At 41.9% G+C, this 251,432-nt stretch overlaps 2 protein-coding genes and 1 long non-coding RNA gene across 3 annotated transcripts; 1 reads left to right on the top strand and 2 right to left on the bottom strand.

Moving 5' to 3' along the window:
• Positions 1-28,481: 28,481 nt before the first annotated feature.
• znf407 (zinc finger protein 407) lies at positions 28,482-176,471 on the bottom strand. Its single transcript, XM_053433083.1, has 10 exons — positions 176,386-176,471; positions 174,076-174,732; positions 171,744-173,921; positions 163,795-163,909; positions 111,665-111,739; positions 88,855-89,021; positions 79,424-79,507; positions 77,577-77,697; positions 71,547-71,725; positions 28,482-29,944 (listed from the first exon to the last, which is right to left on the bottom strand). The coding sequence occupies exons 2-10, from the start codon at positions 174,587-174,589 to the stop codon at positions 29,079-29,081; spliced, it is 4,299 nt and encodes a 1,432-aa protein (XP_053289058.1). The 5' UTR covers positions 174,590-174,732; positions 176,386-176,471; the 3' UTR covers positions 28,482-29,078.
• On the top strand, positions 31,093-45,566 carry LOC128449781 (uncharacterized). The gene is made up of 5 exons (XR_008339911.1): positions 31,093-31,190; positions 36,188-36,214; positions 36,314-36,372; positions 43,599-43,728; positions 45,160-45,566. It is a non-coding gene; the product is annotated as an uncharacterized LOC128449781 (long non-coding RNA).
• Positions 176,472-218,204: 41,733 nt separating the features above from the next.
• Positions 218,205-222,885, bottom strand: has2 (hyaluronan synthase 2). The gene is made up of 3 exons (XM_053432878.1): positions 222,253-222,885; positions 219,335-219,436; positions 218,205-219,229 (listed from the first exon to the last, which is right to left on the bottom strand). The coding sequence occupies exons 1-3, from the start codon at positions 222,877-222,879 to the stop codon at positions 218,300-218,302; spliced, it is 1,659 nt and encodes a 552-aa protein (XP_053288853.1). The 5' UTR covers positions 222,880-222,885; the 3' UTR covers positions 218,205-218,299.
• Positions 222,886-251,432: the final 28,547 nt, after the last annotated feature.

Genomic DNA, 251,432 nt, shown 5'->3' with positions numbered 1-251,432 from the left:
GGTTTTATTTGTGCAAGTGTTTTATATGATCCAGATCTCATGTTATTAATGTGTTTCTCTGTTCATTTCTGCTCCTGTTGAAACTGTGTTGCTGCTATTCTTGGCAATATATACTTTTAATCTCAGTAGGACAAACCTGGTTAAATTAAGGCTGATAAAAGAATGAATACAAACCCTTCTATAATCTTTATTATGATGTAATACAGATCTCTCTGAACACGCATGTGGGGAAATGTCCTCCGGTTACGCTGCTGTTCTATTTTGCTGTAAGTACCAAGACATTAAAGCTTTTAAGTGTCACCTGAGTATGAGTAACTGGGCGGCCATTGGAGACTGGAGCAGAGATGTTTGACAGTGGGTTGCACAGACCAGGCCAAGCATGCAGACACAGAGACAGTGGCCTCGGGCGTTTCTGATTTGGCCTTACTGGTGGGATGGCAAGGTTTGATGCTGTTTACATGCACACACACACACAGACACACACACACACACACACACACACACACACACACAGAGACAAACACACCCACAAAGTGTCTTGATGCAGACTGTAGGTGAAGGCCTGTATATGTCTGTCTTGTCTTGTGAGGGAGCGGGCCTGAGATGGAGGTGGGGCAGACAGATTGGAGGGAAGGAGGGGAAAAGGGGAAATGGAGGGATTAGATGAAACCTTTCAGTGCGTGTCATCATCCCTGACATTCTGTAGGGCTTGACCTTAACAGAGCAGCATCGTGTCAGAGACAGGGTCTCATCACCGCCAGGGAGCACACACACAAACACACACACACGCACACACACACACACACACACACACACACACACACACACACACACACGGACAACCCTTCAGAGATCGCAGCTCGGACATCAACACCCAACATATACTCTCATACACACATACGCTGGAGAAATATATTACTTAAATGAACAATGTGATTGACATTGGATGAGTTCACTCCTGGAGTTTGGTTCATTTGGCTGGAGCCAATAAAATAAAAATAATACAAACAACATTTATAAATACAATGATAGTCTTTGAGTTCAAAAAGAGCTTGGGAAAGAAATGAGAGAATATGTTAATAATCAAGACTGCAACTTAACCTCATGTTATGAACAATAGAGAATGGGTTGAAACAGGATTACTTGACTTGAGTCAACATAAGTCCACATTCAATGAATATAAACTCATATTAAAGCATTAAATCCATATTACAACTGAATGCTAATGAAGGAGGAGCGTGTGAAGGTGTGAAAGCAGGAGGTGGCATGGAGGAGAGGATTCAGAGCTCAGTGTGGCTGGACGTGGCTTGAACGAGCACCAAAGGTTTCCTCACATATAGTTGGATGTTTAATGGAACATGTGACTGTAAAAGTATTTCAACATTTTCACCCTATCCCCCCAAACTGCCCACTTCTAGTGCATTTATTCGAATAATCAGGGTAATGAGTTCCTGACTTGTATCTCACACCCGAAATTATTGCATGTTTAGAAATAAATAGGACCTTAAATTGTGTCAATAACATTTACACACTGACTCCAAAACTTGCATTCGTTTTAGGAACCTCTTTGATTTGCTTCATTTTTCAGATAAGTCCAAGAAACGTCTGAGCATATATTTCATGAGATTTCAGCAGTTTCTCTGATAAAGGCTGATATCATGAAGGCATAGTGCGAGTGTTTGTATGTTTGTGTTTCTCTGTGGGTGTGTGTCACTGTTCAGGATCATTTGGATCACAGAAATGTATTTCCTTCGTTTTAATGTGCGCTCCCAGTTTTGCTACTAGCGCATCAAACTGGACTGCTGACATCCTGAAATAGACTTGGTAGTGATCGGGATAATTTTGCAGATCCTTGATCAGAAGATGAAATTCTCCTTGTTCATGACGGCCTCTTTGGATTGTGTGCTCTCCTCCATTTTATCTACTACTGGGAATTATCAGAGCGAATAGAGAAATAAAGCGTATCAATCAGTGTTCAAGGTTTGTGCGTGACAATTTTTTTGGAAGATCCGGACTTGGTGTGCAAGGACCTTTACTTGTGTCCTTTGGCAGCAGTGACCCCTGTCACCAAACGTTTCATAGCCTCTCTTTAATGCAGGATATTATTATTGGCCTGTAAAAACACAAATTGGTCATATATATTCTTGCAGGTACAAAGACTGGAGCTAACAAATGCTACAGCCCCAAACTTCCTCACTTGACAGAATTTTACTTTAATCAGCCTATAAAACATAAAGTCCCATCATTCTTTCCTGCCCAGGTATAAAGAGTGTGTCGTAACGTGCCTCACGCAGGTACCACACTTTATCTCCCACCCCTTCTCATTGGTCGGCCTCCATATTCCGAGGACAGATTTAGAGTCGGCCATAGGGCTGCTATTATAAAAATATGGTTGACCTTTGAGGACCAGGAATGGTTTAGAGCAGGACTCTTCCCCCACACCGCTGTTTGGACAGCCTGGTCGTCTCAGTCTTATTAACATATGCCAGTCTGCCTAAATGTTCTCAGTCACTTTATTAAAAAATTTAAGTACAACAGTATAATTTTTATTATGCCCATAAAGGAAGCGCTAGCTCACATTAATTCTTTCATGAACAGTGAACTTTTGGAGTGAACTGCGATGGGTTACATAATTAATTTCAGCTTTCTGTTAATGTATCTATCTATCTATCCATCCATCCATCCATCCATCCATCCATCTATCTATCTATCTATCTATCTATCTATCTATCTATCTATCTATCTATCTATCCATCTATCCATCCATCCATCCATCCATCCATCCATCCATCCATCCATCCATCCATCCATCCATCCATCCATCTATCTATCTATCTATCTATCTATCTATCTATCTATCTATCTATCTATCTATCTATCTATCTATCTATCTATCTATCTATCTATCTGGCTGTCTATCTGGCTGTTCTGGTATGGTGCATATGAGGATAGCTGCACATCTTTTCTTTATTTCCACCTTCAGTAAGTTTGAAAACAGTTTTGTGGTATTTTTCCGATGCATCAAGAGTCACATAGAAAAATCTGGATGGAAACACATGATGGTGTCTGCGTTTGTCAGTGAAGAGCGCTGCTAGGAGTTTGCAGAAGCGGTGCAGTGGTAGCAGTGCGCTTCTGACCCCATCTTGCTATCTGTTCTAATGATGCTCAGGCCTCCATCAAAGTAGGGACCCCCCGTGGCTCCTGGGGGCCCCTGGGCTCAGGCACAGTTGCACTGGTTGCGTTTTTTCCCCCCCCCTCACTGCTTGAGGCTCGGCACAGTAATGAGAATCAGAATTTGAAGAAAAGCACAACAAAACAACAAAAACCCTCCATCTTAGACTGACATCCATTCTGTGGTCAGTCAGCTCGCTCTTTTTCTCCTCCTCTGTATCAAAAACAAAGATTGTTTTAATGGAGCAGTTCAAACACACGGGGCAGCTTTTGTTCAATGCAACATTTTTCTTTTCCCTTGCCTGCACACACAGAAATACACACACACACACACACACACAAACACACACACACACACACACACACACACACTAACAGGGAGGATTAGTGTACACTGTGCGCACATATGGATTGATATGTTACAGCTTGCTGGACCGATGCAAGACAGAGGGGGAAAGTATTGATTCCTTGCCAATAGGGCTGCGTGTTGATCCCGGGGCCACATTCATTCTCATCACTCAGACACAGAGGGGTGAAGCATCGGAGTGCCACACTTGTTTTGCCAGTCTCCATGGCAACCCGGATCATCCCAGTCCGAGGAGGTCAGGTCGCTGGTGAGAGGCGACTCCAGGTTCACTGGAATCAACATGAAATGAAATGGCCTTCGCGTTTAGCTCTCTCTGTCTCTCGCTCTGTCCATCCATCCCTCTTCTCTCTCCTCTCCCACAGAGCATCATGTCTTCCCTTAACGTCCCAACTGTTTGCTGTCGTCGTACAGATCACTTTGTTCCTCTTCTTCATTGGACCAGCTCCTCCACAGGTGGCTGCTGTAGGAAGCTGGAGTACGGTGCATCGTGTGTCGTGCCTCACTCTGTGGCAGGCGGCCTCTGGATGTCACACATCACTCATCTCCCTCATGTCTCTTCTCAGTGTGCTGCAGCTCTCTGACCAGGCCCGGATCCTTCATCCCTCACTCTTCCTGATAGATCGGAGTTTATTACTGCAATCCCAGATTTGTTGTCACTGTGTATTTGGGTGGTAATATGTTTTCTGGCTCGCTCATCTAATTTGCCGGTGGCTGATGGGTAGCTGACTACGGGGAAAGACGTGGAAGAAAGAAGTGTAGCTGCCAACTGAGTGAGGCCAAACAACTCTGCTCAGGTGATAGTCGGCTGCTGATGCAACATCCAACTCCTCATGATGAATCTCCGAACAACATGTGTTCACCACTTAATGCATGATGTAATACATACAGTACAAACAGGAGAGCTATGTTGATGTTGATGGCACATGTGCAAGTTGACTCTGTTAACCTGTATTTGTAATGTATCTTAATTTCTTTGATTCAATATTTTGCTGAGCTGCTCCACAGTGCCTGTATTATGTATCACATTAAAACTCTCAGGTCATCAGATTAACTATTTTAGAATTTAGTTCGCTTAAAGAGGGAAATGTTATAATGTTAAGCGGTTTGTTATGCTCTTATATAGTATCACATTTATGTGCGTTATTGCAAGGAAATTTTTGACAATTCTGTCTAAGAAATACCTATTTTTTTATTGTATATTTCTTATTAAGATTATTAATGCAAACAATTAATGCCATTACATTAAATAACACCTGCTATCTATGGCGGAGGTTCCCAATTTTTCTACCCTGTGGAAACAAATCACTGTCTTACTGTTACACGTTATTATAGGTAGTAAACATCAATCAAATGTAACCAGTTCTACCAGGACTTATTACCTCTCAGGCTTTTATTCTATCTTTTCAATGAAGGATTGAAATTCCTAATAATAATAAAAGTAAAACACAGAAAGTAGAATAAAACATTTTTTGGGGGAAAGGCAATTGTATGTGTAATAACACTTTAAAATATGTATTTCAGAGAAATCTAAAGTAATATTTACTTCTTTCTAAATTAAGTTAAAATCAATGAAAATACACAAAATGACTGTTATTGAAAAGTAACCAAATACAAATGATTTCATAAAACAGGAAATTATGGCTTTTTTTCACTGGAAGTTACATTGAATTCTATGTAAATGTAAATACAAAACAAAATACAAGTCTTCCCTGAATGTATGTATTTATATCTGTGTTTTAAGAAAAAGGTCTTTAAAAGACCCAAGGGCTTTAATTGGACAGTAAATCAGGTCATTTCTATGGGAGGCCCTTCACCTGAAATAATTGAAAAACAAAGATTTCTAAATTCTTCTTGTAGATTATTTGTAATTCCGATGGCAAGTTTTCCTATCCTCCAATCTGTAACTTTGACTGACTAGAAAACACTGATTTACATTTCATCTCTTGTGTCAAACAGCTGCCACAGAAAGTCTGACTGTCAAATGGCTCCATGGGCCAAATACCAACATCTGGATTATACACTGTTAAAGATGTCACCTTTTTGACTGAAGGAAAAACAAAGATTTAGTTTGTGTGAAGAACTTCGGAGAAAAGCCTGTGTTAATGTTCATTAGAAAAGAAAAATTTGAATTACAAATTACAATAACTTTTCCCATAATGCATGTCAGGGAGTTCATGTTATTACACTGCAGTTGGTGATAAGCTGTGAAAATAACCTGACAGAGAACAAGGCGGAGATAAGAGGCTGATAGAAAGAGCATCTATCTTACTGAGTTAATTAAAGATAATAAGTCTTAAAAAAAATTCAACTCTTTAAATTAACACAAGATGATGAGTCCTGCAACTCAGAGGGGAAGAGACAAAGAACAGAGATGTAAACACAGATAGAGACACACGTTGTTTCCATCCAACTGTCAGGCACATTTTGAGCACGTTTGGAAATGTCACTAAAAATATGTTGTTAATTATGCATATTTCCCACTGAGATTAAGTTATTGTATTAAATGTTGAAATGAGCTATAACAAAAATAGATCCAGGAGTTTGTACATCCAGAACTCATGACCACTGGCTAACTTATTCTATATTTTTAGCTGACATTTTCTACAGAAGTGCTAATTTGACAATTTGGGTAATTAGGATTTCACAGATCTCGAGACCAGGCAGCCTGTACCAGCACTGGTATTTTTTCCAGGACCAGCCACGGCGTTCCACTACATCCACAATGTCAAGCATTCACCACACACAGTGCAGCCATTAACAGGATTTTGACTAATCAGGGGAAATGGTTCGCTTGTCGAGATGAAGCAAAGTAAGCTGGTGACCTTCTGACATTTTTTGTGGACGTTTTGGTTGAAGTGTAGCATTACAGAAAACAGTATCTCTAACAACTTCAGTGCACCTTGGCATTGTTTGTAAAGGTCTCTGAAACTACTGGAGGGATGCAACACTTTTTTCCTACAAGATATTTTCCTATTTGGTGTTTTGATGGTGATACTGGAGAACAACTCAGTCCAAAATCTCTCACAGGCTGTGATGGGATTATTTTCATCCTGCTCATTTCTCATCTTTTTCTTTTGATTTGTGACCCATCTGCATCATTTGTACCACAACTGACTGAAAGACAGACTTAGTTTTCCGTTTGCAGTGTCTATTCATCATTCAGATAATCCACATAACCAAAGCCATATCCGGGTGTCATTCCCTTTCGTCCCCTGCGATTCTGGTAACGGGCACCAGTAAGAAGCTGGGTCCTCGCCAGGCTTTGTTCTCTGTGACTCCCCTACGGTAGCTTTCATTTGACTCCCAGTGTGAGTTCCGTGTTAATTAGGTAAATGAATACGTGTGTACAGACGGGGCCGCCCCGCACTAATAGCGACACCAGCACAATCGCAACAAAAGGGCCCCACCAGCTAAGGCTAAGTTTGTGATTAAAGGAAAGGCCTCTATGGCGAGGTGTAACAAAACGGCATACAGCGAGCTTTGAAGCTTATTTATGGCGCTTTATCTAATCCCTACCACCCGTGGCTATGGAGGAGATATGGATGTATTATTCATGATAATGTATGGTTGTGACTCTTATGCAGATTCAGAACAAAGGCAAACTTTCTTTTTGTGCCTCTAAACGACCAATTATTTTCTTCTCTTAGACTGATGCGGAACAGATCAAATGATAGGAAAAAAAACGGTGTTTCTGACGTTTGCTGGACCCGGTTACTTTACGTTCTTGTCTGTCTTGTGAGGCTCGGAGCCCTCAAGCTACAGGCTTCCTTGGCAGAACTTCTTACTACACGCTTTTATTCTCCTCACCGAGGGGATGCCAGAGATCCTCCACGGTCCTACTGGTAAAATTTGAACTCAGTCCAAATCCACATCACGGGCACACAGGTCACCAAATAAAGAGGCCTCCTTAAAGGAACAAATGGAGAAGAAAACATGGGAAAATAATTGGCAGTGTACCTTTCACTTCTGGGTGCTTTGTATTGTTTGGTGGTGTTTTTTTCTCTCTGGCTTGTTATCCACTGTATTTACAATTGACTTTAAAGAAGTGGTGTTGATATGATATTTGCTATTAGGGGCAATATGGACAAACTGATTTCAAGATAAATATCACCATAATAGTCAATAGTGATTATTATAACGATTAATGTTACATTGTTATTAATTCTAGGATTTTTTTCTTGGGTGATGTTGTGGTTTTGAACTCTTCTTTATGAGCAGGAAACGACAAACACGACAGAAACAGCTCCACATTTTACACTTCTGAGGTAAATCAGTTATGTGTCACTGCACAATACATAATGATCATATCTATATATTGAACTTTAGTTATATTAATAATATTACTAATAATGAAAATTATATTGCAATAATAATTGATATTGCTTAACTAACCAGTCCGATTTGCTAGTTTCATGAGTTTTGTTTCTTATCGTTGTTCACCAGCCTGATAGCTCAGTGTGAGGAGAAGACCTGCAGCTGGAGTGTAGGAAAACTGTCCAAGCAACGAAATATGACCAGCTCTTGGATAAAGAGAAAATTGTGTCTGAGTCAAGTTCAAGTGTCTCTGGGACAAGTTTTGGTTAAATCTGACCCCGTGAGATGGAAGGGAATTCACAAGAATCTTCCTCAGTGACACTGAAACGAAACTGCCGGTTCACACACTCGGTTTGAGGAGGAGTGCCTGTGAAACGGCCATTCATGTGAAACCTGACCCATTACTGTGACACTTGATCTCATAGGAAGCACAAGTAGGAACAAGTACTTGATCGAGTCTGCCAAGATGACACAGCTCAAGTCAACCATGTCCAGGGTGATGAAGAAGAACATGGTGTAGTTTTCAAAGTTTTCTTACACGTCAAGTCCATAGTCCACTGTCCTCATTTAGATACACTGGTTAAGAACTAAAGGTAAGCTGATCACATAGAGACTTTAAGGACTGTTCCTGGGTCTTTTCTTGATCATTAGATCCAATGAAACCACGGCCCTAAAGACATCTTTAAAAAAAAAAATGAGGCATACATTGTAAAACAATAAACTCCATCCGTGTGTTTGTTTGCAGGAATCCTGCAAATTCTCTATAAACGTTAATTTTCAACTCATGATCAAAAGATCTGAGTGGGGTTGCTACCTAATAGATGAGTCAATGCCAAACAACCACACCAGAGTTACGTGTGCAAAATAAAAGACTGTCATTAATTCAAAAGCAGTTAATAATGGATGAGGGAAGACATCACTGAAAGCTATTTGCGGTTTGATGAGGCAGACATATGAATAGATGACCCTTCCCTCTCTCGCAGTGACAGTCGAGGGTTACTTTACAAAACTGTTGGCAGCAGAAGATCTTCCTGTAGCAGACAGACAGAGCTGCTGTCACTCAACAGTGAGCTGTCACCCTCCGCTGAGATACCATGAGTGTGTATGTGTGTCCGTGTGAGTGTCCGTGGGTATGTGTGTGTGTCTGTATGTGTCCGTGAGTGTGCGTGTGTCAACGTGACAGGCCTGAATTAATGAGAGGTATGTGTCAAGGGGAGCGGGAGACGTTGAGGAGTAAGGAGAGCAAAAATGGAGGCTGAGTAGTGGCGACTACGGTGCGCGTGTGTGTGTGTGTGTCTGTGTGTGTGTGTGTGTTTGTGTGTGTGTGTGTGTAGGTATGGCACTTAAAGGGATAATTTCATTGTTTCCTGCACGGTTATTTCAGTTGAAGTCAGATTCGGATGAATCTTGAAAGTTTCCTTCCCTGACAGTTGCTTATTTGAATCTGATGTTATCTCTTCCTGGTTCCTGTGAAGCCGGACATAAAAGCTTTGATCTCTCTGAAAACGGTGACTGGGACAGAGTCTGTCAGTCAGCAAGTCATGTTACTCATATTTATATTTGGCTAGAGATGAAAAGAACAACATCAGCCTAACCAATAACATAAGAGGATAGTCCTGACTCTGGGACCAATTACAGGAAGTGGAGACAGAATTAAACAATAGAAGAAGCCAAAGCTTTACTGGTCTCCTGTAACCTCAGATTATATAATGTTGAGACATTGAGCAAGTTCATCTCATGCATTCAAACTAGTGTTGCACTTACTGACACCATATAGTGATATTACAGTGGTGACAAAATTATATTACAGTGGCGACATAATTAACAAAATTAACCAGTTTATTTATTTTCTCCATTGTGATCTATTAGTCTACCACACTAATAGCAGTTTTTTTCTTTTATTTTGTGTAGGTACAGTGGTACTTTCAGCTAAATGTCATATCAGCATGCTAATATGCTCAAAATGATGTTTACATCGTGTTTAGCATGTTCACTAGCTTAGTTTAAAGTGGCCGATGGGAATGAGCTATGCAGGTATTGATGGTAAACAAAAGCACTGAACAGGTACAAATATTGACCTGTTGGAAATATATATTCAATATAACAAAATATTATATAAAATATATAATGTCATATAAAACAAGTTAAGTTTAATGTTTAAAACCGCTGGACACTACAACTCCCAATATGCAACTGGAGAGCATCTTTAAGTTTATTTTCCATTTCCCATTCTTTACCCCAAAGACAAATCATTATAAAGTAATAAAATATTAAATGACAAAACACATGTTCTACATAAATCATACTATTTACACTCTTGCCTTTGGGTTTACATTTTACCCTCAACACAAACAGAATAATATGTACATGATTACAAAACTTTAATTTGAATACATGACTTACAACATCGCTTTAGTGTCTCCGCTCTGCTCGTTTGCTAAATTGCTCGTTTGGTCAAATATGGCGCCTTTGATTTGAAAGGATGCGCTGCTCCACATAAAGAGAAAGATGCATACGGGTGACTCAGATGGGTGAAGCTCAGAGAGAGTGTGTGTGTGTGTGTGTGTGTGTGTGTATGTGTGTGTGTGTGTGTGTGTGTGTGTGTGTGTGTGTGTGTGTGTGTGCCTGTGCGTGTGCCAGTTTCTCCTCCTGACTGAAGGAGAAATACAGCCAGGGAGAGTCTATCAGCGTGGCACCCTGCTCCAGAACATTCTTGATGAAGCAAAGGTTGTCTTCATTAGGTGCATTAATATTCATGACGAATGGTAATTTTGACACAGAAAAGGTCTCAGTAACCTTTTCTCATGCATTTTTTCACTTCCCAAGGAAATTACAGTCCGGCAATGACTTAATTAATGCTTGGTTTCCTCGCCCAGTCGTTTGAGAGCCTGTCACTTTGAGGTTGGGGTATCTGTCTCACACCGACAGCAATTGAGAGGAAGAGAGAGAGAGAGAGAGAGAGAGAGAGAGAGAGAGAGAGAGAGAGAGAGAGAGAGAGAGAGAGAGAGAGAGCAAGAGAAATAGAGGGAAAGATGGAAATAGAGGGATAAGGAGAGAGAGAGAGAGAGAGAGAGAGAGAGAGAGAGAGAGAGAGAGAGAGAGAGAGAGAGAGAGAGAGAGAGAGAGAGAGGAAAGAAGTATTTCAGAGAGACAAGGAGCGACGGGATCAGTTGCTTCTACACAGGATTATTTACCATTAAATCCTCCGCTCTCTTTTCCTCCATATGCTCCACCCCTCTCTCTCTCTCTCTCTCTCTCTCTCTCTCTCTCTCTCTCTCTCTCTCTCTCTCTCTCTCTCTCTCCTCCATACCATCCACCCCCTCCGTTTCTCCACCGCCCTCGTTCACTGTGCTGTGCCGTGTTGTTATATGGCGGATGTCACCCTCAAGGCCATGCGGGCCTCACTTTTCAGGGAGGGAGATCATGAGATGTGACAGGATGTGACTTTTCACTTTCCTCTCTTTATCATCTCAGGGATCGTTCTGCAACATAGGTTCAGTGCAGCCGAACGGGGAGACGCCGCGGCCCTCCCTGATTTCACCGTCCGCGGGCTACAGCCCAAATGGAAAACAATCACTGTCCTGCATTAATCTCTATGGAGAGTGCATCTGTACATTCCTCTATCACTGTGCATATATTGACATTCATTTCTCTTTCTCACTTTCTAATAAATGGAGAGTATTAGAACAAAAATTGAAGGTGTTATTTTCCTACTACATTAAAAAATCCGATTGAATTTTAACCCTTTACAAGCACGTTTTTACGAGACTGTAATCAATCATTGCATTATCCATCAGTTGTAACGGCGCTGGCCACCGCCACGATCAAAACACACGGCCGACAATCTTAAACACCAAGACAGCATTTCCTTTATCATGTCCCATAAAAATAGTAATTTGCCGGTGCCCCTTGTAGCACAATATGGTAGGCAGTGTGTTTCCCTGATAATGTAGAGATGACAGATAGGTCCATACTGGGAGGTTTCACTTCACTCTGGATACCAGTGTAATAAATTGCGGAGGGAAAGAAGGAGGAGAGCGAAAGATAGAGCGGGAGGAGAGAGAACGATAGGGCAACAGATAGAGACTCCTCCGACATCTCTCTTCTATGGCCAGTAGAAGGCTGCACTGTGGGCAGTGATTATACGCTATGAAAATGTAGGATTAATTAGGCCGGCAAGGGAAGGCAACCCTGTCTCATTACTGGCACACGATCCTCCCTCAAAGATATCACCACTAACACGGCCATCGCACTAATGCCAGCAGACAAAGTCCTCCTTTTTCTGCCCATCGCCCTTATTATCTTATTTAAGGCCACTTAAGGAAGGCCCCAAAGGTGGACGACACCGTGGATTCTCTTTACTCTACGCTGCCTTAATCAGAGCCTCTCCTTTGCTCTCACCTAGAGTTTTATAGAAAGAAAAAAAAATGCACGTGTTTCAAAGAAGAGAGAGTTTTCTTTTTCAGTAAAGCGCTACATGTGTGATCGGGTGGAGCACGGACTACGGTGGCACAGTTTCCACTTTGTCACAGGGATAATTAGTCTATGGAGACTTTGCCCTGACTGTGTTGATCCTCTGTTCTTCCCGCTTTATCCATTTTCATAGATAACGTGTCACACGGCCGGAGCCTTCCTCCTCCCCATAACATCTGTGATCCTCCATCATACGCGGTTCATCTTCCAGGTCTTTATCTTCTTTATTCGTCAAATAGATCACATCACGGAAAGGGCAATTTTCAAAAGAGTCACGCAGACGATGTGAAACTTTCCGGGGATCATTTCTTTTTTTTGACTGCGATTTCAAATGATCATTAAGCTGATAATGTGTGAATTATTTCCCCCCCCTCTTGTTCTTCTGTGGTACCAAGCAGTCACAGCTGTGGGGGGGAGTTGTGTGTTTTTGCACTACATCTTCTCAGCCGATGTGACTGCGGTGACTGTCATGAAAGCTATTATTATTGTTAGAATTATGATGACGATTATAATTGTTATTTTTTAATATATGAAAGGAATAAGCCGATATTTGGATAATTCATTCACGCAAAACAGAAATTGTCTTAGCTTCAGGCATGGAGGATTTAATTCTATATATTCAGTTTGATTATTCACTTTTATATATTGTTTATTATTATTTCCTATTTTATTTTTATTCTCTATGTAACTGTCTTTCATTTCTTTTAACGTGCTTCTTTTTGTATTGTCTTACTCTAGATGTTACTGTTACAATTTGTCATGCTGTCTTTTATATTTTATGCAAAGCCCTTTAAATTGCCTATTATTATTAATAAACCGTGAATGTAATTTCTCATGTGAATTGTCTTTAGAAACAAGCATCGTCTTATATTTGCTGTCAAGAAGTAACAGTGGTACATATAAAATGTTTACTAGACACTTAAACACATTTGTTGATGCTGTATGTGATGAAAGCAATCTACTGTAACAGTGATGTAGGAGCATCACCCAGCACGTGTGAGCCAATCATAAATAACTCTTATTTCACTCATGTTTTTGTTTTTGTTTGGTTAAAACCAGAAGGTTGGTGTCTGGAGAACAAGTTGTGATCACTTTGACGGTGGTGTGTGTGTGTGTGTGTGTGTGTGTGTGTGTGTGTGTGTGTGATGCCTAAATTATGTCACACTGTTGCCCTGTGCAGCAGCCGGGCCTCGCTGCCTATTGCAGCCTGTTGTGGAGCCTCCACAACGAAACCTAATTAGATTGTTGAGTCAATCAGCATCCCACAGGTACATAACATGGCTGTAGAGAACAACAAACCTGTCTAATTGCCCTGAACATGATTACACCTCTCACCAGGACTGAGTGCTTCAAACATGCTTGTTTTTGTATTTGATTGCAAAGTCATTACATGCGCTAATTGTGGCAGGCAAACCTGCTTGAGCAATAGTCAGCCCCGAGATCGGAGTCCAAATTCAGAGACGTTCGGTGCAATAACCCACATTCTCCCCTCGCCTCGGAAATACAAGGGCTTCTGTGGGCCTGCGTGTTCTGCTGTTTAGAACCACTCGGAGAGACTCGTCTGCTCAGAGCCAGACTTAGCCAAACATAATTACCCAGGGCGCTCTGCGATAACGCCTACTGTCACTCCTCATTTACAAGGCCTGCTGGAACTCCACTCAATTAAGTAATAAAACGTGTTGTCTACTATTACCCTCTATCACATGAACATTTCAATAGTGCACATCCATAATTGACGCGAGATGCTCTCCCTTTAAATTGGCAGGAGAGTTGCGCGAGGAGGAGAGGAGCATCATTTAGTCAAAGTGTTGATGTGATGGTTCAGGACCGTTCACGTCTTCTCCTCGGTCAGAGTGAAACACACTCTCCCTGTTTGTTACACTTCTGCAGGTTCATTTCATTTTTACCTGATGAAATATCAATTTTTCTCTGTTGAATTTAGTGATCGATTTGGACTTTTAATAAACCTTTAATAAACAGGCGACCTGTGCTCTGTAGTGATGGCAGTCAGGACACATCGATGTGAGAGAAGATGTTGATCACGACATCAGCTGATGTTGTCAAACAGCTGATCCCCGTGCGGACTGAGTCGAGCTTCACTGATCTTTGAGTAAACAGGTGAGCAGCTCTTTGTGCAGCTTCAGGCTTCTGTGGGCCGATTCTACAACCAGGTCTTTACTTCAATCACTGCAGGTCACTTTCTCAGTTTCAGAATGATAGTTGCAACCAGAATCACCACAGGCCAAACAAACAGCCTGTTACATATCTTTAATAAATCTGAATATAAAAAGCACCTCCTTCGATGTGGAGCTATGCAATAGGAGCTATGACAGAACAAAACCATGGAGCAGCACAGGACCTTACAGGGAGTAATGAAAATGTCCGCTCACTGTTTATTTTCTCACCACCATGTTGTGGTAACGTGCCTCCTCTGGAGTGTCAGCACACTGTGATGTCTGTTTCCACTGAGAAAGAAGAGGGGAGAGAAAGCGCCTTGGAACCAGGGATTTGTGGTCTGATGCAAATACAGCTCGGCCCCCGAATGGCGACCGTTACTCCTGGGCATCTGCGACCCGACTGCGAGAGGAGAGATGTCTGATGCAAACGTTGAGCTGGCCTTCAGGCGGAGCCCTTAAGTCCACCCTGAGGCAGTTAGCTAGCTCCCAGGCTGCCACGTACAGTACTGTATATGTTCTGTAGTTTGCACTGCAGCTGTACTGTCGCTGCTGCGCTCTCTGTTTTTTCCACGAGCTTCTCTCTGGGGCCGTCCCCCCGCGGACATGCTCGCCTGCAGTGATGTGTGAGGCCACCTCAACAGGCAGCTGCCACACCTCTGCTGAGGCAAGAGGCTCCTCTATCAACCGGGGTAACATTTCAGGTGTGTTGCCATTAACCCCCCGAGGGAGCTTCTGTACACACAGCTCAGAGGAAGGAGCTCAGCGTGGGTCTTGTAAAGAAACACACGTGTTTTTCATGCGAGGGAAATGTTTCTCACGCAGCCTCATTTATTAGAACAAGCTAAATCAGAATCGTATTACTGCTATAGGTAAAGTCATCACTCCAGTTTCATGGTTTCAAAGTCACATGGCTACAGCCTGGAGTACAGTACAGGACATTAGGTGTCTTTTGTCAGCCTGCTTTTATAGGACAAACTGCTATGATCATGCCACACAAGGTGGTATTAAGTGTCAGAGAAGAGCCATAGCCTCTTGTTTCCTATTCTAACTCGGGACACAGTATTGAATCCCCAGACCACAATGATTGTTCCTGTGCACACTGAGTAGGTGTTCTTGTTTTATTCATTCTTCCTGGATGAATGTGATGCAGTTTGTGATATCAGCTGCATATCAGCTCTACACGTGTCTGCAGACGAGTGTTGCCTGCAAGAGGGGCAGCTGCTGAAAGGAGATGATTTTCATAAAGTCTGCAAAAGGCTTCTGAGGTCGTCTGTTCCTGAGATTCATAACATCAGGATCAAAAACATCAGCTTCGGCTCATACATACACATTCAAGCCTGTTGGCTGCATGAAGGTGGTGAGTATGGAAGTGACTGTGTGCAGGTTTGACTGTTGTCCATTTGTTGTTAATACACTTCCGTACAGGGGAATGTGTGGCACAGCAAAATGCATATGTGAATTCTTACAAGAACAGAAGTGGTAGCAGGTTGTGTGGCACAACTAATGTGACCGCTTTGCCCATTGTGGAAGTTCTCATCCTCTCTGTTCCCTCTAAGGCTACATCTGAACTCTATCAAATGTCCGTTTGAAAAAGCATCAACTCTGGTACGGTTACGCCTGATGTCCACACCACCATCTGCTTTGGAAAGAAGGAAGGCCCTGTTTTAGTTTGAAAACTCTATGACGTGTGCACTCACAAGCGCTTTCTGATTGGGTCTGTTAACGTAACCATCACTGATCATCAGGCTCCTGTCACACGACCCCTTCCCGAACAAAACATCAGGTAGTAGCATCGGCTGCCAGTGTAGAACACAACACAGGCATTGCTGACCCTGTTGTGCAGTTAAGTTCTGCATTTGACTTTTCATGTGCAGCTGCTTCTGTTTGGAGCCCAGCTCTTTCTGGAATTTACAACACAAGTTCACCAAAGTTCTCCACCATCGTGAGCAAATCCTCTGATAACAATGTTTCCTTTACACTGAACGGACTTCAGACTGAAACCTCACAGTCACAAGTCGAGCTTTGACTGAGCCTGTAGTCTTGTGCGTATGTGTAAGTGTGTAATGACACACATGGATGTCTGCTGTCACCGAGTATCTGCGTTTTCTTGTTTCAAACCAACAGAATGAGCATTTTCTTCATCCGCGAGTGAGTGTGTATCTGTGTGTGTTTTGGGATCTACCCACTGATTACTGAGGGCGAGTCCCAGCCTCTGGGAGCTCAGTGCAGGACTGGCTAAGCTCTCTGTGATGTCAGAGGCGTTTAACACGGAGGGAAAAGCCGCGGCTGTGTCGCTCACTGGGCCGGACTCTGACTGCTGCGTGTTTGTGTTGGACGTCAACGCATCAAGCTTGACGCTCAACAGATCTCAGACCTGTAGGCCAACACAGTGCAAGGGGGGAACAGGCGGAAGAACCTGGTGCATTCTGGGTAACAAGATCTGCTGAGAGCATCCAGGGGCTGGATCAAGGCAACCTGGCACGCTTTATGCTTATGAAGTCAGAGTTCAGGGTCACTCTTCTCCGTCTTTAACCCACATTACCACAATGTTCTGTCTGAGAGATGAGGGTGGGTGACATGCAGCCAATGACCGAGGCTGAATCTCAACCAGAGGTAAATACAACAAAACACATTGAGTTTAAATGAATAGCTTTAAACTTAAATGAAATACATTTAACTGTTCTTTATTCATATTCCCTGTTTAGTCTCAAACACTGGCTGGTAGTGGTGTGCAGATCAATTTTTAGTAATTAGTGCTTCAAATTAAACCTATTATGAGAGTTGACCTCCCATCATGCACTGCTCTCTCTCCCTCATTCTGCCTGCTTGTCTCTCTACCACTGGCCCCTCACATACATGTCACTAACTTTTTTTTTTTTTCTCCCATAGTTTTTTATTATTTTCATTGTTATTACCTGGTGTTAATCACGATTATTATTTCATTTTAACAACTGTTCCTGGTCTCTCCATCATCTCTCTCTCTCTAACCTCTCCCCTCATTTCTCTCCCCTCAACACAACCGATCCACACTGAGTCTGGGTCTAGAGGTTTCTTCTAGTTAAGAGGGAGTTTCTTCTCTCATCGTCAGTGCTGCTCGTTGTGGGATCTGTTGGGTTTCTCTTATATAATATAAGGTCTGGACATTATTATGCAAAGTGCCTTGTGATAACGTATGTGATTTGGTGCTATAGCCTACAAATAAAGTTTAATTGAAAAATATCCATGAGCCAAACATGAGTTGACCTCACGTTATTCAGTTAAATTTCTGGTTTGAACATTTCTCCGATGGAAGCCGCCATATCATCTTAGCACCTTCTTTTCTATTTGCTATGGCGGTGATACCACAATACAATTCTATTGTCAACACCATGATAACATAAAACATGAGCTTTTACCAAAATCACAATTGCAAATTGATGCTAAAGCTGCTGATGAACCAAGACAAACCAGGCTTATTGTGAATTATAGTGTAAAGACGTCTGATAGATGTGTGTTACAGCCAAGGCAGAAGAGGACCTGCACTGCGTGAGTTAGAAAGAGAGGCCCTTATTTGATATAGGCTTTTAAGTAGCTCTCAAACACACTCAGCTTCTTCTGTTGTCTTAATAAATTCAGGGTAATGTCCATTTCCACTTCATTGATTCCATCAAACAACAATATAGCCATGCCATACTCACCAGTCTGCTACAAATCCTCTTCTCATTACTAATTCACTGCAGTCAATTCTACTTCTGTGGTTTTTTTCAGTCAGTGTTAAGTTATTGTCAATGAAGCCAGTCACTTTCTTCAGAGATGTTTTACATTAAAAGCTTCCTAGCATCTCCACGGGCATAGTCCTGACTGTTAATGTCGAGCTCCACAGAAGTTAAGCACTATCGCAACGATTGGATTTAATCACAGTAATTAGTGAGTATTTCTGTAAAAAAAAAAGAGCAGCGTTAAGAGACTGTCCTTTCTTTGTACGCTATTATTTGAGTTTTATTATAATATTGACTTTTACATGAGAATTTCAGCGCAAACAAATTATCTATAACCTTTTTAGTTGGAGAAGTCATAATATACCCTTGCAAAAATAAAAGTCAAGATTCCCCATTAAGTCTAGTGTGCTGCCACATCTGGCTTTTACACACACTGGAAATACTTAAAACATTGTTATTTATAGCTAATAAAGAATAGACAATTAAGTGACTTGTGGTTCCCGTTATTAGAAGCCACTTATGACATTAAGAATTGACAAAACCCCACAGGTTTGTGACATGTTAAAGCTGGGCTTCAAAACACACGCACACACACACACACACACACACACACACACACACTCACACTCACACTCACACACACACACACACACACACACACACACACACACACACACACACACACACACACTGTCGGAGCGGCGGGGGAGGATGGTAAGGTGGTGGCTCAGGGAACAAGGCAGCGGGGAAAGGGAAGATCTGGGGCCTTGGCAGGAATCAGCATGGCATGACAAGGCTCCCATTACATCTCACGTCAGCTCATAAACTAATGGAGGCATTAGCATAGCTTATCGTATGAATATGAGTCATTGGAGATGATATATAATTTAGAGAATCTGCAACTCAGCCCCAAAAAAGGTGATTCCAGTTTATACAGCCCCTGTTGATGAGAGCCCTCAGCAGATGTACTGCAGGACTGCGCTGGCATTCATTTGTGTTCCGTGCATTAAGACAGCATCTCTCTCTCTCTCTCTCTCTCACACACACAAACACACACACATGCAAACACGTGCACATACTTGCATCAGGAGGCTAATTACTGTAGCTCATGCGTTACTGATACCATCTCTTATTTTTCTCTCCTTCCATGTCTAATGGTTGTGACAGTAAATGAAGAATGCCTGGGGGGGGCATTTTCATTGTGACACATTGAAGAACGCCAGCAAAAGACACGTGACTTGTGTGTGTGTGTGTGTGTGTGTGTGTGTGTGTGTGTGTGTGTGTGTGTGAGTGTGTTTGCGTGTGTGTTGCCCTGCGTGCTTCTTTAAAATTCTTCAAAGCACTGTCACAAAACATAAACACACTCCTGCTTGATAGGATCTGTTCAAAATCTCCATCAAAGAATCAGCATTAATTGTCATCTGTCACAGCTGAAGCGCTGCGAGGGCAGCTCGGTTGCATTTCGATCAAGACGAGCGTAGGAAAGGGGCTGATGGGCTGTGACAGCTCCGGGGTGTGCCTGGCGTCTCGGGGGCATCTCCCTGCCCACAATCAAGCCTTCATTGTGGGAGGAGGAAGCTCTGAGGGCCCCCTCTCTAATCTGACGCCCATTCTCCTCTCTGTCTCACCTGCAGGTGGGAGCTCACCCAGTTAAAGGCCTCCTCACAATCAGGGCCCTCCCCCCCACCCCCACGCCTCTCTGTTTTTAATCCCCCATCCATCCATCTATCCTTGCAGGTGCTCTGTTGCATTCCCGTCACACTCATTCATAATTAGCGGCGTTCTTTTTTTTGGGGGAAGAATTTTCTGCTTCGTTTCTTTTGGCAAATTCTGTTTCATACCTTTCATTTTGTCCTCTTTGAATTTGTCCCACCCTCCTACTCTCTCCTCCTTCTTTTTTCTATCCCTTCCATTTTTTCCCTGGCTCTCCTACCATCCCCTCTCCTCCCTCCCCTTCTGCTATACCTATCTATCTATAGTCCGGCAGATGCTGTCCCATTTGTACTCTCCCCCATGACATTCCTGCGGGGGATTGCTTAAGGATTCAGGAGCCTCAGTGCTCGTGGATCACACTGACACTTGGTCAGCATCAGCAGATTATGAACTATAGGAGCCTGACACCGCGCCATTGTTCCTCCATCTAAATATGAACAATAAGGCCCATCCGACGCCCACGCTGACAGCTTATTCGCTCTTATCACTCCTGTGGAGTCGCCCGGCATGATCTGGACGCCTCCCCCCTTCCTCCGCCCTGCATGTACACGCTACGCCCCCCCCAGCCTGCCCGCTGCTCCACCCCCCCCCCCCCCCCCCCCCCCCACACACTTCAGCCCACTTCTCAGCGCATGCAGCCACGGGGCAGGGGTGGAAGGACTGGAGGGAGCTGGGGAGGGGGAAGGAGGGAAGGGGCAGAGGGCAGAGAGGAGAGCTTGCAAAAACACGGTTAAAAGATCATGAGAGCCTTTTGGTGCCTTGGACGCCCTTATCTGGTAAAACTGGGGTTGCAGTAGTTTAGTTCAGAGGCATGAGGGAAGGATCAGTTGTGGTGTGGTGGTTAGGGCTGTGTCCTCACAGTTTGTAAAATCCATGTTCAGACGGGGTCTTTCTGTGTTGTTTCAAAGTTTCACAAAACACTTCCTCCTTTGATATCTTCCTTAGGAGCCACGTTCATGTTCGTGCGCACATACCGCACAAAAGCTCTCGCACCAATGGTAAGCGCAGGGTGCGTGGTAGCATCAATAGTTCCGGTGGCGAACATTTAGGCTAAAAAACACTCCACTAGAGCTGAATGGAGGCATGTTATGTATTTTTCTGTTGCTTTATTACGTTTGAAATAGGAGTCACCAGTTTCTTCAATTCTATTGGATTTGGCTGCAACACAGTTTACCCCTGAAACTCCAAAAGTGATTGATGGACTCAAACACTTCACCCACCCCTCCATCGGCATGGTGTTGAGTAGATAATGAGTGAATTTTCATTTTTCTGTGAACTCTCCCTTTAAGTGTGAATGGTTGTTGGCCCTATGATACGCAAGTTAACCTGTCCAGGGTTTACTCTGCCTCTTGCCTGTAGCTGGGATTGGCTTCAGTTTCCCCCATGATCCTCAAAAGGACAGGCCATGGAAGGATGGAGGGTATGGTATAGTCATATTACAGCAGCTTGGACAAGCGGTTGCATCCAGGTGGTTCAGTCCACTGTAATGTAGTAATAATCACGGTCCCTCATTTTGATTCTGACTCAAGACTTGACACATTTCATTACTGTATTTCTCTGCTTATCATCGGCTACTGTCAGAAAGTCCAACACATGGTTGAAACGATACCAAGAAAGTATCTTTTTATTCAGATTTCAGAAAAAGATAACAGTAGCTTTTCAACTTTCATTCACTCACATGAAATTCAAAAATGAAAGACAAAACCACATTTTCAAAGATGACTTGATTATTTTCATTTATTCAACTGTAGGTCAATTTTTCTTGTTTTGAAAGTTCCCCGAATTGTTGAGGTCTGGGAAATGAGAAATGGATGAGTTTAAGGTAAGGTTCCTAAAACCCTTGGTTAAGGCTGGTTGTGGGGGAAGAAAAACGCCAACTCTAGTCCTGAATCAAAGTGGGATGCTCTACTTGGCCCCTCCATCATCAGACCTTCACACTTTTACTTCCCACCTTGTCGTAGCACACTACTTGACAAAAATTGTGAGCTGCAAAATCTCACAATGTGAACAGAATTCACCGGGACACTTGGCTGATTCAACGTTATATATTAACTGACTATCGGCAGGCTTTGGTTAATGGACTCTTTCTCCAACCATGACAACACCCTGCCACCGATCTGCACATCTCTGTCACCGTCACAACTTCACAACCTCTACCAGCTTTTTAATGAGACTGGCCGAGTTTTCTGTTGACAGGGCACCTTCTGCATAAAGAACAGAAAGAAAGAGAGAGAGAGAGAGAGAGAGAGAGAGAGAGAGAGAGAGAGAGAGAGAGAGAGAGGACGATGGGTGGATGAGGAGAAGGAGTGCAGCATGAAGAGGAGGAAGAGGAGAGCAATGGAGAGTGGCGAGGCTTTCTGAGCGGAGCAGGAATTAACAGGGCCCCAGGGACGGCCAGATCAGAGCCAGGGTCCCCAGAGAGCACTTACCACAGGGGCCCCCCACGCTTGTTACAGCAAGGCAGGGGCCACTAGGGGACTCCCAGGGCTACACTTCACAAATGTGAGGCTGAGTTCACAATGCAAGATGGTTAAAAGGCAGACGGTCAGGGCGGCTGGGAAGGAAGCACACCGCAATTATGTCGCGCTTTGAAATACCCAGCGACGAGAGAACTCGAGACATTACACCGAGCTCAGATATGTTTAAGATCAATTTGGGAATAAATCCTTGCAAATGACGTGTTCTTCTTCTCTGAGAACATTATGCTCAAAGGCTAACTCCCATGTAGGGTCTTTTTAGAGGCCTGAAATGCCAACCAGACCACTGGGGATGAGGAAATTAGCCAATAATACGAGTCCTGTTGAATGACACAGACACCACCCATTGGCAGCGCCATAAATTTGTGGCTGCAGTTCTTCAGTGGCACAGTCAGGAGTAGTATCACATCTAATCCAATATCAGAGACACTAAAACCCAAATCCAGCAAATGACATCACCCCAAGAGTTGAGGTCGCACTTCCTCGCTGTACATTAGGATAAAAAAAAGAAGTGGGACACAGAAGAAAGTAGAGTACAGTAGACGTGACAGGGGGTGACTGAGAGGAGAACTTGCTGCAAAGTAAAACTTTGCTCATGCATAGAGATATTTGACATTCACGTTTTAGTCACGTCATTAGGACGCAAACACACATGGGTCCATTTATAAACATTTCACTGACTGACGATAGTCCAAGGAGAATGGAATGTAAGTGTAATAAACCAAAACAGAGTTGTGTTGCAAGAGCAGTCGCTGGGATCCTTCTTCATTAAAAATCGGACTCATCTGCCCGGAGTCTTTTCCTGTTTTTCTCGGTGAAACCATATCAGACAGTTGGTCAAACTGAGGAAATCTGTATCGAGTTTCCAGCAGTGTCAATATGTAGTTAGTTGAAGCGACAGGATGGGGCCTCGCTGTGCTGAATTAGAAACGGATACGAAACACATTTGTTGCCATTCAACGGACCAACACATTTTCAACAACCTTTTGAAATGGTGCAAAATAACATTTGGATCGGCTTTGGATTGTAAAAAAGAAACGGATGGAATCGATTAACGGTGGTCAGGCTGGCGTTGTTCTTTCCTGGGAGATGATGTTAACCATGTTGTTGGATTTAAAAAACAAATAGTGAGAGTAAATAAATATCAGAGGCGATGAATTGAAGACAATCTGTTTTCTATTGTTTTTAGCCGTAGCTGCATGACTGTAAGTTTGGTAGTCGATTAGTAAGTTTGCATTAGTCCAGAGACAAATGTCTAAACAACAATTTAATTAATTATTAAAAGTTGTATAAGCACATTGTTTTAAAGTAAGGTGATGGCTACATTTTCATCTAGCTCAAGCTGGCATTAGTGGTTTAAGCAAACTTCTTGGTGCACTCTGCTGGATTCAAAATAATAACATTGTGAAACATTTAATTTGACCAATAAGTGATCTGCCCAACATCGTTTTTTCCAATGTGCATCATTTGAGCTTGTTGCTCAAATTCTTAAGTAAGATGGTGATGATGGTAAACCTGCTGAACGTTAGCATTTTAGCATGCTAACGTTCAGCAGTGGATTCTTGTTTTCTACCTGCAGGAGACATGACACAAGCTGCAGGTAGGAAGTCTGTCTGTTTGGCCTTAGTGAGGATAGGGACTGTGGACGGTACATAAAGACAAGCAACCTGTCTCCTCCCACCATCTTTCATTAGCGATCAGCAAGGTGGATTCAGCTTGAGTCAAGTCTCAGCTGTCAATCATGACCTTTAACCCCATATTTTATAACACTACTTATTAGAACATTAACACTTGAACACACAGTGGAATAAGACAGAAATCATCATTGATAATAATGTATTTAAAGTCCACTTTTACTTTTAAGTGTGATCCATGTCACAACCATTAACATGGAGAAGGTGGGGTTTATGACCTGTACTGTGGCTGGCTACGTTCATAAACCCCACCCACGTGCAGGATGCTTTTGCTTCATTTTTGGCTTCTTTTGAGGCAACATGTCGTCCATCTTTAGTGTGTGATAAGGAAAGTGACAGAGGTTAACAGTAAAAGACTACTTCCTGTCCCCTGCTTTTGGCCACACACCAAGTGAATACACAGCATGGCTGAAGCCTCATAGCCAATTTATTTCCTCTAGCTGGAACAATTAATACAAGAGCTTTAAGAAGTATGTTTATTACTGTCAATGTCATGATCAGTATTCCTATTCACCGCAGGTAAAATGGAATGGGGGACAAAGTGAACCCAAATATTTTTAGAATTCAAGAGGAAAAAAAAATGACAAGCCAAACCTGTATTACAGTTTTACTTAATTATAAATATGTATTTTTGCTTGAGTTGCATTATCTCCAAGTGTTTGCCATGTTGGCATTCATTTTATTGTCTCTTTGCTCTATTCTGTAAGACTTTTAATGCTGGAGTGACCCAGTTTTTTTGCCTAATGGAGCATTAAAGTTTCACCTTATCATGAAATATTTTCAATCTTACCATTTTTTTCTCCCTCTTTATCTGTCATGCTGTTTGTTTTGATAAAATGAATATACCAACAGAATTAACCCCTATATGGCAGTGCTGACATGAAGCAGATGGCTTCAGCAGCTATGTGGAAAGGTGTTATCGCAGGCTGACAGTGAAGATCTGCTATTTAAACCGAGTGGCATGCTGGCGCAGGGTAGCGTGCCGACTTCTCAGAGTCTCTTCACGTGCATCCGACACTGTGAGGGCCAGTGATATAAAATTGAGGACGTCAAATTGTTTAATTCAAACGGAGTGGATTCAAGAAGTAACATTTTTCTTACCCTCAAGAGGTGTATATCATTTTAAATATTGTAAACCTAAATGGAGGAGACGCCAACCTGGAACAGTTTTGAGAGCATTTCAGCTCAATTCTATTTCAAGTTTCTCATCCATGATGAGCATGCTGTTGAAGAAGCGATGCTTTGGTAAGGGCAGAGGGAATAGACCTCCCACTGATCCACTCTTTGCCCCGTCATTTACTTTCCCGTCTGCCCGAGATACTTTGTGTTTCACGCGGTCTCTTTTTATGCTTTGAAGTGATATTCCTCAGTGTTGTGTGCCTAATTAAAAAGCACTTATAGTTGTTTCTAGTTCAAGGTTGAATCATTGCTATCTCGTCACGGTGAGGCTAATCAGATCCCTTTTCAATCACTGCTTCTCCTTAATGCGGTGCTGCGGACTGTCAATGGGACTGCCTGCCCGGTGTTTTTATTTCATTCTTTTATGGGCTATGGGAAAGCTGCTCTGTGAGGGAATAGTTCTTGCCATTTCGGGGGGGGGGGGGTAGGGATGGGGAGGGCTGTCAATTTGTTTTTGTCAGGCGCTGAGGTGTGTGTTGCAGGGACTCTATGGCAGAGGGACTGGGGGGTGGGCGCTGTGCAGGGATTAACATGATCAAAGACACAAATGCAGAGCCACATAGGCAAAGTAAGAGAAGGGGAGAAGAGTCATGCAGGGCTCCCCACACACCCCCCCCCCCCCCCGGCCCTTTTCCCATAATAACTCCCATGGAAGAGAGATGAACCGTAACTGAACCGTGGCTTCACCCGCGCTCCACCGCGGCCTCGAACCACACTATCGATTCACCGCAACTACGATGACAAAAACAAACATTGGATAGCGACTGTACATGCAGCTGTACGTGGCCTATCGATGTAAGCGCGGATGTATGTACACACCGAGATCCGAGGTTCTGGCGAGCAGGGGCACATGTAGAGGCAGACAGACAGGAAATAAACAAACAAGTCGGGTTTAATAGAATTGCACCTGAAGCCCCGAGGACACGCACACACACACAAGCAGAGCGTATCAGCCGGCATGCTAATACTGCCAAAGGGAAGCCAAAACTAATAGAGGAGACATTAAGGAAATGATCCCCAGGCTGATATGTTTTCTATAGATGGCGACTAAACAGAATTGCCATATTTATCATACTCAGGGAAACAGAGAGGGAGAAAGAGACCCCCATCTACACTCCTGTCCCTCTCTGTTGTCCCCGGGAGAGTAATGAGAGTTGCCCCTGGGAGAGGGTGCAAGTTAGTGTTTCTGTGTCTGAGAGTGTGTATGTGAGCGCACATTTATTTGAGCATGTCACCAAACACGTACATGAGGCCCTACGCTCCACGGTAGTATTTCACAAGATAATATAATTTGTGTTTTGCAGCAAGGTAAGAAGTACAAGAGTACATCAATGTTCTTCTAAATGAAACTTATGTACTACTACCTTCACTGCATCCAGCTGTAAAGGAAAGAACATGGACAATACCAACAAACTGGCCCAGTGTTAATGAGGAAGTCAAACACTCTTTAAAAGTTACATTTCAAACATGTCTTCGTGCTTTTAAGCATCACTACCTTTGCTCCTACGTCTTAACCCTCATCTCTCCATCCCTGCCTCCCCCCCCCCCCCCCCCCCTGCCCTTTTCTGGCTCTCCAATTAAGCTCAGGCGGCAGGTTTCCATCAGCTGTCTGCTTGTCTGACGCAGGACTCCTCGGAGCAGAGGGCTGTCAGGAAATGAACTCATCACTGGGTGACAGCTGCTAATTTCTCCCTCTTCCATGTCGTACGAGTGGCCTGCTGCAGTTAATAATGAGCCATCCAGCCCTGATTAGGGAGATACACAGGGAGGGTGGGGACGCACACAATGCAGTACACAATCACTCAGACAGACATGTAGAATAATGTACAAGCTGGGGCGCAGAAAGACATTCCCATTCAGAACTAGAGAGCAATGACACACAGTGATGTGAGCGGAGGGCGTGAAGCACGTTGGTCTGTGGGAACTCACTTTGTTAACAGCATTCAGGCAAACAGCCGGCAACACACACTCACTGAGCACACGTCAGGAGCACCTGTAGGCCTGCTTATCCGTGCATTGTAAAATCAGCCAATCATGTGGCGGCAGAGCAATGCATAAAAGTCTGTAGGTCAGGAGATCCAAGTTAGGTTTGTGTCAAACATAAGAAGAAGGACAAAGTCTGTGTGACTGACGGGTCGCAGTTTTTAAGTAGTCTGTCAGTTTGGAAGGGTCTCAAGCCAAAAAAAGCCAGAGAGCACTCACTTTATAAATGCAAAGAAATGATTAGACATATATATATTTAAACAGTCCCATCATCGCGCATACAATATCTGTGTCTTGTCACTGGCTGTCAATTCAACAAACATTTAAATGTGATTTCTCACACTCAGTGGGTGTCAACAGAACTTTGGCTGTTGCTCACAGACACTAATGGAAGCTCACACACAAAACGTGACCACTGTCAAACGCACCTGTCTCTGCTGAATAGACCGTGTGAGCTTCTCAATGCAACATGAGGCTGGGAGCCGGAGACAAAGACAGGCTCAAAGGCAGACGGGTGTTATGTGAAATTACAGGCTCCCTTCTCTCTGTGTGGCTGTGGACTTCACTGCTCCTTCACTTCTCTCTGGCCTCACCTCTCTCAACACCCATCTGTAATCCTCTCATTTCTCCCTGCCCACTCCTCCACTACGTTCTCACCCGGCCTACCTTCTCACTCTGCGTCTGCTGCGCGCGTGTGTGTGTGTGTTAAAGGGATGATCTTTTGATGCCCTCAGTGTGTATGAGTGCTTTCTCTCTCTACTTTCAGCGGTTGGCCATTGTGTTTGCAGCCGTCATACTGCTCTCCCACTCACTCCATCAGAAACCAGGCCTGTGCAGGGGCCTAAATGAATATTGATTCTCCCTCTAGTGCTGAATACTGCTGGGGGGAAAAGGATGAGTGTGTTGTACACAATGAGCAGAATGGGCCTGACGGGGGGAGAGAAGAGAGCACGACGATTAGGATGATGGTGATCATGACGACGATAATGATAATGTTGATGATAATGATCGTGTTGGTGATCAGAAGGCATGATGGGAGCCATCAGTTGAAGCATGTATGTGCATGTTGCTTGTATGATGGCGCTGCTCTGTACACGCAACCGTGGTGTTGATGTGGAATTGTGACAATAAAGGCAAATAAAATCTGGACACAGTCGTTAAAAATTAGGTTCAATCTTTATTGTGACAAACTTCATGAATGTTTTTAGAGGTTTTTCAAATAATAACGTGTTTAAAAAAAAAAAGCTGAAATGGATACTTCTTCTATTTTGTCGCACATAAAGCATCTACAAAATCTGTTTCTTTCTTCAAAATCCATCCAATTATTGGTTTGTAACTGACATTACACTTATCGCTACAAAGAATGGAAGGGAAACTAAACAAATTAATCAACAGAACAGGCAAAGGACACATGAGCTAAACTCTATAACAGCTAAATCAAATTTGAGATGATAAAACACAAATGCGTCACGAAGACTCTTTACAGAAGATGCATTTTCATTTAGAGTGAGCCAGAATATTGGAGGAAGAAATGGTATTATTAAAGTTGTTAATGCAGTCAATTAGCTCCTATGCCTCTTTCCTTCACTGATCCTCTAAATAAAAGGAGGTTTAACCTGAGTTTAGCATAGCCCAACAGAAGAGAGTAAGACAACCGAAAAGAGGAGTAGAAAAGAATCGAACTGAGTGAAATCAGAGGGAATGAGGGAAGAGGAAGCGTGAAGAGACTGATTCCCAGACAACAATTGGGCCTAACGCAGGCCTCATCAGGTTTCAACAGGAAACTGTAGGGAAATAACTAATCTTTACCTTCATGACTTCATCTGTCTCTTCTATCCTTCCAGGACTAAATTATGAGGCGCTCCGTCCAAATACACCACCATCTCTTCTGTAGCCTGCTGCTCACCCTGCTGCCCCTCCCCCTCACCTGACCCTGCCTCTCCATACATGGTTCCCTCCACCTGTAAGGTGCAATTGTCCAGCTCCGTCACAATGTAGTGAGTGCCCTCGTCATTGACGATGACTTGGGTCAGACCTTGCTTCATCATCTGTGACGCCGCCAGCTGCAGCACCTCCTGCATCTGCGCCTGGCTGCTCTGCTCGATAACCTGAACCTCATCATGCTCCTGTTTCACCTCGCCCTGCTCGGCCTCGCCTATCTCAGGGCTCAAGACCTCGTGAATGACGGTTTCCTCTCCTTGCGCTTCCTGATGGCCCATCTCGCTAACAGCGTTGAGCAGAGCGTCCAGGGCTGTGGACGACTCGGAAAGAATGTGGCCTTTTCCCACAGCTGTAACCGCCATCCCTCCTCTGGCAACGGCCTGCAACTCCTCCCTGGCCTCGCCCGACTCCAGCACCACAAACTGGGTGCTGTCTCCCGCCAGGTGTGCCCCGCCAGATGCCACTTCCCTTCCCGAGGCGATTACTTGTCCGTCCTCGGTGATGTGCAGCACCTCCGCCACCTGGCCAGCCATGGCCAGCGTCTGCAGGGTGGCAGCAGCCGATTCCTCCAAGGCCTGGTCGATGGCCACCTCCCCGCCGCCGTAGCCCTGGATGATGATGACCTGCTGGACTTGCTCGTCGTGTGCGGACATGTCTGATGAGCCCTTCCTGTGCACAGGAGAGCCCATTTCCTCTGCCTCCACGAATGTGGCCCCCTGTCCCTTCAGACGACACTCGAAGGACTTGGACACAATACCTATAGGAAACAGAGCAACACATTTCACATTAGATTTCATATTTTGGATATTTTAACGAAACATTTTCAGTTCTTAACTGCTATGAAATTAAATCATTCCAAAACTGCGCAGAGAAATGAGGAGCTCATAGCATTTGACGGCTTCCTGTATTCATTGTGTCATTTACAACAGACAACCACAAAAGACAACAGGAGCTAAAATGAGATAGAACAGCCTCTAAACTCAGTTTGAAGTCGATCTGCCAAGTGAAAATATTTAAATGCGAATATCAGAGGGAAATGGTTTTAATGGAAAGAAAGCCAGGACCCAGGGAAGTGCTATAAGAGGCTGTTATTGGACACAAAGCTGTATGTTCCTCTCTTAGTCCTCTGAGTAACCACCACTGTTCAACTTGCCGTGTTTATGCATCAGACGCCATGTGGAAACAAAAGCCATATAGAAAACTAAGTTGATGTAAAAGTTGTTATAACACTGCACATATTCTTGTCACTAATGCCTGAGAGGAGACAGAATATGGAGATATTAGGCTGGCGGAAGAGTGTGGTGAGATACGACTGGTGCTAATTGAGCCACACTGTGCCCTCTCAGATCACAGGTTGCCATGGCGTTTCCAAGGTGATAGGAACAGTGTTAGAAATGCCATTGTTTGAACAGCGCCTGCCTCAGACACTTGTAGGCTAATCTATGCAGAAAAATGGGAATTTGAGACAGTGAAGAGGGGACTTTTTTCACACCTGGGCTACTCGGCACACATGAACTTACCGTACAAAAAGCTGAAAACACATGTTTTACTGTCACTGGAAGAGCATGTGGACATTCATTGGCAATGTTTTAGTTTTAAAGTGTGTACTTCAAAGTTTGAAGATACTGAAACTCTTTCCACACATGAAAGCTTTCAAAATTCTAACAACTCTCTCCAAAACCTCACCTCTTCAGGAAATAAAACAGCTTCTCTTTCCCAGAAAAGTTGACATATTGGGAAGTGCGAGGTTTAACCTCAAGGGGAGCAACAAGATCACACAGATCTCACAGTACATACAGGAACAAACTCATCAATCATTGATATTCCTATCTCCCTCTGACATTTAATGTCCTGCTTTCACAAGGTTGACATTGTGATCAGAAAGTCAGAGCTGTGCTGCAAACAGTCTCTGACCCGGCTGTGCCTAGCTCTCAAACCAACACAGGGGTGTGTTCACTTTAACTCGGACTCTCACAATAAGCAGAGCTCACCGGCCATTGACAGTAAGTCTCTAAATCCTCTTCAGATACACTCTCAAATGTTTGTACATGTATCACTGGAGGAAACAGTAAACACTTTATCTGTTCACAATTGTCCAACGACAGAGTCAACTGTTGAGACCTGGACAGATACAATTTGCAGAAGTGAAGTAAACCTAATTCAGAAAATCTATAAAAGTTAATAATTCTAAGGGTATGCTTTTATTTTGGTTTCATTGACATCTGATGAGAAGACAGGAAAAAAGGTACACACACGCACGCATGCACACATATGCACCCCCACATACACAGACACTTCTATGTCACTTTCTACTACTGCGTATTACTCTCTGTGTAGTATGAAATAAGGATGTTTCAAATGTTAAAAGACAAACTACCAAAAACATCACTGTGACTCCGCAGTTCGAATGCAACATGTTGGTGTAGTAAATCTCAGTTCATACATCTGCAACACCAGTGACAGGCAGAGTAGTTAGTGTGTAGAGGGAGGCTGCAGGGATGAAGACAACCAGAGGAAGTTGACATTCTGAGCAGCAGAGGTTACCTGTTTACACAGAGCTACAGGGCCCATGCTAACTGCCTACGCCAAAACGCTGTGAGCTGAGAGGTCTTCTGCAGAGGACCATAACTCTCTGCTGAATTACCATAAAACCTATTTTTATGTGCATGTGTGGTTGTGTGTGTTTGTGTGTGTTTGCATGTGTGCGCACATGTCTACCTATAGTTATGAGGGCCAATTTTGGTTCATCATTGTGGGAACATTTTAATGTTTCGAGGACATTTTGGCTGGTCCTCACAAATTCAATGGGCTGTTTAGGGTTAAACTAGGTTTAGCTCAGGGTTAGGCATTTGGTTTTGACGGTTAAGGTTAGGGTAAGGGGCAAGGGAATGTATTATGTCAATGAATGTCCTCACAACTATAGACTTGCATGTTTGATTGAATGTGTGAGTGTTTGGAGTTAACGTGCATTCTAGTGTGTGACCTCCTGACTGTGTATATATTCAGCTTGGTAAAGATCAGTTTTACCAGTTTGTAACAAACATGTGCGAATGCGTCTTTGTATTTATGTTGTATGTATGTTTCAATATGTGGGTGGAATGTTATGCTCAGGCTTCACTAGTGTGTGTCAATACAATATGTGATGCTCTATATATATTTGTATGTATATGTGAGTCCCTGGTTGTGCTTGCTGATGTGTGCGCGTGTGTATGTGTGTTTGTGTGTGTCTTGTGGGGGTGGTAGGGCTATGCGTTGCCTCTGTGTGTCACATTAGCCATGGGGTGCTGTCGGCGGGGCCCAGCGACGGCCCGCTGAGGTTTATGGAGTGTCACTCAGTCGCCTCAGCCGTGAATCAAGTTAATGTTGCAGATCCCATCTCTTCAGTTGTCCTGCGCTCCCGGTGGAAGAACAACATTTGAACAGCGTGATTTGGCCCCGGCGAGAGGCTGATGCCTGTTTAATATGTGTTTTCAGTGTTCTGACTGACTGATTCTTTTAACAGGAAGTGCAAGAGACGACGAGAGAGATAGATAGCTAGAGAGAGAGAGAGAGAGGCAGGCTGCTTTATTGCCTGTGATCTGAAACAAGATGGAGGCTCCCTGAGAGGAATAAAACAACAGGAGGAAGAAAAGGATGCGGAGACGGGCGGTGATGTCATTTTTAATTTCGTGATGATAGGAACGTCTTATCCAAAGTCTGACTGTGACTAACATAAACGTCAACGGAGGGCATAGTGTATGTAGAGGACATTTGACTTTTTATATGAACTTACTGAATAATAATTTTAGGCACAGATTTGAACATTTCTAGGGACAGAAGTGGAAAAAGTGTGAAAGGACCAGAGAGATTTGTTGTAAACACGCGAGAATGACATTGAACAGAATATTTATGGTCAGTTTAAGACAATTTAATTTAATACTTTTTTAGAAGCCACAGGAGCCCTGGAGCCACATGAGACATGCATGGTATGATCTACTTGTGTCTTTAGATGAGTTCATCAGCTGAGTCAACAGTGCATTTAAAAATTACGAAGAACAACCGCAATCCAGATCATGGCTTGTGATTGTGCGTTTTAAAAGATTGTGATAAGATTTTTGGGGGGAAATTGGCCTCTACTGTTCCTCTTACAATAACAAAACTGTGTGGTCCTAAAATCTACATGGTTAATCTTTACGCACATTGCAAAGATGCAACAGTAGTTGAGACTGTTCTAATTCCTGCGTCTGTATGACTGGACTGTACGGGAGCATAGCAGTGATGGGAGTGAATTTATTCTCCAAATGGGATAAATCCTAATTAATGGACCCTTAGGTGTTCCCTGGACTGTAGTTTGATGACCGTCCGTGTGGTGGGACTCTGTGCCTCGGCCCAGCTGGTGTGTTTGTGCTAGTGTCGGGTCAGTGCGGGAGTCTCCCTGCTCAGTGTACGGTACAGATGCAATTATTGATCAGTGAATCAATGGACTGGCCGGTGGCAGGGGCCTGGGGCCTCTAAGTGGCATTACTTCAGCTCGGAGAGACCGCCAGGGGAGCGGTCAGACAGCACTTACCAGCAGTTAGAGAAATTAACCTTAACACCGAGACACCAGCACACACACAATCAATTACACTTGCTGTAACACAGGTCAGCTCGCTGTGAATGGAAGCTCACTTTCACATGCACATGTAATCAGGCCAGCTCGCACACCCAGACGTCTTATTATACTTGTGTGGACCGATTGTATTCATTCTCTAATCCCTGAAACGAAATTGAACCCAAGTATTAATCTAAATAGCCACCACTACAAACACTCAATTGTTCTAATAAGTATTGTCGCACAAAAAAACGCACACACTCTAAAAGACAAAGAAATCAGTGTGGATAGACACAACAGCAAGCAAAGTCAATTATACTGTATCAAACCATAACAGAAGAAAGGATAAAAAAAAAAAAAACGTGCTTATACAAGGTCAGAACCATGAAACATCCATAGCGTCTGATCGGTTCTGAACTACAGCATGAAACCCTTTACAATCCCTTTACCAGCCGATTATCTTCAATTATAGATACGAAGCCAGCGCCTTAAAAAGTGCTTGATGGAGACCCCTAAACCTGACACACATATGGCTGTTATTTGTGGGGTGATTTTTACACATGAGGTGATCTGTGTGTGTGTCAGTGGTGCAGGCTTTTGAAGGTGACACTGCTAAGTAGATAAAGTGTCAGTTCAGGGTGTATCCAGGTCACTGGGAATGGCCTGCACATGAGAGCATGGTGTGCGGTTGTGTGCTTCTACACGTTTTTAGGTGTTTACAATATAAATCTCTGTGTATCTAACCTTTTTTAGTGGATTCTATGTAACGATGTTTAGATTGTTTTTCTTTACTTTTCTACTTTTAATGTGGCTTCAATGATTTCATGGATCGTTTACTTGTAAAATATATTTATTCTTTTAAGAAAGTGCTTATCATATGTATTATAAACTTATACGCTCTATGTTGTTTTTTTACAATTTACTTGTATGTGTATGTGATTTTCTTTACATATTCCTGCAGGGTCTGTGTATATAGAATATTTAACATGACATAGATTTGCTGTGGCTAGGCTAATTCCCTTTTCATGTTATATAAAGGGACAAGAGCTATACTGTATGTGAAGTTTATGTGAATGTGACTGTAAACATTAATTGAGATGCATAAAGTGTATAAAATGTATTCAATTTTGATTTAAATTCAATTAAAACAAAAGAGACAATCATCCATCTGTATGTGTCTATTTGAGGAGGCGGTCAAGCCGTGGACACGATGACCTTATCTGCCTCCCTCTCCTCCCCGGTGAGGCCTCAGGCACAGCTGCATGTGCTTCCTATGTGTGTATGTGTGTGTCTGCGTGCTTGCCAGTGTGTGCGCACCAACTCGCAGGTCAGCTGAGGTCTGCCTGGTGATGGCTCTACTTTGTCTGGTACGGACAGCCGCTACTGTCACCTTTACAAACGCCATGAATCAACGCCATGGAGGACAGGCCAGCCGACCAAAAAACAACCAATTATACAGCAGCCAGATTGACACCGGGTGGACAGGACGGAGCGAGAGAGATGAAGACACACTGAACACACCCCAAGGACGAATAAACAGAAGAGAATGAGGCCACAGACTGACAGAGGGCCTGTTACACTGATACAGTGACTCTGAAGGCCAGTATTAATCCACCAGTGACTTGAAACAAAAGTTGAAGAAAAGAGTGAATATCTTTAAGATCACATTATCACACAAATGACACAATACTTAATACAGACACAAAACCAGTTTTTGCTAAAATCTTCTGGTACATAGGAATTTATTCATTTTATGTTTTTGGTGGTGAAGTGTTTTAGTCTCTTTAATTTGTTTATTTAGAGCCACCCACTCTGGGAGGAGAGTTTTGGTCTGGCAGGAAAGCTTCACGTCTTAAACACAGCTCATAATGTGTTGTTCTACACGTCCTTTCTTTGCAAGTCAAGGAAACATGTAAAATCTAGATTTTGAGAAATGGTTGCCAGACAATGTTTGCAATGACAACGGTTAGATTATTTTGGAGGGAAAACATAATAATACAAAGAATATTAAGGATTTTGGTTTCTTGATACGTAAAAAACTAACCCTACAGCTATTTTAGTAGTTTTCAAGACAATACAGATATTATTGTCAGCACAGGCTCACATAATTACGTGTGTGTGTGTGTTTAATAAGGGAAAATATCCAAATGTGGTTTTTCTCTTGTATCATTGCAGCAAATATATGTTTGATTCTGAAACAAAACAGAAAACTATAATTTGTCGAAATTAAGAGTAAATATATAATCTCTCTCTCACTCTCTCTCTCTCTCTCTCTCTCTCTCTCTCTCTCTCTCTCTCTCTCTCTCTCTCTCTCTCTCTCTCTCTCTCTCTCTCTCTCTCTCTCTCTCTCTCTCTCTCTCTCTCTCTCTCTCTCTCTCTCTCTCTCTCTCTCTCTCACACACCCACACCCCCCACGCACACACACAGTTGAGGCAGTGGTCAGAGGAAACACAGGTAGGTGACTTGCTCTCAGCTCTTTTTCTGCTGACAGAGGATGACCCAGTGTGAGTATAATCTGGTCCACACTAACTCTATCTACCTCGTGTCCCCCAGGTCTGTGCCCCCAGAGAGGGAGAAAAACAGGGAGGGAGAAACTGAGAGAGAAACCAAAGGTGAAGTGGAAAAAAACTAAATTGTGGAAACCATCTTGTTTCATTCTTTCATCCTTAGCATCGTATTCTCTCTTCTGGCAATCAGGGTAGTAACAGCATGGCAAAATCTAAAATACTAATAATAGTTTCTACAAAAAAGAAATAGTATTAATAAAATAATAACACAAGCATCATCTGATGTAGCCTAGACTTAACAATAGTGGATGCATTCACACCGCTTAAAAAGAGGACACACGTTTTAATTTCATGGCAGAAATAACTTACAAGAACCCAATTGGGTAACAATAGAGAATGTTACAATACATTTAATGACAACTAAAGATCAATGTTCTCCTTCCACAACACGCGGGTTGCTGAGAATGTATCTGGTTGGCTAAGGATAAAAAAAACTAAAAACGAGCAAACACGTGGGAGGTTGTTACAGCGGCACAAAGTGTGGCTTGATCCGCCTGAGCAGGGCTGCCAGTGAGAGGGCGTCTGATGCTGAAAGGCCTGAAACACCTGACGACTGCGGCTTACATCACCGATTATGCGTCCTAGAAAAGCATCAGAAGATGCATCATTTCAACTTTACAAATGTCTAACCAGATATGACTAATGTATTACTTTTGGTTGGAGTGGCGCTTATTTCCCTGATGCTGTAAATCACAGCAGCTATTTGCGCTCCTCAGACGAAGGTCAGAAATGATCACAGTGTGATGGCCAGATGCAAGTAAAGGGGGGAAAAAAGGGATGGAATAGAGGGAGGAGGGAGGAGGGAGGAGGCATGCGTGAGCCTCATCCAATCATCCAAGAGGGGAGGTTGACATATGAAACAATAACAAAGATCCCAACACTCTTCCTTCCTCATATTCCCCCTGTCCCATTCTCCCCATTAGGCCTTCTCCGTCTCTCTCGCTGGCATGTTTCCTTCCCCCTCTCTTTCTCTCAAAATCTCTGTAGGTGGACCTTTGATTGCTTCTTTAATTAGCGACGTCAGGCAGCTCCGTGGATTTACAGGGGATGTCGAACTTCTGCAGATAATTACATGCCCTTTTCCTTTCTCTCCACTGCTCCATTCCTCCCTCCGTCCATCCCTCCATCCTCCTTTCGCTGCCCCCCCTCCCCGTCTATCCCTCTCACTCACTCTCCCATGATTTAATGATTAATTATGGATGTGAGTTTGAGAATAAAAGCTCTTTCGCTAATCAAAATGAAGTTTACCCCCATTCTCGTAATTACAGTGTGAAGATGATGTTGCTGATGTCTTTTTGTTGCCAAAGCCTGGCCCGCACAATGATCTGAGGTCCGTCAAGGCGGATGAAATGAGTGCTCGCAACACAATGGCACGCTTCAGAATTTTCTAACAACTGGGTGGAGACATGAAGAGAGTGTGGACTGGATTGGGTCAATGGATAAAGAGAATAAACAAAGAATAAGGAAGCAGAATGATATGAAAGATGTCAGTTGAGAAGCTTAAAAACTGGAACACACAGGCATTGAAGGCCAAGTCTGACTTCAGTCATCATTGAGGAAATCTTTTCTTTATCCAAAGCAATAAAGACTTTTGAACTGCTATAATTACTTCTATTCTCATATAATCTGTGGAGGAGGTTCTCTATTTATTGATACAAATTATGTGGTTTGTTGGTTATAAATGGTTTGTTAAATGAAACTGTCTGTATCCTGATGGTGTCGGACAACATTTACAGTGGACTCACATGTACGTGTTGCGTTAACGCTTCACAATGGGCATGCCTGACACTTGGTGCCAGAACGATCTTCATAACAACAATAGTCGTACCACGCTATCTTTCAATGCAATAATAAAGAGAAAAGCTTGGAAAGTAAAATCAACAACCAGATGAACACACACCAGGTTAGTAAGCTACCTCTGCCTCCTCTTTCATTTTACCATACTTTGACTACCTGGTATCTGAACACAAGGCAGTTATAGGGGTAGTTATAGGGTGGTTAGGAGCTATAAAAAAGGCCCAGATGAGTACAGCACCAGTGGCACACAATGCACTATTAGCTTCTTACTCCCTCTTAAATTGTAAAACATACGTTTAAGGGTAACTTGGCGCAGGATTTATCTGTGGATTTTGACGTTTCACTGACTGATCAGACCATGTGTGGGACGTGTGAAGTCGAACTTTACAGATGGCGTCTAAGAAGAAAAAACATTTTCCACCAACTCCACAAAACTGCGAGATTTCACTTTGCCAAAGAACATGAAAGAAAGCTCGATGGATATTGGCAGCGCTGTCTTTGGTCAGATGAAACCAAAATAAATTTGTTTGGATCAGATGGCGTCCGGCATGTTTGGTATAGAACTATCCAGGACTAACAGAATGAATGCACAGTTCCATTTGTGAAACACAGAGGCGGGAGTGTGCTGATACGGAGGCTGCGTGACTGCAAAAGGTTTCAGGGGTGATGGAATTTATATTTGGCACTATGAATACAAGCTTTTATCCAACAACAGAATGAAAAGATGACTCCCGGTACCAAGAAGTTAGTCAGGAGAGGAATTTACCAACATGACATTGATCATTGGACTTGAATCCAACAGATACAACTTTGGGGTATGGAAGGCAGAGCAAAAGCAGAACAGCAGCAGAAAAACAGCTGTTGCTGAAGAACTGTGAACATCTCTCAATAGGGTTGTGTAAGAGAAGAATCATCTCTTTCTGAGGATTGAATCGATCAATTAAAGTAAAGATGAACATAAAAGATTGATCATATCCACCTCATATCATACTCAGGATTTTAACTAATTTAACTATGCAGTATTCAGTTTATATCTGTGCAATTTCAATGACATAAAGGTGCAATTTTATATATATATTTCTTTGTGTTTATATATCTTGTGTTTTTTCTTTTACTGAGTGTCTGGTATTAATATCCCTTTAGCTGCTGGTCTTCCCCATAGTGGGACTAATAAAGGATTATCTTAAATGTTGGCAGCAGTGACTTTAATATCTTTTATGGTGGTTTGATTAGTCAAAGGTTTAGATTTTTCTTATTAACTGGCATTCGATTTGGGTTAAAAATTAATTCAGTTGTATTAATTGGGCAGCATTTTTAATTACTAAACATTTTAGTGACAGTGAGCAGGGATGTACTCAGGGGTTTTGTTGTTTACTGTATATGCAATCAGCAGAGCTACTTGGTTCAGATTCCTTTTCTCTCTGCTCATCTATCAAGCTAAAGTTACTCTGTGGACCAACTACACGTCGATGGCAATGCAACACATTAAAGAGGGATTCCAGCAATTCAGTGTTGCACTTCCATAAAGGGGAGAGAGCAGAGGTCAAGCTGTGTTAAGCTCCACAAACACTGCATTATGCATATACCTCCGCGTACACATTAAAGTTAGCACTGCCAAACCAAGGTGTTAAGATGACTGATTTCTAAAGGGAGATAGAGTAAAGGTTCGCTGAAAATAGAATACATTTTGGTTTTATACACTGAAAAAAGAAATGTCTGGACCGACTATAAAATCACTTCAGTTAAAAGCCCCCCAATGAATTGAGTTTGTTAAAATCTAAATTAACAAGTTATCTTGACACATTTGATACCTTTTATTTGATATGATAGATTATTTCTTAAGGTTGTTAACAAGTTTCTCTCCTTCATTGTGTTCCTGCTTCTTTGGTTTGTTATCATCAGCTGAGAAAGTTACTCAACTTTACATTTACAACAACATCCTGAACGCCAACCAAATCAAAGCCTGGCTATCAGCGTAGTGTATCCAAACAGAATATAGCATGACAAGTCCCTATTGTTCCCTGTTAGGAGACTCACACTTGTACACAACACACACGCACAGACACACAGGTCTGTTTAGCTTAGTCTCCGATCCTCCCTGCCATATTTACTGGATATTTACCTAACAGAGGCATGCTGGAGATATTTATCGCCCTGATGGCTCTATATATAGGGCTGAGAAGCTCGGTGAGAAGAGAACCAGGCGCGGTGGGAGGTTGCTTCTCTAATCTCCATCTTCAGGCTGACAGGCCTGAGAAGGCCCTAATGAATGGCTCTTTTCATCTGCACGCCTGTGTGTATGTGACAGTATAAATATTTAGCAATATTGGAGTCAGCTCATGATTTTACACAGATGGAGTGATTGATGGCTCAGCCCCCTGACGCATGCCAAAGACCATCCTGGAGATGTTATATAAACCACCACAGCCTCTCTCTCTTTCCATCATAATCTCCATCTCACTCACTCTATCTTTCACACTGCCTCCTCTTCTCTCCGCCTCCTTCCCAGCTTGTCTTCTCACTGTTGATCCGCCCTCTGTGGCTCTGCCAATTTGCTTTAATGTTGAATTTCTATCATACAGTGTGGTGTGTATGCGTCTATAAGACAGGCTACATCAGAGGAAAACAACCTGACAGGGAGGAAACTCGGAGGAGATGGCATCAACATGTTGCAGTAAAAAACAGATTTGTTTTTAAACCTTTTATCAAAACATAATCTCAAAACTGCACTCTGAAACAAACGTTAGATTCTAATATCTCATTTTATTTAATTCATTTTCTTCTTTAAATTTTGTGTTTGACTTTCATCCTTGATTATTTCTTTTAAACATCTTTAGAGCTTAGTATATTTTACAACTTAACTTTTTTGTGAAAACTTTTTGTTTAAGGGATATTTTCTGCTGCATTTGAAGAAGCCCTCAGTTTGACCTCATCTTTTACCCCCCATACACAAATAAATACACACATACAGTTAATAGAGTATGCATGCACTCACATGTCATCTTTGTCAGAGAGAAACCAGACTAGAGCATGCAGGGATTCACGCACATGCACACACAAACACACACACACACATACACTTTGCTCAGTAAGTATGTTACTGCTCTCTTCTAATAAATGTGTGTGAGAGGGTGTGTATTTGCACTTTGGCTTGGTCATACTTGTGAGGACGCTTGGGGGAATGTAGAAATTGTGGCTGGTTGTCATAGTGATTTTAGGGTTAAAATCAGTTTAACAGTTAAAATCAATGCTTGGATTAGAGTAGTGGTTAAGTGAAGGTTACAATATTGGTTAGGGGTCATATATGTGGTTTTTGGTTACGGCAAAACTAAACCTCCATGGAATTAATGTATAAGAATCTATTGCATTTGTGTGTATGTGTGTGTGTGCGTGTAGTGCATAGCCTCTGCATATCCAATTAAACTAAAATACAAGAACAAAATCCCTGAACAAATATATGAGGACTTTAAGGGGGATGTTGAAGATGTATTAACCTTGTAATTGCCTGTGTAAAATATGCCCCCCTGGTAATGAAATTTCCGGCTTTAATTTGAAAGAATTGGGGAAATATCTTCCCTTTTTTGCCATATGTTTTCTCATTTAATTGCATTCAGGACTTCAATCTCAAACACCCCCACTGCTTTTATGTTGGGACCGACCAGCACTGGACCGCCACATCTATTAATCTAACTGTCTTTTATCGGAATTAGCATTCAAATGTGATCGGTTCCACTGCGCCTTCGCCACCGCTTGTAATTCCAACAAAATCCACTCCTATGCAATAAGTACAGTGCCCTTCAAGACCACTACCACCTCCCCCTCACATTGAGAGGTATTGATTTGTATTTGTTCTATAATGAGAACAATTAGTCTTTTTCCTGCCCCCTTCATCTATCACCTCCACGTTGCTGGCTCTGCCACCCAGCCAGCCTCTGTCTCTAAACCTAGCTGGAGATCTGTTCGCTGGGCAGAGGACACCACTGTACCCCCTCTGCATGGGAAATAAAACAAGCCCAAAGGAAGATGACTGAGGACATTTCACTCTTTTCTAACTAACTTCTACCTTAAAAAAGTATCTCTGGAAAACACTGCATGTTTCTTTACGGCATCTGCTTTCAGTGTTCGATTTTTATTTTCTCTGAATATGAACATTTCATACCAGAATTATTTATTTTTCACCTCCCTTTTTTTCTTGACAAAACATAAAAGTTTGGATCAAAAAATAATTTAACTAAGACTTGAAGTGATAATAATGACAAATGAATACATAATTTATTAGAACTAATTAATAATGAATTGATTCTTATCTATCAGACTGGGTGTCTATCTCTCACCCATCCACCAGCCTGACTCTAATTGAAGTGGTCGGGAGAAATTGAGCAACCTAAATCCAGTGTGGCTGGTGTTAACATGCATCATAAAATGTGTAAACGCAATAAAACACTCATGTCGAATCCATTAAGGATGCTTTAATTTCCGCTGTGGCAGGTGAGTGGCAGGCAGGACTGACTGACCAGCAGTGATCAGGAGACTTTAGCCTCTATAAACCAGCTGATTGACAGGGTGATTTGTGACCGGCTGACTGTATAAGTGGCTAGCTGCTTTCTCCATGTAGCAGGTTGTGCCTGTATACAAGCACCCATGAGTGTATTTGTGTGTGTTTGTATGTGTGTGTGTGTGTGTGTGTGTGTGTGTGTGTGTGTGTGTGACGTCAGGTTCTATTTCAGCCGTGGCCGGTGAGGAATGAAGCATTTGAAAGAGGCCATTTCTCTTGCCGCGCTGCCTGAGCCTTACTTACCCTAATGATGTATAATAGCCTGCAACTACACTTAACCTGAGCATTACTGTGGCAAAGACTGAGTGGAAGAGTCGCACACACGCACGCACACACACACACACACACACACACACACACACACACACACACACACACACACACACACACACACACACACACACACACACACACACACACACACACACACACACACACACACACACACACACACACACACACAAGCACACACATAAAGGTCTAGCTTTTCTGAGGATTCTGTTTACTAAAGGCTGTGAGGGCAGGAAACAACCTGGCACGTCGCAAAATGAAAGACTCACAAATCGCACTCGTTCAATTCCAATCAGACCCTAAGATGAGTATTAACATTGACAGCTGTATCCCCATTTTCTCCGTGATCCCCGCTCACACTTTGCTCTGCTGCTGACTCATTCTGGAGCTAAAAGCTAAATGATACAAGCAGTTAGCATGCTGCATCTGTTGTCTCTTAATTAAACTCATTTTCCTGGGTGCCTGTATGTTCATACATGCTATATGGAATCTGGCACTTTAACCCCTTTCACATTCATTAGCGCAGATGAGAAGAAGCTCATCACTTACACGTGTACTTCATAAGTGACTGAATGAATGTGCATGCATGATGTGTGTGTGTGTGTGTGTGTGTCTGTGTGCAAGACAGGTCGGAGACAGTGGAGAGACAGTAAATGACAGAGTCACGTGAGGCGGCTACTGTATGAAACCTCAGATCTAATCAATAGGAGTGAGGAGGACGCCAGGCGCCAGCCAGAGGGTCACCACTCATCACTCAGGTCAGTGGCGGACACACATATGCATGCACGTACACACACATATAGGCATGAACGAGGAGGGCACTGCGCGGGGCACATTACTAGACAGGACTATGAGGCAGTAGAGGATGGGTCAGAGAGAGGTTGAAGCACATAGCAACAGAGGGGGAGCTGAATCGATGGGAGAGATTGAAGGAGCTCCGTAATACCAGAGGAGTCACGGATGTCCAGGATACAGCTAAGCAGGGCTAGGAGACAGGTCAGGGGGGTTAAAACAGCCCCGCACCGCAGGGAGGAGGCATCGACAGGCCATAAAAGAGGTGAGGGAACAGCAGATCTGACTGATTTTGATGCTCATCATGGCTGAATGAAATTGCGGTCACCACACAATATCGTTAGTGTAGAAGGGAAACAGAGGTGATGAGTTCCATCAAAATGACCAGAATGTGGCTGGTAATTAACATGGTTGATAATATGGCAAATGAAGCCGGCTTATTCCAGCGTTTGAAACATGAGATATCCTACTAAGCTGCGGGAGCACATCTGAAAGTGGGGCAGCAGAGGGGTGCACCACAGCGTCTTTCTGGATGTGTGGGAACGTTGTGTGTTCTGTGGGGGCTCTAGCAGCGGAGAGACACAGACAGAGAGATGGACTCGGCCTGGTGGCATTTAGCCCTGTTCTATAATGACACTGAGAGCTGGGAAGGAGACGCAAGCGCTGTTATTGAATTATTGAAGGTGCACGGTGAGGTATAAATCTGCCATGGAGATGCCATAGGTGCACAGAGGCCACCGATACACAGCGAGGCTGCCGTGACAACTGCAGGCTTTGACTTGCTGACCTTGAGGTTGTTAAAACAAGCTCTTCGTCAGCTTTTCTGCAAAATATGTTTACCTCGTGAGGGGGGGAAAGAGAGAGAGAGAGAGAGAGATAGAGAGAGAGAGAGAGAGAGAGAGAGAGAGAGTGAAAGTGTGTGTGTGTGCGGTGCTGACATTGCTGGAATAAAGACAGCAACTCCATCAATTCTTTCGGATTGTGAGACAAAATAAAAAAGAGGACACTGCAGAGGGAGTCATAAAGTAACTACCAACCTGTACTAGCTGGGCTCCAGCCAGCTTTTACTACAGTGTAGCATCATGATGGAGAACAGAGATTAAGTTCTCAGGACCGCAAACAAACATTCCAATCATGTGAAAGCAAATGGCGCACACAGATTAAAAGAGAATGGTTGTATGTACAGTATGTACCTGTAGCAGCTGCAGCCTGGAACCCGTGCATCAACCACCAATTACTGATGGTTATCTCTTAAATAAAAAGAGACAGAGTATTGCTACATGTATGAAGACATCACTGTATGAGATAATTCCCTTTTCTTCCTTCCAGCGGAAAGATTTTCACCACACGCACCAACACATTTTTATTTCCATTATTATTTCTGTATCTCTGTACAGATAGGGAGGCAGTGTTTCTCAGCTCAGCAGCCTCCCACCTCGAAGAGAAGACACAGAGGCTTCCTGAAGAATCAAGGTTGTAATGGACTGGATGTGTGCGCACGGAGGGACGGTGTGATTACTGCACATTACAAAAAGGTTAAATGTACATTTGCTTATTTCGATTTGCGTTAGCTCATGTATGCATATTTGTGCATGTATGTCATCTATGTGTGTGTGTGTGGATTAGGTGGGCATGTGTGTCCTGCATGAGCCCTGTAGCCGAGGGGGGCACCTCTTCTTATTAACATCATCAGTCTGCATCATTACGAGGCTGCCTGGGTTGGGCAGCAGGTGCTATGAGAGTGCCAGGGTTACAAACGACCACAGAATCGCTCCTTGAACACACACACACACACACACACACACACACACACACACACACACACACACACACACACACACACACACACACACACACACACACACACACACACACACACACACACACACACACACACACACACACACACACACACACACAGGCTCAAAACACACACAGACAGACGAACCCCCCCTTTCAAATCCCCAAAAGGGATGTGGGGTGTCTGTGTCTATCTGTTATCCAGTGGGTTAGCGCTCTGTGTCTGGGCAGGTTTCCACTGGGGGGGACGGACTCCATCCATTCTCCTGACAACAGGCCGATGATACGCAGCCGAGAGTGGGAGAAACTCAGCTCAGAGCAGGGGAGGGTCCGCAAGTCAACCAAAAAAGCATTACAGGGGCTGTGTGCGAGACAGTGTGCAACTAACTGGAACATGTACACAACACAGTACTGAAGAAAAAAAACGTGATGCTCCGGTGCAGGTGAAAATAAACACAGGGGTTACATGGGGTTGATACTGGCCTTTCAATAAAACATGTAACATATTTAAACATACAACAGTTGACTAAAGGAAGTTTGATTTAATTTGTCCAGGTTCTTATATATCCATCTTTAAGAACTAAACAATGCATTATTGTTTGTACTGGTCATTGTCTTGAAAAACTGTGTTTTATATTTGTTTTATATTTGAACATTGTCCTGTTAAACTCTGTTTTTAATGTATGCATCTTTGCAAAATAGGGTTCTATGAGTGCGGTGATATTGATTCACCAAGCTTCACAGCACTTCTCACAAAGAGGAGGTGAAATACAAATGGACGGTGGAACAATATTCTGTGTGGTATGACATGCTGCCTCTTTTAAAATTGAAAATATTGCTTGAATCCTGTGAGGACCACAAATACAATTAAACTCACCTCAATGGTGTTTGGGTGGAAGATGAATAACTTTGTATCTGTGTCGTTGGATTCCACCAACAGTAAGTGATATGTTATGATTTTTTGAGATTTGGGTGGACCAACCCTTTAACTCTAAGTGACTGTAATGCATTTTAATCAATATCATACGGGTAAGAATAACTCTCAAGTGTTTGAGTGCATTTCAACAAATAGAAATATATCTATTGCCAAGGTTTGGAATCTTAATACACAAACAAAATGTATAAACACACACAGGAAGCTGCACATGCACACAATTGGATATGGGTACAAACAAATAACACAATAGAAAAAACAAGCACGTGGACATCCAATAAATGTGAGCATGGTTAATATGTAGGGTTTGCATATTGACAGATGGATATCTCCTCCAGTGAAGTTAATGCTGATAAAGTGCCCTGTGTTATTATGGCGTGTAACCAGAGAATGGTAATAAAAGCTATATGAATGGGGACTGGTCTGTTTCTCAGGCGCCTTTGTGGCACCACCCATGACACCAAAGATGTGTCAAAGACAACAGACACTCAATACAGTGCTGTGCTGCTCTACCCTACCTACTGTTACGGATTATGTAGCCAGCGTGCGTTCATTTAAGATGTACACATTGATCTGGCATTGACGAACCATTTCGTATTAGCCAGGGTTTGCTCTTTACAGCATCAAGGGCAATCAGATGCAGTGCACTGCATCCGGCTAAATTGAACTTCCTATCAATCCAAATGTGATACACTCAAAGTCATCCTACTCCAGTCACTCACTCACTGGAGGGTGACTCTCAAATAAACCTGAGCATTTGAATCTGTGCAAAAAGATTTTTTTTTTTTTAAATATTTTATTGGTAAAAAATATTAAAAAGTTAGTTTCTGTCAAATTAACCCACTCGAGTGGAAAAATCAGTTTTGGTGATTGCTCGGTTTACTGATACATCCCTGACCCAAGCAGTTAAAACTGAATCAGAGCAGAGATAGGTATGCCCCTGAATAAATCAGCATTAGAGCAATATTGATTTGACTGGAAAACAAATAATAATAAAAAGTAGGGTGGTGGGATGCAAAACAAATGATAAATAAATAAGAGATGGACAGGACAAAAATTGTATTTGTTTTTTTCTAATATTGAAGACGCAGCTGAAATGAATGTCCCTGGTTAGTTAGTGTTGTTAATTGGGCGTGCAAAATTAAAATGTTCACATCACTGCTAGCTGGGAACGTGGAGAAGGCCCCGCCAGCTGTATTTGACCTAATAGAGCGTGTTTCTTCCCCTTTCCTCCTCTCCCTGCTTCAAGTGTCTCCAAAACTAATAAAAAAAAGCTCACAAATCCCCCATGAAGCCCTCCATATGAACTGTCACATTAATAACACCGCACTCGTATTCAAATTTTCTGTCGAAAAGCTAAAGAAAGATTGAATGCCCCACCGTCGCGCGGCCAAAGATTGAAGACGTGTCTCATTGACATTGTTAAAAGTTTATGAAAATATATGAATTCTCAAACGTGGCGGGCCGCCGTGCAGCTCCACTCCCAACACTTCTGTTAGAGACCGCGGCTTTTAATCAAAATGATTGAATACCACAAGTTTGGATACAGGGATTCTAATAGAGGACGGATAAAGTGTCACGGTCCAGAACTAGAGAAACCACACGGGATCACACATGCATGCATAAAAACCTTTCTACTTTTTTTTTCCTTTTCTCTTTTTTTATCCATATTCCTCTCTCTGGTAGGTATGTTGTTTTCCTCAGTAACTGACTGCTTGTGTAAATGGCATGTGTACAGTGACTGCAGTGTACAGTGGGTGACTGTTAGTCTTTTGGCTCTGTTTCTTTGCTTTATGGAGCTGATATGAAGCTGTATCTTGGGGAAAGAGACATATGGCACCTACACACACACGCACATACACACACATGCAGTATGCACACACACATATGCACACTTACAAAGTGCGCTGAACATACATGTACAGTAACAGCTGTTGGCAACGTCACATGTGAAGACTAATGGAGAGACAATGATGTCTTTAAGTGTGTGTGTGTGTGTGTTTCTTTTGCGGTGTGGCATTAACAGCAGAGGGTTGTGGTAGAAATGCTCTCCAAAGGCCAGAAGTGCTGTAGTACAGAAAGGCAACTCCACTAGTTATAACAAATGCCATCTCATTGGACCACATACTGCACATCATAGCTAACAATGTGGGAGTTAAAGCAAAAGGAGCCTTGTTTGAGCTTAACCACCAATCTTTTTTTCTGAATTTATATCCACTGACCTTATTCCCAGAGCAGTAATTTGGACCTCCCTTGGTGAAGGTAGAAAACCCACTTAGAACACTTGCATAAAACTATAATATACTTAAATAATTCTTAAGAACTTTATGCAGACTTACTGTCAAAGGGAACAAAGTAGGATTTATTTACAGACGAGTCAACATCATTGTAGCTTGACAACAAAACAACCTCAGCAGTTCTCTCTTGGCCAATTCCCCTAAAGTTGGGGTTATTGTGTGAATTTTGAATCAATCAATCAAATTTTGTTTGTATAGCCCAAATTCACAAATCACAATTTGCCTCATAGGGCTAAATCAGGTTAGACATCCCCGGTCCTTATCCCTCAACAAGACTACCAAAAATACTACGCCAAAAACCCTATTAACAGGGGAACAGAATGTAGAAACCTCAGAGAGAGCGACATCTGAGGGATCCCTCTCCCAGGATGGACAGAAGTGCAATAGAAATACATTTTTGCCAAACCTCTCTAAGGTTACATCCATACTACTACGTGTGTTCACAGAAATGTATGAAAACTGTGACGTAAACACTCAAAATCGCTTGCTGATGGGGTTTTCCACTAAGTAGCCTTTGCTGATTATTCGGGCAAGTATTGCTTCCAAGAGAAGAAGTCCCTGCTCTTAACTTAGGCCATAACTGCTTCTCATTTGCAGCCTATAGCTCGTTCTGTAGCTAACAACCAAATTCTTCCTGTGTACACCTTTATGCGCAAGCCCAGTGTATGTGAGTGGTCATGCGATACGTCTACAGTATATGTTTAATCTAGAATCAGAGCTAGTCTAAATTTGGCTAATTAGATAGCCCCTAAAATCATACTAATTAGTGAACTATTCTCACAGTGTTAACTTAATGGTGATAATTGTCTGATTTGTCACATGTGAAGTGATAATCTGATAACGAACTATGGAACCTGAGATGTCTATCATCATCTCCGTTAACAAATCTACAACTTGTTTTAGTATTAAAGCCTAGTGGAGCATAAGATCATATAAAACAAATTGTAGGCTGCTGTGAAGTTTGAGTCAAACGCCACCTGCACTGTCAGATGTTCTGCACTGAGTGACATGTGTGCACAGTATGTGTGTGCGTTCTCATATCGCTGCAGCAAGCAGGTGGTGTTTTTGTCTCACTCCGGGAGGCTCCTCAAACAAAGAGCTTTTAGCGTCAACTTATCAATCTCTGCCGCGACACCACTAACAGCTGGGTAGAGGGCAGATTGTGGAGTGGGGGGTTACAGTAAACACACACACACATACACACATTCATATATGCAAACAGTGCAAGTGCCTGGAGAGCACCGTGGGAGGGGAGTCATGTACCTGTTTATGTGAATGAGTTTGGCACAAAGAGGCACAGTTGAAAGCGGGGGCAGAGTGGTTCAGTTGGGAAAGAAACACTGATGAGGTGGATTGAAAGAAGTAACGGTGTGTATGTACCGTGAGGAATGCAGCATTTACAGTGCTTCTTAAAACCAGATTCTCTCTTTGGATCTGATGTGCCTCGTCTTTCTATAAGTTTTAAAACAATACATGATGATGAACGACAATGTTATTTTACTGATAACAATCAAACAATCCAGAGAAATGGAATGTACTAGTTAAAACTACTACCTACTGGTCACATTTCCTACTGTGTAACATTTCTTTTTAAGGCCTGGGGAGCCGGTAGAGTAACAATGGTTTCAGGAAGAAGATATCTCAGTGACAAAGAATGAAGACTGTTTTCTCAGAGGGAAGAGTAATTTAATATGAGAGAAAATCTTGAGGCCATCAAGACAGTGAGAACCTGGTTCAGATGGCTGCATGATACAAACGCTTTTATCATTTATTTTAATGTATTTTAGTAAAAAAGGAGAGAGGTTTTGATTGACAACACAATGAATTCTATTAGATGTTAGATTTGAAATTAAATGTAGTGTACGTCCCTGTGACTGACACCTAACCAAATAGTACAACCAGCTGAAATAAAAGCTATTTGACTCAAGTCAATTATCGCTATCATTTATTCCACTGTTCTTTAATACAATAAGCAGGGCTTCAATTCCACCCATGATAAAATTAAATTTGAAAAACAACTGAGGAACATTCAAATGTAGACATGAATATCAGAATACGAAATATCAGTTTGTAGGTTTGCTGTGATTTTGAAATTGAGAAAAATGACTTTCAGGCTGTCAAGTATTTTTTTGGGTCTTCTCTTGGCTTCAAACAATATCTGCAAGATACTGCTTTAATTTATCATGTTAGAAAATAAGAGGCACCAATTTCCACAGCGCACTTGACTTCAAGTTGCAGTCAACAAGTTGCACAGTACAGTGGGAGCATGGTGCACTAAGGGTGCACATAGAAACAGAGTAAATCATAACCTCATGAGTGGGTGTGTGGGGCTGACTGGTAATAACTGTGGCCAATCACTTCGGTTCCTCTCATTGCCCTTAAAAATAGAGCTCACTCACTGTTAGTTGCTCAGCGTTTGGTAATGGAGAGGACAGTTAGACACTTGTCTGGGACATGAAGAGCTGAAAGTCAGAGATGAGTTCTCAAATGCCCAAACATAGTAACATAGTAAAAATAGTATTGTTTGTCATTCTTTTCTGTAAATAAGGACATTTATGTTTATTTGGAATCCCACTGATCCAGGAACACATTTGCAGATACACAACTTTACAGGATATGCCTGAATAGAATTAAATTTCCTTTAAAGTTTTGAACTTCTGAAGGTCTGAAGTGTCAGTTGGACAACAAGCCTCTATAATATTCGTTATTCAATGTGTGAAAAAAATCATATCACTAAAGAAAATCATTCAAAAAACGTTGAATAACTGGAGCTAAGTGAACTGTGTCCATTTGGAGGATGATACATTTCATTACGAATAATGTGCTACAATGTATAATAATATATAAAAACCAGGAGATACGTGGAATGCGAAATACAGGTTTTTGTGTTTGTCAGAGAGAAGATGGAAGAGAATGGCTGTGTGCACAATTCCACGTTGATAACGCACTTCATGTAGGTTTGTAGGCACTGTGGAGGAGAGATGCTGGCCAAACTTTAGAGATTAATTTATTCTGTCTACTTGGCGTAATTAAGTTAAAGTGAGAAATACAAATATTTGTATAAAAATCATATGGTTTAAGACCACGTTTGCCAGCTATTGCCTCAGACCAGGTCAGCAGCACAGAAATGGCATCGTGATACAGAAATTGAACTTCTCCAAAAGCTGTGCATGACAAAATAGCAAAATGCCATAATATGACAGAAGACCACTGCACCTCTGCATCTGCACAAAACCAGGGCCTATATTATCCTCGGAGATGTATACTCCAACTGCCAACCCGCTAGTAACGAGGGAGGGGAAAAAAAACTGAAACCCACCAATGACCGTCATAGTGTAGTTTAAGTCCATCAATGATGAGTGAGGAATAGTTGTAAATCCCACCAGTGGCAGGTGGAGTAGAGATTGAGGCCCAGGCTGGTAAATGATGAGGTGGGTTACAGTCAAATCTATCTACATCAAAGCTCCAAGCCTCGTCTTTCTCCCTCCTTGGCTCTCTAAAGAGGCTCAGGAGTCACAGCTATCACTCTCTTCCTCAACCCCCCTTTCCTTGATTCAGCCTTTTATTATCTACACAGCAAGAAGGGAGAGAAATGGTGGGGGGGAGGGGGGAGGGAGAAAACAGAGGACGAGGAGAGTGGAGAGGTCTGAAGAGGTTTTCAAATCCAGTGAAGCCTGTCACATTACAAAAACATGTCGCTTTAAACTAAATGTGAAATATCAGTAATTGAAGCCATAAATCCACTGTTGTGTTTCCCCTCTCCTCCTCCTCCTCCTCCTCCTCCCTTCTTTCCTGCCTCAGTCTCCAGCCATCCCTTCCTTGCTCTCCTTTTTTTGTGTGTGTGTGTGAGGGTGCTTTTGATGAGCGGTAAATTGGAAATTATTTTGTGTTGTAATGCCGCTCTGAAACGTCTTCCCATTACCATGCGTCAGTCAGCACTGACAGTGAAATTACTCAACTGTCAATCCGGCTATCAAAAGAGGTGGGCGGGGGGTTGTTCGTGGAGGTGGGTGGTGGTGGAGGAGGAGAGGGAGGCGGAGGAGGAGGGGGTTATACGAGGAGTTGGAGATTGATCAATACAGAGGATGATAGAAAGGGAGGGGGGGCAGGAAGAAGAAGAAGCTGAGAATTGAGGGGAGTGTTTGGTCTGTCATAATACTTTTGTTGTGATTGAATAAATCAAAACTATTGTGGAATTTAGCTGTCACTGTTACCCTCCTCCTCCTGAGGCTTCTCTGTGTGTGTGCGCATGTCTATCTATAGTTATGAGGGCCAATTTTGGTTCAATATCATCACTGTGAAGACATTTTGAAGTTGTGAGGACATTTTGACCGGTCCTCACAAATGCAATGGGCTGTTTGAGGGTTAAGACTTGGTTTTAGGATTAAGGTTAGGCCTTTAGTTTGGAAGGTTAGGATTAGGGTAAGGGGCTATGGAATGCATTATGTCAATGATTGCCCTCACAACCATAGAGGGAAGTACATGTGTGTGTGCGCGCGAGCTTGTAGTGGTTGCCATTACTGGTACAGGCACCATCCTGCGACAGCAGCAGCAAATTAAACATAATTGCAGATACGGGACAATAAGATGGAGAGATGTATAGAATCAAGTAAATAGAATAATTCCTTTGTGGTGCAATAATGTATGGTCTGAGCAAAGGTCCTTAAACCTAGCTTACACTCTCCCCTGCTGAGTCCCAAGAATGTGTGTGTGTCCCAGAGGGCACAGCTGTGTTTTTGTTAGTGTGTGTAACTACATATCCAGTGATATAGCTGGGAAATAACAAGCTACATAAAGCATCACCTCCAGCTGGTGATCATTACAAAGAAAACATCCGCCAACATTATCAAAAAACATGTTATTTTTTCACTTCTATGTCTTTTTATTCATATTAGAATATTTTCTACTCAATACAATTACCCAATAACATGTGTCTTATAATTCTGCAATTGACTAATATATAATCCAAATAAAAAGATTTCAATTGGCAGCTCTGGCCTCACCTGCATCCCTCCGTGTTATACAACAGCTCCTGAATGTTTTGCTTAACTACTGCTGCAGTGTGTGTGTGTTGCTGTGATGTGTGTCTGTAATGACTGGTGTTTTCTGCAGTATATGGGGAGAAAGAGAGAGAGAGAGAGAGAGAGAGAAATAGAGGGAGAGAGGAGAGTGAGAACTCCTTTATTGCTCAATGCTAAATTAATTGCACCAATTATTCACGGAGAGAGTTGTCTAGTGGCGGCCTTCGGGGGGCGAGACCCTGACCGCTCTCCCTCATTTTTAATTGGCTGTCCTGTTGAATAATTGATTGGAGCAAATGTGAAATGGATGGGAAGGTCCAAGTGTCTTTCATCACAACGGGCCGGACGCTGTGACAGCCGGCCACAAACAAACTCTGCTGCTGTACGCAATAAACAAACCGCATGCAGCTGAATTCATGCTGGCTACTGCATCAGGGTAGAATAACAGATATGACTCCTGTGCAGGACACTGCCCTCTGAAACCCTGACAAGATGCACGGCACCAGTAAAACTGATACTGGCAGGACTGAAGTCAGGGAGGGAGGTCTAGCGAGTGAGCAGAGAAACTATTTGTATCATAGTGTACATGGTGAGCCAAGGTAAACAGTGCTGAAATAATATGAAGTGGTAACTCAATAGTGAACTATATTTAATGTGAGTGACTCAGACACATGCGTGGAAAGGGGATTTCAGAGAAAGTACTGATGCCTCAGAGTCATCATAGACACGATATGAGACACTTCAACATGCCCATATATAGGTTCATATCTTTCATTGTAAATTTAATTTGGTTGTCTGCCAAAATAAGTTTCAAAATATGCATTATTCATCTCCTGTCATGAATTACAGCAGTGCCTCTTTTCACTTATTTATCAAAACACTGTTTTAGTTTCTTAGCCCGCCTCCGAATAAGGCCAGGCTGCTCTGATTGGTCCGCTGGCCCACTCTGGTCAACTGCTTAGAGTGTGTTTTGGAAAAGTCACAACCCTTAGTCAGAGGTTTCTTGATCAGCTGTAAACACTGCTGTAGATATGGTAACAATGGCTTTAGTTCTGCCACACCGATTAAAGCATGAGTCGCATTATGGAAGTCAGGATGAACCAATATTCAAATATATATTTTTGTATAGTGATCTTCATATGCAGTATTGTAATTGTTGCTGTAGGTGTGGATGTTTAATGTTACTTGGTGTTGACACCTTACAGAAAATAGCCAGGAACTCATCCAAAGAGGTTTCAGGCTTTTCAGGAGCAGGGATTTCTGTGGGAGTGAAGGACTTAAATGTTTGCTAAGTTACAAAGTCCACAACAAAGGTGCCGTGGACTTAGTAAGCAAGCAAACATTTTAGATGCACAAAAACCCTGAAGCTATGAGACAAGAAAGGACATGGAAAAACCAGAAGAATGGAATATGGGCTCTTGTAAACCTATAGTACCACTTTCACTTTGACACAGAGAAGTGATTGATGGAAACAAACATAACCATGAGTGGTATTTTACAGTCTTTAGTCTCTATGCTGCTCTTGGGTTTCATCGTGATGTTCGGCTATATTTCTCTATGGCAGAGGAAAGCAAGATGATGCAATTGCTCCAGCTAAACTTACATGTTTAACTTATTCCAAGAAATACAGAAAACAGCAGGGTTTATGTAAAATGTAGACCTGACACACCAGCAACTAATAAAATCCAATAACAACAATATTTAAGCCCTATTTTATTTTTTTAATGGCTTAACAATGAATTTACGATTCCTACTAATGCAACTATAGTGAAAACACTGAAAAGAGCATTAAAAAAAATCCTACATTAAAAAGTGATTCTTTAGCAGAACTCCCACATGCAGGAATGTTGAACTTACAAATTCACACCTCTCCCACTACCACACACACACACACACACACACACACACACACACACACACACACACACACACACACACACACACACACACACACACACACACACACACACACACACACACACACACACAAACAAACCGAACACACACACACACACAAACAAACACACAAACGCACGCGCACGCACGCACACACACACACACAAACCCCTAAGTAATCAAAGGCTATTAACTCCTGGTGCTTTCGCAACAAAACAGATGTAAGATTCATGAGTCCCAGCCCATGACTGTTGTCTTTGCCACAGGCTAGTAAAGAAACAATTAGTGCAGAGCTGGCCTCACTGTCCGCCACAATCAATAGTCCCTGATGGTCCTCTAAGCCTATTGACCGAGGCCCACTCCTCTCCCTGACCCCCTATCTGTGGCGGCCGACAGCAGTTGCGATCCGGCTATGTGGACCTTGGGAGAGGGTTAACAGGTTAAACAAGGCCCGAGCCATGCAAACAAGCTGCTTTTAATACTGTCTGCCTCTGTGCATTTGTATGCAGTAGGCGTAGTGGAGGGGTTAACCCTATGTAACAGGAAATCAACCATGTAGCTTCACATTAAATCTGTACAAATCCTACACAAATAACCAGTATATTGGTAATCTTTTGAAAAAAAAAAAAGGAATTTCCCAAGAGAAAAAAATGTTTTATCTAGTTTGTGTTCAATACAATTATTATCAAATTGGTGAATACGATTTTTTGCTCTTGTTAAAGGTTGCAGGAGCATCAATGGATGGTACATCAACCGAACCAAATCATTGTCCAATACATTTTCCTTAAAGATGGTTTGTGTCATTTCAGGTATTTCTTCTCACTCTAATATTTGTTCAAGTGCTAATTTTTTCCACCAAGTTTGGTGTTATTATTTATTAAAAAGGGGGGAAATGGAATGATTGACAGCTGAGACTGACTCGTGATTGGTTAAAGGTAAGTATCAGCAGGACCTTACTAGTGTGGCTCCACCTCCCAATCGCTATCGTGCAGGCTCTTAAATGTGCAAGATGACAGCGTTCATCGCTGTCCAGGATATTTCACCTTCATTTCTGAATAGCAGGAGGAAGGGGAGACATGTCGTCCATCTTCATATACAGTCTATGTTATGAATCTTAATGCAGTTGTTGTGGTTTGGGACACCGACAAAATTGGTTGATACAATCAGCTCATATAAATGGAAACTTTGTGTTGAACTTAAGAATCATTATTTAAAAAACATAAGAAAAACAAGTTTTTCTGTTTCTGAACCAGACACGTGTACTCAAAAATATTGAAGGTCTCTGTCCACCTGTATTTTTGAAGACAGTGTGTAAGTGTGGCTTATGCCAGTCGACTAACACACACCATCTTGTCCCAATCATCTCACGTAACAGCACCCTCAGTGGCACTGAAGCAATCTGCTGATGTTACAGTAATTGTCTGAGTTTGTGTCCTGACAAAACCCTCCTCCTTCCTCACATGTTCACAACATCTGGACCGGTCCTCCTCACTGCTCCCGGCCTGCTGTGACAAGCCTCTCCTCCAATGACGCCGGGTAAACTGAGTAGGAACAGGAAGGCAATGGAGACCGAATGGAGGGAGAGGCTGAGGCAGAGGAAGCGGAGCAGCTGTAGGGATGAAGGGTTGGGCAGTGGCGAACAGGTGTCACTCCCACCAACGGGCTGCCTCTGTGCCCCCCACCCTGACCATCCCACCCCACCTGCACGCCCACGCAGGGTAGTCGGAGGGTAGTGGCGGTTAGGAGAGCATCCATCTCTCACCTGTTCCTCACCCAACGCCCACCTTCCTCCTCCTCCTCAGATGGCACCCAAGCCTGAGCTCAATCTGCTGGGCTCACAGATTGACATTCAAACATGCACACGTTCGCTCATTAACACACACAAACAGCTGTCCATATTCATAAGTGTGTGAACATGAGAATACATGGTCATAGGCTTGTGCACGTATGCAAACTAACACACACATACAGACACCTATGCTCTGCTAAAGCACAACTTTTTTCTTAAACTGTCCTTTTGGATCAAACTGTACAAACTTTACCTGGAGCACTAAGAAATTGTATTGTAGGTTTTTCGAAGTTGAAGGAGATGAATATCAGTCTATAATGAGTGCTGTATTTTTTCATATTGTGAAAATACAGCTCCGATTTAGAGAACAAATATATTTTAACTTTATAGCACAAATATTTTTTTACATATTAATAAATACATATACGTTAGAATTATTTGGTATTTAGTCCTATGAATGTATTTGCTTTTTTTTAATAGAGAAGATTCACATAATGTTTAGTTTTTGTCTGTTTTCTTTAAGGTTAAGTACTTGTCCTATATTCCCAGCATGGGATCAATAAAGTTTATCTTATAAAAACTGTTGCCAACTTATGGTTAAATTAACTGATAATTTCAGCTCTAAGAAAGAAAACAAACATCTGCTCAATGTCCTTCTTGAGAAATTTAGTGGGTTTTCTACCATGAAACACTAACAATGCCTTGGTTATAGTAAGCAAAAATATCATCAGAAAGATTGAAAGAGGCTCCCCTGCAGGTTAATCAATCAATCAATCAATTTACAAATCTATTTATCTATTTACAATATCTGTCCATCCATTCATCCATCCGTCCATCCATGCATGTCCAATCATCACAGCCCTTACAGCCTTCATGACCCTCATCACGCGGCGTTACAGGAAAGTGTGTAGTGCAAGGGTTGGAGGGAGGTGCAGGTGTGTGTATCAAGCATCCCCCTCCCCCCGCCCCTCTGCCCTCATCCCTCCTCCACTTCCCTCCCTCCGTTGCCGTGGTGAGGAGGGCAGTAATTACTCTGGTGTCAGCGTTGCTGGGTGCGACTCCTCCCCCGGCAAGGGGCGGCGGGCATCCATAACCCATCGTCCTGCCACGGGGTAAACGCCGGGCCATCCATCACGCACCCACTTGACAAATACCTTCCATAATAGAAGTTTATTTTTATGGGAGGCTGAATCAAGGACTTTCCCATGCATACAAAAACGTGTCAGAATTATTTATGGCTTGTGCTGAGACGCACAATATGTCATATCAAAGTCCCATCCCGCTTGCCGGCGCTGCTGGAAGCTGCCGGCGCTTGGCCTGTCGATATCTCTGCTCGCTATCAATAATGTGGAACACCGCCACGATAAGCCTCTAGATTCGGAGGTCATACTCGACACACACAAACGCACAGGCATGGGGGCTGACACGCACGCATTCTCAGGCATCACATGCATACACACACAAAACTCACACATGATGACATACATAGATGTGTTTTCAAATGCATTTCAAACACACACACACACACACACACAGGCGTGAGAGAAAAACAGTTCAGATGAGAACATCAATTCATACATGTGCCTGTAATCCCACATTAAAGGTTCCTTGCAATGAAAACAAACATGTTGTTCCACTCACACATAAAAACATAATACAAGAGAAATATAGATCCCTGCATGAATCAAGTGAGTTTTCCCTTTAACAGTTTATTTTCTTTACCCTCAGTTTCCTCCCACAAGAATAGAACAACTACCCAAACAAAGACGTTCACAGGGCTGAACTCGACCCGCTGTGTGGAGAGCAGGACTGTGGATTACTGTCCGTCAGTCAAAATCACTGCCAAGGTCAGACCAAAACAAAGCGGTTCGGAGACGAAGGAACGCAGCTGCCGCTTCCTCTTTGTGTGTAGAGTTTGTACATCTACATACGCCCATCTGCGGTAGACTGATCTCCAATAGTATTCAAAAAAGCATAACAACTTAAGGAAATCCCTTCACTGCAGCCCGCAAATCTGAGAGCTGTCAGTCAGAATGAGTGGCAACCCCCTTTCGACTAGAGAAGCGGAAATAAATTGGGTTTCCTGATAAGGCCCCAGCATCACCAGCATAACATCTGACCGAAAAGAGAGAGAAAAAGAAAAAAAAAAATGAGCTGCTTTTCCATAAGCCACTTGAGTGCTGTCAATCAACATGACTGGCAGTCGAACATGACGCCGGTGGAGAGAGAAATGGAGGGAATAAATAAATGAATGTACAGAAGAAGGAGAGAGAGATAGAGAGAGAGAGAGAGAGAGAGAGATAGAGAGAGAGAGAGAGAGAGAGAGAGAGAGAGAGAGAGAGAGGGAGCATTAAGCCTGGTGGGGGGGAAAATATGATAAATATGATAATTGAAATGATGAGATTTTGGTACTTGCTAGTTGATTCGGCTGTTCCCAAAGGGATTAGTCCTTCATTCACTGTCACTTTCAGCCTTTCTCTCCCCTTACGCACACAAACACTTAGCACCCCCACACACACTGCAAAAACAAAATACATACATTTATAACAAAAAGATCTAATTCTACCATGTAGGTTGTTTTTGTGTGTGTAAAACTCGGAGGCAGCAGGAGGCGATAAACCGAAAAGTAGCCGTCTGCAAACCCACCGGCAAAGTAAAAAAAAGAAGAAGAAAAAAACAGCATCGGAAGCAGTGGGAGAACTTTGTCCTGTGAAGACAGAAGATGTATTGCTCAGGGGAGATAGTAGCAACAGTAAATGATTACCTTTTTACAAACTGGGCCTTTGTAATAAAATGCGTAGGGGGGAGTATTATCAATTCCGCCGCCCAGTGGAGATAGCATTTCTGAAGCCACGGCGAGGCTGATCACTATCTAGAGAGGAGCCTGAATCTGTATTCCTCACCGCGAGTCCAGGAGGGAGAGGGGTCTGAGACCTGTTCGCTTGTATGAGTGTGTGTGTGTTTGTGTATGTGTTTCACTGTTTCACTGAGAGAGACATCCGTTAAGGCCTTTTGTGCCTGCAGGCCCAACCGTGACACGACCAAGATCTATTTTCTCCACAAACGGAAAGACATGCAAGAGTGTGTGTTCATGCACAAAAACACATAGACATGAAATCTCTTATATGTGCAAACAAACATACTTTGTCCTTGGGGCAAAGAACTATAAGATTGGAGATGAAATTCTGTGTGAAACTGTGTGTGAGAGAATGTGTGTGTCAATGCATCTTTCTACACTACGTCTATGTGCCAGCCTGAGATTCTCTGTTAGATGTCTGATTCTCGAGAAAGACACTGACAAATGACATGTACACACACACACACAGACACACACACAGACACACAGACACACAGACACACAGACACACACACACACACACACACACACAGACACAGACACACACACTTGTCTGATAGCAGTCAAACAGAGGAGCAGAGACACCACAGCAGAGACAACAGTCAGACCGGCAAACAGATAGAGAGACACCACAGCATGGCAGTGCTGGCCCAGAGTCACATCACTCACTCTTGACAGACACACACAAACACTTCACCAGAATAGTGAGAGATCATAACACACGTAGATACACATGGCACCACAAGAAAGAGAGTGATGCAGTTTGGGAGAAGTAAGGGGGTTAAAAAATGGGCAGAGAGCGATATCGCTGCAGCCCCGGGCGTTAATGCACACTGTTGGAACTGTGGGATATTTATATGAAACGAGATGAGCGATGATGTGACACTCATCTGTTCCCCACATGCAAGCCTGCCTCACAACACAACACGCACACAGCGCTCCTTCAAACCTCATCCTTTTATCAACACATATCAAAGGTCACTGAATTAAAACCAGTCATCTCCAGCTCAGAGTGAATGAAGGCAAACTATCTCCACAGATGGTTCTTATAATGTGCAGAGAACAATTCTCAATGAAAAATAATCTCTAGTAGTGATACATATGTGTGTATCTTAACTTTACGATTAAACCTAATGTTTCTTTATATATCTTATGGGGACTTTGCCTCAATTTACAATTAATTCCTTTGATCCATCATGAGAACTATATATTTAATACACGTCTTCTGTGACTGTGGGGGGAGAGTTCAGAGACTCAAATGACCCTGATGATGTCATCTCAGCTTGGGTCTAGAAACCACAAAAAACCTGGTTTAGGAAGAGGGGACAAGGATGTTTTGAAAAGATTTAACAAGGAAGGAAAGGTTTTGATATCATGGCTCCTCAACTTTGGAAATTTCTTCCTCCAAACTTTGGATCCATAGACACTGTGACATAAACTGTAGAAATCAGCTGAGGAATGGGTTGTTTAGACCTGCCTTTGTTTTATTTTCTATACTTCTATTTGCCTTGCTGTCATTTTAGATTTAAGTGTGTTAATAAGTCTGCAGACTTAGAGATTATGAGCATATATTTATATAAATACAGATGCATATGTCCACCTCTTACTTATTGTATACTATATTTATTTTTGTCAAGAACTTTGGGATATTCTGCTCTTCATATAATACTTTCTTATTTTCAAGGTTGAAGAATGTAGAACCATTCTCTTCAATGTGTGTCTCAGTAGTTCCAAACTTTTGTGGAAAAGCCCTTACCTCAGAAAATAAAAACACAGTGTTCCAGTGGAAGACACCTACATCTTTAAATACCCCTAAAAACGAAGAGTTAATTGACATGGTAAATGTAATGTTTTATAAATAAAGTCAGGCATAACTAAATATAGAAAATAAAATATATATATTTTGTATCATTAACCTTGATTCAGTTTTAGGCCTTGACTGGATCAATTAAGACTAAATATTTCTGTTTGACAACTAATATCAAATAAAGTTTTAGTTTTAGATAATCATATTCGTTATTATATATAAAGACAAATTTGGTCATGAAATTATTATGACTTCCAGGTATGATAATTATTAAAGTAAAATAAACAGGACCTCTAGCTGGACTGCTCCCACTGAGGGGCCAGTCTGTACTCAAACAAATACATCACACAGAGCTTGAGCTATAGAAACACAAAAGTTTGTTCTCCTCTTTCTATCCTCCTTATTCTCTTTTTCTTTTCTTTTTTCACAGGTGTCAGAGGAGATTTCATGGAGTGTGCGTATGTGTGAATTTGCCACACCCCTTTTGAGTGCTAATTTACCCTTTTAGGTTTAATCTCCCCATGAGTGGCTTTCCTCGCCCTTTAATTAGGCTATGGGGAGTCCACACTAACACTTAAAATGCACACATGGACTCCGACACATGCAAAGAGTCTTTTTCTTGGTACCACACACACACAAATATATATGGTATATGTACACACATCCACTGAGATGCTGAAGAAACACAGTCCCAGACTTGAGACACGCTCTGCGAGGACAGTCCTCATCAGCCCTCTGTGGGCCTCTTTCACACTCTGGCTCCCCTCAGCTGCACCAGTCACCGAGACAGGACAGAGGGAGGGAGAACAAGAAAAGAACAAAAAAAAAAGAAAAAGAGGCAGATATTCTGTACTTAAGCGGAGACATAAAGAGGTGTGAGGGCATTTGTCTCTGCAATTTTTCCATTTCAAATCTATTTGTCAAGTTATGGTTGCATTAAGCCCCATCAGATTTTGGCAGACCCAAGTGGCAGCAGGAGATAGATGTTTGAAAAATTCTTTGTTTTTTAAACTTCACTGCACATAAATTTCTTTTGGGTAGCGTGAACTCTTCAAACCAAAATAACGTGATGAAAAAAAAATAATCTTTGCAACACATTAGGGCTTGACTTTCACTCATTGGTTTAATCACGAAGTTTGTGATTTTGGCGTAAGGCAGGAGTGTTTTTACATAAAACTCCTGCCATGCTGCCTCAAAGTGGTCAATAATATATTTTTTTTAAATGTGCAAATTGCGAGAACTGCTGTAGTATGCCAGAAGAGTTTTCACAATAAAACACTGTGAGGTGATTTGGACAGAAACATTGTAAACACTACAATTGATCAATCAGACAGTAGAAAGATCTTTGCTCTCTGGATGTTCACACTATTTAGTGTCCTGCTTCTCCAACTACAAGTCTATCTCTTAAAACACCACCTGAACCAGTGAAAATTAAACTCCTCCATTCTCCTTTTTTTCTTTCGCTTCTACAAACAAACCACACATTTACCAAAAACTGCACTTAAGAGGGAAATACAATAACAGCACTTGATAGTGGCTTGTTATGTTAGAAATAAGAGGGCACTTAATTGGGGTCTGATAGTCTAATAGGCAGCCCCTCTGATTACCAACTCTGCACATTGGCTTAAATTAGCCCACTGATGAGCAGCCAGGGGATTCAATTATGCTAGGGGAGAAATAAGGGGCCCTAATAGGCCACTGTATCAGGAAACATGGGACTGGGCTGGGCTAAAGCGCTGGTAATTGGTTGTTTAGTTGGAAAGTTGAGCCTGTTGGTAATTAGAGATGCTGAGACGTTTGGAGAGCCACCAAACAGACGACACATGGAGGCTAAGGAGGAAGACAAGGGTCCTTGGTACAGGAAAAGGGGCAAAGGTCGCGGCGGAGATTTCATAAGTGCTCTTCAGCCAATGAGGGTGTAGACCAGGGAAAACATCTTGGTACCCAGAGTGGTGTTGACTTAGTAAAGGTCAAGATGGAGCAAACTCGGCTACCAGCGAAAATCATTGCTCTGGACTTGTCTCACTTCCTGCTCTCCTTACAATTACTTTCTTATCTTTTCCCTGCTCTTTTCTCTCTCAGCTTTCCCATCGACGTCTTTCTTTCTGTCTTGTCTCAGGCAGGTTAGCAGTTAGCTGTAGATGGATGTGTACAGCGTGTCTGAATTGAAGGAAGAGGAGGACGATTGAATTATGGATGAGGCTTTATAGGAGCCGGCGGCCTGTCTGGTCCCATATCCACTGTCCCATACAGGAGGAGCAGCCCTGCCTGCGAGCATCCCCACCACGAGTCACTCACAGGGGGTGTCTCTGTGTGTGTATATCTAATGTGTCTTTCTACCAATGCTCTAAATGTTAACATGAGAGCCTCTGTGTCCTGTTTTCTTGCAAACATATAGTATATGATTTTTGCTTTTATCTTTCGATTAACAGGAGAGAAGTTAAGCATGTGATGTAAACTAACATGATATAAACAAACCCATTGGGGATGTCTGAAAAGTTGTTTAAATTAATGATGATCTGATTCATACCAGGGAAGTGCATGCAAATAAGTGTACTGTACTGTAGCTTTCCAGCAAAACATGTTTCAGTCTGAAGGAAGACATTTGCTCAGTAACCGCTTAACTCATTAAGACAGGACGTAATAAATGCGTGTATATACCTTTAAGACTGAGTGCCTCTCCCTTAGAGCAGGATGAGACATGTGCGTCTCATCCACGATGTCATGCTTTTGAAGACATGTGGCTGATTCAATACATTGTGGATTTGCTGAAAATATGGGAGGAGTTATACAAGTTTTTGTAAACGTTGACATTTCGCCAGATTTTCAGGAAACCCTCAGGTTCCGGGGGGGTCACTTTCTAACAAGGCTTTCGGTTTAGGGGGAGGTTAATGTTCAGCGCCTTAGGTCTTAATGGGTTAAAGCAGTTCAGGAAATATAATTTATGTTGCCAAATTTCCTACTAAGGTGTTCTTACTGTTATCTTTCTTGTGCCATCGAATGTCCAACTTTCTTTTCTCCAAATGTCATCATCAGAACACAGCATTAGTATAAAAACCTGTGCAGACAGCACAATGTCATCCTTTTGTCCTGCTACCTCACTGTGCAACTGTGTCCTACATAAGCCATCTGCAACTTTTTTAATAGTGCAACATAAGCACACATTTAACATCACTGTGCCATTGCAGCACCAGAGAGCTTATATCAAGTGTCATCAATCTGCCTCAAATTTCCTGATAGTGACAGAACTTGTCCAGAGGCGCTGACCCAGTCTGACGATAACACCACATGTACAGTCATCATTCACCGTGTGAAAAAAATAAAATCTGTCTGCAATGGCCTAAAGGTGGCCAAAACACACTGAAGACATTGCTTCACATTCGGTGCAGCCAGAAACCAATTGTTTCTCTGTGTCCATACTGATTGGATGGGACTTGTCAGTTAAGGCTCTGAATGGCCACTTAACGGCTGAAGGGAAGCTCTCAGATTGGTGCTGAGAGGAAGGGAAGAGAATAGAAGAAGAGGATGAAACAAAAGCCCGTTTGTTGTGGATGATGTGTGATAAATGCAGCCAGTTGGGGGAGTTTTCACGCTCATTGGAGCAGGTTATTATGCAGGAATTGCTGCTTGCTCTGCCCAGACCGACCCTGTACTGGTTTACTGAGATGCATGCAACTGACGCTGTGCGTTTTCCCCTAAACCGCTTCGCTAACCCTCCAAACAGACTCTCTCTCACACACGCACAAACGCACACACACACATACACCCCTTGTTGCATGTCTCATGGGGGCACACTGGCATTGAGCAGCTGCTTCTCAATTGTAATATTTCAAGCAAGACTGCATGTGTAGTTTATGGAAGTAAAGGAGAAGGTAATAAATATAGAGCAACAGTCCAAAAGATGGACAAAACTCATAAAGAAGAAAACAAGTAGTGAGTTTAAAGCCACTCACTTCACTTGATCCTTACAGGGCCAGATGAAGCTGAAAGGTGTTCCTCCTCAAGGGAATTCACCAATTAACACCCACACAGTGACTTGAGATAAGCTTCAAGTTTATGCATGCAGGCTTACTAAGGATGTTTTGTGCGACTCAGGAAATTAGATAAACTTAAGGGCCACAAAAAAAATCACCAGTCAAAAAACAGACAGTGTTAGAAACATCCATCTTACATTACACTGTTTTCATTTTCACCAGATCTCAAACAAAGGAAACCAGTGTAACCAGTGGTTGCATTAATGAAATATTTTCAATCAATGACTGATTCTTTTTAAAGGGTGATCCATCATTTTGACAGATTAGAACACTGAGGGTGATCCACTGTAACGTTAAGAAAATCTCATGCGACGCTGTCAATAACCACAAATAGACCAGACGGCGATATGGGTCACAGGAACTGTGCCCTTGTTGCATAGAAAGCAGATGATGGAGGATTTCCTCTTGGCTACCCAGGAGCGTGTAGGTTCAGGAAATCCCCCATCCAGAGAGCGACGCCTTGAAGAGATTTTCCTCAACCTGAAAACTCCAGTGTGGCAGAAGAGTGTCCAGTAAAATTGAAATTACCGTGAGGAGTCTTCTCTCTGAGCTAAAGACACAAAAGCCTAATGACAACAGCCTCTGCAGCAAACTGCCTTCATCTATTTGATTATACTCAATTCTGTTAAGTTGCATCGTACATATTTGCCTGTTAAGATGTAATGGCTGTTTTTCTGCCCTTTACTGTCACTGAAAAAGAAAAACTGCTTTGTGTGATAATGTTGTCATGAAGAGTGACCATATAAAGGCCCGTAAAACTAGACACTGTATGTTTATTATGTATATTAAAAGTTAGTGATGAAGCTGTAGAAAAATAAATGTCTCATTATCATTAAAAATTAAAAAGAATGGTAGGAATAAATTGTGGAGTAACTTTATGAGTGCAACATCTGATTGTATCTTTCCATCATATTTTTTTCTTTTTTCTGTGGCGTTAAAGGTATTTTACACTTTTTGGCCTCAACCCCCCCCCCCCTTAAGATCCAACTCAAGAACAACATTCACACTGCGACGGCATCAGCACAATGAACCAACCTGTTCGCCTGATTTTACATCGTACGGAACAGAATGACTTTTTTCATTAATGCCGATCATGTGAATGCAACATAAGGAAGGTGACACAAAGACGCGGGTTCATCAACAACGCTGACGACTTGATGTCCTGTAGGTGTTTTTTTCAAAGAACAGCGATGCATTGTGAGTTTTTTTTTTCAACACATTTACCACATAGAAACGTGTCACATGTAACACATTGTTATTAGAAACAGATGTTGATTTTAACGCCGGTGTCTGTGGCTTCTTTCACAACGTCGACACAGTGTCATATGCGCAGGGATACCAGGACACATTTGCATGACATACACACCTGTCCTCCACAATCACAAACACGCTGCTGTAACACAATACGCAAGTAAAACTCAGGAGAGTAATGTTTCATTACATGATGAACAGAAGGTGAGAGTGAGGGAGGGAAGCCGGGCAGGCGCACACATGCATAACTTAAGTAAAAGCCATCGAAATCCAGATTTGTTTACAGATTTGTTTAATAAGGGAAAAATATATGCAAACAAATGAATTTGCCTGTGGTTGTAAATGTGTATTAAGATCATCACTTACAAGGCCAGGTCTCCCCTAGCCCTCTACAGCAGAGATCCATCATGCATTATTAAGGATAATAGAATCTGCATAAAGCTGCAACAATGCCTTGAAGAAGTTTATTTATTTATTTGTTTTATCTTTTTAGCCACTAAGCAGCACATCCAAATACTCAGTCGCTGTGAGCTAATTACAAAGCATTTGATCTCTGTGCCCCGAGGATGTGCAATTATAACCTTGGTGGAAAATTAGGGAAATTTTTCAAAATTAAAAATAGTGGAATGAAGAAGGTCTGAAAAAGCTAATGGCGACATATCACCTGTGTGTGTGTGTGTGTGTGTGTGTGTGTGTGTGTGTGTGTATAAACACGGCTTTTCTTACTGAACAGGACAGGAGTCGGATTTTAACAAAGCCACTGCCCTGCAACCACACTTGACCTCACTGGAGGGAGATGGCAGAGAAACAAGGAAATCTTCTATTTCCCTAAGCTACACCAGTCATCACGTATCGCAGCATTTTAATTAGCCAAGAAAGTTCTAGTCGAGGGGAAATTTGGTAAAAGTCGCCACACTGTGATGTACCTGTAGCTCTAGTCCGGATGCAGTGCTATCTATACCGTGATCAAACAGATGCCGCCACTCCTCTCTTGCATATCTCGCCGCAGATCACACAGGGAAGACAATTGTCATTACCATTTTATTAAAATGTGTCCTATCAGCAACAACCCCCCCCCATACTCACATATCTAACCTCCTTTCTCTTCTCCTGCTTTTTTTCCACCTCAAATTCTAATCAACATTCCCCTCCATCACTTGCTGGATGTAATTCCCTCTCTTCCTTCGTTTGCAAAGGACCTCTCCTTTCATCCTTGAGAAGGGCTTTAATTTGAAGTGCGACGCTGAATAAAGAAGGGAAGACGAAGAGAGTGAGAGAGAGCAGGGGAAAGGGAGAGAGCGAGAAAGAGAGTGATATGGAAAGACAGAGCGGCGGAGACGTTCGGGTGTCAATCAATACAGCGCGAGGGGCTGCGAGGGCCCATGACTAGGGTGCGTTTGATCTGTGTCTTTCAAAGGGGGAACAGCGGGAAGGGCCATCACAGATGATTTGCCTCTTGCTGCTGGCCCTGGTGCCACTCTGACAGAGAGCAATCACAAGCAGGTTAATTCAACATCTACCTTCTTAATCTTTTTTTCCCCTGTCTCTTTCTTTTGGTCTCGTTCTGTCTACTTAGATGAAACACTGCTCTTTCCGCTACCACCACCATCACCTCCCTTTTCCGTCTTTTGAAAGAGGAAGAGATCACAGGTGTACTTTCAATGTCTTTTCAAACCCACCTATAGTTTGACTGCTTTGGTTTTAAACTGGTAAAGAGCTGATGATTGTCTGTTTTTCTGCGATGGTTTACTTACATGTTGTTGCCACAAAGCTGCGATTGGTAATTTCTCTTTGGAAACAGATGCAGTTAAATATTTGTTCTCTTGGGAAACAAACACCATCATCCACATTTTTGCATAATTTCTTTCGCGGCCATTCTATGGGTTCATATCTGTGTCAAGTGAGTGTCAAGTGAGTGTCAAGATGAGATTTTGAAAACATGCTGCCTCAATTGACTGAAAGAGGAGGATGTGACATGTGATCCAGACAACATCTGACCTTGGCTAACAAAACGTAAAACATTCGGTGCCTCCTACAGCTGGGCTGAATGCCACGGCACTGACCTGGAGACTTAGTAAAACTGTTTTGTTCTCTTGTAACCTAATACATCAAACTTATAAGGAAAAGATAAAGAGATAAAGAAACAAAATTAATCTATGAGACGGTCTTCTTCACCAAAGGTTGGCCATATATGAGGACAAACAGAGGTGAGGGAAATTCTAGGGTGAAAGGGTAAAAAAAGGCAAAAAGGTGTGCTTTGGCTAAAGTATAGAAAGAATGGAGAATATGAAGGAGGGAGTGTGTTTTGTTTAGTTTAGTTGAGGGTAAAAAGGTTGTTCAGGGAGGTCGGGGGTGAATGTCAAGAAGATCAACGATAGACTCAGTCCTTGAATTTCAAGAATACAAATTATACCAAGAATAAGCCTGTTTCAGAAATTCGTCAAAAAAACTTTTCGGAGTCAGCACAAAGACACGACTCAAATTCATTCAATTTCAATAGGAAATAAACCACTGTGCCACCAGAATGCTGGCATTTTCCAGTAATGTCCCCGGCATGGCCTTTTCCTCGTGGTGCTTCCCTCCAACTATACTGCTTTTATGTAAGGTCAGAGGGATAACAGGATAAAGGCTGTCCTCTCTGCTCCTCTGAAGGACAAGCACTCTGCCGATTGGATTTGGTGGCCTTCAAGGACAAAAGGAAGAACACTGCGACACAAAGGAAGCAATAGAGGAGGACCAAGATTTCATCTGTCTCTGTGTCCTGAGTGATTGGCAGGGATGGCCAGACCAGCAATCTTTGAGTGCTGCCTCTTTGTGGCTGGGTGCCCTCCATCAGCATTATATAGCGAGACCCGATCCACCGACAAAAACACGCTCGGGGATTCTGGATGATCTGACCTCAGTGGAATAATAGAGCCCATGAAGGCAGCGTTTGGTTTAATTCAGTGGAATGATTTCAAATGTTGATTTGTCTGTGATTTTATTTTACAAGAGCTTGTGCACACAATAACAAAAAGATTAGGGAGGCAACTGAGAACATGTACTAAGTTCAATCCTTGAAACAGCAGAAAAACACCAGTTTGGGAACATTATATGGTACCACTAAGGTGCAAGGGACTTACATGGGCTCTCCAATGATGTAGTGTTACACATCCATAAAGTTGAAGGATTCAAGCAACAGATTAAAAAAAACATAGGGAAAACTTCAGCAGTTACAGATATCCTGACCTTGGGTTGTTAGTATGGGTAACGCTCCAGAAACACTGGATCCTACAATTCCAGCAATGCAACTAAATAACATGAATGGTCTTTAAAACCTGTGTTACAGGTTTAAAGTCAATGATGAGTGCAATAATATAATTTCCCCCTGACTGAAAAGTTCCCAACACAGACACAGAAGTCAAGCCACCACCTTTTTCAAAGGCTGAGTTGAACTAGTAGAGACAAATGAACTGATAATGATGAGTATAATTGTTGGAGTGCTCCTTTAACTCTGATCCAGTGGACTCGATGGAACAGATTTTGTTGTGAAACTGAGCGGTACCATACAAGATATTGCTGGAAATAAGTATGGACTTGAACATTTACACACTTAAGTGTTCAGAATGTCTCTTAGGCACCTTTGTTTCAAAATATCAACATTCTCTATGTCTAAAGACCCTTTTCCACTGATCAAATAACCCACTAACACACACTGCAATGGTATATGATGAAATTACATCACTCCCTGGTCACATGTATCTGCAATACGCACAGTTTTTAATCAGATCAGCTCCGGCTCTGATTGACAGTGATGGAAACATGACACCCGGGTAAACACGCTAATTTGGCATGACAACGAGGTGAGAGAGCTTCTGATCTATATGTTCTTGTGATGTTGAACATGACAACAAAAAAACTGAAAGGCAAACTCCTCTACTGGCAGAGGGAAAGGAGTCAATTGTCTCTCTCTAGCAGATTTACTCGTGTTTTAAAAACCTGCAAGTACCTGCAAATTTTTGTGTAAAAGAGGAATAACTCTTAGAAGCTCTGTATTGGAACCCTGTAAAATCCAGAAATAGGGCAAAGTTTTCTATTTACTTTACAAGGGCACATTACCTGCATGTAGGTAGGCAAGGTCTGGATTCTCGATATCAGCATGATTCTCCTTCAGGTGGTTTCGGAAATCAGTGGGAGAGTTGGTGGCGTGGCTGCATTTGGGACAGTTGTACATCTTCACGCCCTCGTGTTTTCCCGTGTGGAGAATGTGCTTCCGAATATTCTCAGCACAGTTAGATCTGAGGGAGACAAACAAAGATTAAAGACCTCATTCCTTTTTCGGAAGAAATAAAATAATTTAAAAGAAAGTCAAAGATTAAAAGATGAGAGAAAACACAAGATAAACGCTTGGCAATATTCCCAAGAAAAGGTTTTGCAGCATTAACATTCTATTTTGTTGCAATGATGAGACCCACACACTCTCACACACACACACAGACTTACACACACACACAGCAGCTCAAGTTGAGCTTTGGAGCTGTGGGAGCAGACGTTGTTTGGACAGACTCTCAAAGCATTCACAGCCTAAATATGCCTGTGAAACAGTCAGCGAATGACGAAATAAAACACTTTCACATGAACAATATTTACATCTCACAAATTCTTTGATATTTGTTTACGCTCTTTCATTTCTCTTGGACATTTTCTTTCCTTACAGTTGGTCGGTTTAGAGTGTAATGGTGCTAGAGTCTGTGTTACGACTGCCGAAACAGAGGCCAACTAAAGCTTCGTTCAAACTGCAAGCCTCAGTGCTTAATTCAGATCTTCTTACGAAGCTGTTCACATTATCTTTTAAAATGTGGCCAGTATCAGACTCCAAAGTGAACTATCATTAAAAAATCACATTGGGGAGAAAAAAAACGATTGGGCCTGTGAACTTAGTGAAAATGCATTAAAGAAACTATATGTTTGAGGACTTTCGCTATTCAGTATGTATCTTTAGCACGTGTATTAAAGGTGTACAACGAGTCGTGTTGTGTGTGTGTGTGTGTGTGAGGGTTTGCGGGGCTTTGGGCTGGTCAGATAGGGCAGGGCAGGCATTGAGCTACTGCAGGGTGTAGGATGTAATGATGTCAGCTCAGAGAGTCTCACACAACCCTCTGCTGATTAATGACGCTGCCTGACCTGCTCCCAGGCTCTATCTAAACCTGCCCACAGACACACTAGCACACACGCATGTCTTAGTGAAGCCCTGAATGGGCAGGAAACAAACAAACATGCACATACATACATACATAGGTGAACATGAACAGTTCAGTTTGTGCCAAATAAAAAAAAAAAAGGAAAAAAAAAAAGGAAATCTCTGATATGACAAGACGGGTGCAGAATATACACACACAAATCCATAAACACCCACACCCACACACGTGTACCTAAGCACACACATAATGCATCATGCAAGCAAGCATGTGCAGTGTAGAACACAGCTCCATACACACACATAAACACACACCATCATGTGTTGATGGATGGGGCACTCGTGCTCAGTTTGGACCTGACATTCTCGGACAGTATAATACGCAATTACTCTCCCTTATCACCTTGGCCGGGACAATAAAGCCTCACAGTGCCATAGCTCACGCCAGCCAAGGAGAGAATTTGTTTTCACTTTTGCAGAGACACCTCTCTCCATCATGGGGCCACAGTCCAGCCTGGCTCCACCGGGGCCTAAACAGAGCGGGCCCTCGTTGCGTTTCTGTTCCTGCTGTATGACATAAGCACCAGCAAGGGGTGAACAATGAGGGCTCGTCACAAAGCCGAAGACTACAGCAGGCTGGGATGCCACCATCTCAACAAAAGAATAAATAATGCTTTATATGAGAGTTCTGATACAGCATTAACAAATGCAGAAATAATACAGGGCAGCTAACTGTTTAAATATGATTCGACTTCGTTAAGTTCAGCCTTATCTTTATACAAAGATTCCGAACGTGAATTTGCAGAATCTGTACGAGACAGGTGGATTTTGGGGACATAGGCCTTCTGCTGTATGTGTACAATCACATGTGAGCAAGCTGGGGTTGTAAGCAGTCCATGTGGAAAGCAAAAGAGGCGGAACACATTGGCCAAAATGCCTCGGCTATCAGCTTTTTTATTTATTTACATTCATATGCAGATAGCTTTTAACAAAGAATAGCCACAATGTTGTCTGCACCTATAAAACTGTTTGTGTTTTGTTGGGAGTCTTGTCCTGGACACCTGCAGGAAGCCACAAAATGTTGTCCGATGCCCCCAGCGGCTATTGTCTGACAATATAGCCGCTGGACTGAGATTGTTCTCTTTCTGACTGAATTTTGTATTTCTGGCTGTAAAAGCAGATATTTAAAAAACACCTAAAAACCTCCAAAAAATAGTTTTATTATAAACCAGAGTTAACAAGCATTGAAAGCAGAAACACAGACTGAATCTCCACTAAGGCCTGATTTCAAAACCACAGCTTTACAGTAAGTGTATTGAGTTTGAAGAATCTGAAAAGGTTAGAGCATCTTCATGAGTCTTACGAACTGGTGATGGATAAATATGTAAATAACCATTTATATTTCCACATACTGTCAATTACTTATCCAGCAATCGCATTGTTGTAATTACGGTGCTATCGGCAGCCGCTAGCAAAACAAGAACAGGTTCACAGACACATCATGGCCACATCTGTTGACTGTTCTTTTGCATAATGAAGAAAAAAGACGGCCTTAAAAATTTGAAACTGCCACATGCTCATGAATTAACGCAAATCATGCGGCTAAAAAATACATTTAATACCGAAAGTGAACTGATTTCTTATTCGAAAGGGGGAGCATTAAAAGATAAAAAATTTGAAGCGGAGATAAAAGGTTGTAAAGAGAGCGCGGGTGGATTCCTAGGGGGGCCATGCTATCTCTCAGATATGGTAATGGCGTAATTGTCATATTAAAACAACACAACGTACGTTTAGGAGTCAGCAGGTGTCACAGTTAGTGAAAGCCCACACCAGTCCTCCTACTATACACTGTATTAATTAGTCTAACACTGTTTCAACTTCCTCCCCCATCCATGTACTCACCATGGGAATCAGCCATACTGACGCGCAATGGATATATCACCCCTTCTCTCCCTCTTTCTGCTGCTCTCTCCCCTTTATTTCATCCATTTCCATATTCCTCCTCCCAACGAGTGTATGGTAATGGGAGAGGTGTAATTGAGAGGCGCTTTGTTAGAGGAGATTTAAATGTGTTTCTTTGTGTGTGTGTGTTGAGTAGCAGGGGGGGGGGTGCTGTATTTGGATCATTGGCGCTATTTGGATCTTATTCTGCCAAGGAGGCCCAGTTATCATCATTAATGCCTCCCCCTCCTTCTCAACTCTCCCTTCACTTTACAAGGTCGCAGGCCCTCCTCGTATTGACGGTAAAGATGTCATCCTCAAAGCCGCCGTTGCCGTGGATTGAAACGATACTTTAACAGGTAGATTGAACACATGAAGGCAGCAGCATTCAATAAACAATAATAGCCCCAGGAGGAGGGTAAGATGGCGGGAGTCGGAGGTTACATATCAATTAGACTGTTTAAGATGCCACTGTGACTTTGATGAGAAAAAGGGGCAAAAAACCTGCTCATTGTGAACAATACAAACGTATCCTTAAACAGTGAAGCAAAGAAGTTTTGCGGCATGCATAAATAGCCAAATAGATGCCATTAATTGACAGCCCAGGACTCCTTGTGCAATATCATTAGAATATTTTACCACCATTTCCAACTATAATTATCTCCCTCTATTATCTGTCTCTGAATAAGGGATGAGTGGCATATGATGGATCATTCAACCCCCTGCTCATTTACATGCATTTGAGGAGCAGCCTTGATGGCGATAACGTTGTATCAAGTGGCTTCCTTCGATATCGTCCATAACATTTAATAGGGGATTTTTTAATACCGTATATCAGATGGATCACGTTAAAACAGTCATAAACACAGTCTATAACTTAAAACTGTCAATCACTAGGACCAAGACCTTCATATTCCTTTACGGTTGCATCATTTTTATTTCATGAGACCGGCCTACACTGAAAGGTCAAATGTGCTAACTCACCAAGTAGCTCCTCATTGTCATCAAACCACCGGAGACGTCAGAGTGTAAAAACATGGGGCCGAGGCAAGGCCCCTCACGGCTGTCTGAGGCCCCCACATTCAATTCCTCACATTAGCAAGCCAGCGGGGCATTTCCCCCAACCTCCCTCCTCATCCACACTTCTTCCCTCCCCTCTGGACCCCTATGAACCCCTGAGGCCACCAAAATGTTAATTGGGCTTCTAATTTACTGTTTCATTTGCCACTATCTGTAATGATTATTAAGTATCAACGCAGGAACAATGGGGCCAGGGACATTTGGCTCTCTCTATGTGCAGTATCTTTCTGATGTGGGGGTTAGTAAAATGTGGTGGTTTGATTTTGGACCAAAATTTGCCAATGAAGAAAATAACAAATCTGCTAATTCATATGACTTAATAGTTTTTTGGTATATATTTTCGATACTTAATGCCTTTGATTCAATGAGACTTAGTTTAATGAGATATTTGGATATTTGGTCTCAACAAATATTTGTGTCATCCTTATCTTACAGAGTTGGGTTTCTTTCTTGGGTTTTCAGGTTATGGTGTCCCGAGAGGAACACATTTTCTGTCAAAACAAGAATTGAATTCTGGGCAAAACAACAAATGTCGGCTGTTTGCAGAATTACTGCACAGTATCAGCACTTCTAATCTATCAGAAACAAGAGTGAAGAGCGATTCTAGTGCATTTTTAGGAGGAACTTAGGCTCAAGTGCATTGAGCCAAATAGCTTAGTATCCAACCCTATATCCAAATACATCGACAAAATTGAAATGTGACCTCAGGGTTAGATTAGCTAGACATTAGCAGAGAAGTCAAGGGATCACCAAAGCTCTTACAGTTCATATTGAAGGATAATTTCACGTTGATCCATCAAGAATCTACCAACATCAACCTTAATGTAACAGTAAAAGCATCTAAAAAACTGTAGGATCCATCCTCCTGGGAACACGAATGTCTGTAAAACACAATAGAAATCCATCCAGTTATTGTTAAAATACTGTAGTTTGGACCAAGTTGGCTGACTAATAAACCCGCACTGCCATTTTACACCAACTGTAAATGTAACTACAAATCTCATGGTTGAACTAAATTATATTTGTGATTATTTAGCCACAATATCTTCACATCTTCTGCAAATCTTTCATCAGATAAATTACTCTACACACAACTTAAGGTACCAGATGAGATAATGCTTTGATCGTTAAATTACTCAACTCTGATTATCGCTTCTCAGCATATCCCCCCTCAAAGTTGTATGCATACAAAAGAGAAATGAAGTGAGTGGAGTATTTCACTGCAGCGGAGCAGGTGTAGCAAGCTGCTGAAATGACTTTGTCACAGAGCGGAAAAAACAAATGAAGAGTACATCTAAAACTAATGATGGGTTTGAGATCATTCCTTTTCACACTCTTCTGCCACAACCTGACGAGGAAGAACAGGATGAGGGAAAGAGAGAGAGAGAGAGAGAGAGAGAGAGAGAGAGAGAGAGAGAGAGAGAGAGAGACAAGGGGAGGTAAGAAAGAGAGAGAGAGATGGAGATGTACAACGCCAGCCAAAACTTTTTCAATTTCACCGACAATTTCCTCTGTAATTACTGATGTGGTATGATGGTGTTTTAATGACAGGGACCTGCCGGTGACAATGTGTGTGTGCGTGTGTATTTATTTGTGTGCATGTTGGGGGATCTGGCTGGGCCTGATGATGATGCTAGAGTGATGAGATGGAGTCATGCTGTGTAGATTAGACCTGTCTGCCCTCCACCTCCCCCAGTCTCTCTCTCTCTCTCTCACACACACACACACACACACACACACACACACACACACACACACACACACACACACACACACACACACACACACACACACACACACACACACACACACACACACACACACACACACACACACACACACACACAAATGACCAATCACCCCTATGATCATCGGTGCCATGGTGGTGGCCATCAGTGCCACCATCCGTGGGCGGGTCAATGAGCCAGTACCTGTAATCGCACCAGGGGCAGCGGTATGGTTTCTCCCCGGTGTGAACACGTTTGTGCCGCGATAGGTGAGACTGTGTAGTGGAGGCGAAGTTGCAGAGCTTGCATTTGAAGGGTCTTTCTCCTGTGGGGTACAGAGGTTGAAGAGATGAGAGTGACAGACTGAAGGTTTTGCACTGACAAAACACACACTGACATATAAACATAAAAACCCAGGTGGAAGGCTACGATGGCCATGACCTGGCTAATGTGACGATACTCTGCTAACTAAAAGATATTTCTTAAATTGATCCGAATTTGTGATGAATTTTGAGACTGATTCATGAAAAATGAATCAGTGAAAAACACAAACCCGGCATGCTGTAAATTGCACCACTTTTTGTACGTGATATTATGATTACTTCTCATGACATCACTGCAGCGTTTACCATTAATTACCTAGACTTTGGCAGCCACATTAAACCATAGATTAATTTGTACCATCACACTTAGAAGGGCACTGGGACAGCGCATCCTACTCCAAGGCCAACACCCTATCTCGCAATGTTGACAAAAGTAAAGAAAATATCTCGGATCAAACCACTGAATTGTAAAAGTATGGATTCTTCCTTGGTCAATATCCAACCCTTCTATGAAACTGATAGAACATTGGTTCAGTAGTTGTTATGTTGTCTGGATAACAGAAAAACAGCATGAACATGAAGAAAAGACCTCCTTTAACGAGAGATTGATACGAAAAGTCAGCTGGAGACACTGAGTGGAAGTTGCAGTTCAAGCTGAAACACTTAAAGCAGCACTGAAAGGATTTGTGTCTGCACGACATTTGAGACCAAAATAACCAAAGTAACCTAAATAATTAATCTTACAGTGAGCAGGATATGCTGAAACTTACAAATGCATGGAGGTATCAAATCAACATGAAGTTCAAATGGCTTGACCAATGTATTTAGGTGCAAGTGTTCTCTGTGTGTTAGTTTCATTATTTTGATTTCACATTGCCAGCCAGTAGCAGTGAGGAGGTATTTTACTCAGCAGCTTCAGGAATGTCAGTGTTTAGAGCTAATAACTCACAGAACATCACAGTAGTTTGTTAACAAGGTATTCAATTACTGACAGGAATAACACGAGACACTAAATAAATTATCAATGCTTTCTTTAGGAAACACGAACCACATAATAATATTGGCATTAGCAGCAGCAGTTAGATATCTGTACCAGCTAAATTCTGACAAGCACCCAATGTCAGACAGGGTGGTCCCCTCATGTGAAGCTGCACCACAACAGATTTGAATAAACAGCTAAATCAGTGGAATTGACACATGTCAACACAGGAGAGGAGGACAGAAATTAGAGGTTTCCGGGGCGGAATGACAGAGGAAGAGCAAACAAAATGAATTATGAAAACCCCAGATGAATATTTATAACAGGATTCTTGATCCTTGGGCGCCTGCCAGACAACGGTTAAGAACAGCATTTGTTTCACGATCCCAATTTCAAAAAAAGGGCTTGTTATTGACAGTCTATCTGAAAAATGCAATTTCCCTAAGCGACAGAATGACATGGTGAAATGATAACTGAAATTAAAAATATCAGATTCAGTCAGCCATCCTGGTACACATGCCCATCACTGACAGCAGCAAGTCACAGTGATAGGCCTGCATGAGTGTGTTTGGGTGTGTACAAGCAGTTCCTAAAACTACGTGAACAAAATATTGTTGTTGTTCAGATCTTCAAGTGTCAGTCACCATCCAGAATCATCTTCATGGAGCACGGTACCAAAGTACCACAGTTGGGTTGTGTGACTGGATTATTTCACAGCGCAAGTTCAGGGTGTGTGTGTCGTTTCTTACCCGTATGCTGGCGTCTGTGCTTGGTGAGGGCGTGTCTCGTGCCTCCCGCAAAACCACACAGGTCACACAGATAAGACTTCTCTCCTGTGGAGGCAGAAAGAGAGAAAAGAGAGTGTTGTCCTTGAGAAACATGAGAGAGGGGAGGTAATGGATTTGTAGTCATCAGAGTTTATTCAACCTCTGTGTTTGGAATCAGAGTGGCTCACACTGGTGGAAACAGGTTTTTCAGATTTACACATTATAATTTTCACTTGGATTGTGGTAGAGGAGAGCAGTACCCTAAGAGTGAAAGGGTGAGAGGTTATATTAGGGGACAGAAAAGAAGTAGATTTTAACAGCTTTTTAAGAGCCGATTCAATCCTTTACAATGTGGCCCAATCTAGCCTGATACTGATCGGTTTGGTGCACAGACAGTTTAAATAGATGATTGACATGTCTCCACTTCCTCCCACTATCCAGAAATGAAGCAAACCAAATTTGTTCATTTGCCGCCTGCGTCTGTGCAGTGGCGATTGGGGGATGGAGCTGTGGGGGGCTGGGGGCGGGGTCCCACGGACACACTAGAACAATTATAAGTCAATCTAAGCTGTCAATCATGACATTTCACAAATAACTAATTAAACCAAACTGGAAACATAGGTGTGATGAGAACTACCTAAAATAGCAGAAACCATGAGAACAGTATATTTGACTTTTTAGTTTGGTCCATGTCCTATCCACTGACATGGAGGAGGCAGGGTGTAAGACCTATCCTGCAGTCAGCCACATCCAACAGTTGTATCATTAGTGAAAGAAACAGAAGCAACAGCTGTGACACTAAACTATCCTTCAGTACAACATTGAAATCAATGACGTTCATGTCATAAATACCAACATACAGCAACAAAACCAGTTTATTATTTCTTTCTGTTGAGTATCCTGAAGTGTTCGATCAGATAGAGCTTAATAAACTCATGTGTAAGTTCTAAGCCTGTGTGTGGACGTGCATTATTTTGCAGCCAGCTTGTTTCGACACACTGGGACTGCAAGTGATGCGATTACTAATAAAATAAACTGCTTATCCTGCTGCTATCATTCACATGTCTATGTGAAGCCACTCGACTCATGACATTCGCCTTTGTTTCTGTTGTTGTCTGCCTCAGCTCAAATAAGTGTAACGTATCTGTCTATGATACTTTTTAATTTCAATGATGTTTCAACAATAATCAATAACAAATACAATGAAATAGTACTATAACAACCTAAAATATCAAGGAGTGGTAATACATAAAAAGTGACAGGACACAGGGGTGACAGTAGAGGAATGGCACGCAGTAAATGGTCCAGCCATGAGGGATTCGAACCAGTGACCTGCTGCTCAAGGCGTATGCCCTTGGACTATGTCTCCTAACCATTTGGCCAGAATAAGAGACACTGTATCAAATCAGAGCTACCGCTGAAGTGCCATTGAGCAGAATCTTAGAGCTGAATAAACGACAGAGAGGAAGGAAATGTTGAGTGAGTGAAATTACGAGAAATGTGTGGAGAAGGAGAGAGACAGAAGTGAGAAAAAAAAGACAGACTGAACAGATGAGCAGTGGCTCTAGTTGGCTAACAGATGAGCCAAGCAGAAGTCACAGCTCACTAGTGTATATCCATCAGAGCTCTCACAGCTAACTAATTCCTCCAATCAGATGGATCCGTGTAAATATGTCAAATGGGGGACGGGAAATTGCCAGTGTGGTTTATTGACTGTGATAAAATCTGAAAAGCACCGCTGAACATAATTACATACTTGTCAGAGCCATAAAAATTAGCTTTATTATCAATGGGATGGTTTTGTACAACTTCATTTAGGGGCGATGCCTTCCAGATGGGGAGCGTGGAGAGCTTTTTTACATTCCTCCTCTCTTCCCTGCATCTGGCTCTGTCATTAACAGCATGATGCTCTCTCTCTCTCTCTCTCTCTCTTTCTCTATGTGCCATTGCACACAAGCAGTAACACACTCCTGCGCGCACACACAAAGACCACAACATTTGTGATAAGACTAGCTCAGGCAAACACACAAACACGCACACACACACACACACACACACACACACACACACAACGAAGATATCCCCACATTTATACATATACACAAATCATACTGCTTGTGGTGTGCTATATGAACACGTTATGTACCAGCACATATCTGGAAACTCTGTGTGTGTCACAGGCTGCATGTACTGTATGTACATCATGTGCAGCCAGGTTCCCTGTCACTTAAATATAGCCATCTAAATGCTGATGTTGAACTCCAGCTCTTGCCAAACACAGATAACACATTTGGGTGACTCTTCCAGCTGGGCGTCAGCGGTGCTCTGCTCCTCCTCTGCACAGATAGCAGCTTTCACCGGGTCCGCAGAGACAAAATAGCCTCAAGTCTCCTCTGTTATATCCATTGAAAGCCACTCGACTGTGAGGCGAGTTTTAATGTAGTGCCACTTAGAAGGAAGAGAAACAGCCTTAAAAAGGTACATTTGCCAGTTCATACAGTTTCCTGTTCCAATCCCAGCATGGATGGCCTTTAAAGAAACAATGTTTTCATATAATTAAATGTCTATTCTGCTACTTCATGTAGCTGCTGGAAATCCTCCCTTTTACATTTACTGTTTTAAATATATGACGTCTGATATGCCGGGAAAAAAAGGTTGCAGAATCAGAAAATGTAAAATATTTCATATTTTTTATGGCAACATAACAGCATTAAATAAAAGGGAATACTGCGTAGTGTAAATTTGGTGAATTCTTGAAAGCAGAAACACCGGAGCAATATATCAGATTTTTAGAGCCATTAAAACTTGGTTTTAAGTCTTAGGTATTCCTCGATAAACTGAAATATGTTTCTCTCTCAATAAGCAAGTTAGTGAGGGTTTTTACCTTAAAGCCAAAACCTCAGCTAAGACCACAAACATTACACTACAATATTACGTCATTACATTTCTTAATTTATGCACACAAACAATTGATATCATAATTGTTTCGAGCTGAGTCCTGTCTACTTCAAATCAGTGATTAAGAATAATGCAAAGTATCCCAAAAATGTTACATTTTTGCGGATTCTTTTTTGTTGTTTGATACTAGGAGAGAAAAAATGTCAGGTTTTTTTCCCCCCTGTATCTCTAAACTGTAGATGAGTTACGAAGCCTCTGGTCAGACCTTTTCTCCTTATCAGAAAAACAACTGGTCATCCTCCCCTCCTCTGCTCCCTCCCTCCCCTCTCTCATTACAACCAACGCTACAAGACCCCACCACAGAAAAATCCATAGCCATCGATCCCTTCGCCCAGCCGCGGTCGCCACAATTATTCTTGAGGAGGAAACGTTGGCGATAAATTACATGTGTGCTTTTCATCTGCTGTTCTGTGGCGGTGAACCCTCTGAGGACCTAGGTGGGGACGGTGGGGTGGGGTAGTACGAGAGTGACGTGCGGCTGTCAACACCAGAGGATCTGGCTGGCTAAAGGCCAGTTTATACTTCAGTGTAGAATCGACGCAGCAGCCGTCCCACCCAGCCACCCACGACACAACCTTAAATTGACTACATTCAACCCAGATTCACCTTCACCTCTACCTTTCATCTCTACATGAATAACACCTAACCTTTGGTTTAAACATTATTCTAACATAACAGTAACCCTAAAACCACATCCTCATCTTTTACAGCCTCAGCCTGAACTCAACCCTGACTCTAAACCCTAAACTCAAACATTAATCCTCAGATGCCAAAGAAACACAAAGCTGCAAACACAACTCAAGCTGTGGGTCACAAGCATTCACTTACACAACCAGGTGTACCCAAAATCCAGCACCAGTCACGAGAATGGCCCTGAACCACCTTTCCCGCTTTTGTGTGTGCATGGAGAGACGCTAAACTTTTTGAGGATTTGAATATTGGACTCATCGCTCATATTCTTTAGTTCCCATGATACACCTCAACCCTCCACCCCTTCCTGGAATTAAATATACCTTATTGCGAGACAATAGAAGAACTTTGAAGTCAAAATATACAACCTTTCTTTGCAAGTATATATATTTATATGTCCCTGTGTGTGTGTGTGTGTGTGTGTGTGTGTGTGTGTGTGTGTGTGTGTGTGTTTTAAATAACCCCGGAGGAGTCGCATGCAGCTATAATTGCCTCCCTCATTAGTTATGTTTTAGCAGGAGCGGATGGGAGGGCAATTAATTTTACCGCTTAATTTTTGACACAGAATCCGCTGCTGTATTGATGTGCTCACCATTTTGGGTCTCATTTTTCAGGGAAATTAATTGACAAAGTGCGAAGATTTATCAGCATATCGCCAGATTAAGCGACAAACTGAAGCAATGAGGAAATCAATTGTGGCCCTGTCGCTGTGCTCACCTCCCCAACCCCCCTCAAACACAACACCCCTCCCCACAACCACCAAGAGCCTGGGAAAGCTGGGTGGGTCAGACGCAGTGCAGTTATTTATTTATTTGAGTGGCTCATTCATCAGCCGTTACAAATGACCCTGGCGGCTGACGACCACTGACTCCCCCTCCCACACACAGATACCCCGCCCTCCTCCTCACCCTCCCTCAGACGCGACTGGTGTGTGAGCAGGGAGCGATTAACATAAAAAACACACAAATCATGGAGGAACAATGAATCCTGTTAGAGGCAGGAGAAGGAGAGCAGAGGTGTTAACTTTTTTTTTTGAGGGGGGGGGGGTTCTGTGAGTCACACTCATTGTTCCTGACCACAGGATGATAAAACTAGATATTTTCTATATGGTTTGGCCACAATGCAGTTGTAGGTGCAATGCAAAATACGTACTTAACATTGTTGATGCGGTCTTTATTAAGTGCTTATTGCTGCATCATCGGTTGTTATGCCTCTGAATTGCCTTATTCGGAGCAAACATTTACATAGAACCATTTACAATGATAATGAGGTTCACCACAAAGCATTTATTGTAAACTTTCAAAACTTTTGAAAACAATGACTGGACCTCAGAGAGATTTTGACAAACGCAGGGGTCTCATTGAATGATTCCTTTCGCATTTCATGAGCTGTAAACAGCCGGCATATAATGCAATTCCTCACTCTATAAGTTAAGAGGAAAGACATACTTTTACACACATAGTTAATTTGTTTTAAAAAGGGACCTGTTCAGAGAAAAGGAAAGTCCTTTTTCATCACTTGACTACTCCATTTAATGTTTAACTTTGGAAACTTTTTAGTTTGTAGATATACAAGTTATACAAGCAGAACACAAGATCAGTTTATAAAAATGCATTATTATAGATTAATCCACCAAGAATAATATGAAGCAGTTTATATTAGCTCTACCTGTTACTTTAATGTTACTTTAAATAGCATGCTTCTCAGCTAAACATGCTAATGTTTGTTAGGAGGAGACAAACAGTGTTTAATCCATCCCTTTAACTTCAGCTCTTTTACTTCTGGCTTGCGAAAGCGGAAAATATAAAAAAAAACAACATCATCGTACAAACTCTTTAAACAGAGAGTATCACTCTTACTGCGGTCCTATTGTCCAATTCCTATTCCTCTTTACCATGTGAAGAAATCCAAAGCTTGACAGACCTGCCATGCCCTGTAACAATCACCATTTGAGGTATAGAGGTTTAGCAAACAGACAAACTTTATCATTCCAAATGATATTTTGACAAATGATGACAGAGGGGACCTGTCGTCTCCTCTGTATCAGTTCGGCTCCATGTGAATAATGGAGTCCGACAGGTCTGCATTTTAGTCTCCTTCTCCTCTTACATCTGTACGGATGATTTGTCAATACAGTGGAATGAATGAGGAACAGGGTGAATGCTTGGTAATTCTATCAAAGGCAACTATTGTAAGCAGATGATTTGGAGATTCTCTGTCCATGTAGTGCTGCTCTACAACAGTTATTGACACAGCATGCTACAAATTGTGACATCAAATATATTGAAAAGAAGAGTGTTATTTTGATTGGCAGAGGATGAGTTCTTCCTGCCTGTTGACTGTGAGATTAATACGTTATTTGGTCAATAACATGAACACTGATCAGATGTAAGGGTGACGGTGAAATAAATACAAATGTACAGATAATATTGCGATGCAGGTCTAGTGAACCTTGAGAGCCTCGTTCAAACTCACTGCCAAAGAGTGTGGGTACAGTTAACAACAATAATAATATAATACATTATGCAATTATAATAATATTTAAAGAAAGAAGGTGACTATTTTAGTGTGGTAAAAGTTAGACTAGGTAATGGTACCAAAACTGTGGCTTAATAATTGAAGACTGAAAGAAACCATATTATTATAAACTAGATATAACATTTTTATTAAACTCTATATTTGTTTTATATTATGTATCCGTTAGACTTTTCATATTTTTGGGATTAATAAAAAGTCATTAAATGTTATGGACATTTAACGGATATTGCTGAAAACTGAACGCAAAGCATTTACTCTATACTGAATTCAGCAATGTTATTGTGTAGAATGTGGAACCACTTGTTTTTTTTTGTGCTGTGAACCCCTCATGAGCTGTGTCCTTAATAAAGATGAATGGATGAAAAAAGACTGGAAATTGGCTGTATTTTTGGTGCATTGTTTTGAGGGATTAGAACGGTTACTTTATAGGATTATAAACCAATTACACACGCATGACAAAACCAAATCAGTCAAGACTTCAGCAAGTGACTTTTTCAGCCAGATCTCTGTGTATCACTATACTTGGCTCCGGCACACACTCTTCAGTCATACTTCCTGCTACGGTACAAGAATAGTTCAACTTTATATATACCACTCCATAGTTAAAATTGCGTCTTTATGCCATGTAGAAGCTGGTTTATAACCTTTGAACAGATCATAAACATGCAGATAACATGTGTGTCAGGTCTCAATGAGTGTATAGCAGTAGCTGACACACTCTGCGAGGACTGCAACTGGATAAGGAATGTCGGAGGTCTCAACAGAGTAAATTGTGTTAGCTGTTTTTGGTCTTGCTAATCAAGTCAGGTCTTGTCGCTCAGGAAAATGGGGTTGGTTCAGGTTTAATCTTAATTCTCCCATTTTCCAATGTTCATACTTGGTCACCCTTGATCTTTCTAGCTCTCTTATTCAATCACATTCTTTTTCCATCTCAATCACTTCTTTGCTCTCTTCAAGTCTGAGACACATACACACAAAACACCACCACCACCCCCATCACCACGCCACCTCACACCTTTCCAGGTGACAGGTAGGTGACAGCCTGACGCCAGTCGCCTGATGGGGAATGATGAGTGCTGGAAACAAATGAAAATAAAACGTCTAATTATGTCAGTGGTGCCTTGACGTTACATCACTGTTAAAACACATTTAAAATAACATCCAGCAAGTCCCACACTTACACACACACACGCAAACACACACACGCAGCAGGCACCCGTGACGGATGGAGGGCTCTCCTGCAAGCGCTCAGTCAGGCTGTCAGGCCACTGGCTGCTGCTGCTTCTGTCATTGACTTAAAAGGGCATCAAGGAGCTGTGTGTGGGACATTACTGAGGCCGAGGGGAAACTGCTGGGCTGCAGCATAAAGACACTTTCAAAGAGGCTGACTTGGGCTCCTATCGAGGGGCTATTATTCAAGACAGTATCCTCCCACCGCCCACCGCACCATCTGTCTATCCTAAGTTTTTAGAAAGTACAAAAACTCAGAACAGTCCCACAGTGTACTCTACTGTACATATATAAATTAATGGGAAGGATGGGGTAAGAAAGAAAGTGCAGCTTATATAAAAAAAAATTATACAAAATTGAAAAAAATGATTTCAAAGGTGAAAAAATGTTTTCTCTTTTCATTTGATTTCTGCTCTTATCCAGCATTTTGCGTTGGAACCAGTGTCACAGTGACAAAAAAAGAAAGAGGGTAAACTGCAGCCGGTGATTATCACATCACCATAATGTATGTATGTGCTTCTGCACTGCTCAATACATTAATCATATAAATATATTTGTGAAATAAAAACTCAGCTTGGAAATCCCATAGTTTTAAATCAGTAGAACATTTCTCTTTTTAATTATCTACTTAATGGTTCTCCTTTTTTGACAATGTCAATGTGTGAATGAACTGACGTCACAAATGAAAATACATTAAAACTTTCTTATCCTCCATTTCGCATCAGAGTGGATAACCGAGCTTGACAGGTTTCGATGAAACACTTTCCAGGATGGATGTGATGAACAGACTCTGGCTACATCCACACTAATACGTTTTTGTTTGAAAACTCATTAACTCTGCTACGGATAAAGATTTGTTAAAATGGAGAAGTTTGAAACGGAGCTGGCCCTCTTTTCCTAGTCTCCATAATGAAAACATTTAGAAACTGCTGATTGGGTCTAATCGATCACAACATAACCTGATTCGTTAGGCTCCTATCACATGACCTCCTTTTGGAGAAAACAAATCGGTATTAGCTTTGGCTACCATTGTAGAATGCAACATGGATAAAACAATTACAAGCATTGCTGAGTGTGTTGTCTTTGCTCACAGCTGTTGTGCAGTTAAATTCAGCTTTTTACAATGATTTAACTGCTTACATGAGTAGAAGATGAGCATCTCCTGTTTACAAAAGCACACACATACCATGTGTACGTGTGCGGTCACGTGAGATGCGTTTTCAGGCGTGTTAGTATGGATGGTAATTAAAAATGATATACAGTCAAAACCCTTGTGTGGACAGACACATTCTTTTAGCTTTAGTTTGAAAATGCCCTTTTAAAAATGAAATGTCGTTGTATGGATGTAGTCTGGAAATACACATCACAATCCATTGGAATTGGGATGAATACAAATCCTTAATTTCGGCATTAATCAACGCTTTAAGTGTGAAGGATGGCCAAACAAAAACACATAACAAAGACGAAATTTGAAAAACTTTTCAGTCCTTTCCTCCTTTTGGCTTCTCACAGTCTCTATTAAAATATATTTGGCTGAAGTATTATCATTCAACAGCAACGGTCCTATTGGGAGGTAACCATGGCTTAACCATAGAACAAGAGTGTCTGCAAAAATGCCAAGAACTAGTTCATGACTTTCTCTGGATGTTGAAAATCTGTACAGATGGACAAGTCATGGCTGCTATCAGCCAAAAACGCGTGTATATTTATTCCAAACAAAGCTGTGAAGATTCATAATTAATGTGAGATTTTCACAGTTAACACATAAACTTAATTTTGTTAAATACACTGCAGCTATAGACGAATGAAGAAGTACATTCTGTCTGGTCCAAGTTTAGTGTTTCTTGCTAAATAACTAACCCTTTGTCCTCAACTCATACAAACACTGCTTTGCCTGTAAAAAGCAAATTGAACTAATTTTGCATGTTGAGAGTCTGTCGGTGTGTTTGTGTAGGCGTGGAGCATTAATGGTTCACGATGGAGGTTGCTATTCTCACCGGTGTGTGTCCTGTAGTGGTCCTTCATGGCCGACAGGTTGAGGAAGGCGTAGTGGCAGGACGGCCAGCCGCACTTGTACGGCTTCTCCCCACTGTGCAGTTTCCTGTGGTTGTTCAGGGCCCATTTTTCACTGAAGGTGCGCTCACACAACTCACATTCAAACTTCCTGCAGGAGGAGGAGAAGAAGAGAGGCAGAGAGGAATGAGGAGGAGGAAAAAAAAAAAGAAGAGTTATTTACTGATCCCAAAGCTGACATAAAATGCTAGAAAATCTACCCTGTGAGAAAGGAAATGGAGGTTGCTGGGTACGAACGCTCACAGCCACAGAGCACAGGGCTGTATGATTGCGGGCTGTACATCTACGCCCCCACTCACTCACTCTCTCGCACATGAACACACACACACACACACACACACACACACACACACACACACACACACACACACACACACACACACACACACACACACACACACACACACACACACACACACACACACACACACACACACACACACACACACAAGGCAGTTGGCTGCTGGTGTGTCATGTCTGTATAAGCAGGCATTGATTTTTCTGTCCTGGCCTGCCACCTCCACCATTTATTCTCTGCTTTGCACCAGGGCCCAGAGGACTAGAGAAATTCTGTTACAGTCCTCACACACAAACACACACACACAACCCGCAGGGCCAATGGGAAGAATAGAGTTCACCTGTCCAGTGTCCCCAACCACTTAGCCAGGGCTCAATGAACAGTTTGCAACATTTTACCCCTCACTCCTCTCATAAGCTTCCTTCCACCATCTTAACATCTCTTCAAACGCGTCCTTCTCATTTACGCTCCCATCAGCAACATCAGTGCTGACACTGCTTTACATAGTCAGTATCAATCCAATAAATGCAAAAACATGAATTGTCATGTGTGGTGTTTTTTGTTTAGTTGTACGATGCTACAAGCCTCTTCTGATTATCAGAGGAGAGAAGTAAATATGCATTCCGTTCTTTCTTTACTCTGGACATCTGTCTAATTCTCCATGCCAACGCCTACAACGCAACAAAAGCAAGTTGTTTTTTTATCTATGTGTAGGATGTATGCACCTATATCCATCTGCTGTGTTATTAGACTTCAAGAGACACACCGAGGTAGAAAAAACAAAACAATGGAAAGAAAGCCTGTGCTTGAATTAATCTTTACCCCTGCGCTATAATTTAGGCACAGAATGACTAATGTGCGAGTCATAAACAAATGAAGTCGGGTTTTGGGGAGCATTCGTCTTGCAGCGAGGGCCATGTTATTTTAGGGAGGGCAGCTGTCTTTAAGTCCTGATTGTGTCGCTTAATCCCTGTGGTATCTGTTTCATAGCGAGCAGCATGACACTCACCTGAACAAATAATGACTCCAAGCAGCATGTAGCATGTGTCTGAATCAATAATTCAAACTCATACATCTTCCTTACTGGAAAGAGGGGGAGGAGGGGGGTGGTTGCAAAAGAGAATGTGAGGGGAGGGAGGGAAAAGGGGACAAACGATGGAATTAAAGATGGGGAGGTAGAGAGCGGGAGAGACGGAGAGGAAAATGTGTCCCGGCTTCCATATCAATCTATATGTTCCATAAAGATAAATCTAAATGTGATATGCATGTCGTCCCCCAACAAGTTGAGAGGACATTTTAAGCTCACTTACAGGGAAGGATGGAGCAGCTTTGAAATGGCGCCTTTATCACCTGGCTCTAAGCTCAAATGCATATTTAAACATCTCTGTTTTCCTCTCGTCCTCATCAACTGACTTGGCACAGAATTTATTTGACCAACAGATGTAAGTCTGCATCTGTATTTCCTTTCCCTTCCTTCCTCCCAGCGGTATTTATAGAAACAGCCCGTCGCCCATGCCACCGTGGGAGAGGTAAATAAGATGAGTGAAGAGATGCTATCTTTTATTGTAAACATTATGCACAACACTCCTGCTTTATGAGCTAAACGGGCCATTGTTTATCACAGGGTGTAATCGCAGAGCCAGGCAGGCAGGCAGGCAGGCCTTGACGTGGGCATGCGGCATGCTGGGATAGAGAAAAACAAGGGAGAAAGGGAAGGCAGGAGGAGAGGAGAGAAGATGGAGGAGTCAGGGCTGGCAGAGTTGACTATCAGTGGGGGTTTTGTAAGGATGAGAGGAGGGTTTGCGTCTGTTTTTATGGGATCAGATGGAGCGCTTTGATCTTGTCCCGGCATGTCAGATCCCGTCACGATCCACCGTCCCGCCCATACATATGCATACTGCCTCTAAACAGCCAGGCACCATGCAAAACACACCAAAGGAAGGCGGTAAGAGAGAAGGGGGAGGGAGAGAGAGAGAGAGAGAGAGAGAGAGAGAGAGAGAGAGAGAGAGAGAGAGAGAGAGACAGAGAGAGAGACAGACAGAGAGAGATGGAGCAAATGTGCTTGTTTATGCATGTGTATAAAGGAAAGATGGAGAGACACAGAGGTCTGCCAATTTAAACCTGAACACTTTATATCATGCTTCCTAGACCTGAATTTAAAAGCAACTGAACAACCTCCATAAATACAGAAAATGTTGCCGAAAAAAAGGAATTTAGGATTTTTAAAGTACACAGTAGGCATGTGGCTGTGATTTGTTATTCTATGTAATGAAGCAAAAGTGATGATAGTGATTTCAATGCAGCAAAGGAATGATGGCAAGTCAAGAAAAGACAAGAGGCTTGTAAGACAGGTGATGGTTCAGACCTTTCTGTTTAGTCCAAACCAAAACAGCAGGTGTGAACGGAGCCTTAGTTACTTTCGGACGAACGCATCAATATTTAGTCCGACCAAAACAGGTGGTCTCAGTCTGGATCAAACTGAACCGTGGTTAGGATTTTTTGAAGTGTAGCTACCTGCACAAACATGATCATGCACTGGTATCCACTGTTTTGGTAAAATTAAAGTATTTGGGTTAAGCATCGACCATTTTAAGAAGGCTCTGAGAAATGTGATGGCATTTCTTTTTTACAAAATGCACAATATTTAAAATTATAGATGGTTTGTAATTATATAGAGGTTTTCTAATCTTAATGAGCACTCAAACCGTTTACAGAACAGTTTTTCCATTCACACATTTACTCACACATTCATTGCATCTATATGCAGCAGGTTCAGTGTCTCACCCAAGGTTACTTTGGCAAGCTGAATGGAGGAGCCGGGGATTGAACTACGAACCTCCTGCTTTGAGGGCGACCTGCTCTACACCTCCTCAGCCACCACTGCCCAAAATGCTTGATCAGTTCATCAAGAATATAAACATTATATTCAATGAAAACAACCATTAACTGCAACCCTGTAGTCACTAATTTCCCCTGTGCATTTCCCTTAAGACACAAGTGTTGGGAGAGAGCATTGCTAACAAAGCTTCAGGGAGCTGTGATCCCAGTGTGTGGATACTTTCTCCATTGTGTTTAAGTAACAAGCTCTTGTACTTTTAGTTCTGATATTTTAAGTAGTTCACTATTTAAATTGTTGTTGGTTGAGGTGTTAAGTTGCTGCATTCTGGAAAGGCCTTTTAAAACTGTTGTAAATTGTATGAACATAAAAACACTTAGAATACACAGAGAATCACACTTGCCATAGACAGCTCCTCTGCAGCACGACTGTTTACTTCTGATCAGCTGGAGGCCACAGCGCTGATAAACATCTGTAACTGTGTGAGCAAGTCCTACGTCCAGTCATTAGTTCTCTGCTTTTCTTCCTCCTGCATCCCTCCATATCCTCCCTCGCTCTACTCCTCCCTTTCCCGCCTTCCCTGCTCTTCTGATCACGCAGCAAAGGGACATGATTGACACCCTGTGCTGATTTGTTCAGAGACCCAGGTGGGTCTTTTGCCTGTACGTTCAGAGAGCTGCATGCTACTGTGTCTATACTGTCACTCATTACCATATCTATACTGTGGTGTGATCCTGTCATCAGTTCAGGCATATAGGGCTACTGTCAGAACATCACAGGCCACACTGACCTTAATTGTGATATAAAATCCCTAAGGAGGAGTTACTGTACCTCTAACAGGAGGTGGAAAAAAAGGACCTGACTCATTACCACACACTCACTGTCACCCCCAAGTGGTGAGGTGCTGCTTGTTGTCTGGGACCTTGCAGAGCGTGTGCTGATAGTATGAACTGTAATCGTGTGCTCTGGACGAATTATGAGTAAGAATTTGATTAAATAGGTCAGTTTGTATGATTAAGAATCTCAATAACTTGATCTCTAAATCTGCAAATCACAAAAAAAAGATGTTTTCATAAACCAAACAGACGCCCCGGTTCCTCCTGAAGGAAACCAGGTTAGTGCTACACACAGAGCATTTTTAACTTGGTGAATTAATTGTGTTAGCTGTTTTTAAGACAGCTAAGAATTCGTTCTCTTGGTTTCCTTGTCGTGTTGGCCGGTTGGTGTGAGAGGAAGCAATCCGCCGATGCTCTCACGCTGCAACACAAAGACAGAAAAGAGGGAGAGAGGCCGACTCTCGCCTCAAGCCAAACTGACACAAACAGACAACTTCAAAGTGAAGACTGTTGTTTATTTGGTGAAGGGAGAAGAGGGGGGAGATGGGCGAGGGGGGTAAAAAGAGAGAAAATTTATCTGATATGCAACTGTCAGGAGAGCATTTTCACATGCAAAATAGCAAGTGAGTGAGAGAGATTACCTAGAGGGAGGAACATGACAGCATTCACTAGGGTCAGGATGGATCATCATCTTCAGCCCCCCCCTCCTCCTCCTCCTCCCTCATCTCTCTCTTTTTCCCTCCATCGCTCTATCTTTATCTCTCTCGTGCTCCGCTTCCCTTCCTTCTTCCTTCCGTTTTCTCCTACTCTGCCTTTCCCTCTCATCCTGTTTTCAGACTCCATCACTCTGCACTTCGACAACCCGGCAGCTTAAATCCAGACTAAATTAGCTGAATGAAGATTAAATCATTTGGCCCTGAGCTCTCCAAGATATTGGGAGGAAGACTGAGTAAGCCTTAAATGGTGTCTGACTGAGCTCGGACCTATAGAGTATGTGTCTGAGCAGAGGCTCTTCCTTCAATGGCAGTCAATTGAAACCTGATTAGAGGGGGGTTGTTGGGTAAAAAATGGGGAAAAGATTAAATTTCTGGGACAACTGTTTCCTAAGTAAGGCCGCTGGCTTCGTTATTTTTCGTTTGCGTGCAGAATGTCGACCGACGACAGGCTTGTTCCGCGGCTAAGATATCGAACTGAGCAACATCATCGCTCACAGTGCGCAGGAGAAATGCTTCGGAAAGCGCTGTAGTCATTGTGGGCTGTGGCTACTCACATCAGCTTTGCGGGTGGTGCTTGTTTAACATTCAAACAAATGAAGACAACAATTTCTGGCCCGATGCAGGAGATAGGACAACAGCACAAACTCTGCGGCAAGAAAAAGGAGCAGAATCTCCCAGGAACCAGTCAGAGAATTATCCCAGCATAAGGGCATTTTAAAGTGAAATATCTATCGAGTTTTATCATACTGAGACCTGCAGGAGTGTGCAGCCAGCATGTCACACAAAACAACAACTAAAACCTCCATGAAGAGGCCACATGTGTCTGCAGAGTATTGTAGATGAACCTCCTCTGAGAGGACTGCTCCTGCATATGACTGCAATATAAACAATGGCACGCAACAGAGATGCTGCTGCTGATTTATGTTTACCTTCAATCCCGGGAGAAAAAGGAGCAGGAGGAGGAGGAGGAGGAGGAGAGGAAAAAAAAGATAATGAAATAAATAATAAAAGACCAGGCCCATCAGATAAGCTCCTGTTTATCCCGCTGTAGGGCAAATACAAATTGTCAATTTAATGAACACGGTGGACGTGATGAAAGCGGGGTGAAGGAGCCTCCTGCCTGACAAACAATCAGGAAATGTTATCTTAATATTGTTGTGCTGTTATTCAGCCCATAACTTAGGGGGTTGGGGAGAGACCACGAGGAGAAGGAGGTGGCACGGAGGGGAGAGGGGAGCGAAGGGGGAGCAGGGAGTCACAAAGGCCATGTCCCTCTGTGGTGGCCCTGTTATTGCCTGTTTTATTATGAGCCATAGCTCAATAGTACCAAACACACTTTGAAATACACAAACCTAAATGTGAGCCTGGGAAGGGTGCACACACACACACACACAGAGACGCATACTCAGACGCAGACACACACAAACTTACATGCACAGCCTTAAATTACAAGAAGTATTGTCTGCAAGAGAATGAAACAACATGGTTTTGAACAAAACCCAGAAAATGATCTATTTCACTGTGGGCATGTGTGCACTACTGTGATGTCTTTTTCTCAAAGTCAGTTAATTTAAAAGCACAGTAAGTTTTACAGATTTCAGACTGTTAATCAAAACATTTCAACTGGAAGACTACAAATCAAGAGAACCAAAACGCTTCTTGCGCAAATTAGCAGACGCTAAAAAGAACTGGAAATCTGATTTATGTGACATGGTTCGGTCAAAGGCCTTTCTCCCCCCCTCCCACACCATCCTTTCACTGGCACTTTAAAAAGTGTCCAGATGCTTCACAGCGCAACGTTTTTTTTGTAAGTCTTGAATTTAAAGCATCGCAATCTGAGCAGCCACAAAAATTAACTATTATCTCCATATTTATATATTGCCGGCACTAAATTGCGTCCGTAAGAATTACTATCAATATGAATATCTGCAACAATAACTCAGCCGCAGTGCAGAAGACAGGATGCTCTTTATCAGGCTTCTGATAGGCCTTAAATACAGCACAAGGCAGCCATATCAGAGCTTTTTCTCTCTAATATCAGGCCGCATTAGCACCTCGTAAATCAAATTACACTCCTAGAATTTCATTAGGCTCACCTGCCAGCGCTGCTGTGCTGCAGAAATATTTCTGTTTTTATGCTGCAATTGTGCGCTCTCAGGTACACAAAAGGGAAGGAAGGGGGGCGATGGGGGAAAAAATGGGTGATAAACCTAATTATCTTTTAAGAATACAGAGAAAATGTGTCATAAATTGTGGCGATCCTGAGGAGAGCTGGCGTCTCAGAAGCCTGTGGGGCTGAGAGTTGGGGGACAAGTCTGCTCCGCTGTTTACCATCTTTAACCGGGGCTACACTCTCACAATCCAATTAGCGGCTTCCCCAAATTCACTCTAAACAGAAATCAAACAGGATGATGTATGACGCCGATCAGCGGATTCTCAACAACAAGTTAATCTGATAAAGTGGAGGGAAAAAAACAACATTGCTAATAGCACAACTACTTGTTAAAACTGGATCCAAATGTTATGATAGGAGTCTGTCTTTGTTATTTAATTACCTCAAAAGAATTTCACATTTCCATTTGTTTATTTGCTGTTGCTGTTGTTTGTTAGATTATATTATCTGCATCATAAACATCTCTCTGGTAGGGTTTGCTGAATGTGAGCCGAGACTGGGGGCGTAGGTGGAGGTGGCCGTGGGAAGGGAACGCTAACATTCCCGCTCCGTTTTCTCTCCCATCTGGAGCGGCTGGGGTCTGGATATGGATTTTGATTAGACACAAAGGGAAATGACTGAGCCAGTGACCGTAACGACAGCCACTTAATAAAAGGTACAGTTTATACATTAAAGAGCTTCTAGTTGTAAATCATTCGGCCCTGTAACGACATGCATCCCCGTCCCAATACCAAGCCCCTAACAGGCCTCTCATATTTACTCTGTTGGTCCCAGCATCATTTTAGAATAATGAGCTATGTCCCTTATCTAATTAACAGGGGCCTGGGTTCATTTGTTTCTTTCAGCCTCTCTCCACTACCGCGCCGAATTTAGGAAGCTGGCATATTGGTTTAACTCGCAAATATTTAGCAAATTTCCTCCATGGTATGACTGGTTTAAGTTGCAACACAGATAGTGTGGCTGTGACTTTTTGTTGTATGTTTTGTGTAAATGCTGAATATTACAACTAGAGGCTGATTATCCAGTTTTTTTGTGCGGGTGCATGTGTTTGTGTGTCTATGTGGTGTATACGAGTGTGTGCTTCAGTGGGCAGAAGTAAAAGACTGGGTCCATTCTCTCTCTTATTACTGGAATTGTAATTCAATGATCACCTTAGATCACACACGTGCCATAAATCAGATAGGCTTGACAGAGGATGAAAAATTGTATTAATAATGTGAAACTTATTATACAGTCCCAAATGCTCCCTTGATAAATGACATTGTTTGGGCCTGACAATGATTGCATTTAAAACATTATTTCTGTTTTGTGTGTGTATGTGTGTGTAGGTTTGTGTGTGTGTGTGCACACTGCAGGACATAGCAGCATTGGTTCAGGGTGGGGAAGACAGAGGTGGAGTTCCCAAGCTTCATAAAATATTCAAGATGTTTCCCACCCTTCTATCTGGAGTCAGTGGGCAGGCGATGGCGGTGGCAGTAGGGGTATAAAATATGTGTGTGTGTGTGTGTGTGTGTGTGTGTGTTTGTGTGTGTGTGTGTGCGCTGCCAGCACAAGTGAAATGGCTGGTGGCTCACCGCAGCATAAACACCCAAACTCCCAGACCACAGAAAGGAACCATGCACATCTTCAAGTCATAAAGCAGCGTGTGTACGCACACTATTATTACAGCACGTCTTTGTCAGATATTAACAAACACAAGGAGCTGCGGAAAGAAGCTGCAAAGGGCTAATCATTTATGAACAAGTCAACTATTGCCTCTTCTTTTCTCCTTTTAAATAACTGATTCTAGGAGAGTTTATTTTTCTTCATAACTCAATACATACCAGAATGCTACTATTAGAAAAACAAATCTAGACTCGGCTTGTGACAAATGCAGCAGAGACATTAAAAACTAAAATTGTATACAAATATTGTATATGCAATGTTCCTTTTGTCTTACTTTACTGCGTTGTATCTAGACAAGCTGGATCAGGCAGGATTAAAACCAGTCGGGTTTGCATTCAGTAACACGGGAGACATTTGGAGACAATCCTCCAAACACAAAGGTTGCAGAGTTAGAAAAGCAGTAAAGACAAAAGGATCTGGCACAGGCCCTCTGTCTCGCCACAAGGACAAACACATTAAGTTGTAGCACATTATTTCGCTAATGCCGTCTCATTCTCAACACCTGTCTATATGGATAAAGTGCCCTTGCTCAGTGCATCGGCTGTAATGAGGGATGTTGTGTCCATGGCACAAGATTGAGCCAGCAAACCCCAACCTGTCTGCCAATACTGTTGTAAACGGTCCATCAAAGCCAGCGAGAGGAAAATGTCAGCTTTAAATATGTTCTCACACACATGGTTCTTTGTGTTCAAGTAACAATCACAAGACGGGACCCTTTGGGATTTGTACGGATCCAGCTCACGAGTCCTAACATCCATTACTCAGAACGATGCGAGCAAGAAACACTGAATCAATCATCATAAAAATAATAAATAAAAGTTACAATCCAATACAACATCAGTAAGGGGTACACTTGACAGAAAACTGCCTGCCGGAAAAAAAAAAAAAGCAAATGGGAGAATGTAGAGTGTGGTATTATAGGTGGGTTCAGAGCTGTGGACTCAACATTGAGTGCTTCAACACATACAAATGTACTAAAACTCTGCAAATAAAAAGTTTGCAGAAATACTGTGCAAGTCTCCTCAAGGAAAAGGCACCAATAAGGAAGACAAAAGCAAATGTTGCACATGCTCTATAACAAGGTTAACGTTGCACTTTGATTGGTTGAGTAGTTGAACTAAATAACCTATAACCTGCCACCCACATCAGCTCCAGAAAATCTGGTATCATGCAGCTCTGGGTTCAGGGAAAGTCTAATTAAGTTGGTGGATAGTTGCAGCCAGATCCCTGCACAGGGACACTGAGACCCAGACTGCTCTTTCCCCTGTGGACTCGGCTTTCCCGTTCCACGTCCTCTACTGTACTGGATGTGCGACACAACCCCAGCACCAACCCTTTAGTGATCTTATTACCCCCACCCCCCATTTTACTCTCCCTTCTCTTCTCCTCCTCCTCATTCCTGCAAATGACCATGATGGGAGGCCATTCATCTCACTCCTCTGGCCACCACAACGAAATAAATCAAGAATTTTTCCTGCAAATATAACAATATTTGTATTTGGGGTGGGGCAGACGTAATTGATGACTGCAACCGTGCTAATTAAAAACGGCAGAGGTTTCATTAATCTTGGTCATTTGAAGAAGGGATGGTGGGGTAGCTGCATTGGCTGAATGGGGGGGGGGGGGCAGGGGCAGGGCCGCCGCCTCTATCGTCCGCATCACTCAGGTGATTTGGACCATTGTCGAGGATATTAGCGTGGCGAGGTTAATGTGGAATGGCCATTAATAATCACAACAAAAGTCTATAGTACACAAAGCCAGTCTCTGTCTGTGTGTGTTTGGTCTCCTACCACGACAGAATCAAGCAAGACAATAAAGTGAACAATCACATGTGTTTACTGCCATGTCCTGGCTGAAGAAGTTAATTGCTTTTCTGACTTTTCTTTGTAGAAACTCTTGTTTCTGCTTCTATCCATTGACACACAAACACACACAGAATTAATTACTACCATCTTCTTACTCTCTATGTGCTGTCAAGACGGCCTAGAGTCACAGAGCAACTGACTCTTTGGACAAAGACAATGTCTGAGCAACAGCTTTAAGTTTCACAAACAAATGCATAATTTCGAGAAAATTATCATTTAGATTGGGATTATGAATTTGCTTGAATAAACAATGAAGTTACTGTTGTTTTTTTTCATTAGTTTTAATTAAAGTAGTAACTAAAGCTTTTACAAAAGTTATTTTCCATCTTATTTGGTTTACCTGGATGTTGAAGAACACTATGTTTTAAGAGAAAGACAGATAGATAATACATTACAAATAATAGTGCTTTATTTGTTTGTTTATTTGTTTGTGAGCAGGATTAAGCAGACAATACTCCATTAATTGTTGTTAAGGGGGAGATGACCAAAGTAAGAAGCCATTAAACCTTGGTGCAGATCTGTATCAGAGGGCAGATCCAGGATCTTTTTTCTTTTCTTTCTTTAGCACTGCAAGTTTTTCGTCTATTTCTCAGAAAATAACCTCATCATTTTTATATAATAACAACATCACAAAATTATGGTTTATCAAGGCTGCATACGCTTTTTTTATCAATAGATAAAATAATACAAAAAATGGGGCAATCTTAAGTATTTATAACCATTTGATGACTAGATATGGAAGGCAGAGGATTGAAATTAATTTACATGACTCTGACCAACGGTGTAGGAAGCAGAAACTCAAAATGATCCAACAAATGAGTCAAATCTGAGTTTCTACATAAAAGAGGAGAAGTGAACAGACCCTAGAGTTGATAAGACAGAATCATATTGTTACTGTTGTGCCATTACAGCGCAGACAATTTACTAAGTAGCTCCTATGAACGGTTCAGATGGATTTCATCATCACACTGTAATGGCTTTTACATGTTAATTCGCAACTTTAGCTTCTCCATCACGACTCAGTCGCAAAATAATGGTTACCCTGCATCTGGTAGAGGCGGTGTAGGGCAGTGTATGAAGCATGAAGAGAAACGGAGAGAGAGAGAGAGAGAGACAAAGAGAAAGAGATAGAATTAAACAGAGAGAGGGAGAGAGTGAGGGAGAAGAGATGGGTGCGTGGGGTGGAAGCAGTAGCATATGGTGCCACGCTGCTATAAACAAGCTTTATGAAAAGACCGGGGACGTTTATTTAATCATGGAATACCTGAGGAATCGCAACGAGACACACACTTTGTCCCATTATTGTTAGCCCATAAATTTAACTGCTTTACCAGAACGATGAGGAACATGATACAGCCACCGAAGACAACGCGCGGAAGCAGGTGAATTTATGTATGTGTGTGTTTGTAAAGTGCACTGTGTCGTAGCTACGGTAAAGGTGTGTGTGTGTGGGGTTATAGATGAATAGCCTTAACTGCTACAAACTGGTATCTGTGTATCTGCAAACCCTGGACTATACACTCTGTAAAGTGCCTGTATCTGCTAGGGAACACACAGGGAACACATATGATACAGAAGTGTCCTCTTTATATTCTTGCATTCTCTGAGCATACGTCTTTATATGTTCTCCTGTCACTGCCATTCTCTAGAAGGCTTCCTTACATGTGTTATTGTTAAGACTTAACACAATTATAAGTGATTTATCCTATCAGATCATACAAAAAGCATATTAGAAATGATGTGGTGGCTCTAAAGGCCTCTGAAGAAAGGGCAGTGGACGTTAAAATGAAGGTGTGATGTCATTTCCAAATCACACACACGCTTACAAAGGCCCGCACACAACATAAACTGTATATATACAGTGCATTGTGCCGGGACATGTATAGGTGAAGACAAATATCGCCATGTTTGCCACACACATGGACATACACATCACCCTGTGCAACACACAAATGCACTTGAAAGTTCACAATTACAGTGCAAAGAGCCGCTCTTGCTAACACACACAAAAATAATCGCAGTGTATGAGCAACGGTGTGTCGGCGAGCAGACTTCCACATAAATACACACACCCACACTCAGACACACACACACACACACACACACACATAGCTCTGGGTCAGGGGGACAGCGGTAGCTCAGAGCCAGCTGTGACCTGCCGGTCCAGGTGCTCAGGAAAACCGCTGTTAACGGCCACGATTGATGATCTAATCAAACTGTCACCACAACGATCCGCTGCAGTGGGAGAGGAGGCTGGGGTGGCATGGGAGTGTGTGTGTGTGTGGCGGCTGAGGGGCGGAGAGCAGGTGGGAGGGGTAGGGCGTGGTATCCAGGAGGCCTTGTGCATGCTTACCGTTAGCCCAAATTGAGAGTGACAGTCTCAATAGTGAAAAGGCCTCTCCCCCCCCCCCCTCTAAGTAATGGAGGAAACAACTCCAGCGGTCTTCCGGAGGATGTCACATAATCAAGGGAGCCCCTACAACACCCAACCCCCCCACCCCAGCTATAACATCTCAGCTCAAGTAGAGTGTTGGGGGGCCGGAGAGTCTGGATGTTGAGGGATGATATGGTACAGTGCAGGACCAACGGCCCACACCGAGCTGATTATAATGAGTTCTGCATTGTTGGATGCTAAACACACACATCCACACAAAGTGCTCTCCGGAAACAGTTCGAGCTAATGGTACGCCTCATGGACACCCATCTTATAAAAAACCCGTCCCATGGGTTCCTAAGGGGGTGCGGTTATTGATGATCTGGTGATGTATTGGTCAACTATGTGCACATGAAGAGATGACAGTGTTGAAAATGAAACCTAAACTTACAGCTGCAATCCTTTTTCATTGTCTAACTGCAATCATTTCCAGTGACTCATTGTGAAGTGACCAGAGGCTGTCTCTAATTTCGATCAAGACTCCTTGCGGGCCCCTAAAGGGCCCCAAGAGCCTGCTCAGGACTGTCCACTGCATGGGCCCTGCTGTGGGGGTGTTGGGGGTGTTGTCCTACACATGTGACCAAACCCATCAAAAACAACAGAAAGCAAAGAGTGATGTTTCATTTACGTAATCCATGGAAGTGAATTGATTGACTGAGTCTGGAGCAGTGATCTGATGCTCTCCAGTAAAATTACAATTTCTGGATTTATTTCAGAGTCATTCATTTGACCAGTAATTATACAAAATGAAGGAAATCTGTAATGATTTGATGCTTTTTTTACTTACATTCAAAAAAACTTATAAGTTAATATATGATAAATTAACTAATATTTTAATCATGTATGATCTCAGTCCTGTGAACACATATTTTGCATATTTATTTAAACATAATATTGTTTAAGAAATGTTTTATTTTTATGGGTTTTTGTAATCATTTTATAATATGTTGAATAGCATTTTGACTTAAATGGGGGGCTTTTGGTTGGTAAATACAAATTAAACAATGGTGTTGTCAAATGTGACTGTGCAAGTATTTTATAACACGATTAATCTGTGAAATATTAAAATATACTATATTTATTAGTTATTTTACAACAGCCTGTATAGAGAGCCATTTAGAATACACAGGTTATATCTGTTTTCAGAGACTGGCAGGTATAACTGAAAAATAAGACACTTTAAGTAAAACACAAATGTCAATCTCTTTTGAAAACATAGCTCCACAGTATATTAGCATCTCTGTGCAGCTGCAAGGGAAGATATGATAATACCTCTCCAGTCCACAAATACATAAAATGAATTAAGTGTTGCTATATTTAGCTAAAAAGAGAAAAGTTCAGGAAGTTGTCCAGCTTAATAGCGGCCTTGTTGATCGCTGCCTGTCTTGTGTGTGTGTTAATCACCTTCCCCAGGATATATCCACGACCGCCGCTTGCCAGTCCAGCTCGCATTAATTTAATCGCTGCTCAGCTAATTCATTGATTAATTGGTTCATTAGTGATGCCTGGCAACATCCATTTCTGCCATGACAGTCTGATGTTTCAATAGAGAAGAAAAACAGGCTGGCTCCAGCCCAGTTTTTCCACAGTCCCACTGTGCATAATGTCCAACCACTGTCAACAGTTAGCTGCACAATTGTGTCACTGTATAACTGCCTGGTTTTGTGCCACAGGATGTGAAATGAATATGAAGGTGAACTGTGCACATTCTCCATTCTTGTCTGCTTGAGTAATGTCAGTTGGGCTTCAGCGGTGGGTGACATCATTCTTAGGGAAAGAAAAACTTCAAAAAGCTGGAGGGACTGTTGGAGCCGCACTGCTGAGATGAGGTAGATGCTGTTATGGGAAGACTAACCACTGCTGCAGATTTATTCCACAAGTCAAGGTCATGTTTCTCTGACATGACGAGTGGTTTCCAACTCTGGGACGAGCTGTCGGCTGCTAACTAACATTATTATTAGTAATAGGAGCCAATAGGACCTCGCTGCACCCTGCAACAGAGAGCCTGGTGTTAAAGTAACCGACAACAATGCATAGTCCGGACAGCTGATGTGACATCACTGGTGAAATGAGATGGCCATAAAGTAGCTTGGATGTACGATACGTGACCTTTGACCTCTCTACACCAAGACACAGGCCCAGATTTATAATAGTCATTTTGTCACAGTTGTGGCTCCCAAGCAGTGGTGGTCCTGTGACTTAACTAATAATCAGCAAGACCACAAGGGTGGAGATTTTAGAATAAAGTGTGTCAGCTTTTCAGAGAACCAACATCCTTTGCTCACTCCGCCCTATCCACACACACAGACACACACACACACACACACACACACGCACACAAAATTCTGCACCATATGCCCATGACTAGTGCATAAAAATTGTTCCCAAGCGATAGCACAGGCCAACCCATAAAAACTTAATGCACCTAATTTTCCAGTAATCAAACTTTTATAGACTGCGATGGCTTTTAAACTAACAAATTTTAATTATCGCTTAATCTTAACAGCAATATTAACGCGATCCCTCATTCTGTGAGTGTTCGTTCTCCATGAAATATTGAATAGGGTAAACAGTGAGGCGCTGTCCGCTGGCTCCTGTTCAAACATGCAGCCAGCAAACACAAAGGTGAGCTAGGGGTCGCTGAGGCCTTGCCGCTACCAACACCAGGTCCTAGGTGTGCTGCACCGGGGACCTCTGGGAAATTGAGCTCCTCGAGTGCAAAAAGCGCACAAAATCAGTGTGCTGATGTGGCGCTGAGACTACAACACAGCATTGATCACTGGTGTGTGTTGGTCAGCGGTTATAACGTGATCCTGCCTCGGTGCCAGACAGACAGTTTCTCTCTACGTTGTTGCAGTAAGTTTGATTTGACTGCTGCCCTTGGGTGGCTGAAAACGAGACCTTACCACCCAACACCAAGCTGGGGAGACAAAGTGCTGACACAGGCAGATAAGGGAAGGAAGAAAGAGAAAGATTAAAGAGTAGATTCATTATCAATAATTAAGGGAAAGGATTTATTTTAATGAATTAGGGGTTGTCTTTATCTACTCTTTATCTCCCTATCGCCCTGCTAACTCTATTTCTCTCTCTCTCTCACTCTCTCTCTCACACATACACACACACACTCTCACAGGCTCACAGTATTCGTGTGACTTGACCCCTGCCTGCTCCTTGTGGTCCATATTGCCACCATGCTGGCTCCAGGCAGGGCTCTTCCGCTCCCGCTCTCAGCGTCCAGCCTGGACGGTCCCGGCCCTTGGTGCTGGGGCAATATGGCCGCGCTGCACGGCATGCTGGGTCGCGGCAGCAAGCCCAGAGCCAGGCGCTGCAGAGCCAGATGCCCGCTCGGCCGAGCTCAGCCCCTGGCACTGTCGAGCGAGCGACCGCAGCAACGTACAAATCAATTCTGTTGTGTGAACATGCCCAAATAGTGAGCCGTGTTTTGTAAGCGTGGATGACGAAGATGTTAGTTAACTGCACAAAATCTTGACTACACTAAAAATTAATAAAAAAATACGAAAACATTTCTCGAAGAATAAAGCTAGTAAACATATAAAGTCACGGCACCTATGATGGTGTTTCAATCTACAGGGAGCATCTTCTCTCAAAGACTGATAATACCCTGGACTCTTCGTGCTGCACTCATGTAATAACTAATGCTGTGAATATCCCTGTCTTCATTTTGTGAGTCATCACACCTGCGCTTCATGCATCATGCTGCCTATTTCTGGATCGGCGCTCATGCCTCTTCACCTGGTTTTCTGTTTTCTTCTGAGGGATTTTAACACCCGCTTACTTGGCTCAGACATACAGTAATGTTGTATTCTGAAATACGACTTAAAAACCGTGAGCAGACTTTCGCAATTAGACATCTCCCAAACACTGAAAACATTCTCCTCAGCTGCCTGTATCACGCTTTCCCTCCGCCGACTTTAAACAAATATATCTTTCTTCTGGCCTGTCAGCACTCCTGTTTCAAGAGTGATGAGTGTATTAGTTCAAGGAGTTTATTATTACAAGCGTGAAAATGGCAGGCGTTTTAACAATTACCTATGAAAACAGGTGTGTGAGACAGTTCAGTTGTCTTTTGGCGCCCTGCTTTTAAAGAACTAATTACAAGCAATTGAGGCAAGGTCGCTGCTGTCAATCACGTGCCTGAGCCACTCCCTTGTAGCTCAAGTGTTGGTTTAGGTGACTGTAGGTTCTGTGTGCCTTCACGCCACACAGCATCAATACATAACACACACACACACACACACACACAGACACAGACACACACACACACACACACACACACACACACACACACACACACACACAGGTTATAATACTAACACACATAGATTAAAGTCTTGAGATAAAAACTAAATTGGTGAAACATCTGAAATCTTTTTAGACGATGGAGAAGGTATAAAGACAACATTTTTCTTCTGACCTTGACACACTCACGCACGTTCACACCAATCATTTTAGAGAAGAGGCAGTCATATTGGAAAAGTGTTTCTCAAAAGCAGAGACACACAATTTATTCCATGTTCTCCTCAGGGGCACATGCTGTACTTGTTAACGCCACACTCGGTCACATCCTTTCTTTGTTTTATAATCAAGATAACGCCATCGTTCTCTTGAGAATGAGCAGCTTTCATGTTCAACAATCAATCAACATCAATAAAATTTAACTAGTGGGAATACTTTTGATAGATTCTGGAGACTTTACTACCATTTTTCCCGCTAGGTGTGCTCGGACCCTGCATCCATTAACGGAATAACAGAGATTATATATATTCAGATGAAAATGCGCCAAGGAACAGCAACGATTCAACTTGGTGTTATTACAAGTGGGTGACAACAAAAGTAACAACTTCTTGTTATCAGTTTGGGCTGTAATGCAAAATGTTACAATAAAAAGCATTTTCAGATCACTACAATCCGTTACAGTGAGACAGCACACACAAGCAGGTTTATAGTGTAAATGTGTGAGCGCATACACACACACGCAGGCAGACAAAAGGACAAAAGCCCTCATCTCCGCTCAGTGCCTGCAGTGAGGAGTGGTGGTGTGACTGAGACAAAGACCCAGTTGTGTCACTTTACAACAGTCTCTCCCTCTCTCTTTCTCCCTTATTCTCCCCTTCTCTCTCTCTCTCTCTCTCTCTCTCTCTCTCTCACCCAGAACCTGTCAGATAGTTGGAGTCTGTCATCACACCCATCCTCCCCCTCAGACTCCTCTTCCTCCTCTTCCCCCGCTGGGGTTAGAGCGATACATTGAGGCTAATATTAGCCTTTTATTTAAAGTCAGCTCTGACCAGCGTCGACCATCACGTCCCAGTAAAGCATTAATGGGAAGGGATTCAAATGAGACACTGAATAACAATAAAAAGTTATCGACTAAACACGTTTTCTGTCATATGAAAATACTTAAATACATGATGTGTTTTTAACATGGTCTTCCTGTGATTTCTGAGGGTTTCCTTTAACAATAAAAAGAATACAGTGTAAGCTCAGAGCTGACTCAATATGACAAGAAAATGTCCGGGTTTGTGACCAAAGGGAAGTGCTGCATTTAACTTCAGTTGCCACAGTGTGTTTGTGTACACTGTTATTTTTACCATACATTGTCACTTCTTTACTTTAATGTTTCAAAAATGAATAATCCGCCCTTTGGCTAAGTCACTGCATGCAATGCAGCTTCCCGCTGCCCTTAACTACTTTAGAAAGGTCAAATGGGGGCAGATTCCTCCAGGTTTAAGCCAATCAACTAAAAATAGAATAGTTGCATTAAACATTATCAGCACTATGAGCCTTTTGAAGCATATATGGGTGGGATTTCGTCCTCCACACAGATACCCAACCAAAACGACTTGGCATTTGAGGCCCCAGATGGATTTGGATAAATGGAGCCTGGTGTTACCTACGGGAAGTCAGGTTTCTTCCTCCTGCTCTCTTCCTTTGACTAACAGATCTCCCCAGCGTTCTAAAAATACCAGGTGAACAGGGCCGTAGAGATGGTGATGAAACTGCCTCTCTGACACTGTCCCACTGCAATCCATCTCTCCACCGCCTGCCAGCCAGCATATGTTTGCAATTGGCTCCCCCCAACAGCCCCCGCCGCCTCTCAACCCACCCTCACTGGTCCCTAGTTGCTGGTTCAGATACCCCCCCTTTACGCAGAAACACGCACACACATGCGCACACATTCACACGTTTGGCAATCCTTTCCCTCCCTCTCTTTCTCCCACAGCCATCATCCAAGTCTCCAGTTCTGGGCTTTCAAAACCAGTGCGGTTATCAATCATTGAGCCAGCACTGTCATGTCCGACCAAACCTCTCATACACACACAAACTTCCTCCCTTTTTTCCATTCCTCCCTTTTTTCATCTCTTCTCTCGGTCTATCTCTTTGTCATCCATCCTCGCTCTCTCTTTCTTTCCCCTCCTTTCCCTCCTTCCTCCCTCCGTCCTCTGCCTCCTCTCTTACACTTGCCCAAATTTGTTCCACTTAATAAGCCCTCCCTACTGACCTTGTGCTAATTAAGCTGCACTGTGTTGGAAATATGATGGTTAATTAATGATGAGATAAATTCTGTCTGCAGGACTGTCAGAAAAAATGATGACACCGTGTTTTACAGGTTTAAATAGAACAAACCTTGTGGCCGTCCTACCTCTAAGAGGGGGTATGTGTGTGAGTGCGTGCTTCTGCATGTGCGTGTGTGTGTGTAGGTGCATGTTTAAATGTGAAGAAATTAGTGTGGGGGGGGGCAGAAAGACAAAAACATGGATGAAAGAATGAGCTTTTGAGTGTTGTTTGCAACAGTGTGAATATACAGTTTGTGTGTTCATGTGCATAAACGTAACTGTATGCAACTGTAGGTGTGTGTGTGTGTGTGTGTGTGTGTGTTTGTGTGAGTGTGTGTGATTATCTAATGTGGCATAAAGGCTGAGCGGAGCAGAGTGACTGAACACACACTGCTCTCAACACTATCAGGTAACACAAACCTTACAGCTCCATTCATGCCCAGTGTGCTTATATGTGAATGTATGTGTGTGTGTGTGTGTGTGTGTGTGTGTGTGTGTGTGTGTGTGTGTGTGTGTGTGTGTGTGTTCCGTATGACCTTGAGTGTGTTGCCAAGTTCAGTTACAAAAGTCAAGAGCACAAAGGGGCTCTGAGAGTGTGATGCTGTAACATATGGAAAATTTAACTGAATATTCAATTAAATCCAAGTGTTGTCATAGTCATCGTCAAAAATGTGACGTTTTAGAGATGATGAGGCAGCAGCTCGGCCCACAGTTAAGAGAAATGGGGCCTGGGACCAAGTCCCTGGACCAGCAAGAGGACATATGGGAGGGGAGTTAATGAGAAGCATTTCCTCCCACCCTCAACATCCACGGGGGCAGTGCCACTGAGCAAGGAAACAAACCCATCACTGCCCATTATTATTGTCCCTCGAACGTGGTTCCCACACAATGAAATGCCCTTCCTATTGTCTCTTTGGACACCCTCAAATATAACTGGCCTTTCCAAACTGTTTTGTAATGCGTATGAATGCTTTGTCTGATTATTTCATTGTTTAATTTTAACAACTGTGCTTTTGTGAAGCACTTTGTGAATTGTTTTGTGAAAGCTGCAACATTAAATAAACTTTACTTACTTACATTGTTCAGTGCTCACAGATTTCTTGGAAATGTAAAATACTCTGACAATAAAGGATTCCTCTTCTAACTTGTTTAGACTAAAATATGTGCTTTTACTGGTTTAGTTAAAAAACATTTTACCAGATGAGATGTGTTTTCAAACTTCCAAATTTATGGTGGCTGCTAGGCGACATCAAAATGTTTGGGTGGATCATGATCTGTAATCTTTTCCTCTGTCAGATGAAGTGTATCTGTCTGAATGTGACATTTATTCAGTCATAAAACAATCAAATGAACTTAGTTTTTAGACAACTTTTCATCAGTGTAGTTGTACAGCTCTTGTCTTACCATCACCGGCTTAGTTATAAGCAACAAACTTGTAATTCACTATTTCTTGCATTGTAATCATATGAGATACAAAAAAAATCTGAAACACATGACAAAGTGAAAATGGAAATAGAAACAGGAAGCATTTGCAGAGTGTAGCCAGCAAGGGATCAGAGGAACACTGAAGGCAGACATTGGTCTTTAGCAGTCCCTGGGTAGCATTGTCAGCATGCCGCATAAGGATTTAATAGAGAAAAAGGAAATGTGTAATTGTTTTCATGGAGCAGAGGCAAGTGGGTTTAACTTTGTGTTTTTTTCTTGTCTGAGGAGCTAAAACAGTCTATCGTGATACGCAGGTGGAAACACATTGAGCTGTATTAGAACTATGCAAACTACCATTAAACACATTTTTAACCAGTGTGAGACATATTCTGCAGGATTTGCATGGACATATTGTACTTGTAGAAAATGTAGATGTTAAATCCTTAACATAGATCCCAGTGTTTCTACTGTGCCACATGACGCTGATGGAAGCTTCCACCCTACACCAGGATTTGTCTGTTGGCCTGTTGACACTCCTTTCTTTTCTTTATTAGTAATCACAATTGTTTGAGTTTCTCTCAATCTTAATTGTTGTCCTATTTTTTTACTTTTTTCTAACTTTAAAGTTTTTATCAACTGTTAACAGGAGAAATATTTGCTCATTCAAAGAGATAAATGTAATCTCTACTACAGCACGAAAGCCAAAACAGTCAGTCAGACTAATAGTAAACTACAGAGGACGTTGGTTGCACTGGTTGGTTAACAGATCAGAACAGCCAGTATGTAGCTGTGAGTATCAATTATAATGTTGCCTAAGAGTTGCATGGAGCTGTGTCAGCTGTCCCTGGATAAATAAAGGTTACAATAACAGAAATGTGGATGAAACAGAGGCTCTAAGCATTTGAGGATATGAGGATTTGTTTCCATCTAATCCAGATGAACAGCTGACAGTAGGAATTTAGCTGATAATGTCTGCGAGATGGAGAGGCATCTGGTCGGGGCCGCTTTCTTCAATATCTGAAGCCACTTGTCATATTTAATACCACATGTTGTCAAAAGTATCAATTTGGTTGCGGAGTAATGAAAAAGCGGGTCTGTTTCTATTTTAGAGGCTAGCTTGACAGATTGAGAGGTGTTTAACGTCTCGTTTTGGCTTGTCAGGGTGGGGGGGGGGGGGCTTCACAACTTCATCTCCTCATCTTTCCTTTTCACACGCGAATATACACATACACAAGCACTGACAGCAGGGCTCTGCCTCTGATAGACAGGGGCAAGCGGGAGACATTACACATACACAGAAACACACACGCTCACATGCGCAGACAAAAATGGTAAAAGAAACATCATTCATCCTTAATTCAAGAGGGAGAGCCGAAAGTAAGATGAGGGAGGGAGGCAGACAAAGTTTGACAGAAAAAAGGGATGTAAGCAAGCGAGCGAGACAGACAGAATGAGTGAAAGCCATTTAACTCATTAGGGAAAGGGAGGATCTAGAGTTATATATAACTTGAAATTTAACTGTGAGGACTTTTTTTTTTTTTGTTGCTTTAAAAGCTTGCAGACCTCCATAGGGGTTGTAGGAGTCAAATCATCTTCCAAAATCCTGAATTAATTGCCCGCTGTATCTCTCAATTTAGTCTCCTGAAATATAAATGCTGAGATACTTGACAGTCAGGATCCAGGATAGGGCAACAGATCTGAATCTAATTCTCCCTTTCATATATGTGAGTGTGCTAGAAATAATTTCACTGACAAGATTTGCTGAGTAGAAGTCAGACACATGCTTGGTCTTGGCTCTCTCTTTGGTATTGCATGCAAATATTAACAATCAGGTATGTTCTGCCAAAGTAAAAAAAAAAAAACATCAGAAAAGCAGATTAGGATATGCAGAGCGCTGTGTGTCACATTTACCTCTCTTTAGGCTGCCCGACTCCATGCTTTCCCAGTAGGTGTGTGCTGAGGTGTTTCTTCATCACAAAGGCCCATCTACAAAACACACACGGAAGAAAAGAGTTGACCAAAGAGCACTTTCAAACTTTGCAATGCTGATTAAACTCTACAGCCATTTTCCGCCATGAACTCTTGAAGATTGGACTTTGCCTTTCACATATAAAGAATGCAAAGGGCAGATGGTATGGTCAGATGTGTTCACAACAACAGAAAGCGCTCTGGCGAGGGGAGACGCAGCATGCAGGAGGCGGGACACTACGTATGAAGTCCGCTGCAGAATTCAGAAGTTTGTTTATAGCACATCATCATCATCAGCATCGACATGTATCACCCAAAACTCTTGAATCCTGCCTTTCCAAATTGACATGTTCATTTGTGTATTCTACCTGAACAGCTCTACTTTTAGATTGTGAAATGTTTGCAATATTTTTGTACTTTTTTTGTTTGGTTCTGTTGTGAGTTAGAAACATCATCAAAACTCCCACTCGCTTGCTGTAAATTCCTCAGACATAATCCCACTGTTTTCTCACATGGGCTCCGTCAGACATAGGAGGGCTGGCAGGTGAAACTCTGGAGAACATCTGGAGTCTCTGACCCGGACATTTGCGTTCTCACATACAGCCCCACCTGATCATTCCAGATGATTATCAAGAGTTTGGTGCATGTCTTAAAGGACCTAATGAGTGATCTCAATCTTAAATAAATAGTAAGTATATGTAAGAAAACCCTTTTGTTTCAAAAGAGAACGATAGATTCCGGTAGATAATCTCTGTAATAGTGTGTATTTAAATACACAAAACAGAGTACCTCAAGTAAAAGTGAAGCTCGTCATTGTTTCCAGCAATGAGCTGTAAAACAGAAAGATGTGGTGTCTTTGGTGTTTCACCTTAATCAAATGTAGCATCTGTTGCTTGTCTTCTATTTACTTCTATTTTCCAACAATAACATAGGAACACAAATCCATCCTTCTCTTACATTCCTTGACCTGAATTGAGTTTTCAGAGCAGCAAATGTAAGCTGCCAAAAACAGGGATCTGGAGGAATAACTATTGTTCTGTTAATCGATGACAGACCAGCAAAGCAGACAGAATTTACACAGAAACTTTTCTATACCACAAGAGTGTAAAGTGGAGAGTGTGTGTGTGTGTGTGTCTGTTTTCTTTGTGTAACTAGCACCTTTTTGGTCAGACAGCAGAGGGAGAATCAGAGGGTGCCACATGTAGTACATCAATGTGTCACACAACTATGTGCAAGGATTCACATGCACACGGATCTACAGTACATGTGGCTGCACGCACACACAGTCAAAAATAACCAGGTTACCATCGCTCCACAGTGACCACAGCGTCCTGACTTTGTTGAGGGCCTTGAGTTTACCGTGTCTCCTAAACAGCATATGAAAACATAATGAACGGATGACAAGAATAACTACTCCGACATCCAAGCTGCTTCACCAGTGTTTTCATCCCCTGGCCTTTTCATTTAGCACCCATCACTTCCCATTATTGTGCAGCTGAGGGACAATGACCACATCTGAGAGCTGAGGATGGAGCTACATGAAAGAGGCTGAGGGAGTTGAACCGACAGTCATGTGGCTGGCACTGTCGCTGCGCACGACCGGGTCCTCCTCTCCTCCATGATTCCACGACCATTTCTTCTCTTCCTTTCACGTTTCCTTTTCCCGTCTGGAGCATTATTCTGTTTTCTCTCTGGCGAGCCTGTCTGTGCCTTCCTGCAGAGTAACTTCTAACTTTAAAAGTCAGTCTATCATGAAGCAAAAGCATAATTATTTCACCATTTATGACGCTATGTCAACTATCTTCCTCAACCCCTCTGCCAACGTCTGGACACACACTCACACACACATACACACACACACACACACAGACACACAGACACACGGCTGTGTCCTACATCCCATCATGGCCCCAGAGTCCCGTCCGTCATCGAGGCCCCTGAGGCGGACGCTAACTAACACCACCACATAAATATTCAAACGTTCCACTGTTTTGCCTCGTTATCATCACTCTGCATTTTCTCAGTCTTCTCTAGCTCAATCCATCCACCCGTCCAGAATGTTGCCTCGGAGTTAAACTGGGAGCGAGCGATGACTAAATCTTGTAAACTCCAATCAGGCAGACTGGCAAGATCAAAATGCTGAGCTTCCCCGGCCCACTGGAAGTGCCTATGACTGACGGCATCATCTATAAATAAACAAACAGCATAATTAAGATTTTTCTGAGAAGGGTAAAGGAATGAATCAATATATTTGAGAGAAACGCCCGGCCGTGGAACACTTCACATGTGCTTGTTTAAGTCGTCGTGTTTAGACGTGGGGAAAAAAAAAGAGCTTGCAAACATTTCTGTTAATTATGTATTACAGCTGTCCTTCATAAACCTAATTACAGAGTGCTGAAAGGCAACAGGGGCAATTTGCATATGCGCATGAAAGACAAGACATATGCAAAATATGATTTTAATTAGCTTTCTTTGATAGTAAGGGGTACAAATCAAACTGGCATGTTGTGAGATTCTCATCTCGCCTATTTTTTTCACTGGATTATTCTCAGAGTGGCACGAGTGGAAGATAGGAAATGCCCTGTGGAGCCACCTGGCACAGACTGCACACACACACTCGTGCACACATGTTCATAGTATTGTACAGCAACACTCACAACACCCAATAACTGCACACAAAAGGGTAATTCTGACAAATATACAAGTAGCAATTTGTCATGTGATGATCAGATACACAGAAAATTATTTCTGATAATGTTGAGATAGAATGCATGTGACCCACACACACAGTTCATACAATAACAATCTGCACTCACAAAAAACCTGCAGTCCCCTATCACTCAAGCGTACATGCACACAAACACACCTGTGTGCAAACACACACACACACACACAGATCCCATATCTAAATGTTAAAGGGGCAAATCCATTTGTTTAAGGCAGTGTGTAATCAGCCCCCTGCCCTTGGTGTGTGTGCATCCTCTGCCATCCAGGTCAAGGCCTCAGCTTGTCGTCCTGCTGCCTTGGGCTGCATCATCAGCCAGAACCATCAGCCTTGATGGTTATTGTAACAAAGGGATACTTTAACATGCCATTCATCCATATCAATTCACTTCCCCCCCATGAATTGAACTAATAAGGCTGTGCCTCTGCCCTCCAGGGAGGCTCATAATATCCATTGCAGATATGGAAAAAAAGAAAAAGAAAAAGAAAAGAACGACGGCGGCTCTGGTGTTTCACGTTCGACTTTCCCTTCAGACTAATCGGCGCGCCACAGCTCGTTAGGTCCGTGACGTGCCGGAGCTTTACCGATAAGCAGGGGAGACACGGCTCAATTACCCACAGTTACAATCTTTCTCTCTCTCTTCCCTCCCGCTGCCTGACGATGAAGAGATAACATGTCAATATTTGATACAAACAACTTAATTTGCCTAATGGTGTTCCTGGATAGGCCCATCCACAGGTCCAGAAGGGATGGGAGATCTAAGAAAAAGCCTGGAGCACCACTCATCTTAGATGTACCGTAGCCCGGCACCAACCCCCAAATATCACACACACCCGTTCTGGAAAGCTGTGCACAACAAGGCATGCTGGGATGGAGCCAGGTCAGATATGACACACTTTCTCTTGAGTAACTTTAAGTTGTTTTTGTCCAGGTTTTGACAGCTACCCTTGAAAGGTTAAAGAGGACAAAGGTACTGTAGTCTATCGCTTGATTCTGACATCTCTGTACTTGCACTGCTGCCTTAAAAAATGCCACAGCAGATGGCATCAGGTAAAAGACTGGCATGGGAAATGCCAAAGACAACAAAAGCTTATAGTCCATGGACACAATGACTCAGCTTGTCATTTCACCTCTAGAAGTGTGTTACTAAAAAATTGTTTCCCTTACATTACAATGACCAGCTATTCTGACAAAATGTTGGTGCACGTACGCTGCAGAAGGCAAAAGTTAGGGGGCAATTGTTAATTTTCCCCTTGAAACCAATTGAACATCTAGTTTGCTGCCTGCTGTGTGCCACCGCAACGTAAACACATCATAGAATAAGCCATGTGGTGAAAAATGAAGCTGAAGCAGGACAAACTCCTGTATTGTAAATGGTTAAAAGGCAACAGAAAAGCCATTACGGGAGAGCTACCAGATGTAGGAACCACTCAACCCTCGCCAGGCGAAACCTTGGGAAGCAGAGAGGTTCCGTGGGGGAAAGATGAAAAGCGAGGTGCATGGGGATGGGCTCTGAAGTTATGGGACTATTGCTGCAGCTCTTTTTGAGTAGACACACACACATACACGCACACACTCTCTGCAGTGGTCTGCTGGGCCCCAGAGAAATGAGTGTGTGCGGGCTCATCCAGCCTCCTGTGCCAGTCCTAATGATGGCCTCCACCTGCTGCTTTAATGTCACAGCTGGATCGCCCTCCATCCCTCACTGACTCTGACTGCCATCAGCAGCAGGTAGCTCCCCCCGCACACTCCTCCCTCCGTCTCCTCTGCCATCTCAGCTTCCTCCATCTACCCTCACTTCCATCTACGCCTTCTCCGACCACTCATCTCAACAATGTCTCTTTCCTGTCTATTTCTCCACTGTGTCTTATTTCCACCCCCTGCCTGCCAAACCTCCCTCACTCCTATTTTCTACCATTGTGTCTATTCTTCAATCCCCATCTTCCACAGTGAAGGCCTTCGCATTGTTGAACCCAATTCTCATGTGGGAACATGAGAACCATATGGATTTATTGGAAATGCGGTCAAATGTAGAAACAAAAGCTAAAAGGAAATGCTACAGATATATAAGCATATTTAATGCATCTTTAGGATACTGCACCCGCATACGATATTAAAAATTGAACAGGTAGATCCTTAGCATTAAAAAAAACAATGTTTAACAATGCCACAACTAAGTCAGTCTTCCGAGTAAACACATTGGTGCTTCTTCCTTGTTTATTTTTTCATAAACCCATCCTGGAGAAGCAGGAAACCTGGAGGTAAGTTGACATGTTTAATCTGAGCAGCTTTGACAGGCAGGTGAACTGACAGAAGAACAGAAACCAACACTTGGCTGACAGCAACCCTGGAGCGCTGAGACAGCTGCCGACAAGTCAGACAGACAGATAAACAGACAGGAACAAGAAGTCGAGAGATAAGACATTTATTGACAGATGGAGCGACTGCCTCCGTGACAGAGAGACAGACAGGAAGACATCAAGAAGGAGGACTGAGGATTCTGCTGAGTTTACAGGCTACAGTTTAATGGATGTTCTACACGCAGGCCTATAGCAGTAGATAGGGTGAACTAAATGTGGTGTCAAATTTGCAGATGTGGAGATAGATGGTGATGGAAGGACAGAGTAAGAAAAGCCACTGGAGAGAAGGAGGGGAAATAAAAAGAATATGAAAAATCATGATGGAGTATCGGGATAAGTCGGAGTGAATGTGAACTTGGGAGAGAGGAGCTCAGGCAAATGCAGTTTGTGCTTCTGTCGCTTCGTTTGACGGGAGCGAGAGGCGACTTCGCATCAATATTGCTTGGGCTTCTAAGAGATCCGCTTATGGAACCATCCCATAATGTAACAGATATTGGGGAGGAAAATAAATAAATAAAACATCAGAATTGATCTTGTTTTTATCCCCGTGCCAGAGCAAAGCAAGCACTTGATCTATTCTAAGATGATCTTGATAAAAATAAAAGAGAGGCAAAGTGTTTCTCTGACGACGGATCAACGTCAAGCCTCTGAGTGAAACAGACACCTCTCACTTACGATGACACCGCTCCAGCGTGCATGCCTGTGTGCGCGTGTGTGAGTGTGTCCTCTAGTCTTAGAGGAGGTACATAAAAAGCTCACTTTGCCTCTCCAAAGGGGTTTTTGGATCATCTGCTGAGGCAGGTGATGGGGCTTGACGGATTGATTGAGGCAAAGTTCTCATCGACAGTGGCAGCGCCCCATAGAGTTCCCAGCTCCAGTGCACACTGTTCCATTAAAGGATCATTTAGAGGGAGAGCAAGTTCCACCTGCATTTATGCAGAGCACACCCTAATGTGAGATGAAACAGACATTTCCAAGCTACGGGAAAGGGAGGGAGGAAGGGAGAAAAAAAAAAAAAATTACAATAATGAAAAATAAAAATTCGGTCCCTTCCCAACAGTGCATTTCCATCTTCAAGAGAAAGGCGATTGATGAAGTAATCTATTATTGATATCATCATCGTTATGCGCCGATGGCAGTTTCAGTGTTGCGGAGCCCCCAGCTCTGAGCATCATAGCACCGTTTGCATATTATGCTGCTCAGCTTCATTATATTTTCTAATTAACTGCTTTAATTTGGGATTCAAATCCTAAGTGAGGCGAGGAACTTGAAAATGCTGAACAAGAAAGAATAATACTGTATTTGGTGTCAAGATGAAAGGAAGAGGTGTATAGGAAGAATAAGGTACAGACAGTTACACAAGTAGCACTTTTCCAAATAGACTCGTGAGAGCTGGCACAATGTGTGGAATCAGCACAAATACAATTCACTTTTATAGATGGAAGAAAAAAAAACTTCTATTCGCTATGAAGATGGAACATGTCCTGAGAAACATTTTCAATGAAATACATAACATACTAAAATACTGCTCCGTTATGAGGGGGTGAAAAAGTCTCATTCTACACAACAAAACAAAATGAATCAAAAATGCTGGTTGTTAAAGGCAGTTAGCTTCCCTTGCTAATGCATCTCTCTCTCCTTCCTTCCCTTCCTCTCCGCAGTGCAGTTAAAGATATGAAAAATATATGTGCTTTCTTCCCCCCCTCTCCTTTCCGCTGCGCCGTGTTAAATCATTAAAGAGAAGTCCTGCTCATTATCTCTCTAAACAAAACTTCTCTTAAACCAAATAAATCACCGTTGCGCGGCGCAGCTAACAGCCGTGAAGGGATAAATTACAAAGCGCCTCACTGGCAGCGCTGGTATTTTAAAAAGCTTGCTGCACAATTTCTATGATGTGCAGTAATTTGTAATGCAGGTTTCCTTATGTTCCTAAGGTCTCCTCAGGTGTGGGTGGTGTATGCTGGGAAAAGAGGTGAAGGGTGGGGAGTGGAGAATAAAAAAGAGCCCATTTGGGTTTCAGTGCTGTTAAGCATGTTTTGCCACTAAATGTAGCACTAAGCAAAATTATTTAACATATCTTTATACGGCCGAAAAAACTGCTACGGCAGCAAAACATGATCATCGGTAGCGGGGTTTGACTGATAGCATTTTCAACGTCTGTATTGAGAGTGTGTTTGGATTAAAGGTAACAACTTGAGATAATGTGATGCATAAAATAATCCTTCCATTCTGTGGTGATATTAGCAATAATAGCATTAAATGTAATTGTTTATGGTTTAAAAACATTTATTCCTGCCTAAACAGCATTCTTTGCAGCAGAGGGACAAAGAGTATCGATACAATTTATTTGAAATGCTCTTCAAGAGAATAAAATTTGGTTTACTACTGAATATGTTGCATACAAGCTTTACTCACAACCTCTAAAATGATAGAATGATGCTCAGAGAAGTTTCTACATTATGTTAGCATGGGCGATATTGCAGATGATATACTGGTGTAACCTTAACCGTTTTTTTTAAAGATGACCACTGCCATTTTTGCTAGAGTTTAATTATAAGAAGAAACCTCATCTCCTTATAAAGGACTCTAATTTAGGGGTAAGACACCAGCAACCCTCTCACCTCTGTCTCTCCCCCTTGTGCTCCTTCAGGGACCGACCTCTCTCTGGCCCCCAGTGGGCAGATTAAACTGTGGATAAAAGGGCTGCACTGGGGTCCGTTTACAACAGCAAGCCTCTACTGTGCCTCGTGGGTATAAAAACGAAGTGTATCCCAGATACCCCCCACCCCCCAAACATATGCACACAAACACAGACACAAGGATAAAAAGCCCAAACATGATTTATTCAGCCTGTTTACTGTACAGTCTATCTGCCTGTCCTCTGAGAACAAATTAAATGTATGAAGAAGAGGGTGAAGAAAGACTGAGTCAAAAAGACGAGAAGAGAAAGGCGCAGAGTTTTTTTAATAAATAATTAAGTCCCCGGAAATAAAAGTACAAGTGCTATAATAGCAGCCGTCATTCATGATGTGCACGCTACATTGTGTTAGTAAAGCTGCGTGCCAAATGTAAATTCAAAATCAAACACATGTCAAAATCCCTAAACTATGGCTCGGGGAAATAGGTTTTGGTTAATCAAAGAGCGCCAGGTCACCCTGTTCAAACCTGAATGATTGGAAGATGCAAAGACTGAGGAGAGAAAGGTGAAGGGAGTGAAAATTGAAAAGAAACAAACACGGAAGACAGCCTCTAATTTCTATCGCTGTTGTTTTGGTGAGTGGTCTCGCACATTAAAAAGAACTGAGGCAACATGACAAGCGAGAGTTGTATTTCTCTCACTATAGTTTTGCTAAAGCAGATAATCCATAAAACATAAGGCCCCGTATTGACATTTTTCCTCAGCCAGCTGAGTGAAGGGCGTAGCTGGGATGTCAGGCCTGTCTGTCGGCCAGCTACCACTCTCATTATCCTCCCGCGCCTGTGAAGGGCAGCTAAGGTCACACTCCAGAGGAGCAAAATAAACCGCTATGGTACTAATCTAATATTCAGCAATCCTATCAAACAATGACTTATTAGGCTCAAAGAACCATAACTGTTGATGGAGGGGAAACGACTGCAGAGAGTGGAAGTTTGCAGTCTGTGGGTCGGACTGCAAATGTGACATCTGTCAGCCTCTTCAGCTGATGAAATAGAAGAAGTACTTTTTCTTACACAGGACTAAGTTGTTGAGTACTTGCACTGAGGTACAGGAAGGTGTCCTCTGTCTCAAATCACACAAAACAGTGGACTTTCTGGAGATAGGGTAAGAGTAGAGCTTAGGAGTTTACACAATACACCGTTCAAGTGTTATTATAGATGCTGTTGCCTCCTACTCATAGCTTGTGAACTTCTACATCTCTCAGAAAGTATGTGCACACACACACACACACACACACACACACACACACACACACACACACACACACACACACACACACACACACACACACACACACACACACACACACACACACACACACACACACACACACACACACACACACACACACAAAGGATGTCTTTGTTTGGCTATCGCTGCCGTTGTCTTGACACCCACCATCTGCCGCCCTGACAACAGAGAAGAGTGAGGAGAAGAGTTTCTCTCTGGAAACTTGCCCTCCACCTCACAAACCCCGCCCCACCCTCGCCGGGAAAAAAAGAGGAGAAAAAAACACTGCGCAAGGTTTCACTCAAACAAGCGCTGGCCTCCCTCCCACCACTCACGCTCTGTCTCATGTTCCACAGGTTGAAACAGCGCTCAATAAGACAATTTCTACCTTTTCTAATGCCTTATCGTAACTGAAACGCAAGTGGTAAACAAACACAAAGGCTTTGCAGTACGAGCCGTCCAAACGCTGTTTAAGTTATTTCATATAGAGCCTTTCAATGAAGCCGCTTCTTGTTGAAGTGTGTGTGAGTGTTGTGGCGGGGGGGAGGAAAGAGGGAATTTGCAAAGGTCCACCTCACTCGCCATCTACGGATGTGAGATGTATCACAGAGACCAAGCACTCAAAAGTAAATGAATAAATATATAAATAAGTAAATAAAGTGTGCTATGCAGATGAGGGTGACGAAGCCTCCATCTCGGCCTATTCTGCGATGCACTGGCCATTCATCACCTGCACATGCAAAGCGCCAGCTCCGGTCCTTAGCATATTCGCATATTCTAATGAAGGCTTGCATGCAAATGAGGACGACCTTTTCCTTATCACTTTTTCCTTTTTTTTCCTCCCTCTTATTTTTTTTTTAACAACTTTACATCAAGAGGAGGGGAGTGGAGAGTAGTAGCTGTAATGGCTATTAGAGCGACAGGCTGAGTACGTGACGTTGTGATCTAAACTCAGGGAGGCTGTAATTAGGCTAATCTATTACCAGACGGCAGCTGTCAGAGATCTTTATGGCAAAGGACGGACTTGTCAGACACTTTATTTATTAAACTGGCTCTGGGTTTTTTTAAAGGGATGGTCAGTTAGAGCTGCAGAATAATTTGTACACACACACACACACACGCACAGACATGGACTCAGACATGAATAACATGGGCACCCACAGGACCTCTGGACCTTTGAGGTTCACATGCTGTGAAACGTAATATTGGCTGAGGGCGTCTTGTGCCATACCAATATAGACTGATAATGGCTTCAACCTGAAATATTAAATATTAATCTGAGCACCTGTTTTCAACTTTTTCACACATTTTTGGGGAGAATAGCACAACAAAATGGTCAGTGTCACTATTAGCCCTAAAACAAGAATGGTTAAACTGTATGTCTTTGCAACAAACTCCCAGATTCAGGCCTCTCTCCTCTCTCTGTCACCGATGACCATCAGAGGGGAGGGGAGACCAGCCGTCACCCGTCCTGTCCACCAGGCAGGGTCCTGCGCTGTCGGCGGGGAGGCGAGAGAAAGTTATGCCTCCTTACTGTGACTTTGAACTTTCTCAGATGAGGCATAAATATTGAAATATTGAAATGAAAGATGCGGCAGGCGCGGAGAGGGGGAGGGAGGGAAGGTGGTGAGGGAGAAGGAGGAGGGGGAGTGAAATAGGGGGAAAAGGGAGAGAGAGGATAGACGGATTGGGGGTGTGGGTGTGGGGGGAGACAGGAGGCCCACTGAGAGAAGAGACAAGGCCCTCACCCCTCTGCCAGGCTGCATTCTAGCAGGCCGACAGTTATGGATAGGAAACATTACTGCTGCTGGTAATTAAAGCAAAAACTAATACTGTCTCTTGGATGAGGGGGTTTCATAGTGAGCATCCATTTGTCATCCCTGCAGACTCGCCAAGGCCAGATTAAATCACACACATATTTAGTCCTGCTTTGCACAGAGGCTATCTATCTATCTATCTGTCTGTACTTTTGATTGTATCACCTTGTTTATTGTTCTCTATCTCAGTCGTTGCATCCTAAAGGCTGAAGGCTTAAAAAAAGACAATACAAGAAATATTAAATGATTTGATGTTATATTTCGTTAGGATGAGTTCTACTTGAAAAAGGTAAGAGATAAAGATGGAAGAGTGAACATCAACAGTGAACACATCAATCCAAGACTGCTGGTATCAGCTTTCAAAAACACATGTAGGTCAATTCGTACTAAAGACTCCTCAGCGAGGCAGTAAGTAAGTGACTGACTTGGTGAGTGAGTGACTGTAGAGTGGCAGTGAAAAGGCCACTGCTGGGGGGTGGGGGGCGGAGTGGCGGGCACAGACGAGGACTGGCGGAGGAGGAGGGGACGCCATGTCACCAGACGGAGGGGATCGGTGACACTGAGCGTGTCACGGGGTGACGGCTGCACTCTGCTAGGACCAGCAGCCCCTCTAGCGCTGTCAGAGGAACCAGCCGCTCCAGATACTGACACTAGCAGCCACACTGACAGGCCAAACATGACTCGTCTCCGCTCTCGCCACAGACAAGGCCTGACGGCGCAGAGACACCAAGAGGAGCGGGATGGAGGGATCCGAATGGGGGGAGGAAAGTATACAAATTGAATCTGTCTCTACTGAAGTGGACAAACAGTAAACAGCATTGGGTAGGGCAAGAAGACAATTCAGTGAAAAATTGATCACAAAGGAGGCACATAGGTAAAAACTAAGAAACAATTCAACCCCGAAACAAAGATTACAGTTTGGCGAGACAGAGTTAAATCAATAGATTACACCCTATTTTGAAAGTTCTCCTGTTTATTTTTTATTTTTTTGTCAAAATTTCTTATACAAGCTTGAAAAATTGCTAATTTATTAGAAAATGTACCTTTTTGTTAAAAAAAGTTGTGAGACTTGCTTACTCTCCCAGGAAACACCTGAAAAGCAGCCATGATAATAGCCAGACAATTCTGTGAATGTTAAAGAACATTGTGTCTTTCGCCTGCAACAGACACAGCACTGGGAGGTGGGAGAAAGGAAAGATGACAATGATAATACATAGATGGAAATGTAGTGATTTGAGGTTGGGGAACATGAAGGAGACGGGGGATAATGCCAAAAGGGGAGAGGGCAGAAAACAGAAAGGAGAGAGAAAGAGGGAGTAGCGGCAGAGGACTCAGAGAGAGAAAGAGAGGGAGAGAGAGGGCGCACCAGCGAGACTGATCGCTGTTGATCTTCACGATAAGCGCTCCCGACAACTTGTGACCAAAGTGGCGCTTCGACACTAATCGGCCGTGAAGGCTGACCTGCAGCGAGGCAGCGCAGTTCAGATCGTATAGGGCCTTCGCTGCGGCTCAGACGAGATGGACCCAGACAGGAGACATCCAGGCATCAAAACTCCCTGAGAAATTGCGACATGGCTTCAGCGCACTGTGAGAAGAACATAAGAGGAGGGGGGGGAAGCAGGCAGTGATACTCGGTGCTCTTGGCAGTCGAGGCAGGCTTATCTAGCTGAGGATGAAAAGAGAAGGACAGAGGCAGAGGAGAGTGGACTGAGGGAGTGAAGGGAAGTGTCTCTGGGAGGTGGGTGGGGGGTGGAAAAATCTGAGCAGAGTAAAAAAAAGAAATAGGTGGATCAATTTTGTTGACAATTATCTGTGAGCTGGGCTGAGCTGAATTTGAGGCTAACCTCGAACTCTGTGTGTTCAAACTGTGAGACATAAAGGATGTAGGAAGGTAGGAATACTCTCATGAGCAAACACAGTGTCGATAAAGTTAACACATAGTTTACAACATGAAATACATGGAAACAGCTTTCACTAACACACTGTGCACATCTTTTCCCAGTATTTCCCTGGCTTGTTTTTCAAGCACTTAGGAAACTACCAAGTTATATCTGCCCATGAATAACTCTTCAATCTGTCAGAAATGTCCTTGTTCCACCTTCATAAATGACATGATTTGCTGTTTTTTTTTCTTGCTTGTTTGGTTCAACAATTGACTATTGAATATATTTAGTGGTTTTGGACCAAACAACAACCAAATCCAAGGCATAACGCTTGGCAACCTGTGAGATACACAGAAAATGTCCCAGAAAAAAAGCTTATTGATCACTAGTATTGGTACATTTATTAAGTATATGCATATTGCATTAAAACTGAACATGAATACTAAAAGCAAAGGATTCAAGAATGACAACTTCATCAGTTTTTTTGCGAGGGAAACAAAAAAGAAACAATTTAGTCCAAGTATCATAAAGGACTCATAGATTGATTAATTCATACATGTTTTCCCTCCTATTACACTCTCAATAATCTGCCAATAATCCAGTGAAGGACACTTACATGCCCTTCAAGAAAAGCTAATTTGGGCTTTAATTTACTAGAAAATGCCTGAGACTGTTCCATACGTTCTGACACATGTCGGCCTTCTGCAGACATATTATACATTCTTGGATAAATATTTTCAAATTCCCTCACAGCAGCCTGTACTATGTTGCCAAGGTGCTTGTGCCACGACAGTCACGAGAAGGACACACAAAGCTATATTTTAGTAGGGAACACGTTGTTTATTCAGTCGTTAATGACTACTGGCTCCCACTTAAGGCGCCACTTGCAAATAAAAAAAGCTTCCATTGTATAAAAATACATGGGATCTAATCATATCTGGCACCATAAATCATCTGTGGCTGCGTCCCTTTAGGACAATTTAGAGCAAGTAAACGTGAGCTAGGTGAAGTGTGGGGGTGGAGGAGATTTGCATGTGCAAGACAGTGTGTATCCATGTACCCATATGTGTGTCAATATATTTTTTACCTGCAGTAGAGTAAGTGTGTGGATGTAAAGGACAAGAGAAGCATGTATTTTTGCCCATATTTTAACAGGATGAAACGATATCACATGATCCAAAGATTGTTCATGTGATGTCAAGAGAGCTTTTGTGCTGATTGATGAATGGGAATCAAGCAAAATGGGAAACACAAATCTAACCCGCATGGTTAGAGTCTCACTGAGGAGGCGAAACTAAATGTGGCTAAATGCCTTTTGTGTGTCTGATAATATGCCAATAGGTCTACTAATGGCAGCTGAGTTCAACCCAACCACCAGGGCATAAGTACGGTTGTCAGTCTGAGTATTCTTCACATTCGCACACACTCACACACTCACACGCTCACACAGACTCCCCCACTGACACGGACTCACATGGTTTGGTTAAAATCGGAGACAGAGGCAGGGATTCTAGAAATATTCCCTTATTGATCTGTTGTGGGAAGATGCTATCTCTTTACATGAGGAGCAGACCACTGGAGCCAGCACACACACTCACACACACACAAAATCATGAACAGACAGACATAAATAGTATTACTACAAACACGTGACATGAGAAGTGTGTGTTATTATCTATAACAAAAACACAAACAGGCATGCAACATTTGCACATTCACCAGCCACACAAACACTCATGTGCATACTGGGCATAAATGTCCACAGACATAAAACTTATCAAGTACAAATAGAGCAGTCTCAAGACACACATACCATTCTGCACAATTACAAACCGGCCAAAACACTGTTTACTTATTTATTGATGAAGTTAATTGCTCGTTAAAATTGCACATGAATTGTTTTTTTTGCACAAACTGCATAAACATTTCATGTGCTGTCGGAAAGAGGAAAGTTTGGGGGAACAAGAAAAGCAAAAAATAAATAGATTAATAAATAAGGAAAGCACACACACACTCCTCTCTTCACTTAACACATGTACATATCTTCAATTCTTCACAATAACAAATTGCTCATATTTATTCTGCAATGCTGAAAATTTGTTATTTTAGAAAAGACTCAGGGGTACGTTTTTTATTTTTACAACCACGTCTTGGAGACATGCAACATAGTGCTCGCTATTAGTTCTGACTGCTCGAGCTTCCCATTCCTGTACTTACAGTACACCGCAAATAGGACCATCACTTTTCATTACCTGCTGTTTCCAGCAGAGCTTCACTCTATCATTGCCTCAGCATGCTAATGTAAAGCAGGCTACTGTCATGTAAATTAAACTGTTTGTTTTGTTTGCCTTCCCTCCTTCGGCTGATTGTCAGAGCGACTTGCCAGGAGCAGCAGGTGTGTTTGTTTGTTTGTGTAGGAGTGCACCGGTGTGCCGGGTTTGCCGTTTGTGTGCCGCGGCTGCTGCTTTATGCACACAGGCTTCGGCTGCACAGCAACAAGTGAGCTTGTGAATGTGTGCGTGTGTGTGTGTCAGTGTGTGTGTGTGTGTGTGTGTGTGTGTGTCGTTGTGCATTCGTGTGTGCGAGTTATGGAATCTGAAACACAGAAATGATACACCACACACAAACCTCCCAGTCAACCAGATGTGCTCCTGACCCTGAGCTCAGCCACTGAAATGCAAAGTCGGATGCCTACTTGGCGCTCTTCCCCCGGCGCAGGTACAACCAACTGTCACAAACAATGGAGGAATATGCATACCGTGGGCTAGGGTTTGCTACAACATGCTCTCAATGTAAATCATATTTCATATGTTTCCAAATGACAAGCCAGTCAGCCACCAAGTCAGCCACCCAGCAGTCACCCAGTCAGCCAGCCAGCATCACAATCTGCTGTATCTGCAGGGCTACTGCCACAGTGTAATTGACAGGGCATGTAAAAAAAAAAAAAAGGAGGGGGACCCTGTTTAAAGTGCTGCCTTAAAACTTGTCCCTTGTTGATTTGTTGACACAGTGAAATATCAAATGGCACTGGAGAGAAATAAGAGGCTTTCATGATTTCTCATTATGAGACAGACAACAATCACGCCTGTCTCTAATTAGACAGAAGGGTTTTTTGAGCGTCAACTGACATGTGTTAACTAGATAAACAGTTCTTCAACATCTGCACAGAGTGTCGTAGGAAGCGATGAATTCTTCACAAAACGGAACAGGCCAGCAGCTTAGAATCACTTTATGCTTGGCTGCAAGGGCAGAATATTAACTGGAGAGGTTTTCTTTACACCTAGTTGATTAAAAGGACTTATTTTAAAGCAGGGAAGGATCTCTCTGTGTGTTTGGTTCAATGAGACCACAGCATTAGACAAAGTCCTATTTGAGAAGGTCGCTCAATGGGTTTATAAAACGACTCTTCCCTTGAACTTAAACTGTGATTCAACCGAGTATCATCATGTTTTATGGATTATTTTCCATTGAGTGTGGGTAAATAGATAAACTATGGATTATACTGCAAGTAAAAATCCATCCAAGACCCCAGTGCTTAAAAAATGACATCTGTGAATTTGAGTATAAACTTTGAATAAAATGTCAATGAAGATCTGATCATTTCCTACATAACTGCTCAGGTTTGGCGCGTTTATTAATTTCATGTCACTTTTTAAATCCCAATGTCCAGTTGATGACAATGAAGAATCAACTGTTGCTATCAAATTTACCTACTTAGCTCCTTTTGTTTATAGTTCTCCTTTAATTAAGCCAACACACAATATCAAACCACCCAGCTAACTAGCTGGTTTGTCTCGAGAGCTAGGAGGAATTATTTCGCATAATAGAGGAGGATCAACGGTGATGACACCGGCTGGTTGGTTACTTTTGAATTGCACAGCATAATTTCATAAAAAATGTTCCCCAGGGAGACACATAACTTTGTAAAGCACAGACCTTTTTTTTCTAATGTTGTTGTGGCCCTTATCAGTGACATAGTAGTCTAATGTTACAGACTGACTAATCACGGCACTATGAACACTCCATCATAAATTTAAGATGACTATAAAACATGCAGAAGTCTTTTGACCATATACCCAACCAGGCATATCAGCCCAGTTGCTAAGTGTAATCTTATTTAAGCAAAGCAATGTAATCCATGTAAATCCAAACAATGGCTGAAGAGTGCTCAAAGGTTTTAAGCACATTCAACAGTTGGTTTCATGGCTCTGAAAAGCTTTGTGAGAGTGTCTGAAAACAATCAAAACAAATCCATGGAAAAACCATCTTCCATTTATACTTCAAGTCATGGCAACTGCTGGTCACACACACACACACACAGTCACAGTCTCTGCCAGTGCCAGCTATGTCCACCAACAACAGGCCCTGTCTGTCAGAGAGCATTACTCATCACGCCTTATCCTGGTGTTTGGCTTTCTTCGTCCCCAAAACAAAACAACGGCATGCTATAGCAACGTCAACGTGATCCCGTGGCAGATCTGAAGTAACACAAATGCGGCAGAACTTAAAGTAAATTAGCTCTGCGTGATGAGTCGACCACGTCCGTCAGTGCAAATCGCCGAGCTCTCCTCTAAGGCAAAGCAGATGCCATCGGAGCGGGCACCGCGAAAGGGACACTTCATACCAGGATGATAGAAACAGCAGAGCACTTTTCATACGAACACAAAATGATGTTTTTTAAGATGAGCGATCCAAATTATTGTCAAGCACTTTGCACAGCGGCAGATGCTGTGAGACTGAAATGACCTTTCCACATATGATATCATGTAATGTCACTGATGAACTATGATAGCCCATCCTAGTTTTGAGTTGTTGTTTTTTGAGGACTACCGTCAACTGGACCACATGAATACACTGTATAAGTCTATAGTAAGATGCTGGTGCTAGTTATAAATCTGATCTAAAAAACATGAAAAACTAAATCATTCAGTATGTATAACACAATTTGTATTGATGCTGGATATTGTTTGACTGATTATGACAAGGGGCTGAGGTCATAGCTCCCCCACCCTTTTCTGTGTTATTGAATATAACATATTCTCTGTGTGTTTGTGCAACGGTCGCACCTCAACAGTCACTTGCATGCAAGCCCTATAAACCAGTAAAATAAAGCTAAAAATGTGAAAATCATTAACTCTTGAAAGTGTAAGACAAATACATGTAGTCCATTTACGTGTCAGTGAAGGTAAACTGATTGCCCTACAGAGAAATAAAAAAAGCTATGAATAATATCATGACTGCAGATGTACTTATGCTGAGAATTCAACATGGAAAACACAGAATTGATTTCTTGGTGAGAAGAGCTCAGTCAGAGAAAGAGACATCAAATTATTAAATAAATAGAAAGGGTACGACCGGGGCTGTAGTCGGGGGTAAACGCACGCTGGTTACTGGTTGATCAAATGCTAACAATTAGATTCTAAACTGAATTTCCAATGATGCTGGCTGGATATTAATTTAGCCATTTACACATTAAATGCACTCTGTATATGTTGTTATCTGTTATTATCACATGTCCATTAAGGTAAAATTAGAATTTTGTTTATCCCACACCAGCACAAATGAACAACAACAATTAGAATAGTACAATAAAATGCTAATGTATTTATGACTCGATTTCAGTTGTTCTTGTCTCCTATATAGTCTTGTGTATGGGTGACTGAAGTCCATACACCTTTTAAATAACAGTGTGAGAGAGCTGCCCTGAAAGCGATAGTTTACCCAACTTTTTTTTTTTACAACGATAGCCCTGGCTACGACTAATGTGTCACTTCTGCAGCAGAGCCAGTGGTAAAATAATAACAAAGAGGGAGATTCAGGTTGCTAACAAAATACTGATGGAGACTGAGTAGAGAAGGTAGAGTGTAAAAAAGAAAAGTAAACATCAAAAAGAGATATTTCCCGAACTGTGTGTGTATGTGTATGTGAATGTATGTGCATCTGGGCAGTGTGGTGGTGTTGGTTTTAGCTTAGTAACACATCCCCAGGGCTACTGGTTCTTGCTGGTGTTAACCAGAGACCGGGTCTGGGGGAAACTGGGAACGTTTGATCTGGAAGTTTCCATTGACCCAGGGCTCCCGTCAGCTGCTCGGCCTGGTTATGCTAATTCCCGGCTGGGTCTCTCCCTCACCGGGGGCAAAGCCTTAATGACTCTCAGGATGGAGGGGAGCAGCCAAAACAAGCCTCCTTAGTGGGTATCTTGTTAAACTAAAGACTTGGGGCCACTCGGGGATCGGCTGGCCAGCCTCTGAACTACCTGAGGACGGCAACAGTTGAGGAAAAAAACTTCAGTGAATAAACGACAGCTTGGACTCGATTCGACGTGATTGGGTTATCTGATACAAACAGGCAAATGAATACGCAAAAACAATGGTGTCAGTATCACCAAACAAATATATGGTCATCAGTTTGCAAAGCATGGACACTGGAAGAAATGAAGGAAAACGATGTATGTTCTTCTGGTTTGTGAATATTCTAACGGGCCTGTGTATGTGGATTTAGGTATGTGTCCAGTTTGACTGGTCACTAACAATAAAAAGCTATATGTGTGGGCAGGTGTGAGTGCACAGCTGAGTAGGTCGGTCAAGGATGTCCCATCTATACTGGCGTGGAGGTAGGCGGAAAACAAAGTACTGTGGGAGTGTGTACAATCATCTGTCTTCTCTCACACACACACACACACACACACACGCACACACACACACACACACACATGCACGCACGCAGGCACACACACACAAACACACTCTCACACAGGCTGACAGAAAGACCAACACCGCACTCTGAAAACTACTCACACGCTGCAAGACTCTTTGCCCTCCTCTTCCTCCTTTCTCCATCTCTCTTATTCTAATCTCAAGCTAATCTTTTCTCATTCTTACTTCCCCAAACCGACTCATATTTCACCGCCCGTATCTTTACATTTTCTATTATCCACCACTGAAAAATGTGACCAATGGCGGCACTGTTTTGAAATAAAATATGAATCATCTCAGATAAAGATATGGTGTGGTTATTATTTATTTATTTGTATGAGTTTCCTTTTTTTTTGTTAGCCATCGCTGGCCTTTGTTTACCCACCTCTTCCCACCATGTGTGAAATAAGTTACTCTTCTCCTAACTCTTAGGTCCAACTAATTTCCCTCCCATCGTACTGCTACAAATATAAAATAAGGTTTATCATAAAAAAAAAGAAGGAGCAAGGTCAGCTGACCAGCTAGCTGTGTCTGACCAGATTGGGACACCAAGAATGTAATTTAGTACACACACACACACACACACACACACACACGCACAAGCATGGTTCTTGTATCTACAGCTCTGCCAGATATATATAATGGAGAGAGAAATAGGAAATATGAAGCCTTCAACCACAGCCCAGCAGTGTTACATATGAGGGGAGATCCCATCGGTCCGGGTCTGTATTTAGTATTTCTCGTGAGTAATCTTTTGTCATTTTATCACAAGAAATGAAATAATGGGGCAATCCTCTAATGAAAAATGAGGCCATTGCCGCGGCACAGGAGAGACCGAGAGACAAAGAGGAGGGAAAATGGCTCTGAATTTAGGAAGGATTACAAACGCTGTTATCCTGGACAAAAAAAAAAAAACTGCCAGGTGTGCATCTCTAATTATGCTAAATTAAATATGGAACCAGCCTTTTTGATAAAAGCGGACACATAAGAGTAAAAGAAAGTCAATTAGCAAATGTCAAATAATTTGAGTAAGTCTTTAAATGTTTTAAAAATCTAATTATACAACGTTTTTTTACAAGGTTTATACAAGTAATTTTGAATCTCCAAAAAGTTCTATAACCCACTGAAATTCAAAACAGATTTTTTTTTTTTTTCACAACGTTATCAGTGATTTATAAAATATACTAAAGGATCAAATATACTGGGAAAAGTGATCTGATTTTGTTATTTATAGAGATGTTGGACTTGTTACTCCTAACAAGTCCAATGTAATTTTTTTACATCAGTGACTATACAAAAAGTATCATTAGGAAAAAGATAATTATATAAATCACTGTGATAGTCTCACTCTCTCTCTCATTTCATATAAACAGTATATGTCAGATATTTCAGCTTTTTTCCAGCCACAATCATAAGTGAAGCATTGTGTACTGGCTCGAATTTTGTGTTCTTTGAGAATCAGCGTTATTGGCCACGCATGTGAACACATACAAGGAGTCTGACTCTGTTTTTGGTTCCCCTCAATGAACCATAACACTAATACAGGAGACATACAGCAGAACAAGAACAAGTGGATCGTCTGTCTGCTGTGAAGTACACTTAAACCACATATTCACATTAACTTCACACGTACACACACACACACACACACACACACACAGAAACAGACTTGTTGGCGGAGGCAAACAACCGCAAGCCCGTAATTCTAGTTGGAATTGAAGAGGTATTTTTCATGACAAAGACTTGTCATTGATTAGCATTGGTTTCCTTTGCTTCCTGCAAATGGATTAAATCAATCAACTGCCGTGACAGGGGAGATCAAACACTGACATAACAATAAAAATAAGACACACAACTTTATTCAGCGTAATGGATAAAGGAAGCAGAGGTACAAAAGTAACCAAACAGGTGAGCATCTAAACTGTAAGAACAAAATGAGAAACAGCATTTATTGAAAGGCTGATTCACAAATATACAAATTACTAAATAACTCAGAAACCTGCACAGACTTTAACACTCCTCTGCAAACATGGACAAATATTAAAATACCCAACAAATATGCACCTTTAAAAAGTCAAGAATTCTCATGCTTAATTTAGATTAAGTTATTTATCCGGTTGCAGAGATAGAAAGAACTTGGTTCTTCTTATAAGGAAACACACACAAACAAACCGAGTCGATTACACTCTTTCATCTCCGTCAATTGTGTGTGTATGTAGCTGTGTATGTGCCCACGCGTGTCTGCATGCGTGCAGCTTCTGTTAAAAGCGTGTGTGACAGACAGTCTCTCCCTCCTTGCATCTGTGTTTAATTAAAGGCAGACTTTCAGCATCTCAAGCCACCGCCGCAGCCTGCGCACACACACACACACACGCATGTATACAGCGACTGAGAAAGCAAGGGAGGGAGGCTGGCCCTAATGTGCATAATTAACTTAACCCCCATCACTTGACTTTAAAAGGGCTGTTTGGAGGACTGAGCTAGGCAAATGGAGGCTGGGAGAGTGGGTCCTTTATGTCTAAAATATTCATTACTGCATTTCAGAGCATTTTCGAGCATCCTCTGATTTTTGTTTTCATGTTCGGGAGGACAGATTGTTGCTAAGCACCTCTGAGACGACAGGAGAGGCCACTGGGAAATGGGACCAGTCACCATTTTAAATGATACACACAAAGTCACGAAAACACACACTCTTCAACGACAAGCCTGGAAGTATCTCATGTGGTTACACTTCTCTTCTGCTGACTCTGTAATAAGAGATGAAGAGAGAGCTTTTGCATGTGAAACACGGTGCAAACCAGCCAAGAGAAGCTGTCATGACTCCACCGAAGAGGAGTTGAGAGGAGGAAGGAGGACGGGAACAGGAGTGACTGGCCAAGAAAATCTCTCGCCCTCCGGCTTGGTCCTCTTTCCTCCTCCTCCTCTTATTCTTCCTCATCCTGCTGTGCCAGTACTGACTGCTACCAGCCACACACTTCACCTCCCATCAGGGTCAGGGCAGCAGCAAAAAGGTCAGCATGCCGACAGCTGATTGGCCGGAATGGCTCCAGTTGCAGCTGGTAGCCAATGGGCATCCTGACGCACCTGATGTGACAAACACTGCTCCGAGCATCCTGCACAACAGGCCAGGGAGGATGGGCAGAGTGAAACAACAAAAACATTCAGCACTGCCAACAAAGAGGAACGAGAACAGACGGTTCAGTCCCACAGCAAAGGATGGACCAAAAAACTGCAAACTAATTTTGAATGCCTTTTAAATATTCTGAGCTTGAATTGAATACATGAACATCTACCAAAATTACTGGAAGTCAGCAGCCTCATTCCAACAGTGTCAATAGGAACCTTGACCAATGAGGACTTACATATTCCTTGCAGCTGCAGCTTCTGAACCAACTCCTGAGGTCACCTGCAGGCCACCATTGTTGCTAATGAAGAATCAAACTGACTACACATGGAACCCAGCACGGAAGATACAAATACTGACCTGGCTGAAACTGTCCTCACCTCACACAATGAGGAACATTTAACTGGACTCGGATTCCCTGATTCTAGAACAGCATCCCACCAAAATATCATGAAAAGCATGACAAGTCAATTGAGGCAATTAGAATGGATATATTCATATTACTGTTTATCAAGCAGTGGGAAATGCATATTCATAATGGGCCAGTTGCTAATTATCGAGTAATAGGACTGTGTGTGTGTGTGTGTGTGTGTGTGTGTGTGTGTGTGTGTGTGTGTGTGTGTGCATGTGGTTATTTAATGGGTAATTAGCCGAGATACGAAACTAATAAGCACTGTACCTCAAACACTGGCTCCTATTACAGTGAGTCTACAAATGTATCAGGGAAAGAAAATCACATGGACGGAAAAAACAAGATGCCGGGATGAGTCAACACACACACACACACGCGCACACACACGCGCGCACACGCACGCGCACGCACACACACACGCACACACCCACACCCACACCCACAACCACACCCACACATAGACTGAGCAGAGCTATAAAAAGTGCAAAGGGCCAAACTGCAGGGCTGTCTGTGTTAGTGCGTGTGTGTGTGTGTGTGTGTGTGTGTGTGTGTGTGTGTGTGTGAGCGTGCCTGGCGGCGAATCTGTTCATGTGGCTCACACTGGAACAGATCAAAGGAGACGCATCATTTTTGGGCATGTGTGCTCCAGCTAACCCCCTCCCTCACATGCACATCCACCACCCCTCCATAATAGAACACAATAAGAACCAGCAGATTTGTCGTCAGCAGCTGATGTGGACGGACAAGAGCAGGAAATGGATTTGGAAACCTCCTCCAGCGCTCTGTCACATTTCCTTGCACTCTCTTGCTGACAAACAAGACCCATCACCGTACTGTTTGACCACCCCCTTCCCCAGTCTCTCTCCCTCTCTCACAAGTATTTGACTTATGTGGGGAAATGTGGGTGGAGTTAACTGCTGCTGCTGCTGCTGTTGTTGTTGTTGTTGTTGTTGTGCCCTTGAGCACACATGCCAACCTGAACAAGTTAATGTCCAGCTGGGTAAATGCTATGGTTTGTTTGGGAGTACTGGTGGGCTGGCAGGGAAATCGGTGTGTGAGTGTTTTTTCTCTGAGTATTCTGGCTTCCTCCTGCAGTACAACGCCATACATATTGGGGTTAGATTAATTGAAGACTCTAAATTGACTGAAGGTTTGAATGGGAGTGTAAATGGTTTGTCTCTGTATAGCTGTGTTCAGACATGACTGGTGAATAACGTCTGGAGGATCGGTTCCGGCCTTTACCCGCAGTTTGCTTTTCTCACATGGACAATGCATTGGGACGTTCTCTACAGACTAGTTCATAACAATCCTCCACATTATTCAAGCGAGAGGTGGTGCAGCCAGGTGCAGCAGGCAGAGATGGGAAATGACGTACTAATTCTGCTGCGGAGATCCCTTGATTTTCTTGGTAACACACAGCCTCCGATGTCGGCTCTTATCGCCACATACTCTCTGTCAGACATGTGCATCGATGTCTTCTACGCGTGTCCTTTTAAAAATGTGTAAAAAAAATCATTTTAAAGTCTGTCCCTTGTTAGAGGCGTCATTCTCCAGACTCTCTGTGGACTTTTTAATAAGCGGCCGGGCAGAGAAAGTCTGCAGATAATTTGTAGGCTCTCAATCGGACATTTGCATTTACACATGCACCTCCTTCGGGGACAAAACGTAGAGGATATCCCAAGTTCAGGGCATGACTGAAAGAAGCTTTAGGTGGCCCTGCATTACGCTGGTGGCTTGTTCAGTCTGTGCCCCGCCTCTTGCACAAAGTCTTGATATTTTGAGACAGTTTTTAAGCAGAAAGTAGCAAACAATTGATAAATCCAGCTTGTTAAATGAGGGGATTTTATTTTGTATTTGTTATCACTGTCAATTGAATTGTTTGGTCAAAAAATACATTTGATGATCTTCACCTTTGAATATGGAGAATTATGACACAAGCAGTTTGTCGTTACTTTCCTCATGTTTTTCATACCAAAAGGATTAATCACATTATTAAAGATGCCCCTTTACCAAAAAAAAAACTAAAGTCCTTTTAGGTTAAGTTACTTTAAACTTTCTCATCTGGCTACAATCACCTCTCAGCCATGTTAAAAATGAGAATACATAATTTTTGTGGCAGCCTATTTTTTTAAATCCACCAGTGTTACACAGCACAGCAGCCCAGTGAACTTCTCCTATCCCATACACACACACCAACATCCCCACACCACTGCTCTGCCACTGTAAGGCAGTGCTAATATTTGCCCGGCTCACTTCTAATACACATCAGCATCAGGAGGGTGTTTTCACTGTGCTGTCGCAAGCCAGAGAAAATATTTGCTTCCCTCAAAGCTCCCCCACCTTCTCTGAAAAGTCCTCCTCCTCCTATTCCACCACCACCAGCAAACGCCGCCGCCCCCAGCGCAGACAGACACACACACAGCAACAGCCTCCCCCTTGATAGATAAATGGTGAGTGGATTTGCTTAGCAAATTGTTGTGCCGCCTAAAACGACAAGACTTGTGTGGTAAAGATACATGTAAATAGTTGACGGGCAGAAAATGATTTTCCGTGATAGCCGGCCATTAGGCTGGTGCTCTCCAGCATGGAGGGGTGTTATTGGAAGGGAAACCCTACACGTCTGCACAGACACTCTGAGGTAGATGGTCCACCAAGGCTTCACACATGTAGACACTCACACACAGACACACACACACACGCAGACAGACATGTGCTTTAACACTTCACAAATGGTGTGTTTTGCTTCTCATTTTTCCTCTGGTTTGTGAAACATCATGACATTGTGGAGCCAGCCCCATTAAGGTAGGGCTTTAAAGCAAACATTACAGTGTCATCACACCACTTCAGACCTCCCCACTCACTGAATATCAAAGCCAGAGCAGCCGTCAAAAGCCTATATTAATCAATTTCAAACTGAACAGAAAATTGTTTCCTACTCTCCACCCTACGGCTCTGATTTAGAGCAATCTCGAACCCTCTGGAAAAATAATTCACCTCCAAAACTCTGCAGTGAGAAACGAGAGGAGGCGAGAGGGGGAGAAGAAGGGAAAGAAAGAAGAAAAGAAAAGAGTCAGGGTCTAATTAGGAGTAATTACAGCCTTTTCATTTCCAACATGATGAAATAATTTGATTCTTTTTAAAGATGGGGGTCTGGTTTGCCTCAGCGCAGACAAAGCGCCCCTACGTCGAGAGTTGAGAGCTGTAGCAGGACAATGGCGGTCCTTCTGAGAGCTGAGCGTCACACCGGCCCATAAATCATGCCAAAGGTAGGCTTCAGACACAGCTATTTGACTGTGCCTTGCTGATGGCCGCCATACAGGGGTGACCCACATTAGCGAGATAAAATAAATATGGGCAAAGGCAGCATTGAGATGGAGGAGAGGTGACATGTTAGAAGGAGAAAGGGGACATTCGTCACCACTAAACACTTTGGCTTGAGCAGACATCCATAGCGCATTGATGAAGGGCCATGTTGTTCCAATTCACTCTGTAGCGATGAAGTAAGAAACTAAAACGTTTTTTTGTTTCATCTAGGAGGAACTACTCCTATAAGGATGGAAATAATCAAACACTCTTTGATGAACAGAAGAGAAAGGTCTAAAAGACGTGTTTGAAAATGTTGAAGATGGAGCAAGAAGGAAAATGATTCATCAGCACTAAGAGACAAGTATTGGAGTGTGCAGTTAGTGAAGAAAAGAGCGAGAGGAAAGAGAAAGAAAGAGCGAAAAGAGGATGCTGGGGCATAATTACAAGTAAAATGCGGAGTAATTAACATAGAGAATAAGGGCTTCTAGTTTGTCTCATTCTTAGGCATCCTCCCAGAGGTTCTCCCATTGGAAGAGCTAAGGTAAGAAACAACTCAGGCGAACTTCGATTCCTTTTCATCTTACTAAGGACACAGCACATTTAGGGCTTTCACAGCTTAAAAGGCCTCCTTAATCAACAGCAACTCTTTCATGTGTTCAGCAATAAAGAGAAGAGATCCCTGTTTCCAAAGGCTAACAAGAAGAGTATCGAGAGTTTCTTGACTCAAGTTCCAAACTGAAGATGGGTGGAGTGTGGAACAAATACAAGGAAGAAATGGCCACTTAAATTCAACTTTATTGAATGAGTTAAGAATAATTTATTTTAGTTGTGCACAAGGCTAAACAATTTATATTCCTGTGAATTTTGCTGAATTAACAGCTTCAAACGTGTACAATCTACAGTGATTAAGCATACTAATAAGCTCTTACTATCTCTAGGTGATCCAAACACTTTTCAAAGGCTTGCAGGAGAACAAACATCTACGCTGCTGATTTACTCTTTTTCACTTATTGTCTGCAATTTTATTGTCCCACAACTTGTTAGTCTGCATTTTTAAACTTTCTGACTTTCACCAGTTTTCTGTTGCTGACTGCTCCAAGCCCAGTGGTTGGTTACTGATCCTTAAGTCAAGTCTAACGCCACTGAAGCGACGCTGAACCGCCGGGCAGCGCTAATAATATCACCCATTGATCTAGTAGGATAGAAGCCTATACTTACTTGTTGCTCCAACATTAAGCAACAGCGTCCCGACATTTGTCTTTTTTTGTGTTGTCTTTATACAACATGTTCCGAGGATCATACAACTCACTCTACTTCTCCACTTCAATTATTGTCATCCATGTTGAAGAACTTCTCCGCTGTTTGCTCCGTTAAATGTCGGGTGTCGAGGGTAAATGACGTATTCTCCACTCAAGCCTATGTGGAGAATACGTAGCGCCCCTCTCTCTCTTTTTATCTGTATCACTGCTTGTGTGGCTGTAGTAGATGGGCAGAGGGGGACATTTAATAATGTGGTTGGTAAAAGTGGTAAAATTAAAACACCTGGACAACAGAAGGTGAATACAAAGTATGGGATGCATATTTGATAATTTATATCATATTACATATTTCATCAATATCGTTTAAAATAATTTTTCATTGTTTTGCCTAGCGCGATAAGCTCGTGTCAAGCAGAAAAAATAGACTCGACGCCGAAACGATCGCTGCACGGCGCTAGGCAGCCTTGGTGCAGCGCGGTGCTTCAGCCTCAGGTGTGACCCGCACAACGGTTTAACATGGGAGTGGATGGAAGCCAGCGTTTTCTTAAGGCTTGGCGCTGCGCTTACGCCACGCTTTGGCGTCGCTTCCGCGTCTGGTGTGAACCCGGCGTAAGTCAAAAATATGAAGTTACATTTTTTTTCAAGACAAAATAAGTTGCTAAACCCCTTGGGCACTACAGTTTCTTGGAAATGTTGCAACATTAGTAAACAGTGCAATATTTTGGGACTATTTGTGCTGTGGATTTAGAGCTTGACCAAATATTTCCAGCAGTATGTGTGTCAACTTTAGACTCAAGATGAATGACGCATCTCCACTTCTTCCTGCTATAGAGAAATCAAGCCAAAATATTCCTGATATTAACGCTGCCATCATGCGCCGAAGACATCGTGTCAGAGTACTAATCAGGGGATGGAGCTGCAGTAGCAAGGTCCCAAATCATCTTTTAAATGTACTTTTTGTTTCATGTCCCATCCACTAACATGGAGAAGCATAGTTAAGACCTATACTGCAGCCAGCAACCAGGTGGCAATCACGACACGTTGGCTTTACTTTTGGGAGCTGTCATCTCATCTTTTTGCAGTGTATAGGATCATCTTAAAATAACCTCAGTGCTCATGTTGATGTGAGGGGCATGCAACCTAGTGTCTCATTTGGTTGTGGATGAAAATGGCTGTCTGTAGAAGAGAGGGATGAGGTACATCAGACTTACATTAAAGAGGCAAAAGTTGTTAGAAAGGACCAATCATGTTTGAGCTGGACTCTTTACAGCATTCGTTGACAGTGAGACAAATATAAAATATCACCACACATCCTTCAAACTCAAACGCCGGCTGAGGCTGACTGAGCCCAGACAGAGATGCCAAGTAAGGACGTTGAACACCAGCCTGTCTGCTCAGCCTCAGCAGCCTGCCTACAGCCAGCTTGGAGCAATCTCCTACAACTCCACCTGTCAATCAATGGACCTGGACTGTTCCACCAGGGCCCAGTTGGGGGCCAGAGGGTGGCCCTACCGTCTCCCAGGAGGCCAATCCCCACCAGGACACATAGCAAGGAGAGGTGAAATAAGCTGAAACAATCTTTCTGTCTTTGTTTTAAAGGGTAAAAGTGGGGTTAGTCTCTCAACTAGACAGACTTTTAGTAAAAAAACAATCACCTTACAAACTTCTTTAGGGTTATTTGGCAAGGTGGGTCACATCTTTTGTTAGTTCAGGTTTTGATTTTCTTTAGAAAACATTCTGCAGTTTGCCAACATTGATCATAAATTGCCATGGCTTTCCAGACAGTTCCTCCTTTTGCAGTTTGTGGAGCGAATCACCATTGGGAAAATCTGTAACCAACTTTTTCACAATTTGACCTCAAGACTTCTCTGCAGGTTCCAGTCAAAACCTGAAATCACTGAAAATAACTCTGTTCTGTGAAAAGTGATTTTGCCTACAAGATGATGTTTGACTTTTGTCGAGGCAATATACCCCTGTCTGCACAGCTTCACATTTATCTGTATGTGTGTGTGGGCATGTCCGTGTGTATCTGTGTCCGATTCCAAGAGAACTGGGAAATAAAAGCAACAGAGATGATGGAGGTCAGAGCCCCCTTTCATGCTTACAATCATAGCAGAGGCCCCATTGGGCGTGTAAAGCTGAGCTGAGCATCTGTCTGTCTCTTCTCTCCTTTCCAAACCACACACAAACACACAGACACACACACACACACACGCATGGACAAGCTGAGATATAGACGTAACTATCCAGGCAGGCCTCCCTTTCGTTGCCTCCCCGTCCACCTGGCCGTTTGATGATGCCTCACTCGCTCATGACAAGGCATCGATTTTACTTCTAGCCGCCGTGTAAGCCGTCCGCCTGGAGGAATCCATTAGGGCCAAACAGTTCTCATCCTCCCATTGAGTGGCAGCCATGACAGCCCCCCACCCCCAATTGCCTCATTGCAGACTGACAGCTCTGCACTCAAACGGGCCTTTTTCACAGCATCTCTAATAGTTTAAAACGCTTATCATTACCAGGCACAGACACATGGGGGCCGGATAGTGGCCGAGAAGGGAAGGATAGTTCTTCGAGGTAAGGTGTTTTGGCAGACTGCCCTCAGACACACCTCCTACTCTTCCTAACATGCCTCCATCCAATGCATCCATTCCCTATCATTCGCTATCACTAACAGGAGCCGTCTGTAGAAGCTCTCAGGTGAGGAAATCCTTGATCTTCTGATCCACTCACCCTGCATTTTCAGTGGAATTGTAACTGATATGAATACCACTATTTAGATCCCCACCAGTGAGAGAAAAACCACTGACAGCTGTAACAGTGAGACCCTTATTCACTGTTTTTGACCATGACCCTGAGGATCAGCTTACACCTTTGGTAAATGGTGCTTCCCAAGGCTACTACAGAAGATATGAATGCTTTCTATGTGTTCAACAAGCCAGCAGTGGTTCTCTTAATAGAGTTTGAAGTGTCGCGAATAATTAGTGAATGCATGCCTGCTTGGAGGAGTGTGTATTAAGTGTGTGCACTGTGTGCTGACTTATGTCACAATTTTGCCAAATCTAGAAGCGGCAGCCAGGTATCCCGGGTTAAAGCCAAGTAATTTGGCTGATTGAGTCCAGTGTTAAACTGGGTACATGTTTTCTTACCCTTGTGCGTATATGTTAAATATTTTGGTAAAGAGATAGTATAGTTGATATGTAGAAATTTTGTTTTTAAAGTTGGAAGAAGTCCCGCATGGACAGGGGATAAAGTGCTGCTCAGGCCACAATATTTTGTTCAAACTCATCCGATCCCCCCAAAAAACTAACCTGACACGACAGGCCTATCTGTTTTTTGTGTACAAACCAGACCTAAACCTGATGTTTTCCAAGATTACAATCACGTGCAGTGAAAAAAAAAAATTTTAGCCCAGCCACCCTGACCAAACCTGACCCCAAATATAATTTCAAAATGGACTCATCAGTTCGGGTATCCACCCTCTGACAGGGAAGTTATGGTATTGCTACTTAATGTTTGAATTCATAAAATAGGCCCCACGAAAAGTGATTTACACACTCAAGTACACAAACACACAGGTATGCTGTAGGTACATATTGACATAGGGACTGTTAATAAGTTAACAACATGACATGTCAGAATAGAAGGTTTTACTTACAGGCTTTCAACATCTTATACTTCAAAACAGAGTGTAAATCCTGCCCTGAATGCTGCATTCACACTCCCAGTAAAAGATGCCAAGACTTTATAAGTCACACTCTCACACACTGAGCTGTGTGCAGTCCGGCTTTACCAAAGGCATTCCACAGAGCATGTTCTCCATCTCAACAGCCACTCAGGAAGAAAAAGCATGACCTCACATAAAAATGACCCCGGGAGGAAATTCAAGTGTCAGACACACACAGAAATATGCCTGCAAAGAAGGGGAAATGGAGGGAGAACACTGAACAAGTACCCTGTGATTAATTAGCTAATAATTAAGTCACAGGGTAATATGCATTTTTCAATTAATTAAACCTTGCCTTGCGCCATAAATCAAGCGAAACTGTCATTGTTTCACAAATTAAATATATACATTTCCAAGCAATAATACTGTTGATTGCATAACTGCAGGGCTCATCAGGGAGGGAAGGCATGACATGTGTGTGGCAGGCATTGACTCAGTCCAATGCCCCAAAACCTTTGACAGGCCCACAAGTCAAAGGCAGCCAACACGCTCGAGGCCTCCACCATTCAGACTCCACATCACACGCCTCCCGCATTCTGTAATGGGCCATCGCCAGTGTTTCTGAACAGCATTAGAATCTACAGGAATATTTATGCATTCCATGCAGTGCGGTTACTTAGCAGATTTCTACCATAAAATTATTTTTTTTGTTTTCTTAGAGATTCAGTTTATCATTGAATGACAGTCTATCATGCATCCAATAGGTCTGTCCAAGCAAAGTGACATAATATCTCTGCTTGCTTTCATTGCTCACAAAAGAAATTCATTACCTCACATTTACAAATGCACAAGCCAATAGATGCAATCACTATCCAAAATATATTGTTTGTCACCGATGGCAAATGATTGTATATTTTTCTTCCCAATGGTTCAGACGTTAATTTGCTGAAACATGATGTTGTAAAATGACAAAAACAAAGACATACACTCCTACTTGCAAACCAACACACACACACACGCACACACAAATTCCAAGTGCCGTGTGACACGTATAATGAACAATATGAACCACTGCCATCATTATCCTACACAATGTATTTGTTATCACTGCTCCCATAATGAAGTGTCTGTGTGATGGTTGGTACAAAGTCCCATTGCTCAATTGCTTTTCATAAAATGGCATCAATATATCCACGTGGACACACACACACATGAAGACGTTGAAACGCACAGTTTGTACGCAATTAATCAGAAATAACAGAAATGCCTGTGTGCCGAGCAAAGCACTGTTTTATGCTTCATGCGTTTTACCTCAAGATATATGTAATGTTGCATGTTTTATTGTTATTCAACAGGAAAAAACGGTTTTATTTTATGTGCATTTAATTATTAATTCTTATAATATAAATATATATATTCTACAGCATTGAATTATTTTAAAAATGATAAAAGATTAGGCTACGTAAGCTAATAGTAGTTATTACGATCCACTGAAGACAATTAACTACAAAACAAACCTAAATCCAGGTGGAGCCTACAAGTTGCAGCCTGATCTTTTCACTCTCTTTTTATACGTGTCTTAAGTTTTTTGAGGGAACTTGGTCTTGTCGTATCCATTTTGCCCTTGGCTAGCATACTAATATGGCCTTGGGTTGGAATAAATTACAGCTCAGATTAGCAGGAAGGATGAAGAGGAGGTTTTATTTTTAGAAATTAGAATATTTGTTACATTATTAAAGGAGGGGGGCATCCTTTGATTCCTCTCATGTCTTCTTTTTTTTCTCTTCTGTTTTTTTTTTTTTTTTTAACCCCCCCTTCTTACTTACTGAGATAGTCCCCAAACTGCCTACCTGTGTAAAAACAGAAGTCTTCAGTGGACGTGAACATGGCTCAGGGACATGAAAGCAGCATGTCTCTCCCTCCCGTACCCGGCGCTGTGCTCGGCACGCCACACAAAGTCTGAATTTACTGCCACAGCACATTTCTCCAACCGTGCACCCCCACCATCCTGCCTTCTTCATTATTCAATCAAATCTTTTTGTTAAGGGGCATTAGCGTAGCAACGTCGGTGTTTTTAAACAGAGGGTCAACGACTATATGCAGATACAAAGCAGTTAACCAATGCTGATTAAAATCTCTTTTATATATAACCCCACGTTTAACAGTTATTGCAAGTGTCAATGAGTTCGACATTCCTTTCGATTGAAGTAACCAAATCTGATCAAATCTAGGTCTTTCCACTGACGACCACCATCAGCTGTGGCAACAACAATAAACTGAGAGAGTTATTCCCTCATCTTGTCCCGTGGGTTTGAGCGGTTGACCTATCAAGAGAGGGAAGGGGAAAAAAAACTTCACCTCGCTAATGTTGTTTTCTCAAATGATTTTATGACAAGGGAGCAACAAGGCTGAAACAGGATTAGTCCACTGTGTCTGAATCCATTTAGCTAAGAATTGACCACATACTGATTTTATTTTAATCACAACAGACCCTTTTAATTATTGTAGTAATTAGTAAAATATATGTGCCTTCACCTCATATTGATCTATATTATCTGTACAGTTAGTGATGCAGAGGTCTGATTATTGACTAACATCGCCCCCCCTCACTCACACACAGACCATCCCTTTAACTAACCCCCACAACCCTCTTCTAACCCCTCGGGGCCGTTGATATCTCTCTGTCTTTCTCTAACACTGCCTCCCTCTTCTGCCTTGGAGGGATCGGTAGGGGGGGGCCATGGGCTGGTTGTGTGTTTGTGTGTGTGTCTGTGTGTTGCGTGTGCGTGTGTGTGTGTGTGTGTGTGTGTGTGTGTGTGTGTGTGTGTGTGTTGGCTGGGCTGTTTAGGCTGATGGGCCCCGAAGAGGACAGATGACCAGCAGAGCAGAAGAAACTGCAGAGCTGAATAACTCTTCCATCCCTCCGTCACGTCAGGAGGAATTCGGCGCTGCGCGAGACACCCGGCCTAAGTGTTGTGACGCCTAATTACCACCAGCAGCAGTGCCCGGCGGCACCCAAGGCAGAGCGGCTCCTTCGGACGGACGGCCCTTTGTAGTTTCACACGCAGAAGGAAGAAAAAAAAGAGGAAGACGTCCATGTGATGCCAGCGGGCTGAATGTGTGTGTTGAGAGGTGGGCTAAAAAGAATGTGAGGTCTGTTTGAAGTTTGGGAGTTTTAGCCATTTTCTTTCCTTGCTTCTCAAAGGAGTGACTTTTCTGACTCATCAAAACGCCTCTTCCTTTCCTTCTTTACTTCCTTTGTTTTTGGGCCTTTTTTTCTATTCCCTCCACTGAGCGTGACACTTCGTCCTACTTTCCCCAGACAAGGCACCTTTAGCAATACCTCTGAAGTCTCAGCTGGGCTCCACTCGCTGTGTGCTGAATATTCGCTCACGTGCCACTGCATGGGTGGTACACAGTGTGTGAATCACTTATTTCACATTCATACATCCATTTTTTGGGGGATTTTCACAGGAATTGCAAGTTGGACAAAGTAATTCCATGATTCTGGAAATATGTATGTTTTATAATTTCAATTTAAACCTGTGAAATGCAATTTTTTGCAATTCAAATTTAAATTCCTAAAAATGCAGCCTCTTTTGTAACATGTACATTCATCACAGCACAACACCCATACAGTATGTGGCCTGTGCGTGGAAAAGTGTAAATGGTCAGTGTGCATCATGGCCAAATGACGTGTTTTCTTGCTCTGAGGAACATTCTTGCAGAACCAGTCCTATGCCATTAGCTGTACAGCAAATACGATTTCACGGACTCCATTGAGTCCTTCACCAAGAATTTGTGTTGAGGCGTTCATGTGGGCTTGAACACGAGGAGCAGCAGGGCCATCACACTTTGGTCCATCTCATTTTGAGCTGGCATGCGTAGCACAGTTGCTCTCCCAAACACACACACACACACACACACGCACACGCACACGCACGCACGCACACACGCACACGTCCAGTGGAGAGGGGGTGCAGATGCAGAGCGGGTGTTCCCTGGCACATTAATCGGCATGACAGTAATAAAATAAAAAGAGTTGGACTCCGTCAAAACATGTATGGCCCCTTAAACAGAGAGCTAATAAAGAACCTAAAGCTGCTTGTCCATTCAGCTGAGTCTGCCTCATCACACACCAACAGTCACATTATCTTAATTCAGGGGATTCTTTTAAGTGTCTCCTTAAACAACCGAGAGAACGCCGCTCGGGAAAGACAAATGAGTTTACCAGTTATAGCAGGGGTAAGTGCCTAAATCCAGCGCCATCGATCCCTATCTGGGTTATTACGGGGCTGTGAGCTGCCACCGGAGCTCTGCTGGTCGAAAAGGCTTAAAATATTACGGGGCTAAAGAGGGAGGAGAGATGTGTTCGAAGCGAGCCACCTCGTCCTCTGCGCTGGTCAATACCTGCAGGCGCCACAGGAAGGGCATTCACACATGCAAACACTCAGGAGTGACAGTCCCACCCCCACGTTGCTCATACACACACACACATTTATATATACATATTGGTAAAGGGATGCCTTCAGAACCAACAGATCGCCCCTCTGACTCCACAGGGAAAATTGATTTTTCTCTCTCTCTTGTCTTTTTTTTTTTTTTTCCTGGGGAGGTGCTGGGCAGGTTTTTAACCTAACACTCTAACCTGAGTGTTAATGCACAAAGAGACATCATGTCCATTGATCCACTGGTGCCGCCAGAGCGTCTTTAAGTGTCTGAGGGGAAAGCAGCACAGGGGGTTTCATGCTAAACTGGTGGGATCATAGCCGTCATGTGGAAGCCTTGTGAAAAAATGTTTACAATTTACAAGTCATTTATCACTGTTTCCAGTCTCGTCAGATAAGATTCATTAGATAAAACTCAAATATTTCAATACTACTAATTCCAGTTTTGGTAGCAAAGTTTACAAAAACAGCTGCTGTATGCTGTGGCGCTTCATACAAGACCAAAACTAACCGAGGCTCAGCAGAAAGTTTGGCAACGTATACAGTACCTGAAACAGTGGGTAGGAGTAGGACAAAGACAGTACTCCAACCCTCCGGTGTAGCACATCCTGTCTGCTAATTATTGTTGAAAAAAAATAATAAAATAAAAATAATTAGGATTAATAATACATTAAAGACAACCAGAGAGAAAAATCCTAGCCATAAAACATATGTATTTTTAATATGAATCTCACTGAATCAATACCCTCAATTAGCAACAGCAAGCAAATTGCCAGGCGAGGCGTAATTACTCAAAGGTCAGTAGGTATTATTCACAGTCACTTTAGTTTACCACATTAGAACAAGACAGGACGTCGGGCTAAAATTATAAATTCCATTCCCATATCTGTCCTCTTCTGATTTAGATGGATGAAGAATAATTAACTCCTAATTATTCAGATCACTTAAGGCACTTTCTGGATCCACAAAAGAGATGCAGTCGTGTCTGTCAGCCCACTTCAGCTGCTATCATTTAGAACGATCCAACATCTTGACCAATGACAACGGAGGGAAGAAAGAAAAAAAAAAGAGACTCCGGCTCCCTGTCTGCATCCCCCCCCCCCCCCCAAACGCCCTCCAGCTTCACCCGTTTCTACCTCAGAGGGTCTTAAGGAAGCACACTTCCTTTAAATTCACCCATATGCAAATTTTAAGATGTGATTTGCATTTTAAAGTATTTAACTCCCCATATTTATTGGGCTCTGAGGCCTTGCTGATCATTGATTTATGTGCTTCCGGCAATCATATTTCCATATTTTGTGTGGTTTTTAACGACAGTAATAATTCAAATATGCAAAAAGTTGTTCTTTGAACGATATCTTTAATTATATCCTCAAAGCATCATTCCTTTTCGCTCCTTTTTTTCAGTGCTGAAATTGTCTTTGAATAAAAAAGGCTGAAGATTCATAAATTCGACTAGATGAGACGTTGACGGGCAAAACTCCAGCTGGTTACCTTATGCACAGGGAGACGTCTTAGCATGTTTTGCCCATCTCCATAGCCACAAACAGACTCGGGGTGCTCTGCTGTACAGGGACCCGTGTGACCTTGTCCCCAAAGCCCTTTATTAATGCTGACATTCTTTCAACACAGATCCAGTCTCAGATTGTGAAATTCATCCTTTATACTCAACCAAAAACCACACACGCGGACAACAAGGGGACCTTCCCCCTCTGTTTTGCCGCTAACACAGAAAGTTTCTCTGTCACCTCTCCTTATTAGAGTTGTCAGAGTCGCCGCGTGCTCTTATGAAAGCCGTCACCCTCCACATGATTAAAAGTGGCGGGTTCCCACCACCGTTTGGCCTATCAGCATCACCAAGCAGCCGTCAAATGTGTCTGCAGTCCTCCTTGCCCATATTCCCTTTGTCACCTCAGCACGGCGTGGAAACTTTTTAGAATAATTGCTCATCCATACACGTGCATGGGTGAGTAATATATTAGATTAGAGGTGTTTGGTTGCAAAGGGGAAGAACAGGGTTTCATTATCTCGGTCACTCGGAAGGCTACATACTGAACGAGTCAATATGAAAATACAGGGGAAATTTATTTAGCAAGAGAGCCTGCAAATTAGACCTCTGACCATACTGAGCTGCACAATAGCCTGCTACATCGGAAATTATGGTCTCATCATAATGCACATCAGAGTCCTGCAATGTCACTCTCTGGACATTGAAATTTAAATTATAATGACAAAAAGCTTTATAAGGATTAAAATATCTAAATAAAATTCAATTATGTAATTCTCTTTTGCAGGTTTTGTGGCCAACATCAAATCACTTCATCATCTCTGTGACACCTCTAAACTTGAAATCACATTCACTTCTTATCTCCCTCTCTCCCTTTTACACACTCACAAAAACAAAAAGAGAGAGAGACGCAGAGAGAGAGAGAAAGAGAGACAAGGAGAGAGAGAGAGACAGAGAAAGAGAGAGAGATGCAGAGAGAGAGAGAGGCATAGAAAAAACACAAATTAAACAAAGAAGAACCTGAAGCTTCTATATACAGTGTCCTATTAAAATGATTAGCCAATTACGATAGTAACAACTAAAATGACAATCCAAAAATATTTTTTCTAAATCGTATTTGAAAATGATATCTGTCAAACATTTTTTTTTTAAATTGTATACTGCAGTGGCAACATAATTAATAGTAACAGTAATTACTGTTATAATGGTCGTAATATTCAAATTTTCCTCATAATTCATATCATCAAAATACATTCAGTGTTTCAGCATCGTAGTTTCCGATGCAGGCATGTAGAGAGGCTGAGTTCAGTACAAGCCAAACACATTAACACAGAGGCCCTTGGAGGATGCATTTCACCCCAATGTTTAACTATCACTGCTGCGTCTTGCACCGAGTGCACGCAACATATGTTACAACCCCCCCTTTCTCCCTTAACACACACACACACACACACACACACACACACACACACACACACACACACACACACACACACACACACACACACACACACACACACACACACACACACACACACACACACACACACACACACACTAACACAGACCCACTAACACAGACCCACCCACACCCCCTGAGACTCCCTGGCACACCACCCCTCCACTCTGCAATTAGGCTTTAAGCCTCACTTCAGACTTCTGCACTATGGCTCTACAACTGATCACTGCGGATCAGTGTTATTAAATTAAATTGATTTAATGTGATGTTTGTGACACATACACGGACACTCACTCATACATGCACGGACCAAACTCACTTCATAAGTAGCAGCCAGCCAGACTCGGGAGCAGATATCTGCTTTTATCTTTGAGTTTGTCTAAAGGAGAGGATAGAGGGTGGATATTATAAACTAAATTGATAATGTGATATTTGAATATGCGTTAAAAACAAAAATCTAACTGCACATTCACACACTCACACACACACACACAAATCAGAGACCAATCCACAATTACACACTTACGTGTAGTGCAAAAAAAACAGTCGAACGCGGTCAATGAGGAGGTTGAGACCTGATCAATTTACAAAGCAAATAAAAAATGTCTAATGATGAAATCACTGGAATGTGTCACAAAAACTGTAAAAACGCCTTGAATAATCACACTGCTGCAATAGTGAAAAAAATGTTTTTGTTTTTAGCTTCTTTGTAAAAATCGGGATAAAGCAAATCAATTAAGCTCTGCTGAAAATCCCTCAGTTGGTGTAGCAGAGCTGTGAAGCAGTGTAAAACTATTCTCGCCGCCTCTCCACAAAGGTTATCGCGTTGTATCTTATTGCCTTTACCTGCTCCTATTCACTGTGTACATGCACTGATTTGAATAAGCACCCCTCCAGAGCCTCTCTTATCAGATTCCAGACGGGTGTGCCAACGCAGCAGTATCAGGTACACGCCATCTCTCTCTCTGCACCCCCTCCCAAAAAGGAAAAAAAGGTTAGAAGAGAAGAAAGAAGAAGAAGAGAAGAACCGAGTGTTGCTTCGCTCATCTGGGATCGGCTGCCTGATAACACGATCTGGCTATAATCACATCCGGGCTTGATATGCAAAAGTGACCAAACACCAAGTTAATCCTTCTCTGGAAATTATTCCTATTTTCTTTTCTTTTTCCATTTTACATGCATTTTAAAAATGCAGAATATATTTATATTATACATTTATATTATATAGTTATATTACTGGTGACCTATAGACTCATCAATATATTTCCCCTATATAACGCATATTATAATCTGCAGAATTTTTAAGTGAGATATTATTTTAAAAAATCATTAAGTGGTGTGATAAAAAACAAATTGTGGATCCAATAATGTGCTGCAATTACCCACCGAAGGCTTGATATTTTAAAGATTTCATTTCATTAACAGATTACATCAGGACTTTCTTTCTCACTATAAACAGCCACAGGAATAAAATTCCCTCAAGATGCACTGGTTTCCAGTTTCATGTCGTTGTTTGCTTTTGCTCTGTTAGGGGGAAAACACCGGCTCGGGGAAGGCATCAGTCAGTGAGGTTAGCGAGTACGCTAGCTACATAAAACAGAAAGTGTATCCTCCTCGGCTAGGGTAAACACACACAAACACGCACAGAGGCCATGCCCGTTTCCCCAGTCCTCTTAACAGGCTAACTTGCTCTCTTCATTAGGGTGCTGTGGGGACTTATCACTGTGTAGTCTTTGTCCTTGCTGTAATTGCCCTCTCGGCATGTCAGCCCCCACCCACTCACCACCACCATCACGGGAGCCCCACACCCAGCCAGCCAGGCAGCCCAGCGTCAGCCCCCTCGTGACAGGCCTGGTGAGACGGCGGTGCGGGGAGCCTCTCCTGAGACCTGCTGATCAGCCCCTGAGGTCCACCGGTATAGAGAGGCTTGTCCTAGTTAAAGCAGCACCGGCAGGGACACCCCTCTGAACACTACGTCTGCCCTGCCACAAGCCCAGCCTCCGACTTCGCTCATTTACTACTGCACTAACACCCACTGTGCAAGTTCACCAAAGAGACTGGGAAATATTCTCTTAACAAATTTCCTACTTTTGAAAGTGTGACTCGGAAACTAGAGTACATTAAAAATGAGTCGTCGCCCTTTGTAGACTTCTACACTTTTATTTAATTGTACAATTAACCATCCATAAACCTGTTCTATCTATAAAAGTTCACTTTATCAGACTTACACCAGCTCTGACTTTGTCACTAACTCGTACAATTACACCTGACACATTCTCATTGTACTTTACCTAAAAATTACAAAAATCAATTGAGATAAATGTTAAAAGTCACATATTTGAAGAAACCTTTGAAAAGGACGAATAGAATCCTAATTGCATTTCATTCATGCAAGAGATCCACATGTACCACACACCAAGCAGTCAGTCACATATTGCAAACTGGGTTTCTTGCAAGTTGAATGGCGCCATCTAATGTTCAGTAAAAAGACGGCAAGTCCTGAGCACGGGCATCTGTTTCTTAAAGCTCCAAACTGGACTCACCAGAGTAAATGAGTTGTTTTGGCTTTACTTGAAGCTTATGTAGCCGGTAAAAGTCTCGGTAATCAGAGTTTTGCTGGGGGGCTTGGGCGGCAAGAGGCAGGCTTTGAAATGACCATAAAAGTGGGAAGAGTGAACCCCTTAATTTGAAATATAAGTGTAATAGACACAGAGCTATCACTGCTGCGGCATAATCCTGACCTCTGTTTGTTATGCTGAATAAACAGAATAAATTAAGAAATGCTTCCTATTCACATGGCGTGCTCTTCCTCATCAAGCTCAACAGTTTATTTTCCATGGGGGTAATCGATGTGTCAGCGTTTTCACGGCCGGCTGCAGGGGTTTAGACCCAGGCCTCAGCCTGGAGGAGCTCGGTGGTGCGGGGTTAACGTTGTGCTGTATTGGAGGAGAGCAAAGACAATGTGGCTGACAATGGGGTCTACTTCTTTTATGGTCGCATGTCCACTTCTCTTTTCCTGCAGAACAGACACTTGTGACTACGGCAAAGGAACATAAGCGACTCCCCCAACCCATTTCACCCATTTTAATCCTCATCCAAAAATTATCCCCATCTCCCCCCTGGCTGGAGCTTCAACAGAGTTTGGTGGCAACTTTGTTGTTGAGGAGATTTTAGTGGCAGCCACAAAGACTGATCCTAACCTCCTGCACTACTAAACCCAACATCGGCTGCTGGGGCCACAGAAGATGCAGGGAAACAAACAGTGAGACATAAAATAGATCTGACGTGTAGTATAACGTTTTAATAACTTTGTTGCACCACATCTGAAATGCAAACACATTAAAGTGGACACGGTGCCCCTCTCATTAAACACACAGCCGTGCAAACATAATCTATCCCTCCCTCCACACTTGTACAAACACACACGAAGACCTCATTGCCTTTTTGCATCCGTGCATCCATCCAACGGGTGCCACCAACAAGCCTTGGGAGTTTTTCTACGGGGGTGTTTTATGGGTCCCACGGGGCTCTGAGACAGTGAGATGTGACTATAGCACACAGAGGATCCCAGTCAAGGACACAGGCAGCATCACTCACTCTGCCATTATTTGCTCATATTTAAAGCTGGGGGAGGTACAGGGGCCACCTGAGAGACGGTAGCCGCACATGCAGAGGAGGATGGGTGATTTCAGAGTCCGACGGGTGTGCTGAGCGACTGCGAGGTAAAGGAGATGCAACGGAGAGAGAGAGGGAGCGAGAGGGAGGGAGTGACGGAGGGCTTTATATGTCAGCCCGGTGATACTAGCGTTTTTATGGCCGAATATTTTTCCTCTTGTCAGAGCTGGATAAGGAATCACCATAAGGTTGGGGAGCATGAATATTGCCCTTGAGGGCCCACTGTGGCTGCTCCTGTTTATGGTTGACTTGCAATCAGCCACCGATTCAGGACCTGCAACCCCTCATCCATCCACGTCAGCAATTAATCAATTAAACGTGCGGCGGGGAGGAGTGGGATCGGCTAGGTGTGTTAATACAATAGCCTGTTAAGGTTGATGTAATTTCATCACTAATGTCACCCATTCATCAAGTCTTATTATCTGTTACACATAGACAATGGTCAATATCACTTCATAAATCTGAAAATCATGGGGATCTTGTGATATTAAGTCTGAAGGATGCAATGGAATGATGGACTGCTGAGCATGACCACCAAAGTTAACAAGTAAACCTACTGAAACAAGCAGCAAACCTCATTTAGGCGATTATAAAACAAAAGTACAGACATTCTAAATAATCACTCTGTAAATTTGCATTAAAAATGGAACTGGATCACAGCTAGAAACACTGTCTGACAACATTTGTGTCCTCCCATATGATTTGGTCATGATAACAAACGACATAACTATGCTTTTTCTAAGACGGAGGCTGAAAAACATACATTATGTCTCTAATTAATCTCTACGTGGGGGAAATAAGAAAAAAGAAAAAAACCCACTATAGATTAATTCTGGTCTCCAGACTCCACTTAAAGAACCACAGACAAGATGCGACAGACATCCTGCCTGGTAGAACCACAATGTCGCATGAATTCTGTTTCATCATAGAGCACAGTTTGTGTGTACGACTTGGCGCTTAAGTGTTTAAATGGATGGGAGTGTGTGTAGGCGGAGGCCCTGTCCACTTGTGTGCCTGTTATAAGCATGTGTGGGCCAGACCACATGTGATACACAAAGTGAGAGCGGTATTTGGCACACCAATGGTTACGAGGTCTTGTATCACTAACAGTGTTTTTTGGAATAAGGCCACTGACAGCTGACAGTTTGTTCCACTATTTCATAACTTTAAATGTCACTGTGTTCAGGGCCAAAACATCTAAAAACTTACAACGACACAGTGTTTCTTCAAGATAGTTGTATTCCTGTAAGGAAAGGGTATAAAGCTCTTCTTACTTTGTTACAATCAAATTTTAACTATTGCTCTAATTGAACTGCTGAGCTGACCGGTCCTTCTTGTCCAACACTTTTCACTGTACTGTCGACCCTGTGTTAACTTACATATAACAAATAGAAAAAACTAGAATAACCATGAGACACAACAGTGTGACACTGTGACTGTTGATTACTGTAACTCAAACAGCCACAAAACGATTATCTTTCCATACCTATTGCTCCTGTCGCATTCTGAGACACCCTAGTTGGTATTGGTCATTCTTCTGATTTCGATTTTTTAAAGTTAAGGCTTCATTAGAATAAACCATTGAAAAGTGATTATATCTGTTCAAATTATGTCATTAGACTTAAGGCTCTTTTAACAATCTATGCCCAAAGAGCAGAGGCTTGGAAGACTTGTCTTATAAAGTTGTTAGTTTAACTGCAGAACAAAGTTTGCTGCGCCATGTGCATATTTGAATGCCAACTACCATTTCCTTTTAACCAGGTGGACTTGCTCCTTGGCAGACTGTGTTAAAAGTGCAGATTGGCCAGGTAGTAGGAAAGGAAACAAAACATCTAAGTTCATCCTTAAATAATAAATAATTTTACCATAAAAATTATCTATTAACTCCAGACCAGGCTTTTATTGGTCGATCACTTTCTGTGATTGAGACAGTGATACATCAGCAATGTGTGTGACCACTCCTTCTTTTACGACCAACACACCCAATGCTTGATCAGGTGGGTGCAAGTGCATTTGTTATTTAAATAAAATGTGTGCTGAGTAGGAAAATGAATACTGCCTTTGTCTGGAACTAGACACCTAAGTATGAGGCCAATGGGCCCCTTAGGGGCAAAGTTTAAAGAAGCAGCATATTGTAGATTAATTGAACAATAATACAACTTTTATTCAAAACAAACTGTATCATATCAATCGTATTATAAGGACGACATAGACTGACTGACATCCAATAAAAAAAAGAAGGCTAATACCTGCCCTGTATATCGGTCTAATCCTACTAACAGCTTCAGTCAGACAAAGAGCCTCCCTTCTACCCAGGCCAACATTTCCCCAGCACTCCCAGCAGGTACATCAGCTCAATTATGATGATGGCAATGACTGATTGCATTTTACCTCTCCCCTGTTCCCCCAATAAGTCTGGCCACAGACAGATAGAGAGAAAGAGAGACAGAAGAAAAGGAGGAGAGGGAGAAAGAGAGAGACAGAGAGAGAGATAGCAGCGTCATCTCCACTGAGCTACAAGCATCCTAGATGCCAGTCTCCGGGACAGTATCAAACATCTCGGTGGCAGACTCACCATGAAAATAATCTATACCTACAGGAAGTCAATTAAAAAGTGCCAGGGGAGATTAAGAACAGTGTGACAGCTTTTCGTCAGGCCACGGGTTTGTCTGGGAGAACCAGCGTGTCGAGTGTCTGCTGTGTGAGTGAGTTTAAGGTGAAGTGTGTGTTGGTAGTAAAAGACGTTGGGAGGCGGGCAGCGGCGGCGGCGGTGGAGGGAGGAAACAGTTGCCGAACATCCTTAAAAGCTCCCTCATGAATATTAAAAAGGCCCTTGGCAGACGGCAGCTCTGCCACATGTTTGCAAACCAGCGTAATGTGTCTGTTTGCGCCGAGAAAGGGCTCAGTCCTGTTATCAATTAAATCAAGTCTTGTCAGGCTGAAGGCCCTCTCAATGGAGGGACAGCCCAGTCCCCTCCACACATCAACTCAGCTTTGTGTCAACCATCCATCTCTCATCCTCCCCTCCACTTCCTCCGTTCTCCCGGTTGCCATCTTTATCAGCCTTGACTCACTCTCGCTCTCTCTCCCCCTTCTCTCCTTCGCTCCCTCACTCGCCGTCTCTCAAGCAGCCGGTAACTGAATGCAGAAATTACTCTCCCCTCCACCTTTAACTCCCACTAAATCTTTCCCCTTTTCCACTTTGCTGAGCAGGGATATTTTATTCCTCCATCAAATATGCATCCCATTAATTAAGTTAAATTACTCCTGACTGCCAAATATCCCCTGCCCCGATGGGTGTCAACACAGAAATGCATGACTGTGAACCTGCAATGACACGGCCCCAACACTTAAACATGAGTTACGGCCCTTTTCAGCTCCATCCATGGGCAGATTACCAGACACTTTGGGCTGCTAGAATTAAGCGCCGTTCACTCCTTCCCCTCCACCCAGTTTTTAATAAGTTCACAATGGATGACACTCGCACTTCTGACAATGAGGGGACTGATTACACCCCCTTTTTTCATCTGCCTTCCTCTTCATCTTTTAATTGCTGCTGTTAATCACTCATTAAATTCCCTCTTTATTTTTTTTCCTCCTACAATGTACCTATGACATGCTTAGCTCTATGGAAGGGATTGTTCAGCAGCATTTTTTTTTTATATATAATTCAGCTACTTTAAAGGAAATAAAGTTTCTTTTGTTGAGGAGCCAGTTAAGGGTGGAGGGTGTAAACTCAATTTATTCATGTTTCTCTATCAAATGAAGGTAAATTGCCTTTTTTGGCACGTAATAATCTTAAAAGGTAAATTTAAAGTGTATGAATTTATCAAGATAGGGGTTTTGCTTGGCAAGGATAACTACTTCTCTTCGTTTTTTGTTTTTTTGTTCAGCAAGGGCTGCAAGTTGAGATTTAACGAAAAGGGAAAAAAAGCTGAGAAAGGCTGAGGCCACAAGAAGGTTTTTTTGTTTTTTTAAGAAGTGAAGATACTGAGATCATACAAAGTGCAGACAATATCCACTTACCTTGGAAAGCCCTAGAGAGTAGTATAACTTACCATCATCGACCTATGTGCTGTGTTGGCTCCCTAGCTTAACGACCGATCCTGCCGTTTTGCGGCTGGACCCCAATGTTGTGTTTTTGTTTGTCTTTGATTAAAGCCAAATACTTTGATTACGAAGCCCCCAGGCCCCTGTAGGGAGACCACTGAAGAATATGAGATTGTTATTAAAAACTAATAGTACTGATCTGCTGACAAAGATTTCTCTCTTTGTCGCTCATGCTCAAGAGATGCTGATCGTGGTCCCGTTCAAATCCTTCAAAAGTCTCCTTTCAGCAATATGAGACTTTATCTCCCTCAAGAAATTGTGCTGTATAATTCCGAACACAAATTTAATAGCATCCATTGCCATTATCTGCTGAGTACGGGGCCAATAATCCGAACTCAACTCATGAAGCCCTATGTTTGTTGTTGTACCTTTAGCTGAGCGCAATCTGCAAGGACACGTCACTTATGAGGAAATACAATCCGGGCTTCAAAACAATAATCAAAGTGTAAAACTCTTCACTGGTGGATTTATATTGATACATCGGTGCTGCCTGGATGTTTGATTCCTCTGTTCTCTCTTTCCCCCCCTCTTTGACTTGTTTCTGTTTGTGCATGTGTGCCCATGTGCATGAGTGTGTTTCTATTGCAAAAAACATTAATTTTACAAACATCAGCCCAAGGCTACTAAACGCATCCAATCCATTATGCTGCGCTTTATCGTGTTATGGGGGGTAACGGGCTGTAAAGCTGTCTTGGTCATAAAGAGCGATCGCAGAGTGCCGAGTCAAACCAGAACGCCGAGCTCTCCGAGCCATACGCAGCCCTCGTTATCATCAGAACAGCTCCTTCACATACTTAACCTTTCACGACCAGCCTTTCTGCATTATTTTCCAAATGACCTTTAGCGTTACTTATTTCATTTCCGATAATGGCACACTAAATTTAGTTAAATGCATCAGAGCAAAATGTGTTTATTTTGGTGAAGAGGACTACAGTGACTGACAAGGACCATGTTTCCAAGACACAAACTCTAAAGCGTCCGAGGCAGTAAACACGAATCCATCTTCCTGAGGGTAATAAATACCAGGCCGCGTGTCTGATGAGCATGCATAAATAAAGCGGATAAAAACAAATAAAAAAGGGCCCACACATCTAAATAACAAGTACCAACAAAAGACACTGGATAAGAAGTTCAAGGTTGCACCTGGGAGAAAACCCCTGGGTCAAGGCTTGAAGGTTATAAGTAAAGACAAGGTTAAACTTTTAGTTTATCTCTTAAATAAAGTTGCTTATGAGATCAATTCAAAACCAAGATAAAAAGTGTAAAACCAAAGTTAATAAGATCTGTGACAGTCTGCCCTAAGGTCGACCTATAAATTGTTTATATCCTCTGGCTTAACATTCAACGAAGTGTAATTTTATGAGCATCTCAAAGTTGACAAAATAAACACTAATGAAATTTGCAAACACAAAAGGCGTACCGAGCCCAAATTGTGTGAGGAAACGTCTTTGTTTACGTCTATTGTTTGATAATGAATTTAAAGTTCCACTTCCTGCCAACACACAGTGCACGCTCTTGGTCAAAAACAGCTAAACAGTTTACAGCGGTATCAGCTTTCAAAAGGTCTAACTCTAACATAAATATGTAGCTACCCTGGAGCTGTTGTATCACAGACACAATCCCTCAGCCGGCAAGGAGCAGTGTGTTTAACGTCCTCGCCATGTAAGCGGAGGGGGTGGGGTGAAGGGATCTTAGTGAAATCGCTAATGTACGTGATGATTAAGTGTAACTCAAATACAGAGTGTGTTGTTCACAGGCCTGACAGGCAGTAATTTGGTGTATTATATTCTGCACTTTTAATTGCACGCCACCAACGTGTCCCTCTGACACGTTATGAAGCGATGATGTACAATTATTTCGGGGCGGCGGGAGATCAGTGGAGTGACATTATAATCATCCTCATAGGGTTCCCTCTCTTCATCTGCAACAACCATTAATGTTTAAATGGGAGGAAGGGAAGAAAAAAAAAACATAAAAATAGTTCTCAGGGAGTTCTAACCAGAATCTGTTTGAGGATTATAGAGAATCACGTCAGGGGAGAAGGAGAGGGGTGTGGATAGACAATAGAGGGGCTGAGTTAAGTGACGGCTTTCTCTGGATAAGCAGCAAGCTAAGATGCTTCTCCACTGTCACTGCCAGGCCTCACACTACTCATACAGGCCCGGGCATTAAGGCACATTACAGCGGATGAGCCACGCAGGGCGGAACTGATGGGCTATTCTGGGAACAGACCAGACAATCTCACAAGACAGGGGGGACATAAAAACCCTGACATGAGCCAGCCCCATCCTGTTAACAGTCAAATCACACACACAACACCCAACATGAAATCATGACTATATATACTCTCACCAACACTAAGTCAAGAAAGCTGCGACGCGCGAGGGAGAGGGGGAGGGAGAAACACAATGCAGCCTCCTCCGCACGGGAGACAAACTTTAGCATATCGCAAACTTTCTGTGTTGTGAGAAAGCAACGTGTTTTTTTTTTTTATATGTTTTGTTCAAATTCCTGAAGTGACACTAGGAAACGGGCGGCTTATGACCCATAATCATTAAATGGCAGTGCACAAGAGGACAATCTGTGTCTATTATAGTGTTAATACTTCTAAGGCCCGGGGCTGAGATATTAAACCAATGCTTCAAAGCATTTAGACGCTTTATGCATAATTTAACACCTACAACAGCACTGGATGTCCGTTGCATCTTTGGGGAGGACGAGAGAGCGGAGATGTGGAAATGCTGAATCCAGGGCCTTTCGTGGATGATGGAGGAGAGGAGGTGGAGGCTCATTAAGTGGCCGAGCCCCACTGTGGACAAAACATGCCGGGAGGAAACACAAGGATCTGCCGTCTCACATGCTGGAGGATTGTTTTTATCCAATTATATATGAGAAATCTTATCTTGCATGCTAACAGCCAATTTCTGTTTTTTTTTTCTGCTGCTTTTGCAACTTAAGAGTTCTTTATAGTCAAATTAAGATGGACCTGAAGACAAAGATAGGAAGATAGATAGAGTAGTAGAAGCTGACAAACAGACGTGTGGAGCAAACTGAGAGAAACGGTGTGGCAGAGACCGAAAGACTACAAGGTGTTGGCAGTGATGAGCCGAGGCTCTGACCAGCACGCTCAGGTCTGATTGGCAGCGCGGTCAAGGGTTCCAATCTGTCCCGGCCTCGCATTTGCATTTGTTAATTAAATGCCACAACAATATGATCTTTAACTATCAGCAACTTTCCCCCCCCCCCTGCTCCTGAGAAGAGACCAGCTGCAGCGGGCTGGAGGTAAAGTGAGGCGGACAGCCAGGCAGCAGCGCACACGTTTGCTCACAGTCTCCGCACAGAGGGAAGGTTTTAACAAGGAAAATCAGCCGATCGATGTCCGTAAAGAGAGAAAAAACCCAAACACTGTATGATGAGCCAATCTAAACAAAATGGCGATAAACTACACCCACAAAACTCCATTAACGCCTTGGAGGCCCGAGTCTAAAAGTGAGAAATAAATTAATGAAATCAAGATTGTATATTGTCAAAGGGCCGCCCAAACAAAGTCTTGTGCTAATTGAAATGATAAATGGTGATTACACATAAAAATCCCTGCAATTTTCTTTTCTTAGTTTAGCGAAAATGTTGCCCTGTCATTAGTATCCACAGGGGAATGCAGAATAATCTCACTTTTCTAGGTCACCCAAAACAAAACGGGTAATCACATAACGCATTTTACCTGATCCACGGCCATCCATTACAAACGTGCTTTAGATCCAGATTAAGGATGTGATGTCAAATGTGAAAAGTTTGAGGGGGGGGGTGCAGGTTATGTGTATGTATGGCTCTGGCCTTAATGAGGGTGTTTCTCTGGGTTTTCTTTGTGTTTGCTGCTCTTTAGTCAGGAGGAGGGATGGCCTGGTGATCAGTCAGTACTGAAACAGCACACACAGGGACGATTTGTCACCAGTGGCTGGCACTGGCAGCACACAGCTCCTCCATCCACATGATTTGTGAAACCAGGGGCTGTATTTAGTAGTCCCATTTAAAGGCATATTGGAGAAGTGTTCTGTATGTGTGTGTGAGCGTGCGCGCGTGTGTGTGTGTGTGTGTGTGTGTGTGAGCGGGTATGTAAAGCTGGATGCTTGGTCAAAGCCCAACACATTTGCAGCACTTGGGAGAAGAGGGGTTTCAGCTGGAGGGCTTGTGAAACATGATCCTTTCCTCTCATTAAAGGAGAAGCTGTGTTTAAAGCAAAGCTTGTTTGCTCCTGCTGTAATATGTTTGCGAACATCAGCGGGAGCAAATAAACACATTCGCTCTGCGCAGCTATAGAAGAACAAAATAAGCCCGCAACTGAACTAAATGGAACGGTTTACACAGAATTACACAGAGGGAGAAACTAATAACTCTACATATGTCTTCATCTTAGCGAGTGGGTAGCGGCAAAAGCTCGATGGCACAAAGCTGGAAATCCCACAATTTGCTCTATTCCCCGACTGCATGTTAAACAGCTTAACACGTCCATTTGAACATGGCAAGGCAGTGAGGAGGTCTACCACGGGACTGAAACGAGCTGAACACAACATATGGTCTACATGTAGGGGGTACAAGGTAGTGGGATAATAATAATTGTTCTCTTGCACTACTGGGTATTTATAGGCTCGTGGTTACCTACATAAACTTCCAATTAGGAATATTTGTACAGCTGAAACCATGAAGACGGTAAAATAAACGCTTTCTATTTCTTTTACCTTTAGTTTGGAGGGAATGTCGACTAGAAGCAATATATTACTCTTTTTAAAAAGGGCCTGGGAGCATTTAAAAGGTTAAAGAAAGTTTATTCACACATTAAGGTTGAAACTATTACTAAAATGTTTTAATTGCTTTAGGTTGTATGGCCTTTTTTCCCTTTTATTTTGCTTGAATAAATATATGCACATGCGTGAAGTATTTCAAGCTGAACTTCTTCATACAGGCAGTGTAGGAGAATGTTATATTTTTCTTGATATTCATTATTGATAGATTTTACAGATTGAAATCTCAAAATTGTATGAAAAGAATCTTCTTCAGATTAGAAGCAAATGAATCGTACTTCTCCTGATGCAGCCAAACAGGGTTAAAATGATTTGAATTATGAAGTTGCCTGAAACAAATGTGATTTAGGGCTGACTGTACCGGAGATAATTAGCAGGTCTCTCCTTAGAAATCAACATGAAACACCTGACGAGAGGAACGACTCATGTTGATTTCAATTTGAGCTCAAAAACTTTGGCAGCTGATCTGGAAACAGAACCAAAATCTTCCAAAAATATCAAAAGATGAGAGGGTTACAGAGGCAGCAGGTACTGCTATCATGTGCTATCGTGACTGGTAACTGGATCAGGTCAGAATAAAAGAGCGACAACCACAGCGAGTCTCAATTTGCAAATCTCACACTTGCTATTTCGAGGACATAAGTATGATCACACTGTGTGTATGTCACATGCAGTCAACTATAAGTACCCGGATGAATTCAAAAGGATGAAAAGATTGACTGACACGTTTCAGCCTGAACAGGCATTTTTTTCATGTCACGTGACACACAAGAAGGTTAAATGTTGCCTGTGGTCATTTGTATAGGAGTACACTGGTGTATTTAAGGATAGAAAAGTATGGCCAGGACAGTTTTCAGTCCCTTTTAAAGAGACTGAAGCCATTGTTTGTCCTTGGAACTCACCCACAGATGTCACATTTGTACTCTCTCATGCCCAGGTGTCTCTTCACGTGGTTCCTGGCGTCTCCCAGCTGAGCCGTAGCAAAGTTGCAGATCTTGCACATGAAAGGCTTGGATCCTGTAAAACAAAGCATGGAGAGTTAGTATGCCGCAATATTATTACATTTGAAAGAAAGAAGTGGCAATTTTAATAAAACATGACTACATAACAGCATGGGCAAAAATGTGATTTTACATTACAGATCATTTTTCAATGCCAGGCTTGTGAGGCTTATTAGTTCTGTGCTTCAGCCTACTTCACAGCCACAAAATGACTTCAGAATTATAAAAACGGATGCCCTTACTCCAGTCCCTATAAAAACTATAGTCACACTCCAAGTGTCATGCATCTCTTCTTTCACTCTCTATCTATCCTTGTCACTCTCCTTCGTCTCTTACCAACTCTTCCTCTGCCTGTGGATGCGTAAATTGGATTCCAAAGGTCAGGGCGAATACGTAAATCAATTCTGTATGTGCTCACTACCTCCCATTCCATCATTAAAGCGCTAATCACTCTGGCGGCCTTCACAGGGAGGTTTCTCCCTAATTATTGTCATTAATAAGTCCAGAGGGCGGGGTAGCGTTTGAGAGAGTGGCAAAGCTTCCGCCTGCCATCCGTCATTTAAGAGGAGAGCGGCGAGCGCTGATGCCTGCGCTGTCTGGGTGATGCACTGGAGTTAAAAGCAGGAGCTGAGTCCGTAAAAACAAATACAGAAGAAAAATGCATATATACAATTTTATTACTTATGATTCACCAAAAAGAACCCCAACTCTAAATTTCCTCTTATTTTAAATATATTTATGCATCTACTTACTCTAGAAATCTTTGTCTGTCTGTATGTGGGTTGTATATCTGGAGAACCATTCACCTTATCAACTTCACACTTGACATGAGTATTGTTAAAACTCCAAGGGTGTACACTGTTAAATTTGGTTTGACTTTGACATGTGATACGTTCCAATATTGATATATTTTGTATAAGGAAATGACCAGCACTCAGTTTCAGACAGAAAGCTGCAACCAGCCTTCCCACAGGCCAAGAAAACACCCCAGTCCACACAGGCAGGTTTAGAATATGATGCTATAATGCATAGTAACTCTAAAACCTATATTTTCTTACTATCATTAAAAAAAAGCATTTGGCAAACTAAAATGTAACTAAAACCTAATTCCTGCTAAACTCTCTCTAGTTGTGGTTGTCTGAGCCAGATTTAGGCCGGCATCACACAGTGCGACACTCCAATCTAAGTGGCAGCCCGATATGATATCCACACACGCATCTGTGGGCAAATCCTCACCCACCCTCTCCCAGTGAATATCCCAAGATGTTCTACAATATTTATTCCAGGGGCAGCCGCTGATTTGATTAAGCACTTTGTGTAGATTACTAATTCGTTCATACACGGTTCAGTTGCTGCGAGCTGGAAGTACGACACATCGAATTTTAAGCCGGTAACGAAGATTGAAAGGCAAGTCTGTGCTAACAAGGCCCATAAACACAGGGGTCGGGGCGGGGGTCCACGCAGACAACAGCAGAGCCAGCCTTGCCATGCCACGTCCCTACAGGATCTCACACACACACACACACACACACACACACACACACACACACACACACACACACACACACACACACACACACACACACACACACACACACACACACACACACACACACACACACACACACACACACACACAACACACACACAAACACACACACACACAAACACACACACACACACACACACACACACACACACACACACACACACACAAACACGATCAAATAAAGGCAGATAAACAAATTAAAATAAAACATATATAGCCACATACTTCACACTAAAATGTGCAGACACTTTAACACACACACACAAAGTTTACACAACAAAATCATCAACACCCATAAAAAGACAGCCGTACGCATTCACACTGCCTGCACCCACCATCACACCTACACAAACTTACATCTTGATTCAGAACACCACCTTGTACCTATGTACGTGCATACAGACATACGCATTACATTCACGAGACATAATCACCCCGTGGACAAACAAGAGACAATAACGCTCTCTCTCCTTCTCTCTCTCACACACACACACACACACACACACACACACACACACATCCTGAAGTTGAGGTGAGAGCGAGGCGTGTGGGAGGCTGATTTGTCCAGATGGCTGGCTGAGTATGAGACATGGCAGAGAGGAGAGAGATGCTACGTCCCTCAGTTCTCACATCTTATCACATTAATACTCCACCACTCCACTTAAACAGCCTCCGTGAAACTGAAATTGACCATCAATGCAGTGTCATGTTAAATTAATATTGCCATCCACATATGGGCGATGGTTCCTTCACATCCCAGATGAGACAGGGAATGACTAATTCATTTCCTGAGAGAAGAAATCTCATGCAATGTTTCACTATACACACACATGCGTGTGAACACACACACGTGCAAACACACACATGTGCAAACACACACACACACACACACACACACACAGTAATAACTTAAGCCTTGTACATGCCATACACCTGAAGGTTAAAGCCAAGACTATGACAGGCCTTGGCTTTAACCTTCAGGTTCAGAGGCAGATAATAATACATGATTATTTTATATAGAGGAATGTCTGCTTTGTTATATCTATTCCTACAAGCAGGATACACACTATTAGAACTTGGGAGCGTCCCAATTTCCAAAGCACGTTGGCTGCAGCTCTGCCGTGCAGGTTCGCATCAAGCACTTTATAACTAATGTGTAATCTGTCACAGTCACAGATTTCCAGTCGAATGTATTTTTATCCTTCACATTGTTTTCAATTATTTCAGCCTACCAGGAGATCTATTTTCAGTGAATGGATTAGGACGTGGTTAAAGAAGTTCCACAAGTCACAGAAATATAAAACATGATTCTTTTGGGGACATTTTAACTGTGAATGTTGGCAACCTGTGGAAAATGTACTGCAACTGCATGTCAGAGTGGCAGAGAAGAAGAGGAATGTGTCTCCTCCTCCCGTCTTCGTCCAGTGGCTTAACACAGAAGTTGAGGACACTCCAGGGACAAAACTGGGAAATTAAAAATTTAAAAAACTTTACTGTACGTTTTTTAGGTTTAGTCCAAAATATACTACAAGTTTCAAATGAATAGCTTCCTTTTGTTTCTGTAATGCAACTTGATAGCATCATTCAATCATTCATTCCACCCCCTGCCGTCCAAGTGCAGATAAAACAGAGGAAATCAATGCAGGTACTTTTTTTTTCATGTTTGACAAAAACTTCCTCCGCAGCTACAGTAAACATTTTTCAACTGTTATCACTGGCTGAGTAGTGCTCACTGCTGTTCATAAATAATCAGGTGAGGATACATTTATGGACGATGGGTGTCCTCACTGCTGATGGCCCATTAAAAGAACAATGTAATAGCTTATTTTGCAAGACAGCTTAGGGTTCTGCTGCCTAATTATCTATATGTTGTATTGGAATGTAACAGGCCAAGAAACGTAATGCCCCCTGCCTTCGGGTGCACGAAAGAAAAAGAAAAAACAGCTGGTAAAAAGAAGTTGTTCACAGACACATTAGGTATGAGCAGTAAATAGTAGCAAAACATCCCAATTTGCAATTTTATAACATAAGCAGTAAAAATCAAAATGTCTTATAAGAACATAGAATTCACAATAAACCAATTTCTAATAAAGATGTTTCATTGCTACTCTCATCTCAGTCAATCTCTTTGATTTGAAACATCTTCAAGGGACACAAGCAAGTGCAGCTGCCTATGTACACGTGTACATTTGCTGAAGATACAGCGGGAGGCACTGGCATGGACAAAACAGCAATTGCATCTAGAGCTGTGAATGCTTCAGTCCACTTTGTATTTTCTACTTCCTTCGACTCAGCTTCCACCCTTTAAAATGCATGCTACTCTCCCGTCTGATCCTCATCATCAAAATTTCATGTGCTGATGAGTTTGATGGAAAGTGACTGTGATTAATAGCAAAGAACTCATGCAGAGAAATTGACATCTCATCACTAAAAACCCTTCTGGCATTATATTTACATTTTGAATGTACTCTTTGTTTTCATTTTGGTTTCACATTTGAGTCTGCATCCATTTAAGAAATGGACTTGGGCTCACTAACAGAATAAAATAAATAGAAAATATATAGATTAGAGTCGACATCCACTTTGAATATGATGAAGCGTAAAAGTAGAAGTACTTGTTTTTCTAAAAGATAAAAGCAAGAGGGAAAAATATCAATAAATTAAATGATATACAGGATTTTAGGACTTTTATTATCAAAAAGACGTGTTGGTCAAACTGTAAAATTATTTAAATTATGTGGAATTTTTGACTAAGCTGACATGCCACTGGAACACTTGCCATTTGACTATGTAGTTGTTTCCACAGACACATCACATCCTGTGTGCGAATGTGCATGTGTGGCATGTGTATCCATTATTTTAGGGCTCAGTCTGAGGTCAGACAGCTCACTCCAGTGAAAAAGTGACCAATTTACCTCAAAATGCAAATTCCAGCTGTACCCTCATTGGCAAAATGCAAGCATACGTGTTTCCTTTAAGGGACAAATTGACAAATCTGTGTGCAGCCTCCCACCACCGTCTCCTGATTTCACTGATTAATCAAGTGAATAAAAACTAGGTCTTAATTAAAAGGATCTGGACGTGCTCCCAGCCTAGAAACTGGCAGACCCCCACCGTGCAGCTCCACAGCCCCACAAACAAACTCCCCAGAATAAACGACCACCACATAAAAGGTGAATAATTCACTGTAATGAGGGAACTTAGCAATAATAACAACTGGCACATGTTGTCAAAATGAAGAGAAATAGGTGCTTTCCACAAATAAGAGCGGCGTAAATGAAAGTGGAGATGTAATCTTATAAACAAGAACATAACTCAATAGAATAAAAGAAGCAAACATGGGGAAAAAACAAACTCTTCATTCATTCGTTCATCTTAAACCTGAGAGCGCGCCCTTGACTTGAAGCCATCTGTTGGGACCTCAGTGTCACAGCTTTCATTTTCTTAAGTAACACTAAGACAGTGACCTCAAAACTCAAGAATTATGACACAGGATAAAATCATGAATACATGCAGACTTACTGCTAATAAGAAGAAAGTGGGGGCTCAACATTAATCATCAGGATTTTACCTCCAATTCTTACAGCTTTATGCAGTCAGATTTGAGCAGTAAGCAATCTGACTTTGGCTCACAAGGTGACTGGCATACAAGTCGTAAAAAAGGACAAAAATGTTTAGGCTTCTTAAGTTAGTCGTCTGCTCCAGCAAATGCATCGGTTACGATCAGAATATTTTACAGCAGCATTGTTAAAACCTATTACCATTTATAGGCATATGATGACATAATGGAGATAAATCAGATCCCTGTTTGAAGTACTTGAGCAGTATTAAGTTAGGCAATATTCTCTGTGTTTTCTGACAAGAGCTACATCACAAATCTACTACAGCACAACCAGTTTTTCAATTTGCCAATGTCACTGGTGGATATTAGTCTATTAGAATCATATTGTATTGGCATTATGTGGTATATTGCTAGTATGCATTACTTCATTCATTTCAAAGAATTACCTCTGACAGCAGTGGAAACCACGTAATGTTCTTCTGTACCAACATGCAAATACAAACACTTACAAAAAGTAGCATTTGTATTTTGGAAAGTAAAACTGCTGACGCTTCTTAGCAGTGCCTCATGGGAAATAGGGGGCATCGCCATGCTCTAAACATGGACTGTATAATGTCTTCAACAGTGTGCCATCACAGCTGAGCAGATGATGGTGCAGACTCTTGCATTCTGTCTGGCGTGAAGGTTTGATTTTGACATCTTAAGAAGATATGTCGGAATTTTGTATTCCCTAATTCAGTACTGGCATCAGTCCAAAAGAAATCCCTATCGGTCAGGGAATAAAACCAACAATGCCTGCACAAACCATTCACTGAGTCAGAAGTGGAAACACTGCTATATTATCTCCCATTCACCACACAATTCACACAAACACACACCCACACACACAAACATATGTACACATGTGGTCAGCCCAGAGCATAGACTCCAATTAAAGTCCCATTAAAGTTTGGGCTGAAAGGGGGATGGACCACTGAAGGCAGAGAAGGGCATTTATTGATGGCGCCCTCACATCTTGTTCCTGCATTAAGTTGATTTTAAAAGCAATTAATACACATGGTCAGGAAAAACTAATGGAGCGCCCTATGTTCTTAACCTGCCGGACATTTCGCAGCCCAAGACCCCAACAACGCAGCCCTGCTTTGCATTATAAATGACAAGATACATTTTAATGGATTGAGGATAATCAGCTAGCCATGAAGGCTGACATATACACACATTTGCTGGGCATGCAAGCGCTCGCAAACATATACACAAACATGGACGTACAGACACAAGGGAAATTAAAGGCTTTGAATACGTCTGCATTGATTATTTTAAATTATTAGCCCACCTCTCTTTGGACCTCCAATGCTTTTAGCCTAAGCTTTAACACATTTACAGAGACTTATTGACTATAATTACAACTGAGTCTTGGTAATGGACACATCAATTATAAGTCGCACATGTCTCTGACCAAGCGTTGCTCAGGGAATCCCAATCTGGGGTCCATTAGCGTCTCTCCTGCTGGTCTGAAGCTCAATCAGTCTTTACCTTCATCTCTACTGAAACAGCTAATACCTGGCTGCAGCAGATAGTGGCCTGAACATTAGCCCGAGCTGCCAAAGAGGAGGATGTATCTCCCCACTCTATACTGTTGTACCTCAAAACAGAGGCTGTACAGCCGAGCAGTTACACAAAGAGATTACAGTTTTCCTATTAGTTTTTAGTGAAAACATGATGTGTTCAAGTGCTCGCCAAGCATTTTGTTTCATACAATCCACAGACCCCATCAGTAATGGTTAAAGGAGGGTTAAATAGTGTATGCAGCCACTGTTTAGCCTGTAGCTAGATTATTTGTATATTTTCTAGATCAGATTATTATTTCTAGACCATATTTATTAATAATAGGTCGCACTGGTGCATATAATTTAAGTGCACCCAAAATGTTTCATTGCGCCTTTTGGCAACGCGATATTACAACTATTATACATTTTCTTTACAATTCCCATATATATATATATTGGTAATTTCTCATCTAGGGCTGGATACTGCCACTGATTTCACAAATCCATCTGATTCCGATTCACAAGGTCTCCATTTGATTTCCAATTCGATTTAATACCTATTCGGGTCAGGATATCTCATTATACAATACCAATTTTCCCTGGCAATGAAATAAATAATCAAAGAATTAGAACTGAAAACTGAACAAGGAAACTTTTAACAAATTCCGTTGGACGGGGTTTTGCCACAGATATTATAACGATAAATTAATAAAAATTCTGCATTATTGTGAAAACCTTTTAAAAAAACTGATACCTATAATGATAATATTATAGCATAATCAGGCAAGCACACCCTGTCAAAGAGTAACGAACAAAATTCTTAAGAATAATCAGTCTGATTTTTGAATGAGAATATAATTTAGGATAAGGGTTACCCCTCACACCCCTCACTTGAACGCTCCAGAGATTTTTGCATTGTTGTGAACGCGTCATTTTTCATAGTTTGTGTCTGAAAACGACTTCAGCTACTTGTTTCAAAATTTGCAAGGAGATATTTATTTAATCATCTTCCTTATACTGTGCTGTCATATAGTGTTTTACCAAACTCCTTATTTACATGTATTGGGCGCTTATTAAATGTAATTCATCTTCTTTATAAAATATTGTATGTGGTTTGACCAGCTCTTGAATGGTGTGTGTGTGTGAGACCCAGAGAGTAGGACAGATGTGTAGATAGAAGCAGGATACATACCAGTATGGGTGCGAATGTGAGCCAGGAAGGCCATGGAGTTGCTGCTCTTGCACACCTTGCCACAGTATTTACACACGCAGCCCTTGTTCTCCTCGCGCTCTCTGTTGATCTGCTCCGTGTCCTCCACCACGTACTTGTTGACCTCTCGGAGGAGCTCCTCGTGTTTCTCCTTGATGTGAACAAACAGATCCTGCTCCGACTCGAAGCGGTCAGTGCATTTCACGCACTTGAAGCTCGCTCCCCCCTCAGGCAGCTCCTCAACGCTGTTCTGCTCGTTGCGGAGGTGGGCGGCACTGGTCAGGTGCTGGTGCAGGTTGCTCTCGGTGTAGAACGACTTGCCACACACCAGGCAGTGGAAGTGCCTCTCCTTGGAAGGATGCTTCATCGAGATGTGGACGTTGAGGCCGCTCATGCCTTCAGCTATAAAGCCGCAGTCCTCGCAGCGTATGCGAGTGCCACTAGCTTTGACTTTCTCCTTGACCTTCATTTCCTTGGGTCTGAGTGTCTTAACATATGCATAACTGGGGGTCGAGTGGTCAGAGATCACAGGGGAACCTCCAGTCAGACATATCACAGCGGCCTCACCTTCCAGAGCCAGATCTTCCTCCAGCACCTGCTCCTGCTCAGCAAGGGCCTTCATAGAGACAATGCATGCTTCAAGGAAAAGGACTTTGGACATTTGCGTGTCTGAATGTGAGCTGTCACTTTTTTCATCCACACTCATCACATCAGCATTCACATGTTCACTGTCTGTCTCTCTATCCCCTTCCTCCTGGCTCTCCTGCTGTGGAGACTCATCAGCTGCAGGTTGCAGGTTTTCAGGGGCCTGCTGGGCTTCACACGGTTCTGTAGCAGTCTTGTTGTCTGGATCGGATTCAACATCAGTGGAGGATGCAATATTCTCTGTCTGCTTCTCATCATCACTGCCAGCAACAATAACCACAGCATCGACCGATTCTTTGGCGATGGGGGTCACTGCTGTGTCCTGACTTTCTGTAGCTTGACTATCATTTGAGCAGGATTCAGACTCTTCAGGGTTCACCCCAGGAAGCTCAATGACGTCCTTTGGCGAAGCTCTTTGGCCCTCACCGCCCAGTGGCTCCAGGTATCTCTGGCTTTTCAGTTTGTGCTTCTCTGTGTTTGCATGGCGAGACATTTCCCTGCTTGTTACTGCATAGTAGCTACAAGCTAAGCAGACATACTCAAAATCTTTGGTGTGCTTTCGCTTGACATGGAGATGGAGCGAAGGGAGGGAATGGGCAACAAAATCGCAGTCGCTGCAAGCGTTAATAGAGTCATATTTACTTTTTCTCTGGCTTGTGTCTGACTGTGTTGGCTCTTGTGCGCTGTTCTCTGTGTTGTTCGATTCCTGCTCTTTGTCTGTGGTGGGTGAGGCTGCATTAGGTTGCTGGGCTTGAGAACTTGTGGTTTCCTGCTGTGACGCGCTTGTGGGATTGTGGACGGGGTTCTTTTTTGCACACTCTTGTGCACGTCTAACATGTTTCTTGGTGATACAGTGACGGTCCATGTCTCCTTTGGTCACGCAGTTGTAGTTGCACAGAGTGCAGCTGTATCCATACTCTTTGCTGTGTTTCCGGCGAACATGAACACTGAGGTTGGTAGCATTGGACACTACCAGGCCACAGTATCCACAGGTGGTTGTGGACCCTTGCTTTGGTCTTCCCCTTTTTTTTCTGGGGGGTTCAAGCTCTAAATCGTCCACCAACTCAGCTTCGGCTGCCTCCACTGCCTTTTCAGTTTCCTGGTCTCCTTCTGTCAACACTCCACCAGGCTGAGCAATATCATCTATATTTGCACCATCTCCCACAAGTTCCCTCTTTACACATTCAACGTAGACATGAAATGAGGAAGATTCAGCGTTTTGCTTCACGGCCTGCAGCTGCATGTGGTTATCTGAGGACAGGTGAGCTTCCATCCACTCTGATGTGGCCGAAAAATAGTTGCACAATTTGCAGCGGTACCACTCCTGGTCCAGGTGTTTGAGCCGAGTGTGGTTCTCCAGCAGCGCAGGGGTACTGAGCCTGAATTCACAGTGTTCACACTTCAGCAGGAACCTGCTGTGCCCATGTTTGGTCGCCACTCGTATCTCAGTGGCCTTCACAGGGTCGCCAGAAACCTCAGCTTCCTCTTCATCATCCATGTTCTCATCAGCATCAACTGAAAGACATTTCATAGAAACACTTTCAGTCTTTTCAACCATCCAGTTAAACAGTTGAACAATAAGTTAAGAAACAACAAAAACAAATGTGGCAATAATTAGGACATTACCAATATATCCTGAAAAAAATTACTTCAGATCTCAAATACTTACATGTGTATGGTGTACCTTTGTTGTGGGATCTCTGGATGTGAACATCTAGAGGAGTTTTGTCCCTAAATTCTTGCCCACAGTAGTTGCAGGAGTAAATCATCTTAGGTTTAGGGGTTCGCTTGCTTACTCTTCTCTCTTGGGTAGGGTTCACCTCCCCTTGGTCGGCCTGCTGTTTATCTACTGCCCGCTGCTTCTTAGTTAAACTCTTTCCATTGTCATTGGCTTCTGACCTCAGTTCCAAAAGGTCAGACTCCTCAACTGCACTCTCAGTCTCCATGTCTGCCTCCAGTTGTTTTTCATCTAGACTGACATCACTGATATTTTCATCACTTTTTTCAGTTGACTCTGCAGTGTTGTCACTGTTCTTGGAGTTATTTCCATGCCTCCGTGCGCAGTGAATCTTCAGCGACCGTGGACATTTGGCTGAGAAGCCACAGGCTGTGCACAGGTTTTCCCCCTCCTTAGACACCGAGTCAGCCTTTCTACTGGGTGAGTGTCTTTTACTTTCCTCCATTTTCAAATCGCCTGTCTGCACCTTGCTCCTGGTGTCACTTTCAGACTCCTTCACAGATGCCAAACTTGTATCTTTATATTTCCCTGCAATAATTACATTATTCAGTGTAGTGGGATGCTGTCATCAAAGCCCGGTCAAACTACCTGCAAAAGAAAAAACATGTCTGTATCACAAATCAAAGTTAAGAACAAATGCTGCAGTTAACAACAAGCTTCTTATGTGATTAATCCTTCAGCAAGGCTGATCCAACACGTGTAAATGTCGCCATCTAGTGGTTTCAGATACAAACTTACCAGCATGAGAGTTGTTGGCTGCTGCCTAAATGAGCAAGACGTCCGCTAATCTCACTGTTCTCAAATGGAGTACTCGTATGTCATTGCTTGTTACAGACACAGTTTGAAATATATGCAAACATGATTCTGTACAACTCCAGTCATCGCAGGAATTATATCATTGAAGTACAACTTAAAACTGAAATATGCATAACCATAATTATAATACACACATCAAAGTGAAAATATTTAAAAATGTGTTTTTAAAGTGGAAAGATGCTCTGTGATTTCACAATTGCCAAGATCAATCAATACACTGCAACTTCACGCGTGTTTTCTCTTTGAGTTGTAGTATTTGAGTTTGCTTGCCACATATTGTAGTCAAACTGATGAATGTGTTCCTTATGGTGCTTGTGCTAAAGTAGTCTGCACATTTGTTTTCACCCCTAAACGTGATGTATGTGTTGTCAAAGCAGTGAAGATGTTGACTTCATTGTCTTGGGCTTTGTCAATTTGCCTCTCTTCATCATAGGTTCTCTCAACCACCGCTTTCTCACCATTGTCTGAATGGCGTAAATGAAAATAGATGAGGTGTCAATAACAGTGATCTTTTATTCAGACAGGTTCTGCTGAGGTCAACCAATGAGCACTTTATGAATGAGAGTGCTCACTAGCGCCACCCACTGTGTGTTTTGAAAAAGCGCGGCTACAGGAGAAGGACCAACGGTAGCAAGTTGCACTTTCGGAGTACGTGCTCCTTCACGCTACATTGAGTGATCGTCTCCATGAAGAGTGGTTTCTGGGTGAATGATAACGGATCTCAGCCTGTGTCTAACGCTTGTTTTCATGTTTGTACAGGAGGATTCCACGGAGCAGAGAAAGACGAGTATGTGAAGCCCAGTGTCCCATTCAGAGATGAACACCAGCAGCAGATCCGTCTCTGGTGCAGCTCTGTCCCCAGGAGGAACTTAAAACACTATTACAACGTGTATCTGACTCTGTGGCTTCACTTTCAGCCTATAACTGCTCCTGATCAGCGACTTTAGCTTTAAAGTCGAGTTAACCGAGCCGCACAAGTTTTACATTACACGCAGGGAATGCGGCTGAAGATGCAGAACACGCGCGTTGCAGTGTAAAACGCGACTGGAGCTGTTGTGTCGCCCTAAATAACAATAGTGCCGGTGCATCGTTTAGTTTCACTGCTGTTGATAACCGCAGCTAACATGCTAACTAGCAACATGTTCCCCCGAATGCGTTTCGATGTACACACAACGCGACCAATCAAAATGCCCGATGAGCTGTGACAGCCAATCACGGCGGGGATGAGGCGGGTCCAAATCTCCGCTCGGCTTGGGAAACGACGGCGGCACAGAGGCCCAAAAAGGAGGCTAACGTCGACCTCTAGCACAGCGGTGTGTATCACAGAGACAGCGACGGAAAACACCGAGGCGAGTCGTCTGTGCGTTCACCGGGAGCCGCGCGGTGGATGATCAGCTGATGGCGACATATCCGGACACAACTCACCTCTTGTTAACCGACTGTTTGCTCCGTCCGCGCGTTTTCCTGCGAGACACAAATGGCGTACCGTAGCGCGAGCCATGCGTCACGCGAGAGGGCGGGCTTCCTGTCAGATGCCGCGTTCCGGGTCCGTGGGAAATACGGAGTTATCACATGTAAAGCAACGACAAAACTTGTGACTGACGCGACAGCCCGAGACTCGCAGTAGAAACTGTGAGCACTGATGAGCAACACTGAAAGATTAGTTTGCTGCTGCTCAACATAATAACTGTTTTAATACTTATCATCAGGACGCGATGCGTTCACAGTCGTTTTTTATAGGAAACCAAACCGTTACAACTCTGTATGTGACCAGTCATGTGATCCAGTGTGCATACATGTAAAATAAGTGGTCACTCAGTATATTTACTAAAGTACTGAGTTAATATTGGGTGGCATTTGTACTTTACATTAGTATTTACACGTCCTAATTGATACTTCCACTCCTAAAAAATTTGAGGGAAATATTAAAGTTAGAAACTGCAGTATTATTGCAATATATATTTATCATGAATCACTATTGTTAATTACTTGTTACCTTTATGAGGAAGATTTTATATTTTATAATGAATAATATCAATCAATCAATCAAATTTTATATGTATAGCCCATATTCACAAATTACAATTCATCTCATAGGGCTTTAACAGGGTGTGACATCCTCTGTCCTTAACCCTCAGCAAGAGTAAGGAAAAACTACTAAAAACCCTTTTAACAGGGTAAAAATATGTAGAAACCTCAGAGAGAGCCACATGTGAGGGATCCCTCTCCCAGGACGGACAGAAGTGCAATAGATGCCACGTGCAGGAGAACATCATCAATAATCAAAGTCTCTAGCAGCATTTGATGAGGGTAGACATCCCGAAGGACAACCCCAACATGACATGCCAAGCAGTCCCGCTGCAAGCCCAGTCCATGCTCAGCAACCATCTAGACCACGATCCACCATCCAGACCAGATGCCACTCCAGTCCTCAGTCACCGTCCACCGCCGCCCACCAGGACCCATCACAAGCCACCACCGCGGTCCTGGTCCACCGCCCGTGCCCAATGCCAACGCGACACAGGGTCCGCCACCAGCACCACGATCAGCCCACATGACTCAGAATCCGCCACACTGGATCCAACACTGCGACCCCCGGTGCGCGATCCACAAACCGCAATCCATGGTGCGGCCACAGAGGCCCTGGATCTGCGGGTGATAAAACAAAGGGATTCCGGGGAAGGGGGATAGGGATGGAGAAGAGGAAGGAGAAGCTGGAAAGAGAAGCTCCATAAGTCATGTGTCATAAAATAGAACAAGTAACGTTCTGGCGCACTAATTAGCTCTAACTATAAGCTTTATCAAAAAGGAAGGTTTTGAGCCTACTTTTAAACGAAAAGATGGTGACTGCCTCCCGAACTGAAAGTGGTAGATGATTCCACAGCCGAGGGGCTTGATGGCTAAAAGCTCTGGCTCCTACTCTACTTTTAGAGAATTTAGGGACGACAAGTAGGCTTGAATTCTGGGAGCGGAGTGCTTTAGCGGGTTTATAAGGTACTACCAGCTCTTTAAGGTAAAAAGGCGCCATATTATTAAGGGCCTTGAAGGTGAGGAGGAGCATTTTAAATTCTATTCTAGATTTAACTGGAAGCCAGTGTAGCGATGCTAATATTGGAGAAATATAATATAACAATCAGTGTTTAATTTTGTGTGGCTATACAGCTCCATTGAATTGTGATTTTCTCTCCAAACATTACACATGGTTAGGTCACATACACAAATGTTGTGATGAACCAAATCCTCCCGTTCACTTCCAGTGTGTCCAAGGAATTGGTTTGGTGAACAGGCCAAACCAAACCAAAGAGGACTGAAATAGTTCAGAAATTGAAAAGATATTTGTGTTTCACAACTGTGTTTTTCCTTTTTTCCTTGTATTTTTTAAAATGCTGTATTTTTTACTTAAGTAAAGCTTAAAGTAAAGATGGATGGACGGATGGATGGAAGGACAGTACCTTGAATGAAGCAGTGTTTTCTTATATTACTATCCGATCTGAGGAGAGTATCAGAAGCATTTCTACCTCAGAGGGATACATTCCTGTGAATGTTCCAGAACACATCACATTACCGCAGTATTATTAATACACAGTAACCTATGTGAGTGTCACAGTGAGTGAGTTGTCCTTTTATTTGAAGTTTAAAAAAAACGATGTGACTTCTAAACCTATACCGACTGTGATTCCTTGCATATTGTCCAAATGTTTAGATTCTGTAAAGACAATATTTAAATTGTAACTCCAGAAAATTTGGACTAGTGCATGGGGTGCAGATCATTAAAAGAATAACAGTATTTCCTTTTCAATTGTCATCAATTTGTCAAGAAAAATGTAAAGATTTTTTATCATTGTATTAATTCAAAGCTGGCTAAGCATGTGGCCTGTTCAGAGATGGTGTGTTTTTTCATTCTCACATGGTCAGTGTGTGATGAATCACCTCTTCCATTGGACATCCAATGTTGGCTTTATGGAAAGACTTAAGATGGATTAATGCTCGGGCATTAATTGATTAAGTAGTCTGACAGGTCAGGAGGTGATAAATGATACCTCCTACAATGAATACACAGTTTACTTTGGCAATAATTTTCTTTAATTCATCACAGTCAAAATTATATGACATGGATGGTTGGAAACACAGACACCCCCCTCCTCCTTCTCCCCATTTTTCATTAGGATTCATCATTCATTTTTCTCCATTAGATGTCTATTAAAAGAGGGGAGGCCAGCTTTGTGGACACGGCTTCATTCTATATTTATTTTTAGCTGTTGTGCTTCTGTTCAAGTTTTGCTGTGAAAATCACCAAACGATCCCGAAATTCTAGATTTTAGTTTGTAACAATCTGTTATCAATCAATTAGTTGACCTTATTTCCAGGTCCATGCAAAAAATTTAATAATATGTAACAAGCTTACCTAGTTCTTATTTTGTAAACTCGAATAAGGTCAAACACCATCCCTCAATTATAAGGACCTGTCTAACTGCTGCGTCCACATGTTCATAACATCTAGGGCACTTTGTTTTAACGCATATGGTATTATGGTGTAATACCCACCACAGACTTCCCTCGTATGTTGTGTTTTCACATTTTAAGAACATAAGGCACACAGTAATCTATAACGAAATTTAAGTGCTTTTTAAAGATGCTTATTAAGGTCAAAGCAGTTAAGTCTACACTTCCTTTTTGTGTTGCCTTTAAAGCAGTCTTCATATCCAGAGTCAGAACAGCACTGATAGTTGCCACCCTGTGATAAATGTCTCTGTTAATTAGACCTGCAAAAGAGACCAAGCCATGACAATGTCTGACAGCAGCACATGAACATTCACAGGCAACAGCATTGTAGTGAATAAGTTAAAGTAATTGTATATACTTCAGTAGTTCAATTACCTTGAAAGCAACAAATCTATCTATATATAATACTATCTGATATTTGAATTCATTTCAGTGTTTAGTCAAAAAGACAATGACAAATCAATAATATAAGTACATACATACATAAACACTCAAGCATATATTTTCTCATACATATACTGTAACTTAAAACCTATACACATACCTCACTCACTTCCTTTTTACTATTTCGAAGTGATGATCTCTATAATAATTACTTGTAAATAGGGGAGACAAGAAAACCCCATTCAGTATTAAATATTTGGCATTAACTATATTTAAAGATCCTCGACACACTTACAGGCCCGACCATAGACTGTAAATAAAAATAATTCTGGTCTCCTCCAGGTAAGTGGATTGGAAATGGACCAGTACAAAGCCAAAGTACATGGTAGTTCCTAATACACTGATGTATGTTCAAGTTTTCTTTATTCCTTTAGGTTTGGCTTTAATTAGTTATTTGTTGTTATTAAAAAAGGTTGAGTGTGTATCAGCAGCTTCTGTAAAGACTCTTGCTCCAAATGAACAAGATGGCGTTGTTCATTCATCGAATATGTTAGCTTAATTTCTGGATAGTGGAAGGAAGTGGAGATCCATCATCCATTTTTATTCACTCACAGGTACTTTTCAGCCTGTTGATCTTCTTCGGACCATGAGCCTGGGCAGGCAGCAAACGATTGGTCTTTCTCACGTCAGACAGACTTGTATTATAAGTAAAAGCTCATGACTTAGTTATGACCTTGCCAATGGCTCTGTTATATTCAGGTGTTCCTGTAAGCCATGATGGCTCAAGTGAACCTGCATATGCACTGACCCAAAGACTGAAACAGCCAAATGGCATTCAGAGTCAGACATCACTCAGTTTTCCATTGATATTTGCATCTCTGCTGCTGTGTCAATGTATCCTCTACCAGAAAAGCCTTCTGTCATCTCCATGACTATTCTGCACACAGATTAGATTGTATCTAAAGATGGACGACAGGAGAGCTTCCCAAAAGTGAAGTCAATACAATTGAATTGCTCCCCTGGAGGCCGACTACAATAAAGGTCATGAATCTGGCCTCCTCCATGTAAGCAGATTGGATATGGAAAAAGTTTAAAAAAGCAACAAAATAAATGTTTTCCCTAGATGGTTAATGTCATTTCTGTCACACTAATGTGTTCAAGTATTTATTTGAGCTTTTAATTAGTTATTTGCTGCTATCAAACTGTGGTGAAATGTCATGATTGACAGATGAGACACACTTATTAAGTTGCTACCGCCCAGACTCTGGCTCCAATTGAGTGACTAGTGCAAGATATAGCGCCACTATCCAGGATATTTTAACTTCCTTTCTATTTAATAGTAGGAGGTAGAGACACACCGTCCATTTCCTTTATCTTTTTCTCTGGGATTGTGCACCTTTGACTGGGATCAAATGACACCATAATAATTCCATCATTCTTATTGATTCCTGAAATAATCTCCAACTGAGTAGATCTAATAAACCAGGATAAAAGGAAACATCTGTGTGGGCCATCAGGGGCCAGCACTTAATATGAAATGTTACACACTGTTCATAATGAGTGTTCCTACTGAGTCATCGTTTGACTAAAACCTGAATTACACAAAAAAACAAGTACATGATTGTTTTGAGTTTTAGGATTTTATTTCAGTGAAACTTTGAGATGTGTTTATCCAGTAGTGGCAAGTAATCATTAAGAGGTCAGGTTTTAACAGTTTTACTGTGCCTTTATTCCATATATGGTCATGTTGTTAGAACAAATGTTCATCTGGGAGCTTTGCAGCAAATTAAGTTATAGAGCCTGGAGTGTAAATGGTACATGAACCATTGGGTGTATTTAGTGGTGCTCCCCTAGTCCCACAGATGGTCCTTCATGTGGTATCCTCATTCACTTAAAAGAAGTCGATAAAAGACTAACGAGTCTGCTGATTCACCATGAAATCAGTGTGCTCTCGCCTCCTGAGATTTCCCATTGAAGATGGATCAAACATAATATTATATTAAGTTTTATTAACTTTCAATTTAAAACAGACTACCTCGACTCCACTAGAGGGAGCAATCTGCTCATCTTTAACACACCACCATTCTTTATTCACAGCTGCACTGTGTGTTTATGTGTGTGTAGTGTCATGGCAACCACCAAAGGCACACCAAACACAAAAAAACAGTCTACTGAAAGACAGGACTATTTGCCAGAAGCCGATAATGCTGTTATAGTGTTTCAAGGAAGAGAAGTAAAGGAAGAGAAAACTCATGCAAACACAATTACTTGATACCAAGTAAGGACCTTTTTTGTCTGAACCTACAGGGGCAGCCAATATTTGGCTCTAAATAGCCTTTTTACAGAAGTTTTACAAGTGCATCGCTTACTTGATTTATTTCTCAAAGTCGTTTTTCCTATCAATAAATATCTTTGAAATGTAAGGCTAAAAATAGTACATTCTTTTGTGAGTGCATTATATGGTGAAAATACTCAAAGTGCAATATGTATATGCATATAAATTAATCTTGGTAACTTTGGTAACTTTCATACTGTTTCCCTGTTTGTACCTGGCAATAAAATGGGTTTTAGGAGATGGGATTGCACTTGGAGATTGCTCAATCTTGCATCACATTGGCTATCACAGGAGCATAGGTCAACATTTTGGGGCTTCTGGTCTAGACTGCAGATATACGGGCCAAGCCTCCGCCTTGCTTTCACCGTACATTGTTTAAAGTTCATCAATCAATGTGAACCCAGTCACACCTGCTACTGATACATGGGCTGCTGGGATCAAAATTGAAGACCCATCAAAATCCTACATCAAGCTGTTCACATGCGTAACTGCATCATATTACTATTTTCTACTCTGAAGTTAGGCCATTGTGGTCTTGTTTGGCAGTAGTTTGGCCAGTGTACCAATCAATAAGCATGCTGTCATAACTTCTATGAATACTATTATATTGTAGGAACAATTTTTACCTCACCTCTCGAAGAGTTTAAGTTTAGCCAGTTCATATTGGGAACCACAGTTTCATGTTGCTGCTGGAGTTTTACCATTTGGCGAGGGCTGGGGTGAGGGTGTAGACTCTTCCAATAAAGTTGTCTGCTCCTTTGTTACGGGGGAAATAAACCGGGGTCTGTGCAGTGGTAGTTAAGTGTAATATCCAATACCATAAGCGTTATAATTGGCAGCTGTAACTTTAAATGGGGCCTGGTGGCAGTGGAAATGCAACCACTACCTGCTGACTTCAGCTTGAAGTCATTGTATTTCATTGTTTGAGTGCAACATTTCCTTTTCCAAGAATTTTTTTTATGAAGTCTGTGGTAAGAAGGTTACTGTACATTGAGTATGGTTGAAAGCTACTTTACCAATTTACAGAGTTTTCTGTTACTGTTGTTGCTGAGTCCTGCCAACAGCCCAGTGACTAAAAGCCACCTCCTATACACGTTGTCATACATTATGGGATATGTCTGTGTGTTTGTGTGTGTGTGCGCAAACATGTGTGAGTGTATGCATATGTGTGCATTTTGCCTTTATTATTGCACCAGCAGCTGTCTAAGACCATGAGATCACAGCAGTCCCAGAATGCATCACCTCACTATGTAAACACATAGCCATGTTTAAAAGGTGAGTCTCAGGATGGGGTGCAGTTATGTTTGGGTTTAGCATGAGGGTTTCAAGAACGCACACAGTCAAACATTGTGCTATTTGATTTAGTCAGAAGGCAAATGTTAAAACAAGAAATTGACAATGTCAGTGTTACACAGACTCGGTCTCCACAATATGAAGATAACTTGAGCTTTAATTAAACCATATCTGATACTATCTTAAGTGGTTAAGAAGAAAATTAAGTTAGCCTCATTAGCACTCAGCTTTGGTCCCCACGAGTTGCACTGGTTACAAGCATTTGTGCTGGAAAGTACACGCACACATTTATAGATATGTATACATCTGCTTTTAAATCAATACAAGCTGCTATACCGTACATATTTTAAACTTATGCTCTGCTCCTTTCTACCACTCTATACTATGTCTTTTTATCCCATCTGTAGTTGATATGACGGCATGTACAGTAGCCATCTTCAGACTAGCTTCACTAATCCCTTTCACCCAAGTATTGACATTTCCCCGTGCAGATCTGGGCCAAGATGGAAGATCAGGTGTCTGCTGGATCTAAATGAAGCGGCTCTTCTATCTTGGGATTCCAGGTTCAAGACGTGCGTGGGAGTGGATTAAAATCAGAGAGAGGGAAAATGAGGATGGCATGTTATTTAAAGAATAGTAACTCTGCTGTGACAAGAACTTCTCAGCTGATAAAACAGAATCGTAAAGAAAGAATGGAAGAAATGAAGACGCCCAAAGGTGCCCAAATATCCAGGTCGTGCTCGGTGTTCTGTGTTGAATGGGAGGGTCTGCGACAGTCTGATGATGAATTCACAGAGGGAGCTCATTGGGTGTCTCGCAACAAACACAACACAACACATCCAGGCCTCACAGCTGCGGGACTCTCTCTCTCTCTCTCTCTCTCTCTCTCTCCCTCTTTCTCAGCCCCCAGACCACATTGTCCCTCCCTTCCAAACCTCTCCGTCCTTTCCTAGAAGCATTACCTCACACTACATTAGGCAGAACCGGAGCTGTCACCTGGGGACTGCATTTGTGTGTATGTTTAAGCCCGGTATCTATGTGTCACTGTGTGTGCGTATGTGTGTGACTGAGAGGGAAAGTAAGAGGAGGGAAAAATCTGCCTCTGAGACATTTCAGTTGAAACGTACCATTTAAACAGCTTTGGGCGGAGCACAGGGGGCTTAATCATTCTTTTTCTCTTTCTCTGATTTCAGCTCGCTTCAACGGCTACACGGAAAAGACATATAACATTTAAATTTAAATGTTTCAAGTGTCTGGTGTAGATTTATCCTCTTTCCTGATATGGTTTGAGATATATATATATTTTTTTTACAAACATTTTTATTGATTTCACATTTGCAGTAGACAATACAATCAAAGACAGTTTCATTTCCATTTTGTATAACCCCATGCCCATCCCACTCATCCCAGAGATCTTCAAACATTTTAACAACAGTATAATATACCAGATCGGTTAAAATAGATAAATAAACAAATAATAAACAATAACAATAATAAAATAATAAGGTAATAAAAATAAATAAAATAAAATAAAATAAAATAGATAAAGAAGGGGGGTGTAATATAAGTTGTTTGCTGCCTGCGTCTCTGCATGCTCAACTGATCAGCCCACTATTCCTGGGTCAGGTCGAGTACAAAGAGTCATATCAAATGGGGTGGAGGTCGGCGGACTATTCAAGGTGTGAGCAGAGGATCAGGGGGACGTTTCAGTGGCAGGGAGTTTATCGACATAATCCAGAAGTGATTTCCAGTGCGAATAAAACTTCTCAGGGCGGCCTCTAAGGCTGAATTTGATTTTCTCCAGTTTCAATAGAAATAATAAATCATGTAGCCAGGATTTGAAGGAAGGTGTCTGGGAAGTTTTCCAAAAGAGAAGAATTTTTCTACGTGCAATCAAGGACGCAAAAGCTATGATATTTTCCTGCAGGGATGTGGTTACAAGTTCATCAGGAGGCACCCCAAAAATAGCTGGTTTGAGATATTTTTATCTAGCCGAAATGGGCAAATTATTAAAATATAAAACAGACTTTTAACATCATGTAACTATTGCATTTTTATTGGATAATCTCAAGGATCGATAGTATAAAAAAGAAAAGCAATCACTCAGTATCATGACCGACAAACAACAGCTGTTTAATAACACTCCCACATTCGTATACTATTGCAGAATTAACTGAATATTGTTGCAGCAAAGGGAAAATTAAACGTGTCATTTCTGGATTTTGCTGATTGTAACCCAAACGTTGAGTGTGAGAGAGGAGCAGTTAACTGTTCATACACGAGAGGATGCTGTTAACCAAACCATAAAATACAAAGACCATAAGTCAGCATGTTATGACTGCTGCCGGTCATCTAAACATCCTTGAGGCTGAAGCTTATGAAAGTGTGTGTGTATAACGTGAGTCAAACAGCCATGATTTAAATCTAAGTGCCTCCCCGGGCCCACCCAAAGAGACAGGAGAAATTAAACTGAGAGCGGTTTCTCTTAACATGTCTCACTGTGTGTGTTAAATATGCTCGCCCTTTTTCAGTCTCTCTCCCACAAGCTAGGACCTTTGTGGTTAACTGGTGACAATTGGTGTCAGTAAAGCCATTTTCAGACATGGACTCCAGGTAAAACCCAGAGTTTGCCTTTCACTAATTTACAACACAGAGAGAGGTTCTCTACACAGACGTGTTCACAACAGCAACAAACTCTCCGCATTATTCAGGTGAGAGGTGGAGCAGCCGGGTGCAGCAGACAGAAACAGGAAGTGGCATAATAACTCCTCTGCGTAGATCATGTGATCATGTTTACAGCAACCAACACCGTTTGTCGGCTCTTATCAGCACAATCTCTCTTGACATCTTCGTCTGTGTCTTCTACGTGTTTTTTTTGTATTAAAATGTTTGCATCTGTCGCTGTTAGAAGTGTCATAAACCCCGACTTACTCGTGGTGAATCCAGCGGAGGATCCCCTGCTTCGTTTTCACATTGAATTCTCCTGGATTTCTGCGGAGTTTATACTAGGAGGTCAGGTGGATAAAGTCCGTAGAAACTGTGGGGTTACACAAGTTGTCATTGGGGCTGACATTTGTGTTGACACATAAACCTCCTCCGGAAAAACTTTGGAGTCCATTGCATGTCTGAAAGCTGCTTATGAGTGTGAGTAGAAGTCTGTCCATGTGTTAGTCCTGTGATAGACTGGTGACCCGGATGGAAAAAAAACATAAAACATTTCTGGACCCTTCACTATATCCAAGATGTTTTAATCCTTTTATTACAGAGTAAATAAGAGATGATAGGAAATGTCAAAACTAAACTAAACTAAAACAATAATTTTCCCGTCTTTTTAGCTCATTCTTATTACACTGATTTATGTCAAAGTGTTAATTTTTCATTTTTTTGTTTGGCTTCAAGTAGTTTGATAAAAACAGCTGAGTCTGACTTGCGATTGGTCATGCATGTGTAATAGTGGGACTTAGATACCGCAGCTCCACACCTTGATCACTACTGCACAGATTCTGGCTCCAAATGATGTAAAAAGCACAAGATGGCTTCATTTTTGTACCATGGAAGGAAGTGGGGACATATCAGTATATGCAGATGTTCAGAACACAGTTTTTCCAAAGAAAAGTCATTAAACCGTATCCATTATTTAGATTTGAGATGAAGCCTTATCTTAAAAATTCTGTGGGTTGAAATGTGATCAGTCCAGACCAATATATCATATGCCAGTATTTGAGTACCAGTGTGTATCAGAATAGATCTACACCATGTCAAATCTTTTTGGGGTTTGGAGACTTCAGTACAGTTGATTGTAATACTGAGTCCCTGACCAAGATGTGGTGTCTCCGCCTGCAGCTTTGAATGTTTCTATTTTTTTAAGCATTGAGGGGTGTGTATGCATGTGTGATTGAGTGATTAGTGTGTCATGCTGGTGTTTGGGCTGAACCCAAGAAAGCTTAGACACAGCAACCCCCAAAACGTCCCTTTCCAAACGTGCACATACACACACTCCCCTCATTTAAACACACATAAAAGGGGAGTCACACGTCACAGGCATGTTCATGCACTCTCACACACACATGATTTCCACTAAATGGGTCTTCAGAGTGGCGTAGTGTGATTAGGGGAGTGCAGACCCTCAACAGCTGATGTTTGGAAAGCTCTATATGTCGGTAACAGCCACATCAAACTGAAAGTCAACTGTAACTAATGACTCAGTGTGTAAGTATTTACTGTATTTGTATATAGAAGACATGTTTTTGTGTACATGTGTGAAAATAAACCTTGCTGGATACTGAGTCTAAGAAAAGTGCTATTAACATCTGTATTTACCATTAGTACACAAAAATGACCCAACGTTTCACAATACCAGACTGACATGGCAGGAACTCACTTCCTCTTTAGCAATGGTTTTTATATTGATTTTTCCTGAAAAAGGAGAGAAATTCAGGAAATATTTTGACATTTTAGGGAATTCATTATTGCCAAGAATTAAATGGGCGGAAAAAACACTCCCACATCTGTTTGGTCTTCGTGTAAATGTCTCAAAGTGAAACTTGTCTGCTTTCAGTTCAGATCCTCAGTAGATTTGATCTTTTCCTCAAAAACAAAACCAAAGCAGTGCTAGAGACTCATCACATTTACCATAAGATAAGACAGATTTGAATGTCTCGAAGGAAATTGGTCTTCCTAGACTCTCAATATGTGGTAACATCTAGAACAGCGTTGGTCATCATTCTGCAATCAATTGTGTTTTTTACAGAATCACCTCAGTTTCTTCCACTTTTTTTTTAAAGATACATTTATTTTTTTAAGGATACATTTATTGATCCAAACACAATCACACGACATGCAGAGTAGGTAAATTTGTCTTCTGCTTTTGTCCCATCTGGTGAACCTCACAGGACACACAGAGGAGTGGGCAGCCATGCACAGCGCCCGGGGAGCAGATGTTGGGGGAATAAGGTGCCTTGCTCAGGGGCACTTAGACAGTGTCCAATTATTCTGCCACTATTCCACCGCCACTCGCCTACCGACTGCAATTTGACCAACTTTACTTCCAAGTCTGTGAAATATCTTTAGTACACTTCAGCATGTGGTACTCTCTTGTTCTAAAACCTGAGTGCCAAAGAGAGAATGGCTTGATGGATTGATAGATGGAGCATATTCTTATTTATGTACACACTTATATTTGGACGATGTAAAGTAGACAAAATAAATGTAGTTGTCAGAATTGTAGGCTTTAGTTTAGCTGAGGTCTCAAGGACACAGCACACAAACGTCCTTCATCTCCTCCTTTTCACTGTCTGTGTGTCTCCGACACACACGCACGGAGGCGTGCACACTACCCTTCTGGGCTGGCTGTGTGTATCCTCTGTGGTTTACTGACTGTTTAGTCTAGAGTTCAACAGAACAGTCCCAAGTGTTTCACAGCATCAAGATCATGCTTTGCCACTGGACAGCTACACTGAGAAGTGGTGCACTGCAAAAAACACATTTGTTAATGTGACCAAGAAAACTCTTGAACCGAAAAAATGCCTTTCCCATCGAATATGCTTTAATGGAAGAATGTTTCTGATAAGACATGATGTGCAGACGTCTATCCTTTTTATCACCACTTCAAACCAATTCACAGAACTCTCACAAAGATCATAAAGAAACTTGTATTGAGCACTGTTGTTGAATAACCAGATAAGACTTGAAGTATTGAGGTAATCTGAGGTAAGATGGCTGACGGTCAGCAGCGCCGGTGGGATGTGGGAATGTTTGCCCGCATTAAACCTATGATTTATCACTCTACGGATGGAGAAATAATAGTTGAAGATGAACTGCTGAATTTTCTACTAATTAAGTCGAGAACACTCAGTGGTTGGCGACGGGTGAGTCCCCGGGCTTGTCCCCTGCTCGGTGGAGTGGAGGAGCCCTGGAGAAGACTGAGCACCCTAGCTGGAGTACTATGGTGAGGGACAGCCGCAAACGGAAGGCAGAGCCAGAGAACTCAGCTCACCGGTTTACTGCAAAGTCTCGTGCTGAGGAACTTTCTACTGTAAAAACGAAGATGGTCAGTGTGTTCGCCACGAAATTTAAGATGAACCTTGATGCCGATACTCTCCATCTCTTCCTACAAGGGAAGAGGAACCGCGAGGTGAAGTGCAGGAAAATCTAGACTCTATATGGACGACCTTTCCAGGCAGCTGAGGGGGATGCAGAACAGATTGTATGATAGGTGATTCCCTGGTCAACCACTTTATGTATGCAGACGACCTAGCTTTACTATCCTCCAGTAGCAGTGTGTTTCAACAGCTGCTTAACATCTGCACTAATTATGGGGTTGATTTTTTGTGGTGGTAATGGTCTGTAGGACTAAGGATGACATGGATATTAAGTTTCCTGCCTTTCATCTTTCTGGGCAAACTCTGGGGGTGTCCAATAGTACCAAATACTTAGGGCACATTATTACAGACACGTTGGAGGATGATGCCGACATGTGCAGACATGTTGCTCTATGTCCAAGCTAACATGTTGGTTAGAAAATTCCACCACTGTACAGTTGATGTAAAGATTAATTTGTTTAGAGCCTACTGCAACCCTCTCTATACAGCTCCACTCTGGGTGAATTACAAGAAGGAGAGCTTGCGTAAGTTGAAAGTAGCCTATAATGACTGTCTTAGGATAGTCTTGAAGAAACCCAGGAGTACTAGAGCAAGTGAGCTATTCTGTAATACGGGTCTAACCACCTTCATGGCCTTGCTGAGGAACCTTACTTTTAAGTTAATGATTCGGCTGGACCGCTCTACAAATATATAATATATAATAATTGATCTGATGACAGACCCTGGCCGCTGCTTTGTTAAGTACACATCAAAGATCTGGGAACACTGGCATGGGTGCCTTTTTTAGCCCTTCTTTCCTTATTTATTTTTTTGTAATGTTTTGTTTGTATGTATTGTTTTTGTATCATGTGGGCCTTGAGCCTGTAATAAAGTTGAATAATATTGGTGTGAAAGAATGTGGGTGAAACAGAGGCCAAATCCCATTTCACCCTTTGGCCATACCCCTCCGTTTGAAGTGAGGGTCTGAAAAATCTTGGAGGGTTATAGAGCCCTGCCCTCCGTCCCAATACCTGTTTGGACGGCGGGGCAGGGCTGAGGGGTAGGGTTCTACACCTCTCCAAGATTTTTCAGACCCTCACAAACGAAGGGGTACCCAGAATGTCTTTGCGAATCACCGGCAAGCTGGGAGAGAGACCCACAAATGTAGTATTTTCTCCATTAATAAGGGTTTAAAAATTTCGATAATGAATGTAATATCTTAGTTTTATATAATTTCAATGTATTATGGTCCCTTTTTTCACAATAACCTAAAAAAAAAAGATCACACTAGCGTTAGCATGCTAGCGATCTTTTTTTGGATGATTATCCCGTTCACCCATTCACACACACATTCATACAGAGCATTTATTCGGAGCACTTTGTTATTCTATGGGGGGCCATTCGGGGTTCAGCATCTTGCCTAAGGACACTTCGGCATGCAGATGGATCAGACTGGGGATCGAACTGCCAACCTTCAGGTTGGAGGACGACCACTCTACCCCTCAACCACAGCCCTTTTGTATCCATGTTTGGAATGAAATGAACCTTACTTCTCCATATTTGAAGATTTAATATGTAATAATTCTTCATTAAAATGTCTACAAACGACTAGACCTATGTTATATATTTAGTTAACTCATGTACTTACATTATCCAAAATGTTTTCAAGAATGTTCAATCTTCTCTGCTATAACGTCAGGGGCAAACAACGTATGACGTAGGGGAAACCATACAGACCAGTTAGACAGTCAGATGTTTTTTTCCTTCCACTGTTTTCATTGTTCACTTTTAATGGATTTCAATTGTCCATTGCCCTTTGCTGCGAAGACAACCAATCCCATGATCCCATGCTGGTTCATGATGTCATCAAACTAGATATTTTGTTATTGTTCTGTCTGAAAAAATGCAAATGCTGTAGTCCAAATGTTACAATTCTAGCCCTACTAAATTTCCCACGGGATTAATCCATATATCTATCTATCTATCTACCTACTTTCTGAGAATTATAGAAGAGCTGCATTACTTTTCCTATCCTCTTCTTTATGTTCCTTGCACTTCTCTTTTCTGGAGCTCAACTCTGAACATATGTTTGTTCTCAGTCCGAAGCTCATTGGCTTTACTTCATTATGTATTAGGACATCATTAAACACCAATTATTAGACTTTTTTCTAAATCAGAGGGAAATAAAGAGCTCACGAATGAGCTCGGATGTAATGATGTTTTAACAAGATGATGGAAAGTTTGATCCATAGTCAATAGTTAGGGTCCGAGCACTGACAGGCACTGACAGACGTGAAAGTTAGTGAAAGCTCCCTCAGTGGCGAAATGCTAGGGGCTGGACTGACACAAACACATCAATTACTGCTTCGTTCCTGATCCACCAATCAAAAGAGGAGTGTTATAATTTGAACGCGAGTTGCTCGTACGCTTCCGAGTATAAAAGTAACTGGAGGTATGGTCAGCTCTCACCCTCACTGAGACGACACCCTGCAGTTTGTGCTATTGCTCTCGTTTCCTCTATAATTCAGATATTCTTTGCTTTATAAACAGTCTTTTTAAAGACTCAGTCCTTCCTTAGTAATACCTTCCTGCACTTGCAGCAGGCCTATTCGTAGCCTAATCTAAGGAGTAATTTGCTCCACAGTATTTTTTAGAAAGCTCATAGCCCCAAGAGTTAGCCTTCTAGCTAGCTAACTTCTTCCAACTGCAGCTAGCCCTTTTCTCCTCAACACCTACCTTTACATCTTCAATCATCCACCGTGTTGCAACAAATAAAACACCAGCACTTGAATAGTATTTTGTGCTGTCCCTGTCTACATTGTGTACTGTTCCTTTCGTTAGGAACCATTGCCTAGCACAGCCTTATTCATTATTCGTGTGCAAGTCGCTCACAGCCACACATACAAACACACTCACAAGACCACGACGTTGCATTCAAACTTTATTAACATCACACACACTGTATCAGCAAACAAACACAACCATGGATACGTTTCTGATTCGTAAAAGTCAGGCAACCGATGCGCCAGTTGCGAAGAAGCCGAAGCTTTGCAAATATGACGAGAGCTATTTGCAGTTTGGTTTCACCGTCACTGGCACGACTGAGAAACGTCCTCAGTGTGTTTTGTGTACCGAGGTGCTGGCAAATGACAGCATGAAGCCATGCAAATTAAAAAGGCACCTCGACACCAAACACCCCGACATGAAAGAGAAGCCTGTGGACTTCTTTAAAAGGTAAACGTGATGGCCTCCAGCAACAACTATCCACCATCTCCAAACATAGCACTGTCTCCAAGCTATCTATCTATCTATCTATCTATTGTGGTGTAGTTGAGGGCGGTGGTGGCGGGCGGCGTGGTGGGGCCCCAACTACCCCTAACCAGCTTTGGGGGGGCCCAGCTTGCAAAAGTTTGAGAACCCCTGATCTAGCCGATAGCCGAAACCAATGTTTGTTTATTTTGTTATTGTGGTTATTCATTCACCCTTTTGTTCCAGGAAAATAATTAAATCATTATTTAAAAAGCACTATTTTAATGAGCACAAATTCAGTTAGATTAATGAAACAATCTTTGATTCAACTAAATTTTATTTAACGGAGACATATTATGCCCATTTTACCAAAGTTGATATGGTTCCTTGGGGTCTTAATGAAATGTCTGTAACATATTTTGGTCAAAATTCCACAAGGATCATTTAAAACAGCACCTTTTTACCCTGTCTAAAACAGTCCTCCTCAGAGTGACCTGTTTTGCCGTTTACATTCTTCATTGAATTTCTTCACTTTGACATTCAGAGCACTGGGCAGAAATCACATCGCGTCAACACCCACCGTGGGCCTTCATGATACTTTGTTTGAATTAAACAGTCGTTTCCCCAGGGGTCTCATTTATAAAAGAGTGCGTAGGATTCATACTAAAAGTGTACGTACGTACAAAAGCCGGAAATGGCGTACGCAAAAGATAATTCCGATTTATAAAATCGTGCGCACACACACCTGAACGCAATGTTCTCTTTATAATCACTAGGGATGAGCGAGTACAGCATTATCTGTATCTGTATCTGTATCTGTATCTGTTAACCATATCAATTATCTGTATCCGTATCCGTACTCGGAGTGGGCGGGGCCTAACCAGGAAGTGGGTGTGATTTAACCCGGAAGTGGGCCGGGTTGTCTTGAAATGGGCGGGGCTTTAACCAGTATGTTATTTTAAGCATGCAATTGATATGGGTTGATCAGAAATTGTTATATTTATTGCTGATTAGAAAACTATTACAGGACAGCATCAGCATTGAGCTTCAGATCAATGATTTTGATCACAATAGCAAACGAACTATTTACAGAACAAGTTTTGTAACAATGAATACAACACATGCTGTTGCAATTATGAAGTGAAATGTAATAACAAGTGTTTTCATACTCAACATAACTTTCTTTTTTAACTTTGAATTTTTTTTAATTTATTTCCACACCAGGTGTGTGTGTGTGTGTGTATGTGTGTGTGTGTGTGTGTGTGTGTAAGTGAGTAAGAGAGAGACAGAGAGAGAGAGGGGGAGTGTGTGTGTGTGTGTGTAGCTTAATTTGTAATATTTTTTATACCACTACTACCTAGAACTTGTCAGACACTCAGTGCGTGAAGTAAAATAAAACTGGTTAGAGCCAACTGACGGTTTAAAAAAAGTTTAAACCGTTAAAGTAAAAAAAAAAAACTGTTTAAAAAAAAAAAAAAAAAAAATCTCCGACAGGCAGAGACGCAACGCGAGTCGCTTTCTACCAGCACCACGTCTGAACGAACCCACGTTTAACAGAACTCTACTGGTTAATAAGTAAGTACAAACTGAAATAAAAACAAACTTCAAGCTGAAGAAACCCTAAACGTTAACGGAAAAGACCCGCGAACCTGAGTGACTGAGAGACAGAGAGCTGTTCTTTGAGTGAGTGAGCAGAGCGGTGTGTGAAGGGGAGGAGCGCTGTGACGCTGTGTGAGGATTTTCATTCAGTCCGAGCACAGATATTGACTCGTATTACTCGTATAATACTCGTGCTCGGCAAAAGTGCTTTATCCGTACCGGATACTCGTTTCAGCCGAGTATCCGGCTCATCTCTAATAATCACAGTCCACCTGGAAACGCTCGTACGTGGATCTGCCTCCAAATCCGCCGTCCACACGCCCACTTTCAACCATAAATGGTCAATGCAAAGGATGGCATGAATATTAAATTATGCTGCTGACCAAAGGGTATCCACCATGAGTCCTGACAGAGTCACGGCATCAAGCGATAAGAAGAGGAAGTGAAACTTTCTGAAACTGACATTGAGGTTTTTGTTAGTGAGGTGGAGGTGATGAGCGAATAATACAGAAAATACACTGACACTCTGCCGCTGCTGTGGATAACACAATGTTTGAGATCAGAAATGCCTGAACCCTCGCTTCCTCCTCGTCCTTCCGTTCCCATGCACAGGTCACGCAGAACCCCGCACCACTGTCACGGCAGTATTTTTATTTATTTAGAGCATCAGACAGATTCCCTCACATCAGTGGATCCTCACCTCCACTCTGGGATATTATTTGGAAAATGTCTTCATTTCTTATTGGTGATCTCCTTTGAGCTGGGTCACTCTGTGCGCTCTGTGTGCCTGATGGCACAATCATGTTCACTGCAGTGATTTGATGATACACGCACAGTGTTATAAAATATTATTAAAAACTATTAATGACTCTGCTCCGTAACTCCGCTGTTTGCGTAGAAATCAATGATTTTCCCGTCAAGTTTGTTTTTATAAATCCCAACGTTTGCGTGAGAAGTGGCGTACGCACGTTTCAGCCCCATTTTGTGCGTACGCAACTGATATAAATGAGACCCCTGGTCCGCACCAGTTCTAAGTCAGCTGCTAGGCACCAGCCGCTGCAGCCCGCCGTACCTGGTCCCCTCCAACGGCCCGCCTTCCGCACTGGCGACGGACACCTAAAATCCAAAAAAGACACAAAAAAATGTCACTACAACTCAATCACTTTTATGAGAAAGTAGCTGAGGCTACACAGCATCACTGGTCATCAGTAGGGTTGGGTACCGAGAACCAGTGCCATATTGGCACCGGTTCTAACACAACCGGTACCTACCCGAACCGAAATGCAACACAGATTTCGCTACTTCATTTCGGTGCCTGAGCCGATTGAAATAAATAACAGCAACAAATCATGCAGCTTAATGACCAAAACTTACGTAAAATGTTTTCTTATAAACAGGAATTATTTCAGGCTGCAACATGAAACACGGAGGCTGGTTCCAAAACAGTACAAAACTAGCGATAGCCAATTAATAGCCAAGAGAAGGCACCATTTTACAGAGCAAGCACAAATAGAGCCATTAACCAGAAAAATGCCCAAAGCTAAACGCTCCAAAGTGTGGCTGTATTTGGCACCAAAGGATTACAATAGCGCGACGTGCAGCAAAAGCAACAAAGTACTTGCGAGTAAAGGGGGGAACAAATTAAATCTGATGAAACATCTGGCAACGCATAATATTTTCTTGAAAGCAGAGGCATGTACCGTGTTCGAGTGCCTGCGTGAGCCCATGCCAAGCACATCGGCGGGGAGTGTGGGGCTCCCTGGCCCCAGCGATGAGGAGACTGGTACCAACCCCGAACAAGTGGATACTGATGATGACAACAGCAGCCTTACCTCAGGTTAGTAATGTAACGTTGATTGCATAATCTTGCATTTATAAAAGTAGGGCTAATAACAAATGATAAATTAGGCATTGTAACCATTTTTAAGCTAGTTATCATAACAATGTTACTTATCGACATGCATGTTTTAACGGCAAACGTTTGCGTTGTCATGTTAATCCATTATTAAACTTAAGTATACTAAGTGCATATTGATTGTTTTTTAATAGAATGGCCGATGTTTAACAAACTGTCCGATAACTTACATAGCATTATATTATGGGCAAAACCAGTGCATGGAAACAAAAATAACAGGTTATAATGACGTCTTTACATGTCACAATATAACTCCTCTTTAAACAAATCAAATGACTTTTGTAAAACAAGAGGTATCAACTATAAAGAGAATAACTTATTAACTAATTATCAATGAAAAAAAACACAACAGGAAACTATTTAAACCGACAGGAAGTTATGCCCGTTTAAACACCGTCCTACACTGACGGCGAGAGGAACGAGCAGCACCCCCAAACTGCTGGTAAGTCAGCGTATGTGTGTGTAACCAAAATGCGGAGCTGACGAGCGTGCACCTTTGGTCGCAACACAGCTAAACGGAGTAAATGACAGTTAAATAGCGATAAACTAGGCACTGAAACAGGAAGCAGTTAATGTCCTGAATGTTTAGCACAGGGACTCTAAACAAAGTTGAACATTTTCTAACCTCTAATTGGACGCGAGTGGAGGACTGTCTACTCGCGTCCAATTACGTCTCCGTGTCTCCTGCCTCTGACGGTCAATCCGTAAGCTCTATCTCCATCTTTCGTCAAGCTGTCACGTCGCTCCGTCTCCGCGTTTCGAAAGCAAATCAGTGTGTCCGTTCTCCAGCTTAAGACGTCGCTCGTCAGTGACGCGATCCGTTCAGCCAATGGCCATGGCCCGCTTTCGCCGCAGCCACAGGTACCCCCCTCCGGAGGTCTACTTTTTATTTCACCTTCTGAACTCCGACTGTGAGGATTTACACCAGAAAGGTAAGATGACGCAAATGTCATTTCACTTAGTCAGACTGCTTGTAAGCTTATCTATTACACCGAGCAACGGCCATGAAACCAGGTTTAACATTCTCGATTTAACACCATTCATTCATTCGCTGTTGATATCGCCAAAGTCTTTTCACTTAGTCAGACTGCTAGCTTGTTAGCTTATTTATTACACCGAGAAACGGCTATGACACCGGGTTGAACATTCTCAATTTAACGCCGTTCAATCATTCGCTGTTGATGTCGCCAAAGTCATTTCACTTAGTCAGACTGCTAGCTTGTTAGCTTATTTATTACACCGAAAAACGGCCATGACACCGGGTTTAACATTCATGTTTGTACAATCACCGTTCAAACTTGGCGCTTTTCATTTGATCTTGGATCTGGAAGCTTCTCTTCCTCAGTTGTGTTCAAGTCATTTGAAAGAGGGGTAAATTGTCTCTAAAGTCTTTTTTGTGTTTCTTTTCAAAACCATGAATGTAAACTTTTCAAGAACTAGGATTAAACATTTTCACGTCTGCAGTCAATTTAGGTAAAAGAAAAAGCTATTAGAGAAGAATTATTCCTCCTGGGTAATGATGAAATGTGTTTTGCCTTCATGTTTTTATAGAGAACACATTTTCCTCAGAGCAGAACTCCATTCTGCAGGATGGTACTTGGATCCACAGACCTCTCGTGCTGTGGCACAGATCTGAACGGTGTAATGAAATCATTACATGCCGTTTTTAAAAAGTGTTTTGACAGTGAAGGAAGACAGAAACTTTGGATTAGATAAGAGATGGCATGTGATGAATGGCTGGACTCGAACCACAATATAAACACTGTAACAAACCTAATCAGCCTTTGTTTTGTAAGCATCTCAACAGTCAGAGTTCCACCAGACCTAATTTTATACACAGAATAATTAACTGATGAGGAAAGTATCCCAGTGAGAATGGTTTGGGCTGTGTAGGAAGTTACATTCATATCCCACTGTGCACTAGCTAAGAATGATGTCATAGAAAGTAATGTGATGTTTGATTAAAGCATTTGCCAATCAATGACAATGGGACATGGACACAAATACTCTCGATATTAATACAGAGCCAGCTAAGAATAATCAGAATATGCAATAAACAAATTGAAGGGCCCATATCGTGTAAAATAAATTTTCTGGGTTGTTACTATCCGTGATTACTTGAAGGCGGTCAGTAGGGACCTCAAAGTATGAAAACAGTTACTCCTCAGACTATTTCACTCAGTCCATTCTAAGAAATAAGTTATTGAAATGTCTTGTTTCGTACTTCCTCCCCGTATGAGTCATTCGGGATCGCACTCGTCTCTCAGCCCCACCCGGTCGGTACCAGTCAAGCCCGCGAACCGTAGACGTTACTTCGTAATGAAACTCTGTTGTGAAACTCTGTACTGTAAGTTGGGATGTAACTCCCATTGGCCGACTGTCCTGCTACAACTTGAACACACATGAGGTGTAACTTACCGTTCAGAAACATCCTGTTGTAACCGACCGCGAATATGTGGCTGGTCTTGTATATGTGTCCAAACATAGCCACGTAACTTTCAGCTATGTTTACCAGAGTGAATGCGCCAGAATGAGACCGGTGATAGGCCTGTTCGCGTGTCACTCAAAGTGAAGTCAGCCAATCCGAGGAGCGGCTCAAGAGGCAGGCATTAACAGCCTGTTCTGTCTGCAGCTCCAGAGGGACATGGAAATACACATTACAGCAGTTTTTTCGACCTTAAACCACTGATATATCATCTTAGGTGTACAAATAACTCAAATTAAATCCCAGAAAGGTGTCAAATATTGGCCCTTTAAGACATGGTACACACCTTTATCGCAGTATAATGTCCATTGGAGTTTTCACAACATTCTCATAAGTTCTTTACCAGCTGCTTGACGACGCATAGGTGTAAACAAGAAAGAAAAAGAAAAGAAGTTGTAATTTTTGCAAGATAAGAAAGAGAACACGGAATATTGTATTCAGTAGCATTGTACTAAACTATTTGGGGTTAGTATTTTAAAACTGGTTGATTAACATCAGATTGGGTCGTGGACGCAATGACGTGATCCGACTATCCTATGTAACATGTTAATGTGAATATGAATGGAATAAAGTAGTTGGAATATTAGTGTCCATGTAAATGCAGTGAATGTTGCAAAAATACACAAAGTAAACAATCAACAGTCACCAGTTGAATTGTTGAAATGCACTGTAGTCGGGGTTGTGTTTTTTCTAACTTTCCTTTTGCATTTATGTACTCATGAGGACGACATCCCTGAAAAACAAGGGAAGATGCATAGCTTGGAAATGCTTAATATGGAGTCCTGCTGAAAAGAGAAACTCATCCGAAAACAAAACAAAAGGTCAAACTTATGTTAGGTTTGCATTATTATTATTGCAAGTTGGCAATTGTTTTCTAGTAAAAAGTAAAAAAGCAAGATGTTTTTTGACATAATAAATTACATAGTACTTGTCTATGCCTGATGGCAAAATGTATTTTATTTTGCTTCAAAGTATACAACCTAGTACAAATTGTTATATAGGATGGGATTTTTCGTTTATTATAACCCTGTTAGCTGTTATTGCTAGGTGACCCCTAGCTGTTGTAGAAGTAATGAGTAAGAGGTGAGGTGACTTAGATAATAAAGCACCAGGCAGAGGAGGCTGGTGTGAATTGATGGGTCAATACAACACTGCTGTTTGATGCTTGTATGTAACTGAGAGTTAATATTGTTTTGTTTTTCGATGACTATGCCACAACTTTAGGTGCGTGTTTGTTATTTTAAATGATGATGAAGGTGCTCAACCCTTAATGAAGTACTTACTCTATGTACGACCTTTTGCTAACCCTAACCAAGTTGGACTTAAGTGTGTTTTCATCACAGCTTAAGCTTAACCGCATGTTTATCGTTACAACCATTACGAGAAAGGTCTGGTATGCCTGCAACAACAAGGGCACTCTTTCAAGATGCTACTGTGGGTTGTATCACAGAGTAGCAACAAACAACCTTCATGGTCATTCAGGTTGGAGGACTAATAAAGTTAAATCCACAAAAGTATTTGTTTCATTGTTTGACTGTTAGCACATAACCAAATGAAGAGATGCAATATCATTTATTTGGGAACGTGTAAAGTACCACTTGGTGATCAAATTGTTGCTCTTCATTCAAGAGCTTTCTCTTTATACAGCTGCTTTCAGAAATGTGCTGAAGTGCTGACATTTTCCAGAAATTTTCCAGATGGGCTGAACATGAAAATGCAAATGTCCGTGTCAGTTGCTCAGGACATTTTCTGAAACTTTTCCTGCCAACCCACTTGCAAAATGATGGGACAATGTCCCAATGAGCCCATGTGAGAACACAGCAGGAAAGTGTCAAGAAAGTTCACAGGGATCAGGAGTGGGTGTGTTGATGGTGTTTCTAAGACGTGACAAATGTGGAATTTTAAGGAAACAAATATCTCAGGATGAAAAAGAAGAGCCATTCAAGTAGAGGACTTTGCTGAAGATGTCATCTTGAAAAAAGAATGAGATTCTAGAGCTTTAGGTGATAAAGGCCGACACTGGTTTCATGTGCTGTAAAAAACACTGTGTATTCCGGTGCTGAATTTGCATGACCTGCCTCTTGTCCTTTACCCAGACGCCACACCTTTCCTGAATGTTCTGGATATTTCCACTTGTTCTGAATGGATCTGACCTGGAAAATCTTCTGCTGCATTCTTTATGTGTGAAAGGCAAACTCCAGAGATTGTCCAGATGCAATTTTCTGGACATTTTCCAGAGTTTATGTCTAAAAACTGCTTATGAATGTCTTAGGTTGGAGTGTAGCTCACTGCTTTGATGTATAATGTGTTGGCTTAAAGCCCATTCACTTGATTTCCATTGTCATCTGATGAAAGAGATGCGTAATATAAATAAAAGAGACATTTTAACAGGCCACGATTGTGGCCTGAACCCAATGACTTGGGCTAGCATGCCATGTTGTGTTATTATAGATATAAATGCTCTGCAGGAACTATTATACTATGTTCTATGTGCGTGTGAACCATAAGATAATTTCGGTAGCCTTGTCTAGAGACAGCTGCAGGCAGATGTTTACTGTGATACCCACTGTTCCCTCAGTTTTGGTCTCTATGGATCTGATCATGTCTATTTTTATTATTATTTAGAAATGTACCTCTTGGATAGGATGGAGGTCTTTTCTGATACCACACAGGTGGGGCTATAGCTGATGAGCACTGAGCTTCTAAGAAACACTGAAACACAAAATGCACACAGACACACACAGTTTTTTACTCCTTCAGGAAGTCCCCTTGCTGTTTTTGAAACATCTGGAGCACAGAATCCCTGAGTCCCGCCTTCCCCTGGCAGCACTAAATCAACAACCGGACCACTGACTGCCCTAAGTGTGTGTGTGTGTGTGTGTGTGTGGCCCGGTTGCACAGACTGTACTGTGTGTGTTCAACCGGGCCTGGTGTGTTTGTACTTTACCAAATGCTGCAGGACAATCATAAGGATTGACTTTTGTCATTAGAAACTCCATATGTAATTGACATCCTGCAAGACAGTAATGAGTGAGTTCTTTCTTACAACACTGTTTCAATTAGTTTTAGGATATCAGTGTTAGGGCCTTGGTCCAAACTATAAGTAACTTTAGCGCTTTGAGTCCAATGATCTCCAAAGACCCTTTTAAGGATAGAATATGCTTTTCCATGAGTCTCCTGTGTGCAGCAGCAGGCCAAATGCAGTGTGTCTGACCTTGGGAACATGTGTCAAAGGTCATTTCCCTGTAATCTGACCTCAGCAGTCCCCTCTTAACCTCCCTGTGAGGAAACTGCCAAACAGTTATATATCATAACTCCCCTCGGAATTAAAGATAAGCAATTCTTTTTCTACATATCTTTTTCTGCTTTTAAGGTCATGAGAGTACTTCAATCAAATCCAAAGGGTTGTGCATGCAGAAAAACAAATTTTATTCCACCATATCTGACGTGTCATAGCCTCTCGTCCTTCATCCATTCAGTCACGTATTCCTGACTCATTTCCTCCCATCCTTTCCAGAAGGGAGTCAAAATGACACGAACCACACCAGCGAGACCTCGAAGTGACACAATGTTGGAAATAAAACCATGAACCACAAATGAAACAGTCTACAATCTCATCCATATAATCTGTGTTTGAGTCATTGCTTCATCTGACCTCATCTAAGGGCTCTTAATTTCTCTGAGACTTCTGCAATGAGAACAAACACAGGGTGTATTATTGTAGGAGAGTGTTTGCATGTGAGAATTTGAATGTGTGTTTGAAGTACTGTGCTGTCTGCATTCGTTTTTAACTCCTTGGAGATACTGTGTAAGACTAGTTGTTAGACAGTAATTATACTAAAGACAGGACCAGTATCTTCCAACTTGCTGCATTGACGATGCAAAATGGGAGGAAGTTAGTATTTAGTTTATTGTTTGTTTTGAACAGTAGCAACGTTTTTATATAACATTTTTAAAAAACCTCTTAATATCGATCCTCTCTCCTCAGCACATAAAAATCCAAATATGGGCTAATTTTAGCACCTGGTTTCACCTTATCCTACGCAATAAGATGATAAACTATTATTGCTATTGTAATGTCTTTTTTTTTCCATTTGAACTAAAGAGGCACTCAGAAAGCCAATACCTCTCCAAGGCTGATAGGCCACTTTAACACCATATTGTATATACATGTATTGAGATCAGATACATCCTGGTCTTATCATTATCTAAATCAATATAAAATTTCGCCTGTTCGTACATATTAGTGCACTACACACATGCCAGATTTTTTTATACGGATCTATGAATTACTTCTTGGGGAATTCACAAGAATATGGAAAACGCCCTTTATCACAATGAAAAAGAAAGTGAAAAACAAACTGGATCAGCCTCCTTTTCAAATCCAAAAGTGAAAGGGTTCTTTCCTGTCCCATATCCTGCCACTCAAGTTTCAAGAAAATCAGTTCAGTCGTTTTTGAGTAATCCTGCTAACAGACAAACCGTAATGAAAACATAATCTCCTTGGCGGAGGAACCTGCTCATTGCATAATTTATTCCTTGAGGATTTATAGGCCACATAGTATGTGCACGTGACAGAGAGAGTTTGAGAGAACTTTGATGGATTCAGCTGCTGCACATCCTCCTCGAAAAACCAGGGGTCAATTTCCCACAAAGCTTTTCTTGGCAGACGAATGCAGCTTAACGGCCATTCGTCAACATAAGCCAAACGTATTCCACTGTCCTTCCCTTGTAGAAGCACACGCTTAAATAAATTGCAATCACCCAAGAGCTGCCATGGTTGAGTTTCTGTCTGCAAATCTGGCGCATTAATAATGCCACATCGCATCATTCCATAATTTTCTATTCATGCCTGTTAGGGAATGAGCAGCGAGACAAAAAGTCAGTGTTCAGATAAAAAAAAAAAGGGCCAAATGACAACATCCCAACAAAGAGGCCAACAAAAGAGAACTATACTCAGACTACAACACAGTGAACTGCAACACAACTAAACAATTCAGCTGCTAAGCTAGTTGCCGTTTGCTCTGATCTGGGCCCAGACAAAGGTACTAAAATGACAATAATACAAGACTGACAATACAAAATTACATATAGTTTCTAAAGAAAACAAATTAACCTAAAGTGGTTAAATCCCATATGGCAATTTTTAACTCCAGGGAAGTTGGCTGTAAATTTAAAAACAAAATCTGTATTGAGAGTGAGTGGAGATGACTAAAATACTGTTGGCTGCTGATGTGGCTGAGGCTGTATCACAATGACATATATCACAAGTTTTCCAAAAAATTGCTGTAGTTTCTTCTTAAATCAAGACTTGAAGGAAACAAATTAACTTTATTGGACAGTCTTAGACTAGAAGATCCATCATGTCTGTACACTAGTATTAGAGGGTAGATGTAAGTAACCCGCCAACAAAAAGTTGATTGAGTCCTTTCCCATTGCAAGTAGAGGAGCTGCTTTTCTTTGTTTTTTTCTCAGACGCGTCATGAAGGCACTGACAACTGAGGCACTCACACGTTTCGCTTTAAGTGCGTTCACCCAGAAGTCTTGTTCCCGTCACTGCTGGTTGAAGCTGGAGCCGATGAAAACCTGTGTCTACTGCAGTCATTAGACCCGGGAGTCAATACCAATGGTATCCATTCCCATTAGTCAGATGTTTGTGGTGTTTTTGACCAGTGGGAGATTAGCTTATGTGAGAAGCTACTAGCAGCAACTGACTGACCTAGCTTCGCATAAAGCAAGGAACATCTGAACATCTCAGGCTCACCAGTTTACACACATTTGATTTATTTCATCTCTTTGAAGCCAGTCTGTAAAAACAATAGTTTACTGTTTTATTAGGGAGATTGCTTATGGGGCTTGGACCAGTAACATTCCAGACTGTTGGCCAAGAAATCACTCAGAACATAACCATGTTATAGCAGTTTCTACTCTGGTTTTCATAATGCTCAAACAATGAGCTATAACATATTCATTAATGAATTTGAGAGGTGCTGATGAGACGCTTGAGGGAGTTAGAAACATGATGAAAAAAATGCTGTCTTAATGCAGCACTGGTAAATTAGAGGCTTACAATGACTCATTTTATAACAGGTCGGTGATGGCATTAAATCAAAACAACTGCACATAGCTCTGTGATCTGCTACACATAATATGCACAACTAAAATGATCCAGCTATATCACTTTGGCCTTAACTTTCTGTGGGTAGATGCTAAAGCTAAAGCTCATGAGACTCTCAAGTCATATCCTCAGATTGCCTCTGCTTTGAATATTGAAGCCACATCTGTACATGGTAAGTGACCAGCTCACTGTTGGGCTAGATACATTTCTTTCTTAAATTATCTTTGTGACTTACATTTAAGTGACTTAACTATTAACAGAAATATGACAGAATTGGATTTGTGAGATGAAAAGGCATCTGATCTCAAGAGAGAAAGGTCAGAGGCCTCAGAAGGGAGTGGTACATGGATGTTCACACAAGAACCTGCGGAGAGGAGAATGTACCACTGTCGTGGGTTTGTGACCGTCAACGTCTTGTTAAGAGGTCAATGTGTGAACCTAACATCACTGTATTTGTTTTGAGTGTCTTCCTTAACGTCTGGCTCAGATTGCCTTCTGATGCATCCACATGGGTTTGGAAGGCCAGGGAAATTTTTTATAGTTATATTTATTTTTCACAAAAATATTAGATTAAGTCAAACTGGCAAGGAAGTTTTTCCATTGTGTTCTGGATAGAAGCTTATTGTGTATGCACTGACTGTCAGGCCTGGACTTAATTGAGGACTCAGATGCAGAGGATTACACGTACCAGCATACTTTATTGAATTCTGATCCTCTAAGAAGAGTGAAAAACAATCGGGCTATGAAAAAACTCACTTAATATATACAAACAATCACTAGAAAAAGAAAGGGGTATAAAACATAAATCGTTCCCGAAGGAGGACAAACAAAAGGCTAGAGCAGGAAATCAAAAGCGCTCCCGAAGGAGGAAAACCAAACTACTATGAAACGGTACAAAAGAAAAGGCTCACCTAAACAGGAGGCTCATCAAACTAACTAAAACTCTCTAAACATAAATCGCTCCAAAAGGGAGGAAGAAAAACAGATTACCAACAACACAAAACGAAGCTAAACTAGAAAACGAAAAATCACTCTCAAGGAGGAAACAGAAAACAACTTACGTGGCGTAGCAAAACTCATAGGCAAAAAACGACAATGACTGTGGAAAAGGGCTTAGGTGCACGGACAAGTACGAAACACTTTGGCAAAAGACAAAGGGGAGACGCAGACAATAAGCGCATGAGGGTGAAGAGAACAGGTGGAAACAATCCGGAATCAGTGACACATGAGGAAAGGCAAGTGACCTGAAACGAGAGGAGAGTAAGGATTTCAAAATAAAACAGGAAGTTACGAGACAGAAACCCCAAGACAAGACAACCCTCACCGCGGTGTGACACTGACGTTGTGATACCATTTTAAGGCACAGCAGCGTTTGGGACGTCAATACTCTCTGACCTTCCTTCTCAAATGGTGCCACCATACAGATCTTCAGCTGCTGGACAGAAGTTTCAGTTGTACAGCTATCGACTGTTACACGTCACCCTTCATTATGGGAATGATCCTCACTAACCAATCAGTCTTCACATGGAGTGTTCACATTTGCACTCACTTAAAATAGAACCTGAGAAAAATAGGAGAAAGATAAAAATTATTTAATGATGTTTACAATTAAAAGAAATACCGAACATATATATATATATATATATATATATATATATTTATCCATAAAGTAGAATGGCACTCAGTAGGGTGTATACCTACGCCAAGCCCTCTTATGAAACCATATTTAAATTCATTCGATTCAGATTTGTTATTTGGATATCCACCAATTTGCACTCACTCATAAGCATCAGTTCTGTAAACACATATGATATTTTCCATCCTATTTTGCAAGGTTAAAAAAAGTGAATTTGCCTCCAAGCTGGATCTGGACCAGTATTTTGTTGGTTCTTCCTTGGGTCATGCCCCTATGGCCATGCCTCATCCTTTCACAAGATTTAATGGTTGATTGTCTCATCCTGCTAACAAACAAACACAGATGAAAATATAACCCCCTTTGTGATGACGTATAAGACATCTCCATGATAACAGAGCAAATAGTTGGCATCCATCAGTTGACTGGGATACACAGTTAAAAGCTAGTGAGTGGTTCTTGAGTTAAGATTGTTTTTTGGTCTGCTTATCAAGAATTAACTTTTATGCTTGAGTAAAAAAACTCAAGTGAATTCCAATAGCATTGCAGCCTATGTTTGTAATGATCTGTTTGTTGTTGCAGCTCAGTTTTTATTTGAGTCCTTGGAGACATGATGGGCTCTGCAAACCAGAGAAGTGAAAGTTGTGGCTTTGCTCCCTGACTTGCATAAAACAAACCAGAATCTGTATCGCTGTTGTTGCTATTAAGACTGTCTGTTGTCAAGATGTGCGTGCCCCGTGCTCCCTTCATCTTCGGGCTTTCCCACCACTCACATTGTTTTTCTCCTGTAATAATGGTTTCACTGTTTATCCCGGTGGGGATTTTGCTGTTCAAACACATAAAGCCACCCCACCCTCATTACTCATTATTATCATTGACGGCATTAGAGAAATGCTGCAGTGGTTAATGGTTTTATTGTGTGTGTTAGGTCAATCCTGAATGCTGTGTGCCTTTGTAGAGGAAAAAAGTACCAAGTACCCCACTATAGGCCTACAATGAATAAATGCCTTCTACTGCTTGTAGTTAGGATTTGCATATCTGTACTGAAAATCCAAACAACTTCATACATCTGTGCTACTAGCCTCTTTTCCACAAAATACACTGCATATAGGTTGTTGTTAATCTGTCATCATTTTTTATCACTATGTCCAGATCCTGAGGGGTTCATCAGTAAAACATGAGGAGACCGTCCCCAGCACGAGTCAGTGGTCCTTTAATCAGCTTCCACTGGGAGAGGTCAAATTGATTTTGCCTAATTAAATTAGAGCGTGTGCAACACGCTCGATGGGACTGTGCTGGTATGTGAGGGACATAAGTCAAACGAGAGATGAACTGAGATACAGAGATCGGGAAAAAAAACGGACACATGGATCCTATTAAGACGGAGAAGAGTGGGTATATTCAACAACATTTTTTATAATCACACACACACCCATAGGCACAAATTGATGTTCAATACGACCACCTCCCTCGGTCTCAGTGCTCACTGTTGGGTCCAGGTTAGACAATCATCCAGTTCTACCCTAGAGTCACAGTAAAGACTGCCCATCTGTAAAGTTATTGTAGTTCTTATAGTTTTCTTTTAATTTGTCATGATTTAGAGGTTTTTTTCCACATGTGTTTGTTTCCTTATGCACTAAAATCCAGATTTAAAAATGTGTATGTCAATATGATTGACAGGTTTTACACCGAGCCTAAAAGATCAAGTTCATGGGAATTTAAATTATGTAATGGAATAAGAGACATGAATTTAAATTATGACAGTATGACATTTAATTTCCATATAAATGTTTAATTGTTATCAAATAGTGAAATCAGATTTAGTGGATTTTTTAAATTAAATGATTGTGCCAAATTGCTTGGTAATTTAATTTTCCATTCTCAGTAAAAATTCAGATTTTCAGAGTTCATGTGTCATTTTGTGTGAACACTGCATAGTAACAAAAAACTGTTTTAATCATGAAAACTAACTTTATACAGAATATGCTTTGATTCACAGTCTCACAATCCAAAAAAACCAGTCATTCGCTTTTTCATTACTGAACTTACTTTACACCCTCAGATTTCACTATAAAGGTCCCATATTTAACACCTTTCTGGGATTTAATTTGACTGAGTGAAAAAGTCTGCGGAGTGACTGTTTTCATACTGTGAGGGTCCCTACTGACCCCCTTCAAGTCATTAAGGATAGTAAAAGCCCATAAAATGTATTTTACACAATAGGGGCCCTTTAAGTTCAGTGGGAATTAATTGACAAACATTCATTAACATATCCTTAAGTTAAACTCACCCTCCCATAACACACCAAAAAATATATATTTACCTTACGCTTTTAAGATACTTGGAACACACACTTACTTGTACTTCATCCTTCCAGCAATGAACTCCCTCCTATGGAAACCAATCCACAGCTGGAGATCTCTCTCTTTCTCTCTCTCTCTCTCTCTCTGACACACACAAACACACACACATACACCCACACAAAGACACACAAGTTTTTTCTGCTATTTTAGTGAGAACACTCATCGGCATAATGCATTCCCTAGCCGCTTACCCTAACCTTAACCATCATAACTAAATGCCTAACCCTAACCCAAACCTAAACCTTATTCTAACCAAAACAGTAAAACCAAGTCTTTACCACAAAATAGTCTATTGTAGGTGGGTTAGGAAGTGAGGACCGGCCAAAATGTCCTCACTCAATAGGTTGTAGGCTCTGAACAAGAGCCCACACACAAACACATACACAAACACACTTACATTTATATCACATTAGTTAACCCCATTAAATCATATTTGCTTCATGATTATCTCTGCTGCACAGATTAGGATAAACAACATTTAACCTGGAACTATCTGTACCAACCATGTTCAGCCATCCAGAGCACACATCAGACACACATCTCACATCAGATGGTTGTGTGTGCAAAATCAAGACTTTGCCTAACTGTGGGTGGTCAGTCATTTGGCCGTGGGGCAGTAGACGTCTGGACTCTACCAACTTGACCCATTAAAGCTTCACTCAGCCATTCCTGTATAGCAAAGACAGAAAGAACCCAATCCAGTGTTGTAGACAGAATCTTCTCTTCTTCTCTTTGTATTCTTGTGAATACATGAATGGCACAGAAATACCGTGGTCGTTAAACGTACAAACATAAATAAGCCATGCAAAAGAAAGGATTTCACTGTTATCAATGTCTGCTTAACTTCTGTCTGGCATAAGAACACATGGGAGTTTTTAAAACAATTAGTATAACTGGATGAGGCTCATTATGTGGTTGGAGGTTTCAGAGGGGAGGAAAAGGAAGAGAAAGGTAAAATGGAGCAGTATGGAAAAACTGGGAGGAGGGAAAGGAAGAAGATGTGGAATAACAGAAAGAAGGGCAAGGTTGAGGATTAGAACGGAAAAGAAAGAGAATGAAATGAGATGGAGGAGGAGGTACTGTATTATCATTGCAGAGGCAGGCGTGGTCCGGTCTGGAGGTATTAGGGGGAGAGGGAGTCTCTACATAAATGATGTAAATTGAAGATGCTTAAACCCTCCGACCCGGATGAGAAACTCCACAGAGCAGGGGTGTATGGGATGTATCAAGTGTGAAATATACCCCCACCCTGACGTGACAGTGTGCCAAGACCCTAAGACCCCAGGGCGTGTTACAATTATACGCTGAGCTCAAGTCCACTGAGAAAAGCGTGTTTATAAAACAGCTGTGAACTGGGACAACTGAGAACCATGAACAAATGTTTGTCAGTAAATAAATCAAAAGTCAAGAAGCAGGTCCCATCATTTCCCTTGGAAACCTAGGTAGAGCTTGAATGGTTCGATTGTATGAACTTGTGTGAATGTGACTTTAACTGTGAAGCACTATGAGTGGTTAATAAGACTTGAAAAGTGCTATAAAATTGCAATTAGTTTACCATTTACATTTTAAATTTAATCTTGCAAACATAATTGTTAATGGTGAGTCACAAATTTCCAATCCACTTATATGGAATACACTGGTTAGCATTCCTCACGGAAAAAGCTGTTGAAATGTTGTACCCAAACCCCACCTACACCGGTCTTTGAAAGCTGGCAACCGGATCCGTGACGAATTGAGAAACACTGGAACGGAACCGAGTCGGGAGACCCGGTCGGCACAAATGTCACGGTGACAGATGACAAATGCAACTCGCTTACAATCAGCTTTGCAGGTTCGTTGAAGTATAATGAAGATAGCTTGAACTATTTCCCCTCTTACAACCACACTTTGGCTGCTCTGGCTGCTAACATTACTAATTAGGTATCATGTGCACGCTGCAGAGTCTGACCTCTGCCCGGGTCCATTTGGTGATTATGGATAATGTTTAACAGACCCGGGACCTGCAGTAATAGAACAGGACCCAACTTGACTCGACTGACTTAATAAAGCATAGATCCAAACGTGTCCCAGGTCAGGTCCCAAGTCCTATCAAGACCTCTAGCGCCGGTTAAATCCCTCTGTCGCGGGTTAGTATAACTACAAATACTAGTATTTAGATCTAAATTGTGTTGGTCTTAGTAATTAAGAAAGCTAGATGATCAGAATGAAAGGTCAAGTGATTTTCCTCAGAATTCAAAGATTGAGTGCAACAAGTTGGCTTGAGATTGTGAGTTTACCTAACCTTTTCATTGTTTGCAGTGCCTGTGATTAAAATACCAATTATGAGTAATGAAAATTCCAAACTCTCTTGTGCAGGATTAACTAACCTGACTCAATCACAACGTAACCTCATCGGTGTATAAACTGAGACATCTCTAATGTCTGTATCCAACTTTGTGGTCAGTTCTCCTTTCAATTTTCCAACCGTCTGTTTAACTAAACCACTGGTGCACCAAACAGAGGCCTGTTTTAGATTCTCTCTCCATGCATCACCTGTAATCTAACTTTTCTAGTGTATCCAGCCTAAAATTCCCCATAATAATACACAGTAAAACTCTGTAATTTAGGTGCATACTTACTACTGTTTAGATTGTGTGTCCTGAATTTGCACCCAATAAAAATTTGAGAACATTTTCTGATTTCTAAATTCACCTGTTTTAAGTAACATTCTTTAGTGAATGCTTCACAAACTATTATTACTGGCAAGCAGTGAGTAAGTGTGGCATTGTAGTTAAAAGAAAGAGGCAAAGCTCAAACAAATAGAATATATATACATAAAGTAAATATCTAGTTGTCTTTACTTTAGAATTAAGTTTTACTTCTGTGGTTGAACCAGCTGCTCTTCTGACTGGTATGAATGATAAAAGTCATTGTGAAGATGCTCCACAAAGTAAAGCCTTCGAAATAGACCAACGTCTTTTTAAACAGTTTTAATGAGACCTCTGGTGGGTTTATCACAGGGCTGTTGTATTACATTGTGTCACTTATACCGCTGTGTACCAACTAAGTTGGCCAGTGCATGTAGATTACATAAATCTCTTTGTATGATTTTGATCCTTTCACCACAAAGAATAATCAGTTTTTTTACTAAAGACATTGACTAGACATGGATCTGTTTCACCCCTGAAGTTATGCAGTCATGGAAATCACTTGCAAGTCTGTAAAGTTAGTTTTAGCAATATAAAGAGGGACGACAGAACAGCTCCCCATATGTGAAGCTAAAATGTCTTAATCCGCCACCTAGTGGCTGCGTCATAATCGCCATGTCAGTGGATATAACATGGACCAAACTAAAAAGTCAAAGTACACTGAACATACATTTTTCTCAAAGACGGTTTCTGTCATTTGATGTATTTCTTATCGTACTAATGTATGTAAAGGTAATCTTTTTTCTGGCATGTAATGTTTAATGAGTTATTTGATGCAACAAAAAAAGTGACATTTCATGAATGACAGCTGAGGCTGTCTTACTCTATGGCTCAACAACACTGACAAATGATGCATTATAACTGGTCATGTGTAAATGCTACAATAAGCAAAAACTTGTAGAGCTTGGGTCTCACTTCCACAAGTTAGATGATCCTGTGCAGGTATTGGAGCAGTTCGTTTTTTCAATGTAATCTATGCTTTGACCCGGTGCAGCCATCCTAGTGACGGGCTGCTGTTATTGATTATGTCCTTTGTGTGGATGTCTCTCAAGCTTTAAGTCTCTGTAACATAATGTTTATCTTTTTCTGTTTTTTTAGACCCGCTCACCCAAGAAATGGCACAGTCAACACTTACAGTTCCTTGGCACCTGAAAACAAGACAATGCAACAACCTGGGAAGTGCAGTTTACAAGCCAAGAAGAGACCATTTGTTGGCAGTGGAACTGAGGCCTTGAGACCAAACTCAGCTTTTCAGGTAACTAACTGCTCCCGGTATTACATATTAGAAGCAATATAGCTAAAAAGCCTGCAAACTGACATTAGCCAGGCTCTTCTTCTAATTTTTGTGTTTAAAAAAAATATTAAATGTGCCATTACCGTAAAGCAGTCCTGCTCTTCCATTCACAAAATTGCCCAATGACAATAATTCAAACAGAAATGTTTGTGAAAATCAACACTACGGATTGTTACTCACATATATTGCATATATGCATCAAAGAAAGTGGGTCAGTCAAACTGTAGTAAACACTGATAAGTCTTGGTCGTGTCATCGATTGTGTCATTTAATGATGTATTGTTTTGAGTAAAACTGTGCTCTCAGAAGCAGAAGAACTATCTTACCGAGTTTGTAGTCCAGCTCTTACAAAAAAAACATTAAGTAGCACCACGGGGGAGTTGTGGAGGAAACTGAACTTTGTGTCAGCCAAGTCGTCCAAAGTTTAAGTCTCTGTGAACCAATCTTTCTGGGACCGGAAGGTAACAAGATAGTTACAACTCAAGGAGTCGGGTTAAGGTTAGGCTTTAGGGTCAAGCACAGGGGTAGGGTTAAGTAAAGTAAAGGCAGCGTAGTTGTAATCCACTGAGAAAAGTAGATCGCAGCTGAGAGAGAAGAGCAGGGTACATTTCAGTCAGCTGCTGGAGACAGTTTGCCAGTAGGGAGCCATTAACTAGCTAGCAAAGGGACTAAGCAGTGCTGTAATGTGTTTGGCAGAGTCGTCAGAGCAGCGATGGCGTTGAATGCTGACGCACTGAGAGCCTTGCTGCTGCTGTTGCTCTACCCACATGTGCTTTTCTCTTCTGCACGTATGAGAATAATTTCACCAAGAGACACAACACAGGAGATACAGAGAGTTAGGAAGAGTGTTGGAGGGGATCTTTATGGCACATGAATTTCAGTTGAGTAAAATAAATCAAAAATCTGTATTTTTAACTGTGGGAAAGGAAATGACATGAAATAACTGCAAGATGTCAACACAGTAGCTTTATGTAGCAATCCTCATATTATTGTTAGTTATATCAATGATCTATTTGTTATAGCCGGACAGAGATGCTGTCTGGATATGATGGCGTCTGGAACCCAGACCTGGACCATGGTTCGACTATTAGTGACCGCTCTCTTGAAATATTTGGGCAATCTCATTTTAAGCTAACTTTACTCAAACAGAAGCTGATTAATACACATTGGGGCTATACTGTTTATTTCTGGCACTATGTTTCGTGAATCGGATTGATTCACTGTGATCTGCACTGTGTGTTAATTGTCAAAAAGTATCAAACAGTGCTACATTGATGTGTTTTAGAAAGAAAATTTGATAACAATTGCACAGAGGAACACATGAACCTATAAGGGTTATATGGTCTGCTGCCAGACTTATCTATTGATGCTTTTGATGGATGAATCTAGCTGATATAATTAACAATGGTAATCCCATGAACACTTGGTAAGGTGAAAGGAAAGCACAACCCACACCCATTTTTCCAAAGGACAAACGATGGCCTGCAGATTCTCTAAAGTTTCCATTATTGGTGCCAGTAAACAGAGCCAGCTGAGGAAGTCTGACAATGACTGAATAAACATGCTGAAACAAACAGGCAGAGAGAAAGACAGATTCTTTTTTTCACATCACTATCCAGGATTTTACACAGAATTGGACAATGATTTTATACATTAGGACATATGCTCCTGCTCTGAACCCAAATTACTAATACTATGACTATTTGTGTGTGTTTGTGTGTCCAACAAATAGGTTTGTCTTGACAACTGTCCACCCTCTGATAAAGGATCACTGTTCTCCTTCTCGTGAGTCATCTGATTCGATACGGACCTAACACACACAAAAAGGCATACACCAGTTGGCTACAATACCAACACACTGGCCAGCTGGCTACAATATGCATGTCCAGTCCACCAAAATCACTGTGATCACTGTGTACCAAATTACATTTGTCTGCGCTTGCATACATGTATGTATTCAGATTTCCTCTCATGTTCTGCTTGTACACACCAACTGTAACACACGTAAACACAACCAGCATCCTTGATCCAAATCTGTGCTTAGAGTGGCGTTTTGGAATTCTGTCAAAATTCACATGGGCTGACTCACCTTTGGGCGGCACGCTTTCTCAGAACTCAGTTATTTACTCATGGTAGCAGGTTGTTTCATTTAAATATAAAAAATTGAAAGGTGTGTCCAATATCATCTGATTCATTCACTGACTTTTTTTTCTTGACATCCTGGTCTCTGTACAACCCGATAATAATTTCAAGTCACACAATTAGCACAAGGAAAATGCTCAGACATTGTTTTGAGCGGTAATGACCATTATTATGAACGAAAATCCAATTACAAAAGGACCTTTCAGTAGTTGCCAAGCCAAACCTTTTCTACATACTTTCTCATTTTGTAGAGCTTAAGTTTGTCTCAATACACAAGTAAAACCATTGATTTAGATCATCAGTTTTAGCACTCATTGTAAATACCGAGAAGTAAACAATGTCTGTAATCATCTGTTCAAACAAAACTGACAAAAAGACAGACAAAATGTAAGATTGTATGTTTTGTTTCGTAGAGGATGTCCATTAATGCTGAGCTAACAATGGCTTCTTTTAGTTTGATTAGTTAAAGATGAATTCCATACATCCATCAAGCAGATAAAAATGAAATAAAAAAAACTCCAAAAACAGCAAATTAAAACAATTTACTTTATTTGGCACAACACAAAAGTGCTTTAGGATACTGATACTGCCCATGACGAGTTTGGCTTGAAGACGACCTCGTGCTTCATCTGTTGATCTCGTTCATTAAAACCTTGAAACAGAATGTATCAATACATTTTAATTTGTTTTTGCTTAGTAAGGCACTTCACAACTTTAAAACATACATAGTTTGTAGTTTTTGTGCAAATGTTTTTGGATGAACGTTTTCTGTCTGCTTTGGCTTAATTGTTTATTGTATCAAAAACCTAACACTGGACACACATATGATTTCAACACTGCAAAAATTCTAGCAGTTGTAAAAAAAGTTTTTTCATGCTATAAATATTAAAAATCATGTATTTTCTGTTTTTTGCAGTGTAAACATATGGAGCCTTTGGGTTTTTATATGAGTACCAGAGGGCATCTTACTAAGTACAGAATCCTGTAAACCACAGAAAGTTCTTACATAAATATGCTGGTTGTTTATCTAAGTACAAAGTAAAAAAAGAGAAAAAACACAGGTTCAACATATATCTTGATATCAATAACTTATCCCTACAAATTGCATTTTTACTGTTGTTATTGCAGACAAAACCCCCAGCTCATAATTTCACATTGTTTGGTCAGATACACAAGTCATTGTCAGAACAGTTGAAAGAAACAACAATTACATTTTTCCACATTTCTTATAAAAAACATAATTGAAAATAAAGAATCTTTGGCAGCTAAGCAAAAATAGAATAAAAATGTCTATATATATAAAAATGCATTGAAATACAAGGTAACAATAAGTCAACGGCTACAGCGAAGGGCCGACAAGGCATAGAGATCCAGCTTTGACTTCATTAGGAAAACGCATATAAAAAAAGGACACCTTTATATTTAATACCACAAACAGATCATAAATTACTTGACACCTTCAGAATGCATCAGTCTTTAGACAGCATTTTGACACCTTGATGCAATGCAAAGAGAACTACTGAGGTATTTCATCTTGATTACGTCAAGCATCACACTGGACGACAGGAGAGACATAAAAGTGCATAAGAATTAAACTCATGTCTGCTCCTGCTCTTTAGCAAACACTGGACTTGTTTCATTCCAAAATGATGGTTCCATCCATCCATCGAGTGCCCCTATTCACATTCCTATTATCAGGTAGTACTTTTACCACAATAGGTAAATTTTTCTCACATTTACTTCTTATCCTGCAAGTTATTCAAAATGCAAAGAAACAGGCAATAGAGTATGCGAAGAAAGGAAGAGACAAGGGCATGTGGAAGGGTAAGTAAGTCACGATATCTTTGGATTGGAACATGTCCACCATGTCTACTTGGTGTTTTTCATTCAGCTTGGTAGAAAGATCAATAAAGACTGCTTTGCCCAAATACATCCATCATTCATATTTTAAAAATGAGAATGAACAGTCACAGCAGCAATTTTAATACACTGTCTCTCTTCTGGTCACATGTTTGCCTGTTCACCTGATCATATCTAACAATCACTGATCAGTTTGAGAATCTTCACTTTGTAAACGCTGACAAGAAAAAAAAATCTGCATTCACGTCATATGGATATAAAAGATAATTGTTCAAAGACAAGGCATAGAAATATCCACACTTTCAAATGTTATAGATTTGTTGCCATTTGTTACCACGAATGGGAGATTTTATGGACTTTGCACCTATGCCATGAGTGCAACAAAAGGAAAGAGAGCAACTCTGCGTTTTAAAGACCTTTCTGCACATTTTCAGTCTATGCCAATTTATACTGAAGCTCTTCCAAAGAAAAACCACTGGAAACATATACCAATGCACATGTCCCAGAAGTAACAAAAGGACAATAAATCGCTTAACACATGTAGTTTAACTTTTTGTGGATTTTTTTTAATGAAATGGTAAAATGGCCAATCTCCTTTGTTTACAATATGTTACACGTGGCCTTTACAGTTAGGAATGTAATCCTCAATATTTTGAAATATACTTGCAGTTTTGGTTTCTGGTTAGGATGTAAAAACAATCCTTAGAGATACCAGTGATGCTCTGGAGGTAAAATGTTCTTACAGGTCAGGTTTATACCCACTGGGTTCAATAATTGAGTCAAAAATGTGTAAGGCAAAAACTAAAATTTCTTGAGTTGAGTTGGTAATGTCGGACTAAAGCCCAGTGAAAATGAGAAGAGGTAGCTAATGTTAGAAAGCCTAGCTCTCTTGTTACAGTTTTTCTGGTTAGTTCATTAGCCTATGCTAGCTGATATTCAACCAAACATATTTGGGTGAAATGTATTACCTCCACTAATGTTTTCACCTGTGTCTGTTAGTTTGTTCCTTATAGTTTTTTTCCCCAATCACTTTGCTTAAACATTGCACTATTGATCATTTTAGAGAATTTTGGAAAATTAACAAAAATTATGTTTGCTTCTCGATCATTAAAAAAAAAATCATCAGTATATTTTGGAATGTTCGAAATGGTAGACGCTCTGCTGAGAGCCACTCTAGTGGACTAATAAGCGAGCAGACGGATGTTCTACAAACATGAATGCCAGATCAAGTAGAGCAGCCATTTATGTTTGTGCCATTCAAGTTTCAATAAATTCTGGTTCTTTCAAACAATTTTGCCTCCAGAGCTGCTCTGCATCTGCAGAACATTTGCATGCCAATAACACTGTGACAGAGAAAACAACCCAGAAAGAGAGTTCAGTGGTAAACAATGACTTTAAATCAGACGTCCAGCACCATATCGTAGTGTGTTTCCTTTTTCCTCTTCCCACACTTATTTATGAGCACTGTATACAATGTCAACAGCATGACCCAGTAACTGGCATAAACAACTGCCCCTATGACCAGAATGATTTTTTCTGATTCAGGAAAAGGTTTTTTAGCCTGCACGATTAATGTGTAGATAATCCCAATGAAGAGGATAGTGAACCAAACTGATATTGGAATCAGACCAATGAAGTTCGTTACTACAGTTTTCCTCCCAGAGGTCCCCCAGCCAGACTTGTTGATTGTTGCTATTGCAAACATTTTGGCTGGCAACAGGCTTGACATGTACAGTACAGAATAGAACGACATGAACACCATGACAATGTTTCCTCTGAGGCAACTAGCGAATGCTGACTTGATCAATGCCACTGCCTGCACAATGAGCAGAAATAACAAAATATTCCACAGCCTTCCTTGATAAAAGAGTTGGATCGCAGTGGCAATGAGAAAGAATGGGAAGAAGCCTGTGATCACAGCCTCATAAGTCATCCATAGATGATGCTTGTGGAACCACATGGAGTTATATAGCCATTCTCTGAAGTATGACTTACTCCATCGAGTCTGTTGGTTGAGCCATCGCAAGTACGTGACCGGAGTTTCTGTGAGGCACTTTGATCGTGCTGTGTATTTGGTGGCATACCCAAGGCTGAGAACTCGGTTTGTGAGATGACGGTCATCCCCAAAACTGCAGTGGGATCCCATGAATGTCTGGTTGTACCAGGCCTCGACAAACTCATGCAGGAGTGAGTTCCGGTACATTCCTAAAGGCCCGCTGATGCACTGCACACAGCCGAAGTAGGACTGGCAAGCCCGTTCAATGTTGAAGGCCATCCAGTACCGTACACTGCTCAAGAAGGAGATCCATGACTCATATTTGTTCAGGATCTAGGTGTGGATTGACAAGCAAGACAAAGGTTGGAGGGTTAACATATTGATGGGAAATGCTCATTATGTAAGTTGTGTCACTTGCGACGATGTTTTGTCACTAACCTGTACGTCTCCTCCAACCCCTCCAACCATCGGGTCTTCTTCAAGCACCTTCACCATCTCAATCGATGATGCTGGGTCAAGCATGGTGTCAGAGTCACACACCTAATCCAGAAAAAGGGATTTACTTTTGTTTCAGGGTCAAACGATTTCTGTTACAATCACGTAAAAAGGCGCACAGCTTGAGGATAGTATTGCACACCAAACCTTCTAGACCAGGTTTAAATCATGTCTCAAGCAAAGTCTCCCCTGATTGTTTCATGCAGAGTATGAAAACATGTCTATGTTATTTAAAACTGTAGGATAGTAGCATCCTGTCCTCCTTGTCAACAGCCTAACTCGCCCAACCTAATGAAGGCTGCTCGGTCTCATTTTAATTTCTGTTGACAAACTGACATCATGTCAAAGAAGAAGAGGTTGTTGTTGGTCAAAAAGTTGAGTGTAAACTTTGTAAAAAGTAATTTGCAACTCAACAAACATGGCGTATCGCTAAGCTAATAATGCTAAGCTAACTGATCTGTGGGTTTGACATTTGAGGCTTTTACATCAGAGTTGGTAAATTTGTTGATATGTTTACCTTCTAATTAGGTTAAAATAATTTAATTTGCTGCAAATATTATCTTTTGAATACTAACTTATTTCCGTTGACTAAGATTTTCTTTGGTTTAATACAGGTCCACAACATTTCCGTTCACATGTAAATGTTGGCATGGTTATCAAGAGCACAGCCGTTAGTGCTTTTTTAATCTGTTGAACACAAGGTTTTGGCGGGCTGTAGCCGTCTGCAGGTGTTAGCCTTGTATCAAAGAGTTTTTCTTATCCTCAAAATCCCCCTTTTTGTAATGGAGACTCACTGAAATCAAAGTGAAATTATAATAAACAAGGATGGGGGTTTCTTTTTGCGTTTCAATCGCTGCTCAAACTGTATTTTTGTAACAGCACTAGCTGAATACAGCAGAAACAAATATGATGTGATGACGCATCATGTTTTGGGCAGTTTTACATAGTTTTCTAGAACTTCCACACTGATGCCAGGTTTGTACATTGGATGCAGCTCTTTCGTTTGAGTCTAGAGAAAATCAATACACATTACTACTCAAAGCAATGTTGCAAAAACACAAATCTGGAGCCAAGGGAATTTGGAAATTAGAACGCTTGATAGGTTCTAACATGTAACATGAATCCTAAAGCATATTACCAGTTTTATCTTTCAGTTCTTGTTCAGTCCCGCATCAAATGATCCAGCCCACTACAAGGACATACATTATATAGACCTAATTAATCATGAAGGTGTAAATGTGAGAACTAAACTTTCGGTCTGTGGTTATTTCATGTGTATTTTTTTCACCAAAGGACAATTATCACACAATTAAGACCTCACTATTGCGGTGCAGTTATGTGCATAGACGTGATTGCGTGTACTGTTAAACAATCTTTTATTTACAGAAAAAAAGGCATTGTCAACGGAAAGTTCAATTAATTTCACTTTTAAGCACTGATGAGTAATTTCAGGAAGTTGAGTCAAGTGAGAAAACTCTATGTGCCAGCTCCACCCTTCAGTCTGCTTTACTTTGTAGAAAAAAAAAAACAGTCTAAACCTAGACTAAATATTTTTTTGCTGAGCAGGGATATATGTAGCCACAAGTGATAATTACAGGATACTGCTAAATGCTAACATGTTGTGCGACAGCAGCGCAGACAGAGAAAAGTCCTAAAATGTGAAAGTAATGCGAATTACACAGTAATATCCACTTAATGATGGTGAACATTATCCACTCAGAGCTACAGGTCATATATTAAAAGAACACGCAAGGAAACTGTAGCAAATCCCCTAAGTGTATGGAATTTAGTAAGATTGTGTTTTACAGGCACAATGTGTTGTTTATTCTTAAAAAAACTGTAAAGCTTGAATGAAGAATAACTACGCTCGTAGTTTATGACCACAACGGCCCACATTTCCTTTAACTTCTACCACCTGCAGAGTAAAAACACATTTCCTGCAGGATTAAAACACATCAGCTTGTCTTGCAGAGCCTTGGATCGCTGTTTATGTTCGGAGTGCCTGTTTACATTTTAGGCTAAACCACGCAATGCTAGCATTATAAGACCATATTCATTAGCCAAACACACTAGGGAGCTGGGTTCTCAAAGGATATCGTTTAAGTGTCATTAACAAACAATGAGATTAATGTGGTTTAACTCATTTTCACTGATGGTGGTAGTTCATTGAACTCCCTACAGCTAAAAGCTAGATGGGTTGTTTTCAATGGCGACTTGATTTGCTGTTAGTTTAGTTTCAGCTAACAAACTGGTCCAAAATGTAACTTTCCTCTGACACAGGTTTGGCCTGCGACTCCTAAACACCACTCATATATATGATGTCATACTCAGCTTTGTGAAACAGATCTGCTATTACACTCAGACGTCAGCTACTGCTGCCCCTTTTTTCACGCTACACTTCACAACATGATGCACGAGCTACCGTCCGTCTAAAGCCGACACAAAAGACTCTTTGTAGACTCCATGTTTGGCTTGGCAGAGCCCCCCTTCCCCTTTCCTCTGAAATCCCCCTCTTCTCCCTTTACCTCCATATTTAATTCAGATTAGCTCCCTGTCCCTCAATCTGGATTACATCCTCTCTTCTGATGTCAACTGTCCTTGTTTTACCTCCTGAGCACATGAGACACAGACCAACCTCTGAATAATTTACCTATTAATGGTGTCTGGTTTATAGCAATGGTGTTCTTATGTCCTCCCTTCCTTGCATCTCTCTTCAAAATATTCTTCCTCTTTTCATAACCATGCATCTGTCCGTCTAAGCAGCCAGCCAACCAACCACCCAACCCGTCATTAACCATTCCATCACTGTCCCAAATTAAAGCCCCTCTATTAAAACCTGTTTCTAATTGAATTAGCCTTACCTGCACATAGTCAATGCTCCTCCCCAGTGCTTTGAAGGCTGTGTACATGACTTCTCTCTTCCCTCCCCACTTCTGCATGATGCACACACACTTGTTGTTCAGCACCAGCCTGGAGATTTGCTGAAGGCTCTCAGCGTAGCTCTCATCCGTCTCCTCTGGGCCCCTGTGATGATAGTTGCTACGCCACACGTAGGTGCACGATTTGTCCCATCCCATCACCTCTTTGAAAATCTCCATCATGTAAAAGTCATCATCTGAGTTCCCGTCAATCACCATGATCACTTTGATCCCCGGGTACGTCAGCCTCCTCACCGACACCAGGCATTTCCTCAGGTAGTTCGGGTCTTCTTGGTACGCTGCGATGCACAGCGCCAGGGACTTGTTCAGTTTGATCGGTGTCTCTAGGGAGCGCCGCATGTTCCTATGTTCTAGGAGCGCAAAGAGGCTCTGGATGACGAGGTGGACAACCAAGATGGCGCCATACAGGCCAAAGGATAGGTGATTGCCGGCTGTGGTGAAAAACTGGTAGCCCATGATGTAGGCTGTGGAGATGCCTACCAGGAGAGACACGCCGAACATGGTGGTGCCAAATATCCGCAGGTAGGTGAGAATTCTTTGACACTTCATCTAGGGACAAAAGAAAAAGGTTTGAATTAAAGACTGTGGTGCAAACAATTTATGATTGTTGGACTGAAATGAAAATAATCAATTTTTTTAAAGAAATATGATGCAATTATCTCTGATCATCGGTTATTTTCAATCAGAAAATGTGAAAGATAAATTAAAAAGAAAGATAATTGGTCAGAATGATCTCGAGCATCTTACCTAAATATAACAAATTAACAGCATTAGAACATATAAAGGTTTTATAATATTTAAATTTGGGAAAATGCTTATTCACAGATCTTGACCTTGCTCTCCTACTGCACATGAACCCCTGTTTTATTACAACAAACTCAGGTAGATACACCCTGAAGTTTTTCCTCTTCTTTTTAACTCCCTCCCTCCCCCTCTCCTTATGTCTACTCCTCCCTGTCTAAATGTCAGACAGTTGTGAGTAGCACATTGTTCCAGCTCTTCTATAGTGTGGGTGGGCGCACATTACAAGATTCCTTGACCTAATTAACCAAAAAGCTGTCTGCCACAGCAAACGCTCACCATAAATGTTTTTGAGGAACAATTATGGAATCATTCTCTTTTCTGTGGTGTTGTAAAGGCAAAGTGCAATATAAGAATACAACCCCTCTAAAGATCTTTCTGTGTGTTTTTAGTGGGGACAGATGAAGAACATCCTTTGCTTTCCGAACGACACTCTTACGAACATGGGCCCTGCTGCTCATGAGCTTCTGCTGTAAATGTGAAAAGTTTGTTTCCAGCCCTCATTATGTTGCTGCCGCCATCTGTTTGGCAGACCAACGGAGACCCACTCAGCATGGCCCAGCTCAGCTCAACGGAGTGCGGACCACCCTGTGATGTCATCTGTTTATATCTCCGTGGGAAGAAGAAGACAAGAGCCTTTTAGATTTTCTAAGGCTGCACGTGTGTTTCTTCCCCTCTGCGACTCCCAGAGAAAGCATGAAAAAGGAGGGTTTGTGTGATTGCACAAAGATAAAGATGTGCTGTGAAGAGAGGGACGGTATGACATGATGCTGCTCTACACATTATGGAGAACATGTCTCCTGCATAGCACCGATCAGGGAGGTCAAAGTATGCTTCTCTTAATCGGAGAGTCTGTGAGGCTCCCTCTTGTGGACATGATCCAACATTTTGTGCTACATTTTTAAACTTGAAATTGTTTGTGATGCAACTTCATTGATTTGGTGCACTATTAAAGAGCAATACATTTTAGTTGTAGTATAATGGACATAAGTTTTAGCTAGACATGTAAATCGGGACATGCAATAAAGTAAAAAAGAAGAGAACATGAAGCCCAGCAGTGTCTGTGATTTGGCAAGAGTATCGACACCACACCTATACACACAGGACAGATGGATGAAGACAAAAAATGTAATAATTGTAAGGACAGTAAAGTAGAAGAGTAAAGTGGGACAGATCTACAAAGATAGAACAACGTAAAAGAAAGTGTGTAAAAGTGAACAGAAAAGAAGTCAGACAGGTATCTAGAGAGAGTCAAGTGAAAAAACACAGAGAGGATGAGCTAACACACACTTAAACTCACACACACTCTCAAACACACACACTTTGGCTCGGACATAATGCCTTGTTCATCTGATCATTGGATAAGAAGACCACAGCCAGCAGGACTCCTCTGGCACGTGGCAAGGCTCTTAACGTCAGCTGCTCATTTACAAGACCCCTGACACACACACACACACAAATGCAATGTACTGTATAAAAAGTTATTACGCTAGTGCAGACAAAGAGAGCGAGAGACAGAGAGAGAGGTGGGGGTGTTTGTGTGTGTCTCAAAAAATACAGATTTTTAATTATGCACAGCTGAGAATACATTCCATCCTACAACTTATTTCAGTTGCATGTATGTGTGTGTGTCTATACATACGGTACATGTGTTTTTTTAACTATGCAAGGTGCTGCAGAACAAACTCTGTCATACTGTCTAACCATGGCAACTTAGAATGAACCCAGTCACTCTTTTACAGCATAAATGTTTTACCATAAATGTGCCATCAAATTACACAGTGTGTACCTATGTGTAGTTTTCTAGTCCAAATCCGAGTACTGAGACAAGTCATATTCTTTTAATGATATGCTACCCTCCTGACAGTTCGCCATGATATCATAGGTATAACAGAGACTGAGCAAAATTCCCCCCGACTGGGAGTTTCCAACTCCCTTTTGTAGGAGGAAACTTGGACCAAACCCCTTCGCACACATGAACAGATGCAGATCATGCAAACTCCACACAGTGTTTGTTGCTTCTTGAATGTTTGTTTATTTATGATCTCTGGTCAAAAAAGAAAAAAGTTTGACAGTACAGAACCAAACTGTGAAATTCCTTCAGGTCATGTTCCTCAGACATTAACCCTCTGCGTTTCTCTCAGTCCAGACCAATGAGAGCTCTGTCAGACACAGTCAATTTGAGTGAATTCTGTGATTCAGTACAGAGCAAAGAACACCTGTTTGGATGCTTTGGTTTTCATACTGAATCATGCAACATTTTGGGCGTGGGATTTAATGTGGAGCTCAGACTAACAATTAACTCAGGCTCCAGACAGATCCACTGCATCCTCACAAAAAAAAATCACCTCAAATCGGCCCCGGCCCCTGAGAGATACCGCCTCTAATCAGTCGAGTATCTTCTGTGTCATCGACACATGTGGATGATGTCACTGAAGAAGTTTGTATGTGTCTCTACAGATGTTGCTGTATGGCCTGTGTCCCTGCGAGTGGAAGTTGTCATTAGCACATGTGGATGATTTCAGCCCGGCTTTCTGTTTGTTTTTAAATCTTGGCACATGTGAGCATTAAAGCCTCATCAATATCTCCTCATGTTTACGTGTGTGTGTGCGTGTGTTCTGCCTCATGGTGAGTTCGGGTTGGTCTCACTCTGACGTAATTTACGGTCTCTTGAGTATAACTTGGTCTGGCTCTGCTGCAGAGAAAATATTACAGTCTTGTTGAGTCTTGAAGGGACACAGAATAGATGGTGGGTCAGCAAAGAGACAAATGAAATGAATGATTTTACTTCACTAGCATAACTATCCTCAGGAGAAAATGTGTCTCCTTGCAAAGTGAATTGCATTACAATCTCTTTTTCTGCTGAGATTTAACAGAAAAAAACGGATGGATAGATGTGTTGTGGTGGTCGCAGTCTTGATGTTAAGTAGGAAACTGGGATAAGGGTAAATGGTTAGAATAGCCAAGCACCATGAAGCAAAGCATAAAACCCCAAAAACTTCACTGTGAGTTCACCAAAAGATTATGATTATATCATTCCCATTGTTGGTATATTAATATGGAGCTAAACCTCTTTGATTCAACCATTATGAGTCATTCATTTGAGTTGTACGAGCTATAACCCTGTTAGCTACGTATAGACCTGCACATAATGTTCATAATAAACGACAGCTTAGGTACGTAGAATTATTCCTATTGCTGTGTGAATGAGAAACATTCCAGCCAGGCGTACTGTAACTAAATTCTGACAGGTTTGGTGCTATGCTGAAAATAATACACACCCTTAAGTCAGTTGGTACACTAAATTCTTTGTGAGTATAAATTATAGATATTGATGTAGCTTCTATAAAGTTTTTAAGACTCACAAAGTTGTATTTTTTTATGTATCTGTGTCCCTTCATTATGAAGAACTAAAGGAGTCTTCTCTGTCAGACTTAATGTAGCTTTATTATAGAACTATTATATCACTTGCTGTGATGACTACTGTATGGTCAGTTCAGTCAGACAACTAGAAATGTTTGTTGCAGCTGCAGAACACAGGGTTTAGCGTCTGGATTCCGACTTCATCACTCTCTGAGAAATGATAGTGAGATAATGGAGTGATGAGCAAATATCTTTAACCCCCAGTTGGAGCCTGAGGGGCTGAATCGACAGGCAGCGACACTGACGCAGGGCAGCAGAGGCGCTGATAAGCCAAGGGAGAGATGGGTAATCTTTGCAGCTTAAATAGACCCCCACATTGGGAGGGTGTGTACGATAGAGGGCTGTGGAAAGTGAGGCACATCACATTATAACTTTACATTACTTGTCTGTGTAAATTTCAATGCTGTTAAATGGTTCTCCATGTGCCAACACGTAAGCACATGATGTGAAAACATGAACACTAAGCAAAAGATGTAGAGAATGTGCGTTTGGGCCCACAGGAAGACGTGTGTGCATGTGTGAGTGTATGTATAGTGAGTGTGATTTCTCGCTGTGCCGCACAGGCAGTATATTTAAGTGGGAAGCGGAGCCAAAAAAAACAGCTTTATGAGATAAAGCATAACGCCTACATCTTAACGTTATTGTGACTCAGCAGTAACTGACTGGAAGGGTAACATTCACAAGTCAGGGGCTCTGTGTGACCAGATGACTGATATTCACTAATCAAACTTTCACATTCCTCCAGCTCACGTTGCAACTCACAACTGGGACTGGAAAACTGGTTTATAAGTGTACAGTACATGCATGAGGAAGGGCTATAATCTAATCAACTCATAATCATGATACTGTCATCAGCTTGATTAGATATAAGGCAACAAAGAAATATGACTGTTATTTATAATTAAGCCTCTTATTGCCAATCCAACGAAGACATAAATAAATAAATAGTTTATCTTGAAAATCACAGAGACGTTATTTGAAACCAGGCAAGCTGAGCTCACTCAAACGAAATCTCAAACAAATAGGATTCTGTCAAAAGCAAAAGTACACATGCGGAAAAAAAAGAAGAAAAAAAGCACTATATGTGAAGATGTACCTGACGTTTGTAGCAGGGAATGACTCACATGATGAGGAAAGGGGAAGAGAAGACAAGAAAAGAGAAGAGAAGAGAAGAGGAGGGGAGGAGAGGAGGGAGCGGCTGGGAAAGACTAGAGATTTGGCTGCTATCTTAGGCGAGACGCACATGGACTGGAAGTTCTGGATCAAGGCCAGCGCTGTCTTATTTTCCACTTCCTTTCCTGCTGCTTATAGCTCTCTAGCATATAGTACACTTGATGCATGATCCAAATCTGTTCTTCTCATTATGAAAAATATTCAAACCTTTGTCGGCTGAAGGTCAAAATACACCATTAATGTAATGATGGCAACAGGAAAAAGAAAATCGTATCGTATTTCTTGTGCTTTTCTTGACAACTTGCTCGAGTTTGAATGAGCGTGAGATCTGATGGAGCTGAGAGGTGATGCAGGTCTTCAAAGGCATCACTGGGAAGTGTCGGACTCCTCCTCCTTCTCCTCCTCTTCCTCCGTTCCCTCTCATAAACCCCCCTCCCCCCACGTGGTCACAGTGTGCTGCTGTTTTCACGTGTGTTGTCGTTATAAGAGCCAGAACTGACCAGCATCACCACCCACTGCGCTGCTCCTGACATTATTGGATTCAGGTGGACAGAGCTGTGAGTAGCAAAGGTACAATATAAAAAAAGAAGGAGCTGACTTTAACATTCCCCCTTTTCTTTTTTACAACGCACCCCCAGCGGTCTCTTTATTTTCTCTTCTGTTTTCTATAAGAGTGATGTATGATAGGGCGAAAGGATTAAGACATCCTGGCAACGTTTTGCATCGATGGCTCCAACAGTTGATGTTGCATCATTTCACTTTTATTTAGTTTTCAAAGTAAAGGTGGATGAGGAAGCTGCGGCTCACGGTTTAACAAAACGTGAGGCAAATCTATCCCCAGGTTTGAAGGAAAGCTGCACTGTTTGGTATTTCTGGCATTTTCTTCTCCCGTTGACTCATTTCTAGCTTTTTTTGTGAATGAGTAGAAGGAAGCGACGCATAGAGAGGGTGTGAGAGAAAGCGGGGGAGAGGAAGAGAGAGAGCCAAGGAGGATGACAGTATTCGGTAAGAAACGTGAGAATCTGGGTTAGAAGGATACAAGTTAGCGAGAGGGGAGGGATGGCAGGTACCAAAGAGGGGGAGGGAGGGAGGGAGGGAGACTCGACGCACTGTGGTGGACTTGGCTCGGTTCGCTGAGTTGCGGCCTCCAACTCTCTCAGGCAAATTACAGCTGCAGCTCAGCTGACAGAATGTGCCTCTGCAGCTTTCCTCCTATACATCTGCTCTTGTGCCCCATGCAGCAATTACACAGTATGTGTATGTGAAATGTGTTTCAGCCCCAAATCCTTCCCTTTTCATAGATCCAGTCTGACATCCATTGATCCAACACTTTCCCTTTCTGACAGCAGACCTGTATCACCAGTGCTCTAAAATAACTGGCTTCCTCTGTGCTCTATTCCTAGCACTCTCTGTTATCAGGCCTGAGAGATAACATGAGATGGAGAATCACAATCAGGCTCAATGGACAGATGAAATTTGTACCGTTGGAGATTTCTCAGCATAAATAATATCGTCAGTTTCATAAAAAGGATTTAAAAGTCAAGAATTCGTCTTCTTTGCAGCTACTGAAAATTGACTTTGTCCAGCTCCTGGGCCGTTCTTCAGTCTACTGTAACTCCTGGGCTCATGCATTAGCATTGGCATCACTCTTCCCTGTGAGACTTTGTCTGACTCAGTATGAGGTAGGCTACAGGGAATCCAAGTTTTCCCTTTTACTGGCTGACTACAGCGCCGCTCCACTGCTACTTCACTAAGCAAACCTGGGGAAAAAAAGCTGGCTGCCGAGATGAGGTAGGTGGTGGGGCTGTGTGTTTGGGAGGGGCTGCACATATGTACGCTCTCTTCCAACTTAAAGTAGGTTATACCCTGGCAGCCCCAAGGCCCTGTTACACTGATGGACCCATGCTGTGAGCTGTAATGGCACGTGAGACTGTCGGGAGCCCTAATAGAGACCAGTCGTGGAATGTCTTCCTCTGTTTAAGTCACAGACTGCTCTCTGCACAGTGTGGACGAACATCCTGTGACACTGATAAGTCTGCGGTATGACTGTAAACTGTGTCATGAGTAAGGAGTCTAAACAAAGTTAGGTGTCAGGTTTCAACCCTTTTTTTTTCTTCTTCTCCTCTCACCTTCAGGGAATATACTGTACATATTGCAGCACATTACAATACACTTCATAATGCTCCGTATTCCACTAACAGGCTCCAGGGGTGGATTTGCTTCCCGACCTACTGTACAACTGCACACTAAGCCCCACTCAGCAAAGGAACTCCCTGGAGGTTCAAGATTAGGAACTGTATGTTTGTATTAGTTTGTGTATACTCAGACAGCAGGTCCACATATGTAGGGATTATGGAAAGAACATGTGGTCTGCATCTATCATCTGAAATCTACACATGCTCTGCAAACTAAATATGATTTATATGCTACCATTGATTCGGGAGTACATGCTTCATTGCATCATTCAGGTGGAGACTGGCGTTGGATACAGCCTTTTCCAGTGAGTGTTAAAATGCACAATGAAAAGATGAGCCAGAGGATGTGTTGGATTAAAACTCTACTGTACATCGCAGATAAACTGCCAGGAGAGCTAGACATCCAACTCGCAGATGGGCATTCCCTGTGTGGTCTTCACATGAGGCAACAGATGGTATCTGCAAACTGAGAGGTGAGGGTGGGCGGATGGAGGAAGACAGTTTGTTGACTCTGTGTGACCGATGCTCATTTGCATTTGTGAATGAGTGTATGACGTGTTGTAGCTGGTGTGTGAGGAAGTTATGATGCCAGCAGCAAGTAAGTAGTTAATGCTGTAGGTGCTGTGTGCAGCTGTCATTAGCTTTCAGGCATGTTTGAGCATCTGCACTTTTACTAATCTTTCATATTTAACATGTCACTATCTCTACACTATCAACTAGCTTATAATAGATGAGGGCTATTCAGCATTCACGTGTGCCCAGATAGCGGTGTTTCCCATTTCACATCAAATTACGCGCTCCAACCACGGGGCTCTCAAAACGTGGCCAATTCCAGCCTTCCCATTGGCTCACACAGCCCAAAGAGTGACGTATGCCTCGGGACGTCACGCATATAGAATATTCTCAGATCACAATAATATATTAAAATATCTAGACAAAACTTACTTACACTTTCACAGAGGGCACAGCAGGAGCAAATGTCCGTGCCAGTCAGGGGAAAACTGTTGATTAACTTTATTTCCCGATTATTTAACACATTACCATATTAAATAAGTATCTAACACATATAGAGTTGCTTTTTTACTTTAAACCTTTTCGGAGATGCCGTCCGCGCTTTACGCACGACTTGTGTCTGCTCCGGTGACAGCTGCTGAGTCCCCCGACTTCCAGTCCCTTCACTGCGCCGAGTATTGCTCAGCATCCTTGTCATTTAAAATCATCAAATGAACCACAGAACCTGCCCTATATAGCTACGTGTACTTTTTGGTTTCTGCGCATCGACGGTCCCCAAGGTATAGTTTTAACGCGTTTAATGGTTTTTAAAGCACTTCTGCTTGATTCTGTATGGTTCGCGGTGGATCACCCATCACTGTGAGTCAGTCACACGCCGCATGATCACTTCGCCAGACGATCACCGGCAGCTTACCTTGAAGCAGCTGACGTCCTCTTCGTTCGTCCTTTGGAAAAGGATGCGGTCAGCTCCGGGAGCTCTGACAAAGTCTTGACAAAGTTTCAAGAGACACTTGTGGAGTAGTGAGTCTCATGAATCCACTCCCAAAACGATCCTCGTTCATTAAAAAAAATAATGATGATGAGAAAGGTGCGCGTTCAGAATAAAAAAGTCAGCACCGCCTGTCTTTGGATTGTCAGAGTCTGTCTGCAGTCATATGCAACACATGCATCTTAGGTGTACACGCACAAACTTCGCGTCAGTCAACTTTGGCATCTTTCATGTCAAAAAGTATAAATAAAAGGAAGAACATGTGAAAAGGATAAATATTCTTCTCCATCAACTTCTGGCACTTTGATTCATATTGAAAAAGTTTCAAAAAGTTACAAAAAAGACATCACCGGCTTTGGCAGCGTCTGCCATATTCAAAACGAAATAATTAAAAAAGTTTCCAGCAATGACAGATCATGTATATGTTTCTTTGCTCTGCAGAGGGGCAGGTAAAGTATTTCTGCAGTTTCCCCAGGCAACCAAGTTTCTCAGAGCGCAGAGAGGTGGCCAATGTGCCGCTGTTTCAGCTGTCTAACTCCTTCCAGACGACTGTGTGTGTCTGTGTGCGTGTGTGTGTGTGTGGAGTCTCCTTTAGGGCTGCTGCGGCTCCCAAGCCCCTTTTACCGGGCAACAACAGATTGGCGTGTTGTTTTAATAAGAGGGGAAGGTTTTGGGGGTATGAGGAGGAGCGAGAGAGAGAGAGAGAGAGAGACAGAGAGAGAGAGAGAGACCCTTACATTGGCTCCTCATGCTCCCCATTCATACCTTAGAGCAGAGCAGAGCAGGGTTGTAACCTTTCCCTTAGAGGCTGTTAAACCTCTAGGTTTTGTCTCTAATTACCCCCATACACATACACACTGATACACATGCATACTCACAGTAACCTTTAACAGCTCCCTCCAACACTGAGCTTTAAATTGAGCCTGTGTATATTACTTGGCACTAAAAGTGATAACCTTGACAAACACACAGCATGTAACATAAAGAACAATTTGGATGAACAACCATACGAACGGTCCTATGTATGACAAGTGCTCGTATGCACGTGTAAGTATGGAGTTTGGATGCTGTGGAATTTCAGTCATTTCATTGATTCACCAGGGTGCACTTCCGCACTCTGGCCAGCAGGCAGTGCTGTGCAATGCAGAACCCGGAGTCTGGGCTCTGACATGTACAGTAGCTCATCTGGAAGGAGACCTAAAGGGAATATCCAACCAAAATTCGGAGTTATGTTACCCCCCTCCTAGGTTCGACCATATGAGTCAGTCATTATCAGAAGCGTTTCCTCTATGCCTGGAAAATGGGAGACAGTTGGGAAACTAATGGTTTTTGTATATCGTCACGTAGCTCAGAATGTTGTGGTTCTCAAGTTTTCAAATATTCTCTGTGGACTGAAAAAACTCTGATGTATTTGTAACTCTACTGTAACAAAGCTGGAAATTGCTGTTTTTTCATGTAAAACAGAATAGAACAAAAATATAATAGAATATAAAGCCTGTATTGCCATTGTTCATAACGTTAGATCCCGTACTTCTGAAAAACTGATTCAACAAATGTAAAAAACAAGTTTAATATCCGACAAATGGCGCAAATCAATAAATGTGACACTAACAATACAGACTGACATTGAGAGGCTGTCATTCTACAACAATAAATCCACACACATCTGTTCATTTCTGGATCCTCAGTTGATTATTTTAGCCACAAACCAGCAACATTCGTGGAGGCAAACAGATGCAGTGGCTCGTCAAGTTTCAACCCTTTCTGAGAAGCTATCTGTGCTTTATGCTCCGATTGTGACAGAGAGATAAGGAGAGACAGTCTCCAGGGACAGCTCCCCTAACTGACAGCATCACTTCCGTCACTGGGCCACAATACTGAACAGCATCAATGAGATTTAAAATGATGAAATAAACATCATTCAGCATTATCATTCAGCATGTATTGAAACAAGAGTTTTGAGCATCGGAAATATAGTTTAAATGTGTTTTAATAGTTTCCAAACCATTTCTGCATAGTTATGTTTAGCTTGATAATTTATCTTTGCCTTTATTCTGTTAGCATTGCACAAGCATGAAGCATACTTATTGAGAATTTCTCATCAAGATGACTTTCTCTATCACACAGAAACATGCAAATTATAGGGACAAGTATAAGTATAATAAAAATGTCAGTGAGTAATACTGTTTACAATTTCATCAATAACTATTCAGCATATTCTGTTTATATATTTTTATAATAGTTTTTTACCTAGTGGTCATTTGTGGTTTGGCAAATACAAATCTAACCCCTCTCCCCAAAAAGCATTTTCCTAATAGACCACTGTTAAAGAGACATGTGTGAATGTGATATTTGCTAAACCTCAGACTGCAAACACAAGCTTTTCAATCCATGGAGGTTGATATTTGTAAAATTTTCTCACAGATTAGAAAGGTTTCATTTTCCTGACGTCATCCTGATGTAACGTCTGTCGGCTGAGTGTGGGCGGGGTCAGGAGGGAAAACACATATTTGAATGTTGATTGAGCCTCACAGCAGCAGCAGTGGCTGATGTGCCAGAGAAGCATCTTTTATTCAAGTGAGCAGGCGCCATCTCAAATGAACTTATTATATGTCTTGCACTCGGCTGACGCCTTGTTGTGAAAAGAGCAGTGGAGCAGAATCAAGTCTGTGTTTGTTTATTTACTGCTATGAGTTTTTGACCTAATGATGATGGTTTATGAATACAGCCTCTTAAATGATTCATTTGTGGGGGGGTTTCCTTTCCGGATCAAGGGGTCTGAAGATAGAGAGTGTCACATGTTACTAATATTGTCAAACCCAATGTTATTCATCATTTTAGGCTATAAAACATTTGATTTGAGAATATTACCATGAAACAAAAGGCATGGCTCTTAACAATATCATATTTTCAAACCCCGAAACCCAGACGAGGAGCATTGTTTTTGTGAAACATCTCATCCTTAACATGGGCCAAGGCGCTGAATGGAAATGGGGCCTGTGGTAGGGAACCCCCAGTAGAGCTGCATTGTTTATGTATGGTGCAGTAATAACACACAGTTTCCAAGCTGCAGTGGGTCAATCCCCAGCTGTGGCAGCCGGTGAGCGACATTATTGTCACAGGGCCCATACAGTGTTTGCCACCAGATGAGTCATATATATTCTTTGTTTTGTTTTTCTCTTTTGAACAAGCTCATTTACTCTGCTATTTATTTAAACAAGGAAATACACAATTACTTGCAGACCTAAAGGCTTCCTGGAAGTGGTTGTAGAGTTAACACAGTGTAGAACAGAGAGGCCAATGGCATCATGGGAAACTGTCAAAATGAGGGTCTTTCTATATAATGATAACACGCAGAGAGGAGTGATTTATCATAAATTGTGCTTATAAACATGTTTCTTTTATTCAGATGTTTATTCCTTATTTATGTTTAAAGCACTAGTTATAGCATCATCTGCTATAAATTTAAATATAATATGATAACATTTTGATAATACTACACACTAAGTGGGGAGAACACATTTATATATCTTTCAACAGGCATTTTAATCTTTTTTTTTGCTTTCAGGTTCAAGAACCAGTGTAAATATATCATTAATGGTTCAAATCATACTATACCTGTGTTTTAAAAATCTGCAGTCAATTATAGTAAATTACATTTTCTGTCTGTTTCAGAATCAGCAGGACAAAACAGGAATGGGAGAAAATGGGAATATCTGATCATTCATGACCAATTGTCAGGTCAATGTCATTATGCAGCAGTATGCATCAGACTTAGTGCAGACTTACAATTAAAACCAACAGTTGTCCCTTCATTGAAAATATGTGTAATAAATCAACACATAGTATGTACCACACAGAAAAACCCACATTCTATGTTCTATGTTTCCAATTGTGAGACTCTACAGGCAGGAAACAGGAGCAGAGCCGAGGGGAATATAGAGAGCAATTATCCTGGGAGGTGTAGTTGGCTGTGGGCCTGTGTTCACCAAACATGTCACACTGTCAATCTACAGTTTGTTTTACATTTGCCTTGTCCAGTGCTGCAGCCTGAGATTGAACACTACCCCCCCCCCGCACTGATACAACAGCCCTTCCACCAAAGTGCAGATGATACTCCAGAGGAGGAAGGGTCTTGGTAAAAAGAATAACACCTAGCGTATTGAAATCAGCTGAGGACATAATCTCTTGGGGGCCGGGGATGAATGAGTGATGCTCTTCTGGACGCTGCATTTCCACTGATGGTGAAGTTTGCTGTCGTTCTCATGTTGAAACATATAACATACACATATATGAGGCTGCGTTTGACACACACAGTGTAGAAAGCAGAGGGGAAACAGGGATCAGTGATGACATCAGTGCATTGCATGGCCGAGGTGCTGCCCCACAGACCCCAGATAAGTACATCCACATGTTTACGATAAGCGTCTCTCACTTACAGCTGTCGTTGTCAGTGTGGCCCTTCTCACTCTAGCTTACCTTCATGTGTTCAGATGAAAAGGTTGCAGGTGTGTTGTGGTGTTGAAAACCCTGTCAGCAACTGACTGCTGTGTCTTTTTGAAGTTGTAGCATTCCTCAACAGGCTGTTGCTGACATAGCAGTTCCATAGACCAACATGCCCAGAACCCCGTTTTCCTTGCAATCTGGATCATTCATTCCCCCTTTACACTTTGCTGGGACATACCATGCATAGACCTATTCATTTTAGTAATCTGTTTCAATCAGGGAAGACTAACAGAGGAACTAGTGACAATGAGTAAATTAGATTAAATTCAATTTATTGTGAACATAGAAAAGGATTTTGGCACTTGACCCCAGCTGGAAGTAGAACACCATGGAAGCAGACCTATGAGTCAGGGGCAAAGGAGACTTCCCCCTACACACCCAGACACAGGTGGTGGTGGAAGTTGGGATGTCTGATGAAGGGCTTCTGGTTGGATGGTTGAGGTGAGAAGAGTTGAGGTGGTATCAGTCTCAGAGCTCAGTGGCAATCTGACAACAAATTAGCCTCTAGGGGGAAAAGGACAATATGCTGTGGCTTCTCAGTAATCAAATTCCTGATCTTACATCTGAACGACAGGAGCGAGAGAGAACATTTTAAACTTTGACAGCTTACAGTTGATTGGCTTAAGGCTGGTGTGTTCAGTTGTGATTGAAATGAGAAAATGAGCTTGTGGAGTCCAGAGATAGGGGGAACTCTGCATGTGGCTTAATGGGCATGTGCATTAATGCATTCATTTAACTAATTATCTAAAACATTTATCTTTTATGTTCTGCCAGTGATGTCATCCATTTATACATGAGCTTTGGTTATTTGATTAGACTTGATTGTTTGCCAATTGCTTTTCACACACAACATATGGTGTTCAACTGTAACAGCTGACTCAATATGGGAAGAGGAATTTTTTTAATTAAATCATCCAGCCATCCATTATCTATACGGCTCATTCTATGAAGGTCCCGAGGGGGTGGGGGAGCCAATCACAGCTCACATACTGCGAGGGGTGGGGTCCACCCTGGACAGGTCACCAGCGAATCACAGGGCCAACATACAGAGACAAACTACTATTCACATTCACACCTATGGTCAGCGTAGAGTTTCCAAATAATATAACCCCAATCTGCTAAAGTACCTGGAGAAAGCCCACATAGACACAGTGAGACATGCAAACTCCACACTGGACTGTAGACTGTGAACCACTGCCCCATTGTGCCGCCCCTTAATGAAATCAGAATTTCTTTTTTGTCTAATTAGTTGAGCTATTCTACAAGTATCCACTGGAGTACAACCCCCCCTTATAAGTTGGGAATCACTGGTTCCAGTGTCCTACCGTTTCCTATTCTGACCTTTTTATATTTGCAAGAAGAAGGTCAAAGATGCCATGATTGGAAAGTCTCAAACACTGTCACTTCATTTCTCTCACGTTTCCATGGGCTCTTTTAGAACTGCTGATTTAAACTTGCAACATAAACATAACCATTTTCCTCAATAATATGTATCCACCAAAATTTATTTGTTTGTTGTTTTATATTGTGCTTGTTTTATGGGTACAACAAATTATGTTATTTGATTTATTGTGGGACACATATGGGAGCTTTGGCGTTGAAATGTTGTTGGGTTTAAACTGGGTCAGAAATTTAAAAGTTCATGTACCTCGTCCGAGTGGAATCGAGTAGTTGGCTAGTGCGAATCAGATCGATTGCTTTAACCGCCGTCCCAAATCAGCGGCGTTGCAAGGCGTGGTTTTAGGGCGTAAAGTGAAGTTCATTTACAGCTCAATCAGAAAGCCACTAGAAACACGCCGCTGACTGGATGTTGACATCAGGTTTTGTGATTGGTGGGATTATGTCAGAGTAACACACACACATACACAAACACACAGACACACACACAGAGAAAACTGGGTTGAGTAACACAGTCACTGAAATATCTAATGCAAACTCACATTGGGGATACCACGTTGGGTTCCCTGCCTCTCTCCTCCCTGACATAAAGGGTGTTACTACAGGAGTTTAGGTCCAATTGGTACCATGTGTCTCTGCTCCTAAATACATCGCAGCTGTCAGTCTATGATTTCCTCACATCTCTCTCTGGAGGGCTTTATGTTAACTTGTCATTTTCCTAAATTTGAGGAAAATTGGGAAATTGCCTCTGCCCTCCTTTGCAAAAAAACACTGTCAGCCTTCAGGTAGGAATAATATTTATGGAGAGCAGAAGTTGAGCAATATATTAAGGAGCTTAATTAAACTGTAAGCTTACTCTTTAACAGATACATCTCACACAGCGGACAAGGCTCTGCCAAACTGTTTCAATATTATTGTTTTCATCAGGCCGCAGTAATGATTTTGGAGAAAAGGTTGGTTCTTTCACACAAAGATTAAAACAGCTGGAGCTTGTTCTAAATAAAAGTTGATCCAGCTGTTTCCAACCCTCAAGACTCAGAGAAAGTTAGAGTCATTATATTTAAGACACTGCTGTGACTAATGTCTCCGTTGGTACATTTATTTTTCACTGCGATGATTTTTTATTTTTTAAAAGGAGCTAAACCTTTGAAAAATGATATATAATATGTTAAATAGCATCAGCTTTACTTTACGTTTTGTATTTGTTTTTGACCTTTAAACATTTTCAAAACCCAACCGCTATGACAGAGGTCTGCAACTGGCGGCCAGATCATTTTGATAACAATTTTGTATCATATATTCACTGCTTAGTCACGGTGGTGGTCTCTTATAAATCCATTCCAGGTGTTTCTTCATCTATGATGCTGCCTGCTCTGATTGGGTCAGTGAACCAATCCCCTTCTTATTATACGTTATGGGAATGAAGAAATATTTGGGGATATATGTGGTAGAGTAAAAGTTAAATGTACCTGAAATAGAACAACTGAAGTCAAGTACATTTACTGAGCTACCATGACAAAGTAAATGTACTTTGTTACATCCCGCAATGTTTGACACTGAGCAACAAGCAGGTTGATGTACCTGGAGTCTGGTTTTAAGTTTGCAACATGAGGTTGTAGGTTGTACTGTTCCACTGAGCTTAAAGAACTGCATAATACATCAGTAAAGTATTTATTAGTCTTTAACATTTACAGCAGTAGTTGAGTACATATAAGCTTCAGTGATCTCAATAGGACAGGGACACACACATACACACAGACAGTTACGGTGGAGCAGTGCTGGTAATGGATAGAGGTAACCTCTATCCTCCAAGGACCTTAGCCTCCATCGTTTGTCTATGCATGGAAACAGCAGTCAAACACAGACACACACACACACACACACACACACACACACACACACACACACACACACACACACACACACACACACACACACACACACACACACACACACCAGCCATAGCAGCTCACTTACACAGAACAACAAAGCTTGAGCAAGAGCAAAAGACTCTGAGAAAAAAAGAGAGAATATGCTGAAGCAATCAAGATGGTAAAAAGTGGAGTAAGAGGGCCTGGTCTGGGATACCCCACCCATCTTGTTGTGGTGTTGTTACCATGGTGACGTTTCAAAGGAATACATCTCTCCATACACTTCCCTCTCTCTGTCTCTCATACAATTCCTCCACTTTGCATGCCCATGCCTCTTTTCTGTCTCCCATGCCCACTGTCATACTTTTTTCTTTCTCCATATTGTTTCCATATTTGACCCACACTTTTTCTATTCCTTTTCCTCTCATCTCTTTCTTGTCTCTCTCTCCCCTTCTCCTCTCATCTCTCTTGCCTCTCCCGTGGTGCACCCCGAGCCCTCCTCGCTCTGACGTCTCAGCCTCTGCCGGGGTGCTATTTGAGGTCACACAAACCTCAGGGTGAGAATTTCAGTTGACATGTATTCAATCATCATCTGCTCTCACAGGACAATGAGCAGCATTTACAAACAGAGCCATATGTTTGCAACATGGCAACACAGAGAGATGATATCAATGACATTACAAGCCAAAAAAGTACTTACACTGTACATGTGTGCTAAATGTGTGTGACGAGATATATGCATCGTCTTCTCAGTGTGTCCCCTGATATATTAAGGGGATAAATCCATTTCAGTTTTTTTGTGCATTCAAACTCGGGCTTCTGCAGCTTTTACATCAAGCTGATGACCTTTGAGTGAGGCGTGTGCCGTATTCAAAGTGTTCAAAGATGTTGTTAAGTTGGACTTACCTAAGAAATTGTAAATATGGCTTTTAATAAAAAGTAACACTGTTAGCTTAATAGTTACTATATGAAAATGAGAAAATAGAAAACTAAATTAGACCAATTTTCTGTAAAAATGGACGTAAAGCACATCAATGTGTCAAAACATAATATGTTTACCAACAAGTTACCATTACTCTGGTATAGACAGTTCCCTCTTCTCAAAGTATGCCATTTCAACATCTCGATTATGACCAGTGTCCCCCCCCAAAATGCACATCTTTCATCTACTTCTGCTTCTTCACTGTCACTTTTGTTCAAGTTATCAGTGGGGGTTACAGAGCTACACCCTTATAAACGATGACGACCTGTCCTGGGGTAACCCTCCTTCTAGTCCAACGTAGCTGTAATTGGCTCCAGCCCCCCACAACCCTCAAACTGGGTTGGTCTCTGAAACCCAGAACAGAAGTTATAGTTGCCAGAGATTGTAGCAGACATCTGAAACATGTCATCATTTTAAAATCAAACTCATGCATTATTAATGTAATAAAACAATTTGAAGTATATGTTTGAGCTGACGGCCCTAGGTCGTCAGGACCCCCCAAAATAAAGAAACACTGGTTGAAGTGGTTTGATGATGATGAGGTTTGGATCATGTGTACATGTTTATCTAGCGCCTTGGTCCATTTGCTGTTTGCTGAGAGCAGAAGATGCTTAGACCCATTAAGATGCTTAGATGATTTAGACCCATTAATTGAATGCATGCAGATATAAGCACATTTCAATCAGGAGAGACTTGGTTTTTACTTTAACGAGTTTATTTTTTACAGTGCACAGAGAATGCGAATATTTATAGTCTTTGGCATTTTAGACCCCTGTGTGATGTAATCAGGATTAAAAGGGGGTGGAGCAGAACGTCTTACAGGAAAACCCCCCCAGGGGTCTAGACACTGGTGGTGGTTCATTGGTCAATCGTTTGTTTAGATGGTCCATGTATGAGCATTGTCTTATTGGACTTCCTGTGTGACATCCCCTGTCCTTAACCCTCACAAGAGTAAGGAAAAACTACAAAAAAAACCCTTCTTGAGGGAAAAACGTAGAAACCTCAGGAAGAGCCGCATGCGAGGGATCCCTCTTCCAGGATGGACAGAAGTGCAATGGATGCCACGAGTAACAGTCTGTTGTCAGGCAGTCAGCTGCCACCTTAGTCCGTGATCGGTTGTTATCGGGATCCAGAAGAGGTGATGAATGTTCTTCTCAGGACTGGAGGAGATTGGGGTGGAGGAGGGGTTGTGCGAGTCACTGCATTGACACTGCTGAGGAAGAGAAGAGAAGGGATTTTTAAAGTTTGACAGCTGCTGTGTGACTGGCTGAAGGAAACAGCGCGGGCCTGATTAGATGATTGGAAACACCTACGATCAGCTGACAGCATACAGGTTAAGCCCTCCCATGGGCATTCCCGATATTTAGGACCGCCTGCAGTCAGCTGATCTGAATGGGGTTTTAAGTCTTCCTTACTGAACTTACGCTGAGCTCCATTTCAGTATAATAGTCACATTTTTTTCTTTACAATGCCATGGAAGCCATTATTTTGGAGGACCAATTTTTTAAATATCCTTCACAGGCAATTATAATTTTGAAGAGTGATACATAGACGTTCATATTCCCTGTAAAGGACAAGTGCTCATCTTCTATTGCTCTGTGGTTTGAGAGCTCGTAGCTCTGAGCGCAGATCGTTCCAAGATGACTGTATCATTCAAGATTTCAAGACAACGTGGGACTGAAGACTGTGATTGATTGATGCTCCATGTAGAACTCCAGATGATATCTTCCACTGTAGCCCCAAAATACGTCTGAGATACATCCATCATCTTTAACAGCTACATAGTTCGGACGCTAAGGGAATTTAACCCTTACTTTCTCTACTTTTTACTAACACTCCAAATGTACATGCTTTGAGGAGTGGGACCGGGCCTGTATAAACCGATGTATCGTGTCTTCTGTGGGGCTTTCAGAGGTTAAAATGACAACCCTTGTTACATCATCGTGATGTCATCAAAGTCCCTCCTGATTGGGTTTAAGCTGTTACATTTCTAACTGGAGGCGTGAAGCCGTGTAAATTTATGTCATTACTGTACTTAAGTACATTTTCATGCATCTGTACTATACTTAAACATGTTTATTTAGTTACTTTCACTTATGCTCCACTACATGTATCAGCAAATATTTGTACTTTGTACTACACAATGCATTGTGTTGATAGTAATTTTCTATTTTTAAAAGACATCAATGAGGAGAGTGGGCGATTCACATTAGACCCCGCCTCCTTCAATTAGAGCAAAGCTCGCTTGTAGCAGCATCACTGGGAAAAAAAATCTAAAATGTATTCGTAAGAGGGTACTGATGAGACGCAGCCATAATGATATGGCAGACCATTGCATAAGGGAACAGGGTAAACTAGACAAGTACCGTTACTGTTTAACACTTTAAGTACGATATACGATTGATGAAGCTAAAGGAAATGAGCCCTATCATTTGAGATATAAGATGTACACTTAAGTTACAAGTTACAGATTTTCTGAATAAATTGGGCTCCTGAAATAAATAAAAATATACATCAAAGTTTGTTTTCTCTGATTAAAATAACATTTTGAACTTATGTCTCAAGTAATTAACACAACACATCTATTCCTGCTGTGGCCATCCCTGAAAGCGGCGGCCCTTAATTCACTTGTGTAAAAACAAGTGAGTGAGGACTACTTGCGCTTTTCCTCACTCAGTTGGTGTGACTGCAGTGTTTGTCACTTGTGTATAGAGTCACACAGACAGACTGTCTGACAGAGGCCTACTTGCTTTTCATGGTTGTAAGAAAGAAGGGGCGGGAAAGTAATGCCACAGAGAGAGACCATAGATAACCACTGGAGTTAGGAAGAGTCTACAAGCAAACCTATTGAGTTGCATCATGGGAAAAGTGGAACCAGTGTCTTCAGGGGTTTGACCCATTATTGGGGCTAAAACTAAGGGAAGCCCCTGATGCTTGAATCTTGACCATTTTTTTTCAAATCAGTTTCTCACAGCCCCTCAATGCTATGGAAGAGCAGTCCAAATGACTGGAGTCGCCCTTTAATACTTCGATAGCCACACATTTCTCATTAGTTTTGCTTTACCAGTTTTTTAGACCAGATGTGATTTATTTGTTCTTCCAAACATCAACTTCTCCTCACTCTTCTCTCTCTGTCAATCACAGAGGAACACATGATCATGTCACTGTGCAGAGCCTGTGTGAAGCAGAAAGTCCATCGCTTTTTCTTCACTGTCTCTGCTGCCCTCTCCTCTCAAACTATTGTTATTATCGGAGTAACGGTTGTACTCAAGACACTTCTATCTGAGAGCTAAATGATGGCTGTCAATTTGTAATGGTTTATTTTTTATCTGCTGGAACACTGGTGGTAATCACGTAAAGTGTATTATCGTATAGTTTTTTGAAAACTGATAAGGGAAGATGTGTGGTATGTTTTAGAATAGTTAAAATTAGCCATTATATTGAATGGTTCAAAGGGTTGGTAATCTTGGAACAGTTGTCCCAGAGCAGGCTACACTTTGCCTGCAAAATGATTATAATGATTTTTTTTTTTTTATGGCTATGGGGACATGGAGAGGATTTCAACAAATATGACAAAGAGTGTTTCGGAAACAACTGACCAATCCAACCTTTAATTACTTGGAAGATGACGTGAACATTTGCAATTCCTGATAATTCTTTGGTGCGGATGTGATCGTTCATCATCACTCATCCCTGTTTCCACGTTATTTTATTTTGTGAAATCCGTTTCTGAAAATCACTTACAAAACTACATTCCAGTCGCATCTGACGCACAGGTGGTTTGGACACTTGTACTTACTAACGCTCTCTATCTGACGTGTGTCCGTGCAGACACATTACGCAGTCGACTGGTGGCCTTGAGATCAGGATTGTATCTTCAACTGAGGCTCTTCAGAAAACACACCAGACTCTGCCATGAAAAACCCAGCCTTTTGTCTGCTAAATGAGCATGACGGCATCTTTTACTAACAGCAGTGGGAGGGGAAGCAGATATTAAAGAGAAACAGGCCTGGTCGTGCGTGGCTTCCTGTAATGGATGCCATAAAGGATGGAGACTAACTCTTTCTGAGAATTTTGACTCTTATTACAGACGTAAACGATGATTGTGAGTGTTAAATGACATAGTGACCCCACGTGTCATCAGTTACATTGCCCTGTTATTATGGAAGCCTATTATTTTTGTTAGACATCGGCAAACAGGTGAAAGTGGATTAACTCAACAATATGCTGACTAATTTCAAACTGTTTGTATCTCTTTCTGCAGTTGACCAATATACAAATGTAAAAAGTGATATTTCTGTAGTGGTGAAGGCCACAAAGGGAAACTCAGGATGTTGCTAATATATTTTTTAGATGACAGTGTAACTCAATATAAAACAGCTAAGAACTTGATCAGTGATGTGGTGTGGCAGCCTGCTCAACTGCACATAAACGACAATATTCCATGTTTTGAACCATTAAATTAATATTATATTTTATTTTTGATGTAAAAAAAAACGTCCATTTGGGAGCTGTTCTTAAAATTCCACACAATCTTTTTACAGCAGATGGAGTTTGCCCAGATGTGATGGAATGTTAGATTTTCTAATCTCCAACTTCTGGTTAGTGATCGTTCCATCATTTGAAATGAACTCCCAAACTCAAATCCAAACTCAAAACCCAAATGAACTTTGATTCACACTTATTAAACATCCTCTAAACTGTGCGTGCCTAAGTGAATTAGCATTATTATATGATTGTTATTATATACACAAACTGTTAAGTAAGACCTCAAACAAACCTTCAAGGCAATAGTTGAAACAGGCAAACAGCCTCTCTTCATAACTGCCAGTCACCTTCTCCTGGAGCCTGATGTGGAGCTGCCTGCTGAGTTTGGTTGAGCTCAATTTATTTTCTCTTGTGCGTAGCTCTCAGATAGAGAAGTACATACTACAGACACAGGATCATCATGTGCTACGTGAAAACAGTTACCTACATCATCACTCGATGTTCAGTAGTCATCCAAAAGATCAGAATATAGCAGCTGTAACATTTGTGTTAACAAGTCAACAACAAAAACAAGTTATGTGAAGATGTTTCTTTGGGCTTCACACTTTCAAAAGTCTTTGACATTTTATTGACCCAACAATTGATTGTTAATTGAAGTACGCTAAGCTACGTTCCCCTAGCTGATTCCACTGAAACCATGGGATGAGATTGGAAATTCTGAAGACACATTATGAGTTGCAATAAAAGCCATGAACTGGATCTGAACCCAGTGACATATGCGTATGTAATGTGCGCACCTGAAAGCTGCATTAAAGAGACATCCTGTGGTTTAATAACTTTACACATACACCTTCAATCATGTTCTTTACTTTATGAGCTGTTAATGATAAAAATATGATAAGTAGACAGTTGCTATGCAGGAAACTAAGCCTGCTGCTTATCCACCATCTGCAGGCTAAATGTTATGCAGCCCTTATTTGAACCTTTCTAATTAGCATTATCTCCATGTTGTCTTAATATAGAGATTTCCTGTTTGTAGATTTCCTCCACAATAAACTACCATCTTATCTCACATCTTATGATTAGAAATGTGGATAAGAGCCTTTGATGAAGTGATGTGTATGTTTAACCAATTACATTATCAGTATATCCTGCAGTCTGAATGACTCTGTAGATCTTTCTCTGTGATCGCTGGTATGATCTGAACAGACAGGCGGACATGTGACACAACTGGACCCCTGCTGGTCCGGGATCAGAGGAGGTTTGGGTCAAATTCTTCTCTCTCTCGCAATATTTCTTAATGAGAGACACCCTGGATCTGTCACTAACAAATGCACAAACTGTCTCTCATAGACACATGCACGAGGACAAGCCGCCTCCATGTGCCTCCCTGTTGATATTTGGACAGAGAGGCAATAATTATCTGCACAGCACATTTGCACATAAACCAAAGCCCTGCTTTTTCCCTTTGATTTAGACGTGGTCATTGCCCAATGATAATCGCCTGCATGATCTCTAGCCTCTGGGGGTCATGAGAGCAGAATGTCAGGTCTGAGATCCCAGAAGTTCAAGGGTCACATTAAGCCCTGCAGGCCTATCGTCACAGAAACAGCTGGACAGTCGCGTATGAAAGAGTAGAAAAATGAAGGGTTCCGAAACCTTTATAAGCCTCCCGGAGAAAACAAGAAGAAAGAAGAAGAAAAAAGTGCAATATCAAGAGGTCAAGACCTTTTCTGGCCTGCGGTGCAGAATCGTCTATGTAGAAAGTATCGGTATTGGTGTTAATACTTTTTCCAGATAAACACATTAATAGGAATAACTCCTTACAAATCAAAATGCACTCCAGTCGGGGGAACTTTTATTTCATCAGTTTTCATCATTTCTATTCTATTCTATTCCTGTCCTCTTTTGGCACACTGTATTTTGGGGCTTGTGTACGCATGCATTGTTTTCTGTGCAACCAGCCGTCAATATAATCTCTCCCAGCTGCATCTCATGAAGTCATGCAGCTCAGCTTCTCCTGCTTCCGTTGGTCTGAATCTTTTCACTCACAGGGCCGAGAAGCTCATGGGATCTGTTGATATGAAAAGGGATGGGGGTGGGCTGGGGGGTTAATGTAATGCTGTGACTTAAAGGGTTTCTTATTTTTAAATCCTGTAAAGACCCCTGGAAGCTCTCCTGTAGATTTGTAGAATTGTAATAGTCACTGCAAAATTGCCACTGAACACTGCATAAAAAGTAAAATGATTTGTATCTCACTTTGATCCGGATAGTTTAAACCTCTGTTTATGTCATGAGAGCATATGATCCTTCTGTTTAAGTTTAAGTATCACAAGACGGTAGAACCAATTTCAAATATGAACTTTGGAAAATTTTGGGAGAATCGGGTCCTTTTTCCTTTTCCTGGGTTTGCCCTTCGCATATGAAGAACTCAGCAGGAGATTGTCCGGTTCAGACGTATTCACAACAACAGGAGACTCTCAGGAACAGTCGGGCAAGGTGCGGGATGTGTGTCGAGCGAGCAGGATCATGTATAAATCCTGCTGTGGAATTCACACGTTTTTGTTAACAGCACATCAACACTGCAATGGTTTTCATCACCAGAAGCTCTTGAGTCCAGTTGTCCTTTGAAGTTGACATCTTGGTCTGTGTCTTCTACGTGAATGGCTCCTATTGTCCAACCTGAGATATTTGTATACGTTTAGTTTTTATGTCATTTTGTTTCTGGGTTGTCCGTCCGTCCCATTCCCTTGAACGCGATATCGCAATAATGCCTTGACAGAATTTCCCAAATATTCACTTGCACTCAAAGATAACCTGAATAGAATTTGGTGGCCAAAGATCCAGCTCACGGTGACCTCACAAAGTGCATTCTTTGCCGTGTGAATCCAATATCACCTAAAACAACTTGAGGGAATTCTTTCACATTTGGCACAAACTTTCACTTGAGTTCTCAAACATGATCTCTTAAGATCTTAATAAGGGAACGTCTTCCAATTTAGTACAAACTTTAACTTAACATCTCGATTTTGGTGCCTGGAGGTCACAGGTCAAGGTCACAATCACTACATTTGACTGTGTTTTAGTTGTCAATGGTAAAGGCTACAGTGACCCTTATATGAAATGGGTTTGTAAGAATATGTGCACTGTGAATGTGGCGGCTGTGGCTGAGGGGTAGAGTGGTTGTCCTCCAACCTGAAGGTCGGCCGCTCGATCCCCAGTCTGCCCCATCTGCATGCCGAAGTGTCCTTGGGCAAGATACTGAACCCCGAATGGCCCCCTAAAATAACAAAGTGCTGTGAATAGATGCACTGTATGAATGTGTGTGTGAATGGGTGAATGTAAAACTGTACTGTAAAGCGCTTTGAGTGGTCATCAAGACTAGAAAAGTGCTATATAAATACAAAACCATTTACCATTTACACTGCACAGGTTGGTTGAGGCATTCAACTGCAGTGTGGTAATTCTAGTTTTGCTTTGCGTCTGTCGCGTGTCACTGTCACACCCAATTCCCTGACTGTGAATTCTGTGGACATTTACGTGGTGCTGCGACGGACATTCTCTGGACATTTAACCATCAGGCTGTTACAGGAGAATGTCTGGAGTTCAGTGCCTATCTGAGAGTCATGTTAACTGAAATAAAGATTAGATTCATTAGGTATTTTCATTTGTTTTTTCTCATGTCTGTTAATTTAGGTGGCCATTTGTGACATAGTGCATTAAAAATGAAAATAAGATATAAAATCAGCCTAGAATTTTTCAATAAACCACGGTAAAGACACTGTAATACGGTACACATCACATCTGGGTCCTTGTGTCCTGCATGAGGACTGATACAGCTTGATCTATCACTGCAGTAACACAGAGACAAAAGCAAACCCACAGAGACGCTATCATCTCTACATCTCCCAGATACATCCCTGTCAGTGACGTAAACACTGTTTCCTACTTTAACACTACAAAGGGAATCCTTTATGTTTTAGTGCTGTCATTCCAAACAGTCATGCTAAAGGATGCCTGCTAGGTTTGTGATAAGAGACTGAAAGAACATCAATGATTTATTACTCACCAGCTTACAAAGGGGAAAGCATATACCTGCTTAGGGGCCGGCAGTGGCCCCACCAGATCCAGATGGCGCTGTTGTGCAGAAAGCTCAATACATCTGTACTTTGTGGCAAAATATATTTTATTTTATTTTATATGCAAAGTAGCGTGAATGTCTGTGTGAATAAACTTGACTCACAAGCATTATAGTCTTGTTTTGGAGTCATTTGATTTGTGTGTGTTTCTGTCTGTGTGCTTGCTCTGTGAAATGAGCTTCTCTCTTGCCGTCCGTCTCTGCTCTGAGGGCAACGGCCCAAGCTTAAGACTGTTGCCATGGAAACACCAATGAGCCTGAACCACACAGGCCGAAGTTAACATTGGGTGGGGGGCGGAGCTGTGGCACTTTCAGATGTGCCCCACGAAATCTGCCTAGCAACTCGACTGGTCCAAGTCATCAGGCCCTTAAAGTCATGGCCAGGTTAAACCAGTAGCGGGTCCTGGGGCAGATTCATTGAATTACATCTGTTTCGGCCTTTTCAAACTAGATATGTTATTTATCTTAATTTGCATATTATAAATTGTTGTCGAGTTATATCACGGTTTTCATTTTTAAGTTTTGCTTCCAACATCGAAAATGTTTCACATATTTGATATATATCCTTCTCAACCAAACTGTTTACATTTCTGTAAATACATGCTTTTCAAATGTTAATGTCATAATTTATTGGTTACTGTGTGTTGCAGCTCGCTCCAGAAAACACTCTGATGTCCTTTGAGAAGGCGATGGAGGCAGGAAGTGAAGGTCTGGTTACCGACGTCACCATCAGCTCAGTGGACGTGAAAAGTATTTCTACACACTTTACTGTGATGATAGCTGTTGTGTTGTCATGGTTACAGTTATGACGGCGTCCCCTTCCTGATGCGCGACCGCACGCTGCGGCAGACGACCAACATCAACGAGGTTTTTCCCAAAACCGGACCGATACAACGGCGGCCATGTTTACCTGGGCTGAACTGCAGAGCCTGAACACCGGCTCCTGGTTCCTTTCTGTGAGTCGCACAAAACGCACAGTAGACAATATAGAGAAGTGTTTTTATTATAAAGAATTTAAAAATATATAGCTGTTAAATTAAGATACTAAATATCAAAGTGGTTATCACACATCAGCATTTACAGCAGCACCACACAGTCACCAGTGAGCAGGTGAAGAACATATCGTCCAGCTTGTGTCAGCGTGTTAAATGGGTATCGACGGTCGAGCAGACGAGCGTCAGCGGGCAGGAAACCAGTGCTGGCGGCTCACACGGACAAGCTGGTGATCTTTGACCTCTACCGTCCTCCCAGTCTTCTCACACTCTTTGTGATTAGACGACTCCTCCGCTGCATTTGTTACATCTCTAGGTAGAGATGGTGATTCTCCTTTTGGTGGAGGACGATACTCGTGTGGCTCTTTTTATTTTCCGTTGCTGCGTGGTTTTCCTTTTCTACATTTTTCTTATCTGAGTTCTCTTGGTGCAATGAGAATTCCTCCGTAACCTTTGCACGGCCGGCTTCATCTTTTTTATCCTTCGCCTTTTATCCTTGGCACCTAGTCATTTTCTCTTGGTTCTACAGGTTTAACCAAAGGAGGTTCAGTCGTCTCTGGGAGCAGCGTCGCCTCTGGGAGCAGCGTCGCCTCTTGGAGCAGCGTCGCCTCTGGGAGCAGCGTCGCCTCTTGGAGCAGCGTCGCCTTTTAGAGCAGCGTCGCCTTTGAGAGCAGTGTCGCCTTTGGAAGCTGCTTCGCCTTTGCCCTCAGAAGCTTCTGACTTCAAGTTCTCTTTCTGCGTTTCTTTCTCATTGTCCTCTGTCTTTGGTGGAACCGGACAAGCAGCTTTGTTGGTGTCTTTGTGTTCTTCATCTGATGAGCTGTCAGACTTTTTAGCTTCACCTGGAATTAAAGGAAACTGATAAAACATTAACAACCGATGAGCCGATTGAGTACCAAGTGAAACCAGAAACAAAAATAAAGAGCATCCGCCTCAACTTGTCTCTTTAACTTTTTTATTATTCTCTTCTTAGGATTTTAATTAGGAATTTAACTAGAAACAATCAAAATGTATGAGGTAATTTCCCATCATGTGTCTAAATATAAACTATTCAGCCTCCGGTTGATTTTATTTCTTAAGCTGCTTGAACTGTTCAGATGTCAAGACTGAAAAATAATGTAATATAATTATGAGACGTATTTCAGGAAGATTTGCTCATCGTGATTTCACAGTTGAACAGTTGATTGATTTTTTTGATTTCTTTGAGTTTTTGTTCTCTACCTGGTTGAATTTGTTGCTGATAAGAAAACAAACTGTGAACGTGTCCTCATCATTTTATCGTTTGTTTGAACTTTATTTTGTATTTCACAAATCTAAACTAGGTTTCACGCTCTCATTGATAATCTGCTCCAGATTTCACAAGTGGGGTTTTTGAGCTAGATTTGGTTCTGATGTATTCTGGGAAAACATTTTTGAAATACATATTTTTAAATCTTCCTTATTCAAAGCTTTCTGCCACATTTGGTCATGTGATCATATTCAGGAGGATCATCGAATGTGAAGGTTTGATTATTCATCTTCATCTTCATTCAGACACGACCACTCGTTATGGTAAATGGTTTTGTATTTATATAGCGCTTTTCCAGTCTTGATGACCACTCAAAGCGCTTTATAGTGAATTTTTTACATTCACC

Source organism: Pleuronectes platessa, chromosome 10, assembly GCF_947347685.1.
Source record: "Pleuronectes platessa chromosome 10, fPlePla1.1, whole genome shotgun sequence".
Classification (NCBI taxonomy): domain Eukaryota; kingdom Metazoa; phylum Chordata; class Actinopteri; order Pleuronectiformes; family Pleuronectidae; genus Pleuronectes; species Pleuronectes platessa.
This window is presented reverse-complemented; position numbering and strand designations above follow the sequence as displayed.

Coding starts and splice junctions, on each gene's coding strand:
- znf407 (XM_053433083.1), bottom strand. CDS start 174,589: ATGGAGGAAAGTAAAAGACACTCACCCAGTAGAAAGGCTGACTCGGTG. Junction 173,922..174,075: donor CAAAGGTACACCATACACAT/GTAAGTATTTGA, acceptor AATGTCTTTCAG/TTGATGCTGATGAGAACATG. Junction 29,945..71,546: donor CCTTGCCTACCTACATGCAG/GTAATGTGCCCT, acceptor TGTTTCCTATAG/GTATTGTGTCCAAGTCCTTC.
- has2 (XM_053432878.1), bottom strand. CDS start 222,879: ATGAAGTGTCAAAGAATTCTCACCTACCTGCGGATATTTGGCACCACC. Junction 219,437..222,252: donor GGAGCATTGACTATGTGCAG/GTAAGGCTAATT, acceptor TTTCTGGATTAG/GTGTGTGACTCTGACACCAT. Junction 219,230..219,334: donor GGGTTGGAGGAGACGTACAG/GTTAGTGACAAA, acceptor ATCCACACCTAG/ATCCTGAACAAATATGAGTC.